Here is a 230,075-nt window from a genome sequence, read left to right as displayed (position 1 = left end):
ACGTTGACTTTTTGTTTCAACTATAGTAGAACCCTACCTCAAACACAACCCTGATTTTGCTTGTTTTGTTTTCATTTTCTTATTCACAGCATTGCCAGCTTTTGTTTTACACACATTCCTTCTATTGCTTTTTTGCTTTTATCTTGTTTCTCTACTGTACTTATTTTTCCCCATATAGGGATTCATTCAATTCTTAAAAACAAATAATTTAAGCTTTTTAAATTTTTCATATATCATCTTCTATGTTACTGAAACAGTAAAGTTAACATTTTATTTTTCTATTTGTTTATTAAATGATTTTATTAAAACCTTGCTGATAAACTCATAAAATTGTAATTTTGAGCTCTAAAATCGGCAAATTGCACTTTACCATCTTAAATCTGGTAGCACTGTGTCGTTGTAGCTATCTGACATTATGTTTTGCTACCCTGTTTGTACAGAGTTGTATTTGTTTTTGACAATTTCCACGACTGGAATGGCAGCGCAAAAAAAACCTGCTTGTCAAGCAGCCCTTTCAAGCAGTCATGTAAATTTCCATAAACGCTTGAAGTTCTCTGATTAGCAATGAAAAGTCATTTCATCAAGCAGATAAGGTTTACATGTGTTCGTGTGAAGTGACTGCTTGAAGAGGTTTTCTGTCGCAGAATTTGTTTTTTTTTGGTATCGCCATTTTTTGTGGAATGTTTTGTAAATTTTTCGACTAAAAATTTAGTTGTATCAAGTACGTCGAGGGAATAAGTACGAGTACTTTTAATGTGTTGTATAAAAAAGCAGTGTAAAGATTTCTCGCGTTGTGTTTAATTTTTTTTTATACATATATTTCGAAGCCCCCAAAGAAAAAGTGGAAAAATTAACAATTTCATTATTTTCCTCTCAACGACCAAGCAACATTTCTTTAGCTTCCAATAGAAATTATAACAAAGTTTGTGTGTAATTATAAAATTTATTGAAAACAATTAAAACAAAAATGTGGTCAAGTTCCCGTTTATTAAATATTTAAGCCATAATTATTTCTATTTAATAAGAAAAAAATTGGAAAAAGTGCAGGCGAATAAGAAACAAAAAATTTTTTTTTTTGCATCACTTGAAAAAAAAAATAGAGAAAAAAGAAAATAAAAGAAAAACGAAAGGTGTGTATGAGTGTGAAGAAGAATAGAGAAAAAAATAGAGGAGAAAGAAAAAGAAGAAGAGAAAAAAACTGTGTAAATTTTCACTTGATTTTATTTATTCAGTTTGTTGTTATTGTCTTCAACTAATAAGTATTTAATAAATTTTGTTTTTAAAAGTGGAATGTGTGTGTTGCGGTGCATTTGTTTTGTTGTTGAAATATTTATGAAAATAATTGTTTAAACTAAAAGCTATAAAAAGCAAATGCCCAAAAAATATGGGGTGGATAAATTAAAAAAGAAATTTAAACAAAAAATAAAACCTAGCAAAAAAAGTGTAATAATAAAATAACAAACAAAACTGTCAAAAAATTATTTGTTTTAAATTAACAAAAATAAGTGTGTGTTTTTTAACAAAAAAAGTTTGCTAAATTATCTAATAACTAATAGAAATTTTATTTCGTTTTGTTTTTTTTTTAACAGCAAATCTGTAATTATTTGGACTTTTAGTTATAAATTTTCTTGGCCGAAATTTTTAAGGTGAGTCCTTTAACAAATAAATGGCAAAACTGGTTTTACTGGTTCCCCATAGAATATCTATTTTACAAATTGAAATCATGTATCCGTAAGATTTTTTTTTCTAATTGGGTGTTGTTTTTTTTGGTTGAAGAGCATTTAAATGTTGGTGTTATTTAAAAGGAAAGATTTTGTGTTGAAGAAGTAAAATTTTATGGTTAAATTTAGGGAGTTATACATTGAAATTAATGTTTTTTATACCTATAATTATTTAAAAATAGTAATTTTTATGGTGTCATGTGTTTAAAAAATAGTTGAGTTCAGTATCTATAATGAAATTGTATTTTCACTGCTCGATCTTAAGTCTGGTCCATTTATTTGACAGTTGTCAAGTAAAATTTTGACTTATTTCACATCGACAGCAGGAAAATTCTGTACAGTTTAAAGATTTTTTAAAATATCTACAAGATCGAAATATCTTGAGTTCAAGTACATACAATTTTATTGTTAAAGCGAGTTAGTTTAGATGTAAAATATTAAGAGACAACTTGATTTTTTTTTATCAATTTATTTAATAATAATTTTTCTCTTGCCAAGTGTTTTTACAAATCGTGGAGATTTCAAAACAGAGCTGTAAATGAATCATTCCTTTTTGATTATAATTCGTTACGAATTAGATTAGTTCTTTTTTCACAACAAAAAAGAACTGAATAACATTTGAATGAATTCAAAAGAATTAGGCAGAAATGAATTTCAATTCATTTTCAATTCAAATGAATTAGTGAATGGTAGGATGAAAAGCTAATAATCGATTTTCGACTTTTTGACCAACCATTTTATTTCGATATTTACAGTCGATTAATCGAACCCAAAATTCGATCTGCATTTTTGGGAACTATAGCAAATGACCCATATACGCTATAATTACTGATTAAAATCATATTTTGGAAGAGTATTAAAACCCCTTTTTATTGAGGTGCTCATTTTATAAACCGTACCGGCAAACATTTGAGCACTTTTTACACAAAATTCTTAAGTTTGAACAAAATTTCGCTTTAAAAATGTAGGTCCTCCGTAATTTTTTTTTACAGTCAGCTGGAGATTAATAAATTGAAAATTTAATAAAAGGTTAATCGTAGAAAATACTTAAAATTACGGAATTTTATTTCTATTTCGATTAATCGTCATCAAAAATCGATTTAAAAAAAAATCGTTTTTGGAGCCTGAAAATCGATTTTCGACCATAAAGTAATCGATTTACTATTCACTAAAATGAATTGGTAAAAAGGAGTTGCAATTCATTTTCAATTGAAATGAATCTAAAAAATAATTTGCAATTCAAATAAATTTGTTAAAGTGAATTGCAATTCATATCCAATTCGTTTCCAATTCAAATGAATTTGGTATAGAGAATTGCAATTCATTTCCAATTCGTTTGAATTGATTTTCAATTTATTCAAATGAATTAGAACAATGAATTGCAGTTGCTAGAAACGAATAAAAATTGATTATCTAATATAATAGTATCATTCGATCTCTGGTTCTGGTTTAACTTTGACTTGTAAACTTTCCTATATAAAGGAAAGTCTTTACAAAACTTATTACTCTTTCTTATATTGAAAAGTATCAATGCAGCTCACTTTCCTATTGAAAAAACTTTTTTTCCTATAATGGAAAAATGTTGTTGTAACAGCATTGGTTGCTGATTTGACAGCACTTGGTCGAGTGTACTCAAGTCATTTAGGTGCATAGAAACGGCTGTCGTCCGAATGCCCTTAAAGGCTGTACACTTTTATATAAAGCAATGTTTTCTGCTGTGATTGATATGCTCATCTATATAGAAACATTTTACTTTCCAATATATAGGAAAACCTAGAACTGAGTTTTTCCACAATTCTTATCGCTCTTTCATACTCTAACCAAATCACTTAATTTAAGCCCGGAATTTTAAACAAACTAATCGGTTCATTTCGCTTACAGTTGATACTAGGGTTCCTAATTTCCCGGACGTTTTCCTTTCCTGGGAGGAAATTAAAAAATCGTTTCAATCCTGGGAATTCCTGGGAACTTTTTAATACTAAATTAAACCAAAAACCAGTACATTTTTTTCGAATAAATTGTCTTTTTTAATACTAAACTGAAATACAATTGGAAATTTCTGAAATACAATTGAAAATAGTGTAGAACTTAAAAAATACATGGAATCTTAATATAGTAATTTTCAGAAGAAAACGTATAAAGAAATTCCCGACAAACATTTCCCGAAAATTTACAAAAATATATTCCCGGGAAATTTTGAGACTCTTCAGGAATAAGTTTTCTTAATAAATAGCTAATATAAATGATTTAATTATTTATTATTTGAATTTATTCAATAGTTTACACATTTTATCTTAAAATTCAATGTTTTTGTTTTGTTTTCTTTTACTCTTCTTCTATTTACTATTGAGCTATTCATGGTTGTAAAAAAACGGAGTTTTTGCACTAAAACAGAGTTGCTCATTGTGATTTGTAGTGAAGTTTGCCAATAATTAATTTAATTGAATTTATTGAGACTTAAAAATTTTATAATATATGTAGTTTAAATAACAATCATTTTTTGAAAAACTTAAAATTTAATTATAATAAAATGAACATATGAACTTGCTTAAACCATGAACAGTAGATTAAATTAAATAAATAAGTAAATGTTACAAACGTAGTACAGTGTTTGCTCCCGAATTAATAAGTGAAATATATTTAAAATAAACTTAAAACTAAACCTTAAAACTAAAAATATTCTATATTACCATCTGTGAATGCCGGGAGTATGTCTATTATAAAATTTTGTCCAGAAATATTCTGCAGTTGCTCCCGCAAAATACCAATTGCGGAAATATAATTTGTATTTGACCAGCCAAATTCAGTTTCACTAGATAAATATATCATTCATTATATTACCTTCAAAATCTGTCAATTTATCAATAAATTGCATCACTAAATTAAGTGCATAATCGGAGAGATGTATTATTAAAGTCTTATCATAATAAAACGATTTGAAAATCTTTTTTTTCTATACATTTTCTTAATATAGGTATGTCTTTCAAATGTTTCCAGTTTTTTCATAAAAGTTGGAGATATACTAAACCAAATTGGAAAAGCTTATAAATGTAATGGTCGAATACTAACTTTATATAAAAGCAGTTTAGTTTTAATTGGTAAAGATTTACTATTAAATAATTTCGAAAAGGCTCCTTTGACTCTATTAGCTTTTTCCAAATTATATGAAAAATGTTTATTAAATTTTACAAGCTTGTTAAAATGTATGCCTGATACATTTTTCTCTTGACAAACATTTTGAAAATTATCAAGACATAAATCTGTCAAGTATAGATATATGGTTACGGCATAAAGAGTAAATAGCGGTTATTTTGTATTTTGACTCGGTGCTATTAATTAGTATGAATATTCAACTCTTACCTAAAAGTTTTTTATGATCTATATATTCAAAATTTTAATATAAACCAGCTTAATTTTATTATTATTTAAAAATTCAAAATAAAAACAGGTGGTTGTATTTTATTTTTTTTACCATGATCTTAAAATTTCGTTGCATGCAGTAAGAATTTAAAAAACAAGTGTTAAAATTTAAAAAAAAAAATATGAGAAAAGATAAAAAAGAACATAAATTTAGAAAACCGTGGGGGTTTCAGTTATTTTATTTTAAGTAGACAAACAAGAAATAATATTAACAAACAAACTAAACAAACAACAAGAGTAATGACAGGCTACAATAAGAGTAACAAGTCCATGCACAAATATTAAAAGAACAAAAATACAGATTATTTGAACATTTAATGATCATAATGATGATGATAATGAGGTTCTTAATGATGTTGATAACAATATTATTAGACAAAATGCACTAGACAACAATAGCAATAGCCACAAATAACGAGTACATAATTTGAGTTGTTGCTGCTGCTGCTGTTGACAGTTAATGCGTAGGTTGTTTGAACGATAATACTTGTAGATAGATAAATGTTTAGAATGAACCAACACAATTTGTATAGAAATAAAATAGAATAGAAATAGTATATGCTATATATTTTAAACCAATATAAACAAATTGTTTAATCCACATGCTTGATAGATAGATAGAAATAAATAAAGAATGATATTTATTACAAAGGACTGGGAAAAAGTTATTGAAATATTTATTTTATAACAGCAATAAAAACTTGACAGTTTGAGTGTTTAATTTTAGAATTTTGTAGGGTTTGAAATTTAAAATTTTGCTAAAACTGCCATGATTTACAAAATTATAGAGAATTTTTATTAAAATTCATAAATTCATCAATAAAATAGTGTAGTTTTGAGTGTATGACTTAAAAATGCTGAATTTGTTTGCTTTTATTTTCAAACATTTGTAAAATATAAATTTAGTCAAAGTACCTATTGGCCATTGTTAGCTGAGACCTTTTCTCATATTTCTGATCAAAAAGAACTGTTCATCTTTTGAGGTCAAGAACAAATCAAGCCAATTTCGGATACTCCGATCCAAATTGAAGCGTATTCCAGAGAGAGCGTTCTGCTTAGATCGAAATAAATAGTATTCGGACGGAGCAAGGTCTGTACTATAAGGCGGGTGAGAAGAATCTTCTTAAGCACTTTATTCTAAATACTTTTTTAACAGGTATTGCAACATGTGGCCGAGCATTGTCATGATGGGACATTATGGTTTCATGTCTGGGCGTTTTTCGCCAAATGACAGCTTCAAACGAATCAGTTACATTCGGTACAGGTTTCCTGTGATGTTCTGGCCTGATAATTGTGAAATCTTATTAAAAAAATTTGGAAAGAGACCTGCGCCGAACGGCTGTAAGAAAGCTGAGCCGAGCCGCCGATAAATTTTCAAAGCCTCCGCCGCCGAATTTTTTTACGGCTTAAGTCGGCTGGAACAAAGCCGCCGTTTATGATAAAAGTTACATAGTAATATCATAAAATTTTCAGAATTTCACTTTTTCAATTTTTAATTTTTTAGAATTTGAGTAGTTACTCTTCAGTCGGCTGACTAGCCGACTAGCCGCCGCCGCAGACCTTTTTTGGTGTCAATGTCGTCGCAGGTCTCTGTCGCAAACTTTTAAGAATTTTCAGTCAAGAAAGTGCACCTAATGTGTCAACTATTCGTAGAGTGGCAAAAAATTTAGAATAAACTGAGTCGGTTATGGACAATAAGACTCCTGTGCGTGAAAGTACCTTTCGGTAACTTGAAAAAATGGCTGCTGTAAACGAGATTGTCACCGAAAAGCCGAAAACATCAATTCGGCATCGTTCTCAACAACTTTCACGAAGCACTTATGCATCGAATTTCGAAAAAAGACCTCAACCTTCATGTGTACTAAATTCAGCTTACTCAGCAGCACAAACCAGCAGGCCAAGGAAAACGTCGGAAATTCGGAATGGCTTCGTGAATACAGAAAATTTTCCAATTTGGGTCTCAGAAAATCCTGATGCAATCCAAGAGAAACAAATGCACCCACAACGAGAAACTGACTGGTGCGAATTTTCGTCAGGCGGCTTGATTGATGCCGAAATTGCAGAGACTGTGAACTGCATTCGTTAAATAACATGATAAAGGAGTCTCAACTGGACGGCATAGATCTGGAAGTCATCAGTTTTCCGCAAGGCGACGACACCTGCCATTTAACAACAGATTTATCGCAGATACGATTTCCAGAACAAATTATCTTGAGACATTCTTATGTCAACTGGCTGCCATGATCATGCGATTTAACGCCGTGTGATTTTTTCAAAGAGGGTTTTGTGAAATTTCAGGTTTATGCGAATACCGCAGAAACAATTTTTGAACTCAAATCCGAGATCCAACGCGTCATCGGTGAGATACAGCCAAATCACTGGGAATAAGTCAAGAAAAATTTTATGAAAACACTAATGGCCTGTCATCAGATCCATGGGGCCATTTGACGGATATTTTATTCTATACTTAAAAGGAACATATCGCACTTGATCAACAAGAGGGTATTAACTCAAAATTTTTAAAATTTCACTTTTTTCAAGAAATCAACTAAAAACATCAATATATATCTACTATAAAAATTTCAACGTATTCCGATTACTCTTTCGTCTCGAAAACAACATTTGAGACCATTTTCGTGATAATGTAGTGACTACTTTTATACAACAAATAGGTATTATTTTGAGTTAATACAAAAGTTGAAATAGAAATGTATCGTATATTTTCATAAAAAGGGTATTATTTTGAGTTGAGCCTTTATTCCAGTTAAAAATAATCAAATTGTTTTATTTATATTTGGTTGTATTTTGAGTTGATACTGTTTTGTTGATAAAATTTGTTTTACTTTTTGATTTTAATTCGAAATGTGACTCTTTTTATAATAAAATTGTTCACATTTTTTCGGAAAAATGGTATTAACTCAAAAAACAGATTTTTTTTGCAATAATTGGAAAAATTTAAAAGAAAAAGAATGTAATTATATTTTTAAATGGAATTTACATACTATGATGTATTCAGATTTTCAAATTCTCTTAAAATGTAACCACTAACAGTTTTTATCCTCTACTGAAAATTTTAAAATTTTGAGTTAATACCCTCTTGTTGATCAAGTGCGATATCTTCTTTACAATTCACAAATATCTCATATGTGCTTTTATTTTAAAATGAAACACCCTTTAGAAAGGACCCTTTTGGTCCCACAAAATATCCAGAATTACCTTAACGCCATGGATATTTGGCGATCTCTTATGCTTCGGATTATCGTAATGGATCCATTTTTCATCACAAGTAATGATAAGGTGCAAAAATTATTTTCTTTTGTACCGTTAAAGCATCATTTCGGACATGCAAAATAATCATTTAAGGTTTCTCGTCCTCAATTCGTATGGTATTCAATTTGCCTGCTTTTGAATGAATCCTGCTGCTTGCAAACGTTTTGAAATTACTGCTTGAGTAGCTCTCAATGATTTTGAAAGCTCTTGTTGAGTTTAACAACAATCTTCATGAAGTAATGACTCCAATTCTTGGTCTTCAAACTTTTGTTGCTGGCCGGGTCTATCTTTGTCTTCCCTGTCAAAGTCACCACTTCTGAAACGCACGTTGAAACCGATGAAACACATTCACCATAAGCTTGGGTGAGCAATCGGTGTGTTCCAGCGGCACTTTTTTTATATTAAAGAAGCTTTGGTGGCATAAAATTCGACATTTTCGAAGCAAAAAAATAAAAACTTTGTTATTTACTCAATAATGTTCAATAACTAAGTGAGAATAAATACGCCAACTATTTTAAAACCCTAATTTTTAAGTCATACACCCAATAATTTTAAATATTTTCATTAAAAGTAAGAAATTTGTAGTCGTCTTCCTAAAGTTGCCATTTCATATTAACTCTGACATATAAATTTTCTTTTACTATACAACAGCATTACTTTATATGTAATAATTTCTATATAATTTAATTTCTTTTTGAAATTATAATAACGACAGAAGACCCAACAACCAACCAACCACCAGCCATTGTCAAACAACTTGTACCACACATGCCCCTATATTACAGTCAATGCAACAGTCAGTCATCAATCTTAGAAAATTTAAATATGAAATGTTCCTGCTGCGTTTTTAATGGTGAAACGCAGTGTCTGTCACTGCACAAAACCAAGTGGTTGTGTGTCTGTCTCTTGGCATACAGTCTGCTTCACTCACTGACGTTCCTTTTTGGCTTTATAAGATGATGCTGCTGCTGATACACATGATACATCACATCAAGTGAAAAAGTCAAGAAACTAAGTTGAACCACTTGTGGAAAAATGTTGTACAATCGTCATAAATTTAGCTACAGTTAGCTGTTGCTGTTGCTATTGTATTGTGGATATTTTATGTTTAATGGTCATTTAAAGACATCATTCATACATCCGTATAATAGTTGTGGTTGCTATTGTACTTGTACTTTTTCATTTATACAATTTTTTTTTTAATAATAATAAGTTTTGAGGCTACTGGTACAGCAAGAGAGACTAACTACAAGCAACTACTACTAACTGCCACTTAAGAAATTATAATATGAGTTTTATTATGATACGTTGAGTACTTGCGTAAAAAAGTAATAGAGATGGCAGGCACAATGGGACAAAAAAAGAAGATTTTGTAAGATTTTTAAAGAAATTTTGGTGCAGAGAGCTCTAGACTTTCCTCTAATTAGGAAAGTTTTAGATCTTGAGCTCTAGACTTTTCTCTAATTAGGAAAGTTTTAGAGCTTGAGCCCTAGACTTTTCTCTATAGAAAAGTTTTAGAGCTTGACCTCTAGACTTTTCTCTAAAGAAAAGTTTTAGAGCTTGAGCTCTAGACTTTTCTCTATAGAAAAGTTTTAGAGCTTGAGCTCTAGACTTTTCTCTATAGAAAAGTTTTAGAGCTTGAGCTCTAGACTTTTCTCTATAGAAAAGCTTTAGAGCTTGAGCTCTAGACTTTTCTCTATAGAAAAGCTTTAGAGCTTGAGCTCTAGACTTTTCTCTATAGAAAAGTTTTAGAGCTTGAGCTCTAGACTTTTCTCTATAGAAAAGTTTTAGAGCTTGAGCTCTAGACTTTTCTCTATAGAGAAGTTTTAGAGCTTGAGCTCTAGACTTTTCTCTATAGAAAAGTTTTAGAGCTTGAGCTCTAGACTTTTCTCTATAGAAAAGTTTTAGAGCTTGAGCTCTAGACTTTTCTCTATAGAGAAGTTTTAGAGCTTGAGCTCTAGACTTTTCTCTATAGAGAAGTTTTAGAGACTTGTCTCTATATATTAAACTTTTAGAGCTTGAGCTTTAGACTTTCCTCTTTAGCAAAAGTTTAAGAGCTAAAGCTCTAGAAAATTCAATTATTTTTTTATTTTCTACACCCAATGTGCTTATTGTTTCCCTAGATTTCACTTGACCATCACTTCTGTTAAGTAGAAAAAACAACATTTCTATAAATTCATTTAAATTCTTGTCTTAATTTATGCCGCATTATTGTTGATGAATGATTGTAACTCTAAGAATAGAATTTATTTAAATTGCATTTAATTCAATTTATAAATTTTTTTTTATTCATACAAACACAATGCACAAATAAATGGCTATGGAATTTATTTATGGTGGTATTAAATCGATATTACTGTTATTCTGGGGAGAGTTGGAAGGGAACAATCATGGGAAGAAGATGGAATTAAAAAGTTTAATCAAATGAAAATCATTGAATCTTTTGGAAAGTGAAGGAATATTCAAAGGTTTTACAGAATTAAAGTGAAATTTTTAAAGTAATTAAAAACAAGTAAGAGAGCTATATTGGGCTGTGCCGAATCTTATATACCCTTCACCAAATTATGCTTCAAAATACAAATTTTAAATATTTTTAGGTAAACAAAATTAATATTTTTTCCAGTTGTTTTTTAATTTTTTGTTAATTTGTTTATAACCTTCACCCTCGTTAGAAGGGTATATATAAGTTTGTCATTCCGTTTGTAATTTCTACATTTTTCATTTCCGACCCTATAAAGTATATATATTCTGGATTCTTATAGATATCGCAGTCGATTAAGCCATGTCCGTCTGTCTGTCTGTTGAAATCAATTTTCTGAAGACCCCAGATATCTTCGGGATCCATATCTTCAATAATTCTGTCAGACATGCTTTCGAGAAGTTTGCTATTTAAAATCAGCAAAATCGGTCCATAAATAACGGAGATATGAGCAAAAAACCGGGACAACCTCGATTTTTGATCTATATCTGGATTACTAAGTCAATATGGATATCTAATGATAGATATTTCAAAGTCCATTGCAATATGTAGATAAGGCTATAGTAAGTTGGACCTACAATGGGTCAAAATCGTGAAAAATATTATTTAACCCGAATTTTTTTTTCATAAAAAAATTTTTTTTGTCATACATTTTTTTCAAAAAAAAAAAATTTAAAAAAAAATTTGGAAAAAATTTTTTAAAAAAAATTAAAAAACAATTTCAAAAAAAAAATTTTGAAAAACAATTAAAAAAAAAAATTAAATTTTGTTTACCTAAAAATATTTAAAAAAATTTATTTTAAAGTATAATTTGGTGAAGGGTATATAAGATTCGGCACAGCCGAATATAGCTCTCTTACTTGTTTGTTTTAAAATAGCTTTAAAATCGTTAATTATTTTATTTTTTAAGTCTTCACAAATCTTAACTTTAGCCATTTTCGTTAACTTTGAAAAATAGCAATTATGCGAAAAACTTAGAAAAGGAAATTGTGAAAAATTACCAGAATTTATAAATAAAATAAAATAACTGTAAACAGGATGCTTTTTACATCGTCTTTTAAATATTATTTTCATTTAACACTTCTTTCTTGCAGAAGTTTAAAAGTTTCCATTGTTTTGTCAGTAGCGAAATAGTGAATATTTTTAATTTTCTTCTCTTTTTTCAGAATATAATTAATTATGTTGTTTGTTTTTCAGTTAATTTATATAAATAAAACTAAACAAGTAAAATACTAAAAAAAAAAATTTATTTTAAAAAAAATATTTTAAATTTTGGGTTACATGTGGAATATTTGGAAAAATTACCATTGTTTTGTCAACCACTGTAGTTCAAAAATAGGTCAAAATCGAGGTTGTCCTGGTTTTTCCTCATATCTCAGCCATTTGTGGACCGATTTTGCTGATTTTAAATAGGAAACTTCTCGAAAGCATGTCTGACAGAATTATTGAAGATTTGAATACCGAAGATATCTGGGGTCTTCAGAAAATTGATTTCAACAGACTTACAGACAGACAGACGGCTTAATCGATTCCGCTATCTATAAGGATCCAGAATATATATACTTTATAGGGTTGGAAAATTATATTATGGAAATTACAAACGGAATGGCAAACTTATATGTATATACCCTTCTCACGAAGTTGAAGGGTATAAAAATAAGAAAAAAACATTACCGTATATTATCTCCCTCATAGCTGGACATTGAAGGTGAGACACCTTCTCTTTCCCCCAATGTATTTGAAAAAACCTCCTTAAAACTTTATTAAGGCAATTGAAGGTTTCAGCTTAAACAAATTTTAATTCTTAAACCAAGAATAAAAAACTTGAGTTTAAACTTTGTTTAAATAGTAAAAAACTCCGAAAAAATCGTTTCCAAATAAAAATTATTAAGATTTCTTCTGTATAAAAATGTATTTATTGGGTATGACTTAAAAATGCAGGATTTACAATAAATGTTGTGTCTTTTGAACACTGTTTTTGTTTTTAATAACTTTTTTGTCAATTTGTATGACATTTTTGATTCGAAAATGTCTAATTTTCTGTCAATAAAGCGTCATATGGGGGAAGTTTTGCTTTACTTCTTTAATTGGAAAAAAAGTGCCTCTGAAGCACAGCGATTGCTCGCCAAAGCTTAAGACGAATGTTTTCCATAGGTTTTAACATGCGAGAGATGGTTTTTGTGATACAGAATTAGTGATTTTGACACGGAAGACAAAGATCGCCCAGGCAAGCCAAAAAAGTTTGAAGACCAAGAATTAGAGCCATTACTCCATGAAGATTGTTGTCAAACTCAGCAAGAGCTTGCATAATCATTGGGAGCTACTTAAGCAACAATTTCAAAACGTTTCCGAGCAGTAGGATTCATTAAAAATCAGGGAAATTGGGTACCACACGAATTGAAGCCCAGACAACTTGAAAGTCGATTTTATATGTCTGAAATGCTGGTTAAATGCTATAAAGGAAAATCATTTTTGAACCGTAGCGATAACCCAAAGGCAAGGAGGAGATCGTCTGTGAAGCCAACCGAATCGACATTAAAGCCAAATATCCATGGCACTAAGGTAATGCTCTGTATTTGGTGGTATCAAAATGGTCCTCTCTATTATGAGCTGCTGAAATGTGACCAGATTATTACAGCGAACCTGTAGCGAACGCAAATGATTCGTTTGAAGCGAACATTGGCCGAAAAACGCCCACAATATGAGGCCAGACATGAAATCGTAATATTCTATTAAGACAACGCTAGGCCACATGTTGCAATTCCTGTTAGAAACTATATAGAACGAAGTGGTTGTGTGGCCTCTCCCGCCTTATAGTCCAGACCTTGCCCCTTCCGACTACTATTGGTTTTGATCGAAGCCGAGAGACCTTGAAATACGATTTTGCATGTCCGAATTGATGTTTGAACGCTTTAAAAGGAATCCGTTTTTGCATCCATGGGTTATCGTAATGGATCCATTACGATAACCCGAAGCGTAAGAGATCGTATGTAAAGCCCGGACAACCAGCCGAATATCCATGCCGCTAAGGTAATTCTCTGTATCTGAAAGTGATTGTGAAGTTTTGCCTCACCCGCCTTATAGTCCAGACCTTGCCCGGTCCGACTACTATTTGTTTCCATCGAACAGAACGCTCTCTCTGGGATACGCTTCACTTTGGAACAGAGTATCCGATATTGGCTTGATTCGTTCTTGGCCTCAAAAGATGAGCAGTTCTTTTGGCTCGGAATCCATATGATACCAGGAAGAATTATTCCATTTGAAAATAAAATTTTAAAAACTCCCACATTTTTAAGTCATACACCCAATATTTAAAAAAATCACCTTAAAACTATTTTAAACAAAGTTTAATTCTTAAACCAAGAATAAAAATTAAAGTTTAAACTTTGTTTAAGTCTTAAAAACACTGAAAAAATTATTACGATTTCTTTTGTATAAAAAATTATTATAAATAAATTCAGAAATTAATGAAAATATTTAAGATACGAGTACGAAAACGATGACCAACTGTTTTCACACAAAAGTCATTAGACTTTTTAAAGTATAAAATACTTAAGACGGGCATTAGTGACGCAATCTAATCTATAATTATAATCTTTATTGCCATTGGCTGCTTCTGATCTACTAGAACAAAAAGTGCCAGGCGGTAACAGCATGTTTTTTGTTGTTGTTTTATAAATATTGTTGATGTGTCCCTTGGTTTTTTAAAGGAATTAAACTCTAATTTGTTAAAAAAAAAACTAAATGAAATAATGATGAGCTAAATAGCTGTTGCTTAATATTGATAAGAAATTAATAATTTTTATAAAGAATTTTAAATAAATATTATCACATTTTGCTACCACTGAGAAAAATGATTAATTTTTTTGTTGTTGTTTTGTGATTAGTAAAACAATAAAACACACCCGGAAATAATCATATTAATGAATGGATGAAACAAAATTTGAAAAGAAAACCAGAGACACTGGGAAAATTAGGAAAAATTTAATAATGAAGTAATTAGAATTGAAGAAATATAAATTTATTATAAAAGGAAGAAAAAAAATTTTTTTTTAGTAAAAAATTGTTTCTGAAAAATTTGGTTATAATTTTGAAAAAAATGTTTAAATTTTTTATGTAACTTAAAGCTAATAACAAGAACTTTTAATAATAAAAAAAATATTTTAAAAATTTTAATATAAATTTTTTTTATTTAAAATTTAATATTTAAAGAAAACTCATAAATTTCTTTTACTTAAAAAATGGAATAAACTTTTACATAATCAATATATTTTGTGTTTATCTTAAACCTAACAACATAAACTTTTTATAATAATAAAAATATTTAAAAAATTTTTTTAATTTCGGTTTAAACTTTAAACATTTTGGGTTTTTCTAACTTTGTCATTATTTTTCTCTGTGTGTTCTTTACAGCGCCTCCAGTCTGTCAATCACTGTTATGTTTTGTTATTTCTAGACATGCCAACATAGTTTGTTGTTACTAGCTATAATTTATTAACTTTTAACTTGTATTTATTTAAGGTTGTTTGAAATACGAGCCTGAGTGCTATAGAAATTTTAGCCTTTAACTTTTTTCTATAATGGTTATGTTTGAGGTTTTGCCTTTAAGCCTATATTTCATTGCGTGTCTAGGGTATTTATACCCTACACCACCATAGTGGGGAGGGTATTATGCGTTTGTGCAGATGTTTGTAACGCCCAAAAATATTAGTCTAACACCCACCTTAAAGTATACCGATCGACTTAGAATCACTTTCTGAGTCGATTAAACGATGTCCGTCCGTCCGTCCGTCCGTCCGTCTGGTTGGCTGGCTGGCTGGCTGGCTGGCTGGCTGGCTGGCTGTCCATGTAAACCTTGTGCGCAGAGTACAGGTCGCAATTTTGAAGATATTTCGATCAAATTTGGTACATATTACTTTTTCGGCCCAAGGACCAAGCCTATTGAAACTGGCTGAAATCGGTCCATTATTTCACCTATCCCCCATACAAATGTCCCCTCGAAATTGGACTTTATCGGTCATAAATGTTTAATTTATCTATGTATCTACACAAATTTCGCTCCAAATAAGTTTTATATATACAAAATTCATGTCACCAAATTTTGTTACGATCGGTCCATAATTAGTCATAGCTCCCATATAGACCCGCTTCCGAAAATCACTTTAACGTTCTTAAATCGCTTAAAAATGTTGGTATACACACAAAATTCAACATAGTTAACTTTAATATAGACATAAATCACACGACCTAATTTTATTGTGATCGGTCCATAATTGGTCATAGCTCCCATATAAGGCCCACTTCCGAAAATCACTCAAAAATATAAATTATTGAAATTTTAAAAGAAAAATATTTTTACTCATTTACTTGGTGTAGGGTATTATATGGTCGGGCTTGACCGACCATACTTTCTTACTTGTTTTTATTTCATTTTACAACTAAATATTTTAATCATATGTTAGGGAATGTTATAAATATACAATGATTGAAGAAAACCAAAAAAATTTGGTTAAAGTCTTGTAAAAAACAGTCAAATTAGAAAATAAGGAGATTTAAATATTGAAAATTTTGTCTAAAAAATGGATAAGAATGAAAAGTTAAGTGAATTTTTTTTAAATTCTTACAAATCTAGTTAATAGTTTAAAAAAAATTTTAAAAAAAATTTTAATTTTTTTTTTCAAATTTTTTGCTTTTATTTTGAAACATTTGTGTAATAAAAATTTATTCAAAGCATTGTCCTTTGTTAGCATTTACCATTTCCCATCTTACTGGCAACACATGGATTCCGAGCCAAAAGAATTGCTCATGTTTTTAGGCCAAGAACGAATCAAGCCAATTTCGGATACTTTATTACAAAGTGAAGCGTATTCCAGAGACAGCGTATTGTATCGATCGAAACAAATAGTAGTCGGTTGGGGCAAGGTCTGGACTATAATCCGGGCTTCACATACGATCTCTTACGCTTCGGGTTATTGTTATGAATCCATTTTTCATCGGAATTAATCACTCCTATCGGCGGTAACATGTGAAATTGTTATCGTAATATTTTTATGTACTTTTCATTCACAATAGTGGATTTTGTTCGTAACAGCTGTTTATTGTTTACAAAATTCCATCTTAAAATTTCACAACATAGACAATTTTTTCACGTGAACAAAGTTGATGAACGTAAAATGGAAAATGGTACAGATTTCATGTAAAATATTAATTCGCGATAGGGTCTCTCAGCTTCAATTCGTATGGTACCCAATTTCCCAGCATTTAGCTGAATCCTGCTGCTCGCAAACGTTTTGAAATTGCTGCTTGAGTAGCTCCCAATGAACAAAGTTTGAATAATCTGGTAATAACAGTTATAGGTGCCACGCCCACTAATATAATGCCGCCCATTTTCTGCCAAATTATTTACAATAAAATTTTATATTTTAACTACTTTCTTTATATGGGAGAGTTCCCCACACCCCCTGTTCCGATCCGTCACATTTTATGTTAAACTTAAAAGAAGTTGCTAAACTTTGCTTAAATTTATGTTTACTTAAACTTTATAAAATCTTTCTCATATTCATAACATAACCCCGCCATTTGCTTTAATTTGTTTACTGTTTGAAAATTACATCACACTGTAAATCATAAACAATAACAAACGCTAAATTTTTTCGCCACCAAAAACAACAGTGTCAAAAAAAAATTATTTAATCATGCTACAAATATAAATAATGCAACACCCTATAAAAATAAAAACAAAAAAAAAAAACATAAACAATGAAATTTAAACACTCATGCATAAAATAAATTTAAATAAATATAAAACTTTACAAACCAGAAATCTGTAACAAATTGTAAATCATCATCTAACAATGACAACAGCAACAATAAAAACAACGGATTGGTTGGTGGTTTTTGTTTTATGTCAGTTAACAACATGAATTTTACACAAACAACCTGAAAAACAAAACACCAACCAGCAACAATAATAAATAACTACAACAACAATATAAGCCGAGCAAATTAATACAACAGCAGCAGCAACAAGAAAAAAAAGCACGAGAGTACGAGTATCCGAGCCAACAACAATACAATAATTGTTGTTCTTGTTTTAATTTGTTTGTCTGTCTGTGAACTTTGTTTTTTTTTTAAATTTATTTGTTCCGGTTTTCCTTTATAAAATCAAGATACACACACACATTCATGCAAATAAACAAGTTTGCATATATAAATCAGGGATGGCAATAATAGTATTATACATATTGTTTTTTTACTACTCTTTTTTGCCTCCTTGAATAAGGAATACGGCTAACAACTGCAATTGTCGCAATTAATCAGAAATTATAATTTATTAGACAGTGTGACAATAATTCGGTTATTCCAATATTCTGCTTATTTAACTGACTTTCTGTTGTTTTTTTTTACGGATCGATGCATTCCACTTAGGTAATTTTACCCATTTTTGAGGCAAAAAGTAAATTTTTGAACTTTCATGAATGCATTTTTTGTTGTTGGTATTTAATAAAGAAAACTTTAAAGCAAACAAAAAAAATAACGGCGACTTCTTAGCAAGTGGTCAAAGTCATTGTTTGTGAGCAAAGTGTTGAAATCTGTATATGGGCTAATCCTGCGTGACTAACGTTTTATTCGTACACGTTTTCATATTTAAATATGAAAATTTTTTGGTTTTTCAAATAAGATACCTCCAACGTATACTATACGCTATAGTGAGATTTAAGTGCAATTCCAAATGGCATAAGAAATTTCCTTTTAATTGGCATTTCTTGCAAAATTTTGTGACGCACGTTACAAAATGTGGAAGTAACTTTAAAAGGTGAAGTGTTTATTTTTATTCGTAATTTTAGCGAATTTGGCATAATAAAGCACACAAAATCTTATTCCTAAAAGAAAGATGAATGAAAGAGAATTCTAATATAACTTATTTGCATGAATAATCATTTGCCGTGAACATTTTGTTACGTACGTTACGTGACGCTCGTTACAAATTATCCAGATGCTAGAAAATTATCTCCTTTTCCGTGAAATTACTCAAAATTCATTTGTATTTAAATTGAATGGTCCAAAATATTGCTGTCAATCGAACCATCTTGTTAACATTTCAGTAATTATAAAAACACATTAAAAAAATCAATTTTTTTTTGTATAAAATTAAGATATCTGACCTAGTGTTGGATTTGATAATCATTTTTGTATGAATGACCATCAAAATACATTTTGTTTATATATAAAATATAATATACATATCAAGTCTAATATTACAATTAAGAATTCCAAGTTTGATTCATTTAAAAAATTTGTTTCTGGGATTTGCCCATATACAGTGCAATTTGTTCGAATTTTTAAGTTTATTTAAATAGTTAAAAAACAAACATAAATTAAAATTAAATTTGGAAAACAAAAGTGATAGTAGTGCTTAATATTTTAAGAAAAATATTTTGTAAAAAAAAAAATATTTTTGGAGAAAAAACTCATACTTCTGACATGACCTTTAATTTTATATTTTCTGAAAAATTAACTTTGGATAAACTTTTAAAAAGTTGGCCGAATTTGGCAGGGTTTAAACAATCAGAAACGTGTTAAATGTAGAATTTTGAGTTTAATTTGTCAATTTCATGTTGCACTTTTTTGCACTTTTTGGGAAATATAATTTTACGTAAGCAGCCTCCGCTTGCAAAATAACGAACTTGCGGAAGATTGGTTGGATGAATAAAAGAAAGAGTAGAAGAATTCTGCTGTTTAAAATTTTTGTTGTTGCTAAAGTTGAATGCGGCAATATTTTGAATGAAGAATCGGCTTATGTGAAGAAAATTTTTTATTTTTTTTTTTTTGATATTTTGGAAATAAAAATGGATCCGCCATTTTGAATTTGGAAAATTTTGTCTCAGATTCGAAATCAGCTATCGTGAATATCCCCGTATACCGATTTTCATGTAAATCAGAAGATATTTTAAAATTTACGCCGCCATATTGAATCCGCCATTTTGAATTTGAAAAATTTTACCTCAGATTCGAAATCAGCAATCTTGAATACTCCTGTATACCAATTTTCATGTAAATCAGACATTTTAAAATTTACGCCGCCATTTTAAATTTGATAAATTTGACTTCAGATTCGAAATCAGAAACCTTGAAAACCCCCGTATACCTATTTTCATCTTGTTATAAGGGTATATACATATAAGTTTGTCATTCCGTTTGTAATTTCTACATTTTTTATTTCCGACCCTATAAAGTATATATATTCTGGATCCTTATAGATAGCGGAGTCGATTAAGCCATGTCCGTCTGTCTGTTGAAATCAATTTTCTGAAGACCCCAGATATCTTCGGGATCCAAATCTTCAATAATTCTGTCAGACATGCTTTCGAGAAGTTTGCTATTTAAAATCAGCAAAATCGGTCCATAAATAACGGAGATATGAGCAAAAAACCGGGACAACCTCAATTTTTGACCAATTTTTGATCTATATCTGGATTACTAAGTCATTAATATAGACAATATGGATATCTAATGATAGATATTTCAAAGTCCATTGCAACGATGTAGATAAGTCTATAGTAAGTTGGACCTACAATGGGTCAAAATCGGGAAAAATATTTTTTAACCCGAATTTTTTTTTTATCAAAAAATTTTTTTTGTCATAAATTTTTTTACAAAAAAAAAATTTTTTTAAAAATTTTAAAAAAAAAATTGGAAAAAACCTTCTTTAAAAAAAATTAAAAAACAATTTCAAAAAAAAAATTTGAAAAACAATTAAAAAAAAATTAAATTTTGTTTCCCTAAAAATATAATAATTTGACGAATGAAAACAAATTTGGTTTGTTTTATTTCTGAAGATATAATACCATAAGATTGAGAATAAATTTATATAGAGAAATTCTCGAAATTTCTCGGGAATTGCCCGTTAAATTTTCCCGATTAGAAAACCTAGTATATTACTTCTAGCAACGGCTTTACTTTTCTTAAGACTTCACTACCATTTCAACAGCACTATTTATCATCCCTGTCTTAAAAAATTGTATGCTAAACATATTTGTTTGTTTGTTTATGTTTTCATTTTACATTTATTCTCCTTATTGTTTTTGTATGAGTGTATTTTAGTGTGAGTAGATTTGTTTATTAAATTTTTTTTCTTCTTGTTTATATCGATTTAATTAAAAACCAAAATCTTTTGTTTTGTTTACTTTTGCTGATGCTTAACATTTTTTTTAGTTGGAAATAATGAAAGTAAATATTTTGAAATAGTTGGTGGGGATGAGAAAATGAAAATATTTCGAACATTCAAAGTGTTAACAGAGCAGGGTTGTAATTTCAAGTAGTAAAGTTGGTGAATGGAATGACAGAGAAATTTATGTTTTTCAGACAATTAATCAAAACTTCATGAATTTTGTTAAATAATTCTTTAGTATTGAAATCAATTGGTCCACCAAAAAGAGTATTGATGAAAATTTGCAATCACAATTTTAACGAACTCCACAAATACCATATAAATTCTATTGTTAAGATTCACAGAACTTTTATGATTAAGTTAAATAAAGATTTTTAAAGTGGCATCTGCTTATATATTTTATAAAATTCAGTTTTCTTATAGTTAATTTAATACTGCAAAAGTGTCGATGATCTTTTTACTAATTTTCTAACTAATTTCTAACTAATTTTGATTTAATTCACAATTTGTTTGCATACATTTTTCGGCTGTGAAGGTGTTAATTTGTTTAAGTAGATGTTAATAAAACGATGAGATTAAATCATTTTCGAAACACGAACGATGGAATTTGATTGTTAGATCAGTTGGCAAATATTCTATTAACAAAATAAGAAATTATGACATAAGCTTTAAACATTTGAGTAAGAGAGTATCAAAGTTCAATAAAATACTTATATGGACGTATTAAAAAAATACTAAAGAAATCGGGGTTGTCATAGAATCCAATCATTGTCGGAATCGGTTTTGAAAACGACAAAAAAAGGTACATTTTTGTCTTATGAAATCCAATATAATTTTTTGTTTACTTTTTCTGTCGTTGTCAAAACCGATTCCGACAATGATTGAATTGTATGACATCCCCGAATACTAGGAATTTTAGAACAAATTGGCTAAATCCAAAATTTCGACATAAATTGGGTTAATTTTGAAAGGATTTGTGAAGGTCCCCTATTAAAAATTTGGATATATTTTTTATATTGAAATAATCTCTGTTGTAATATCTTTAAGAAACTACTATTATTAGGGGAGGCAAAGTTCGGTAGACCCTTTTGAAAGACCCGTGAATAATATTGTACATTTCTTATTTTATTGGAAACCATGGGCCCATAAAGAGCATTTCATTAAGCGCTTCCTATTTTTAAAATTTAAATAAAACAAGTTGTATGTGAGATATCATCGAAATTGTTTATTCGTCTGAAAGGCCTATAGATGCTATTATTTAAGGAATATAACATGGTGCAAATGTCCGCCAGGGCTTCGATGGGCGGCACTCTTCCGTAATTTTAAATTCTCCATGACTCTTGCGCATAAATCAGACTGAATTTTACCAATGTTGGCTTTGAGGGTCGCTGTAGTTTAAAACTTATTCGCATAGACCTGTGACTTAAGAAAACTCGACAAAAATCGCATAATCTCGTTGGCCACTTTACATTACCTCCAAGTGAGATGATCCATTAAATTGTTCGTGGAGAATATCCAATGTGGCATGAGCTGTGTGGTACATAGCGCAATCATCATCCAATTCTGGCCAAAAGAAGTTGATAATTATCTACCTATAGTGCTCTCTATAGCGATCTCAAAGAATTATGGACCGATCACGCCATTAGCCCAAAATCCACACCAAACAGTGACTTTTTTGGGATGCATTGGGCGCTCTTGGACATAGGTAACTGAGAGCCAAAAACGTAAGTCTGTTGTCAAAAACCTAATTCATGAGAATGTATTGCATGTATTTTGTTATTGTATCACCCGTATGTGTAAAAAAAGAGCGTAATTTTTCCATATATATTACTCTCTCCTTCCGTTCTAAGTATCGTCCCAAATTCGACAATTCTGTTTGTTTACGTACTTCTTTATAAAGAAATGAGCCTCAATGGTGAAGATCATTTCGATAAAACATTATTATCATTTGAACTCATCATTTATTGAACTCTATATACAATTTGGCAAAACTAACTGAATACATGACAGCCATTTTGACAGATGTAGCTTCAACAATATGGCCGCTATCAACTGCCAACGTTCGAAAGTCCCTATTGGAAAAGCATTTATTACTATTAAGTGTGTGACTTAAAAATGCGAGATTTACTTTTTACTTTACTTTTTTAATTTGATAAAAAAAGAACACCGAATGCTTACCGAAGCTTATGGTGAAAGTGTTCCATCGCTTTCAACGTTCGAGAGATGGTTTGTGCGGTTCAGAAGTGATGAAGACTAAGTCCGCCCAGGCCAGCCTAAAAAGTTTGAAGACCAAGAATTTTTTTTTAAACAAACACAAACTGCAAAGCGTTTTGCTTTTCTGCAGATACACCCAGAGTCGCTGACGGGAATTGAACCCGCAACCCTCAGATTAATAGTCCAGCACACTATCGACTGGTCTATCGGGTCAACCTAAAGGATTTACTCCATAAAGATTGTTGTCAAAGTCAACAAGAGCTTGCAAAATCCTTAGGAGTTGCTCAAACAGCAATTTCAAAACGTTTGCGCACGGCAGGATTCCTCCAAAAGCAGGGAAATTTTGTATCATATGAATTGAAGTCGAGAGACCTTGAAAGACGATTTTTGCATGTCCGAAATGCTGCTTGAACGCTACAAAAGAAAATCATTTTGGCAAAGAATTTCAAAATAAAAGCTACAAATTTGCGATAAAAAATTTATCTATTACGATAAACCGAAGCATAAGAGATCATATGTGAAGCCCAACCAACCAGACTTATTGACACCCATGCCAAATATCCATGGCGCTAAGGTAATGCTCTGTATTAGGAGGGACTAAAAGGGTCCTATCTATTATGAACTGCCAAAATCTGACCAGCCCATCACAGGGAACCTGTACCGAAAGCAACTGATTCGTTTGAAGTGAGAATTTCCCGAGACACTCCCAGACATGAAACCATAATATTCCATCATGAAAACGCTCGATCACATGTTGCAATACCTGTTAACAAGTATTTAGAAAGAGGTGGTTGGAAAGATTTGCCTCACCCGCCTTATAGACTGGAATGTGCACCGTCCGATTTTTATTTGTTTCGATCGAAGCAGAACGGTCTCTCTGGAATACGTTTCACTCTAAAACGGAGTATTCGAAACTGGCTTGATTCGTTCTTGGGCTCAAAAGATGAGCAGTTCTTTTGGCTCGTAATCCATATGTTGCCAGAAAAATGGGAAAAGGTCATAGCCAATACCTCGAATAAATTTATATTGTACAAATATTTCAAAATAAAAGCAACAAATTTGAAAAAAAAAATCCCGCATTTTTAAGTTAGCCAACTTCCAATAATCCCTGGACTACACGTTTTTACTATTACTTTTATTTATTCCCCAATCTTTTTATAGCTAAAGTATATAATTAGGTTACTTAAATCGTAAATTTCATTTGATATTAGTCAACAACTTGATAAGATTATGAGACCTCAAGTAGGAGAGCTATATTCGGCTGTGCCGAATCTTATATACCCTTCAACAAATTATACTTCAAAATAAAAATTTTAAATATTTTTTTAAATTTATTTTTTTTCCAAAGTTGTTTTTTTCATTTTTTGAAAAAAAAAATTAAAAATTTAAATTTTTTTTTTAAATTTTAAACATTTTTTTTAAATTTAAAAAAAAAATTTGTTTGTTTTTGAAATTTTTTTTGTTGAAAAAAAATTCGGGTTAAAAAATATTTTTTCCGATTTTGACCCATCATTGTAGGTCCAACTTACTATGGTCTTATATACGTCGTTGCAAAGGTCTTTGAAATATCTATCATTAGATATACATATTGTCTTATTAATGACTTAGTAATCCAGATATAGGTCAAAAATCGAAGATGTCCTGGTTTTTTGCTCATATCTCAGCTATTTGTGGATCGATTTTGCTGATTTTAAATAGGAAACTTCTCGAAAGCATGTCTGACAGAATTATTGAAGATTTGGATCAAAAAGGACCTAACTCGCGTTTTTTTAAGTCGAGATTTTTTTGGCCAATTATGATATATGATCGGACCATTTATCGAAATAAACGGAAATCTAGACTTACAAAAAAAAACACGAATTAACGCCTTTTTATATTAAGCCATCGATATATATTCTGGATCCTTATAGATAGCGGAGTCGATTAAGCCATGTCCGTCTGTCTGTCTGTCTGTTGAAATCAATTTTCTGAAGACCCAGATATCTTCGGGATCCAAATCTTCAATAATTTTGTCAGACATGCTTTCGAGAAGTTTTCTATTTAAAATCAGCAAAATCGGTCCATAAATAACAGAGATATGAGCAAAAAACCGGGACAACCTCGATTTTTGACCTATATCTGGATTACTAAATTGTTTTGAATGCACATTATGACCACCTAAAAGTTTCTTCCGATTTTTTTCGTTCGGTTTTGACATTAACTTAAGCTAGCTTATGCATATTATTGTTTTGCCTTAAGTCATTAATATAGACAATATGGATATCTAATGATAGATATTTCAAAGACCTTTGCAACGACCTATATAAGACCATAGTAAATTGGAAGTGAACAATGGGCCAAAATCGGAAAAAATATTTTTTAACCCGAATTTGTTTTCCCAAAAAATTTTTTTTTTTAAATTTAAAAAAAAAAAAATTTATATTGAAAAAAAAAATTTTAAATTTAAAAAAAAAATTTAAAATAACAATTAAAAAAAAAAATTTTTCAAAAAATTAAAATAACTACTTTTGAAAAAAAATAAATTTTGTTTAACTAAAAATATTTAAAATTTTTATTTTCGGGTCGGAAATTTATATTGTGGAAATTATAAACGGAATGACACAGTTATATATACCCTTCTTATAAAGGTGAAGGGTATAAAAATGCATTTGTGCGCTTTATTTTGTGTGCCCCTGTAAATATCATTGAATGGCATATCATTGTTTTATTTTATATTTAATTTCGTATTATTATTGCTTTTGTTTTCTGTGTCACATTTATCAAATTTAATTTATTATCGTGTGATTCTTGTGAATACTACTCACTCGTATTATGATGTATTTTTGTTGTGTTCTGGGTATAAAAAAGTAAAAATTATTTGTTTTGTTTTTGTTTTAAAATCGCGCGCCCGCCCAATCACAAAGAAAATTAAACAAAAGTGTTATAATACCCAACAAACAAACAAACTAACAAAAACAACAACTCATCACTTGGTTAATTGTCATTAAATGAATCATCCATCAGCAGACAGACAGACAGACAGACAGACAGACGGACAGACATTATAACAAATATTTCAACATTTGAATGCCCCTGTGTCTCTCTTTATCTTTCCAAATAAGTCGTATTAATATGAACTAAGTTCGTCTAAATAGCAGTGATACAGTTAGCACGTGTTTTGTTGTTTTTTTACGTTTCAGTTTACACTTTTCAGTGTTTCTTTAATGATTGTTTGGAATTGAATTGAATATTTGTGTTGAAAAAAACACTGCCAGAAATGACGCCTGACAAGAAATGTAATTGTTTGTTAATTAACTAAATAATGTTTGTTATTTGATTTGTTTTTTACATTTCCTTTTAATCCTACTTATTGGTTTTTAATTGTAATTCTTGGTTTTTTTCTCTCAACTACTATCTATTTCTTATGAAATCTCCATGTAAATTTATTTGGCCAGGGCATTATTTGTTTGCTTATCTGCATATTTTTTTTCTGTTTGCTTTAATTTATTACCAAAATTATCTGCAATATGACACTGTGTTGGCTGCTGCATTTGGCACCCTACCTTTTAAATGGAATTGTTATTAGTACCTTTTTATTACAACTAATAGTTACTTACAAAAGGTACTAAAAACACAAAAATTTAATTTACAATTTTGATAAATTTTTTATGACATTTCAGTACAGTTTAAAGTACTATTTGATATTATTTAAAAAGGTACTTGAAAATTACCATTTTAAAGTATCTTATTAGCTATAATGACAAAAGGAAAATCGCTTAAAAATTTTGCGTTTTTTTAATTTTTTTTTAAATTAGTTTCTGCAAATTTTATTTTCATACATAAATTTAATAAATATGTACAATAATATTGAATTTATTAAATAAAAAACGCTAATATAATTTTTGCAGTTTTAAACGTTTTTTTTTTTTAAAACTGTTAAAATATTAAAAAACATGATTTTCTTTCATAGAATTGTTTAAATTAAAAAGATTTTGCAAAATTTAAAAAAAATCGCTAACAAAAATTTTAGCGATTTTTAACACTTTCTTAAAAATCACTTACAATTGCAAGGAATCATAATTTTCCACCAAAAAAAATTTGTTTATTAAAAAAAAAAATGTTGAACATTAAAAAATCAGTAAAATAATTTTAGCGTTTTTAACGCATTCTTAGAAATTACCAAAAAAATTCTTTTTAAAATATGAATAATGATAAAAAAATTGCCCAAAAATGTTGCGTTTTTTAAAACTAGTAATAAATTCACAAAAAACAACAAACATATGTATGCAATACAATATTTTTTAATTTATTAAAAAAAAACGCTAAAATATTTTTTGCAGTTTTTTTTTACGTTTTTATAAAAAACACGATTTTCTTCCATGGAATTGTTTAAATTAAAAAGGTTTTGCAAAATTAAAAAAAATCGCTAACAAAAATTTTAGCGATTTTTTAAACTCTTTCTTAAAAATCACATACAATTTTCAAGGAATCATATTTTTCCACCAAATTATGATTCATTGTTGAAAAATCACTAAAACAATTTTAGCGTTTTTAACGGTTTCGATTAAAATTACGATTAAAATTTATAAAAACCAAGATTTTTGAACTCAAATTTATTTATATTTAAGAAAATCGTCAAATAATTTTTAGCGAAGCTTTCGTAATTTACAAAACCTTTAAATCAAATTTTCAAAAAAAAAATACATTAAAAGAACAGAAATTTTTTTTAAATTTTTTTGTATGAAAAACACCAACATATTTAAAAACTGAGTGATTTTCATACAATAATTTAAAAATAGTTTTCCTTTCATGTTTCTGAATCAGGTCCATATATTTTTGCTTCAAAATTTTTTTAAAAAAGAAAATTATTAACAAAAAATTTGAAGAAAATCGCTAAAATTACAAAAAGTTTTTTTTGGCGATTTTAAATGGAGTTTTAATTTTTATTTTTTTTTTTTAAATTTATGAAAAACCTTTAAAACCATGATTTTTGAATTCAAATTTATTTAAATTAAAAAACGTTCTAAAAATTTAAAAAAAAAATCATCGAACTAATTTAAGCGATTTTAAACGCTTTGGAAAAAATTATTCAAAATTCTAGCCATAACTTCAAGTACACTTAATTTGTTTTCTTAATATTGTGTTAATGAAAACAATTTAAAGAATATTGCAAATAAAAAAAAAAATTGATTTCAAAATTGATGAAAAATCATAAAAACTATAATTTTTTTAAGGAAAATTTATTTAAATTAAAAAGTATTTTTGAAAATTTGACACACATTTTCAAGAAAACATAATATTTTAATAAAAAATCATAAAAATATACATATGGAAAATTTTAAGAAAATCGCTAAAATAGTTCTAAGCGATTTTAATTGCATTTTTTTAATTTGGATAAAAATTATAATTAACACGACATTAGGACTCCAAACATTACATTTTTCCATAAATTTTTAAAATTAGAAAAACCGCCAAATTTATTTTAGCGATTTTTAACGCTTCGGTAAAAACTAACAAATTCAAATCAAAATTGTTTAAAGAAACACAATTTATTTTCTAAAAACTATTTTAAATAAAAAAAATGGAAAAATTTTAAGAAAACCAAATTTTTTTTTGGCGGTTTTCAACGTTTATTTATTTTTTCTTCAAAATCGCTTAAAAATTATAATTGCCATGAATTTTGGACTAAAAACAGCCTTTATTGCATAAAAGTGTTAGGGAAAATTTAAAGCTTCATACAAATTAGAAAAACCGTTTATTTAGCGTTTTTAAATTTATAAAGAAATTAAATTTTTCTCATAAAAACAAACCAGTTTTAATAAAACAGCACAAAAAATTTACGATTTTCAATGTTTATTTCTTCAAAGTGGCTTAAAAATTATAATTGTCCTGATTTATGGACTCAAAACATGGATTTATTATAAATATAAAATTACCAAAAACAATCCATGATTAAAAAAAACGCCAAAAAAATTTTAATTATTTTTTGAAAGAAGAAACTTAAATTTTTAACTAACTGTTTACCAATAAGATTTAAAGAAATTCGCAAAAACTGATAATTAATAAAAGTGCTTTTAATTTTTTTTTCAAAATTGATTACAAATCATTAAAATCATTTTAAAATTTAAAAAAAAAAGATTTTAAATGCTTTTTTTAAATCGATTAAATTATAATGACCATGATTAATTAAAATTAATTCAAGGAAACCTATTTTTTTTCCAAAAATCTTTTTTTTTTTACAAATTTTGAAGAAAATCGCGAAAAATAATTTAAAAAAATTTTATTTAAGAAAACAATTCAAAAACTAAAAAAAACTCGACAAACAAATTGAATTAATTTAAAAATATTTGAACAGTTTAATAAAACGTTACCATTTTTTATCGTTTTTTAAATGGGCTTTTAGAATCTATCTATAAAAAAAATAAAAATTATAATTTATTCCTATAAAATTATTAAATTATAAAGTTTTTTGTAATAAAAACGCCAAATTTTTTAAGGAAACATTATTTTCTTAAAATAATTTTATTAATAAAAAAATCACTACATTTTTTTTTGCGTTTTTAAACTCTATTTTAGAATTGGTTCGAAATCGATTTAAAATTATTGTATAAAAATCATGATTTTCTTTTTTAAAATTATTTAAATTAAAAAAATTTTGAATTTTAAAAAGAAATTCTTAAATTATAAAGTTTTTTTTTTAATGGAAATGTGAACATTTTTAAGGAAATTTTATTTATTCGTAAAAATAGATTTTTTTTTAAAAAAATCAACATTTAAAAAATCACAAACAAATTTTTAGAGTTTTTAAACTCCATTTTAAGATTTGTTCGAAACTGATTTAAAATTATAAAAATCATGATTTTTTCTCATAATTTTTTTTTAAATGAAATGAAATTTTTTTTTTTTGGAAAACCACAATTTTTTAATGTTTTTTAAACTCGATTTTAGAATTTGTTCAAAATCGATTAAAAATTATGATTTTTGAATTTTAAAAAGAAAAATAACTTTTTTTTTTTTGGCGATTTTTAACATTTTAATGGAAATCAATGTTTTTAAACTCGTTTTGAAAATATGTTCCAAATCGATTTAAAATTAAAAAAAATCATGATTCTTTCATATTTTTTTTTTTTGAATTGTGAATTTTAATTCTACTGGTTATTTTTCCGATTTTTAACACTATTGGAAATCACAATTTTGTTTAGGCGTTTTAAAACTCGATTTTAGAATTTGTTCAAAATCGATTTAAAATTATAAAAATCATGATTTTCCTTAAAAAACTTTGAATTTTAAAAAGAAACATAACTGTTTTTTTTTTGGCGATTTTTAACACTTTATTGAAAATCAACGTTTTTAAACTCGATTTTAGAATATGTTCTAAATCGATTTAAAATTAAAAAAAATCATGATTCTTTCATATTTTTTTATTTGAATTGTGAATTTTAATTCTACTGGTTATTTTTCAGATTTTTAACACTTTATTGGAAATCACAATTTTAGGCGTTTTAAAACTCGATTTTAGAATTTATTCGAAATTGATTTAAAATTATAAAAATTTTGGTTTTCATTAAAAAATGTTTAATTTTAAAAGAAACTCAACTTTTTTTTTGGCGATTTTTAACGATTTATTGGAAATCACAATTTTGTTTAGGCGTTTTAAAACTCGATTTTAAAATTTATTCGAAATCGATTTATAATTATAAAAATATGGTTTTCATTAAAAAAATTTTAAAAAGAAACTCAACTTTTGTTTTGGCGATTTTTAACATTTTATTGGAAATCACAATTTTGTTTAGGCGTTTTTAAACTCAATTTTAGAATTTGTTTGAAATTGATTTAAAATTATAAAAAATATGATTTTCATTAAAAAATTTTGAATTTTAAAAAGAATCTAAACTTTTTTTTTTTGGAGATTTTTAAGACTTTAAAGGAAATCACAATTTTGTTTAGGCGTTTTAAAACTCAATTTTAGAATTTGTTCGAAATCGATTTAAAATTATAAAAATTATGATTTTCATTAAAAAATTTTAATTTTAAAAACAATCTAAACCGTTTTTTTTTTGGCGATTTTTAACACTTTAATGGTAATCACAATTTTGTTTAGGCGTTTTAAAACTCGATTTTAGAATTTATTCGAAATCGATTTAAATTGATAAATTTTTTTAAATTAAAAAAATTTTGAAGTTTAAAAAGAAACAAAAATTTTTTTTTAGCGATTTTTAACACTTTATTGGAAATTTCTGAATAATACACCAAAATTTAAGAAAACATCATTGTTTTCCAAAAAAAAAAAATAATTTTTAAGAAATATAAAATACTAATATGTACTTTGAAAGTACTTTTTTTAAAAGTACCTTTTTGAGGTACCAACTTTTTAATGTAATTAATATGAGAAACCGCAGAACAAAAGGTACTTTTTTGAAAATTTAAGAAGATTACAACCCAAATATTATAAAAAATACCAAAAAATCAATTTGTAAAAAAATTCCTAAAAGTACCTTTTGTTCTGCGGCTCCTCATATGGTACTATAGGAACTAATTTTAGCATCCTTGTTCATTCATCCTAAATATTTTGTATGCTTAGATTTTTTCCTGCTCTATTACCAATTATTTCTCTAAGTACATAAAAGAAAACTTTTCAGTATTTTTTTTTTCACCTTTAAAAGTCATGTTGTTATAGTTTTTAGCTTAAATTTTTGTTGTGTCTTAGTGTAGGGCTTCATTTGACCGCTGTTGACCGACCTTAATTTCCTTGCTCGTTTTAATTTGTTTCTTGCTTTAATTTCCATTCTATACTTTACTAATGTCATTTTCAAATATGTGAAGAGGATTTATCTATTGTGTGTTGTTGTTTTTGTTTGTGTTGTATTAACAACTATAGGGTTTTGGTTGGAAGATTTCAAATTTGATTATATGCCAAAAAAAAAAAAACAGAATATATATTTGTTGAATTCTATATTGTACAATATATTTTAAAGAGGATTAAAACAAAGAAAGAAAACATATGCAGAGATAAGTACTTAAATTTTTTTGTGTTATAATTTGCAAAAAAATAAGTTCTAATATTTAAATGAATTTATTTCAAATTCATCAAAAAATTTGACATAAAATGTCATTAAAAACAGTGGGTTTTTTTTTGAACATTTCATTTTTAAATGAAAGTGATAATGAATTAATGCAAGAATTTGTTATTTTTTTTTTTGAAGGGGAATTTTTTGTTGTAGATTATTTTACAGGAAATATTTGAAAATAACAAAATAAATTTCTATGGTTTTATAATAATTACGTTGCAAATAATTCTTTGTGTTTTTTTTTTGATTAAGAAAAATATTTTGTTAATATTTGGCAAACATGAAAATGAATCACCAAATTGAAAACAAATTGTTTAGAAAGCAAATAGTTAGGGCTAAAACAAAAATATATTAAAAACATTTAAAAAAAACTGGTACTAACTAAAAACTATTTAAACCTATTTAATCATGTCTTAACATGTTTAAACAAAAATTTCAAAATTTCTGCTGAAAAAGCCTATTAAAAAGGAAATTTTCAATTATAATTATGCTTTTCTCAAATACCAAACTTATTCTAATCTGTATATACATTCGATTATACATTTTTATGGCAGCCAACCGCCTAATGGGATCGATAATGACAATAAAAAAAAGACACAAGTGTAATAATTTCCATAGATTAAAACTATAACAGCAACAGCACTTCAACTATAAAAAGCAAAAATGCAAAGAAATAATAAAAACCGAGTATCAAAGTCTTTAAATTATAAGATATATAAAGCTAAATGTGTGTTGCTATTGTGCCATAATTGCTATCATTTCCATTATTATTATAATTATTTTTATTTCTTAACCACTACGATTAAAAAAAAACACACAACTTATTTCAAAATAGAAAGAAAGAAATTATAGAAAAATTGTATACAAAAGACATGTGCATTAAAAGTGCAAATCAAACAATGTATAAAAAGCTTGCCAGGATTCTTTGGACTAAATATTTCCTAAAAAAGACAGGTTAGATTTGAAAGATATTATTTTTGAAACAAATTACAAAATCATCCTCAGAGACTTTTTGTAAAATTTAAACTTATGTTAACATCAGATAACACTGTGTGTAATTTTTGAAACATGGAAATATATCCATATACGGACACCACTATCTGATAAAAGACCAATATAAAAAGACCTGTGTCTCCCTGTTTTTCCCAAAGTCATGCACTTTTTTTATGGGCCCCCAAAGATTTGGGGCCTCGGTATAATTTTTTTTAAAAAAACTGATAATTTTCTCAGGCTCATATTTTGCAAACAGCTCGGAATTTTGATTTACTCTCTGAGGCAAAGTTGTAGCCCTTGACATAAAGAACAAAAATTGTGAACTTATAAAATCAAAAAAAACTTCATCTTCAAGATCAAAATCGCAAAGGTCAAAGAGGTCAAAGTTAAATTTTTTTTAAAATTTCAGAAATTTCCTGAAAATTCATGTAATTTATAAAGGATTTTAAAAGCAAGAAATAGAATCACAAAATTTTATCAAATTTTACTAACATATGGCTAAATATTGACCATCTCACAGCTGAGGTCAAAGTTCAAATTTTTTAAAATTCAGAATTTTCGTGGAAATTCATGTAATTTACAAAAAGATTTTAAAAGCAAGAAATAGAATCACAAAATTTTACTAACATTTTGCCAATATCAATCATTTTACAGCTGAGGTCAAAGTTCAAATTTTTTAAAATTCAGAATTTTCCTGGAAATTCAAGTAATTTATAAAGGGTTTTAAAAGCAAAAAATAGAATCACAAAGTTTTACCAACTTTTACTAACATATTGCCAAATATAGACCATTTTACAGCAGAGGTCAAAGTTCAATTTTTTTTAAAAAAAAAAATTTAAAAAATTTCCTGAAAATTCATAAGGGATTTTAAAAGCAAGAAATAGAATCACAAAATTTTAGCAAATTTTACTAACATATTGCCAAATATCGACCATCTTACAGCTGAGGTCAAAGTTCAAATTTTTTAAAATTTCAGAAATTTCCTGAAAATTCATGTAATTTATAAAGGATTTTAAAAGCAAGAAATAGAATCACAAAATTTTATCAAATTTTACTAACATATGGCTAAATTTTGACCATCTTACAGCTGAGGTCAAAGTTCAAATTTTTTAAAATTCAGAATTTTCCTGGAAATTCATGCAATTTATAAAGGATTTTAAGAGCAAGAAATAGAATCACAAAATTTTAGCAAATTTTACTAACTTATTGCCAAATATCGACCATCTTACAGCTGAGGTCAAAGTTCAAATTTTTTAAAATTCAGAATTTTCCAGAAAATTCATGTAATATATAAAGGATTTTAAAAGCAAGAAATAGAATCACAAAATTTTACTAACTTATTGCCAAATATTAATAATTTTACAACTGAGGTCAAAGTTCAAATTTTTTAAATTTCAGAATATTCCTAAAAATTCATGTAATTTATAAAGGATTTTAAAAGCAAGAAATAGAATCACAAAATTTTACTAACTTTTGCCAAATATTAACAATTTTACAGCTGAGGTCAAAGTTAATTTTTTTTTAAATTTCAGAAATTTCCTGAAAATTCATGTAATTTATAAAGGATTTTAAAAGCAAGAAATAGAATCATAAAAATTTAACAAATTTTGAAATCAAAACAAAACTTAATCTTCAAGATCAAAATCGCAAAGAACTTTAAAAAATTTGAAATACATTTTTTTAAAGCTGCCTAAAAGTATGCTTTAGTTTATAATAATTTAATAGTTTATGGCAGAAAACACTTAATTCCTTTAGTTTTTTCTTACTAACTTATATTGACCTACCTAAACGGTGTTAAGAATCATTCCTAGGAAGTTCATATGTTCTAGAAAGTTGTTTATTGAGATCTTAGGTACATTTTTGTAGATGATTGTTTCCTTGAATTTTGAACGGTTTGCTATCTATGGACCTGAACAGGGGAAAAAATGTAAAAAAATCGAATTTTTTAAATTTTTTTTTTTCAATTTTGATGTTGAAGATGAAGTTTTTTGGATTTTATATGTTCACAATTTTTGTTCCTTATGACAAGGGCTACAACTTTGCCTCAGAGAGTAAATCAAAATTCCGAACTGTTTGCATAATATGAGCCTGAGAAAATTATCACTTTTTTGCAAAAATCACACCGAGGCCCCAAATCTTTTGGGGGCCCATAAACAAAAGTTCAAGACTTTGGGCAAAACTGGGAGACATGGGTATTTTTTTTTGTTATCTTTTATAACGTTGCGGTGTCCGTATATGGTTATATTTCCATGTTATTCAATTTTGAATACACTTAGCTTGATATACAATGTTTAACATTGCTATGTTAGCTTTTAAACAGAACTCTGTTAACTGTTTAATGTCTAGGGATTTAAATTTCGAAATTTAACATCACACACTTTAAATTACAGACAATTCAACAGATGTAGCTTCAACAATATGGACGCTATCAACTGTCAAAGTTCGGAAGTCCCTATTGGATGACCCTTTAGAATAATTTCTAGTATTATTACTTTCTAGTATTCTATGACTATTACGAATATAATACCAATTGTACATGTTCAAAATATCTGAATTTTGTGAAAAATTCTGGATATTAACAAAAATTTAACCTTTGACCTCTAGTGCAAAAGGGTTGTTATAAATCAAAATTGATAAAATTGTCAGTCTATATTTGTTAAATTTAAGCTTCTTGAAAAATACATTAATTTTTAGAAAAATTGTGAAATATTTAATCATTTGAACTTTGAACTCTATTGTTAAAATGTTGATAGCGGATTTTAGTAAATATTTTCATATATTTTCTAGCTATTAAAATCCTTAAAAAAAATTACCAGAATTTTCAAGGATTTTCTCAAATATTTAAAATTTTAATATTTGATAATTTCTTTTAAATTTAACCTTTGACCTCTGCTGTAGAAGTGTTAAATTTTTTTTTGTTAAAATTTTCTTCATATTTCATGAAAATTTTCATGTTTTATAAATTTCACCTTTGACCTCTGCAGTAAAAAGGTGGTTATAATCCAAAATTGGTTAAATTTTATGCATAAATTTATTAAAATTAAGGTTATTTAAAAATTACTTGAATTTTAAAGAAAATTCTTAAATATTTAAAAATTTGACCTTTGACCTCTGCAGTAAAATTGTTGTTATAATCCAAAATTTGTAAAATTTTAAGCATAAATTTATTTGTATTAAGATTTCTTGAAAATTACTTGAATTTTCAAGAAAATTCTTAAATATTTAAAAATTTGACCTTTGACCTCTGCAGTAAAAAAGTTGATATTAAAGTATTTGAATGAAATTTCCAGCATAAATATATTAAATTGCCTTTAAAATTCTTTAAAGAAAATACAATAATTTTCAATAAAATTCAAAAATATTCAAATGTTTAACCTATGACCTCTGCTATAAAAGAGTAGTGTATTGGCAAATAGTTGGTAACATTTTCATTATTTATTTATTTAGGGTATATTCTGATATTTGTTATAATAAAACAGGGCGGCGGAACAAAAATGTTGGGCTTTTGAACCATTTTATTGCCAAAAATTATTATGTATTTGGCAACTCTACTTACTATTTAACAATTGAACACAACAAAAAAAGTCTTGTATTTGAAAAATAAAAAAAAGTTTGTATAGAAACTGGGTTATTGTTAAATATATATGTAGACAGCAAACAATTTACACATGTACCACCATATACCCATAATCATACTTATAGCACATTCATATTTGGATGGGTTTTTTCCTATTCATTGTTATTTTTGTAATTTTTTAAATATAGAAAATCCAAGTGCAACAACCCTGAACGAAAACAAGAAACTAGAAAAAAAAATCGCAGTAATTCACTTTCTTTAAATTTAAATAATTGTTTTATGTTGTTGCTTAAAAAAAAGTCATTCAAATTATACATTTTTAAAACGAAACAATTTGGGAAAATTACTTTAATATGGTAGAAAATATGTCAATTTTCAAAATAAAAATATTTAAAAACAAAATTAAAAAATTTGAAATTTTTAATGTTTTTTTAAACAAATTATGTATGAACATTTTATGGAAAGTTTTACAAAAAATTTATTTTTTCTTTGTTAAATAATAAATTTTTTCTCACACAAATTACATCTTAAAAAAGTATTTTTTTTTACTTATCTTTCTAAAAATTGTGTAATAAATTAAAATTTTTGTTGTTTTTTTTAACAATTATAAAGTCAGTCACTCACTCAAAATATAAATGCCTTTAAAGTCAAATGTCAAATTAAAATCATACAGACGACATACAGGCCTGTATGTCTGTTAATTGTTAAAATATGTTGCAAAGTGAAACCCCAAACAAAAGAGTTTAAAGTGAAAAAATGTGTAAAAATTAATAAAGAATAACAAATTATAATGAAAATAAATAAAGAAAATACAGCAAAATATAAAAATATGTAACTTTTACTAACATATTGTTAAATATCAAGCATTTTACAGCAGAGGTCAAAGTTCATTTTTTAAAATTTCAGAATTTTCCTGAAAATATTTGTAATTTTTAAGGGATTTTAAAAGCATGAAATATAATCACTAAATTTTACCAAATTTTACTAACATATTGTTAAATATCTAACATTTTACAGCAGAGGTCAAAGTTCAAAATTTTTATAATTTCAATATTTTCCTGAAAAATCATGTAATTTATAAGGGATTTTAAAAGCATGAAATAGAATCACAAAATGTTACCAAATTTTACTAACATGTGGCTAAATATTTAGCATTTTACAGCAGAGGTCAAAGTTCAATTAATTTAAAATTTCAGAATTTTCCTGAAAATTCATGTAATTTATAAAGGATTTTAAAAGCAAGAAATATAATCGCAAAATTTTATCAAATTTTTCTAACGTATGGCTAAATATCGACCATCTTACAGCTGAGGTCAAAGTTAAAATTTTTAAAAATTTCAGAATTTTCCTGAAAATTTATGTAATTTATAAAGGATTTTAAAAGCAAGAAATAGAATCACAAAATTTTACCAAATTTTACTAATATGTATATGGCTAAATATCTAGCATTTTAGAGCAGAGGTCAAAGTTAAAAATTTTTAAAATTTCAGAAATTTCCTTAAAATTCATGTAATTTGTAATTTAAATAGAATCACAAATTTTTACCAAATTTTACAAACATATTGTTAAATATCAAACATTTTACAGGAAAGGTCAAAGTTCAATCTATTTAAAATTTCAAAAATTTCCTGAAAATTCATGGAATTAATAAGGGATTTGAAAATCAAGAAATTGAATCACAAAATTTTACCAAATTTTAATAACATATTGCCAAATATCGACCATTTACAGCAGAGCTCAAAGTTAATTTTTTAAAATTTCAGAATTTTCCTGAAAAATCAGGTAATTTATAAAGGATTTTAAAGCAAGAAATAGAATCACAAAATTTTACTAAGATATGGCTAAATATCTAGCATTTTACAGCAGAGGTCAAAGTTAATTTTTTTTAAAATTCAGAATTTTCCTGAAAATTGCTATAATTTATAAAGGATTTTAAAAGCATGAAATAGAATCACAAAATGTTACCAAATTTTACTAACATATTGTTAAATATCAAACATTTTACAGCAGAGGTCAAAGTTCAATTTATTTAAAATTTCCGAATTTTCCTGAAAATTTATTAAGGATTTTAAAACATGAAATAGAATCACAATATTTTTTCAAATTTTACTAAGATATGGCTAAATATCTAGCATTTTACAGCTGAGGTCAAAGTTCAATTTATGTAAAATTTCAGAATTTTCCTGAAAATTGCTGTAATTTATAAAGGATTTGAAAAGCAAGAAATTGAATCATAGAATTTTACCAAATTTTACTTAAATATTGCCAGATATTAATCATTATACAGCAGAGGTCAAAGTTCATTTTTTAAAATTTTGGAATTTTCCTGAAATTTCATGTAATTTATAAGGGATTTTAAAAACATGAAATAGAATCACAAAATTTTACCAAATTTTAATAACATATTGTTAAATATTAAAGATTTTACAGCAGAGGTCAAAGTTCAAAATTTTTAATATTTCAGAATTTTCATGAAAAATCAGGTAATTTATAATGGATTTTAAAAGCTAGAAATAGAATCACAAAATTTTACTAAGATATATCTAAATATCTAGCATTTTACAGCAGAGGTCAAAGTTCAATATATTTAAAATTTCATAATTTTCCTGAAAATTCAGTTAATGTATAAAGAATTTTTAAAGCATGAAATCGTATCACAAAATTTTAACAATATGGGATTATAACAACTACTAATTTTCAGCAGAGGTCAAAGGTCAAATATAAAAATGTCGATGCTATTTCCACACACACTTTGTTGTCTGTTGAAATCAATTTTCTGAAGACCCCAGATATCTTCGAGATCCAAATCTTCAATAATTCTGTCAGACATGCTTTCGAGAAGTTTGCTATTTAAAATCAGCAATATCGGTCCACAAATGGCTTAGATATGAGAAAAAAACCAGGACAATCTCGATTTTTGACTTATTTCTGACCTATATATGGATTACTAAGTCATTAATGTAGACAATATGGATACCAAATTATAGATATTTCAAAGACCTTTGAAGTATATAAAACCATAGTAAGTTTTTTATTTTCACCAAAAGTTTTTTTCGCTAAATATAAAAAAAAAAATTGAAATTTAAAAAAAAACTCGAAAAATTTTTTTTTCCAAAAAATTCAAAAATTGCAGGACCTACAATTTTTTATTTTCACCAAAAGTTTTTTTCGCTAAATATAAAAAAAAAATTTACAAAAAAAACTGGAAAAAATTTTTTTTCAAAAAAATTGCAGAAAAAAATAAATTATATAATTTAATGAAGGGTATATAAGATTCAGCACAGTCGAATATAGCTCTCTTGTTTAAATTTAAAGTTGGGAAACGCTTAATGAAAGACCCTTTTTTAAATTTTTATTAAACGATCACTTATTTTCGTGCAGCATCTTTAGTCAGCTATTTAAATGCATTTTGAGAATCATAAAATTTCGTTTTATGTTCCCTTAAAGATCATTACTAGATTTTCGTTTTCTTAAATACAAGTCAATGACCCTTGTCAAAGTATTTGACAATTTAAAAATACATAAACTCATATGTATTTGGTTTTTTTTTATAAAAAAACAATCAAACACGATTTTCTTTGTTTATTATTTAAGCTGACCTTAATCAAATTTAATGACTAACGAGAGAAACAAAATGTTACTCAAATTTGTGTAATGTGATTTTTGATATTTAATTATTACATTTCATTAAATAATGTTTTTTTAATTAACGTACTTTGAAAAGTAATAAACGTGTTCATGCCATAATCATGACTTCTTTTTTTTTGTTTGTTTTCCCTCGCCATATATAAAAACCATTTAAGTCGTTTGTTTGCTCATTGTACAATTGAACAAAAGTCCATTATTTTTTTTGTCTTTACATTATTTTTTTTTTATATTTTTTATTATTAGTTTTGTGTCATGTTCATAGATATGAAATGTTGAGCTTTTTGTCTTGACAAGTTTTTTTGTAATATGATGATGATAATTTCAAAATTAATTTCGCCTTAAAGTTTTGTTATCGCTTGCAAAATGCAGCAAAGTAAAGTATTAAAATGTAATTTGTTTACAATTATTGCATAAATAGATTGCATGACGTTTTGCGAATTTATAAAGACCTTAAAAAATATTAAATTTATTATGTTTATTTGTCCCTTGATTTCGTTTTCCCACCCATAACTTTATATTACCGAACGAAACAATTTAAGCATACAAAATAAAAAGCGGAAAATAAATATTCAAATATGATGTTTAATGAAAATAGAAATAAAATCTTATTAAATCTTCTGTTCAGTAGGAAATAATCTAAGCATACAAAGTATAATAATGTTAAAAATTAATATTATTATAGAATATATCCAAAATTGATATATATTGCAAATTTGACCAACATTTTGCAAATTATTAAACATTTTACTGTACAGGTCAAAGGTCAAATATATAAATATTTATGACAGTTCCAGAAAACTCTGGAAATTTATAAAGAACTAGTTGATCGCCCCGGCTTCGCCCGGTAGCATTTACTAATGTTAGTTCTTCAAGCACACCAGCCTGTTCACATTTATTTGCAAATAAAATATCTAAATTTGTACTGCATACTTTAGGGAGCTTTTTTTATTACAGTTGACTGGACTCACAAAAAAAAAGAATTTCGAGTTTTACCCGGAATTTTTTAATTTTTTTTTCTTTACAAACCATCTCCTGAAAATTTCGAATCCAAATCTTCACCTTCGTGAGAAGGGTACATATAAGTTTGTCATTCCGTTTGTAATTTCTACATTTTTCATTTCCGACCCTATAAAGTATATATAATCTGGATCCTTATAGATAGCGGAGTCGATTAAGCCATGTCCGTCCGTCTGTCTGTTGAAATAAATTTTCTGAAGACCCCAGATATCTTCGGGATCCAAATCTTCAATAATTCTGTCAGACATGCTTTCGAGAAGTTTGCTATTTAACACATTGACTGCCAAGGCACTTTCAGCAAATAAGATGCTGGGGGCCACAGGATTTTCTTTGGAATTTTTTATGGGATACTGAGTTAGAAAAAATACTCAGTACAAGTTCTGAAAGTGACGAAGAATGTGAAGATTACAGTTTTGATGAGAAACTTCCAGACAACATCGAAAAAATTCTTAAAATCTAGCACTATTGTCTGACATGGCTAGAGAGAATAAAAGTCGTGTCGGACATATGTGTCCGACGCACAGTGGGGTCAAATGCCCCCTTTTTTACGGATTTATTAATATCTCATCAACAATAATAGCGACGCTCACAAAATTTTACGTGAGTAGCCCTTAGACTAATCCGTATATTGTAACAAAATTTTAGGGATATAGGAGTGGGAAGTCAATTACCCACCAGATAAAATAATTATTAACTGTGCTATATATATAGAACTACAATAGTTATGCACACTAAATTTGATGAGGGTAACTCCAAAAACAAACTACACGTTCCGCCAAAATCGGAAGGGTATACGAGGGTGGAATCGGGTTCCCCCATACAAATGAATTATTAATTCTCCTATATCTATAGAACTACATCAGTGAAACACACTAAATTTATGCATGTTATTGATAAAAAACTACCATATTGTTTTAAGATTATATTAACTAGTAATGGGAGGTTGAATAATAGAGATCTTTCCCAAATCCTGCCACTAAAAGACTTGCAAAGTTTAAGTGCACTGCTTTGAAATTTATACAACACAATATTTGAAATGAGACAATATAAAAACTACAGATCTTAACGTGAGTGATAACTAGCTCCCGATATAAAACTTTAAAATTCTCGCGATCGCGCTCACTAACATGATTTTTTTATTAAGCTAAATTGCATGTTGTGAATCGGATGACTTCGTATTAACCACAAGAAAAAACTTCGAATTAATCACAAAAAAAAAACGTTTAAACAAGCATATACAACCGTGAGTGCATGAGAGTTAAATTGTTAAAATTCCGTGTGCTATTCATTCACGATTATAAAATCAATGGATGGAAAACTAAACTGAAATAAAGAAAAGTAATTGGTAAAAGTTTATTAATGATTATCTCATTATAATACAAGAATATAGCCACGTCCAGGCCTGACTCACACGTGACTCGTATTATTAATCACAACACCTCTTATAAAACAAAAAAAAAAAATGACAATAACAACAACGACAGCAATAAAACGTTTATCGCAAAGTGCATATTGACGGTGAAAGGGTGAAGCTTTTACTAATTTACATATAACTTATGCAGCGCAGCGATGCGCAACCTAATTTTTTCTGAAACAACGCCTAACTATCAAAGCTTTTAAATTATATTAAATTCTTTGACCAGCTGAGCCCAGCTAATAACTTTATATCCATTTGAACTGAGAAAATCCATTTTTTTTGCACTTCCAATATAAAAACTAATATCAAAGACACTTCCACAAATAATTCAAATTTAAATTTAACCAAAACATATCAATAAATACCTGAGCTTGATGGTTGCATAATTAGATTTGTTAATTTTTTAAATTACCTATCACAAATAGTATTTATTTGCGCAATTTTATATTTTTTTTTTATAAATTTTTTAGGTTTTTTTCTCACAATATGTAATTTCAACACGTGACTATAAAAATACCTTTTAATATTTCACATTAATTTTTTGCCTGCTGATGTAGAATTTTGTGCTCTTTAAGCTGGCACTTTCAGTTTTCACGATACTTGAAATTTGTTTTTTCAATTAATCCGCAAAATTAGTATGTTTGGCCCCTCTGTGCGACGTGGCGTAAACCGCATAGGGCAGTGTCACACATATGTGTCCGACGTGGCAGTCAATGTGTTAAAATCACCAAATTCGGTCCATAAATAACGGAGATATGAGCAAAAAACCGGGACAACCTCGATTTTTTACCTATTTTTGACCTATATCTGGATTACTAAGTCATTAATATAGACAATATGGATATCTAATGATAGATATTTCAAAATCCATTGCAACGATGTAGATAAGGCTATAGTAAGTTGGACCTACAATGGGTCAAAATCGGGAAAAATATTTTTTAATCCTAATTTTTTTTTATCAAAAAATTTTTTTGTCATACATTTTTTTCCAAAAAAAAAATTAAAAAAAAATTTTTTAAAATAATTTGGAAAAAACTTTTTTTAAAAAAAATTAAAAAACAATTTAAAAAAAAAAAATTTTGAAAAACAATTAAAAAAAAATTTGTTTGAAAAACAATAAAAAAAAAATTAAATTTTGTTTACCTAAAAAAATTTATTTTAAAGTATAATTTGGTGAAGGGTATATAAGATTCGTCACAGCCGAATATAGCTCTCTTACTTGTTCATATTCAAATTCTATGTTAAAAAAAAAAAAGAAAAGGGAAAAACTCCCGGGGAATATTTTTTCATAATTGAGCTGAATGAAAATTATTATAATTATAGAATATATTTAAATAAAGAAAAATTTACCAAAAAATTTTCAAATACTTTCCCTTTTACAGCAGAGGTCAAAGGTCAAATTTATAAATATTTCAGAATTTCGCAGAAAACTAGAAATAAAGAATTTCAAAGAGAAGAAATAAAATCCCAACATTTTAGCAATTTGGGATTATAACAACTAATTTACAGCAGGGGTAAAAGGTTACATTTAAAATCATTTGAGAAATTTTCTAAAAATTCAATTAAATTTTAAAATTTCAAACAAATTGTGATTATAACAATCCCGTTTCAGCAAAGGTTACATTTTATATATTTTAGAATTTTCAGGTATTTCTTAATGGATGTTAGAACTAAAAAAATAGAATTAAAAAATGCTGCCATTTCTACCAAAATACATACAGGATTATAACAAAATTTTTACAGCAGCGTTCAGATTTTAAATATGTATTTGAGAATTTTCATGGAAATTTAAGTATTTTTTAAAGAATATTAAAAGCAACTAGAAATTTTATTAATTTGGTATTAAAATAACATTTTTGCAGCAAAGGTCAAAGGTTGAATTTTTAAATATTTGAGATTTGACCTCAAAATTCAGGTGTTTTTATAACATTTTCAAGGCAACTTAATATATGCTGAAAAATATAACAATTGTAGATTATAACAACATTTTTAAAGCAGAGGTCAAAGATCAAATTTTAAAATATTTGAAAATTTTCCTAAAAATTCAGGTATTTTTAAAGGATTTTAAAATTAACATAATAAAAGTGGACAATTTTCAAAGTTAAAATTGTTAAATATTTTAAATTTTGTTTCGAAAATTCAAATATTTTTTTTAAAATGATTTTAAAAGCAACTAAATATATATTGAAAATTTTACTAAAATCCGATTATAACATATTATTTCTGCAGCAGAGGTCAAAGGTCAAATTTTTAATTATTTGAAATTTGTCCTGAAAATTCAGATAACTTCTGAAGGATTTTAAAAGAAACTGAATTGACGTTGAAAATCTTAACAATTTGGTATTTTATAGCAGAGGTCAATGTTCAAATTTTTAAATATTTGAGAATTTTCTTAAAAATTCAGGTATTACGAAAGGATATTACTTAACTTAATATAAATCGAAATCAATCAATTTGTGGTATAATAACACTTTTACAGTAGAGGTCAAAGGTTAAATTTTGAAAAATTTAAGATTTTTCCTGATAATTCAGAAATTATTAAAAAACTTTAGAAGCAACCTAATAAATTAAAAAAAGAGAAGAGTAAATGAAAAACGCGGCGCCCATGTTTTGCCTTTCCCTGATGTAATGGCATCACGTGAGAACGGCTGGAGCTATTTGGCTGATTATTTTTTTTATTCGATTCGAAATTTTGGTTTGTAAAGAAAAAAAATTAAAAAAATCCGGGTAAAACTCGGATTTTTTTTGAGTGCAGCCAACTGTAATAACAAAGCTCCCTAAAGTATGCAGTAAAAATTAATATATTTTATTTGCAAATAAATAAGAACAGGCAGGTGTATGTGGGTTGGAGAAACTTGATGAACAAACATTAGTAAATGCAACTAGTCCTTTAATAAATACAAGAATTTTTATGAAAAATTTCAAATATTTAAAAATATAACCTTTGACCTCTGCTGGAAATTTTAAATATTTGAGATTGTTTTCCTTAAAAATGCTTGTATTTTTTAAAGGATTTTATAAACTAATAAAAATTTTAACAAAATCAAAATTGTACAGCAGAGGGCAAAGTTCAAAATTTTTAAATATTTTAGAATTATCAAAAAAATGTTTGTAGTTTTTAGAGGATTTTATAAACTAATAAATATTTGGAGAAATTTTTACCAATTTGGTGTTATAAAATCCCTTTTATAGAAAAGGTTAAAGATCAAAATTTTAAATATTTAAGATTTTTGTCAAGTATTTTTTATAAAAATCAAAATTTTAGAGCAGAGGTCAAAGTTCAAAATGTTTAATATTTTAAAATTTTCTTAAAAAAATATTGTAATTTTTAGAGGAATTTAAGATAAAACTAATATTTGCTGAACATTTTATTAATTAGGTGTTACAACAAACCCTTTATAGCAAAGTCAAAGTTCAAAATTTTAAATATTTTTGAGAATTACTGAGAATTTTACAAAATTTTGATATGTTAAATGCTGATATTTTTAAGGGGTTTTAATTAAATTTAAGGAAATAATTTTGTGAGGGCTTATTTATAAAGTTTTCATATTATTGTATGAGTTTGGTGTCAAAATTATTCCAAATATTTCAAAATAATCTTAAAATGTGTGTTACGGAAAAAAAATCAAATTAATTCTTTTAAGAAATTGGACAGAAAATTATTCAAAAAATGTTATGTTTAATCAAATACAATGAATATAAAATTTAAACTTCAAAGTCGCTAATAAATGTCGTTATATTAGTATAAATATTCCAAATATTAAGCATTTTGAACTTTGACCTCGATGTTGAAGGAGCTAAAGTTAAGTTTTGAAAACCTTTGAAAAGCACAAGCTTCACAATATTTTGTTATTGATTTTTAAAGAATAACTTTAGAATTAAAATTTCGAATTTGGGTTCAAAAATTATTCACTTAAATAGTTTTCTTTAGCGCAAAATTATTGTCAGTTCTCAGAGAATAGTTGCTTTAATACCATATCACATTTATATTTAACTTATTGTTGGAAACTTTGAAACTATCTTGACCACAAGAGATCGCAGTTTTCCTAGAAATAATAGATTTATTATTTTATTTAAATTTAGATTATACAATTCTTAGTTAAAATTACATATATCTTTGTAGAGAACAATAATTAAGATACGATATATTCTTGGCTCATAATCTGATTCATTAAATTCTTTTTTTAAATTTATATTTATATTTCTTTTTAACTAACAATGCAAATATAAATAACAAAAGCGAATAAATAACATGTGTAATGCATTTAAAATTATACTATTTAATAAATATTTATTATATTATATTATGAATAATGTATTATTGTATGTTTTGTATCTACTTCAATACTGGCATATTTTAAATAATTGTCTATAATTGTTTAAAATGCTGTGATTTGAATAGAAATTATTGTTATTATTATTATTGTAAAACAGAAATGTATAAAACGTTTTTAGTTTTACACAAGTCTAATAAAATTTACATAGTACTTGTGCAGTTTCTTGCCTTATAAATAAATGAAAATGTATGTTTTCTTATAATTAAAATTTTCTTTGAGTTTCGTTTGCCATTGAAATGAAAATGAAAACCTTAATCCCTTTAGAGTTTCTTTTAAGCTTTTTTTTTTTTAAAAAAAAAGAAAGTATATTTAATCTTAACCTTAACCTCCAGCTGTCAGATTTAAGTTTTTGCAACATTAAAATTGTAAATATAAATAGTTTTTTGAGGTTATATAGAGTTTGGTGGAAGAGGATTACGAAACCACCCTGTAAAGAGAATCTGTTTAAAAATGGCTGCCAAATGGTGTTGCCAATACAAACAAAACTGAAAAAGCTGAAGGATGTTAACACTACTTTAGAATAATCTAGGCGTCACACGAATGAGTAAAATATCGTTTATTTTTAATAAAACCACTAAATGTTATTTATAATTTAGATGTATTAAATTCTTTTTTTTATTTTGTGGTCATTTACTTATAAAAAACCTCAATGAAAACCTAAATATTTTATAATAAAAAAAGCAAATAAAATGTAGTGTATGTTCGTGGCTGTTCTTAATAACTAAACCTTTATGATAAATATGATGTATTGTCAAAATATTTGTTGTTTGTTTATCGTTGTCAAGAGATTAAATAGCCACCGACAACACTAGCATTGACATTTATGACAGTTTCCGTACGTCTTCTACAGCTAACGCCAACGCCACCAACGCGTCCATAAAATGGTTTTGTATAAATTGACAGCGAAAAATAGAGCAACGATAGACAATAAATTCCATAGTTTTTAGAACTGAAAATGAACCTATCAAAGAAATAGGAACGCATTTAATGTGAAACACAAAAGCAGTGGATAAAATAATTTTAGGTATAGCAAAGGGAAATTGTTATATGCTTCGCTTTACTTAGACCTATACTTGGACTACCGTCCTATACTTGGACTACCGTCCTATATTAGGACTACCGTCCTATACTAGGACTACCGTCCTATACTTGGACTACCATCCTATACTTGGACTACCGTCCTATACTAGGACTACCGTCCTATACTAGGACTACCGTCCTATACAAGGACTACCGTCCTATACAAGGACTACCGTCCTATACTAGGACTACCGTCTTATACTAGGACTACCGTCCTATACTAGGACTACCGTCCTATACTAGGACTACCATCCTATACTAGGACTACCGTCCTATACTAGGACTACCATCCTATACTAGGACTACCGTCCAATACTAGGACTACCGTCCAATACTAGGACTACCGTCCAATACTAGGACTACCGTCCTATACTAGGACGGTAGTCCTATATTAGGACGGTAGTCCTATATTAGGACGGTAATCCCATATTAGGACTTCGGTCCTATACTAGGACTTCGGTCCTATACTAGGACTTCGGTCCTATACTAGGACTTCGGTCCTATACTAGGACTTCGGTCCTATACTAGGACTTCGGTCCTATACTAGGACTTCGGTCCTATACTAGGACTTCGGTCCTATACTAGGACTTCGGTCCTATACTAGGACTTCGGTCCTATACTAGGACTTTGGTCCTATACTAGGACTTCGGTCCTATACTACCGTCCTATACTGGGACTACCGACCTATACTAGGACTACCGTCCTATACTAGGACTACCGTCCTATACTAGGACTACCGTCCTATACTAGGACTACCGTCCTATACTAGGACTACCGTCCTATACTAGGACTTCGGTCCTATACTAGGACTTCGGTCCTATACTAGGACTTCGGTCCTATACTAGGACTTCGGTCCTATACTAGGACTTCGGTCCTATACTAGGACTTCGGTCCTATACTAGGACTTCGGTCCTATACTAGGACTTCGGTCCTATACTAGGACTTTGGTCCTATACTAGGACTTCGGTCCTATACTAGGACTTTGGTCCTATACTAGGACTTCGGTCCTATACTAGGACTACCGTCCTATACTAGGACTTCGGTCCTATACTAGGACTACCGTCCTATACTAGGACTACCGTCCTATAATAGGACTACCGTCCTATACTGGGACTATCGTCCTATACTAGGACTATCGTCCTATACTAGGACTATCGTCCTATACTAGGACTATCGTCCTATACTAGGACTATCGTCCTATACTAGGACTATCGTCCTATACTAGGACTATCGTCCTATGCTAGGACTATCGTCCTATACTATGACTATCGTCCTATACTAGGACTACCGTCCTATACTAGGACTACCGTCCCATACTAGGACTACCGTCCTATACTAGGACTACCGTCCTATACTAGGACTACCGTCCTATACTAGGACTACCGTCCTATACTAGGACTATCGTCCTATACTAGGACTATCGTCCTATACTAGGACTATCGTCCTATACTTGGACTGTCGTCCTATACTAGGACTATCGTCCTATACTAGGACTATCGTCCTATACTAGGACTATCGTCCTATACTAGGACTATCGTCCTATACTAGGACTATCGTCCTATACTAGGACTACCGTCCTATACTAGGACTATCATCCTATACTAGGACTATACTAGGACTATCGTCCTATACTAGGACTATCGTCCTATACTAGGACTATCGTCCTATACTAGGACTATCGTACTATACTAGGACTATCGTCCTATACTAGGACTATCGTCCTATACTAGGACTATCGTCCTATACTAGGACTATCGTCCTATACTAGGACTATCGTCCTATACTAGGACTATCGTCCTATACTAGGACTATCGTCCTATACTAGGACTATCGTCCTATACTAGGACTATCGTCCTATACTAGGACAATCGTCCTATACTAGGACTATCGTCCTATACTAGGACTACCGTTCTATACTAGGACTATCGTCGTATACTAGGATTATCGTCCTATACTAGGACTATCGTCCTATACTAGGACTATCGTCCTATACTAGGATTATCGTCCTATACAAGGACTATCGTCCTATACTAGGACTATCGTCCTATACTAGGACTATCGTCCTATACTAGGACTATCGTCCTATACTAGGACTATCGTCCTATACTAGGACTATCGTCCTATACTAGGACTATCGTCCTATACTAGGACTATCGTCCTATACTAGGACTATCGTCCTATACTAGGACTATCGTCCTATACTAGGACTATCGTCCTATACTAGGACTATCGTCCTATACTAGGACTATCGTCCTATACTAGGACTATCGTCCTATACTAGGACTATCGTCCTATACTAGGACTATCGTCCTATACTAGGACTATCGTCCTATACTAGGACTATCGTCCTATACTAGGACTATCGTCCTATACTAGGACTATCGTCCTATACTAGGACTATCGTCCTATACTAGGACTATCGTCCTATACTAGGACTATCGTCCTATACTAGGACAATCGTCCTATACTAGGACTATCGTCCTATACTAGGACTACCGTTCTATACTAGGACTATCGTCGTATACTAGGACTACCGTTCTATACTAGGACTATCGTCGTATACTAGGATTATCGTCCTATACTAGGACTATCGTCCTATACTAGGACTATCGTCCTATACTAGGATTATCGTCCTATACAAGGACTATCGTCCTATACTAGGACTATCGTCCTATACTAGGACTATCGTCCTATACTAGGACTATCGTCCTATACTAGGACTATCGTCCTATACTAGGACTACCGTCCTATACTAGGACTATCGTCCTATACTAGGACTATCGTCCTATACTAGGACTATCGTCCTATACTAGGACTATCGTCCTATACTAGGACTATCGTCCTATAGTAGGACTATCGTCCTATAGTAGGACTATCGTCCTATAGTAGGACTATCGTCCTATAGTAGGACTATCGTCCTATAGTAGGACTATCGTCCTATACTAGGACTATCGTCCTATACTAGGACTATCGTCCTATACTAGGACTATCGTCCTATACTAGGACTATCGTCCTATACTAGGACTATCGTCCTATACTAGGACTATCGTCCTATACTAGGACTACCGTCCTATACTAGGACTACCGTCCTATACTAGGACTACCGTCCTATACTAGGACTACCGTCCTATACTAGGACTACCGTTCAATACTTGGACTACCGTCCTATACTAGGACTACCGTCCTATACCAGGACTACCGTCATATACTAGGACTAACGTCCTATACTAGGACTATCGTCCTATACTAGGACTACCGTCCTATACCAGGACTACCGTCCTATACCAGGACTACCGTTCTATACTGTCTTACAGTTGGACTAACGTCGCGACTTTGACTACCGTCCTACACTAGGACTACCGTCTATAGTAGGATTTTTATGCTAATGGGTTTATAAGAGCGGTTCGGAAAGGGTTTCTTTCCCAAATTGGTCAAATCTTAAACATTGGAGCTTATCATTCTCTTAAATTTTGCTTTTCAACAAACAATATTGAGTCAATAATTTAAAAATTCTTTATTTATTAACTTTTTTTTATTTGTATTTTAAAATTATAATTCAATAAGTTTATTAATTTATTTTCTATTATTTTTCATTGCAGGTATGTCTCAAAAACTTAACCATTCAACCAAACCACAAAATATCTGAAGTATTTGCATAAGAGTAAGTTATATAAATTATATTTGTTGGTTAAAATTTTAAACAAATTGTGCCAAACCAAATAGTTTTGTTTCTTGAAAGGTTTCAATGAAGATAACAAAAATAATTTTGTTTCGGTAATAGTTTTATTACAAAGCTGCAGCCAATTGATATAATTAAAGTTTATAATTCATTAGATAATACGAATACAGAATACAGACATTTGTTGTCTACCCCTTAACTTTATAACTATATCCCCTACTGTATAAACTCATAAATTTTGAAATGAAGTATTAAATTGAAATTTGTCATTTCCCCTAAATACACTTGCACACCAAATAGGTTGACTCATTTATACTTTTTTATTAGTATTTACTAAGAACTAAAACCTATCATAAAAATCATACAAAAAAACACCTGAATTGTAGAAAGAGGGCGAAAGAAGACAAGCGAAAAAGAATTAAATAACTGCAAATTATTGTTTATTATTTTATTTTTATAAGAAACTTAAAAAATTCATTACATAGCAGAAAAAAATTGAAATTGAAATTTCAACTTTTTTTTTTGTTGGTTGAAAATTAATGAAAAAACAAATCTATGCCAAGTTCAATGAACAAACAGTCGTGCACGAAAGTGCAAAAATATTTTGTATTTCTAGCATTTGTTTTTGTTTTTGTTATTATATTTTTTTCTTAACTCTGACGTATTTGTTTTAACAACTTATTTCCTCATAAAAATATACAGTAAGCGTACGTACGTACGTATATAAATAAATTATATTTTGCTTTTCATCACCGTATTTTTTTTTCATTATTTTGTATTTTGGTTTTTATTTTATTTAATAAAAATAAATTTGTATGACGGTTATGTAAAAGAATGGATTCATGGTGATACTTCAGCTGTCAGTATTGTGTAAATTTTATACATTATATTCGTATTTAAAAAAAAAGAAGTGATTAATTTTGGATTACTGTAGAACTATTCTGTGTAGTAGTTCGCATATAAGATGGTATTCTGAGTATAAGACAGTAGTCTGAGGACAAGTCTGTAGTCAGAGGATAAGACGATAATCAGAGTATAAAATGGTAGTCAAAGCATCTGAGTATTAGACAGTAGCATGAGAATATGTCGACAGTCGTAGTTTAAGACAGTATTCTGAAGATAAAGTGGGTAGTCTGAGTATAAGATAGTAGCCTGAGGATAAATCGGTAGTCTGATGATAAGTCGTTAGTCAGAGTATTAGACAGTATTCGGAAGACTGAGGATAGGACGATAGTCAGAGTATACGACAGTATTCTGAGGAGAAGTCGAGGTCAGAGGTCTGAGGATAAGTTGGTAGCCTGAAGATAAATTGGTAGTCAGAGAATAGTCGGAGGATAAGTTGGTAATCTGAAGATAAATTAGTAGCATGATGATAAGTCGAATAATAAGAGAGTAGTCTCAGGATAGTCATCTGTAGCCTAAGGATAAGACTATAGTCAGAGTATAAGTTGGTAGCCTGAGGATAAGTCGGTAGACTGGGAATAAGTCGATAGTCAGATAGTCTGAGGATAAGTTGGTAGCCAGAGGATATGTTGGTAGTCTGAGGATAAGATGATAGTCAGAGCATTCGACAGTAAGTTGGTAGTCTGAGTATAAGACAGTAGCCTGAGGATAAGTTGGTAGTCAGAGAATAGTCTGCAGATAAGTCGGTAGCCTTAGGATAAGTTGGTGGTCTGAAGATAAATTGGTAGCCTGATGATAAGTCGATAGTATAATATTAAGAGAGTAGTCTGAAGATAAATCGGTAGCCTAAGGATATGACGATAGTCATAGGATAAGTTGGTAGCCTGAGAATAAGTCGCTAGTTAGAGAATAGTCTGAGGATAAGTTGGTAGCCTGAGGATAAGTCGGTACCCTGAGAATAAATCGATAGTCAGAGAACAGTCTGAGGTAAGTTGGTAGCCTGAGGATAAGTCGGTAGTCTGAGAATAAGTCGGTAGCCTGAGAATAAGTCGATAGTCAGATAATAGTCTGAAGATAAGTTGGTAGCCTGAGGATAAGAGAATAGTCTGAGGATAAGTCGATAGTCTAATATTAAGAGAGTAGTCTCAAGATAAATCGGTAGCCTATGGATAAGACGATAGTCAGAAGATAAGTTGGTACCCTGAGAATAAGTCGATAGTCGGAGGATAAGTTGGTAGCCTGAGGATAAGTCGGTAGCCTGAGTGTAAGACAGTATTCTGAGGAGAAGTCGGTAGTCAGAGTATTCGACAGTAAGTTGGTAGTCTGAGTATAAGACAGTAGCCTGAGGAAAAGTCGGTAGTCTGAGGATAAGTCGGTTGTCTGAGGAAAAGTCGGTAGTCTGAGGATAAGTCGGTAGCCTGAGTGTAGGACAGTATTCTGAGGAGAAGTCGGTATTATGAGGATAAGTTGGTAGTCTGTGGATAAGACTGTAGCCTGAGGATAAGTCGGTAGTCTGAGGATAAGTTGGTAGCCTGAGGATAAGTCGATAATCAGAGAATAGCCTGAGGATAAGTTGGTAGCCTGAGGATAAGTTGGTAGCCTGAGAATAAGTCGTTAGCCTGAGGATAAGAGAGTAGTCTCAGGATAAATCGGTAGCCTAAGGATAAGACGATAGTCAGAGTATTCGAAAGTAAGTTAGTAGTCTGCGGATAAGACAGCAGCCTGAGGAAAAGTCGGTAGTCTGAGGATATGTCGGTAGCCTGAGTGTAAGACAGTATTCTGAGGATAAGTCGGTAGTATGAAGATAAGTTGGTAGTCTGCGGATAAGACGGTATCCTGAGGATAAATCGATAGTCAGAGTAGAAGACAGTAGCCAAAGATTAAGTCGGTTGTCTAAGGATAAGTCGGTACTCTGAGGATAAGTTGGTAATCTGTGGATACGGCAGTATACTAAGGATAAGAGGATAGTCTGAGTATAAGACAGTAGCTTGAGGATAAGTCGGTTGTCTAAGGATAAGTTGGTAGTCTGCGGCTAAGACAGTTTGCTGAGGATAAGTTGATAATCTGAGTATTAGACAGTAGTTTAAGTTAAAATCGGCAGTCTGAGTACTTTAAGGTTTCCATTGTTTTGTATGACTTAATCCTTTTACTCCTCTGGCCTTTAGACACATTCAACATATAATTTATACTAAATATAAGCATCCATTTCAATTCATATACTAAGTACTTAACACGCAAGTATGAAAAGCTTAAATATCTTTATAGAAATATATAAAAAAAAAATTAACTAAACCAGAAAAAAGAGACCAAAATTAAAACGACCTTCACCACTATAATACCGACAACAAGAACAATACCGCTAACAGCTAAAATAAAAACAACAACTGTAATTACAATAACAACAAGAAATTCCCAATAGCCAGTGTGTAGCTGACAATTTCACTTTACACTTTTGATGTTATTTTTTCATTCATTCTTTCACTTTTTCCTTTCATTTTTCTTGTTTTTGTTGAGTTTGTTGACATAAAACAGCTGAGATTGTGGAAATTTTAATTAAAATGAAAAATAAAAAAAATAAACTTAAGAATCACAACAGAACAGTGAAGATTAATTTCGTTTAAATGACAATGTATTGAGTGAGTGAAATGCAAATATTGGCACAATGCTCTTAATAACAAATATAACATGTTTAATCATGCTTTTACATGATTTATTTGGTAATTGAAGAGATTTAATTGAATTACAGTAATCTTAAGCAGTTTACACAAATAAATTCAGTGATGACACTTTATTTTCTTTAGAGGGAAGGAAACTGATACAGCACAGGTGCCAGGATTAATTGCTTGTGAGAAGGATTAGTTCCTTGTGTATGAAAAGGACCTATCTAAAATTATTTTCACCAATTTGGAATTATTACTTTAGTTTCTTGTGAATGGATCATTATAATTATTTGGCCAACTGACTATCTAATCATTGAGACCTTGCTGTAGTTTCTTAATGATTTGTTTCATCCGATTTCAATTATCATTTCCACTAACCAATGTTTTATATTCAACAAGTGTTTCGCTCATCTTATCTTATACAAAATTTATTACTTATTTGTTAGCTGAAATAATAAAATGTGTATAAATATATGTATATTGCTTATTTTGTAAATAAACTTTACAATACTAATTGCTCACTCCTTAAGCTGATCTGATGCATACATATTCCTACGTGTATAATTGTTCGTGTAAATATTTACATTATCAGAAAATCACTTCCTCAGATTACAAAAGCATATTTGTCATAAATATTTATACAATTTCATGATAAATTAAATAAATCAATACCCCACAAATTATCTACATATTGAGGACCGATAACATCGTTTTTAGATTGTCAATTAAATGTGATAAATTTGTTTTTGTTAAGAATTCTTTTTTTTTTATTATTTAATTTTGTAGACTGTCAAATTAGTTACAAAAAAACTGAGTAACAGGGGAACAAATTGAATTAAATTGACAAGTGAATGATTAACAGTGTTATGGTTTTAATTTAATTATAGAGTTAAGTGTCACAAAGGAGAATAGTTAAATAATCGTGTGCCTACTATTGTTAACAACTGTAAGTTTAATTGAAAACAAAGTTTTTCATATTTTTATACTTCTTTTTGTATGTATAATTAGAACTGGTTTTTATTAGCTGCAAGGTATTTGATTATTATTAGAATAGAACAATGTTTAAAAGGTTGTGTAATAATTACACCCTTTATTGTGACTTTCCAAAATAAATATTATACAAAAATTACCGACATACATAAATAAAATCTGAATATTTATAAAAAAGAAGTCTCAGCAATAGACGTTAGACGTTATAGGACGGTAGTCCTAGTATAGGATGGTAGTCCTAGTATAGGACGGTAGTTCTAGTATAGGACTGTAGTCCTAGTATAGGACTGTAGTCCTAGTATAGGACTGTAGTCCTAGTATAGGACTGTAGTCCTAGTATAGGACGGTAGTCCTAGTATAGGACGGTAGTCCTAGTATAGGACTGTAGTCCTAGTATAGGACGGTAGTCCTAGTATAGGACGGTAGTCCTAGTATAGGACTGTAGTCCTAGTATAGGACGGTAGTCCTAGAATATGACGGTACTCCTAGTATAGGACGGTATTCCTACTATAGGCCAATAGTCGAAGTATAGGACGATAGTCCAAGTATAGGACGATAGTCGAAGTATTGGACGGTAGTATAGGACGTTAGTCCAAGCATGTGACGGTAGTCCAAGTATAGGACGATAGTCCAAGTATTGGACGGTAGTCCTAGTATGGGACAGTAGTTCTAGTATAGGACGGTAGTATAGGACGATAGTCGAAGTATAGGACGGTAGTCCTAGTATAGGACGTTAGTCCAAGTATGTGACGGTAGTCCAAGTATAGGACGATAGTCGAAGTATAGGACGGTAGTCCTAGTATAGGTCGTTAGTCCAAGTATTTGACGGTAGTCTTTGCATATTGCGATAGTCCAAGTATAGGACGGTACTCCAAGTATAGGACAGTAGTCCAAGTATTGGACGATAGTCGAAGTATAGGACGGTAGTCGAAGTATAGGACGATAGTCCAAGTATAGGACTATAGTCGAAGAATAGGACGATAGTCGAAGTATAGGACGGTAGCCCTAGTATAGAAGGTATTCCTAGTATAGGAGGTACTCCTAGTATAGGACGGTAGTCCTAGTATAGGACGGTAGTCCTAGTATAGGACGGTAGTCCATGCATATTACGATAGTCCTAGTATAGGACAGTAGTCCATGCATATTACGATAGTCCTAGTATAGGACGGTACACCTAGTATAGGACGGTACTCCAAGTATAGGACAGTAGTCCAAGTATAGGACAGTAGTCCAAGTATAGGACGATAGTCGAAGTATAGGACGGTAATCCAAGTATAGGACGGTAGTCCAAGTATAGGACAGTAGTCCAACTATAGGACGATAGTCGAAGTATACGACGGTAATCCAAGTATAGGACGGTAGTCCAAGTATAGGACGGTAGTCCAAGTATATAACGGTAGTCCAAGTAAAGGACGGTAGTCCAAGTAAAGGACGGTAGTCCAAGTAAAGGACGGTAGTCCAAGTATAGGACGGTAGTCCAATTATATCATGGTAGTCCAATACTTGGAAGGTACTTGCGTTCCACAAACATTTTCCACATCTTGTCAATATCTGTTAATGTTCCCCTTCTTTTAAATAAATATAATAAAGAATATAAAAATAAGCTGACATAATTTTTATCTCTTATAATTTAACCTATTTAATTTGTTTAAATTCTTTTAATTGCTGTTCTTTTCAAACACTACTGGTACCTTTTTTTTAAATTGCTCTCCATAAAAAAGTACCTGCTTATCTTAAGTTCCTAACAACTTGCAATTGTATAATTATTTTTTTTTTTATCAATATTCAAACATAGAAAGAAATTCAAATTATATTTGAAAAAAGAAATATGTGTCGCGAGGTGAATCAACTTTGGACTTTGTCCTTCCTAAAACAAATCTATAAGCAAAAGAGAATTATACCGACAGACAATCACTTGCAGTTGCTTTTAAATCTCTTTGATGATACTCTAGTTTCAGTTTTGTTGTTATTACAATATTATTTTTGTTGCTTTTGTTTGTACAGATAAACAATTTAAATACAAAAAAAAACCATGGCCTCATCACCCTCTGTCACTGGTTTAACTCATAATCTTGGGTTTTTGTAGCTATTTTTTTTTATTGAAGTATAGCAAAAAAAAGTTTATTCAATTTATGCTGATTAAATTAATTTATATTTCAATTAAACTGATTTTAATACAACAAGTACTTGTATATAAACAAAATATTTTGTATTATAAAATTGACACTAATAAACACAACAAAAATAATCATCTTTTTTTGTCTTCATTTGTTGTTTTATTCATTTCAGAGAACAAATTCTTATCATTAGTTGGACAATTAAAGAAAAAAATGGCATAAATTCCCCCAGCATTATGGAAATGTTTTGACTTTGAAAGCATTATATTGATTATAAAACAAATTAGAATAAAAATTAACATTTATTTTGTAAATAAAAATAAAATGTTGTATTTGAGAAATCATTAAAATTGATTTGAGATTTATATAATAACACTGCAGCTCTCTTTAAGACACTCTCTCATTGTGAGTGTGTGCATTTGCTGAAAGAGAAAGAGAGTGGGCTGGCGCGTTGAAAAAGAGTGCAGTAGAAATTCCTTAACAAATTATGGATGGTTTACATCTGGGTAGTCAATTAGCTAAAGATCAATTGTTGCCGATGCAACCACCCTCATCATCAGCAGTCTCATCATCATTGTCACTGCAACAGCAGCAGCAGCATCATCCACAACAACATTTATTATTACAAACTCGAACCGGAAGTCAGTCACTTTTGCGCACAAGTAGATCACCATCCGCTACTCGTAGCACCGAACAAAGTAAGTCATATTTATAGTTTTATTCAATTTAATTAATTTATTTTTCTTTTACAACAATTTTATTTGTTGTTTTATTATTATTATTGTTGATGTTATTGTTGTAAATAAATGTGTATATTGTAAATAATATGTAAAATCAGTACCTGTATCAGTAGATATGTGTCTATTTATTGTTTAATTTTTTACCATATTTATAGCAGTTTATTCAATTGTATTTTACAATACATGTTTTATATTTATTATCACTTTCATGTTGTTGTTTATTTTTCATTTAATTTCCATATGTTTTTTAAATGAAAATCCCTTGAAAATCAAGGTTGTTTTTAGATTGGAGGTTATTACAAGAATTTATGGTGTTTGTTTTGGTTGTAAAGCATTAAATATCATAAATTATGTATATGTTTTTATCAATTTAAATAAACAACCATCATGTTAAGATTAAAATAGAATAATGAATAAAGAATCCCAGCAGGTAGAATATTACATTTGTTTCTTTCGTAAAATATATAATACCAAACTAACCAGTAGTCTTCTCAACTATGCGTTAGATTAAACAAAGAAACTATAGATCAGAATTTAAGCACCTGTATCTTTTTGAATATAGGATTACAATATAAATTTATTCAAGGTATTGGCCATTGTTAGCTATAAACCTTTTCCCAGGACTGCTCTTCTTTTGAGGCCAAGAACGAATCAAGCCAATTTCGGATACTCTGTTCTGAAGTGTAGCGTATCCCAGAGAGAGAGTTCTTCATCGATCGCAACAAATAGTATTCGGATGAGGCAAGGTCTGGACTATAAAGCGGGTGAGGCAAAACTTCCCAACCACATCTTTCTAAATGGTTTTTAACAGGTAATGCAACATGAGCCCTAGCGGTGTTATGATGGAATATTGCGGTTTAATGTCTGGCCAGATATTCTGGGCGTTTCCGAACGAATCACTTGCGTTCGGAACAAGTTTCCCGTAATTATAGATATGAACCTTTTGGTCCCTCCAAATACGGAGCATTATCTTAGCACCATGGATATTTGGCTTTGGTGTCGATTCGGCTGGTTGACTGGGCGATCTATTACACTTCGGGTTATCGTAATGCATCCATTTTTCATCGCAAGTAATGATGGGTGCAAAAATGATTTTCTTTTAAAACGTTCAAGCAGCATTTCGGATATGCAAAATTGAAGTCTTTTGGCTTCAATTCATATGATAGCCAATTTCCCTGCTTTTGCATGAATTCTGTAGCTCGCAAACTTATTAAAATTGCTGCTTGAGTAGCTCCCAATGCTTTTGCTAGCTCTTGTAGAGTTTTTCAACAAGCTACGTGGAGTAATCTCTCCAATTCTTGCTCTTTTTTCAAACTTTTTTGGCTGACCTGGGCGATCTTTGTCTTCCATGTCAAAATCACCATTTCTGAACCGCACAAACCATCTCTCGCACGTAGAAATCGATGGAAGTGTGTTGAGAAATTTGAAAATATCTGGTCAAAGAAAGTAAATAGATTTGTATATAAAGAGCAATAAAGGAAAAATCGAAGAGTAGGAAATGGAGTCGAAAGGAGACACTATTCTTTCTCCTACTCTATTCTTTTTTTCTTCTAAATTTCCAACCCTATCTATTCTTTTGCAGAAGACAGCAACATTTGCCATTCATATTCATTCACCTATAGACCAAGTCGGAGATTGGGTCAATGAGGTAAAACATGAATGATTCCCTTAATCGGGACCTTGTTACAATCTCTGAATGGGGCTGTGCGAATAGGGTCGCTTTCAACGCTCGCAAAAGCCGAACTACAGACCTTCATCTGTATTAATGGGTGATGAAAATATTGTGGATTCAGACGCTCTTGATGTTCTGGGCATGAGAATACAATGTGATTTCCGCTGGTCTAAACACATTTTTCAAGTGTCGAAAGAAGCATTCAAGTATCTCAGTTTTCTGAAACGTTGTAGGAATTACTTCACTCCCTCTGATCTCCTCACTATTTACACCAGCTATATCCCACCGAAAATGGAATACAACTCTCATGTATGGGTCGGATCTTCAAAGCCTATTTTGGAGCTTCTCCATAGGATAGCTTCTAGTATAGGACGGTAGTCCTAGTATAGGAAGGTAGTCCTAGTATAGGACGGTAGTCCATGTATAGGACGGTAGTCATAGCTTAGGACGGTAGTCATAGCTTAGGACGGTACTCCTAGTAGAGGACGGTACTCCTAGTATAGGACGGTACTCCTAGTATAGGAGTAGTCCTAGTATAGGACGGTACTCCTAGTATAGGACGGTACTCCTAGTATAGGACGGTAGTCCTAGTATAGGACGGTAGTCCTAGTATAGGACGGTAGAGCTAGTATATGATGGTAGTCCTAGTATAGGACGGTACTCCTAGTATAGGACGGTACTCCTAGTATAGGACGGTAGTCCTAGTATAGGACGGTAGTCCTAGTATAGGACGGTAGTCCTAGTATAGGACGGTAGTCCTAGTATAGGACGGTAGTCCTAGTATAGGACGGTAGTCCTAGTATAGGACGGTAGTCCTAGTATAGGACGGTAGTCCTAGTATAGCACGGTAGTCCTAGTATAGTCCGGAGACAGCGAAGGTGGTCATTGGTGACAGTAATCAATCCAACTCTATTGATTCGCTGGAGCACCGATGCAATGTGGGCTGCGTTTGACTGTTCTATCGTTACTGCAATGGAATGTGTTCAGATGAAGTTAAGGAACTTGTTCCTGATACCCGCATATTTTTACATAATACACGTTTTTCATCAATAACACATCTCTTTGTGCACAATACACTACAGGGAAAATTCGTTCTTTAGCCGTACTGTCCGTATATGGGGAAAACTTTCTGCTGAATTCTTTCCTGTCATTTTACTTTCCTCCCTCCCATAACATCTTTTCCTAGTTCCAACACAATGCTTTGCATGAGTATGGACCATGCCCTAAGTGCTGTTCCAAGAAGAAAAAAGTCAATCGTTATAAAAAATCGTCTGATATTCTGGCTCCTCATTTTGATAACTTCTACAGAAATCAGTGCACAATCTTGTGATTGTATAACTTGACTCATTTAGCCATCTGGAACACTTTGTACAATGGATTGTGTATGCATTTTTTGAAGGTCAGATTGGAATACCTCATAGATACTCAGTATCCATATCCTCAGGAAATGTTCCACTATTCGCCAGTACCAATAACCTTTCATTGTGTCGGGTCCACCCATTTAATATTTCTTCATTTCATTTAAATAAGACAGGCATTCCAAAACCTTAATTGATGTCGTATACACACCTGTCAGACTCCTTATTGGAGCTTACATATTTAAGGCTAACATCCAGGCCACAAATTTTGCTGGAATTTTAATGTCATACATTCAATTTGAATTTGTTCCAGAGTTGTTTCTAAGCCAGTCCTGGTTTTGATTCCCAGTTTATGATAATTATTAGATTACTGATAACTAATATTTATCACAGAGAACTTCTTCGGCGGTATAACACTGAAACGCCGCCGAAGTAAAATAAATATTGACTATAAACTAACTTGAATAATGCGGCTACTCACCACCAGATGTGCTGTAACCTGTCCTAATAACAATGCAATTACAGAGTTGTCTAACACAGTTTTTATCCTCCTTTTCCAATCTATCCCTGAGTGTTAGCTCCACCTGTATTCGAACAAGGTGATTATAAATTTAATTTTCTGAAAGTTAAGAGCCTTTTCAATGATTCCTAAAAATTGTTCTACAATCAGTAATTTAGCAGAAAAATGTGGACTGAACACTTGTAAGAGCTGTGAAAAGTCTTACATATTTGAGATGATCAACTATTGTAACCTGTATACAGGTATTCAACTATAGTTGAATCTGTATTTTCTAATAGTTTTGGTACAGCTCAATCTTTCAAATACATTTCTTTACAATACGACCAAAAGTTATTGTCAGTGTTTTGCGATACTGCCAAAAGTGGTGAAATGTCAGAGAGCGGAAATATAATAGGTTTTTGTTCTATTGACAACCAGCTGTTTGTGTTCGGCTGACATTTTATGAAATTAGAGTGAAAGTGGAGATTTGTCATCATAAATTCTAAATGTCAATAGGACAACATCAGTAGGATATATATGTATATATATTTCTAACTAAATATGATTAATTGCATTTCTTTATTGGTTTTACTTAATTTTATTATTATTTATGTGTATTATTATAAAAATACTTTAATGTTATGCATGTTTTATCTATCTCTATCTGTACTTGTAGTTAATAAATTTGTTTCAGTTGTTTTTTTATATGTTTATCTTAATTTATCTCAATTTCATAAATTCTTTTTATCACACAGCTTCATAAAACCTATAAACAAATGATTTAAACAAAACAAAGTAAAAAAAATAAACACATAAATGCAAAAATAAAAGGACATACAACTCTGTATTTTGTTTAAAATCAAAATAAGAAAGAAAAAATTAAGCAAAATAAGCTAAATTGTTGCCAAAATTTTTGCTCACGCACACATTATCATATTTTATATACATAAATATATAAAGAAAATCAATTTAAACAGTTTAAACGACAAATATTTAAAAAAAATCAGCTTCTCTTTCTATCTATTTCACATATTAAACACGTTCTTCTACTAAATACCCCACAACTATATAAATTTCTCTTAAATTCAATTTTCACCTATAATGAACGCATACGTAAACACATGTATTTGTGAAGCCTAAAAGTCTGCTATATAAAACACCAGCAATTTTTTAATGTATGTGATAATTTTTGTTTGCTTCTTGTGTCATACATTTAAATGTGCTTCTTCTTCTACCACAAAAAATAGCTTAAATTAATTTTAAAATTAAAAAAAAAATAATTGGTTTAAATAATAAATAAAGACTAATTAACGGATTTCCCCCCAACAATAACAACTTCGACTTTGTGTAAAATTTGCCTAAATCTAAAAAAAAAAAAACAAAAACAAAAATAATACGCATGAATACAACAACAGTGTCCAGAGAGCGTGATCATCATACTCATCATCATCGCGGTGATAGCGCCGAATCATCGTCTTCGGCCGCTGGCGTGGCATTTGCAGCTGGCCCCACAGTATCTACGGCTGCGGCTGCAAGTATAGCAGGCCTAACACCGGCCACGGCAACGAGTGCTACCAGCAGTAGTGGCACAATGACTGGCAGTGTGGGCAGTGGTGGTGGCGTGGGTGTGGTGGGCGTGACCGCCTTTCGCGGGTTTCGCAGTCAATCGCCCTCGAATCGTCGCAGTCGCGATCGCAATCGTACACACGCTCGTACCCATGGCTCGGATCAGGGTGGCCTGTTGGCCTATCATGGCGCCATGGGTGTTAGCGGTATGCCTCTGGGAGGTGTTGGTGGTTTAGCTGGTGATTTAACTAATATGGATATAGGTTTAAGTAGTGCTGGTGGTTCTGGTGGTATCATAGAAGATTCACGTTTATCAGGTAATTTTTTTTTGTTTAGCATAAATATCTAAATATTTCCTTATCTATATATCTGTATAATTATATTTTTTAATAATATTAATTGGTTTCCTGTTGTTTTATTTTATTTTTCTAGGCAATGAAGATCTGTGCTATCAATCGTTTGTCTCCGATGATTTAGATGGCAATCCTCATGGTTCATTGGGCGATAGTAGTAAAAAACACCATCGTCGTCATGAACGCACTTTAAGTTTACAAGCTTTAGATCGTTTAAATACAAAAATTCAATGTACAAAAGAGTCCATACGCAAAGAACAAACTGCCAGAGATGGTTAGTATAAAATTGAAATTTCGAAATAATTAATATACAAATTTGTAATAATATTTTTTATTTTTTGTTTACAGATAATGTTAATGAATATTTAAAATTAGCCGCCAGTGCAGATAAACAGCAATTGCAACGAATAAAGGTAAACAAAGAAAAAACTTTATAAAAAAACAAGAACACAATTTGGAAAATGTGCTCAAATTGTATTACCCTTTAATTTCTATAAAAAGTTATTTTTTATTGTGCTACTGAATTCCTCCTTGATAAAATAAATACAAGTTTTAAAACGATGTCCTCAAAAACTATAACTATACACAGTGCAACACAAAAAAAAAAAACATATACGGACAAAACTACGTGATAAAAGACAAAAAAAGGCCCGTATCTCCAAGTTTTGCCCAAAGTCTTGCACATCTTTTATTATTGTCCCCCAAAGATTTGGAGCCTCGGTGTCATTTTTGCAAAAAAGTGATAATTTTCTCAGGCTCATAACTTGCAAAGTTTGGAATTTTGATTTACTCTCTGAGGCAGAGTTGTAGCTCTTGTCATAAAGAACAAAAATTGTGAACATATAAAATCAAAAAAACTTCATCTTCAAGATCAAAATCGCAAAAAACTTTAAAAAAATCGAATTTGTTTACCTTTTTTCCCCTGTTCAGGTCCATAGGTAGCAAACCGTTCAAAATTCAAGGAAACAATCAACTACAAAAATGTACCTAAGATCTCAATAAATAACTTTCTAGAACATATCAACTTCCTAGGAATGATTCTTAACACCGTTTAGGTGGGTCAATATAAGTTAGTAAGAAAAAACTGAAGCAATTAAGTGTTTTGGGCCATAAACTATTAAATTATTATAAACTAAAGCATACTTTTAGGCAGCTTTAAAAAATATTTCTAATGTGTCGTTTATGGATGGCAACCGAACTTCAGTTGCGTTGCCAGAGGACAACCACAAATTTCTGGTTGCCATTTGGCAACAGAAAATGATGCTTCCACTTGCCATCTGTAATACCATTTAGGCAACTGAAGTTTGGTTGCCATCCATAATCGACCCATAAATTTATTTCGATGATCTTCGATATCTGCAATAGTTCTAGGAAACTTTGCACTGAATATCATGTAAACATTCACTGCTAGTTATAGCTTCTCAAGGATCGGATCACTATCTCATAATCGTCACATTGAATCAACCTCAAACTGACACGGTTTTAGATAAGATACCGATCGCCGATCCACTGATTTTCTGAATATTTCAAGAGGGAATTAAGAGGCTGAAGAAACTGTAATAATTATGTTGTTGCTATAACTTTTTCGATCCTTTGAATACAGATCGTGTCGTTCTGAAGCGAATGTTCTTCAAATGAAAATAAGGCCAAAAACAAGTTGCGATAAACTATTGTTTGGCATATGGAAGTCATTAAAAGTTCTGACCTGGATAAAAATAATCCTCCGCTAGATACATCTTGAGCCGTTTTAGATCAAATTCTCTCTGCTTTTGAAATTTGACGATATTGAATCTGTTTGCTCCTCCAGTCAAAGCAGAGACACTCAGAAAACAAGTGGAAGAAATTATTTTTAGGAAATTTGGAAAACTACAACTTAAGTGGAGGAGTTGCACCAAATTTTGTGTGCCAACCAAAACGTTCCCATTAAAATTGGGTCTGTGGTACCGTAGCTTTACATTTGGTTCATTCCACAGCGCTCAAATTGGTTTAGCTATTTTCACTCGATTTTGGGGATCGATATAATAAACAAATTATTATACGACTACTATGTAATGCAGACGATATGAAGTAGTCATTGAAAAGTAAGTTATTGAGTAATTGAAAGTCATTAGGCCTAGCGCTTTCGGTCGACATTTTATTGAAAACTCCGAAAAGTGTATGAGGAAAGTAAGTGGGTTTCATAGCATTATGTTCACGGACTTACCATACCATTTCAAGTCAATAGAAGTTACAAAGGACATTAACAAAGTTATGCTTTTAAACACAATTGACCTTTAACATCCATTTTAAAATTCTCAGAGGGAAGCTTGGTATTACTTAAGGATTATAATGTTATGCCGTAGTTAATAACCAGTAAAATCAGGTCCTTTCTATTCGATAAGATTGAGAGTAACAACTATCATTGACTCTTACATGATTTAAATACGAATCCTAGTTGAGAACAGCAGATATTGCTTTTGGTTTCGCATACATCTTGTTTTTCACACATAATACCCTACTTTTAGTCAGGCAACTGATGCTATTTATCTACCTGGCTAATACGGCTTTATTATGTCCAATGAAAAATTATGCTCTGGAATGTAGCGCCATACAGTTTGTGTAACAAATCCTTACATTTCTTTAATTTTTTTAGTTTGAGGTTAAGTTGCAGTAAACTTTTTATAATATAAATTTAGTACGAATTAAAGCTGAAAATTAAATCTTTATAATAGAGTAATATATTGTGATTAACATTTTGCAATAAAACCCTTACAATTAAAAATAAACTTTGAGGTTAGGTTGACAATTTTTTTTTACTAATTACAAAAAAGTAAAAAATAAAACTGTCAATTGTTTCTGTGTTAATGATGAATATATGCTATAAACTTATTTTAATATATACGAACATTACAAAAAGTAAATTTTAGGTTAGGTTGAAATCGAATAGATAAAACATTTGGAATAAAAAATATACTCAAAAATAGATAAATCAAAAGATTTACAAATTTTACAAGAATAAAAATTGCACAAATCTTAAATTCTGGTTTATTTTGGAATATTTTACATTTATCTTTTGATCGATAGCGAACTATATTCCTAGTCGCACAGATTTCGTTATACATACATTAGTCTAGGCAAAGATTTGCCTACTGTCGTTTTCTATTATTCAGTATTTCTATAGTTTGTTAATTAAAGTTATTAAATTACATTTACTTTTAACAGTATTTATTTACATTTTTAACAAATTCTTTTAATTGTTCATTTATTATAGGCTGTTTTCGAAAAGAAAAATCAAAAAAGCGCACACACTATTTCCCAACTACAAAAGAAACTGGACAGTTACACGAAACGTGTCAAAGATTTGCAAAATCAACAATTTCATAATAAATCACAACACCGACAACCGCGCGAAGTTTTAAGAGACGTGGGCCAGGGTCTAAGGTAAATTAACTAAAGAAAATATTGATAAATTGAATACATTAAAATTAATGGTTTAATTATTTTTATTACAGAAATGTGGGTGGCAATATACGTGATGGCATTACTGGATTCTCAGGGTCTGTTATGTCCAAACCTAGGGAATTTGCACATTTGATTAAGAATAAATTTGGCAGTGCTGATAATATCAATCAAATGTCAGGTGGGTGTTATTTGTTTCTTTCCGTATATGTATTATGATTTTGTATTAATTATGTTTCTTTTGTTTCAGAATCTGAATTGAATAGTTTAAACATGCCTGTGAATCAACATGATATGTTGGGCAGTACCACGCCTAACAATGCTATACCCAACGCCTCAACGGGTTCGGGCGGTGGTGGTGGCGGCATTAATGCCGGTGGTGCTGGCAGTGGTAAATTTAATAGTGAAAATGGCAGCGAGTGTAGCAGCGTCACAAGTGAGAGTATACCAGCCGGGTTAGTTTATTTATAAATACAAAATTATTTGGATTTTTAAAAAACTAGTTTGAAATATCACGTCTCTATGATAACTGCCGACTTTCTCACATACTCTTTGTTAAATTGTTAAGCAACAGTCTGTAAATCAGTTCTGCTGTTGTCACAAGTTCTTCCCGGTTGATAAAGCGGTCGCTGACTTGATAATTTTCGGTAAAGAACTGACTGTTGTGGGAACATTAGTAACTATTGACAACCTATTGATTTTGTTTTAAATAAATAAATGAAATAGTCGGCTGTTATCATTAGATGTTTGAAAAGAGTTTGCAGAGACTAACAACATCACACTGGGTTTATAATTCATTGAAATATTTTAAATTTTTCGTATAATTCTATATTCATTTTTTTATTTTTTCAGCTCTGGAAAAAGTCAATCGGGTGCCAGCCAGTATCATATTGTTTTAAAATCCCTATTAACCGAATTGGCCGAACGAAAAGCAGAAAATGAAAAACTGACTGAGCGTGTGGAACGTTTAGAGGTAGAATAATTTATTGTTAACATTTATTTAGAATGTAGTAGTAACATTGTTTTGCCCTTTATTGCAGAATGCTCAAAAAGAGGTGAACAATCTGACAGCGACACTGGAAAGTGAACGTTATCGTGCGGAAAGTTTAGAGGAACAAATTAATGATTTAACGGAATTACATCAGGTGAGATAGAAAAGTATTTTTTTGTATAAAAGTAATTTTTAAAAAATATCACTTATTAAAAGGGAACTATTTTAAATGCTTACCTTTTTATAAAAGGGTACTTTTTATAAAAGTGTACTTTTTATAAAAGTGTACTTTTTATAAAAGTGTACTTTTTATAAAAGGGTACATTTTATAAAAAATTACCCTTTTATAAAAGGTTATTTTTTTTAAAAGGGTATTTTTTGTAAAATGGCATTTTTTGTAAAAGGGTACTTTTTGTAATAGGGTACTTTTTAGAAAAGGGTACTTTTTAGAAAAGGGTACATTTTAGAAAAGGGTACATTTTAGAAAAGGGTACTTTTTAGAAAAGGGTACTTTTTAGAAAAGGGTACTTTTTATAAAAGGGTACTTTTCTTATAGAAAAGGGTACTTTTCTTATAGAAAAGGGCACTTTTCTTATAGAAAAGGGCACTTTTCTTATAGAAAAGGGCACTTTTCTTATAGAAAAGGGAACTTTTCTTATAGAAAAGGGAACTTTTCTTATAGAAAAGAGTACTTTTCTTATAGAAAAGAGTACTTTTCTTATAGAATAGAGTACTTTTCTTATATAAAAGGGTACTTTTCTTAAATAAAAGGGTACTTTTCTTATATAAAAGGGTACTTTTCTTATAGAAGAGGGTACTTTTCTTATAGAAAAGTGTACTTTTCTTATAGAAAAGTGTACTTTTCTTACAGAAAAGTGTACTTTTCTTATAGAAAAGGGTACTTTTCTTATAGAAAAGGGTACTTTTCTTATAGAAAAGGGTACTTTTCTTATAGAAAAGGGTACTTTTCTTATAGAAAAGGGTACTTTTCTTATAGAAAAGGGTACTTTTCTTATAGAAAATGTAGTTTTCTTATAGAAAAGGGTACTTTTCTTATAGAAAATGTAGTTTTCTTATAGAAAATGTAGTTTTCTTATAGAAAAGGGTACTTTTCTTATAGACTTTTTAACGGATACTTTTTTACCTTCTGCATTTGTGACACTTTTTAATTTTTATTAACATTTTGAAAATTTCTTTTCGTTTTTAGAATGAAATCGAAAATCTAAAACAAGCTATAGCCGATATGGAAGAAAAGGTGCAATATCAAAGTGATGAACGTCTGCAAGATGTCAATGAAGTTCTAGAAAATTGTCAAACTAGAGTAAGTTGCAAAACTATAGAAATCTTAAAGCAAAATATATAAAAAAATGTTTCAATTCTCTCCCCTTAGATTTCCAAAATGGAACATTTATCTCAACAACAATATGTAACCGTCGAAGGCATAGATAACTCCAATGCCCGGGCTTTGGTGGTGAAACTTATAAATGTGGTATTAACTATATTGCAAGTAGTGCTGTTATTAGTGGCCACAGCGGCCGGTATTATAATGCCATTTTTGAAAACTAGGTAAGTTTTATAATTCTTCAATTCTAATATTAGAAACAAAACATATTTAATATTTGAATAAATTGCAGAGTCCGCGTTTTAACCACTTTCTTATCGATATTTCTTATAATTTGTGTGATACGCCAATGGCCTGATGTTCAGGATATTGGCGCTGGTTTATTGCGTCATTTGAAACAGTCGTTGGTTGTTAAATAGATTTATGTACGACGTGCTTTGTCTGTATATATTAAAAACAAATTGCACTCTTTATTTTTGTATGTATTACACGTGCTACGAAATGAAAAGAGCTTAAATTAATGGTGTATAAAATTATTAAGCACAGTCCGTTTATATATATAAATATTTAAATTATAAATAATAATAATAAGTTAGTAAAGAAAACAAAACATTAATCATTTAAACAAAAAAAATTCCTAAAACATTTATAATTAAATCATTTTTAAAAAATAATTATTATAAATAGCAAGAAACATCACACTTATATTTAAAAAAAAATACATAAACACCACCATTAGACCAACCAAAAACGACCACCTTTAATTCAACATCTTCATTATTATTATTTCTTTTTATTTTGGAAAAGAAATTTCTAAATTAAGATCCATTTATACATCCTTTAGTTTTAATGTAAATTATAAGAAAATAAAACAAAACAGAAAAACAATGAAAAATGTAGCTATAATTAGTGAAAACATAAAACCCACAACATTTGTGTATTTGTTTAGAATTCATTTTTATATATTACATACATAATAATAAAAAAACAACAAAAATTTAAATAATAGTTTTATTAAGATTAAAATTAAGATTGTTTAACAAAAGTAGAATTCATAAATTTTAAATATATTTGTTCTGTAACTGAAAACTCTTATGAATTATTAAAAATTTTCACTGAAACTTCTATTAAAACTTGAAAAGTTGTTAAACATTTCTAATAATTTGTAATAGTTGTTTTGTTATTGAACAAATGTAATGTTTTTTTGTATAATATGTAAGGTCCTTTAAGAAATTTTGTTTAATTTTCAATATTCGTATCGATGCTTCGATGTTGACAGCTAGTAACTGTCAGTTATGAGATAATTGTACCAAACTGTCATTATCTTAGATAATAGGTGTCAAGACCTTACCATCGATATACCTTTTAATTTTTATATAATTTTTTTTTAATTTATTAATATTGGATTGATTCCCATGCAATGAAATGAACATGCTGATCATTGATATGTAAATTGACTCTTACTTGCATTTCGCCTCTTACAGTCACTTTGAACCACTCTTTATTTCAACGCTTTAACTCCGAGATCGTCATAAATAATAACATATGTTATGCACTTTTTATCTCTGTTGTTCAGAATTTGTTTCATAATTACACCTCTGTGCCTTGTTTTTGTATTGTATGCGAGAAATTTAGCATCTGAAATATCTATGACCCTTTTGTTTAACACAAGATCAGTAAGATCAAAACGTCTTAATGTTGTTTGATAAAAACTAAATGATTATTCGAATTTTCAAATCTGTTCGATTAGAATTTCTATTTTCACAAATTATAGGAATGAGGGACACTTGTGCTGTTATTTTGTTTATCAGAAAAGCTCTACAAAAATGTCAAGTGACTACTAAATAACTGCACCGAAATCTTTTTGTGGTTTTTCAAGATAATTTAAAACGATTTTTGTTGGATCCAAAGAGATTCTATTAAATTTAACTGGTCTTAGCCTGACAGCTGTTATGTAAATAAGAACAAAATAAAGTACTAATCAGATATGATGGTTTTTTATTAATATTTGAGTTGGTCAACGATCTCCTGTAAGTTCTAAGCTGTCACTTGTATGGGAACAGGTAATTTATTAAATAAAAAGCTTTGTTCCCGTACATGTCAGATTGCAGCAGGGTTACTTCGTAATTCGATTCGAAAGAAAATGCAAATTTGAATTACAATATATTTAGCATTTTGATTCGAACATTTTCGCCATAATAACCTCATTACATGAAACCTACAAATCTGACTAGTTCGAAAATCGGAAAGTAGTTTTCATTCGAAAAGCAAAATATTCAAAATCCGATAGAAATTGAGAACTATAGATAGACTTAAATGCAGATGATGCAATCCATAAGTAACAGTTGGATATAATCCACGAAAAACCCAACTCCCCTGCTTTCCTCAATTACTTGGGAACAAAGGATCGTCAGAAGTTGTAGTAGTACCATTTGTAATTCAGATTGTATTCGTGAATGCTGTTGTCAGCAACTTTTTGCATCTGAAAACTAAATTATTCAAATATTTTTGACTTAAAAAGTGATGGCTATAATTATGAACATACTAAAATCTCAAGTCTGTAAATCACAAAAAATAAATGTTCTTAGAGTGTAGGCACTTACTTCTCTTTTTATATTTATATCTAATTGAGAAAACGGGCATCGCATTTTTGAAACGATTAAACACTTATACAGAAACACGAACGGAAAACTATTTTAAAATTTGTGTATGAAAAACACTCAACAATTATTTGAAAACTGAGAGGTTTTCATACAAATTTTAAAAAATAAATTTTCTGTCCATGTTTCTGAACCTAGATAAATACACATAGATCGAGAAACTCTACGGTCAAAGACCTAACTCAGTTGTTAAAAACCTAAGAAGTGATAATGTATTAGTCATAGATCGGAAACTCTTCTTTCAGGGAACTAACTCATTGGTCAAAAACCTAAGTGGTGAGAATGTATAAAAAAAAGGATCGGAAACTCTACTGTCGAAGACCTTACTCAGTTGCCAAAAACCTAAGGGGTGAGAAAGTATTAGTAAAACAAACTGAATAATTTCCTTACTCATTCTTGAAATGAGTTTCCAAACAAATAATTAACTATTGTAATTGAATAATCCAAAATATAAGTGGGGATAGTGAAATTGAGGAGAACAGGAATAAACCTGCAACAGTTACATCAACTTCGAATTAATTTATTAAATTTGAGCATAATTCACTAAAATCTTAATTTTGAATTAAAAAAAAAGTTCGCATTTCCATCTTCTAAACCATTTTCAGGGAACTAATTCATTGGCATTATTCAAGAACTTGCATAGAATGTATTCTTTATTCATTATTGATTTAATTCAAATCTAATACAAATTGAATGAAACTATTTAGAATTTTGTTTTTAATCTTTTGGAAAATGTATAAAGAAACATTGTCTAAAGCTAATTTGTAAAGGATTTGATTTAAAGAATAATTAAATGATTCAATAAACAGGAGTTAATTTTCAAAGAAATAAATTCAATAAGTTTGAAGCCTATGCATTTATTCGTAATAAATGATTTTAAGGAATGCTCAAATTTAATTCAACTTTAATTAAATTCAAAGTTAATGAATTCTTTCGAACTTTTGCCTGGTATTGGGTCCAACTATAATTTGAATCAAATTATCGGGATTTCCCAAACAAACATAAAATAACCACCCCTATCGCGAATCAACATTTCACATGAAATATGTTCCCTTCTCCCATTTTTCGTTCATCAACTTTGTTCACGTGAAAAAATTCCCCATGTTATGAAATTTTTAGATGGAATTTTGTAAACAATAAACAGCTGTTACGAACAAAATCAACTATTGTGAATGAAATGTTTAGGGGAATATCACGATAGAAATTTTCCCTTCGAGGGGAAATAGATATTTCATGGGAACATAAATTTCACATGTTTTTCACGATAGGGGTGAACATTTTCTCAAAAATGTTGCCTTTTTCTGCCTTACATTTCATTTATTGGACTTAGATCTATAACTAATAGAGAATGTTGCCTTGTTTTTTAATTTGATTATCAGCAAAATTATTAATAAAAATTCCCCGGGATATTATTCCCTTTTCTTATTTTTAACAATGAATTTGACTAGGAAAAATAGGAAAATGGGAAAAAACTCCCAAGGAATTTTTATTCATAATTGGGCTGATTATTTTACAATAGTTCCTTATTGAAAAACCTTCATTTAACCCCTCCTTAATGCATTTAAACCCACCTTATTATAATCATTTCTATACATCTACTTTTGTTAAACAATATTTAATTAAATTTTAATACTGCTAAATAATAAAAAGAAAACGAAAAGTATTTATTTTGCCCAAAAAAACAAAACAAAAAAAGTTGAGGAACTAAACTTTAAGTCCAACTAAATTGTAAATAAAATAACATTTTTTCTAAATTACTATAAAAACCAAATTTATATTGTTAAATTAAAAACATTTTTAGGTAAATTCAGAATATTTTTTTTCACAAATAACGAAAACGAAACCAAAATTGAATATAAATTAAAATAAATTAAATTAAATAAACTTTTCCTATATGCTAAACAAACTTATAAAAAAAATGAGAAAGAAAAAATTAAATAAAATACAATGACTCTAACCTACCAATATGTAAAAACACAAAAATTAAAGGGAATTTTTACTATATGGGCAAATAAAATAGTGCAATGGCTTTCTCATAAATTTAGATCCAAAGTCGTGTGGACAATAGCAGCTGAATGTAAACTGTTTTTATAAATTTTACCATGAGTGGCAAAGGTAAACTTGTCATTCCGCTTGTAATTTCAACATTTTTCATTTCATGGATCCCATAAAGAATATATATTCTTTCCGTCTGTATTTTGAAATCATCATTCCGTATGCCCCAAATAACTTAAATACATGATTCATACATCAATATATCCGCTAAAGTCCCGGTTAGGTTGCTATTTAAAATCTAGAAAATCGACTCACAAATGTCTGAGATATAAGCAAAAAACCATGACTACCTCGATTTTTGACCTTTTTTCTATATCTGGATTACTATAGCATTAATATAGGCAATATGGATATTTATAAATAGATATTTCAAAGACCTTTCCAAAGACGTATATTAAGCCATAGTAATTCGGACCTACAATGGGTCAAAATCCAGGACAAATATTTTTTAATCCGATTTTTTTATCACCCAAAAATTTTGTTTTATCATAAATTTTATTGAACACTGTTTTATTTATTCAAAATTTATTTTTCATTACAAATTTTTTTACAAAAAAATTTTTTTTTTAACAAAAAGAATTTTGAAGGGTATATAAGATTAGGTGCAGCCGGATATCTGCTGACTTATGCTGATATTTTACTCAATTTATGGGAAAGTCATTAGGCCTTTGATTAAAATGTCAATAGAGCTGTCAAATTTCCTTTTGTTTACAAAATAAACTAAACTATTATTATACCCCACAATAATAAATAATTTATTAGTTTAACCAACCTACAAAAATAATAATAATAAAAGAAAGTTAAAATAAAATAATTACAAAATACCTATAGCGTAAACTTATACGACGAATATAGTTTTTAATTAATTATACATCAATTACTTTAACAAAACAACTCTTTTTCTAAAACTATCTCTCTCTATCTAGCTCTTTCTCTCTTTTTGTGTAGACCACTAATTAAACGTTTAATCAATTATTTAATTGTTTGAATGTTGATGATAATTATTTATTTTTTTTTTAGTGAGAAAGTTAAAAAAGTGATTGAATTGTAATAATAGTTCTAATTATTAATTAATGATAAACTTAATTGTAAAAAATTGATGTAATATTTTTTTTAATAAGTAACTATATATATAATTATTTTTTGAATTTTATATTTTGAAGGCTCATTTATGATTTGATATTTATAAATTATTCTTTATATTTATAATGGAAAATAATAATTTTTTTATTCTTATTTATATTTACGAATAGCAAACAAAAACAACAACAAGAAAATATAAATAAATTAAATATAAAACAAAGAAAAGAAATTGAAAAGAATTAGCAAGTGAAAATTATTTTGGGGGCAGAATTAAATAAAAGTAAATTGAAAAGAAAAGGTAAGTCAAGTTAATAATAAGTAATTCTACTAAACTATGGGTTCCCGCCACTAAGTTTAGAATTTATTAGAATAAATCTGCCTTTTAATTGTTACCCGTCAGCTCAAAAATATGGATATGGCCTTGAATAGATTTAGTGCGAACAGCGATTAGATCAATTGGTGAAAAAAAAAATTCGGATTAAAAAATATTTTTTCCGATTTTGACCCATTGTAGGTCCAACTTACTATGGTCTTATATACGTCGTTGCAAAGGTCTTTGAAATGTCTAGCATTAGATATCCATATTTTCTATATTAATGTCTTAGTAATCCAGATATAGGTCAAAAATCGAGGTCATGGTTTTTTCCTCATATCTCAGCCATTTGAGGATAGATTTTGCTGATTTTAAATAGGAAACTTCTCGAAAGCATGTCTGACAGAATTATTGAACATTTGGATCCCGAAGATATCTGGGGTCTTCAGAAAATTGATTTCAACAAACAGACAGACAGACGGAGATGGCTTAATCGACTACGCTATCTATAAGGATCCAGGATAATTACAAAGAAATATCAATTCCACTTTGAAAACAGAAAGTGGTTTCATTCCGAAAGAAATTTTCGTTTTACTTTTTCTGAAGAAGCAAAATGCGGAATTAATTCCACTTTCGATCGGAATGGAATTCTGTGACAGGCCTGATATATACTTTATAGGGTAGAAAAAATTATATTGTGGAAATTACAAACGGAATGTTCACGTAAATTCGGTCTTTCAAATGTCACCAGAGAAAGCAGTCCAGTGGCGTTTAATCACATGAACGGCCAATTGACATTGCAAAATCGAGAAATTGAACGTCTGGGAAATTTTCTCTTGCAACTGCTGAATTGTTTTAATGAATGTGTGTCTTGTGGCGCTGATGTTTAGTCACAATTGGCTATTCATGGTCTTTAAAGGAGCCTAATTACGAGGGAAAACTGCTCGATGTAAAATGTTCACTATTTTGATAGTAAATTTTCACAATTAAACTTCATTATTCATGAGTATAGCCTTTGTGAAATTTTCACGAGATTTTACTAAATAAATGTCGAAGGATGACAGCTCAATTTTTGACATTTCATTAATTGACAGCTTTTAATTCATAACCTCAAATTTGCCCACTATTTATTTAGCACACAAATTTAATTAGCGAATCAATTCCAATAATTTTCTCATTTGATTCAGACTAAAAAAAGCAAATTTCTTTTCAGACTCGGTTAAAAGATGATATCTGTAGTATAAAGTTATAGTAGTTTAGGATGTATAGCTGTATGACTTATCTTATTATCTATGACTGACCTAATTTAACTCCAATTTTTCATTGGATTTCATCAGATTTAAGGGAGTTTGGGGCAATTGTGATGATAGCTCTTCTCTCAGCAGCTGATATAAAATTTTAATACTCTATAGTTTGAAATGGAAGAAAATTAGTCCGAAAAATTCCACAAAAGTTTAGGTCAAATTTGTTTGGTTTTCGAATAAGGGCAGGTTTATGTTGAGAGTCTCATACGGGCTCAAAGCAGCTGCTTATAATTCAGTCACTGAAGGTAAATCACCATGGCAAATTATGTTATTGAGCAGCACGTCCAAATGATAAAACTTTATTATTATAATGAGTGTTTATTAGTGTTTTCCATAATCTTCAGCAACGTGTTGAATGACTAGTTAAAAAGAAAAATTGCTGCATCTATCCAAAGTTAATGTTTGGTACGTATTTTGGTCCGGCTGTATCATTGGTCCGTGCGTCATCGCCAACGGCGTGAACCAAATCAATTTATTTTAGCTCAAATTCAACAATGTGGAAGCGGAGGATGGCTGTGCGTATTCGATCGCCATTATTGGAAAACCACAACAAAAGCTACAGGCTCTCAAAGGGGCAACCGAAAATTATTCACTTTAAATGGTTTAAAAATATAATTTTTAATTCAAACTCCGAAAACATTTATCAAAATCCTAATAAAAATACTAAAAATGTATTAATTTTCAATTGTTTAATATAGAATAACCTCTTATCTAATAATTTCTTTACCAAAATATAGAATAAACTCCTTAAAACTTACCCTCATATTCATAAACAATATTTATATTGATCAAAGGTTTATAAAACTAATTTTGAATGAAAAATTAGTTTTATAACCATTTATAAATAGTTTATGTATAAAATTTTAATAAAATAATAAAAATATCTTCCATAACAATATTTTTTCCAGGCTTATTGATAGTGAAGCAAGGCTATTCTATTCATTTTACCTTGAAACCATGTAAAATTAGTTTAACTCAAATTTCTTCACATACTTTAAGGCTTTAACTAAATTGTAATATTAGTAACACCCTGTTGCGCTAGAGACCAGCAGGGTGTATCAAATACTTTTGTCAGCCTAAAACTATGCTATGGTAATTTTTATTTGCAAAAAACACCTTGCTGCTTTTTCTCACATTCTGGGAGCCGGGTATTAAGAACAAAATTTGTTCAGTTGCGTGTTTTGGGAAAATATTTTTTTAACACTGTTGTTGTTGTAGAACAGTGCTGTTAATTAACATGGCTGGTTTAACAAAGTAAGTAAATGCTTAGAACTTAAATATTTTCCTTGTTTAAGCAAGGATTTAAACAAATGAGGAGTTTTTGGAAAGCTGAGAATTCAAATTTTATAATTTTGAAATAATAAAATATAAATGATTGTCTTTTGTGAGCTACAAATGTATATTAAAGATGAAACTGGGGTAAATTAAATACAACTTTTTGATTATTTTAGTTTTGTTATATACAATTGAACATAAGAAAAACTTTGGCTTACCGCGATTTAGAAATTTAATACTTACATATTTTCAAGAATTTTATTCAAGCTGCAGCTGATTAAATCTATTTTATTTATCAAAGGCTAATATTCAAATGTAAGGAAATTTAGTTTTATAAACTTTTAAAACATTATTATGAATATGGGGTTAGAATAGAATGTTTTGTTGAAATATTTCAATTAAAATAAAACTCATTTTAGTTTTGTATTTTGAGAAAATTTATTTATATTGATTTTCTTATATAATTTTTGTTTTGTTTGTTTTATTATTCATTTATGCGTTTTTTAAACATTGTACATCAAACTAAGCTTTGGTTTTTGTTTTTAGAATTTAATATATAATCTCATTTAAGCAGTTCTAAGTATATAATTTGTTTTTTTTTAGAGTTTCTATATAATTTCTTTTAAATTAATTTATTTTTTTTAAATAATTTTTTATATATTTTTTTTTAAATTTTCTTTCAAATTTTTACAGTTATAGTTTTAAATGCGTTAAATATTTTTATGTTATTTTGACTACTTGATTTTCTATACTTTTTTTTTATACATACACAGTTTTATTTAAATATTTATTTTTTGGTTTTTTTATAAATGCAATATCAAGTAAAAATAAAGGAACTGAAATGAAATAAACAAAGAAAAGGTGAAATAAAAATTAGAAATTTAAATTAATTAGAAGTTAAAAAATTATAACTTTATACTATAAATGTCCTGCTCCATTCACTGCTCCAGACATATTCACTTGAAGTTTCTTGTATAAGAAGAAATTTTTAGATGTTGATAGCTTAAACGAATTTGAGAAATGGAAAAGGCTCGTAACCAGTTGTTTATAAACTCTGGTGATGTGTTCTTGGACTTAATTAGTGCCCATGGTTTCGTAAAGAAACGGCAAATCTATTGTCAGAAATATAGTCAGTCACAAGTAAAGGAAAATGTTCTTAAACATAGCCAGCAGTAGTTTTGTAACAGGTTCTTCCTGGGGAAAATAAACTTCCATATATAGCAGACGCTGAGTTAATATTCTATGGCCAGATTACGTTACGGAGTACAGCTTTAATTGTTGGGGTAACGGAACCCAATTGTTCTTCATGTCTATTCAAATTTTTAGGCTTCTCGTTTAAAAATAAAACAAATTACAAATAATTTATTTGTCTTGGTGTCTAATTTGTATTTTCTTTAATAAAATAGTAAAACTTTTTACTTGGTTTTAACAAATATTCTTAAAATAAATATAGTAAAATTAAAAAAAAACAATAATTAAGAATTAAAATAAAGTTATAACAAAAAAGAAACTTAAAATAAAAATTAAAAAGAATTAAACAAAACATACACACAGAATTATAAACAATAATAAATTCATATGAAAATTTTTGTAAAAAAAGAACCCAACATTCTCATACATTTGATGGCAAATGTCAGCAATAACATCTCTGTGCTACTGACACTCTATTCCGGTTGTCCAGCTGACATTTAACGAAATGTTATGAAAATCTCAGCTTGAGGCAAATAATATTATTCAATAATCATTAAAATTTTCATTACAAATCTAAATTTAAAATGATATCGAGTGTTTTTATTTGCCTTCCGGTTTTAAATATGTTTTTAAATGAAAAATATCATCTGGTTTAAGAAATTTCCGTTTTGGGATCTTTAGCCACTAATTTAGTATGAAAATTCGGCAATTTTATAAATTTTCTTAACAATTTCTTTTTTTTTTTGTTACAAATATTAGCCACTAGGTCAAATATTTATAGAGATTTAGTTCATACTTATAAATTAATTTAAACTATAAGACATAATTGTTTAATAATTATTGGTTTTTCTTTCTTAACCGTTTTAAATTAATAATTCCTTAATAAACTTTTTAGACAAATCCTTAGAAATTAGAATTATTTAGTTATTTAAGTATAATTATAATATATTTAATATAATTTAATTAATATAATAATATTGTGACAACACTAGATTGAAGACTAAGTTTTTTTTTAATTCATTTGTTTTTGATTTAAAATAAATTTCTACACAGAACGTTCGTAAATGCAGTAATTTAGGATGGGCATATTTGAGGTTATGAAGTAAATTACCGGTCAAATAATGAAATGACAAGAACTGTCATTTACTATAAAAATATTGAAAATTAACGCTATATCACTTTAGAACATTTGAGCAGCTTTTCCTAGTAATCATGCTCCTTCAGAGTCCATGATAACCACAATTGGTTAATATTGGTTTCAGTAAGAAGACGGAGCCACGAGCCACACAGCCGTTGAAACAATTAATTTGACACATGGGCAATTTCCCGATCTTGTATTTCTAAATTTGGCAGCTGGACTATTCTCTCTGGGTTTTTCGTGAACATACCACGTAAACAACTGAACCTTTGAAATATGAAATTCGGCATTGTATTGACGAGATAAGTGAAGCATTTTTGCGTATTGTTTGTTCAAAATTTTGTGAAAAAGGAGTGAACTTTTGCCCGTTTTCATATTCCATTATTAATTCCCATATTTCTACTTTATATTAGTATCAATAAAACTGAATTTGTCAAAAGAATTTGAGTTTTTAAGTCAATTTACTTCATAACCTCAAATGTGAAATGTGATATAGTTGTCAGTAATGGGCTTTAATGAAACTGCTGTGATTTCACTTATTTTTAACAACTGAGCATCTTTTTATTTTCTAATAAAAAAAATGGAAATTACTTCTTCAGCAATGCAAAAAAATTACTGCCTTTACGAATGCACCCTACATGTTTAATGTTATCTAAGCAAGGGAAAATAATAGAAAGATACTTTTTAATTTTGAGATTGTCATATAAATCGGAGCTATTTTTATGATGTTAAAAATAGAACTAAACAATTCGAAAAATTATCAGTCGATCATTCTCAAAGGTTCGAGAACAATATCAATTACGAATCATTACCAGTATTAATCAAGAATTGTTTACAATTACAAAGATTCGCTATTTCAACGATTCTTTACAATTTCTCGGATTGTCGAGAATTATTATTCAAATTTTTAAACATTCTCGATAAATTTACGAATATTTTTGCTCGAGAATTATTCACTTTTGCGAAACTATACATTTTTAATTGTTTGGTGGGGCGAGGAGGCACCAAACACAAACCTCAAGAGATTTGTACCAATTAATGGACGACTGCCTGTCACCACTGGTTACATTGTAAAGTACTTTGATATGCCGAGGTTATGCTGAGAATTAACAAATGATTCAGAACGTAAAGTATACAAATATTGGGCTAATTCGAGAAATAGTGTTCATAATTTTTTAAACTCGATTGCAACAGGAAGGACTCTTATTAAGCTTGCCGAGCCAGACATTTGAATGAAGTTGTATTTCTTATTTTGTTTCTATTTCTATCTATTTTATTTTCATTACTAAATATTTCGAAAATATCGATACTTGTTTATTCGCCCTATCACAGAATTCCATTCTGATCAAAAGTGGCATTTTGCTTCTTCAGAATAAGTACAATAAAACTATTTTTTTCAGGAATGAAACCACTTTTATTTTTCTAAGTGGAATTAATATTTGTTTGGATAATGTCTTTGGTACATAACTCTGGTTGTACTTGACTGATTTTGCACATTTTAAATGCCAAACATTTCTGATCAACATAGAATATTTGTGGAGAATTTCATCTTTTCCAAAGTCCTTCCCTCAAACCCTAGCGTAACTTCAAAAGATGGTCAGGCATAGCTAGTTCGTCTTAGAATTGTTCAAGCACCCAGAATATATATACTTTTTGGGTATACGACCAATATATCGATGTGTGCTAGGTATTAAAACAGAATTTGGAATTAACAAAATCAATCGGAGCTGAATTGAAATTTATCAGAATAAGAACACGGAATTTAAACGATTCCGAACGAAATGTGCGAAAGGCCTTTATGGGATAAATTTTTAAAAAGGTAACCATTATAATTATCGAATTATCTTAAAGGACTTTCTTAATAAAATCTGTAACATGTCGGTATATTCAATATGTCTGTTCCTTTTTCACATAAACTCTAAAGTATTAATTAGAAAGTAAAGAATTGACATTTAAGATTTAACAAAGTTATCAAATCTTTTGGATTTTCTTTTTAAAAGCCCTCAGTTACTTAATCATTTTAGTTATAAAACATTTGCTAATTCATTACTTTACAATTATTTTCCCTTTCTCCTAGCCAACATTAATTACCCCTAACGTGAAAAACATGTGAAATTTATGTTCCCATGAAATATTCATTTCCCTCGAAGGGAAAATTGCTATCGTGATATTCCCCTAAACTTTTCATTCACAATAGTTGATTTTGTTCGTAGCAGCTGTTTATTGTTTACAACATTTCATGTAAAAATTTCACAAAATGGGGAATTTTTTCACGTGAACAAAGTTTATGAACGAAAAATGGGAAATGGGTACATATTTCATGTGAAATATTGATTTGCGATATGGGTGATTATGTATTCTGATATTTTTTGTTATTCCTTTTTGTTTTGTTTAAGTTAATAATAGTGATTTAAATTATGTTTCATTTTAACTAACCATTTAAATGATTATACATAGTAAGTAATCATAATATAATTGTAATAATAATCATAATAGTAATAATATTATTATTTAATAATTAAGTACATTCTTATATATCCTTATTTGTTTTCTCTTTTTTGTTGTTAAATATACAATTTAATTTTTTTGTTTTATAATAATATAAGCTGATTTTGTTTGTCATTTCTTCTTTGTTTTAAGAATTCTTTAGAATTGTTTTGGATTTTTTGTTTGTATGGCATTAAGATTTAAAGAGATTTTGTGCGATTTTTTTTTTGGTTTTGTTTTAAGTTTTAAGTGTTGTTGTCCCTTACAAAACCACAATTGGTAAAGGCAATCATATAACACAAAAATGTTTTGAAGCAAAAATTTCTTTTTTCTTTTTAACGATAAGCTCTGCGGGGTTTGTAATTTCAACATATATATTTATATGTAGTATGTAAGTGTATAGCTTTTTATAGGCTTAAATGTTTTCTCAAAATATTTTGTAAGTTTTTGTTTTCTTTAACGCTTTGTTTTTAGAACAAAGCCTTTTTATTTTCTGTAGATTGTTGGCTAATAAAAGCTTCTTAGAAATTTGGTTATAAATCAAAACCGTTAGCTGTTGCCAGCGGCAGCAGTTTGAGCCATTGAGCCATCATTAGTGTTTGGTTTACTAACATTATTAGCCTCATCCTTAGTATTTGTTTCATTAATGTCCGCCTCTAAATCCGTTTCTGTCAGAGTTTGCTGTAAAACTGTGGGGCCGGGTGTACTTAAGGATTTCAAATAATGTGTGGGCCTTATGGATTTCAATTGTGTGGTGCCATTAAATCTAACATTTACCTCGCCCACCATACTTAGCGGATGCATGGCTGTAGCCAATTCCTCTTTTTTGTTATTTATTTTCAAATCTGTATTCAAATCGGGCGAAAGTTTAATGTTTGACGGCGACAAGATGGTGGGTGTGGTGGTGAATGTCTGGCGATTAGTAAGGGGGGAAGTAAATACCGCTGGTGTATTTTTATAACCAATGCGACTAAATAGACTACCCGAACTTAAGGAACTACTTTGACTGCTATTACTGCTGGTACTGGGTGGACTCAAAGGAGTACCCACCCCACTATCCACCTCCAGGGGGCTCTTAATGTTGGCCATAAAACGATCCACATGTTCAGGCAACTTCAGCTCATCCAAACGTGTCTGCATATCCTGCATATTAACACCCTTGTCATCATACAAACGATTGGGCCGTTGTTGCTGCTGTATCGAAACTGTCTTTGGTTTAATCTGTCTTATGGGCGATGTGGAGTCTTCACCACTGCTATTGGCCTCCTGGCGATTGTGTTGTCGCTGTTGTCTCAACTGTTCGTAGGTGTTCTCAAAAAAGGGTGTCTTCTTGATTTTTTGGGGCGAACCATGTTCTTCTTTTTCGTTCAGCTCTTCGAGGACTTTCAGTGGAAACCCCAAGTGACTATTAACCGATACTGATTTACCTATTTTACGTTCTGCAAATAGGGGCTTACGCCGTTGCCTCTCCAAATCATCTAATTGCTGTAGTACACGGCGTATTTCTTGCGGTATTTCCAAGTCGATGTTGCGCTCGGCCAAGTGCGAGACATAACGTCCTAACGTTTGTATGGTCAGTTCCAGAGTTTGTACTTGACTTTGAAGATTGGTTATTTGCGATTGTTGCGAGGAGCGTGTCTTTTCCAATTGAGCTATAGATGATTGAGCGAACTGTAAGGAAGTGGAATGTTATTAATAGGGAGTTTGCTAGATTTAGGTAAATTAAAGTTATATTTAAAACTGTCGTTTGCAGAAATTTATTAAAATGTTTAAATGGATGGATAATATCCTTTCCTTCTGTGTATGAGAACTGTAGTTTCTGAAAGAGAAGGATTACAACCAAAAGCTTATACTATTTGATCAGTTAGTTACTGTTGTACCAAACTGTGATAATTTTATCTTTCCTCTTTAGTTTCTCCTTCGGTTTCTTGAAAAACTTGCATCCCACTTCTGCTCATTTCTAAGCTTTTGTCCAAATTGAGTTTTTAGATAAATTCAATTCTAACTTTTATTTATAATGTTGCTTCTTTCCAAACTAATCTGCTTGAACAACTTAAATTCGTTCGGCTATTGATTATTCACCTTCTTCTAAGATTAACCTAATTGAGAAACTAAAATTTAAACATCTATTGGTCCCTCAGTATCTACTGAAATCGAACTTCTTGCGTTCTTAAGATTCTTCCTATTACTATTTCTTCATTGTAATATACAATTTTGGAGAAAAACGGTTGCAACCTTTTGTAATTCTTCAGTTTCTCCTCCAACTCAACTCCTATTAAAACTAGTTTCTAATAAATTTTATCATTATAGAGAATTGTCTTTCTAATTTCATTGATTCATTAGTTTCTTCTCAAATTAAAAGTTTTTGGAGATCAATGGTTCCCAATTTAGCCTTAGCCTTAAGCTTCAGCTTAAATTTAACTTCCTTAGGAAGAGATTTTCATCTCCTATGTCTCCTTTAGATTATCTTAATTATTCACTTCCTTCTAAGATTAACCCAATTGAAAAACTACAATTAGCTATTGGTGCCTCAGTTTCTATTGCAATTGATCGTCTTGCATTCTTAAAATTCTCTTTAAATCATGGAATACAATTCCTATTTCTTCATGGTCATTATTGGAGAACAACGTTTTCAACTCTTATTAATTCTTCAATTTATCCTCCAACTCAGCTCCTATTAAAACTAGTTTCTCTTAAAATTCATGATCATAGAGAATTATTCCTACTACTTCCATTGATTCATTAGTTTCTTCTCAAATTGAGATCTATGGTTCCCAATTAAGCCTTCAGCTTCGGCTTAAATTGAACTTTCAAAGAAACTGAGATTTCAACTCCTATGTATCCTTTAAATTATCTTCCATTTGAGGAATCTGAATCTATTTATTATCCAATATTAACTTAAATGGTCCTTTGTGTAGAACTGAGTTTCCTAACTCTATTAATCCTTTAGTTTTTTCCTCATTTGACCACACATTATTCTTCCAGATTCTTTTCAAATTTATTATCATCAACTTCTTTTCCTATACTTTTAGTTTAAATAGTTGATCTTATAGATTTCTCTTGAAATTAAGGTTTTATAGTCTTCTCGAAAAGAGCCCCCTACTATTCCTTAAGATTTCCTTAAAATTGATCAACATAGAGAGCTACTATTTGTACTTATATTAATCCATCAGGAACTGCTATTTACTCTCCAATGTATCCTTCCGTATCTCTTAACCCTTTAATGCATATTGTTGCCAATTGTCTACATTCCAGTTCCACTTAATTTTAGACGAATATAAGCTTGATACTAATTCAGATTCTAATTCAGAAAAATCAAATGGAGTACGAAAAGATTCAGCTAACGAAATTCTAAATCAAACTAAAGCTAAATGAAATATAATAAATAAAAATCAACTAAATATTTGATACTTTATAGAAAAATAAAAGTAAAAATCATGCATTTAAGGGTTAAATTTGTGTGTCGTTTGGAATACGATTCCTACTTCTATTAATTCATAGCTTAATCCTCAATAGCACTTTTCTGGAGAGCTTTGGTTTCCACTCCTTTCATTCGTACTTATATTAATCCATCAGGAACTGATGTTTCCTCTCCAATGTATCCTTCCGTATCTCTTAAATTTGTGTGGCGTTAGGAATATAGATTCCTACTTCTATTAATTCATAGTTTAAAGCTCAATCGCACCTTTTAAATTTATCGTCATAGAAACCTACAATTCCTACTTCTATAGAACCATCAGTTTCCTAACCTTTAAAACATGTTGAGGGTTTTTTCCAGATCTATGGTTTTCTATTTGTATTGATTTTTCAGTAAAATCTCAAGTTGATCTTTATGGAGTAATTCAGTTTCTACAACTATTAATCAGTCAGTATCTCCTGAAATTATGTTCCAATTATCCTATAGTTTCTACTCAACGTAGTTGAGTCATATAAGACTTTAGATTCGCTTTAAATTTATCGTCATAGAGAACTGCCTCACCTATTTATATTGATTACAACTTCTATTGATTCCTCTCTTAAACCACAATCAGACCTTTCTCTGGAATTTCTGCTCCTACAACTTTTATTCCTTTAGTTTCTCCTTAAATTGTGCTCCTACTACTGTTAGATTGTCTTTAAGTTGATTGTCAAAGAGAACATGAATTCCTAATTCTATTGTTCCATCAGTCCAGTTATTCCCAAAATCGAGTTTCTTGGAAAATGATGTTTCCTATTTAAATGGTGCTTTCTGTATAACTGCTGTTCCTACTACAATTATTCAGACCAATTATGCATACAAATTCCCCGGGAGTTTTTTCCCTTTTCTCATTTTTCCTATTCAAATTCAATGGGAAAAAACTCCCGCGGAACTTTTTATTCATAATTGGACTGATTCTTTCAGCCTGTCTTCAACTTCAGCTTCTATAGATCCCGAGATTCTCTTAAAATCTATCGTCACAGAGAACTAGAAATCATATCTCTATTGATCTTATCTCTTCACAAATTTAAAATTTTTGGAAAACTGAGATTCTCCTTGAGTTTAACTGCTTGATAATCCTATGCCTTCTTCCATTTATCTTCTATGTGAGTATCGTGAGATATACGATTCCTTTTCTAATGCTTTTATATTTCAGAAGAACGCGGACTACTCCCTTCCTTTAAGTTCTCTCACTTATATTAATTTAATAGTTTCAAAAAATCAATTTTTATGATATAAAGAACTAAAATCAAGATCAATCTAAAATCGTTCCAACGACCTAATACAGAAACAGGAACGGAAAATATTTTTAAAAATCTCACATTCTCAAATATTCATGTTTTAGAATTAGATCCTTAATTTCCTTTTTATAGGAAATCAAACTAATTTGTAGTATTTTCAAATTAGTTATAATAAACTTACTTGTAATTGTGTTTCCAAGTGCGAGTTTTTCGATTTTTCTTGATTTAACATTTCCAAATGATGTTTGGTGGTGGTGATCTCCTCTTGCAAAACATTGTATTCCACATTATATTCCATCAATTGTTTGTTTATCTCCATGTTGAAGACCTAAACACAACAAAAATTTATTATTATTTCCAAAAATACACTTTAAAATCATTATTTTCCCAACTCACCATCTTCATAACCTTTTCCATGGTCTTGGCATCGATTTTGGGCACCACCGTTTTCAAATAATCCATAATTTCCTCGAAATTATCGCGAGCCAACAGCTCTTCCTGGTGTACAGTGAGCAAAGCTATGGCAAATTTGAATATAACCTCTGAAGATTCCAAAAACATTAAATCAAATACACGAGCCACAAAACCCAAGGGGAATTGAGAACTGAAAACGGTTAAAATCCAAGGAGCCGCATAGAGGGTGGGCGAGACATCATTTTGATCTAGCCACACATAAAGATCGGGTAAATGATCTTTAACCAGCCGTGAAAGTTGATACAATTGTAATTGGAATTTTTTCATGTCCGGCAAGTATTTAGTGCGCATTTGACGATGAAACATGAGATGTTTAAGCAATTGGAAGGCATCGGCTTCTTCACACTTTAAATTAAAACAAAAATCAATAAAATAGTGTGTATGTTTCAATGTACAATAAAACTTACATGCAACAGCAATATGCCACAGATAAAACCCAAACCCTGGCAATAACCCAATTCCGGATCCAAAATGGAGTAGGCCTTTAACAAATTAAACAGTGACAATTGACCCAGACCCAAGGGATCTTTGTAGAATTTATGATTGGGAAAGGTGCGACCCAAATCTATAAAGATGGCATGTTGATGTTCGGTGAGATTTTTCAATAGCATGTGATAGGGTGTATTGAAATTGGGAAATTTATTGCTGTCAACGGGAGCCGTATTCATGGAATGCTGTTCGGCCAAGAAAGTCCAGACATCACCGCGTTTAGAGCGCGGCACTCCCGTCTTTATGGCCTGGGCCAATACCTTGGGATCTTTCTTGTTGCCAATTTTCATGGAATCCCTTTCGATAAACATTTCCCAGCGATCGATGAGCTGCTTATCGCAGGGTACTATTTCCTCATAGTCCAATTTCATGCGTTTCAATTCGTTTTCATTTTGTCGGGCTTGCAGCATGGCATTTTCGGTTTCCATGCGATTGAGTAGAATTGTCTGACGTATGGCGGTCTTCCAGAGTTCACGTAATTCTTCGCGTGAACGTTTGCCGCGTTTGGGTTCTGCATAAATTAAGTAAAAAATGGTAAAGTTTAAGATGTATTGGGAAATTGTTTAAATAACTTACGGGTTATTCTCATGGGTGATAAGAATTCTGATTGGGCATCCTGTTCCATGCCTTTGGAGGGAGTAACCACACTGTTGAGTATAGCCTGGCGCCAAGAGCCCTGATGAGTTTCCGATTCCTTAGGACTATTGCCCACCTTAATAAAGCTACAATTATGTAAATCAAAATCATTAAACATATCCTTTTATAAAAATCTCTTTAACTTACATATCCATCATGGGACTCTTTAACTGTTCAGCCGTGGGCTTACTGGGACTTGCATTTATCGAACCTATGGTATTGGATCTAGATCTAAAAGCTTCGGGCGGTGAATCAGCATCATCTTTGCCAGCCTCCAATTTGGGTTCAGCCGAACTTTCTCTTATCTTATGCTCTCTTATGGCCAAAGTACTTGCTCCTATATCATCCTTAGAAGCCTTGCGTTTCAATAAATGATCAAACGAATTTGTCAGTGATCGTTTAGCTTTCATAAATATGGTACTGCCACCCAAATATTGATTCAAAAACTCCGATCTATTCTCGGCGGTGTCATGGACATGCCTCTGTTGTCTCGATTCACAATGAGCTCGCAAGAGCATCATTAAGAATTGATTCTGCTCCACCAGCGGAGCACTCATCTTCTCAGAACCATAAAATTTAGCCCATATAGTATCTTGTTCGTCATCGCTCAAGGTCTCTATACGTCTAAAGATCATATTCTGTGTTTTCTTCTCACTCAAACCCTCCACATCGGTACAGAGTTTGTGATACCACAACATCGGACAATGATCACACGAGAAGATTTGTGTAGCCTCTTTACGTTTCTGTTCGGCACATGTTACGAATGCCTGCGAAATCGCTGCCACTATATCGTCGCACACATGATCCGACTGACACTTGAACACGTAGCCAATGTAGCCATCATTGTGTGCTTCGCGACAGATGATGCCAAAGTGATCGGCATTCTTTTGACCCTGAGCACAGCTGGCTACATCTTTGAAATCCTTATAGAGTAAGACCTGTTTGCGATCAGGTGAGATCAAACGTAAATCGGAACGGCCCACTAAAAAGACCATAGTACGATTCTGTTCCACATAGGGCGGTATGCAGCCATAAGAGGCAGAGCGATCACGTTGTTTGGGTAGACTAGAGGAAAAGGGGAGGTAATATATGAATTAAAAAGGCATAAATATTGAAGTGCAACAGCCAAGTGGTGAAATGGTTTAATATCGTAGAACAGTGGCCGGTATTTATAGCCTCGAAGCGCCGATAATTGATTTTATGACACATTTTAGTTCTGTTTGTGCTGATCACCGTCATACAGTGAAGTCGATCGTAAAAAAGTGTAAATAAATCTGATTCTGATTGCAAAAATTATGTATGAAAAAATCAATTTGTGACCATCATGTTAGAATAGAAGGTGACATACAATGTGTCAAAGTCGACCAACTCTGGTTAGAAAAACATAGTTTTTTCTATTTTTATACACTTCACCTTCGTGAGAAGGATACATACTTATGTCATTCCGTTTGTAATTTCCAAAATATAATTTTCCGAGCCTATAAAGTATATATATTCTGGATCCTTATAGATAGCGGAGTCGATTAAGCCATGTCCGTATGTCTGTCTGTTGAAATCAATTTTCTGAAGACCCCAGATATCTTCGGGATCCAAATCTTTAATAATTCAGTCAGACATGAGAAGTTTGCTATTTAAAATCAGCAAAATCGGTCTACAAATGACTGAGATATGAGGAAAAAACCAGGACAACCTCGATTTTTGACCTATATCTGGATTACTAAGTCATTAATATAGACAATATGGATATCTAATGATAGATATTTCAAAGACCTTTGCAACGACGTATATAAGACCATAGTAAATTGGACATACAATGGCTCAAAATCGAATAAAATATTTTTTATCTTAAATTTTTTTTCTCCAAAAAAAGAAATTGAAAAAAAAATTTTTTTTAAATTTAAAAAAAAAAAATTTTAAAATTTAAAAAAAAAATTTGAAATAACAATTCGAAAAAACATTTTTTCCACAAAATAAAAAAAACAACTTTGGAAAAAAAAAATGAATTTTGTTTACCTAAAAATATTTAAAATTTTTATTTAGAAGTATAATTTGGTGAAGGGTATATAAGATTCGGCACAGCCGAATATAGCTCTCTTACTTGTTTAAACAATCTTTGTGATTAAACCATTCCACCACTTTCTCTAAATTACATTAATTAATTAAATGTTAATATAAATAAAATTATAAAAATCTTGCTTTTTTTAAAAAAAATTGCAAGGTGTAAAACATGCTTGGAATCGGGGTGTAAAGCAAGTGCTAGTCTTATTATTTTTAAGAAATTGTAATAAAAAATCTTTATAAATATTCAGTATATAGAAATTATAAAACTTAAGATATTTAATATGTTCTACAAATATAACAAAGATTCGAAAGAATTATTTCTTAATTCAATTTTCAAAATCAAATTAAATATGTTTCAAAAAACATTCCCTTAAAACACTAATTCATTTTTGAGTACTTCAAATGTATCGAATTCAGCCCTTTAGGATTTTATTCTTTAATGTATTGGGTATATGACTTAAAATTACGGGAGTTTTTCAAATTTTAAGCTTTCATTTTAAAACATTTGTACAATATAACTTCATTCAAAATATTAACCATTGTTAGCTATAACCTTTTCCCATCTTTATGGTAACATATGGATTCCGAGCCAAAAGAACTGATCATCTTTTGAGACCTAAAACAAATCAAGCCAATATCAGATACTCTGTTCCAAAGTGAAGCGTATCCCAGAGAGAGCGTTCTGCATCGATCGAAACAAATAGTAATCGAACTATCAGGCGGATTAGGCAAAACTTTCCAACCACTTCATTCTAAATAGTTTTTTTTACAGGTATGTGCCGTAGCGTTGTCTTGATGGAATATTACGGTTTCCTGTCTGACCACATATTCTGGGCGTTGTTCGGCCAATGCTCGCTTCAAACGAATAAGTTGCGTTCGGTACAGGTTCTCTGTGATGATCTGGTCAGATTTCAGAAGCTCATAATAAATAGGCCCCTTTTGCTCCCACCAAATAGAGAGAATTATCTAAGCGCTATGTATATTTGGCTTTGGTGTTGTTGTTGTAGTAGCTTAAACAATTTTACCAGAAGGCATTAAGCCTGTTGCTCCTTCCTGATCTTAGTTGTGCCAGAACGACTCCTGTTTTACGCGGCAGAATCTTCTCGGCGTCTGCTATCGGTAGTGGGCGACCTACAAATTGATGGCGTCCCTATGAATGTCGTGATCAAATGGATCCTGCACATAACTCTGTATGCACTCCTCGTATTTCTTCAGGGCCTGTCTGACATGCCTGGCGTTAGACTCCAACTGTGTGATGTTGAAGTTTGTACGACTCCACCGGTAACATCCCAGAAGGAACTGTTGCGTCAACATGTTTCCTCGTGAAGGTTGTGTTCGGAGGTAATTTGTGACGGTCCCTAAGGCTGCATTTTGACAGCTTTGAATATTTCTCCACTGAGTATCACTAAACGAAGGCGACCAAAATGGAGCAGCATAGTTAAACACTGACCGGCTAATCGTCTTGTAGGTTGCTAGCAAGGTTTCCTTGTCCATACCCCAAATGCTGCCGGCTAGTGCCTTTCGCAGTTTATGCATGATTGCAGTGGCGTGTTCTGAGGAGGTAAAAATGCTATCAAAAGTGGCACTGCCGTCGACCTTAAGTTGAGTTATACCTCCTTCGTCCATGTGGTGAAGAGTGTTGTTGGTGATAGCTGCAGGTTACGTGCAGTGAAGAAATTGTGGATTGTAATGGATTACTTTTTCATCGCAAGTAATGATTCGGTTCAAAAATGATTTTCATTTATACCGTCAATTCTTTCAAAGTCTCTTTCAATTCGTATGGGACCCAATTTTCCTGCCTTTGTATGAATCCTGCTGTTCGCAATCATTTTGAAATTGCTGTGATTGAGTAGCTCCCAATGATTTTCAAAGCTCTGGTTGAGTTTCACAATAATCTTCATGGAGTAATGCCTCCAATTCTTGGCCTTCAAACTTTTTTGGCTGGCATGGGCGATCTATGCCTTCAGTGTTGAAATCACGACATGTGAACCGCACAAAGCATCTCTCGCACGTTGAAACCAATGGAACACATTTACCATAAGCTTAGGTGAGCAATCAGGTGCTTCAGCGGAACTTTTTCAAATTAAAGAAGTAAGGCTAAACTTCCCGCATATGACGCTATATTGATACAAAATTTGACATTTTCGAAGCAAAAAAAAAACTATTGAGAATAAATGACAGATATGTACCCTTCAAAATGACATATAAGTTATTGTAAATCCCTCATTTTTAAGTCATACACCCAATATTAATTCCTTATTGATCTATTACAAAATAGCTTAATAAAATGTAATGAATTATTCAATTTGTCTTCAATTCCAAGCTATTACAAATAGGTTTTAGAAAATATTTTCCGGGGAATTTTTAATCATAATTTGAATTAGCAAATCTTGAATTATTCTTTAAGATTTAATGAATATTGCTAAGAATTAATTACAATATGAATTAATTCAACGATGAATGAATTCAATTCAAATCAAAGCCTTTGAATGAATCTAAAGAATAACCCCCATGTGCATAAACAATTTTTATACCCTTCAGCTTCGTGAGAAGGGTATATATAAGTTTGTCATTCCGTTTGTAATTTCTACATTTTTCATTTCCGACCCTATAAAGTATATATATTCTGGATCCTTATAGATAGCGGAGTCGATTAAGCCATGTCCGTCTGTCTGTCTGTCTGTCTGTCTGTCCGTCTGTCTGTCTGTTGAAATCAATTTTCTGAAGGCCCCAGATATCTCCGGGATCCAAATCTTCAACAATTCTGTCAGACATACTTTCGAGAATTTTGCTATTTAAAATCAGCAAAATCCGTCCATAAATAACGGAGATATGAGCAAAAATCCGAGACAACCTCTGAAAATTTCATCAGAAAACACAATGTTGCATGCTTTGACAAAAAAACAACAAAACGTATGTGCAAGCTTTGTGTATTTTGTTTTTTCTTGTGTTTTGTTTCTTTTGGCGTTGTTGTTGTTTTTTATACAACTAAACGTTTGTTTGGTTGTGTGTTGGTTTTTTTTTACAAAAAAAACAACAAAACGTATGTTTGGGTGTGCAAGCTTTGTGTATTTTTTTTTTTGTGTTTTGTTTCTTTTGGCGTTGTTGTTGTTTTTTATACAACTAAACTTTTGTTTGGTTGTGTGTTGGTTTTTCTTTTGTGTTTTGTTTCTTTTGGCGGTGTTGTTGTTTTTATACAATTAAACGTATGTTTGGATGTGTGTTGGTTTCATTGCCTTGCGTATTTTGTTTTTTCTTTTGGTGTTTTGTTTCGTTTGGCGTTGTTGTTGTTTTTTGTGTTCTTGATAAATTTAGGATGCTGTACGCTGAAAATGGGCAATGTACATACATACATATATACTAATTATAAAAAATAATAATGCATCCACAACAAAGGTGAAGGGTATATAAGATTCGGCATAGCCGAATATAGCACTCTTACTTGTTAAATTTATCAAAGGTTTATAAAACAAAATTTCCATACAAAATTTGATTTATAAACCTTCGATAAATTTAAAATTTTTTTATGCATATGGGGGTTAGTTTTTTTATACATAGTTTAACGAAATGAATTGCCGACATTTTTTTTAAATTCTGAATTAAGGATTAAATTTTTCTTCAATTACAAACTGTTAGCAATAGGCTTTAGAAAATGTTTTTCAATTCATAAAGAAACTATATGTTCATTCAATTTGTATTTGATTTGAATTAACAAAAATGTAATCATTCAAATGTTGAATCAAAATTATTAAGAATTAATTTCATTACAAACTAATTCAATAATGAATAAATTCAATTCAAATCAAATTGGATTAGATTTGAATTAGCAATATTTTAACATTCAAATAATGAATGAATATTATTAGGAATTAATTCTATTATGAATAAATTAATCGATGAATGAATTTGATTGAAAACAAAGCCTTAGAATGAAGCTAAAGAATTAGTTAATGAATTAATTTAAAATCAAATTGGATTAGATTTGAATTAACAACATATGTATTAATATTCAAATATTGAATGAATATTATTAAGAATTAAATCTAGAATGAATTCATTTGAAATCGAAACCTTAAATGGAGCTAAAGAATTAGTTAAATAATTTAATTCAAATAAAATTGGATTAGATTTTAATTAGCAACATTTTAATATTCAAATATAGAATGAATTTTATTAGGAATTAATTCTATTATGAATTAATTCATCGATGAGTGAATTTGATTGAAAACAAAGCCTTAGAATTAAGCTAAATAATTAGTAAATGAATTCATTTAAAATCAAATTGGATTAGATTTGAATTAACAACAGTTTAATATTCAAATATTGAATGAATATTTTTAAGAATTAATTCTAAAATGAATTCAATTGCAATCGGAACCTTAGAATGAAGCTAAAGAATAACTTAAATAATTCAATTCAATTCAAATCAAATTGGATTAGATTTGAATTAGCATCATTTTAACATTCAAATATTGAATGAATTTTATTAGGAATTAATTCTATTATGATTTAATTCATCGATGAATGAATTCAATTGAAATCAAAGCCTTTTAAGAAGCCAAAGAATTAGTTCTATGGAATGAATTGCCGATATTTTTTAATACTAAATAAGTGTTTTTGGTGAATTAGGCTCGTACTGGATTAATTAATTCGATGCTCTGCTTAAGGAGAACAAACTGAGGAGCTGTTTAAAGAATTATTAATAATCTCTACTACAAAACAAAATTATAAATCTACTAAACTAAGGCAGGGGATAAGACATGCTTGGAATCGATGGGTAAAAGCAAGCCTGATTTTTTTTTTGGAATTAAAGAACTTAAACTCTGTAATCAGGAAATAACAAACCAATATTTTATAAATAAAAAGCAAAAAAGTCAATAGTGCTTTGCTAAGACAACAAACTTAAGAGTGTGAAACAAAAATAAATCAGGAAAATCTATTCAATATAGTGAATCCAACTACTATTGTGAGGGGTCTACTACTACTCACTTATCCAAACCGTAATTAGCATTTAATTGTTGTTGCTGCTGTTGTTGAGTTTGTTGTGTTAATTGGATTGGAGAAGCTGACTGATTCTCCTCTTCTAGCCGGGGCGGTGTTGGATGTTTATTTAATATGAAATTGGGAGGCAAAATTTCAGATTCTTCAAGTTGTTGAGAATCATTTGCCACCAATTGATCACTATTGAAAGGAATTTTAAATAAATATAGAGGAAGTTAGCATCAACTACGTATTTCAAGAGAAACCTTGCAATTTGATAATTTGAATTCCAACTATTTTCTTTGCAAATATTGCTTCTAAAATAGTTAAATATTAAATTAAATGAACATGGTAATAAGGAATCATTTCGTGACCCCAATATTCCTGGGGGTTTTTTTGTAATTCGTTCGAAAGGAAAATCATTCGAAGTCTGGTTATGTGTTAACTAGGAGTTGTATTGACAGTTTTCATACAAAAATAATTTTAACTGACAGTATAACACATAATCAGGCTTCATGTTGATGGGGGTTATACATTTGTTTTGAAAATGTTTCTAATCGAATTACACAATAACTAAGTCCCCTTCAAATCCGCTATCTTATTTTTTCTTATTAACTAAATCAGTACTTACTCTTTTTTCACACTTATCTCCAACTGACTAATACCCCTCAAAAGTCTACCAGCGATGGGTAATTTATTTTCTTTGTTATTATCCTCCACCGATTTAGTTTCCTCCTCATTGCTACTAGTGCCCGTTGAGGTTTCCTCTTCTTTGACTTTCTCGTCAAAGGTCACTTTTACAGGAAATACTTCATCTTGTGGCTCTTTTTGTGCTACTTCTTCTTCATCTTCTTGTTCGACTTCTTCTTCATCCTCTTCCTTGACCTCGTTGTCTTTGAGCGAACAGGGTTTCACATCAATTGACCCAGAGCCTATAAAAGCCCCCTCACTATTGATGGACATTTTACGATTTGAAGACATTTGCATGAGACGCTGTCGCTGGGCATCGTACGCTTTGAATTTGGGCAAAGCATCGTCAATGAAGGAGAATGGCACGCGTTTGTGAGAGACGCGTATTTTACCCACATACATGACCTCGAAGAAGTGAGTGTGATTGGGCGAGATGTCGGCTAAGAGGGAGAGGTTACTTTGAGCTGAGGTAGAAGTTGGAATGTTAACCTGCGTTAAGGTGAAATAGAAAGAAATAAAGGATTAGAGTTAGAAATAAAAGAATTAGTTTTTACACAAAGATTTCTATAGAGATTTGTGTTATACTTAAAGATTTCTATAGAGAATTGTGTTATACTTAAATCTTTCTGTCGAAAATTGTGTTCTACATAAAGATTTCTATAGAAAATTGTGTTATACTCACAAATTTATATAGAAAACTTGGTTATACACAAATATTTCTACAGAAAATGGTGTTATATTGGGTGTATGACTTAAATATACGGTATTTACAATAGGTAGTATATCTTTTGAACGCGGTTTTTATACCCTTCACCTTCGTGATTTTTCATTTCCGACCCTATAAAGTGTATATATTCTGGAGCGATGTCTGTCTGTCTGTCTGTCTGTCTGTCTGTCTGTCTGTCTGTCTGTCTGTCTGTCTGTCTGTCTGTCTGTCTGTCTGTCTGTCTGTCTGTCTGTCTGTCTGTCTGTCTGTCTGTCTGTCTGTCTGTCTGTCTGTGTGTCTGTCTGTCTGTCTGTCTGTCTGTCTGTCTGTCTGTCTGTCTGTCTGTCTGTATGTCTGTCTGTCTGTCTGTCTGTCTGTCTGTCTGTCTGTCTGTCTGTCTGACTGTCTGACTGTCTGTCTGTCTGTCTGTCTGTCCGTCTGTCTGTCCGTCTGTTGAAATCAACTTACAAATTTTAAATATTTTTAGGTAAACAAAATTTATTTTTTTTTCCAGAGTTATTTTTTTCATTTTTTGTAATTTTTTTTTTTCGAATTGTTAATTTAAAATTTTTTTTTTTTAACTTTGATAGCGGAGTCGATTAAGCCATGTCCGTCTGTCTGTTGAAATCAATTTTCTGAAAACCCCAGATTCGGGATCAAAATCTGCAATAATTATGTCAGACATGCTTTCGAGAAGTTTAAAATCAGCAAAATCGGTCCACAAATGGCTGAGATATGAGGAAAAAGCCAGGACATCCTCGATTTTTTACCTATATCTGGATTACTAAGTCATTAATATAGACAATATGGATATCGAATGATAGATATTTCAAAGACCTTTGCAAAGACGTATATAAGACTGTAGTAAGTTGGACCTATAATGGGTCAAAATCGGAAAAATATTTTTTTAACCCGAATTTTTTTTTTATTTAAAAAAAATTTTTTAAATTTAAAAAAAAGTTTTAAAATTAAAAAAACAACTTTGGGAAAAAAAAATCAATTTTGTTTACCGAAAAATATTTTGAAGTATAATTTGAAAAAAAGTGTAGCTGAAACACACCAATTGCTCACCAAAGCTTATGGTGAATGTGTTCCATCGATTTCAAGGAGCAAGAAATGGTTTCTTCGGTTCAGAAGTGATGATTTTGACACAAAGAACACCCAGGTCAGCCACAAAAGTTTGAAGACCAAGAATTGGTGGCATTACTCCATGAAGATTCTTGTCAAACTTAACAAGAGCTTGCAAAATCATTGGGAGCTACTCAAGCAGTAATTTCAAAACATGTGTGAGGATTCACCCAAAAGCAAGGAAATTGGGTATCATACAAATTGAAACCAAGAGACCTAGAAAGACGATTTAATGCAGCTTTTGTTTGCAATAAGAACCTGTTTGAAGAACATGCTTAGTCTGTCCAAGTTCTTCACCTTTTTTGTTTAAACAAAAACAAACTGCAAAGTGTTTTGCCTAGTCTCTGGCGGGAATCGAACCCGCAACCCTCAGCTTAATAGTCCGGCACACTATCGGGGCATCCATTGAAATCTTCTTTACCACAGAGTTGTCTTGTATCTTTGGAATATGTTTGTTAATGGGCGAAGCTTCTAATAGAGGATTCGACAAAAAATAAACGCATCGGCTCTCGGTGGGCTAATGACTTATTATAAAGTAAATGCAACTGATGCAATCCAAGGAGATGAATTCGTTGGCTCTATAAGTTAGGACTGACTAATATCTGGCTATAATCCGACGAGAAAAATGCTTCGTCTCTCGGTCGGCAAACAACTGATTGTTGGTAATGGATGCAATCCGAGGAGAAAAATTCTACTGCTCTCATCGGCTAATTACAACTTATTGGCTAATGCTGCTAACGATCCGAGGAGATAAATTCTTCAAATCTTATTGGCTAACTTCAACTTATTGGGTATGACTACAACCCGACGAGATAAATGCTTCGGTTCTAGGTCAACTAACGACTAAATATAGCTGATGGATGCAATTCGAGGAGATAAATTCTTCTGCTCTCATCGGCTAATTACAACTTATTGGCTAATGCCTGCTAACGAGTACAATCTGTCGAAATAAATGCTTCAGCTCTCGGGCGGCTAACGACTAATTATTGGTAAATATAAGATAAATTATTCATTTCTTATCGTCTAACTACAAATTATTGACTATGACTAGCTAATGAGTACAGTCCGACAAGATACATACTTCGGTTCTCGGTCGGCTAACGACTAATTATTTGTAAATATAGCTTATGGATGTAATCCGAGTAGATAAATTCTTCAGCTCTCATCAGCTAATGAGTACAATCCGACGAGATAAATGCTTCGGCTCGGTCGGCTAACTACGGATTTTAACTACGATATTAGTACGAAGAAAGAACTATGGCCTTGTCTACTTATACTTTGTTACCCGGGATAAAAGTATAAGCAGATTGGGATTTTGATTATGTTAAGTTGATGGATTGAATTTTATTACTGCACTTTATACATGTCGGAAATGATGCTTGAACGCTAAAAAAGAAAATCATTTTTGCGCCAAATCATTACTTGCGATGAAAAGTGAATCCATTACAATGACCCGAAGCGTAAGACATCTTACGTGAAGCCCGGCCGACCACTCGAATCGACACCAAAGCCAAATATCAATGGCTCTAAAGTAATGCTCTGTATTTGGTGGTGCCCAAAGGGTCCTATCTATTATGAGCTGCTGAAATCTGGCCAGACCATCACAGGGAACCTGTACCGAACACAACTGATTCGTTTGAAGAGAGCATTGGCCAAAAAACGCCCAGAATATGCAGCCAGTTATGAAACCGTAATTTTCCATCATGACAACGCTCGGCCACACTATGCAATACCTTTTAAAAACTATTTAGAATGATGGGGTTGCAAAGTTTTGCCTCACCCGCTTTATAGTCTAGACCTTTCCCCATCCGGCTACTATTTGTTTTGATCGATGTAGAACGCTCTATCTGGGATACGCTTCACTTTGGAACAGACTATCCGAAATTGGCCTGATTCGTTCATGGTCTCAAAAGATGAGCAGTTCTTTTGGCCCGGAATCCATTTGTCAGAAAGATGGGAAAAGGTCATAGCTAACTAAAGGTAACAGAGAGCCTAACCTAAGTCTTTTGTCAAAATCCCAAGTCATGGGAATGTATTGCCATGTATTTTGTTATTGTGTGAAAAGAGAGAATTTTTTCCATTGATATCTTTCTCCTTCCGTTTTATATATCTATTTATGGCCAATACTTTGAATAAATTTATATTTTACAAATGTTTGAAAATAAAAAATCTCTCATTTTTAAGTCACACACCCAATACTTAATGATTTATATAGAAAATTGAGTTATACACAAAAATTTCTTTCGAAAATTCGTGTTTACTTTTTTAAAATTATTACGTATGTAATCTATAACTTACCGTTCCTGCGGAATTACTGAGACCATGTGTATAGGATTTGGATGATTTCATCTTTGAGGATGACACTAAATTAGGACTAGCATCATGTTGGGCCTGACGTAAAGCCTCGCTAAGCTTGAGATTTGTGGCCGGCGTGGTATGAACACCATTGCCGCTCAAAGCCTTCTGCAGAGACATATCGGCGCCCGTTGTACTATTATTGGCCACTAATGTCTGAGGTATGCTGCCAACTGAACCGCCCAAAGTATGGGCGGGATCGCGCATTTGATGCATTAATTCGGCCATCTATAAAGATAAAAACAAAACAATAATCAGTATTACAAGTTTTCAATTTAACAGATTTCTTTATTAATTTGTTAATAAAGCAAATTTAATTGTTTAGTAAGAAAGAAAGGAAAAAAAACAGCACAATATTTAAACAATTCCAAACAAAAAGCACACGATTTGTAATGTAAAGTGTTGTGCGGGTATTTATTATTAATATGTCCTTAGAGATGTTATAAAATACAATTAATTTTAATTGTTATATGCATGACAGTCTAAAGCATCCTCTGCCGCCCTCAAATAGTTCGAGGTTCCCCATAATCTTTTATTACCTTTTAATACTTGTGTACCTCCCATAAAAAAAGGGGCTTAAATTAGGTTTGGTTTTGGTTTGTTTGAGTGTGGAGTACAAAAATTGTTTTAAATTCGTTGTTGTTGGTGCTGTTTTATTGCAATTGACATCGTTACAGGGCTTGTGCTGCTTGTACTCAACAGCAGTGAGTGAGTGGCAGCAACATTGTTGTAGTCTGGTTTTAAATGTGTTGTTACGACGTAAGAATGTTGTTGAATAATTAATTTGTAAAATGTTCATTTTACGTTGAACTCTCTACACTAGTTATCACGATGTGTGTTCGTACGATTTTTAATGTTTCAATACAGAATGTTTAATCGCATGTTTGTGGTGCCTGAAAACAGGAACAACATTGGTTGGCATCAGCATCAGTAGTAAGTACCATTATTATCATTATCACCATCAACATCATTATTTCATTTGTATTTACCTGCAGCTAAAGTTCATATATTTGTATACGTTGGCTCCCAGTAATGAGAGCAACAAGTTCAAAAGGTTAAACCTCAACTATTAACCGTTAAAGGGCTCATTCATACACTCCTTTATATGCATAACATACAAACATGTCTTTGCATGTTTGAATTTAAACATACAAATTGATGTAACTATTAAGCTATACCACGCATGACATTAATTTTAACAGTTATAGGAAAATAATCAGCCCTATTCTGTAACTAATTTGCCAATATCACTGTGTGTAATTTTTTGAGTCATGGAAATATAACCATATACGGACACCACTGCGTGATAAAAAAAGACCCGTGTCTCCCAATTTTGTCATGCACTTATTTCTTTATGGGCCCCCAAAGATTTGGTGCCTCGGTGTCATTTTTGCAAAAAAGTGATAATTTTCTCAGACTCATAACAGTTCGGAATTTTGATTTACTCTCTGAGGAAAGTTGTAGACCTTGTCATAAAGAACAAAAAAACTTCATCTACAAGATCAAAATCCCAAAAAACTTTAAAAAATTAGATTTTTTCACTTTTTTTTCCTCTGTTCAGGTCCATAGGTAGCAAAGCGTTCAAAATTCAAGGAAACAATCAACTACAAAAATGTACCTAAGATCTCAATAAACAACTTTCTAGAACATATGAACTTTCTAGGAATGATTCTTAACACCGTTTAGGTAGGTCAATATAAGTTGGTAAGAAAAAACTAAAGGAATTTTGGGCCATAAAATATTAAAAACTAAAGCATACTTTTAGGCAACATTAAAAAAATGTATTTCTAAATTTCGAATTTTTTTAAAGTTTTTTGCGATTTTGATGTTGAAGATGAAGTTTTTTTGATTTTATATGTTCACAATTTGCCTCAGAGAGTAAATCAAAATTATGAACTGTTTGTAAGATATAAGCCTGAGAAAATGATCACTTTTTTGGAAAAATTACACCGAGGTCCCAAATCTTTGGGGGCTCATAAAAAAGTTCATGACTTTGGGCAAAACTGGGAGATACGGGTCTTTGTTTTTTTGGTCTTTTATCACGTAGTGGTGGTTATTTTTTTCGTGTTTCACTGTGTATTCATTAATTAAACTCATTAATAGCAAAATATAGTGGCAATATTACTTCAAATTCTAGAAAAACTAACTACTGATCGCATAATAGTGAAATAAATAAAACAAAACCAGATTTAATGCTAAATTATAATATTAAATTTCAGTATTCAGAGCTTGCATAAACTTGCCTTATTGCAAATGCAAAATCTACAAAATTCAGTATTTTCTATGTTGCCTGGCCATTCGCATTTAATACTGAAATCTGCAGAATATTGTTAATAACAGAATGACTATAATGAAATCATCATTAAACCTCCTTTAAATTTTTTGCTCATTTTGACAATTTTTCCCCCACCCAACGCTGAAATTTTTTTTTTAGCACAGGTCTTATTTTATACATAAATATTAAATCATGCATAATTCATTGCAAATAAAATGGAAAAAAGGGATTTTAAACATTTAACTGTAATTTAATGCGGTTATAATGTTTAATAGGAATTTTAAGAGCTCAACTCAATTAAATTAAAATACAAATTAATGAAAAAACAACTATGTATTTGCATAATAAATGTAATAAACACTAGACGCCAGGAAATTATTTAAATTTTTGTGATTTAATTTATGTGACAGCTGAAAATTGTGCGGCCCAGCACAACTGCTGTTGTATTGTTGTAACAATCAACACTAGACTGAAACAATATAGAAAGGAAAAAATTACTCAAATAACCCAAACTGTCTCGATGTATGGTCAATTTAAAGATATTGGACAATGGACATAAGCAAGATAAACAATACCGCAGCGGGTACAATTTTAATTTAAAAAAAATACTGGTACAAAAAATGGGATCTTTAACCCCTGTCTATACTTGACAAATATTTATTATAACAATTAATGACGTTTGTTGTCAAAACAAAGTTGTCTGAGCAAAAGCATTAACAATTTTGTCATAACGAAGCAATAATTGTAATAAATGGGGACTATACCTGATAATTTGTTATCTTGACAGCTATTTTGACGTTTATCATGATAAAAATATATCAGGTATAGACAGGGTGGTAAAAAAAAATTTTAAAAATTCATAATAAATGATTTATTTAGAATTAGGTGCAGAATCAAAATGTTATGGAAATAAATCCGCATTTATAAACGGCTGTTTAAGTTATTAAAATGGGGCCTCAAAAAATATGGCCTCAATATGGAAAATTTTTTCCAAAAATTCTAAGATTTTTGTACTACTTTTCTCTTATAATTTCCGAGTTATAGGCATTTCAAAATTTAAATTTTAAAAATTTTGCCATATTTGATTTTTTAAAAATATAGGGCGTACTTAGACAACTAAATTATCAATAATATACAAAAGATTTAAGAGTAATATAAATTATAGATTCAACAATAAAACATTTTCAATTAAAACAAGTAAGAAAGCTATATTCGGCTGTGCCGAATCTTATATACCCTTCACCAAATTATACTTTAAAATAATTTTTTTTAAATATTTTTAGGTAAACAAAATTTATTTTTTTTTTTTAATTGTTTTTCAAAATTATTTTAATTTTTTTTAAAAAAAGATTTTTTCAATTTTTTTTTTTTTGGAAAATGATGACAAAAAAAATTTTTTGATGAAAAAAAAATTCAGGTCAGAAAATATTTTTCCCGATTTTGACCCATTGTAGGTCCAACTTACTATAGCCTTATCTACATCGTTGCAATGGACTTTGAAATATATATTGTCTATATTAATGACTTATAGATAGATCAAAAATCGAGGTTGTCCCGGTTTTCTGCTCATATCTCCGTTATTTATGGATGGATTTTGCTGATTTTAAATAGCAAACTTCTCGAAAGCATGTCTGACAGAATTATTGAAGATTTGGATCCCGAAGATATCTGGGGTCTTCATAAAATTGATTTCAACTAACAGACGGACAGACAGACAGACGAACATGGCTTAATCGACTCCGCTATCTATAAGGATCCAGAATACTTTATACTTTATAGGGTCGGAAATAAAAATGTAGAAATTACAAACGAAATGACAAACTTATATATACCCTTATCACGAAGGTGAAGGGTATAAAAATAGTAGATTTTTGCTGTTTTTTGGGTGACTTAACTCTTTTTTTTATTAAAAAAAACTTTCTTTAAGAACATATAACAATTTTATGTTTTTCTGTTAGGTATCTTTATGGAGAAAATTTTGGTATAAAAAAACATGACCATGTTTCGAAAATGTCGTCCCCACGTCCTTCGGAATTTTACGTTTCTTTTTTTTTTGTCAAAATTTCAACTTTGGGCCACATGTTCTAAAATCCCAGAAAACAGAAAGCAGCTTTGGAAACCTAGCTGTGTTCCCTATTTTTTCTCAAATCATTTTCATTCAGCGCCGAATAAAATGTGAACCCTATGAACAAAATTGTAAAAAATTTCATTTTTGGGATTTTTGCTGCAATTTTTAGGAATTGCTGGATTTCCTTTGACCTTTTGACAAGTTTAGTTTTGAACTATGTTATTTAGAATGACAAATTTAAAAAACGTTGAAAATTTCTGTTAACCCTCCGTTAGTCGCAATCATTTTCAATCGAGATTAGTCGCAATGTATCAAATTGATATAAATAAAAGAAAGACGCATTTGAAAATAATTTCTTCACTTTTTATTTCGAAAACATAAAAACAATATTATTGTTTACGCCAAAAACAACACTTAGCGATTTTCATAATTTCCCTGCAATTCCTATTTTCCTCAATATATACTAATGCAGAATGCTATGTGTTGCAGTATAATTCCACTTGTCATTACGTACTAAATTAAACGTCAAGGGTCGTAAATATTTCTTTTGGCGAGAGATAAAAATCTAACTTTAACCTGTTCACATCGCTATCCTAATCCTATTGTTCCTTATGGTAAGAATCCACCTTCCAAATAATTTAATAAATAATTAGAAAATTCCTAATTCATTTGTTTTATTCCTTCCTTTTCGTTTCATATTGTTTTTTAAATTATTCTGAGTACAAAATCTAAACGATTTTGTTTCGGCTCAGAGAGTTTGAACAACTTCCAATTCATCCAGCCCTTTCCCCCTTCACCCAGCTTCTCAACTCAACAATTATATTCAAAGTATTTAAAAGAATAATACAAATAAAATTGCAATATAAATACATTTTTATCAAAGAATTGCTTAAAACTTAGGGTATTTAAAAAAATTTACAGTAAAAAAAATTTTGCTGTATCAACTAGATCAGTTGCGAGTAACGGAGGGTTAATAAATATAGATTTTATTATTGAGTTTCTACAACCAAAATTTGTATCAAAATTTTAATAGGATTGCAAATATTAGAAACAATTTGATCCACATTTATTCCGAACTATTTATTTTTTTTGTTTAGATGAGTTAATTTTTGTACCAATTTTATTCCAATCGTACCAGTCGTTTAGAGATGCCAGATTTTTTCCCTAAAAATTATGATTCTGCCCTACTGAGCGGCGTATATAACGTCATACGAATTCGGATCGACAAAAAAAATAATTTGTAATCCGAATTTTCACAACATTCATCCTGATTGTGTAAGGCGTTTTATGACATTGACAGTTTAGATTTCCAAATTTCTAATGGTTTTTTCTCAATATTAATTTGTAGTTCCTGATAATATCAATTTCCATTTAAACTTTGAAATTGAATGAAAAGACTATCCAATATTTGCTTTATTTTTTAAAACATTTTCTTCCGTGGGCCATAAATAGCCCACCACGGATTTATGTTCTTAAAAGACATTATGTCTTCTAAATATTATTTTCTTGTTTATTGTTCTTAGTACTCATTCATGAGTGATTCAGTGCTAGATATTTTTGACAGAAATATGTCAAATTTATAAAAAAAAAAATCAAAAGAAACAAATTAAAGCCTCAAGAGAATTTAGTGGAAAAGATTTTAAGATTTTTTTTGTACTAAGAGTTGTTGTTGTAGTTGTTTTCTTAGAGAAATTTATTGTTAATAAATTGTGAACTCAAAAAAAAAACATTCCAAATAAATTAGTAAACAAGGGAAATGTAAATAAATTCTTATGTGAGGAAGCTAAGCAGCAAAGATTTTTTTAAAATAAACAATTATGTTACAGCGAATTCAAAAATACTAGGCCGATGATTAAAAATTTACCATAATAAAAATTAATTACTAAAAATTCCAATCAAGGCGTATTTAATAAGGTGACAGCAGTGGCGAATTGAAATAAATACAGGCGAATTCAATTATTTTTTATATATAGAGTTTGACATACGGGCGTACGGGCGGATATTTTTTATATATGTAGTTTGACATTTGTGCGTGCTATTTCTATAATCATCTGTGCTGCCGATGGCATCTTATTAAATGCACCTTATTCCAATCAAGGCGTATTAACAAGGTGACTGCATAAAATCAGCTGTTTCTTAATTCGCCGTGGTTTAATGTAGGTCTTCTCAAGGTATATTAATTATAAGGTAGTGTCATCGGCGAATTCAGAATAACGAGCGAATTGGTTATATTTTTTTTTATATGTAGTTTGACATTGTGCCTGCATTTGAAGGCGAATTGGCTGTCAGGGAAAAATGTCAAAAACAGCTCACAAATAAATCAATTTTTGTTAAACAAAAAATGTTTATAAATTTGAATCTGTTTGTAATTTAATTTGATGTTTTTAAAAATAAAACTAATTTCGTGTAGTATTAATATTGGTTTTAAAACATAAACGAATTTAACAGCAAAACAAAGTTTGACATTTACAAAATGTAAACAAAGTTTGACATTGATTCTGCACCATGTCGAAAAATGAACATAGTAGCAAAAAACGATCAGCTGTTCTGATAACACTACCTTATAATTAATATACCTTGGGTCTTCTGTCAAACTATGTTTATGTTTACATTTGTTATTGTAAATAACATAGTAATATTTTAATTCGCCTTGATTTTGAAACTTCCTCTACATTTTACCAAAAAAAAATGCCTGTTGTTTTTGCATTGTTGTATTTTTGTTGGCGGTACGCACTCACCTTGTTAATACGCCTTTATTCCAATTTTATCGAGCACGAATTTCGGTATTTAAAGAAAATCCATCATAATTAAGTATCATTTACATTAGAAATTCATTTCGAACCTAAAATTTCCGACAGGATTATAAATATTTCTGTTACACTTAGGGTTTTTAATTTCCCGACCTTTTTTGATTCCCGGGAATCGGGAAATTTTTATTTACATTCCCGGGTACCCGGCTATTCCCGAAATATATAATGATACTGTTAAATAGGAATATTATAGCCAAATTTTATATAAAAACTTAGAGTTATAATTATTAAATATCAGAGCTTCGAATTAATTAATAAAATTTGAGCTTAATTCACTAAAATCTTAATCCTTAATTAAAAAATGTCAGCCTTTCATTCCATAAATCCATTCCTAATATTTAATTTTTAGATTCATTCCAAAGCCTTTGCTTAAACTGAATTAATTTAAAAGTTAATTAATAACAGAATTTATTCAAACTTTGAATGATTAAATTTTTGTTAAATCAAATCATTTACAAAATTAATTGAAAAAATTGTCTTAAACCTTTAATTGAAGAAAAATTTAATCATTTAATAAATTTTTGAAGCTATTTTGTTATGGATTTGAAGAAGAAATTTAAAGAAATTAGAATGATTCAATAAGAAATAAATTCTATAAATAATGAATTCTCTTTTTAAATTTTCATATGAAAACCCCAAATAAATAATAATAATATGCGGTCTATTATTGCCAAGATATAAGCAAAAAACTGTAAAAAATTATTCTTGTTTTCTATGTATTTTCGTCAGTTTTTAATTCCCGGGATTCCCGACTAAAAATCCCGGGAATCGGGTAGTGAAAAACTCGCAAAATTCCCGGGAAATTTGTACCGGGAATTCCCGGGATAAAAACCCTAGTTACACTTCATGATAGTACCCAGCAGTTAAGCAACTAGACAGTAATTGTTACTAATATCTGATCACTTAGCAGACTCCAATTTATATATTTTGGGTCATTTGACACGTATGTACTCTTTGTAGAGCAGAGAAAGGTCAATTGGTTACTTTATATATCCCTGGTAATCTAGCGTAAAGTCAATTGTCACTTAAGAGTCTCTTGGTAATGTAGAGTGTAGTCACTTTAAACGTTTTGTGAGTAATTCGTACAAACTGGTTTTATACAAATTGTTTTGATATAATTCTCAAACAGTTTATTTTTTAATTAAGTATACTGACATCTTAATTAACTTAGATTGAAGCCAATTGTCACTTTACTGTTTTTAAGTAACCTAGAGTGTAGTCACTTTAAAGGTTTATTTTGTACTGGACTCTAGAAAATAGTTATTTTAGCTGCCAGTAGTAATCTATTGGAAGGTAGTCGGAGGAGGATTTGTTTACAAGCAATTGGTTATTGGACAGTCTATGAGATGTGTTTTGTTATCAATTAGCGCCCTAATAAAGCTAATTATGTAGCTGAGCAAGTAGCCAGTTAGGTAAGACAGCGGACTCTATGTAACTGGTATGTGAATCGTTTATGCCAAAAATCATAAACGATGACTTCAAAAAATATAATTATTTAGCAAAATGGCAATAGATGCCAATAAACTATATTTTAAAGACTATAGAAAAGGTGGTTAGTAAAGTGACCACCACTAAACCGCAAGGAGTTAAAATAACTAGTTCCGTAGCTAGTGATATAACAAGTTGTAACCCTAAATTATAGGTAAAATCACTAGTTTGGTTTGGTCTCCTAGAATTGCTGGGTAACAGTGTAAACAACATGTACACATATATGTATGTATATTCATACATATTCAAATATTTGCATAGAGTCATGTAAATAATGTTGCCATGTATACATGTAAAGTAAACTGACTGACTGTTGCATATAATTTCATGTTTATTTAAATTATTTTACTATATTTTTTTTTTGTTATTCCTACATAAATATTCTGCCTCAAAGTTTATTTATTTAGTTGAGTAAATATCAACAAAAATATGAAATTTTAAACATTATATTTTTGTTAGTTTTTTTTCCTGTAACGCCTAAGTTAATGTATGATGCATGACAAAAAAAAAATATGTCAAATAAACATACTGTATGCAAATTCACTCACACAGAATAAATATTCATTTAGGGATTAAAAAGCTAAATTATTTTGTTTTTAGTAGAAACTAATAAAATTAAGCAGATTATTTAAAAATTTCAAAAATTAAAGTTGATTTTAAAAATATAAATACAGCGGAAGAAAGATCATTATAGGTTTTAAATTAACCTTTTTAAAAAATTAATTACAAAACATGAGAGTTTTTGGCTGATATTGTTATATTGCCCTACTCATTGAAATCTCTTAAATTTTATTTAAAATCTGTTGATTTTTAATTGAATATTAAAATAAACATATTTTTCTTATTCCAAATTAAGTTTCAATTTTCAAAATTTATAGTATTGAGTCAAATTTTGTTTGAAATCTATAGGTTTTTGAATCATTTTTAAAATAATCATATTTCAATATATTCGAAATTAAAGTTAGAATTTTAAAAATTTTCAATATTGAGTAAAATCATTAACATTTTAATTAAAATCTGTAGATTTTTGATAAAATTTCAAAAAATTCAATTTTAACATATTTGAAAGTTAAGTCGAATTTTCATAATCTTTCAAAATTTTTAGTATTGAGTCAAATTTTCTCAAATTTTGTTTGAAATCTGTTGAATCATTTTCAAAATAATAATTTTTCAATATATTCGAAATAAAAGTTTTCAATATTGAGTAAACTTTTCGTTAAAATCTGTAGATTTTTGATAAAATTGCCAAAAAATCATCTTTAAAAAATTAAAAATTTAAGTTCGAATTTTCAAAATTTTTAGTATTGAGTCAAATTTTGTTTAAAATCTATAGATTTTTGAATCATTTTCAAAATAATTATTTTTCAATATATTCGAAATTAAAGTTCGAATTTTAAAAATTTTCAATATTGAGTAAAGTTTTCCTTAAAACCTGTAGATTTTTAATAAAAAATTTCCAAAAAATCATCTTTAACATATTTGAAATTTCATCTTTCAATATATTCGAAATTAAAGTTCGAATTTTAAAAATTTTCAATATTGAGTAAAATTTTTCATAAAATCTGTAGATTTTGGATAAAATTTCCTAAAAATCATCTTTAACATATTTGAAATTTAAGTTCGAATTTTCAAAATTTTTAGTATTGTGTCAAATTTTTCAAATTTTGTTTGAAATTTATAGGCTTTTGAATAATTTTCAAAATAATCATTTTTCAATATATGTATTTGAAATTAAATTTCGAATTTTAAAAATTTTCAGTATTGAGTAAAATGTTCCTTAAAATCTGTAGATTTTGGATAAAATTGCCAAAAAATCATCTTTAAAATTTTGAAAATTCGAACTTAATTTTCAAAATTTTTAGTATTGAGTCAAATTTTGTTTAAAATCTATAGATTTTTGAATCATTTTCAAAATAATTATTTTTCAATATATTCGAAATTAAAGTTCGAATTTTAAAAATTTTTAATATTGAGTAAAGTTTTCCTTAAAACCTGTAGATTTTTAATAAAAAATTTCCAAAAAATCATCTTTAACATATTTCAATTTTAATTAAAGTTCGAGTTTTAAAAATTTTCAATATTGAGTAAAATCATTAACATTTTCCTTAAAATCTGTAGATTTTTGATAAAATTTCCAAAAAATCATCTTTAACATATTTGAAATTTAAGTTCGAATTTTCAAAATCTTTCAAAATTTTTAGTATTGAGTCAAATTTTGTTTGAAATCTATAGGTTTTTGAATTATTTTCAAAATAAAAAAAAGTTCGAATTTTAAAAATTTTCAATATTGAGTGAAATTTTCCTTAAAATCTGTAGATTTTGGATAAAATTTCCAAAAAATCATCTTTAACATATTTGAAATTTAAGTTCGAATTTTCAAAATATTTCAAAATTTTTAGTATTGAGTCAAATTTTCTCAAATTTTGTTTTAAATCTAGAGGTTTTTGAATTATTTTCAAAATAATCAAAAAGTTCGAATTTTAAAAATTTTCAATATTGTGTAAAATTTTCCTTATAATCTGTAGATTTTTGATAAAATTTCCAAAAAATCAATTTTAACATATTTGAAATTTAAGTTCGAATTTTCAAAATCTTTAAAAATTTTTAGTATTGAGTCAAATTTTCTCAAATTTTGTTTGAAATCTATAGGTTTTTGTGTCATTTTCCAAATAATCATTTTTCAATATATTCGAAATTAAAGTTTGAATTTTAAAAATTTTCAATATTGAGTAAAATTTTCCTTAAAATCTGTAGATTTTTTTATAAAATTTCCAAAAAAAACCATGAAATTTAAGTTCGAATTTTCAAAATTTTTAGTATTGAGTCAAATTTTCTCAAATTTTGTTTGAAATCTATAGGTTTTTGTATCATTTTCAAAATAATCATCTTTCTATATATTCGAAATTAAAGTTCGAATTTTAAAAATTTTCAATATTGAGTAAAATCATTAACATTTTCCTTAAAATCTGTAGTTTTTGATAAAATTTGCAAAAAAATCATATTTGAAATTTAAGTTCGAATTTTCAAAATCTTTTAAAATTTTTAGTATTGAGTCAAATTTTCTCAAATTTTGTTTGAAATCTATAGGTTTTTGTATCATTTTCAAAATAATCATCTTTCAATATATTCGAAATTAAAGTTCGAATTTTAAAAAATTTCAATATTGAGTAAAATCATTAACATTTTCCTTATAATCTGTAGATTTTTGATAAAATTTCCAAAAAATCATGTTTAACATATTTGAAATATAAGTTCGAATTTTCAAAATATTTCAAAATTTTTAGTATTGAGTCAAATTTTCTCAAATTTTGTTTGAAATCTATAGGTTTTTGTATCATTTTCAAAATAATCATCTTTCAATATATTCGAAATTAAAGTTCGAATTTTAAAAATTTTCAATATTGAGTAAAATTTTCTTTAAAATCTGTAGATTTTTTATAAAATTTCCAAAAAATCATCTTTAACATATTTGAAATTTAAGTTCGAATTTTCAAAATCTTTAAAAATTTTTAGTATTGAGTCAAATTTTCTCAAATTTTGTTTGAAATCTATAGGTTTTTGTATCATTTTCAAAATAATCATCTTTCAATATATTTGAAATTAAAGTTCGAATTTTTAAAATTTTCAATATTGAGTAAAATTTTCCTTAAAATCTGAAGATTTTTGATAAAATTTCCAAAAAATCATCTTTAACATATTTGAAATTTAAGTTCGAATCTTTAAAAATTTTTAGTATTGAGTCAAATTTTCTCAAATTTTGTTTGAAATCTATAGGTTTTTGTGTCATTTTCTAAATAATCATTTTTCAATATATTCGAAATTAAAGTTTGAATTTTAAAAATTTTCAATATTGGGTAAAATTTTCCTTAAAGTCTGTAGATTTTTGATAAAATTTCCAAAAAATCATGTTTAGCATATTTGAAATTTAAGTTCGAATTTTCAAAATTTTTAGTATTGAGTCAAATTTTGTTTTAAATCTATAGGTTTTTCAATTATTTTCAAAATAATCATTTTTCAAAAATTCGAAATTAAAGTTCGAATTTTAAAAATTTTCAATATTGAGTAAAATTTTACTTAAAATCTCTAGATTTTTGATAAAATTTCCAAAAAATCATCTTTAACATATTTGAAATTTAAGTTTGAATTTTCAAAATTTTTAGTATTGAGTCAAATTTTCTCAAATTTTATTTGAAATCTATAGGTTTTTAAATTATTTTCAAAATAATCAAAAGTTCGAATTTTTAAAATTTTCAATATTGAGTGAAATTTTCCTTAAAATCTGTAGATTTTGGATAAAATTTCCAAAAAATCATCTTTAACATATTTGAAATTTAAGTTCGAATTTTCAAAATTTTTAGTATTGAGTCAAATTTTTTCAAATTTTGTTTGAAATCTAGAAGTTTTTGAATCATTTTCAAAATAATCATTTTTCAATATATTCGAAATTAAAGTTCGAATTTTTAAAAGTTTCAATATTGAGTAAAATCATTAACCTTTTCCTTAAAATCTGTAGATTTTTGATAAAATTTCCAAAAAATCAAATTTTACATATTTGAAATTTAAGTTCGAATTTTCAAAATTTTTAGTATTGAGTCAAATTTTCTCAAATTTTGTGTGAAATCTATAGGTTTTTGAATTATTTTCAAATAATCAAATAGTTCGAATTTTCAATATTGAGTAAAATTTTCCTTAAAATCTGTAGATTTTTGATAAAATTTTCAAAAAATCATGTTTAACATATTTGAAATTTAAGTTCGAATTTTCAAAATCTATGGATTTTTGATAAAACATTTCGAAATTAAAACTTCGAATTTTCAAAACTTTCAATATTGAGTGAAATATCTAAAATTTTGTTGCATTTTCATTAAATAAATTTTCAAAACTTTCAGTATTTACCTAAATCTTCATAATTTTGTTTGAAATTATCAAAATAAACATCTTTAGCATATTCATTAAAATAAAATCTGTCTATATCTGAGCTAATCTCTATCTAGAGTTTAGATCCATTAAAAGAATTTAAAAATATTATTTATAATTTGTTATAAGTACCCCGCTCTCCTCTATATAAATACATATGTATGAGGATCATTTTATTACCATCATATTTATAAACAATTTTTCATAATTATTCATTATTTAATGTTTATAAAAATATTACACTTACTAAGCATTTTTATTTTTAATTTATTATTTCCTCGTGTTGTAAATATAAACATTTATTTCCCTATTTATAACTAAAAAAAGTGTCAAAAATATATACTACATACAGATTTCTATGTATGTTTAAATATGTTTAAAAGCCTCTAAAGTATTTGGCGCTATTAACAATATTTAAATAGTTTTTAAATAGAATTATGGCTATAAAAGAAATTAAACATTTCAATTTAAACAGCTATTATTTGTTAAGGTTTTTCTTTGGTTTTTCTTTAGAAGATGAAGGAAAAAACAAAGATCACTCTTAAAGCATACGCTAGCGACATGATCAGTAATAACCCAGCAGTTTTTTTATCCCTTTTAAACAGAGTACTTTTCTGTTATGTTACTAATTACTTAATGACTCAGTAATCCAGATATAGGTCAAAAATCGAGGTTGTCCTGATTTTTTCCTCATATCTCAGCCATTTGTGGACCGATTTTGCTGATTTTAAATAGGAAACTTCTCGAAAGCATGTCTGACAGAATTATTGAAGATTTGGATCCCGAAGATATCTGGGGTCTTCAGAAAATTGATTTCAACAGACAGACAGACGGACATGGCTTAATCGACTCCGCTATCTACAAGGATCCAGAATATATATACTTTTAAGGGTCGGAAATGAAAAATGTATGAATTACAAACGGAATGGCAAACTTATATATGTATACCCTTCTCACGAAGGTGTGAAAGGTATATATAAGGGTACTGTAACTAAAGTAAATTACGGTGCAGTCAGAATTTTTGTTTTGTATTATTTTTGAAAAAAAAAACACAATTTCCTTTACATATATTATATCATTTTATAGAATAGATCTAAGTTAACATTTCTGTCAAATTTCTGACATCTGTCACTTTAATGTCATTATTAAGATAACATCTCCCGTTAAAAGAATATGTTTAAATCAACAAAGAAAAGAACTGCAGTTTTAAAATGTTTGTAACATCTAAATATAAAACAAATGCTTGATCATCATAAATTGGATTTTAAGAAGAAATTTTACATATTGAAAATTCAACGTCATAAAACATGTGGAATATTTTACTTATATACTAGAAGAGCAAAAAATCATCAAATCAAAACGTGATATCATAAATGTTGCTGCTATGTTCTGTTTTATTTTTCTTATTTTGTTTTTATTTTGAAATTTTGCCACAACTAAAAATTTATTTCACTCAATAACCTAGAAACAAGGCCATCTGCTAAATACTTGTGCTACACAGAACCCATAACAAAAGCAAAATAAAGGAAGACGCTGTTTTGTCTGCAAGTGTAATAAAAATAGAGACAACAAAAATTTCTTAAAATCTTCAATCAAGCAATTAAAGATTTTCAGCTTTTTCTAATACAAAATTTTACTTTGAAATAGAAATAAAAGGTCGTGTTGCCATTTTGGCACAGAATATTAAAGAAAAAACACATACGGCATTCCCCTACATTATTTTTTAACGACTGTTAAAGAATAAAAGACCAAGAAAGAAAATGTGTCAGCCATAAATTAATTGCCATTTATCACCAAAAGAAACAAATCATTTTTATTTTAAAAATTTTGTTTTATAAAATTAAAATAAAAGAAAGCACAACAAAATAGATTAGAAAAACTAGTGTTTTACCACTATTCTACAGGGACAGCAGCAGCATCTTTGAAACCACAATTTTGAAATAATTGTTGCTGTAATGAATAAACATTTTAACATTTTCAGTTTTGTTCGCTGTATCATCCATTTAATGAGTGATCAATGATGAAATGGAATTTTTTTTATTTTTTTTTTTTAAATAAATTTCAATACATTATATGTATTAGGTTTTGGGTTTTTTCCTCTTGGTTTACAATACAATACAAAATAAGTATAAGTAGTTAATGTATTAAAACAAATTATTAACTTAATCATATTATGAGAGAGAGCGAAAAATATAAAAAAAAATAACATCAACAATTTCCAGTTTAATTTTATCTTGATAACTCATGTAAAGTTATTTAAGCGCTAGTTATTGTTTTTATTTCAATAACCTACAAGGTGAAAAGTTTAGCATTAATTCCGTATTAATTTAGAAATTATTAAATTGCTTAACTTTATTAATTATTACAAAATTTATTGTGATATTATTTTTATTTTATTGCTTATGAAATTTTAAAAATGAAGTAATTTATTCTAAAATGTAGACCTGGTAAATAAGATTTGTCAAGGTCATCAAAATTGGTATTTGTTTGTGAGATGATTTCATAGTTGAAGACAAATCTCTTTTCGCCGAGCCATTACTTCAAGTTTGAAAATAGAAAAGTCTGGAGAATAGGGTGAATGAGAAAACAATACTAGAACGTGATAAATGAAGTCAATGGATCTTAGAGCAAAATATTGGTCTTCTCGAGGTAAAAACATTGATATATCATACTTTGAGTTCCGATCGTAAATTCCAAAGATATAACGAACAATTTAAAAGGCGATCCCTATGTTCGGCAAACAAAATTTTTGTTTTTTCCAAATTCTCATTTAATTCGCATGTTACAACTTTTGACAGGTGACAACTGACAGATGCCTGTTGACAGTAGCATTGTTGCCCTTTCAAAAATTAAAAAAATCATGGACTTATTGACCTGTCCTCTTAATAGACTTTGTAAGTTACATTTTATAGATATTCACAAATGTAGCCTAAATTTAGCAAGATTAATTTAAACAACTATTTCGTGACTTGATTTTGGGGAAATCTCCTCAAATCTACTCAATACCAAGTGATGCAACCGTGAATTTCTTAATAATGCACTAAAAAATACAGCACTGTACAAGTAAAATTTGACAGATACAAATAAAACAAGTAAGAAAGTATGGTCGGTCAAGCCCGACCATATAATACCCTACACCAAGTAAATGACTAAAAATATTTTTCTTTTAAAATATCAATAATTTATATTCGTGAGTGATTTTCGGAAGTGGGCCTTATATGGCAGCTATGACCAATTATGGACCGATCACCATAAAATTAGGTCGTGTGATTTATGTCTATATGAAAGTTATTTATGTTGAATTTTGTGTATATACCAACATTTTTAAGTGATTTAAGCACGTTAAAGTGATTTTCGGAAGCGGGTCTATATGGGAGCTATGACTAATTATGGACCGATCGTAACAAAATTTGGTGACATGAATTTTGTATATATAAAACTTATTTGTAGCGAAATTTGTGTAGATACATATATAAATTAAACATTTATGACCGATAAAGTCCAATTTCGAGAGGATATTTGTATGGGGGCTAGGTGAAATAATGGACCGATTTCAGTCAGTTTCAATAGGCATGGTCCTTGGGCCAAAAAAATTATATATACCAAATTTTATTGAAATATCTTCAAAATTGCGACCTGTACTCTGCGCACAAGGTTTACATGGACAGCCAGCCAGACGGACGGACGGACATCGTTTAATCGACTCAGAAAGTGATTCTAAGTCGATCGGTATACTTTAAGGTGGGTGTTAGACCAATATTTTTGGGCGTTACACACATCTGCACAAACGCATAATACCCTCCCCACTATGGTGGTGTAGGGTATAACAAGTAAAAGAGCTATATTCGGTTATGCCGAATCTTAATACCCTTCACCAAATTATACTTCAAAATAAAAATTTTAAATATTTTTAGGTAAACAAAATTTATTTTTTTTTCCAAAGTAGTTTTTTTAATTTTTTGGAAAAAAAATTTTGAATTATTTTTTTAAAACGTTTTTTTTTTAAATTTAAAAAAAAAAATTTTAAAATTATTCTATGAATAATTCTCTTTTTTGAATACAAATACAAATCTTCAAGAATTCTGTCAGACATGCTTTCGAGAAGTTTCATATTTAAAATCAGCAAAATTGGTCCACAAATGGCTGAGATAAGAGCAAAAAACCAGGACAACCTCGATTTTTGACCTCTATCTGGATTACTAAGTCATTAATATAGACAATATGGATATCTAATAATAGATATTTCAAAGACCTTTGCAACGACGTATATAAGACCATAGTAAGTTGGACCTACAATGGGTCAAAATCGGAAAAAACATTTTTTAAACCGAATTTTTTTTTCACCAAAAAAAAATTTTTAAATTTTAATAAAAAAAAATTTTAAAATTTCAAAAACTAAAAAACTAAAAAAAAAATTTTAAAATAACAATTCGAAAAATTTTTTTTATTCATTAATCTATTTCATATTTCTAGATAAATTATTATAAAAAATTCAAAAAGTACCATTCGAAGAACGAAAAGGTACCATTAGTTCTCCACATGTTTGATTACAACTTTACTCTGATTTACTCCATTTTGTGGAAATTTTTTGTGATACAAATATGCCTCAAACGATTCAAATTTGTATTCATGCTATAAAAGAGTACCAAATCGGGTACCAAATAGCACACTGTTTGTTATTTTTTGAACGACTGCAGTAAGACCCCTTTCACACTAGGCAATTTAGTTGCGCAAGTCTCTTGTGTTTGTTGATGCCAGAGGTAAGGAGAAGAAAATTATTCATGCCGTTTTGTTGTTGGGCAAGAGACTTGCGGAACCAATGTTTAAAATTTTATTAAAAATTGGCTCGTTAAACGATTTTTGGTACTATTTTGTCCCCATTGAAATGATACAAACTTTGTTTAAATAAATTTCAGTATCGTATTGGCAGGATAAAACAAAATATTCATAAGTCTAGTCAATTTATAAGAAAACATTATTTTTGGAAAAAAACGTACCAAAAATAAATAAAATATTTAACGAATTTCGAATTTTCAAAAAGTACCAAATTAATTTTTTGTTATTTTTTAATAAGTAATGAATTCGATTCAAAATTTATTTCCATGTTTATTGATTTAAAGGATACATGGGGTAGAAAAAAAGTACTAAATTACAGTTTTTACCCGATTTCTGCCCTAAAAGGTTTAAATTTCAAAAAAGTACTTTTTTTAAGTAGATAAAGATGTATTTTAAATTTTGTTTGTATATCTTCTATATATGTATATAAAAATGAAATGGTCCATGTATGTAATGGCATCACGTGAGAACGGCTGGGGCGATTTGGCTGATTTTTTTTTTATACGATTCAAAACAGGAGATGGTTTGTAAAGAAAATAAATTCGGGGTAAAACTCGGAAATTTTTGTAACTGTAATAAAAAAGCTCCCTAAAGTATGCAATACAAATTTAGAAATTTTATTTGCAAATAAATAAGAACAGGCAGGTGTATGTGGGTTGGAGAAACTTGAAGACCTAACATTAGTCAACTAGTATTTAATATAAATTTACCCCTAAACATTCGCAATTCCAAAAATACCTTCTTAGTAGATATTAGAGATGAGCGATCCCGTGATTTTTGAAGAACGTCGTTCTCAGTGAACGTGATTTATAAATCACTGTTCTTTTAAACAGTGACCGTGATCACGTTTTGTCTATTTTAAACAAAATAACAATTATGTTAAGAAGAATATATTATGTATTATTTGCATTCTTAAATCTGCTCGTATGTTAACCAAAAACTAATATTTGCTGATTTAAAAACGTTTTTTTTTTAAATAGGGAAATAACAAAATTAAGCAAATGTAACAAAATTTTAAGAGAATTAACTGATATGGTACTTAACATTTTATTTTATACACTGTGTTGGAGATAAATAAAATTATGCGCCTAAAAATAGGCTGTTGTTACCAGTGAATGTTGAAAAATATTAAATGTCGTTAACAATTTGTTGAAATACTTAAAAGAACGACATTAAAAGTACCTGTTACTTTCTTGTTTTGTTACCAGTGATGTTTTAAAAACGTTACTAATGAATGTTGAAAGATAGAAAAGAACGACATTTAACAGTATGTTGAAAAATGTGAAAGAACGATATTAAAAGTACCTGTTACTACAGTTGTTCCAGTGATTTTTCTAAAACGTTGCCTGCGAATGTTGAAGAAAATAAAAGAACAACATTTAACAGTATGTTGAAAAATATAAAAGAACGACTTAATTGTACCTGTTACTTGCAATATTCAGTAACTGTTGTTACCAGTGATTTTTCAATCACAGTGATTAAATCACAGGTATGGAAATATCGCTCATCTCTAGTAGATATACAAAGGGGGAGGGGAAGCTCCTTTTTTCCCCATTTCATGTCTACCTTTTGGCGTTTGAGATGGGCGATGTTGAATCAGTCAGTAACTCAGTAACGTTACTCTTATATACATATAGATAGATTAGGAATACAGATTTAAATCGTTCAAGATTATTTTTGACTACACTCTACATTACTTAGAGTCTCTAAAGTGACAATTGTCTTCACGCTAGATTACCTGGGGTGTATAAAGTAACCAATTGACTTCTCTCTGCACTACAAAGAGCACATACGTGTCCAGTTATCAGTCAAGCTAGTGACAATTAATATATATAAGGGATTGACTACTTGCTAAAAAAAATTAAATTTCTTACACAGCCTTTATTCGTGTCTAAATTCAATTATTTAAGCAAATTCTCCCTTAATTTTGTCATTCGTCGTCGTTAAATTAAAATCTAACATGTAAAATTAAACAAAACTAAAAAAAAAATGCCAATTGTAAACAAAATTCCATTTAATAAATTCCATTTTCAATAAAACATCACGTTCACACATCAAACAAAAGTGTATAAAATGTAACTGCAGCTGAAAAAAAATATGTGAATTTTCTTTAAATCGAAATACTTGGACGTTGTTGTAACTTGAAACCATAGAAAATGGTAGGTGAGAAACCTGGCAGTTCAAGGAACCACCAGCAATTAAATTTTAAGAAATTTAACTGGCATATTTAAAACTATAAAGTCTTTGCGATACCCTATGCACTACCATTCTCTAGTAAAATCACTACTAATTCACATTTGCCTCAAAATATTAAAAAATATATATTTTTTTTTTAAAGCCTAGGTAATGCAGTTTGACACCAGCTACATTATTAGGGTTTAGAAAAGCAACTAGTGGGAACAATTAAAGTAAATCGATTCAATACCCCACTTTCCAGTATACCTTTCGACTCAAAAGTGTATAGAATGTAGTAATTTGTGTAAATGCAATTGCTTTTATTAAAACAGCCGGGTATTTTTCTTCACAATAAATACCTGCAACTTCTTTCTCCTTTTCTATGGTCATTTGATTTTATGCAAAATGCATAACAAATACTTAAATAAATTTCAATTAAATACTGAACAAATTCTCTGACAAAGTTTTTTTTTTTTAAAAAAAATGCAGCTAGACCGTAAATAATTTTGTTCAATTGTTGGCTGTAAATGAAGTTATTTTTATTTTCTTTGTTTGTTTGCTTACAATACAAAATACCGTAGAGAATTACATTTAGAAAAATAAAATAATAAAAAGAATTGTTAAGAAATGTTTTGCGGTTTGTGGTGAGTTTCTAATAAAGTCGATGTTTTATTATTCCTGTGCTTTCTGGCCTAGACACTTTGGTATTTAAAGGCGATTTGTGGTAATTGCTGGTAATCATGTCGGTAACATGTGAAGTGTGCGGGTGTCAATATTAATAGATTGTTAGATATGATCAACAATGATCTTCGGTATAACTTTTTCGCTATATTAATGTAATATTCTCTATTATATTTTCAAGTTTTAAAAACTTATTACAGATTCATAATTAGCGCCTTCCAGAACTTCTTAAACACATAAATTTTAATGACTTCTTTTTCAAACATTCTGGAGACTTCTAATTGTGTACAATTTTGTTTACCGGCCGATTAACAGCAGTTAACATAACTGTGGAACATACAACATTGAAGAAAAGCTTTGAGTTGTTCAATGTAGAAATAGAGCTTTCAAGAAGCATCGATAGATGGAGCTGGAAAGTTCTATATGGTAATGCTGTGCATATAAGTTGGCCATGAGAACATCAACCAGTAAGTATAATTTGAAACATCATTAATAAACATTTTCATTAAGAAAAAGTTGTTACAAATTATATGCCGTTACAGTTAAAGTTACCTTTAAGGCTACCTTTTTATATTGCTTAATGTTACCTTTAACTACAACGCCAAGTTGTAATAATGACCCTTAAACTACTAAACTTGCAATTAAAAGTATCTGACTTATTTAAAGGAAATAAATTACCGTTTTTAAAAGGTAAAAACTTAGCAATATGTTCGCCATAGGCTTCATCAGAATTCATTAGTTGTCCAAACTATTTTGTAAACATCATGGCCCATAATCATAGTCAAAAATAAAGTACATTTTAAGAGAATTAAACTCGACTTTACTTAAGAGTGGACTTTAGGTCTATCATAGACAAGTTAAAGTATACTTCTGACGCTGAAGTCGACTCTAAATATAAAACTAGCTGATGTTGTTTTTAACTCGTTTAACAACAGCATCAGCTGTTCTTCGCCGAGTAAAAAAGTTCGTCACAAAGTAAAAAATGTTTAAGTTAGAAGATATTGGTAGAGATTTTGCAATTATTGAACATTTATCAATAAAATTAGTACCAAAATATCGTAATTATTATTAATTAATGTTATCTTTTCCATTTTTCCACAACAAACAACTTTCTTTCTTTAAATGTCCCGGTTACTTTTATTGTTTACGTTTTTTTGATTTTTTTGTATGTCAGCTGTTCAGCGTTGCCACTTGTCTGTTTTTGTTGTACATTTTCTACATTTGCGGTGGCACCTAGTTAAAGTCGGTTCAATTTAAAGCATACTTTAATTTTGACTATGTTTGCAAATCAATAAAAAGCAGGTTTTTATTTTAAAGTTGTTTTTAAAAAGAACCGACTTTAGTGTTTGACTATGATTATGGGCCCATGTATTTAACTCACCCTTTTTATACCCTTCACCATAGGAAGAAGGGTATATGTATATAAGTTTGTCATTCCGTTTGTAATTTCCACAATATAATTTTCCGACCCTATAAAGTATATATATTCTGAATCCTTATAGATAGCGGAGTAGATTAAGCCATGTCCGTCAGTCTGTCTGTCCGTCTGTTTGTTGAAATCAATTTTCTGAAGACCCCAGATATCTTCGGGATCCAAATTTTCAATAATTCTGTCAGACATGCTTTCGAGATGTTTCCTAATTAAAATCAGCAAAATCCGTCCATAAATAACGGAGATATGAGCAAAAAACCGTTACAACCTCGATTTTTGACCTATTTTTGATCTATATCTTGATTACTAAGTTATTAATATAGACAATATGGATATCTAATGATAGATATTTCAAAGTCCATTGCAACGATGTAGATACGGCTATAGTAAGTTGGACCTACAATGGGTTAAAATCGGGAAAAATATTTTTTAACTCGAATTTTTTTTTCATCAAACAATATTTTTTGTCATAAATATTTTTTAAAAAAAAAATGTTTAAAAATTTTTAAAAAAAATTTGGTAAAAACTTAAAAAAATTTGGAAAAAACTTTTTTTTAAAAAAAATTAAAAAAATAAATAAATTTTGTTTACCTAAAAATATAAAAAAAAAATAATTTTAAAGTATAATTTGGCGAAGGGTATATAAAATATGGCACAGCCGAATATTGCTCTCTTACTTGTTTAGAAATATAATTCGGGATTATTTTCATAACCAGCTGATCATTAATCATTCAATGATCTGAGACTTAGAATTTTAACATTTTGCCTTCCATTATTAAATATCTGTCTTCATATTCTTGTTTATAAACAAGCCACCACAATTCTAACAGATTTATTTATTCAGAATAACAATGAAATGATAAATAGGAAAACCATGACCACCATTTTGTATTATTTTAAATATTGTTGCAGAATCATAATCAGCAACCACAAAAAACTTTAGAAATTGTTTACTTTTGCTCTTTGTTCTAATTATGGCGTATATAACATTTATTAAAAACAACGACTGGTTACCCAACAACCTACTTGCAAGGCTTTTTAAAGCATTTCCAAGCAAAAATATAAATTTTCTTTTGTTAAACAAATTTCAAAAAAAATTTAAGGTTTTGCAATGACTAAATAATATCTTACACAATTAAAACTAAAAATTATTAAATCTATTTTAATCTAAATTTAGTTCTGGCGGACATAAGCACTTTTTACTATCGAACTTGAACTTGCAGCGGCTGCAGCTAAACTATTTATAGCTTCATTTAAGTGTATTTTAATTTTTGGATATTTTACTGTCAACAAATACCCCCCGACTAGGCTAGCAATAAATATTTTGGCAATAAAGCAATAATGCCGGCAACAATATGCTTTACTTATGCTAAGGCTATGGGAAAATGTATTTTAACACACAATTTAAAAGATATAAAAGACGATTTACTTTAATTTAACTTTTTGTTAAATCTTTTATTGTTTTCTTTGAAATATCAAACATAAATTGACAACAAAATTTGACATTTTATGTTTGCAATAATTGTCAACGAAAAATTGTTGACAGTTATCACCAGGTACGTGTTCACTGGAGATAATATAATTTTGGCATTTGCTGCCATATATGTTAATGTAATTATTGCCCGTCTAGACGGGGGCTTAGTGTAAAATTTCAAAAAATACGAAGTCGTTTGAACTTGCACTTGCAGGTGTAACTTCTAGGTTAATTATAGTTTTATTTAAGTCTATTTAAAGTTATTTTACGTGCTCATATTTTAACACCTAAATAAACACATAAACTTTAAGTTAGTTTAACGAATAAATAAACTTTAATATTTATTACTAATAAATACAGTGTCATTTTAATATTTTCTAAGTAAAATAGCTCATATTCAACAAAAAAACGTAAGATAAAATATATGATTTATTTATTTATTTACGAGCATATTTGCCAGACGCCAGCCTCAGAGACTGGCTGGTGTCCTTGTCAAAAAACAAATGTGTATAAACAAAATAATAAACAATTTGTAACGAAATCCAAACTATATAAAAACAAATTAACAATAGTTTTGCAACGAATAACAGAAACAACTTTTTAACAACAGCCTCTCTCTCTACCATTTCTGTGTCTCATTTAAAAGGGACACAATTTTCAATTTCCGTTCGATTTTGTGTTGAGTATTTATGTTTCCCGTTTATTGGCAATTTTCTGTTTATTATTATTTTTTTTTTTTTTGGCAAAAGTTTTTCAAATATGTTTTTGCTACAGAACGGAAATAAATTTTTAATTGTTTTATAGGAAAGGCAAATAAAAAAAAGAACAAACTGCAAAAACATTTAAGGTCAAACTTTTATTTTAATCTGCTATAAATGCAACTAAGACGAGTGGTTAAAATACCCGGCAGGTTTGTATACCAAGTTGTTTGCTAGTGAAATCCACTACTGGTTACCCTTAATGACCTCAACTAATATATTTAACTAGTTGATCGCCCCGGTAGCATTTACTAATGTTAGTTCTTCAAGTTTCTCCAACACACGCCTGTTCTCATTTATTTGCAAATAAAATATCTAAATTTGTACTGCATACTTTAGGGAGTTTTTTATTACAGTTGACTGGACTCCCAAAAAAGGAATTTCCGAGTTTTACCCGGAATTTTTGAATTTTTTTTCTTTACAAACCATCTCCTGAAAATTTCGAATCGAATAAAAAAAAAAATCAGCCAAATCGCTCCAGCCGTTCTCACGTGATGACATTACATATATGGACCATTTCATTTTTATATATATAGATAAGCAAATGATATTAACAGACATTTGTTACACCATAAAAAAACCAATAACTAGTGAAATTACTAGCGAATGGTGGTCGTTTGGTGGAGTGTATAACAGAAAAGGAAATTATTTAGTTTTTCCATTTTATTGGGATAACACAACCAAGATTATCAGGAGTAAATTTACATTTTAAAAGTATTGATATTGATAACCAGGGAAACCAAAATATGCAAATGCATGTTTTTTCTGGTGAGTCTAATGGGCAGATGGATAAGATATTTATACGTTTCAGAACTATTTAAGAATTTTGGCATCGATTTGTTAGTGCATATTTTTGCATATTTTACCATTAAATGCATATTTTTGCATATATTTGGTTTAAGAGCATATTTATGTTATATTTTTGCGTTTTTAGAGCATATTTTACTGTTTAATAGCATATTTTGACTTTATCAAAAACAAATTTTGTCTTACTTATTTTTCGCTGTAGTGTTACAGGTTTTTACTTCCTTTGTTTAAAATTCAAAATTGAAAAATAGATGGTTTTTTTTTAATATAAAATAAGCACTATTTTAATAATAATTTATTGCAATAATAACCTTAATTGAAGAATTGCCTTTATATTTATATAAAACTAGCTGTCCCGGCAAACGTTGTTCTGCCATAGCTCACACAAAGTTTGAAGACTCCCACTATAATAGTACTCCAGATATGCATTAATAAATTTTTACTTTGTATGCCCATTGTTCCTATATAGGTCAATTGTGAATCTAAACCCACTCAAACACACACAATAAATTTCGTCGAAATCGGCTCAGCCGTTAAGGAGGAGTTAAGTTACTAACAGAATTACAGAAGAATTATATATATAAAGATAAAGATATCATCAAAAAATAGCTCTCGAGGCCTTTTCATAACTTAAGTTCCTATTGTTTTTATGTTGTATTTATTTTTTGTTATACTTGTTTTAGTTCTTGTTATTTTATGTTATTTTACCTTTTTAGAAATGAATTGTATTGATTTTTTAAATAAAAGTATATTTTTTGGTTCAAAATTATGTAAAAGTTTGTTTTTTTAGAGCATATTTTTTTAAATTTTAAGAGCATATTTTAAAGTTTTTACTGCATATTTAAAGCGCTTAAAATGCTTTTTTTAGAGCATATTTCCGGTTTCCCTGTTGATAACTTTACAATTGAAATGATTAATTTTTCCATTTTACAGGGTCAAAGAAACAAAAAGAAAAACAAGTAATATAAGCTATATTGGGCAGTGCCGAATCTTATATACCCCTCACCAAATTATACTTTAAAATTTCCAATTTTAAATATTTTTAGGTAAACAAAATTAAATTTTTGTTTCCAAATTGTTTTTGAAAATTTAAATTTTTTTTTCAAAATTATTTTTTTTTAGTTTTTTTAAAAAAAAATTTTTTGTTTAAAAAAAATTCGGTTTAAAAAATATTTTTTCCGATTTAGGTCCAAATTGAAAATTTTTGAAAATTTTAAATTTTTTTTCAAAATTATTTTTTATTTTTTTAAAAAAAAAATTATAAAAACAAAATTTTTTTGTTAAAAAAAAATTCGCTTTAAAAAATATTTTTCCCGATTTTGACCCATTATAGGTCCAAATTACTATAGGCTTATATACACGTTGCAGTGGACTTTGAAATATCTATCTATCAAAAATAGACAAAAAATCGGTTATATCTCAGCCATTTGTGGGCCGATTTTAAATAGCAACCGAGCTGGGAGAATTACCGATATATTAATGTATCAATCATGTTTGTAAGTTATTCGGGGGCTACGGAAAGTTGATTTCAACATACAGACGGACACGGCTATATCGGCATCGCTATCTATAACGACCCAGAATATATACTTTGTAGGGTCGCAAATGAAAAATGTAGAAATTACCAACGGAATTACAAACTTTTATATACCATTGCCACTCCTGTTGAAGGGTATAATAAATAATCTATCTATCTATCTATCTATCTATCTATCTATCTATCTATCTATCTATCTATCTATCTATCTATCTATATCTATATCTATATCTATATCTATATCTATATCTATATCTATATCTATATCTATATCTATATCTATATCTATATCTATATCTATATCTATATCTATATCTATATCTATATCTATATCTATATCTATATCTATATCTATATCTATATCTATATCTATATCTATATCTATATCTATATCTATATCTATATCTATATCTATATCTATATCTATATCTATATCTATATCTATATCTATATCTATATCTATATCTATATCTATATCTATATCTATATCTATATCTATATCTATATCTATATCTATATCTATATCTATATCTATATCTATATCTATATCTATATCTATATCTATATCTATATCTATATCTATATCTATATCTATATCTATATCTATATCTATATCTATATCTATATCTATATCTATATCTATATCTATATCTATATCTATATCTATATCTATATCTATATCTATATCTATATCTATATCTATATCTATATCTATATCTATATCTATATCTATATCTATATCTATATCTATATCTATATCTATATCTATATCTATATCTATATCTATATCTATATCTATATCTATATCTATATCTATATCTATATCTATATCTATATCTATATCTATATCTATATCTATATCTATATCTATATCTATATCTATATCTATATCTATATCTATATCTATATCTATATCTATATCTATATCTATATCTATATCTATATCTATATCTATATCTATATCTATATCTATATCTATATCTATATCTATATCTATATCTATATCTATACCTATATCTATATCTTTATCTATATCTATTAGGATATTCAATTAATCGGGTTTCTGGTTTAATCGGTTAATCGGGGTTAATAATCGGTTAATTTAAAATTATTCGATTAACCGAATAATTTCTATTTTAATTTTAAATTGAAAATACAGCAACGAATTTTGTGTACAAAAACATAAAAAACAAACAAAACATAAAAGTTCAACCAAAAAATAATAGCGAATATGGTATTTGAGATCCTTTTCGTGTGCACATGTGAGTTTTTTAGGGTTTTAGTGAGATCTTCTGAAATAATCTTTTAAAACAATAATATAATTTAAATGTTTTCCTTTTAAACGATTATTTTCTTTAAATTTAATAAAACTTGACTTGGAAAAAACTCTATCGCTGATTGTATCGAAAGCATAATAAAGAATATCCAAGATCTCATTTCTTTTTTAGTTTTTTCTAAGCATATGAAATCTCCATTATACTACTGGATTTTGTTTACATACTTTTAATAGTTTCAATAAGTTCTGATAAAAAACTCGTTTCAAAAAAAGTTTATACATGTAAATACAAAGTTTTAAATACATGTATATTAAATATTGTTACGAAATTGTACTTGAATTCAAATATAACGATTTTAAGGGCTGATTTAAAAGTAGCATAATACTTTCAAATAACAGTGCTGTAATTGCAAACTGTAACATATCTGTGGGCATTATTAAATAAAAGCTTTCAGTTGACCATTGATCGTAAGTTGGCAACGCTGTTTGAATTCGAATATTCAGTTAAAGAACACTGTAGAAAGTACACCACAGATGGCGTATGATCTAGAATATTCGAATTTTGACAGTTAACGAACAATCTAGAGTGCAGATGGCAGTGTTATAAATAGTGGCAGAGGTTGCAGTCGTGAGTGAGTTTATCAGAGACGCTTTTCGAATAAACATCAACTGGGTGCCTTAAAGTGTGTTGGGTTTTTCAAGTAAATTCGTGTACATTATAAATTGTGTCTGTATTTCTGAGAATTTATAAATCTGTATAAAAAAACATTGAGTGGCTATTTAATTCTGTTGTTGTACATTTTAAAGAAATAAAGAGTTGTTACAATTTTCAAACTACTAAACGGCTTTTATTTGCAATCAAAAGTATCCGGTTTGTTTAAAGGAAATAAACCAGCGTTTTGAAAAGGTTAAAACGTAACAATATGTTAGTTGTTATACTCACTAAACATGTTTCTTGGATGTTTGAAAAATATGTAAATTTAATTTAAAATTTGTATTTGAATTGAAACGGAAAAATAAATACAAAAAAATATGTTAAAGTGCAAAAAAAAAAAAGAATTTCGGTTAATCGGTTAATCGACACAAATTCATCGGTTTATTTGTTATTCGAAAATCGGCCATTTTAAATTATTCGAACAGTTAACCGTCCAAAATTAATCGGTTAACCGATTAACGGTTAATCGATTGAATATCCTAATATCTATATCTATATATTTATCTATCAAAGTAGCAATATTTTCAAGTATCAGTTGCCTCCCCTAAAACTGCCGGGTTTACAATTCCAAATATTTGTGCAAGTGCACGAGTAAAGCAATAAATGCAGTTTTGCTAAACCAATCATTCGTATGATTGTATAGAATTATTTTTAAAACATTTATCATTTATTAATTATTAGTTTTTCTCTCTTTTTTTTATTACATTTGTCTTATTTTTAAAACCTGTATGCAACACTCTTATACATGTTTAATTGTTATTAATTATCTGTAAAGAAATTCTCTATATTTTGTTTAAGATTTATGCAATTTATTGCAATTAAAACAAGCAAATTATATGACCCTTTAATAGTATTATTGCTTAATGCTGGAGGGCTGTTAACTATTATTAAATGACAAATGGGTTTGAAGTACAAATGTTAGGTTTTCTTTATAGTTAAACACTCTTCTTGAAACACTGGTAATTACAGTAACTTGGCAGCACTGCTTTATGTCAAACGTCTGCCCACCATTTTGAGGTAAATCAGTGATGCCTAGAAAATATAAAAATCTAAATATAACCTACAAATATAAAAAAAATATGCATCTATGGAGCAAGTTTTTTTAGTTAGAACTAATTCCAATTTCGAATCTAATTTTTTTAAAGAAGAACTAATACTATTCTCTAAATAGTATGAATTTCAATATTATTTTTCATTAAGAATATTCTCCTACTAGTTCCCCCAAACTGTATTACAACTAAAACAATTTAATACAATTTAGTTAACTCAAAATCAGATTTCAAATTGAATTTATTACTAATCATAGCCATAAAGTATGTATTTAATCAATCTGTATATATGCATTTTGTAACTTTAGGCAATCTTTGTATATCTGTAGTTATAAACAATTTAAATATCAGTCATTAGAAGACATTAATGAAAGAAAAAACAAATGCATTCATTAATTACAAGTCAGGGGTAATTTGCAAAACAATAAAATCACGTTTGTTTAATTTTATTTAAGAAAAAATTCAACAAAAAAAACAGCTTGTATAATTATTTATTGACTTATTTTTGAAGTATTTCAGAATTTTGTTTATATTTCCAAATATTACACGTTTAAATGAAAAGAAAATAAACAAAACATACGTAGGTACAAGTACTTGAAAAGAAATTTGTCAACATGTCAAAAATTTGGAATAAAATTATTAGAATTAATATTGTTTAAGAGGTAAATAAATTAAAGATAAACGGGGGGTATTTCTAACAAAAGAATTTTAGAATTAGGACCGTAACTTTCTCTAGAATTTTTCCTTTTTATACAAAATGTCGGATGTTCAAAAGAAAATATTCAGCCCAATTATGAATAAAAATTCTTCGGGAGTTTTTTCCCTTTTTCATTTTTCCTATTCATATTCACCAAAGACACTTTATAAATTTTTTGGTGAAACTAAATTTTTGATGAAAAAAATTTTAGTGGAAATAAAAATGAAAATGTCATTCTGTATGGAATATAATGCTTTTGGCTACGCTGGATGGCGTGCATCCAAATATAATATTTTCCATTACTCTGGCGCATAAATCTGGCTGAATTTCACCCATGGCATGGGTTATGTTTGCTCTGAGAGCCGATAAGATTTGTGGTTTATTCGCATGGACCTGTGGCCTAAGAAAACTCCACAAGAAAAATTCTAACGGGGTCAAATCGCACGATCATCTTGGCTTGAGAGATATTCAAATATTCAAATATTTAAATATTTAAATATTTAAATATTTAAATATTCAAATATTCAAGTATTCAAGTATTCAAATATTCAAATATTCAAATATTCAAATATTCAAATATTCAAATATTCAAATATTCAAATATTCAAATATTCAAATATTCAAATATTCAAATATTCAAATATTCAAATATTCAAATATTCAAATATTCAAATATTTGAATATTTTAATATTTGAAATATTGAAATATTGAAATATTGAAATATTGAAATATTGAAATATTGAAATATTGAAATATTGAAATATTGAAATATTGAAATATTGAAATATTGAAATATTGAAATATTGAAATATTGAAATATTGAAATATTGAAATATTGAAATATTGAAATATTGAAATATTGAAATATTGAAATATTCAAATATTCAAATATTCAAATATTCAAATATTCAAATATTCAAATATTCAAATATTCAAATATTCAAATATTCAAATATTCAAATATTCAAATATTCAAATATTCAAATATTCAAATATTCAAATATTCAAATATTTGAATATTCAAATATTCAAATATTCAAATATTCAAATATTCAAATATTCAAATATTCAAATATTCAAATATTCAAATATTCAAATATTCAAATATTCAAATATTCAAATATTCAAATATTCAAATATTTTAATATTTGAAATATTGAAATATTGAAATATTGAAATATTGAAATATTGAAATATTGAAATATTGAAATATTGAAATATTGAAATATTGAAATATTGAAATATTGAAATATTGAAATATTGAAATATTGAAATATTGAAATATTGAAATATTGAAATATTGAAATATTGAAATATTGAAATATTGAAATATTGAAATATTGAAATATTGAAATATTGAAATATTGAAATATTGAAATATTGAAATATTGAAATATTGAAATATTGAAATATTGAAATATTGAAATATTGAAATATTGAAATATTGAAATATTGAAATATTGAAATATTATTTTAACCCGAGTTTTTTTTACCTCAAAAAAAACTGTTTTAACATAAAATTTTAAATTAATTAAATGTTTTCAGCCAAAAAATAAAAAAAAAATATTTCTTTTTACCAAAAAATACTTTCAATATTGAAAGTATTTTTTAATCTCTTTTGACATACATAAGTATAACCTTTTCAGAAAGATCTTTTTCTGTAGAATATATAATATAAATCATAACTCAGACATTAATGGACATAATTCATTTGCAATAGCATTAAATTTACCCCTTAATGATTATTTTATAAATTTAACATAATTAAACCCCAAACTATTAAGAAAATATCTACTGAATTCTAATTCTAAACCTTCAAATTCAAATTAATTTAATGGCCAGCTACAAAGTAGTTGGCGCAATTTAAACAATTTAAATTAAAAGCTCAACATGCACAAACAAACTTTAACAAAATTAAACATGCCAACAAAACAATAACAAATAATCAACAAAAAAAAGAAAAAACACTTTAACTAAAAAAAAATCAAACAAATTTCGCTTCAATTATACATACGGCACGACTTTTCGTTAAAACGGAGGCATCGCTAAGCGATGTCGTCAATATAGTATCACGATGACAGGGAACAGTAAACATTTTGTATAGATTTACGAGAAAACTTAAGATTTAATAAAATAAATAAAATTTGTACAAAGGTTTTTTTTTCTTATTTTATGCTTAAGAAAAATCTTTTTTAACTCACTTTTGTTTTTGATTTTTTTTAAGAAAATACTTTTCAATTAAGGGTTTTTTAAAAAAAAAATAAAATATCACAAACACATAATCACTTAATCACTTAATTATATAATATACTGAGATTTTTCTTTTATTTTCAATAATTTTCTTTAATATAAAACATTATTTTTTTTGGTTTAAAAACCAACTTTCACTTTATATTTTTTTCTTTTCTTTTAAAGATAAGATTGTAAATTTATTTATTGAATATTTTTGTTTAGATTTTAATTAAATTTTTTTTTTATTTATAAATATTTGTTGCTGTTGTATTTTGTTTAACCAGACATTTATCACCTTGAGTTTAATACAAATATTTAAATTAACGTCTAAATGTTTGGCTTTTTTTTTTTGTTTATTTACTTTAAACGTACTTAGATTTCTTGGCTTTTTTTGGAAAGTGTTAACTTGGTTTATTTGGTAAATTTCTATATAATTTTTTTTTATCACATTTATTATTAATTTATATAAAATACTTTTTTTTTCTCTTTTTTTTCACCGTTGCATGTTAAACGTTAATTAGAACATTTTCAACTGAATGCTGGCGAACGTGTGTGATTTTTTTTTCTTTACAATTTGCGATTTTCTATTTTGTTCGTATTGAAATATAAAAAAATAAAGAAACAAAGATACAAATGAAAAATGTATATATAATGATCATCTAGGAACTAAATGCTCACGAATACTTTTACAAATTATAAAACAAAATATAGAAAAATACTCGTAATACGAGGTTTATCAAAAAATTTAATTGAAAGATATTCATAATAAATTACCAAAATTACAAATTATTCATTTTGAATTCCCACATTCCCCCTGCCTATAATATTCTGAAAGCTTAACTTAATAATTATATGCACTGCAAGTTTTGTAAAGATCGGACAAAAAGATCTGTATTTATTAGTGTATGACTCGTATGTGAAACCAACCAACCAGACGAATCGACACCAAAGCCAAATAACGCAAAGGTAATGCCCCGTATTTGGTGGAACCAAAATCTATTATGAGCTGCTGAAATCTGGCCAGACCTGTTAAAAACTATATAGTATAAAGGCCAGACTATTTGTTCCATCGATGCAGAACGCTCTCTCTGGGATTCGCTTCACTTCAGAACCTAGTATACGAAATTGGCTTGATTCGTTCTTAACCTCAAAAAATTATAAGTTCTTTTGTATAGATAACTTTACATTCATTTAGAATTCTTTAGAAAATTTAAAAAAAAACTTTAACAAAATTTATTGAAAATTTATCGATAACTTTCATTTTGTATAAACAATTTATCGATAACTTGAATTTACTAAAGAAAATTTATCAATAACTTAATTTTTTTATTTTAATATTTCGATAACATAAATTATTTATAGAAAAATTATCGATTACTTTTATTTTTTATACATACTTAATCGATAACTTAAATTTTCTATAGAAAATTTATCGATAACTTTAATTTTTTGTTAAAAATTTATCAATAATTAGAATTTTTTATAGATTATTTATCGATAACTTTTGTTTTTATTATAAACTTCATCGATAACAGAAAATATTATAAAAAATGTATCGATAACTGAAATTTTTATTGGAAATTCATCGATAAATTTTTTTTTAAAAGAAATTTATCGATAACTGGAATTTCTATAGAAAATTTACCGATAATCTGAATTTCCTAAAGGAAATTTATCGATAACTTTAATATTCTTTAGAATATTAATTTAATTTTTTACAGTAAAACTTTCGATAACTTAAATTATTTATAGAAACTATTTCGATAACTTAAATTTTTATTGAAAATTCATCGATAACTGAAATTTTTATTGGAAATTTATCGATAACATAATTTTTTTTATAGTAAATCTTTCGACAACTTAAATCAGTTTTATATAATTTTTCGATAACTTTTATTTTTTATAGAAACTTTATCGATAACTTCAATTTTCAGTGAAAAATCTATCGATAACTTAAATTTTGTTTGTAGAAAATTTATCGATAACTTTTATTTTTTACAGAAACTTTATCGATAACTGAAATTTTTATTTTAAATTCATCGATAACTGAAATTTTTATTAAAAATTTATCGATAACATAATTTTTTTTAGAAAAAATGTATCGATAACTGGAATTGCTATATAAAATTAATCGATAACTTTAATATTATTTAGAAAACTTATCTAGAACTTAAATGTTTTATAGTAAATCTTTCGACTACTTAAATTTTTTATAGAAACTTTTTCGATAACTTCAATTTTCAGTGGAAAATCGATCGATAACTTAAATTTTTTTTGTAGAAAATTTAGCGATAACTTTTTTTTTATAGAAACTTGTTCGATAACTGAAATTTTCTTTTTTTAAATTGATTGATAACAAAAATTATTTATAGAAAATTTATCGATAGCTTGAAATAGTTATCAATATCTTAAATTTTCACGGTCGAATTCGTAACATTGACCACCTTATATAACGAACGTTTCAAAAATTGTATGCTCGATATAACGAATGATGAGAAAAAACAAACAAAATCAAACAAACGACCAAATTTTTAGCATTGACAACCTTATATAGCGAATATTTCGAAAATTGTACGCTCAATATAACGAACAGAAAGTATAAAAACCAAAGTAGTAAAGAATGTAAAAATAAGAAAAAAGTCGTTACAGTACCGTTTTCAGTGGTTAATAATAGGTGCTGTAATTTTTTCTATAGTGGTTTTAATTGCTTGTTTTCACGATATCGAATGAAAGATTTCGTTCGCATTCTAAGCGAAAGAAAACTGATTCGTTCACATAAATTAGAAGTTAGAGAATCCAAAATCAGCTTTCTTTCGCTTAGAATGCTAACGAAATCATTCATTTGATATTGTGAATCAGGCTATAATTCACGTGAATTAAATATAGGAAACCGTAGAAGAATTTCATTGAAAGAAAAACTAAAAATTTTGATGAATGAATGAAATATGAAATAATAAAATTCTCAACATGTATTTTGAAGAAAATGAAAACATTGTCTTTACAAATTAAGTGGAATCTAGAATCTTCAAAATCTGTTTTTGTAAAATGTTTGTCAATGAGTTTAATTTTCATTTTCCGAATCGATATCCCTTACACTGAAGGCTTTATTAATCACGGATAATGCACCAAGCCATCCTTCAGAAGAACAATTAGTAAAAACTACTATAGATATACAATTTGGACGATATTCATGCGTCCTAATGTCACACCGCTCATCCAACCTAATTCCAATATAGAAAAAGTTGTCCAAAATTAAAATAAAAACATCTCGATATAACGAATTTTTCAATTTAACGAATGGGCCTGACAACATATCGTTCGTTATACCGGGATTTGCCTGTATTGATAATTTTATTTTTTTTTATAGAATATTTTTCGATTTATTTTCTTTATTTTCTATAACTTTGTATACTTTGAGTGGAAATACTTTTGTGAAAATGAGCGAATTCACTTAATTGTGAATAAATTCGAAAAGAATCCATCGATTATTATGATCGACATCTCATTTTGTTGCTATTACATGTGGCTTTGCCATAAAGCAATAAATCTGAACAATTTCAGCCGTTTTCGATTTTTAAAACAAAAAAAATTGCTATTTCACGTAAGAAATATATTTTTTGCTTGAATTTGTTATTATAACTCCGAAACTACTGAGTTAATTGAAACGCAATCTATATGTGAAAATTTGTATATAACATAAGGGAAAATGTTTTCAAAATTCAATAATTTAAAAGAAGAATATTAACTACTAAATTTTATGTATATGAAATAAAAAACAAAAATTTTGCGAAAATGAGCGAATTCACTTAACTATGAATAAATTCCAAAAGAATCCATCGATATTTATGATCGATATCACATTATGTTGCTATTACATGTGGCTTTGCGATAAAGCAATAAATCTGAACAATTTCAGCCGTTTTCGATTTTTCATGATTTTTTTAAAACAAAAAAATTTCTATTTTCACGTAAGAATTATATTTTTTGCTTCAATTTGTTATTATAACTCCGAAACTACTGAGTTAATTGAAACGCAATATATATATGAAAATTTGTATATAGCATGGGAAAAATGTTTACAAAATTCAATCGAAAGAAGAACCTTAACTATTCATTTTTTGTATATCAAACAAAAATTTTGTGAAAATGAGCGAATTCACTTAATTGTAAATAAATTCGAAAAGAATCAATAGATTTTTATGATCGATATCTCATTTTGTTGCTATTATATGTGGATTTGCGATAAAGCAACAAATATGAATAATGTCTGCCGTTTTCGATTTTTCATAATTTTTTAAATTAAACAAAATTTGCTAATTTCACTTAAAAAATATATTTTTTGTTTCAACTTGTTATTATAACTCCGAAACTATTGAGTCGATTGAAACGAAATATATATATGAAAATTTATAAATAGCATGGGGAAAATGTTTTCAAAATTCAATCATTCAAAAGAAGAATATTAACTACTAAATTTTATGTATATGAAATAAAAAACAAAAATTTTGTGAAAATGAGCGAATTCACTTAATTGTGAATAAATTCGAGAAGAATCAATCACTTTTTATGATCCATATCTCATTTTGTTCCTATTACAAGTGGCTTTGTGAAAAAGTAATAAATCTGTTTTCACGTAAAAAATATATTTTTTGCTTCAATTTGTTATTATAACTCCGAAACTACTGAGCCGACTAAAACTTAATATATAAACGGATTAAAGATTATGTAAATTCCAATATTTCTAAGTTTACTTTAACAATATCGGTGTATCCGTTTTTGAGTAATCATTAATTATATGGAGAAACGATTAAAAAAATTCACAATTTTACAAACAAAAATTTAAAAAAAAAACTTCAGCATAGAATTTAAAATTTGGACCATATTTGTACTACTGGAACCACAATACATCAAAATTGTGTAGTGATTTGTATATTGAAATAAAAGTTTCTAAAACTGTTCAAATTGGTTTTGATTAACTTTGTCATATTGGGGCTTGCCATGAGGTTAATGATAAATATGGGATATGATTATTACGAAAGCTTAGTCTGTCATTTATAAATTCTGAAAGTTTTGTAGAGATCGGACCAAAAGTTCTATGTTTAATATAAACTTGATAATTTTCTTTAACTTTTCACATACATTAGTTAATATTCAAGTGATAGTTATATAAAAATCATGGAATATTATTAGAGTAGTAGTTTAAATTAAGGTACTTTCCCTACCTACCTCGTAATCTATAAAATAAATATACAATTTACATATTACTCTTTGTATATTGCAATTTACGAATGTGGTTGGTGGGTATTAATTTATTGAGTAAACGTTAATGTTATGTTGCTTTTTATTTTATTTTTATTTAATTTTATTTTGTATTTTTATTTTATTTATTTTACAAATAAAATAAAATGAAAAAACAAACTGAACACACATTTGTATTGTACTTTTTCACACACTTTGAGAAAACAACCAAAAAAAAAAATATTTTGGCAAATTTCTTAATTTTTTTTCAGAACTGAAAGAAACAACAATTAAACACAATTAAAATCTTTGTTTTCAAAAGAAAACAATCATTTAAAGATGAATTAATTCTATTAGTAAGAGTCAATAAATGAACAACAAATAAAAACATTATGTAAACAACAATAAACAAAATGTTTATGAACGTATTCATTATCTGTCAATAACCAATCAAATCGTAACAACAATTAAACTTTATATTAACAGTTTTATTTAAAAATCTGATTTTCACACCTTCCAATTGTCCTTGAGAAAGAAACAAAAGTTGTTATTGAATCAACACGTACGTACATTTAACAACATTTTTGGGTCACTGTCAATGTTTTTTTTTTTTTTAAAAAAAAGGAATTACAAAAAAAACTCATGTAAGATTGAATACCTAAGTAAAAAAATGGTAAAATTTTTGAATTCTATGGATAGATTTTTTGAAAATTTTTTTTTTTGTAAAATTGTGAATTTTTTTTAGATGTTTCTCCACATAATTTATGATAACTCAAAAAGGGTTAGTCCGATATTATTGAAAAAAACTTAGAAAAGTTGAAATTTACTTAACCTTTAATCTGTTTATATATTGGGATATAATTGGCTCAGTAGTTTTGGAGTTATAATAACAAATTCAAGCAAAAAATATATTTTTTAGGTGAAAATAGCAAATTTTTTTGTTTTAAAAAAATCATGAAAAATCGAAAAGTGCAAAATTTTTTCAGATTTATTGATTTATCTGAAAGTCACATGTAATAGGAACAAAACGAGATATTGGTCATAAATATCGATGGATTCTTTTCGAATTTATTCACAATTAAGTGAATTCGCTCATTTTCACAAAATTTTAGTTTTTTGTTTGATATATATAAAATTGAGTAGTTAATGTTCTTCTTACGATTGATTTAATTTTGAAAACATTTTTCCCATGCTATATACAAATTTTCATGTATATATTGCATTTCAATCGGCTCAGTAGTTTCGGAGTTATAATAACAAATTGAAGCAAAAAATATATTTTTTAGGTGAAAATAGCAATTTTTTTTGTTTTAAAAAAATCATGAAAAATCGAAAACGGCAAAAAATTTTCAGATTTATTGCTTTATCGCAAAGCCACTTGTAATAGCAACAAAATGAGATATTGATTGTATTTGTTATAATTTTCGTTACAATAAAAAAACACATGTAAAATTTTCACTCAAAGTACACGCTTATAAGCACATACAATTTTCTGAAAATGAGCGAATTCACTTAATTGTGAATAAATTCGAAAATAATCCATCGATTTTTATGATCGATATCTCATTTTGTTCCTATTACATGTGGCTTTGCGATAAAGTAACAAATCTAAACAATTTCTGACGTTTTCGATTTTTCATAATTTTTTTAAAACAAACAAATTTTCTATTTTCACATAAAAAATATATTTTTTGCTTCAATATGTTATTATAACTCCGAAACTACTGAGCCGATTGAAACGCAATATATATGTGAAAATTTGTAAATAGCATGGGGAAAATGTTTTTAAAACTCAATCAATCGAAAGAAGAACATTAACTACTCAATTTTATGTATATCAAACAAAAAACAAAAATATTGTGAAAATGGGCGAATTCACTTAATTGTGAAATAATTCAAAAATAATCCATCGATATTTGTGATCAATATCTTATTTTATTCCTAATATAAGTGGCTTTGAGATAAAGCATTAAATCTAAACAAATTGTGACGTTTTCGATTTTTCATTATTTTTTTAAAACAAAAAAATTTGATATTTTCACCTAAAAAATAATTTTTTTTGCTCCAATTTGTTATTATAACTCCGAAACTACTGAGGCGATTGAAATGCAATATATGTATATGTGAAAATTTGTATATAGCATGCGGCAAATGTTTTCAAAATTCAATCAATCGAAAGAAGAACATTAACTACTCAATTTTATGTATATGAAACAACACTTAATTGTGAATAAATTCGAAAACAATCAATCGATTTTTATGATCAATATCTTATTTTGTTCCTAATACATGTGACTTTCAGATAAAGTAACAAATCTAAACAATTTCTACCATTTTCGATTTTTCATGATTTTTTTAAAGCAAACAAATTAACTATTTTCATGTAAAAAAATATATTTTTTGCTTCAATTTGTTATTATAACTCCGAAACTACTGAGCCGATTAAAACGCAATTTTAATAATATCGGACTAACCCTTTCTGATTTATCAGAAATTATGTGAAGAAACGTCTAAAAAAAATTCACAATTTTACAAAAAAAAAAAAAAATTAAAAAAAAACTTCTCCATAGAATTTAAAATTTGGACCATATTTGTACTACTGGAACCACAATACATCAAAATTGTGTAGTGGTTTAAAAAGCTTTTAAAATTTTTTTCGATTTTCTTGTCCTGTGTATTAAATAACTAAGTGAGAATTAATGACAGATATGTACCTTTCAAAATGACATATTAATTATTCAAAACAAAAATGTTTCCAATCTTAAAATTTCTCTGGACAATTCTTCTAGAAAGTTTATCCATAACCCAAAATTTCTCCTTAAAATTTATTGATATTTTTTTGATGAAATAAATTTTCTCAAGAAAATCGAACGATTTCGTAAAAACCATACATATTTAAATGTTGAAAGTAAATTGTAAGTATTTTAAATTGGCCACTGACATTTTCTCGATTACTATTCCCCTTGCAACAAAAAATTGAGTGATAACCTTCACATTGTTCAAAAAAAATAGTGCAAAAAATATATATGAACATCTGGTTAATAAAGTAAAATTTCTTTTAAAATGATTGCTCTTTTTCTAAACAAGTTTTTTTTTTAACCAATAAATGACTTGGCAACAAATTATGATGGTGTTTTTTAATGTCTAAGAGAAAATCAATTGAAATCTGATATAACAATTGTACAATTGATATTGAATTTGTCTTTAATTTATTGTTGTTATAACAAAAAATTAAAAAAAATAACGAAAAAAAAACTTGTAAGACAATAACCGACCATAAACAATAATTTTTTGTTGATCATTGTGTACATTGACATCTGATGATGATCATGATTGCGAAGAGAGAAAAAAAAAACATCACAACAAACAAATGGCGTTTTCATTTTCCATTACCCCGAACAACGAATTGCTACAAATAATTCGTGGAGATTATTTAAGTTTTGGAAAAACAAATGAGGGGTATGCTGGGCTTTAAAGTTTAAAAAACAAACAAGAAACTTTCAATTTTCCTGTTTTTTCTTTTTTAAATCTTCAATTGAAATAAAAAAGAGTTCAATATTCCACTTGATCATTATGAATTATAAAGAATGATCAGTTTTTACTGTTTGAATTTTTAACGATCTGGTTATGTATGTTTATTTGACAAGATCATTAATTCTCAAGCCTCAAATTGTAACTTTTAAAATGATCGTTGATGTGATCGTTGGGTTAGTCACGTGTTGCATTAACTATATGCATCGATCGAACGATTAATTGAAATTCATGATTTCATTTCATTTCATTCTTTTCTATTTCATTGCACAAAACAAGACCTGTAACAATTTTGTTTTCAATAATTTGAAAATATGTTTTTTTTTTCTGCTCTAAAATCAATTTAAATTCGTATAAACAAGTTGTTGACTATTTCATAAAAAAAATAACGCAAAAAATGAAAACAAATTACACAACTGAAAAATTTAACAAAAAAAAAAATATTTAAATTAAATAAAATACATGTACGAACAAAATATAAAAAAAAACAATAACAATTATTACCGTTAGTAGAAAAATGTATTAAAAAAAAATAAATTTATTGTTTATTTAAAAAAAAACAACAGCGAATCAATTAGAGCATAGTTTCACAGGTTCTTTCAAATACATTGTTGCAAAAAAAACGCTGGTTTTGTAATTAAGCGTTTTTTTGTTTGTTTGGGTTTGAAAGTTTAATTAAACAGAAATCTGTTTTTTTAATTAATTTTCGTACATTTGCACTGCTCTTTACGCTTAATAATTAATACGTAGTTATTAATTTATTTATTTATCTTTTTCCACAATAATTGCATTATACATGAACATAATATACGCATTTGCGTTATTTTTAAACATTTCTCTTCAACACACGTATTTTTTCCGCTATTTATCATTTATTTGTTTGTGTTTAATATATTTTTAATAAATAATTCTTTTTTGTGTTTCTTTTCTCTGTTTAACGACCGTTTGTTTATAACGTCTCGTAACAACTGATTGATCTTTAATTAAAATGTGGCTTTCGCTGTGGCTATTAGCCAAAAATAATATCTGTTTTAATATTATTGTTTTATTATTCATTGTTTACAGCGAATTCAAAACAACTACATTCTCAAATACACCCGCTGCTCTACCAACAGTCAGTCAGCTGTTTCTCTAGGTTTTTTTTTTTGTTTAATATTATTTGCGGCGAATTCATTTCTCCCATACTCAAGCAATTCCGAAAAAGATCACTGAGTTGTCTATGGTGTCTGTCTTTATCTGAACGAGAGTGAAATTAATAATTGTTGTTTAGTTTGTAGCTGTGTGTAGTTTTTGTTTAGCTGTTCAATACACGCAAAATGTTTGTAAATAAAAAAAAAATAGAAAAATTATGCGCATGCGATTACCGCTACAGCTGTTTATGGCCAAGCGGCTTTACTATACAGTGTGTTGGCAAAAAGAGCCAAACTATTTGAAATTATTATAGATATTTTAATAAATTGTCTGCATAAAAGTGAAATTGTTGTTTTAAAAAATTGTTTTGTAAATACATAGTTAATTTATGAAGTTTTGAAAAATTGTTTAATTGTAGTTGCATAGTGGTGAATAAAGTATCAAAATTACTACAATTTATTGAAGTACTTAGCAGATTATTTTTCTATTTTTCATAATTTTTGTTTTTCAAATGAATGGCAAACATTTTATATAAAAAGTTTAAGTTTTTTAAGGCAATAAAATTTTTTGCATAAAATCAAATCCAAGAATTTTCTTTATGAAATCGAAAACTTTTCTATAGAAAAGGAAAGTTATCGATAACTTTTCTATAGAAAAGGAAAGTTATCGATAACTTTTCTATAGAAAACGAAAGTTATCGATAACTTTTCTATAGAAAAGGAAAGTTATCGATAACTTTTCTACAGAAAAGGAAAGTTATCGATAACTTTTCTATAGAAAAGGAAAGTTATCGATAACTTTTCTATAGAAAAGGAAAGCTATCGATAACTTTTCTATAGAAAAGGAAAGCTATCGATAACTTTTCTATAGAAAAGGAAAGCTATCGATAACTTTTCTATAGAAAAGGAAAGCTATCGATAACTTTTCTATAGAAAAGGAAAGCTATCGATAACTTTTCTATAGAAAAGGAAAGCTATCGATAACTTTTCTATAGAAAAGGAAAGCTATCGATAACTTTTCTATAGAAAAGGAAAGCTATCGATAACTTTTCTATAGAAAAGGAAAGTTATCGATAACTTTTCTATAGAAAAGGAAAGTTATCGATAACTTTTCTATAGAAAAGGAAAGTTATCGATAACTTTTCTATAGAAAACAAAAGTTATCGATAACTTTTCTATAGAAAACAAAAGTTATCGATAACTTTTCTATAGAAAACAAAAGTTATCGATAACTTTTCTATAGAAAACAAAAGTTATCGATAACTTTTCTATAGAAAACAAAAGTTATCGATAACTTTTCTATAGAAAACAAAAGTTATCGATAACTTTTCTATAGAAAACAAAAGTTATCGATAACTTTTCTATAGAAAACAAAAGTTATCGATAACTTTTCTATAGAAAACAAAAGTTATCGATAACTTTTCTATAGAAAACAAAAGTTATCGATAACTTTTCTATAGAAAACAAAAGTTATCGATAACTTTTCTATAGAAAACAAAAGTTATCGATAACTTTTCTATAGAAAACAAAAGTTATCGATAACTTTTCTATAGAAAACAAAAGTTATCGATAACTTTTCTATAGAAAACAAAAGTTATCGATAACTTTTCTATAGAAAACAAAAGTTATCGATAACTTTTCTATAGAAAACAAAAGTTATCGATAACTTTTCTATAGAAAACAAAAGTTATCGATAACTTTTCTATAGAAAACAAAAGTTATCGATAACTTTTCTATAGAAAACAAAAGTTATCGATAACTTTTCTATAGAAAACAAAAGTTATCGATAACTTTTCTATAGAAAACAAAAGTTATCGATAACTTTTCTATAGAAAACAAAAGTTATCGATAACTTTTCTATAGAAAACAAAAGTTATCGATAACTTTTCTATAGAAAACAAAAGTTATCGATAACTTTTCTATAGAAAACAAAAGTTATCGATAACTTTTCTATAGAAAACAAAAGTTATCGATAACTTTTCTATAGAAAACAAAAGTTATCGATAACTTTTCTATAGAAAAGTAAAGTTATCGATAACTTTTCTATAGAAAAGTAAAGTTATCGATAACTTTTCTATAGAAAAGTAAAGTTATCGATAACTTTTCTATAGAAAAGTAAAGTTATCGATAACTTTTCTATAGAAAAGTAAAGTTATCGATAACTATTCTATAGAAAAGTAAAGTTATCGATAACTATTCTATAGAAAAGTAAAGTTATCGATAACTATTCTATAGAAAAGTAAAGTTATCGATAACTTTTCTATAGAAAAGTAAAGTTATCGATAACTTTTCTATAGAAAAGTAAAGTTATCGATAACTTTTCTATAGAAAGTAAAGTTATCGATAAGTTTTCAATAGAAAATAAAGTTATCGATAACTTGTCTATAGAAAAGTTAAGTTGTCGATATCTTTTCTAAATAAAAGTAAAGTTGTCGATAACTTTTCGATCAATTTTCAACGGAAAAATTTATCGGTAACTTAAAATATCAATAGAAAATATCGATATATTTTCGAAAAAAATTAAAGTTATCGAAAATCTTCAAAACAATGTAAGTTATCGATAAATTTTGTATAGAAATTTCAAGTTATCGATACATTTTTTATCCAAAATCAAAGTTATCGATAATTTCGGGCTTCACATATGATCTTTTATGCTTTGGTTTATTGTATTGAATCCATTTTTCATCGCAAGTATTGATTCGGTCCAAAAATTATTTTCTTTTGTAGCGTTCAAGCATCATTTCGGATATAAAAAACCGTCTTTCATGTTATCTATATATTTTTTTTTTTATAGAGAATTAACATTATCGATAACTTTTCTTTAGATCATCGATAAATTTTCGTTAGAAAATAAAAGTTTTCGATAAATTTCCTAATAAAATCTTAACTTATTGCTAAATTTCTTTAACAAATTAATGTTATTAATCATTTTTCTTTCGAAAATTAAAGTTAATTAGAATTTCAGTTCCTTTTAACCCCTTTACTATGTTGCAATAAAGAAATTGTTACCCCCACAACCTGCTCTAATAGAGACCCAAACAAACAAATTGCAACAGTAAATTAAATGCATTTGAAAGAACCCCAAACGAACAATAAATAGAGCCGCGCAAAAGAAAAAATAAAAAAAATCTAAACCAAAAACTCACTAAATCAACGAGTCATAAAAGCATAAAATTTTCAAAAGAAAAAAACATTGCACACACTAGCACAACGCAAAAACCAATATTTGTTTGGAAACCGAAAAAACCATGGCTGTTTGGAAAACTAAATGAACTTTTGTGGTTGAACACCACTATTCCGGGTTACAATGAGAAAATGTAGGAGATTATTCACAATTTTGCAGGGGGCTGCTGTAGGAGTTGAGTAGTGGTTGGGATCCTAAAAATAACAGTAAATAATCGAAAATTGAAGTGGCTTACAAAACATTTGTTATCGCATAATACAACGACAGCTGAAGCAGAGCAGCAGCAAAAATAGCAACAACTACAATAAGATTAGAGAGAACTAAACTATAAATGAGATTTTGGTTTTAGTCAAACACACGGACATATACATATATATCGTAGCGTTTTTGGTTTAAGCCAATTGTACGCAGGGATTGAATAAGTACTAGAACTTCTAAACTAGAGCTATGTGCTGTTTGTTGGGCAGCGATAAATCAATTGATTACATTATATATCCCAGGTAATCTAAAGTGTAGTCAATTGTCACTTAAGTGTCTCTAAGTAGTCTAAAGTGTAGTCACTTTAAACGGGACAGTCTCCTACAACCACTGGAATGTATGAGTGCATATGTGTTTTGGAAAAACAACAACATTTTGTTACAAAAAAAAATATGGTACAAGTATTTGTTTTTATGAGGTCAAAATGTACAACAAATATATATTTATATTTAGTTATATTTTTTTAAACAAGTTACCAGTAACTATTTGTTTAAGTTTTTCTACAAGTTTGTATTTTTATTTGTTTTAATATAACAATAAAATATAACTATATTAAATAAAACATGTTTTAATGGTATTTTATTTAAGGGATTAAAATGGCGATTAATTTTGATTTTTTTTTTTGAAAGCCACTTTTACGTTTAAAGTGCAATAGAAAGTAAACATATATTTATATTACTAGAAAGGTAATTATGTTTACTTGTAATTATTTTAATTTATTAGGCTTTAAAATTTTCAAAATCTCTTAAAAATGCTGGATTTATATTAAAAATTCTAAAATATGTCATAATTAATATTAATCATACGTACTGTTAGACAAATTTTAGATTTTCGCAAAATTATTTAAAGCAAACCTAACAATTTAAAGATTGTTGTTACAAATGTCGTAAATAAAGATTTATTTATAATTTTAGTATACAAATTTTAGTAAAATTCGGAATTATTTAAAATATTTTTGATTGTTAAAAATTAAAATTTTAATAATTTTATTTCAAACTTAAATTTTGCAATTTATTTTAAGACATAATTGGTAAAATATTAGTAATTTATAAAAACCTAAATGTTTTCATTTATTATTTAATGAAATTTTTTAAATCGCTTAAAAAATTTTAAAATTATAAGAAAAATTGTCAAACAAGTCCTAATAAATATTAATCATACGTCATGTTACACAAATTTAAAAAGTTCGTAAAATTCTTGCTGCCAACACAGGTAATTAAAGATTTTTTTATACAAATATCTTAAACAAAGATTTATTTATAATTTACCCTACATCACCATAGTGGGGAGGGTATAATGCGTTTGTGCAGATGTTTGTAACATCCAAAAATACTAGTCTAACACCCACCTTAAAGTAAACCGATCGACTTAGAATCACTTTCTGAGTCGATTAAACGATGTCCGTCCGTCTATCCGTCTGGCTGGCTGGCTGTCCATGTAAACCTTGTGCGCAGAGTACAGTTTGCAGTTTTGAAGATATTTCGATCGGCCCAAGGACGAAGCCTATTCAAACTGACTGAAATCGTTCCATTATTTCACCTAGCCCCCATACAAATATCCTTCCGAAATTGGACTTTATCGGTCATAAATGGTTAAATCATATAAGTATCTCCATAAATTTCGCTCCAAATAAGTTTTATATATACAAAATTCATGTCACCAAATTTTGTTACGATCGGTCCATAATTAGTCATAGCTCGCATATAAACCCGCTTCCGAAAATCACTTTAACGTACATAAATCGCTTAAAAATGTTGGTATACTCACAAAATTCAACATAGTAAACTTTCATATAGACATAAATCACACGACCTAATTTCATGGTGATCGGTCCATAATTGGTCATAGCCCACTAATAAGGCCCACTTCCGAAAATCACTCAAAAATATAAATTATTGATATTTTAAAAGAAAAATGTTTTGGCTCTTTTACTTAGTGTAGGGTATTATATGGTCGGGCTTGACCGACCATACTTGTTTTTTTAATTGAAAATGGTTTATTTTTGGATCTTTAACAGATATTGCTCTGAAATCTTTTGTAAGTTATTGATAATTTAGTTGTCTAACTAACAGTTCATTCGGTCCAAAAGTACGCGGACCAAGGTATTATAAAATTTAACAATTTCAATTTTGAAATGCCTATAACTCTAAAATTATAAGAGATAAATAGCAACTAGCCTAGCGCTTTTCAAAAATATAAAAATCTTTGAAATCGGAAAGGAAACAAAAAAATTGCACATGTTTAAACATTTTTCATGTCGAAGGTACCCTAATTTGAGTCCTCATAGCGCCGTCCCTAAATCATTTGTAGGGCCCATTTTAATAACTTAAATTGGAAAACTCCATGGCTACGCTCACGTCAAATTTTATCGCGATCAGACCAGCCGTTTAAAAATGCTAGCTTTATTTCCAAAAGATTTTGATTCTGCCCACTGTGCAGTGGTAGGCATAAAGATAACTTAGAATATGTTGTAATCTGACCAGCTAAATATTGACTGTTATTTTTATATGTTACTAGTTGACCCGCCCGGCTTCGCCCGGTAGCATTTACTAATGTTAGTTCTTCAAGTTTTTCCAACCCACATACACCTGCCTGTTCTTATTTATTTGCAAATAAAATATCTAAATTTGTACTGCATACTTTAGGGAGCTTCTTTATTAAATTTGTGTGGACTAAAAAAAAGAATTTCCGAGTTTTACCCGGAATTTTTAATTTTTTTTTCTTTACAAACCATCTCCTGAAAATTTCGAATCGAATAAAAAACAAGTAAGAGTGCTATATTCGGCTGTGCCGAATCTTATATACCCTTCACCAAATTATACTTCAAAATTTTAAATATTTTTAGGTAAACAAAATTTAATTTTTTTTTAGTTTTTTTTTCATTTTTTGGAAAAAAATTTATTTTAAATTTTTTTTTTTAAATTTAAATTTTTTTTTTTTTAAATTTAAAATTTTTTTTTATTTAAATTTTAAAAAATTTTTTTGGTTTTTAAAAATTTTTTTTTTGAAAAAAAAAAATTCGGGTTAAAAATTTTTTTCCCGATTTTGACCCATTGTAGGTCCAACTTAATATGGTCTTATATACGTCGTTGCAAATGTCTTTGAAATATCTATCGTTAGATATCCATATTGTCTATATTAATGTCTTAGTAATCCAGATATAGGTCAAAAATTGGTCAAAAATCGAGGTTGTCTTGGTTTTTTCCTCATATCTCAGCCATTTGTGGACCGATTGTGCTGATTTTAAATAGCAAAATTCTCGAAAGCATGTCTGACAGAATTATTGAAGATTTGGATCCCGAAGATATCTGGGGTCTTCAGAAAACTGATTTCAACAGACAGACAGACAGACGGACAGACAGACAGACAGACAGACAGACAGACAGACAGACAGACAGACAGACAGACAGACAGACAGACAGACAGACAGACAGACAGACAGACAGACAGACAGACAGACAGACAGACAGACAGACAGACAGACAGACAGACAGACAGACAGACAGACAGACAGACAGACAGACAGACAGACAGACAGACAGACAGACAGACAGACAGACAGACAGACAGACAGACAGACAGACAGACAGACAGACAGACAGACAGACAGACAGACGGACATGGCTTAATCGACTCCGCTATCTATAAGGATCCAGAATATATATACTTTATAGGGTCGGAAATGAAAAATGTTGAAATTACAAACGGAATGACAAACTTATATATACCCTTCTCACGAAGCTGAAGGGTATAAAAAATCAGCCAAATCGCTCCAGCCGTTCTCACGTGATGCCATTACATGTACCGTTTCATTTTTATACCCTTCACCTTCGTGAGAAGGGTATATATAAGTTTGTCATTCCGTTTGTAATTTCTACATTTTTCATTTCCGACCCTATAAAGTATATATATTCTGGATCCTTATAGATAGCGGAGTCGATTAAGCCATGTCCGTCTGTCTGTCTGTTGAAATCAATTTTATGAAGACCCCAGATCTCTTCGGGATGCAAATCTTATATAATTCTATCAGACATGCTTTCGAGAAATTTGCTATTTAAAATCAGCAAAATCGGTCCATAAAAAACGGAGATATGAGCAAAAAACCGGGACAACCTCGATTTTTGATCTATATCTGGATTACTAAGTCATTAATATAGACAATATGGATATCTAATGATAGATATTTCAAAGTCCATTGCAACGATGTAGATAAGGCTATAGTAAGTTGGACCTACAATGGGTCAAAATCGGGAAAAATATTTTTTAACCCGAATTTTTTTTTTCATCAAAAAATTTTTTTGTCATACATTTTTTTTTCCAAAAAATTAAAAACTAAAAAAAAAAATTTTATAAAAATTTGGAAAAAACTTTTTTTAAAAAAAATTAAAAAACAATTTCGAAAAAATAAATTTTGTTTACCTAAAAATTATTTTAAAGTATAATTTGGTGAAGGGTATATAAGATTCGCACAGCCGAATATGGCTCTCTTACTTGTTTTTATATATTATTTGACAATTTTTATGAACTTTGTTTACCACATTCGTGTTGTTTAGAGATAAAATAAACCGATCATGTTCAGGCCCTGGTGGCTATGAGTGCCGGGCACTGGTGTACAGTATACAGTTTTTTAATAACTAAAATAAATCAAAACAGATGATAAAATTTCTAGGAAATTCCCTTTTAAACAAATATAGGCAGATTTTCAAATAATAAAAAAACGCTAATTAGTTTTTTATTATTTCCTCATTAAAAACTTTAACAAGTTGTTAACTTCTTATTAAGTTATAACATTAAAAAAAGGTAATTAAAGGGGAATTTCTAAATTTTAATAATTTAAGAATATTATTATGAATAAAAGTTTTATTATATAAAATATAGGTTTTTTTAAATCTTCATAAAATTTTATTTTTAAAAATAAAAACTTTTGTAAAGTTTCCTTAACAAAATGGCAAACTCACACTATCTTTGGCTTTAAAACAAACTTGTAAATGTATATACTATTATTATTATCATTATTTAGCATCAAAATAAAGTTAAAATAATCATAATATCATTTAAAAAACAAAAAATAAAGTCTACACAAAAACTTACTGACTAAAAAAAAAGTAACAGGAAATGGCAGGAGGAGAAGCAAAAGGAAACAGGAAATAAAACAGACACTCACTCTCACTCATTCGCAGACAGACAGAGAGATAAAAATACATACTCGTATACGAGTACATGTCACAGAACAGCAGTCACTTACATGTATATTAAAAAACTGGGATGTGTAATAACCCGGCAAAGCTAGAAGCTACATTCGTCAACGAACGAACTGATTACCCAACAACCTACTTACAGGAATTTTAGTTGCAGAATATAACCTATGTACATGGCATTGCCCTTCAATTTAAGAAGATTTCGATGGAAAACTAATTATTTTTTGTAATAAATATTATGCAATAAATTCCGGCCTTTAAATTTATTAGATTACAAACTAAATTAAAGAGTTTTATTAATTTTTGCTAAAAAATATTCCAACCAAATTTCACCATTTCCCTACAAAATATTCTCTGCAAGCAATAAAGTTGTTTATTTAAACTGCCGGCATCTTGTTTAAAGTGTTACAACCCACTAAAGGACATTATTATTTGTACATATCCCAGAGGGTCTTGGGAAATGTAAAAAAGCAAAAAGCTTCCTTTAGGACAATAGCTGTACAGAAATATATACATGAATTCATGACATACTGATTTTTACATAGATACACACACATTTGTAAATACATTAACAAATACATACATGATCATCACGTCCTTTTTTTTCTGTCAGTTGGCCACACAAATGTAAGTTTGTAAAATATGTAAAATTTTAAACATTGACGTCAACATTTTATAGTTTTCATTTTCATGTTGTAGTTTGTAATTTCAGTTATTGTTGTTGTTAGTTGTTATTGCTACAAATAACAACAACATGTACAAAACATGATTGTTTGTTGTTGTTGAACTGGTCGCCATTTTTGCTACCCTGCAGTCCATGGTACTAGGAGCTTTTAAACACCATGACCAGAATTACCTACAAACCTACTTGCTAGACTTTCTACAAACGTATTTACAGAGCGAATGTCATTAAATAAGTAAGAGAGCTATATTTATATACCATTCACCAAATTATACTTCAAAATACAAGTCTTCTATCTTCTATCTATCTATCTATCTATATATATAAATATGAAATGGTCCATGTATGTAATGGCATCACGTGAGAACGGCTGGAGCGATTTGGCAGATTTTTTTTTTATTCGATTCCAAATTTTCAGGAGATGGTTTGTAAAGAAAAAAAATTCAAAAATTCCAAGTAAAACTCGGAAATTTTTTGTTCAGTCCAGTCAACTGTAATAAAAAAAGCTCCCTAAAGTATGCAGTACTAATTTAGATATTTTATTTGCAAATAAATAGGAACAGGCAGAAGTATGCGGGTTGCAGAAACTTGAAGAACTAACATTAGTAAATGCTACGGTCTTATCTACGGTTTTTCTTTCAGTGTTTTTTTTAATTTTTTGGAAATTTTTTTTTTTCGAATTGTTATTTTAAATTGTTTTTATTAAATTTTTTAAAATTTAAATTTTTTTTTTTAAAAATTTAAAAAAAAATTTTTGTTTTCTAAATTTTTTTTGGTGAAAAAAAATTCGGGTTAAAAATATTTTTACCGATTTTGACCCATTGTAGGTCCAACTTATTATGGTCTTATACACGTCGTTGCAAAGGTCTTTGAAATATCTATCATTAGATAGCCATATTGTCTAAATTATATGACTATATGACTTAGTAATCCAGATATAAGTCAAAAATAGCTCAAAAATCGAGGTTGTCCTGGTTTTTTCCTCATATCTCAGCCATTTGTGGACCGATTTTGCTGATTTTAAATAGGAAACTTCTCGAAAGCATGTCTAACAGAATTATTGAAGATTTGGATCCCGAAGATATCTGGAGTCTTCAGAAAATTGATTTCAACAGACAGACAGACGGACGGACATGGCTTAATCGACTCCGCTATCTATAAGGATCCAGAATATATATACTTTATAGGGTCGGAAAATTATATTGTGGAAATTACAAACGGAATGATAAACTTATATCGAGCCCTTAGCGCCAAATTATCGTAAGCGACAAAACACAAATTTTACAGGAGAAGGTTTTTTTGATTATTTTGAAATTTATACATTGAATTAAAAATGTTATGATGCGATATAATATAATTTCGTTCAAGCTATTTTCTTATTTTTCAAAAATATTTATAACTTTTGACAATTAAAAATTCATACTTTATTGAAAAATATGATAAAAAATGTTTTATATTGAATTTTTTCATAGATACAAATTTTTCGAATTGAAATTAAATTTTTATTTATGAATAGTTTTTAATGAAATTTCACAGTTATGTAGATTTTTCTATTTAAAATGGAAAAATAAAAACGAATTCCCAAAAAAGTGTTGAAAAATTCCAAAAATGGGAATTTTTAGTTTTTTGGCTATAATTTCCATACCCTTGCAAAATAATTAGAAACATATTGGGCCAACTAAAATCGGTTACTATATTTATACCCTACACCACCATAGTCTAACACCCACCTTAAAGTATACCGATCGACTTAGAATCATTTTCTGAGTCGATTAAGCGATGTCCGTCCGTCCGTCTGGTCGGCTGGCTGGCTGTCCATGTAAACCTTGTGCGCAGAGTACAGGTCGCAATTTTGAAGATATTTCGATCAAATTTGGTACATATTATTTTTTCGGCTCAAGGGTCAAGCCTATTGAAACTGGCTGAAATCGGTCCATTATTTCACCTAGCCCCCATACAAATGTCCTCCCGAAATTGGACTTTATCGGTCATAAATGTTTAATTTATACATGTATCTCCACAAATTCCGCTCCAAATAAGTTTTATATACACAGAATTCATGTCACCAAATTTTGTTACGATCGGTCCATAATTAGTCATAGCTCCCATATAGACCTGCTTCCGAAAATCACTTTAACGTGCATAAATCGCTTAAAAATGTTGGTATACTCACAAAATTCAACATAGTTAACTTTAATATAGACATAAATCACACGACCTAATTTCATGGTGATCGGTCCATAATTGGTCATAGCCCCCATATATCCCCACTTCCGAAAATCACTCAAAAATATAAATTATTGAAATTTTAAAAGAAAATTTTTTTTTGCTCTTTTATTTAGTGTAGGGTATTATATGGTCGGGCTTGACCGACCATACTTTCTTACTTGTTTTATATCGAATATGTGATTTGAGAATTTTTTCCCTAAAGTTTTATTTTACATAAAAAATAGGTGTTCTTTGAATGGACCTGGTCCCCTCGGTAACAAAAATTTTTAATTTTTTTTTCATTCAAAATATTTTATATGAACTTAGCTTTCAGAAAGTATCCTCTTAGAATTTTTTTGCGATAACTTAAAAAGAAAAAGTTATTTTTTCCCAAAAAATTAGCGAAAAATCTCTTAATTTTAGCAATAAAAAAAATTTAGAAAATGTCGCATACGATAATTTGGCCTTAGCGCCAAATTATCGTAATTATCGCTATATACCCTTTTCACGAAGGTGAAGGGTATAAAAAGAAGCATTAGTAGCGCAAAGACCCAACGATTTAGTTAAGATCATTAAATTCACATTTCTGTTGAACAGTTATAACAGTTAAACGGATAATTTAATGAATACCACAGGGCAACAAAATCTAAAAAAATTAAAGCGCTTTTTAAACCACTACACAATTTTAATGTATTGTGGTTCCAGTAGTACAAATATGGTCCAAATTTATCTATTCTATGGAGAAATTTTTTTAAAAAAAATTTTTAAGAAAAATTATAAATTTTTTTTAGACGTTTTTCCATATAATTAATGATAACTCAAGAACCCTTACTTCAATATTTTTAAAATAAACTTTGAAAAATTTCAAATTACATAATCTTTAATCCATTTATATATTGGGATTTAATTGGCTCAGTAGTTTTGGAGTTATAATAACAAATTGAAGCAAAAATTATATTTTTTAAAAGAAAATAACAATTTTTTTTTGTTTTAAAAAATCATGAAAAATTGAAAACGTCAGAAATTGTTCAGATTTATTGATTTATCTTAAAGCCACATATAATAGTAACAAAATCAGATATCGATCATAAAGATCTATTAATTTTTTTCGAACGTATTCACAATTAAGTGAATTCGCTCATTTTCACAAAATTTTAGTTTTTTTGTTTGATATACATAAAATTTAGTAGTTAATGTTCTTCTTTCGATTCATTGAATTTTGTTAACATTTTCCCCATAGTATGTACAAATTTTCATATATATCTTACATTTCAATCAGATCAGTAGTTTCGGAGTTATAATAACAAATTGAACCAAAAAATATATTTTTTAAAAGAAAATAACAATTTTTTTTTGTTTTAAAAAATCATGAAAAATTGAAAACGTCAGAAATTGTTCAGATTTATTGATTTATCTTAAAGGAACAAAATTAGATATCGATCATAAAAATCTATTAATTCTTTTCGAATTTATTCACAATTAAGTGAATTAGCTCATTTTCATAAAATTTGTTTGATGTACATAAAATTGAGTATATTATAATTGAATCGTTTATTTCAAAAACCAGTCAAGCAACAAAAAATCAAAAATTGAGTTATTGGACGATTGCTGTTTTTGTAAAAGTATTGTTTAATTGTTTAATGCAAAAAAATAAAAATAAATACTGCCCCCTATTACGGTGAAGCAAAGCTGTGAATTCCATGTTTAGTGCAGAAAGAAGTCAAGTGACAGCGCATGGTTTCAGCCTATGTAATACATACTAGGCTCCAATTTATTTATTTTTTCATAAATATTATAGGTATCAATAAATGTAAACAAAATAGAACAAATATTTATATATGAATATGATGTTAAAATCTTTAAAAGTTAATATTTAATAGTCTTCAAAAAATATGTATGTATAAAAAAAAATTTAAATCAAAAAATTAAAAATTCCTTTTTTTAAAAAGTCCTTTTTCCAAACTCTTATTTTTGCATTTATGGTACATTTTTCTATATTATACTGTAATTTGTGAACTTTTGTGAAAATATAAAAAAAGTACTTAAGGTTTATGTGGTACTTTTTCAAAAATTCACTTTTTCTCGAATATATATCACAAATCTTGAAAAATAACAAGTACTTTTTTCTAAATACATAGTTCTATTTCAAAACGTTTATCATTGTTTATTGGTGAATTATGTGTATCAGTGAAAAATTAAAAACAAAAAATTACTTTTTTTTTAATGTTTGTGGTACAGTTGTAAAAAGTACTTTTCTCGAAATTGTACATATTAATGCATTTTCTATAATATTTTAAAAACATGTATTAGAAAACTAAAAATAATAAAAAAGTACTTTTTGAAAATAGTGGTACTATTGTAAAAAGTAGTTTTTCTCGAAATTGTGAATTACATAAAAAACGAAAAATAATAAAAAAGTACTTTTTGAAAATAGTACTTTTTTCCAAAGTATTTTTCACTATTTTAATGAAATTCTTAACTTCTTTAAAAACAAAAAAGTACTTACTTTGGTATTTGCGGTACAATTGTAAAAAGTACTTTTTGTTGATATTGTTCGAAAAATATGAATTAAAAAACTAAAAATAATAAAAAAGTGCTTTTTTTAAATAGTACTTTTTTCCAAACTTTTATTAAATTAACTACATTTCAAGAATTATATTAAATTGTTCACTATTTTAATCAAATTCTTAACTTCTGTAAAAAAAAGTGATTTTTTAGCTCTAAAATATAAAAAAAGTACTTTTTGAAAATAAATAAACTACATTCATAAAATTATTATTAAAATTTTCACTATTCTGTAAGAAAAAACAACAAAAAAGTACTTTTTGAAAATAGTCCTTTTTTCTAAGCTCTTATTAAATTAACTACATTTCAAGAATTATATTAAATTGTTCACTATTTTAATGAAATTCTGAACTTCTTCTTTAAAAACAAAAAAGTACTTTTTCGGATGTTTCTGGTACTATTGTAAAAAGTAGTTTTGCTCGAAATTGTTCTTATCATTGCATTTTCTACATTCTTCGAAAAATATGAATTAAAAAACTAAAAATAATAAAAAAAAGTACCTTTTGAAAATAGTACTTTTTTCAAAAATAGTATTAAATTCATTACATTTCAAGAATTATATTAAATTGTTCACTATTTTAATGAAATTCTTAACTTCTGTAAAAAAACAACAAAAAAGTGCTTTATTAGCACTAAAAAATAAAAAAGTACTTTTTGAAAATAGTACTTTTTTCTAATTAAATTAGCTACATTTCAAAAATTATATTAAATTTTTCAATATTTTAATGAAATTCATAACTTCTGTAAAAAAAAACTCAGAAAAGTACTTTTTTAACACTAAAAAATAAAAAAGTACTTTTTGAAAATAGTACTTTTTTCAAAATTATTATTAAATTAACTACATTTCATTCTTAACTTCTTAAAAAAACCAAAAAATATATATTATTTTGTATTTCTAGTTCTAACACCCACCCTGCCACCTTTAAATCTGCTGGGTTTTCTTACTGTATTATATTTCTGCGTATGTGTGAGTTCTTTTCAACTTGTTAGTGTTCATTGGTATGTCATATATTTTGAAATCCTTCTGACACTCGATTAGTTTTTTTTCCACTCACTCTCTCTGTTTTGTTTCATTCTTCCTCATTGTTGCCTGTCAACAACAGACGTTACTTGCTATTCAGCTCTCACTACCTCAAACCCCAAACCCCCTTTTTTATGGTTTAAAATGGAAAGAAAAGAAGATTTAATTTTGCCTGGCATTTTGAGGGCTGTTTTATGTTGTTCTCCCCAATGAAATAAACTGTAGTATGTATGTACTCGTAGTTGCTGTTGTTATATATTTCACATGAATTGTAATAAATATTTACAGCAATCATATTTTTATCTTTTACAAAAAAAAAACTCAATCTAGTCCGTTTAAAGAATTTGCTTTTCTACTTTTAACAGCAATTTAAAGGCTGGCAACAAAAAGGACTGAAATTAGTTAGATTTGGGCTCGTGATTTGAAGAACTTGCTTTTACTGTTTTCTTTAGGTTTCCCTTAAAAGCAAAATGTTAAAATTTCTAACTAATTTAAAAGCTAGTCTACTCTTTAGAACAAAATAACAAGGCTTCCCAAGTGGTCTGTCAATAACCAACTGAGCAAGTTCCCTTAATAAAATAAGGCTCTAAAACCTTCTGTCTATAAAGAAATTTATTTTAAAATCTTTGCTCCAAATTACTGATATCTTTCCTTAAACACTGCTGAACAGGTTATTGTGCCAGAAAAATGTATTTTTACTTCGTTGGTTTCTTTAATAACTATGTATGTATGTCTTTCCTACCATCATCTACCTACAAAAATATTTATTTTAGTTTTCCTTACACAAAAGCTTAGCCTTTTAAATTCTAATTAAAATATTTTCCCTCAAATTAAAATGACAAGAAATTATTGTCGTATTTTTAAATATACCCAACTACCAAGCAACCAACTTACAGTTTCATTAAATAATAAAATTCAAGCCTTTTTTCTCATTTAATAATTATGATGTTGGTAAAATTTGTGCTTGCACCACATGGCGTATGATGAACATTTAAGTGGTTTTTAATTGGAGCACCACACAACGTATGATTTATATTATTTATTTTTGTTAACAATGTGAACATCTAGGAAAACCTCAAAAAATGCGGAAATTTATTAAAAATTTTTTGAAAAGTAATATGAAGTTGTGGTTGTGGAGAAGAGTCATTGTCATTTGTGTTGCTTTTAGGGAGAGCTCTATGAATTAATTATGGAGGCAAATTAAGTAGAGTCCGACTGAAATTGTTTTTTTTTAGAGGCCAAAAACGAATTTGAACCTAATTTTCAGCCAAAAAATCATCATTAATCAGTATTATACGAAATGAAGTGCGCTATTAATTTGAAAATGAATTTATTTTTATACCCTTCACCTTCGTGAGAAGGGTATATATAAGTTTGTCATTCCGTTTGTAATTTCTACATTTTTCATTTCCGACCCTATAAAGTATATATATTCTGGATCCTTATAGATAGCGGAGTCGATTAAGCCATGTCCGTCTGTCTGTCTGTCTGTCTGTTGAAATCAATTTTCTGAAGACCCCATATATCTTCGGGATCCAAACCTTCAATAATTCTGTCAAACATGCTTTCGAGAAGTTTGCTATTTAAAATCAGCAAAATCGGTCCATAAATCACGGAGATATGAGCAAAAAACCGGGACAACCTCCATTTTTGACCTATTTTTGATCTATATCTGGATTACTAAGTCATTAATATAGACAATATGGATATCTAATGATAGATATTTCAAAGTCCATTGCAACGATGTAAATAAGTCTATAGTAAGTTGGACCTACAATGGGTCAAAATCGGGAAAAATATTTTTTGACCCGAATTTTTTTTTCATCAAAAAATTTTTTTTGTCATAAATTTTTTTTCCAAAAAAAAAAAAATTGAAAAAAAATTTTAGAAAAATTTTAAAAAAAATTTTAAAAAAATTTAAAAAAAATTAGAAAACAATTTCGAAAACAAAATTTTTGAAAAACAATCAATGTTTTTCTTTAAAAAAAGTTTCGGTTTCGGTATTCTGCCAATTTTTGTCGGACTCTAAAATTAAGTAATTTGCAATAGAATTGCAATAAATGGGTTTCAAGTAACGATTTTTGAGATAAAAACTGAATTTCGGGTGCGCATTAACAATTATACCAAGGCTAAGCTTGATAAATAATATGTAAACTCTGCACCATCAATTTCAAATGGTACAATCACGGAAGATACCGAACGTTCTGGATGTCCAGTTAAGGTCCCTATACCCAACAAAATTCACGATATGATGTTGTTCGAAATTGAAAGTCTGAGAAATTGTGAAACCCATATGCATCTCTCATAGCTCAGTTGTTTCAATTTTGAATGATCATTTGGGTACGAAGAAGCTTTCTGCAAAATGGCTGCCGCGTTAGCTCATAATCGAGTGCAGATATGTGTAGTTTCCATGGCAAAAATCCATGAACTAGGCTACGAATTGCTTCCTCTTCCATCCAATTCTTCTGATTTAGACTCGAGTGACTATTTATTGTTTCCTAACGATGAAGTCATTTCACAAACAAATACCTATTTTGATGACCTCAAAAAATCTTATTTTTTGGAAGGGATAAACAAATTAGAGAAACGTTGGAAAAAGTTTATTGAGCTCAAAGGAGATTATGTTGAAAAATAAAATGAATTTTTATCCAAAAAACTGTGTTTCATTCAAAAAGTTACGGACTTATTGACCCGTTCTGGTATACAAGTAACTAATATCTTGAAGTACAGGGTATTATGTTCCGATCAGAGGGACATCTAGTTGAAGCTCTACAATGTCTTTATTACACTAGTCCAACAGGATATCTTCCCCATGGCTGGGATCTTAGATAGTTGTTGTTGTACTAGTTTCAGGATTGTCCAAATAATTTTCCTGGTGTGAAACTTTAGGTTGTCAGAGATGACGCTGAGTTTTCTCTATTGCGACGAGTAGGCCATGCCCCTTGGAAACTTAAACGGGTACCAAAAGAAAACATACTTACATGAATTCGGAGAATGTATTAACCAACTAACTCCAATGATCATCCTAAACCTTCTAGTGTGCTCCAAAACACAGCATTATTTGCAGTTCCCAGGTCAAACAACGAGACTCTCAGATAACAATCTGAAGAATTTTAGGATCTCCTAGCCAAATAGCTTTTGAAACCACAACTTTGAGATCCACCACTTAAATTCAAGAGTTGACAAGTTGTGATTTACAGTTTAGCTACTCTACGACCAGACGTAGAATAATGATAGGATCGTAATTTAGTGAGTTATTTGTTGAGAAACCTAAATACAAGAGTTAACAAATTGTGGTCCAGAGTTTGACTTGTCTTCCAAATGAAGAAGAAAGATCATCATACGTTTGCAGACACCAACACATCAGATGCTCAAAGATGCGGTCACGCTTTTAGCTGGATTTTTATTGAGCACTCCGTAAATTCGACATAAAGTAGGTGGCGATTACTTATATATGATCTTCCGGACTCAATTAGATCTCATCTTTATACTAATACAGCAAGTGGAATATTAATGGAGATTTTTAAATACCTACAACAGCTTTGAATATGTCTGTGAGAAGCATTATACTACTTAGTGCATAGAAAACTTATCGAGTTGAATCTTGGGATAATCATACAGGCCGATATTTCTCTTGTTCCCTGACGTGAAGACTATTCCAGCTAACTCCCCAAAAGATATTGGAGTATGACTTACTACTTCTTTAATTTTATTCTAAGTGCCGCTGAGTGATTGCTCACCAAAGATCGCCCAGACCAGCAAAAAAAGTTTGAATTTGAGGCATTACTTCATGAATATTATTGTAAAACTCAACAAGAGCTTCCAAAAGCATTGGGATCTACTTAATAAGCAATTTCAAAATGTTTGGGAGCAGCAGGATTCATCCAAAACAGGGAAATTGGGAAATCAAGACGAGAAAGTCCTTGAAAGATGATGTTGCATGTCCGAAATGCTGCTTGAACGATGCTTTTTGGGGCCAAGAATGAATCAAGCCAATGATGTGTTCCATCAGTTTCAATGTAAGTACGTGCTGTGTTGCCCAAACCGTGAGTTTTTATTGAAAATAAGTTCTGGCCGAAATGAAGCATCCACTGCAAGTGCTGTGCGCCAATTTGTATTCGAGATACCGACTTGCTAGTGGACAACTGCTGAAAATACCATTTCGGTCAATGGCGAACGCTACAGAGTCATGATTATGGAATTTTTATGGGCTGAAATGGAAGATATAATCTTCGATAATCGTTGGTTTCTGCGGGAACACAGCTCATCAAACAAACGATCTAATGCCCATTAAGTTCGATAATTGGCCGTCTCGGAGCTGCGATATGACTTCTTTAGACCGATGCGATTAATCCAGAAACCATTCACAACCTTAAGGCCAATATCGTCCAAGACAATCGTGAGATAAAACCAAAAATCTTCACTAAAGTCTTGAGAAATTGGACAGACAGGATAAGCTACTGCGAAGCCTGACGTGACATCGACTTGAATGAAATCGTTTTCCATAAATAATGGGAATATTTAATATTTCGATCAAAAGAAAGTTTATTCTGTATTTTTTATTGAATCATAGGAAATACCTCATATTGCAGTAATTGAATTATTTCACGGGGCGTAGGGTACAAGGTTGGTCAAGGTTTTTGGCTACAAAATTATTTCTCCTTTGAGCTCTATAAACTTTGTCCCACGTTTCTCCAATTTATTCAACCCTTCCAAAAAATAAAATTTGTCGAGGTCATCCAAATACACACAGTTACTAAATTATACGTACGATCGACTTTTTGGGCCTTTTTGAAAAAATCTATATATTTAAAAATACAAGGCCTAACTCATTCCTTCACTCACTTATTCACTGACTTATCAGTCATGAGTGAGTGAGTGAATGAATAAGTCAGGCCTTGTATTTTTATATATATATGTGCTGTTTTTCTATAGCGAACGAGTGCTTTGAGTGGACGTTTTACATGTATTTTGTTTTTGTTACAATAACAAAATACATGTAAAATTTCCACTAAAAGTACTCGTTCGCTATAGAAAAACAGCACAATAGATTTTTAAAAAAGGTCCAAAAAGTCGATCGTACGTATACTTTAGTAACTGTGTGTAGTTATTTGTTAGTGAGATGATTTCATCATTGGAGTCAAATCTTTTTCCGCCTAGACATTTCTTCAGGTTTGGAATCAAGAAATTGTCACTGGGGGCCAAATCCGGAGAAAAGGAGCATTTCGTAGCCGAATTCATGGATTTTTTCCATGGAAACTGCACATTTGTTCAACCGATTGTGAGCAAAGACGGCAGCCATCTTTCGGAAAGCTTACTGTTACCCAAATAATCATTAAGAATTGAAACCACTGAGCCATGAGAGATGCCTATGGCTTCCACAATCCCTCGCATTTTCAATCTCCGATCGGCGAACAACATATCGAGCCCTTAGCGCCAAATTATCGTAAGCGACAAAACAAAAATTTTACAGGAGAAAGTTTTTTCGATTATTTTGAAATTTATACATAGAATTAAAAATGTTATGATGCGATATAATATAATTTCGTTCAAGCTATTTGTCTATTTTTCAAAAATATTTATAACTTTTGACAATTAAAAATTCATGGAATGCTTTATTGAAAAATATGACAAAAATTTTTTTTTATTGAATTTTTGCATAGATACACATTTTTCGAATTGAAATTAAATTTTTATTTATGAATAGTTTTTAATGAAATTTCACAGTTATGTAGATTTTTCTATTTAAAATGGAAAAATAAAAACGAATTTTAAAATTTATTATCAGCAATCCCGCAATTCCCAAAAAAGTATTGAAAAATTCCAAAAATGGGATTTTTAATTTTTTTGGCTATAATATCCATACCAGAGTCGGGGTTATGGGAACCCTTTAACAAATAATTAGAAACATATTGGGCCAGCTAAAATCGGTTACTATATTTTGATATCGAATATGCGATTTGAGAATTTTTGCCCTAAAGTTTAATTTTACATAAAAAATAGTTGTTTTTTGAATGGACCTGGTCCCCTCGGTAACAAAAATTTTTATTTTTTTTTTCATTTAAAATATTTTATGAAAACTTAGCCTTTAGAAAGTATAAATTCCTTATACATCCTCTTAGAAATTTTTTGTGATAACTTAAAAAGAAAAAAATTTATTTTTTGCCAAAAAATTAGCGAAAAATCGCCATTTTTAATTTTTTTTTATTCAAATGCATATAACTTTGGACTTAGTCATTACTTTTAAACAATTCTTTTTCTGTTTGAGAAATACATGTGTTGTTAGTCCAACAGAGGAGAACTTGAGAAAATCGGGAAATATTTGGATACGCTGTTATCAAAAAACTGGAGTAGGGTGGGTAAAAATGTTGAAAATATAAATTCAAATGCGAATATCTCCTAAGCTTAAGATATAATTGATATTAAGATATAATAGATACGACTTGGTTTTTTGAAGTGCTCGATGAGAAGATTCTATATGTGTAATTTTTTTTGAAATCGGAACTCAAACGAAGAAAAAGGATCATTTTAAAAATATAACAAACATGTCCTACTGTAAGGACCCTTAGTTGCGCCCCTGGTGGACCTATGAGGTCCACGTTCAAAACTTAAACTCGACAACACTTCTTCTTTGCGCATGTGAAATTTCATTCAAACCAATCTAACCGTTTAGAAGTTACAGATTTATTTCCCTGTTTTTTTTTCTATACCACTGTGTGTCGCTTACGATAAAATTCGTTTACTGTAAAATGTAAACATTGGCTTACGATATAATCTTACCCCCTATAATTTTGAAGCGAATTTTGAAGAACGCTAAAACATCGGTAGGTCCATAAAATTTTAATTTTTGCAATAAAAAAAAATTTGAAAATATCGCTTACGATAATTTGGCGCTAAGGGCTTGATATCGTGATTTTTTTCAATTGTTTCAGGTGTAGAGAGAACGTTCGGCATCTTCTGTGCTTGTACTGCCACAACGAAATTCAGTAAACCATTTTTCTACCATTGAAATTGATGGTGCAGAATTCACATAGCGTTTATCAAGCTTAGCCTTTATTACAGATTTTTTTTCGAAAAAAATATTTTTTTCCAATTTTTCCTCAAGTCCCATGATTACCTCATGGTAGTCTGAGGATCTGTTTGCCCTTTCAGAGGATCAGTATTGCCCCTTCAGTAAATATCCGGGAAATTCAAAAAGTCGAGAACGTATTGACATACCCTCTGAACCCCAAATGCGGCAATCTTGACTATTTTGGGTTTTGCACTGAAATTTTAGTTAATTTTCTTATCTTTCAAGTTTAATTTTCTCACTTAAATGTACTATTTACAAAGACGTTAAAATGCTGTTGAATAACTCATACTTAAATCTAAATAAATATTTATTTGTTCATGCAAATGTAAAGGAAACATTTTATATATTGATATGTCTATTTGTATCCCATATATTCTGAAGGTTAACGATTGTGGGTGTACGATTTTGAGTCAGCCTGCTGAGAAAACATTTTAGGTGTTTTCCTATGTTTATTTAAAAGAACATTTTCAAATAATCCTTTCTTGAACAACTTTATTGAGTTTTAGATACACAAACATAGTGGCAAAATACAAATAGACAATGTTGACCAACCTACACTACAGTATTTCCAAAAGAAAATTTTAAAGACTTACAAAGAAATTTCTGATCCAAACATAAGAACTTCAACCTCATTTCCACTTCTTGGTTAGACTTTTTTCTTTTTAAATTTTGCTTAATTTTTCAGAAAACTGTTAACGGAAATGGTGTAGTTTATTTCATGTTTTTTTCTGTCTCAACAAACATTGGCCTCAATATGTCTAAAATATTTCTAATACCTTAAACAACTTTATATTGCATGTTTCTAAACAAAAGTCTTTAGACTTTTGTTAAAAAAAAATCAGAAAAAATTCAAAAGATTTCAGGGACATGTAAATTTTTTTTTGAGAAACATGACTATGCATGCATAAACATGTTTAAATATATTTTGTTTAAATACAGCAAATAAAAATTCTTACCTCTTCCACCGCCTCACACTCAAACAGATAAATATGCAATAAAGGATCTTTGGGCTCTTTCATCAAATACACCAGACCCGTTAGGGGACCGGTAAATTCCATAAAATTATTGGGCACCGCATTTTGATCATCTGGCTGGCCATTTTGATATTGCTGCTGCTGTTGTTGCTGCTGATACGAAGCAGCCGCACTTGAAGACAATGAACCATATGAGGTGGAAGTTTTCAAAGCAGTCTTTATGCCACCACCACCACCTCCCAAACTCAAGCCACCACCAGCACTATGGCTGCCATTACTCGAATAGCCATTACTGCTATTATTGCTGTTGCTAGCATTTGCCTGCTGCTGTTGGTTGGATTTTAATTGCATAAAACCATTGCCAACTTGTTTGCCTCCCTGCTTGTGTACAATGCGACACATGCCAACAATATTCTTTAGAGGATGACTAAATTGTAGTTCAAAGTCAGAATTATAAGATTCCAAGTTGCCGTTTTCAATGCCAACGGAAAGCTGCAATAGAAAGAAATAGAAAACATTTTAATATGAAACAAAGAGTTTATGATTTCGATAACAGATAAAATAATAGAAGAAGTTAAGAAGTTAAGAGGAGAACACACAAAAAAGAATATTGTCATAAATTAAATTCTATTTTTTTTATATTTCCCTTTTGCAGTCTCAAAGGAAATGAAAAGTTTTCTAAGGTTTTTCATAAAGTTACGTGCACAAGTTTAAAAACAATTGAGATTATTTTACACAACAATGGCTGGTTATAAGTAGATGTTGGAAAAAGTTTATCCGTAGCAGACACAAAGTGCAGGATAATGATGATTATTATAATGATTAGGACTTACAAATAGGAATATAAGAAGGAAGCATTTATTTGTTTTAAAGTATTAATTAGTATAGAATGTTTAACTTAAGTTTAAGAATGAAATTTAATTATTTATTCTCTAAAACTTATATATTTTTTTTAAAAAATTAAGGTTTTTATTCAAAGAAAAGAAAATAACTACAAACTACTGTATGATTAATGCTCACTAACATTTTAATCAGTTGATTTATCTGATTTAGAAATAATTTTCATTTATTTATCGCTCGTGTTACTAAATATGCAAAAATTATGTTATCTATCCCAAAAATTGTAATTCCAAAAAAATATATTTTTTTAATATTTTTGTCATTGTCCTCCATCTTTGTTATTTTGCAGGTTTTAATTTCATTTTAAATTCTTAATTACTTAAAAGACCTAAGGCTTTCTAAATCCCTTTTCAGAATTTTAAAATCTTTAACAGTTTTAAAGAAAATTAAAAATTTCGTAAATTTTCCATAGTGGCGTATGATTAATATTAATTTGGACTAATTTTATAAATGAGCAATTTTCACCAAAAAGCAAGCTAAATAAAGCTATTAAGTGTTCCACAAATATGTTAAGAACAAATAAAGGAACGTCATCAGTAAATTTGTTTAATATTGTTAGAACAATTTTAAGAAATTAAGATACATTTTTCAAAAAAATTTCAATAAAATTAAAAAAAAAAATTTAATAAGTTTCTTAATAACTTAATTATTTTAATTTTTCTACTCAGAGAAAGAAATATTTAGTGTACAATACACTAAATTTCCAGTTTTCATCCGATTATGGGACATTAGAGCAAAACATGATCATTCGTTAAAGATAGACTGGCAGGGAAACATAACGATTAGAAAACAAAATATTATAATGTCGCCTTTGGTTTCCTGTGATAAGATCATTTTGCCTCAATTACACATCAAATTGAGACTTATTAAGTCAGTGAAGGTATTAGATAAACAAGATCAGATCGGATTCTTTCATGAAAGTTACCAGGTTTGAGTATAGAAAACCTAAAATGGCTCACAAATAAGAATTTTAATGAAAGACAACGATTTCATATAATCAATGAATGATTTAGAAGCAGCGGCTAAATCTTTTGTTGCCATTGTGAGAAATTTCTCAGGAAATCAGAAGAAAGAAGAATTAGTTTTAGTCATTTTAATTAGCTGTAAAAATCTTGAAAAAAGTACACTATTTGTACAGTCATTTAGTCAAGTTTCCTGAAAATCTTGGTTCACATTGCGAAGAACTATGAGAACGTTTCAGCACGAATTAAAAGTGATGGGAAATAGATCCCTAGCTCGCTGGTATGAACATATGATGACAGATTACTCTTGGAATATCACAAGGGAGTGTCCTAAGGACCTTCTCAATCAGCACAAAAATCATTGTAGACCTATGTAAGTTTGGCGGCCACAGCTCGAAAATTTCGTATAAAATATGATAGAAATATGAGGGTCAAGTTGTAGGGGAAACTTTATCGCAGAAACCATTGCTCAAAAATGAATTTCGAGCCTCCGGATTTCATTATTTCACAATTTCCCCCAAAACAAAGCGATAAAATACAAAACAAATTAAGGAAGCGCCATCTGGCGGCACTCAAAAATAAAATCAGCACACAAACATTTGGCTAGAATAAATCAAATTTTCTTTTGCCTCGATTCTTCAATATTTTTGGAAAAATACCTACTTAGAAAAATCCGGGGGCTCGAAATTCATTTCCTCGGCAAAGTTTCTTGGAATAACCCATAGAACAAGAAACGCGATGCGCTATTGTCGCAAAAAATTTGACTTACCCTAGTGATTTAATTTAATTGCCAAAATTGCCATATTTTGGGGTGTCTCAATTTGATGCGGATTTTGAGATGGGGAATCGAAAATGAGCCTAGTAAAGCAGAGACTGTTACTGGTGCTCGAATTATGCCTAAATTGGATGACAAGTATTTAAAACAATTCAATTTCTGCACAAGACATTTCCTGATCGTGAACTATCTCTCTCGATTCAGTGATCAGAATTGGAGTTATTTTATGTCAAAGGTCTATGACAACAAAACTATAATCTCCTGAATATTGAAGTAGGAAATTCAATGAAATTTGGTCAGATTTATGCAAAATGCTAATGGAAAATTCTGACAAATGATAGGAGTCTTTTCAGAATTACTATAGAAAATTATGTAGTAAAAGTATTGGGTTTATACTCAAAAAAGGAGCGTTCTGCATCGATCGAAACCAATAGTATTCGGACGGGGCCCGGTCTGAACTATAAAGCGGGCGAGTCAAAACTTCCTAAATACTTTTTCATTGAAATTTTTTTGTAAGGCCAAAAATTAACTTATCTAAACCAAAAAAAAAACTTGTTAAAAGAACAAAGAGAATCCAGCAAATCCTAAAAATTAAGGCGAAAATGGTATTCTTTACTTAGGGGCTGGGAAAATACTTTGGGGATAAATAGGGAACACATCAAGGTTTTCAAAGCCGCTTTCCGTTTTATAATCCGAGCTTTGGGATTTTAGAATATGTGGCCCCAAAGTTGAAATTTTGATAAAAAAAAAATAGGTCAAATTCCGAAGGGCGTAGGGGAGACATATTCGAAAAAGGACATATTTTTTATACCAAAAATATAAAAGTCTTTGAAATCGGATGGGAAAATATTTTTAAAAAAGCGAACCAAGGTATGGCAAAATTTCAATTTTGAAATGCCTATAACTCGGAAATTATAAGAGATTAATAGCAAGACCTATCCGAGCGCTTTCCAAAAATATAAAAGTATTTGAAATCGAATGAGAAACGTTGAATGAGAAAAATTTTACATGACGAAGGTACCCTACTATGGAGCCGCGATCGGACCATCCGTTTAGAAATTTCCAAAAAATGTTGATTCTGTCGCACTGCGTAGTTCTGTCAAGCATCATTTCGGACATGCAAAATCGTCTTTCAAGATCTCTCGGTTCCAATTCGTACGACACCCAATATCTCTGCTTTTGAATGAATCCTGCTACTTGCAAACATTTTGAAATTACTGCGTGAGTAGCTCCCACTGATTTTGCAAGCTCTTGTTGAGTTTTACAACAATCTTCATAGAGTAATGCCTCCTATTCTTGGTCTTCAAACTTTTGTTGCTGACCTAGGCGCTCCTTGTCTTTCGTGTCAAAATCACCACTTCTAAACCTAGCCAACCATCTCTCGCTAGCAATCGGTGTGCTTCGGCGGCACTATTTTTCAAATTAAAGAAAAACTTCCCGTATATGACGCTTTGTTGTCACAAAATTCTGCATTTTCGCAGCTAAGAAAAAAAAATTATTGTTTACACTATAATTCTCAATAACTAAGTGGGAATAAATGACAGATATGTACCCTTCAAAATGACATTTAAGTTATTAAAGACAAAACCCGCGTTCAAATGATACGAAATCTATTGTAAATCCCTTATTTTAAGCTCAACTTTGACTACACATGAAAACTTCGATTGAAACTCCAGTTTGTCTATTTAAAGACCTTTGATTGCAGTTTAACTTTGATTGAACATCGATTGAAGCTCGACTGTGTCTACTTAAAGATATTTGATTGAAGCTCAATATTATCTACTTAAAGATATTTGATTGAAGCTCGCTTCAGACTACATAATGAAATGCGATTGAAGCCTAACTTAGGCTGAGATTGAAACTTCACTTAACCCACATAAAGACCTACATAAAAACCTACGATTGAATCTCGATACCCAATATTATTACCATACTCTAAATTTAATATAGGAATCCATTACTAAAGAACAATTGTCCAGTTTAAACTACCTTTAAACTGCAAATTGCTCTTGGTTTAAGTGATCTATGTAAGTTTAATCTCTCGTTTTAAGATAGTTTAAACAGGAATTCATTTCAGCAGTTTTGAATCAAAGTTCAAAAATATATTGTTCTAACTAACAATTAAGTTTAAATACTCTGCTAAACCCTCTAAACGTTAATAAAAATTATAGTTTAAGGATTAAATTACTTAAAATCAAAACCAAAGACTAATCAACATGTATGAACTGTCAGTTTTAAGTAAAACTTTAACCCTTTAACACGCAAACTTTAAAAAAGCTAAAAACAAGTGTTTGAATAATTTTTTTTAGGGTATTATGACCCAATTAACTCAGAACAGCCATCAGAAACTAATTTGCTAATTAAGTTAAGGAACCAGGTGCAAAAAGATGAAGAGTGCCTCAGGGCATTGTTGCCGGTTTAGGTGTAAAAAACAATAATTATGATACGATTTTATGGAAAAACCAATGAAAAAGAACTAATAAAAAATATTTCGAATAGATCGGACGACTAAAATATACTATAACTTTAATTTAAAAAAAAAAACAAGTAAGAAAGTATGGTCGGTCAAGCCCGACCATATAATACCCTACACTAAGTAAAAGAGCAAAAACATTTTTCTTTTAAAATTTCAATAATTTATATTTTTGAGTGAAGTGGGCCTTAATGGGGGCTATGACCAATTATGGACCGATCTTCATGGTGATCGGTCGATTAGGTCGTGTGATTTATGTCTATATGAAAGTTTACTATGTTGAATTTTGTGAGTATACCAAAATTTTTAAGCGATTTATGCACGTTAAAGTGATTTTCGGAAGCGTGTCTATATGGGAGCTATGACTAATTATGGACCGATCGTAACAAAATTTGGTGACATGAATTTTGTATATATAAAACTTATTTGGAGAGGAATTTGTGGAGATACATATATAAATTTAACATTTATGACCGATAAAGTCCAATTTCAAGAGGACATTTGTATGGGGGCTAGGTGAAATAATGGACCAATTTTAGCCAGTTTCAATAGGCTTGGTCCTTGGGCCGAAAAAATAATATGTACCAAATTTTATCGAAATACCTGTACTCTGCGCACAAGGTTTACATGGACAGCCAGCCAGCCAGCCGACCAGACGGACGGACGGACGGACATTGTTTAATCGACTCAGAAAGTGATTCTAAGTCGATCGGTATACTTTAAGGTGGGTGTTATACTAATATTTTTGGGCGTTACAAACATCTGCACAAACGCATAATACCCTCCCCACTATGGTGGTGTAGGGTATAATCACCCCATTCCAAGGTTTTTTGTGGAGTGAAGTAGTTAGTTTATAACTATAATAAAAATTGTCGTTTCGTATAAATGTTTTTGAAATCGAATATTTTTGACTAGACAAACGAAATAACAAAGTAACACTGAATTCGATGAACAATAAACACTGTGTTCTTTTTTTCTTAAAAAACTGATTTTTACAATTCAAATTAATATATTGTTACGAAATTGTACTTGAATTCAAATATAACGATTTTATATTTGACTCGTACATTCGAATTCGAAGTTTTGACAGTTAAAGAACATTGTAGAAAGTTCACAAGAGATGGCGTGTATATTCGAAAGCTCTAGGCTTCGAATATACGAGCTTTGACAGTTAAAGAACAATCTAGAGTGCAGATGGCAGTGTTATAAATAGTGGCAGAGGTTGCAGTCGTTAGTGAGTTTATCAGAGACGCTATTGGAATAAACATCAACTGTGTGCCTTAAAGTGTGCTGTATTTTCAAGTGAATTCATGTACATTATTAAGTGTGTCTGTATTTCTGGGAATTTATAAACGTGTATAAAATACACTGAGTGGCTATTTAATTCTGTGGTTGTTGTACATTTTAAATAAACAAAGAGTTGTTACAATTTTTAAACTACTAAACGGCTTTTATTTGCAATCAAAAGTATCCGGTTTATTTAAAGGAAATAAACCAACGTTTTTAAAAAGTTGAAACAAAACGTAACAATATTTATCTAACCTGAGGCACCCTGACGGCAAAGTTTTGCAAAAAAAACATAAGCGATGACTTCAAAAATTGTAATTGTTTAGCAAAATGCCAATAGATGCCAATAAACTATGCTTTAAAGACTATAAGAAAAGGTGGTTAGTAAAGTGACCACCAAATCGCAAAGAGTTAAAATTTGAATCAAAGTTTAAAAATATTTTGTTCTAACTAACAACTACAATTTAAATACTCTGCTAAACCCTCTAAACATTAATAGAATTGATAGTTTAAGGATTAAATTACTTAAAATCAAAACCAAAGACTAAGCAACATCTAGAAACTGCCAGTTTCAAGTAAAACTTTAATCTAAAGATCTCAAAAAATAGCTTAAAATTTAAGAAAAGAAAGAGTCTATCAAATTTTTGTCTACACCTTAACATCCATCAAAAATTTGTGTTGACTAGACAAAGCCTAGAAAATTCAGCAGGCCATAAACTCATAACTCAAACTAAGTTCTGTTTTTTTTCTCTATAAAGAAGACAATTTCATTATAGGTTTTTTTGTGGGCAAATGGTCAGTACAATTTTCGTTTGGTTTCTTTTTTTTTGGGACTAAAATTATAAATTGCCTACAGTTTGCCTTAATCTAACCACATTTTTCATTTCGTGTCAAAACAAAATTTCAATGGCTTCATCGAGAAGAGAAAAATAAAAAAAACAAACAAAAAATACGTGTCATAATTCTCTTAAAAAAAAGCCACTTAAATAAGTTTTCTAGCATTTCACTCATATGCTGGAAATAAAGCAAATATGCAGGGAGGAGAAAAGAATCAACAAACAAAAGCTTTAAGAGCAGCAGATGCTTAAGAAGACTTGCCTCATTCTCAAGTAACTTTATACAGTTTTTGTTTGTTTGCAGCAGTAGCTGTTGCTGTTGATGATGAGTGAGTACTTTACATACTTTTGACACAACGCCCCCCCTGCTTTTCACCCTCTTGAAACAACAATATATTTGGCCCATTTTTTAATGTAACTTAACTTAGTTTTTCTGCTAAGCCAAGCACACATTAACCATGTTAAAATATTAATAATCATTGCTACAACTTACTACTCGGTAGTCGCTATAATAATAGCATAAACATTATACAGCAACAGCTATAGCTACAGCACTAGCAAAAAGGACTCATAAACACTTGCAAACTTGCGGAGAGAAAAAAAATAATTTCTTATTCTACATTTGAAGTTGTTTTTTTCTTCTCTTTTTCCAACATAATAACAGTTTGTATGGAAATTTGTCCCTGGAGTCTTACAAAAAAAAAAAAAAAATGAAACTCAACTCAACTAAAACTATGAAGTACGAATGAGTACATGCCCCAAACATTGCAACAACACATTTTACTGCAGTGTGGTCTTGTATTGTTTAGTGTTGTCGTTAAGTTTTATACAAAAAGTAGTGAAATGAAAACAACTGCAACCACCATTTTTATACAATATATTTAACGATTGCAATGAAAAAGAAAAAAACCATAAAACAATTATGTTTATTAAAACTACAAAACATCAGAAAAAAAAGAAACTTAATAATAACACAATAGCAAACAACCAAAGTTTCGAATATAAAGGACAACAATCAACAAACAACACTATAAATAAAAATTTAAAAAAAAAGAAAACAGTGTTGATGACTTGAATAAACAACAGAAATTGAAAAGTGTTTCGTGTTGCAACAAGCTACACAATTGACTCCCTTTTGTATTATTTTAGTTGTATTTTCCCTTTAGTTAATGGTCAATTAGGTTTATTTAACGAATTGTCATAAAAGAGAGAAGAACAAAAAAACTATGGAAACTTTTCTTGACACAATGGTGTTAAGGGAAAAAGGCTTGGAATTATGCAGAAATTGTTTTAATAGGCTTTACAAATCCTTAAGATAAAGGAAAACAATATTTTATTAAAAAATACAGAAATTTCTTTAATATTTTTACGTTTTAACCTTTTTAAAACGCTGGTTTATTTCCTTTAAATAAACCGGATACTTTTGATTGCAAATAAAAGCCGTTTAGCAGTTTGAAAATTGTAACAACTCTTTATTTATTTAAAACTAGTTGACCGCCCGGCTTCGCCCGGTAGCATTTACTAATGTTAGTTCTTCAAGTTTCTCCCACCCACATACACCTGCCTATTCTTATTTATTTGCAAATAAAATATCTAAATTTGTGCTGCATACTTTAGGGAGCTTTTTTATTACAGTTGATGGACTAAAAAAAAATCCTAGTTTTACCCGGAATTTTTTAATTTTTTTTCTTTCGAATCGAAAGTTGACCGCGCCGGGCAAAGCCGGCCATTTCGTTTCTATAGCATTTTTGTATAGTTTTTTTTTTTGTTAAAATCATAGTCTTTAGAATCATCAAATCTGAAATATTTTATTTTTATTACCAGAAAATCGTTTAATTATTGTTTTGCCACATCAATAACATACAATTTATTTATAGTTTTATTTAATTTATTTATATGTATGCAGCCATGAATGTTATTAACCTTTACATTTATAACCAAAGAAAATGTGTTATCGCATGTCACAAATACTTAGTCAAATAATCTTTATGCTGAAATACAAAATTTTCCTATTAATATAGAAAAGCAATTGTAAAAGATAAACATTGGTTACACTTAATAGTGAGGGTCATAAGTTATATTTGCACATGTTTAAATAAAACACTACGGACTTTGTGCAGTAAATGAATATGATAAATTTAAGAAGAGTATAATACATTATAGTTAGCTAACTTTGTACTGATTTAAGTGCATAGATTGTACCAATTCATATTCTATGAGTATAATTTTTTATTCTGAACATGTCAAAAATAGAAAAAGAATTTTATAAAATAGTAGCAGAAAAACTTCTATAGAAAATATTGTGTATAACAGTATTTTCTATAGAAAATATTGTGTATAACAGTATTTTCTATAGAAAATATTGTGTATAACAGTATTTTCTATAGAAAATATTGTGTATAACAGTATTTTCTATAGAAAATATTGTGTATAACAGTATTTTCTATAGAAAATATTGTGTATAAAAAAGTACTTTTTTGATAAATATACTAATATCAAACCGTATAACTTTTTTCTTTGAATTTTGAAGTAAATAAAAAAAAATTATTTATTCTGTAAAACTACATAAAATTACTAGCTTTCTAATACTTAGAAAATAGTAGTAAAAACAGTACAATTTTTATTAAATTAAAGTGTTTGGCATATTGTCATCAATAAACAAAGTAGTAGTAGAAAAAGTACTTTTTTGAAAACAGTACTAATTTTAAACTTTTTAAAGAAAATATATCTTTGATAGCAGGCAATTTTATTTATTCTGTAAAAAAAATAAAACTGTTCCAATATATTTCCTACCACGTTTTTGAAATAGTAGTAGAAAAAGTACTTTTTCTACAAGGACCTGTATTCTTATTTTTTTTTTTCAATTTTAATTCTGAATATGATAAAATTAAAAAAATAGTCAAATAAAATAGTAGTAGAAAAAAAGTACTTTTTTGGAAAAGGTGCTAATTTTAAAACTTTAACGGAAATCTTAGTTTTTTCTGTTAAATTTTAAAGAAATATAAAAGAATTATAAAAATTAAAATTTTTAGATTTCTGCTACTTATTGAAAATAGTAGTAGAAAAACTACCTATTTTTAAAAAAAAGTTCTTTTGAAATTATTAAATTTGAATTCTAGGCATGACAAATCAATAAAAACAAGTCAAATCAAATAGTATTAGAAAAAGTACTTTTTTAAAGAGGTACTAATATCCAACCGTTAAACTTTTTCCTGTTAATTTTGTGATAAATAAAAAAAATTATTTATTCTGTAAAACAAAATAAATTTTCTAGCTTTCTGCTACTTATAGAAAATAGTAGTAAAAAAAGTACCTTTTTACCAAATTAATTTAGCAAATTTTTATTAAATTTTAATTCGTGGCATGTTGTTATGTCAATAAAAAATTCAAAACAAAACAGTATTAGAAAAAGTACTTTTTTGAGAACAGTAAACTTTTTAAAGAAAATATATCTTAAATAGCAAGCAATATTATTTATTTTGTAAAAATATAAAAATGTTCCAGCATATTTTCAACAAATAAATAGTTGCAGAAAAAGTACTTTTTGGAAAAGGTACTAATTTCAAAATTTCTAACTGAAATCGTTTAGAAAATAACAAAAAATTTGTTTCATGGTACTTTTAGAAAATAGTAGTAGAAAAAGTACCTTTTTTAAAAAAGTACTTTTGGCAAAATTTTAATTAAATTTTAATTCCAGGCATGACAAATCAATAAAAACAAGTCTAATAAAATAATATTAGAAAAAGTACTTTTTTAAAAAAATGTACTAATATCAAATCGTTTAACTTTTTTCTTTGAATTTTGAGGTAAATAAAAAAAAATATTCATTCTGTAAAAAATTATAAATTTTCTAGCATTCTGATACTTATAGAAAATAGTAGTAAAAAAAGTACTTTTTTGAAAACAGTATTAAATGTAAACTTTTTAAAGAAAATATATCTTAACAATCAAGCAATTTTATTTATTCTGTAAACAAAAATACAAATATTCCAGTATATAGCTACTTTTTTTTAAATAGTTGTAGCAAAAGTACTTTTTTCATAAAGAACTGTTTTCTTATATTTTGAAGATTTTCATTCTGAATATAACAAAATTAAAAAAATTGTCAAATAAAATAGTAGTAGAAAAATAGTACTTTTTTGGGAAAGGTACTAATTTAAAAACTACTAACGGAAATCTTAGTTTTTTGCTGTTAAATTTAAAAAAAAACAAAAAAATGTATTTATTATGCAAAAAAAAAAATACAAATTTTCTGGTTTCCTGCTACTTATAAAAAATAGTAGTAGAAAAACTAACTTTAAAAAAAAATAATTTTGGCAATTTTTGCAAAATTTTAATTTTAGGCATCACAAATCAATATAAAAGTCAAATAAAATAGTAGTGAAAACAGTATCAATTTAAACTAAAAAAATTTCCTGTTTTCTTCTACTTTTGGAAAATAGTAGTAAAAAAAGTACGGTTTTTGAATAAGGTTAAAATACCAAACCATTTAACGGAAATCTTACTTTTTTCTACTAGTTTTTAAAGAATTTTTTTATTTATTCTGCAAAAAATTCAAAATTTCTAGTTTTCAACTACTTTTAGAAAATAGTAGTAGAAAAAGTACCTTTTTTAAAAAACTACTTTTGGCAAGTTTTCATTAAATTTGAATCTAGACATGACAAATTAATAAAAAAAGAATTAAAAAGTAGTAGTAGAAAAAACAGAAAAATTGTTGATATTAGTAACTTTTTCAAAAAACTACTTTTTCTAATACTATTTTATTTTACTTGTTTTTATTGATTTGTCATGCCTAGAATGAAATTTAATAAAAATTTGTCAAAAGATTTCCGTTAGTACCTTTTCCAAAAAAAGTACTTTTTCCAATACTATTTTAATTTTGTTTTATTTTCTAATTTTTTCTAAAAATAGCTATAGCAAAAGTACTTTTTTAGAAAGAACTGTTTTCGTATTATTTAAAGATTTTAATTCTGAATATATCAAAATTTGAAAAATAGGCAAATAAAATAGTAGTATAAAAAGTACTTTTTTTAGAAAAGGTACTAATTCAAAAACTACTAACGGAAATCTTAGTTTTTTTTTGTTAAATTTTAAAAAAACAAAAAAAATTATTTATTATTCAAAAAAATAAAAATTTTCGATTTCCTGCTACTTATAAAAAATAGTAGTAGAAAATGTAACATTAAAAAAAAACAATTTTAGGTATCACAAATCAATATAAAATTCAAATAAAATAGTAGCGAAAATAGTACCAATTTTAACTAAAAAAAATTTCCAGTTTTCTTCTACTTTTGGAAAATAGTAGTAAAAAAAGTACGGTTTTTGAAAAAGGTACCAAACCATTAAACGGAAATCTTACTTTTTTCTACTAGTTTTTAAAGAATTTTTTTATTTATTCTGCAAAAAATACAAAATTTCTAGTAATCTGCTACTTTTAGAAAATAGTAATAGAAAAAGTACCTTTTTTAAAAAACTACTTTTGGCAAGCTTTCATTAAATTTGAATCTAGACATGGCAAATCATTAAAAAAAGTCTTAAAAAATAGTTGTAGAAAAAACAGAAAAATTTTTAATATTAGTACCTTTTTTACAAAACTACTTTTTCTAATACTATTTTATTTTACTTGTTTTTATTGATTTGACATGCCTAGATAAAAATTTAATAAAAATTTGTCAAAAGATTTCCGTTAGTACCTTTTCCAAAAAAAGTACTTTTTTCCAATACTATTTTATTTGTGTTTTTTTTTCTAATTTTTTCATATTCAGAATCAGAATCTTAAAAAATAAGAAAACTGTTCTTTGTAAAAAGTACTGTTTCTACAACTATTTCAAAAAATTAGTAGAAAAAGTACTTTTTCTACTACTATTTCAAAAAATTAGTAGAAAAAGTACTTTTTCTACTACTATTAACATTTTAAAGATAATTCCTAATTTTTTTACCAGTTTTTGCATAAATACCAAGACATTATTGTATTTAATCTGTTAAAAATTAAAAATTTTAAAAACACACTCGACTAATTTTATCTATTAACTAAATTTCTGTTTTTCTAAAATAACTCTAGATCTTTCTTTCTTTATTTCATTCTTAGTATATATTTACAAACGTATTGTAATATTCTGTATTTTGCAAAATTATTTGCTTTACATTTCGTTTGTAATTTAATACTCAGCAACACTCGCATTGCAATTTTACAACCGGTATGGGAAATGAGCTGTTATTTGAACAATTTATTACAAAACATTTGTCTAGTAATTACAGTTGGTTACTGGAATTGACCCAAGATTATAAGGTCTATACAATGGCACTAGTTACAATATAAATACTCGTACTTATGTACATAGAAATAGAAATAAACTCACAAACAACAAACAAATAGATAAATTGTTTGATTTTGTATCTAATTTGAACTACTAACTAACTACACAGAGAGAAAAATTTAGTTTGATATGATTTGGCTTTAATGACCAATTTGTTTTCAAAATTTTAGTTGTGTTAGATAAAATTTGGATTTTTTTTAAATTCATCGTTATCAATTTAAATGTTTTTTTTTTTAAATATCCGATTCTTAACAAATATAGTTGCTATAATGAATCTGTTTTCTCTGTGTACATACAAAGTCTCAATAATTAGCTGAGAATTTTAACAAGACATTCGTAATGGCTGTTTAAACAATTTTATTGTTAAATAAACAAATTTATGACGCAAAGTGCTTGGATAAATTAACAAAATAATTCATGAAAGGGAAGAAGATAAATAATACCCTGCAAAACCTTTAATTACCAATTAATGATATAAAATGCTAATATTCTAAGACTTCATTTGCGTAAGTACTGTAACATTTCTAATTATTATTTAAACAAGTTGATATCATTATAAAAAAAAACATTGATATCTCTAAAACTAGTTACAAGTAATAAATTTAATAACTGATTGATTTTTAACGAAGTAAAAAAAAAAAATTATTCTGAAAAAATAAAAATTTTGTTCCTATAGAAAATAGTAGTAGAAAAAGTACGTTTTTTAAAAAAGTATTTTAAAATTTTTACTAAATATTAATTCTGGGTATGACAAATCAATAAAAAAAAGACAAATAAAATAGTAGTAGAAAAAGTACGTTTTTGAAAAAAGTAGAAATTTTAATACTTTTAAAGAAACTCAATAACTTTTTCGCGAAAATTTTTCATAAAAAGCTAGAAACTTTATTTATTCTGTAAAAAAATACAACTTTTGGAAAATAGTAGTAGAAAAAGTACTTTTTTAAAAAAGTACTGTTTTTTATTTTTTTAAAAAATTTTAAGTCTGAATACTGCAAAATTAGATAAAAAAGTCAATTTATTTAATTTCTTTCTAAATAAAAGTAGTAGAAAAATTACATTTTATGGAAAAGTACTTTTTGCAAATTTTTATTTTAGGCAAAACCATATTGATAGTAAGAACTATTCAATTTTTAACAAAATAAAAATAAAATTATTCTGTAGAACTAAAAATTTTCTAGTTTTCTGCTACTTATAAAAAAAATAGTACTAGAAAAAGTACTTTTTAAAAAAAAAAACTATTTTTGAAAATTATTTACTAAATTTTAATTCATGGTATCAATAAAATCCAAAAAAAAAGTCAATTAAAATAGTAGTAGAAAAAGTACTTTTTGAAAAAAGTATCAATGACACTTTTAAAGACAATCCCTAATTGTTTCTAACAATTTTTCATAAAAAGCTAGAAATTTTATTTATTCTGTAAAAAAGTAGTATATTGGTACTCTTGGAAAATAGCAGTAGAAAAAGTACCTTTTTAAAATAAGTATTGTTTTCTTTTTTTTAAATTTTAAGTCCGAATATGGCAAAATTAGATAAAAAGTCAATTTATTTAATTTTTTTCTAAACAAAAGTACATAGTAGAAAAGTTACATTTTTGGAAAAGTACTTTTTGCAAATTTTAATTTTAGGAAAAACCATATTGATAGTAAGAACTCACTATGTAAATTTTTAACAAAATAAAAATAAAATTATTCTGTAAAATTAAAAATTTTCTAGTTTTCTGCTACTTATAAAAAAATAGTACTAGAAAAAGTACTTTTTTTAAAAAAAAAATATTTTTGAAAATTATTTACTAAATTTTAATATGGTATCAATAAAATCAATAAAAAATGTCACATAAAATAGTAGTAGAAAAAGTACTTTTTGAAAAAAGTATCAATAACACTTTTAAAGAAAATCCCTAATTGTTTCTGATAATTTTTCATAAAAAGCTACAAATTTTATTTGTTCTGTAAAAAAGTAGTATATTGGTACTTTTGGAAAATAGTAGTAGAAAAAGTACTTTTTTAAAAAAGTAAAGTTTTAGGCAAAGAAAACCCCTAATTGTTTCAAAAATTTTTCATCAAAAGCAAGAAATTTTATTTATTCTGTATAAAAAAAAATGTTCCAATATATTGGTACTTTTTGAAAATAGTAGTAGAAAAAGTACCTTTTTAAAAAAAGTATTTTTGACAAATGTTTACTAAATTTTAATTGTAGGTATGACAAATCAATAAAAAAAGATAAATAAAATGGTAGTAGAAAAAGTACGTTTTTGAAAAAAGTAGAAATTTTAATACTTTTTAAGAAACTCAATAACTTTTTCGGGAAATTTTTCATAAAAAGGTAGAAACTTTATTTATTCTGTAAAAAAATACAACTTTTGGAAAATAGTAGTAGAAAAAGTACTTTTTTAAAAAAGAACTGTTTTTGGAAAAGTACTTTTTGCAAATTTTTATTTTTGGCAAAACCTTATTGATAGTAAGAACTCACTATGTCAATTTTTAACAAAATAAAAATAAAATTATTCTGTAGAATTAAAAATTGTATAGTTTTCTGCTACTTATAAGAAAATAGTAGTAGGAAAAGTACTTTTTTTTAAAAAAAACTTTTATTGAAAATTATTTACTAAATTTTAATTCATGGTATCAATAAAATCAATAAAAAATGTCAAATAAAATAGTAGTAGAAAAAGTACTTTTTGAAAAAAGTATCAATAACACCCTTAAAGAAAATCCCTAATTGTTTCTGACAATTTTTCATAAAAAGCTAGAAATTTTATTTATTCTGTAAAAAAGTAGTATATTGGTACTCTCGGAAAATAGTAATAGAAAATGTACTTTTTTAAAAAAGTAAAGTTTTAGGCAAAGAAAACCCCTAATTGTTTCAAACATTTTTCATCAAAAGCAAGAAATTTTATTGATTCTGTATAAAAAAAAAATTTCCAATATATTGGTACTTTTTGAAAATAGTAGTAGAAAAAGTACCTTTTTAAAAAAAGTATTTTTGACAAATTTTTACTAAATTTTAATTGTAGCTATGACAAATCAATAAAAAAAGACAAATAAAATGGTAGTAGAAAAAGTACGTTTTTGAAAAAAGTAGAAATTTTAATACTTTTTAAGAAACTCAATAACTTTTTCGGGGAATTTTTCATAAAAATGTAGAAACTTTATTTATTCTGTAAAAAAATACAACTTTTGGAAAATAGTAGTAGAAAAAGTACTTTTTTAAAAAAGTACTGTTTTTTTATTTTTTTAAATTTTAAGTCTGAATATGGCAAAATTAGATAAAAAGTCAATTTATTTAATTTTTTCTAAATAAAAGTAGTAGAAAAATTAAATTTTTTGGAAAAGTACTTTTTGCAAATTTTAATTTTAGGCAAAACCATATTGATAGTAAGAACTCACGATGTCAATTTTTAACAAAATAAAAATAAAATTATTCTGTAGAATTAAAAATTTTCTAGTTTTCTGCTACTTATAAAAAAATAGTACTAGAAAAAGTACTTTTTAAAAAAAAAAAAATATTTTTGAAAATTATTTACTAAATTTTAATTCATGGTATCAATAAAATAAATAAAAATTGTCAAATAAAATAGTAGTAGAAAAAGTGCTTTTTGAAAAAAGTATCAATAACACTTTTAAAGAAAATCCCTAATTGTTTCTGACAATTTTGCATAAAAAGCTAGAAATTTTATTTATTCTGTAAAAAAGTAGTATATTTATACTCTTGGAAAATAGTAGTAGAAAAAGTACTTTTTTAAAAAAGTATTGTTTTCTTTTTTTTTAAATTTTAAGTCTGAATGTAGCAAAATTGTCAATTTATTTAAGTTTTTTCACCTTTTTGGAAAAGTACTTTTGTCCAATTTTTATTTTAGGCAAAGAAAACCCCTAATTGTTTCAAAAAATTTTCATCAAAAGCAAGAAATTTTATTTATTCTGTATAAAAAAAAAAAAATTTCCAATATATTGCTACTTTTTGAAAATAGTAGTAGAAAAAGTACCTTTTTAAAAAAAGTATTTTTGACAAATTGTTACTAAATTTTAATTCTAGGTATGACAAATCAATAAAAAAGTCAAATAAAATAGTAGTAGAAATAGTACGTTTTCGGAAAAACGTAAATAAAATTCCCTTTTGTGACAATTTTTCATCAAAAGCAATAAATTTTGTTTATTCTGTAAAAAAAATAAAAATTTCGTAGTATATTGGTAATTTTGATAAATAGTAGTAGAAAAAGTACCTTTTTTTAAAAATTATTTTTGACAAATTTTTACTAAATTTCAATTCTAGATATGACAAATCAATAATATAAAAAGTCAAATGGAATAGTAGTAGAAAAAGTACTTTTTGAATAGTATAAATTTTAACACATTAAAAGAAACTACCTAATTTTTTCGTGAAATTTTTCATAAAAAGCAAGAAATTTTATTTATTCTGTAAAAAAAAATACAAATTTTGTAGTATGTTGGTACTTTGGAAAATAGTAGTAGAAAAAGTACTTTTTTTAAAAAGTACTCTTTTCTTATTTTTTTAAATTTTAAATCTGAATATGACAAAATTAGAATAAAAGTCAATTTATTTCACTTTTTTCTAAGTAAAAGTAGTAGAAAAAGTACTTTTTTAGGAAAAATACTTTTGTCCAAATTTTTATTTTAGGCAAAACAATATTTACTTTTTAACAAAATAAAAAAAAAAAAAATTCTGTAAAATTAAAACTATGCTATTATAGAAATAGTAGTAGAAAAAATATTTTTGAAAATGTGTTACTAAATTTTAATTCAAGGTATGACAAATCAACAAAAAGTCAAATAAAATAGTGCTAGAAAAAGTACTTTTTTGGAAAAGTATAAATTTTAAAACTTTTAAAAAAATACCTGCTTCGGGCAATTTTTCATAATAAGCTGAAAGTTTTATTTATTCTGTAAAAAATTAAAATTTTCCATTATATTGCTACATCTGGAAAATAGTAGTAGAAAAAGTACTTTTTTTTAAGTAGTTTTGTCTTATTTTTTTTAAATTTAAATGACAAAATTATAGAAAAATGTCGAATAAAATGACAAAAAAAATAGTACTTTTTTGGAAAAGGTACTAATTAACTTTTTTGCTATTAATTTTTAAGAAAATGAAAACAGTTGAGTTGTTTTGTAAAAAATTAACTTTTTTAGTTTTGTGCTACTTTTGGAAAATAGTAGTAGAACAAGTACTTTTTTATAAAAAGTAATAAAGTGAAATTACCAGAAAAATATGACAACCTTTACATTCCAAAACGAGCGCCAAAAACCTTTTTTATATAAAATGTAATACTTTTAGTCACTTGTTTAAAAGGAGCACAATATGAACGAATCTACACATATGCTGCTTTTAAGGTTTCCATTAGTGCTGCATTTAGTTTTAGTTACACAAAAACACCTTAAATAAACATTTTAGGCATGGAAACTGTTGTAAAACGTTTTTAATTGGTACGGGAGGAAAAAAAATCTGCACAAAAATAAAACAAAAAAAGGCAGCATACAAAATTCTACTAATGTAGCAGCTGTGACTGATTGTCAAAGCTAATTAATTGCTGCTACAAAACACATATAGAAATACATACATAAAGCATTTTTTTGTTAAAATTCAAAAAAGCGTTAACGGTATCTAAAATCTACACCAGTGGTCGGCACTCATAGCCACAAAGATCGGTGAGTCAATGAAGAAACAAAAATCATAATCAAAAGCTGGTCAAATTACAACAGTGAAATAAAGTACATAAGAATTATGTTATTATTTCTAAGTTCTCCTGATGCCGAGCACTGACATACACTAACCATACAAAAAGTAGCATCCTTGACAATTAGTCTTCTCTCGCTCTCTACAATATCAAGGTTGCTGCTAAATAAAATTGTATTTATTTGAGGTCCCCTCTAAACAAAACTCTACCTTTCTAAACCCCCACCCCCCTGTTTTAAACAAAATAGTGTAGCAGCATTCCTGTATCGCTGGCTCTCAAGTACGTACGAGTATGTGAGTAGTACTAGTGCCTGTACTTTAGTCTTGTCTTAATTATATTTTCACGGTAACTTTATTCGAAATAAAGTATGGCAAATAATATAAAAAAAAACATTAGCAACTTTGAAACGTATTGTAGCAAAAGAAACTTTTTACTAATTGCTACAATAAAATGACATATTTTACGTTTAGACGACAATTAGTTTTCAAATACTTTTTGGTAATTTTAACTCCTCTTTTTGGAATTAACCCTAAAAAAGCTTTTTAACAATTAAGAAACAGGGAAGTAACACACATTTTTCTTGATAATTTGTTTCTGATAGCACTTTTAGACAAATAATAAAAAAGAACTTTTTAAAAAAGTACTATTTTCATATATTTGTTTAATTTTTATTTTGAACATGACAAATTTTTATTTTGAACATGAAAAAATCTGTATTTTTTCCAAGAATTTGTACATAAATAGCAAGAAATTTTATTTATTTTGTAAAAAAAATACAAATTTGCCAGTTCATTGCAGCTTTTGCAAAATAGTAGTAGAAAAAGTATTTTTTTTTTAAATTTTAACCCTGTTCAAGGAAATCTCTACTTTTTTTTTAGCAATTTTTACATAGAAAATTTATTTATTTTGGAAAACTAAATAATTTACAGTTCTTTGGTACTTTTGGAAAATAGTAGTAGAAATAGTCGTTTTTAAATTGCTTTTGCAAAATAGTAGTAGAAAAAGTATTTTTTTAAAAAAAGTAATAATTTCTAATTTTTGTTTAATGACAAAAATAGTCATTTAAAGTAGTCAAAAATTCATTTAAAATAGTAGTAGAAAAAGTATTTTTTTTAAATTTAACCCTGTTCGAGAAAATCCCTACTTTTTTTTAGCAATTTTTACATAGAAAATTTATTTATTTTGGAAAACTACAAAATTTACAGTTCTTTGGTACTTTTGGAAAATAGTAGTAGAAAAAGTACTTTTTTTAAAAACGCATTTTAAAGAAAATTCTTAATTTTTTAAGCAATTTTTACATAAAGAGCAAGAATTTGTATTTATTCTATTACAAAAAAACAATTTTCTGGTTTTCTGCCACTTATAAAAAATAGTAGAGAAAAAGTACATTTTAAATTAAAAGTATTTTAAAGAAAATTTCTTAATTTTTTAAGCAATTTTTATAAAAGTAGCTAGAATTTGTATTTATTCTATTAAAAAAAACAATGTTCTGGTTTTCTGGTACTTATAAAAAATAGTAGTAGAAAAAGTACTTTTTTACAATTTATTTTTAACAAAAGAATTTTGTTAAAAATAAATTGTAGGCATTACAAATCAATACAAAAAAAGTTTAATTAAATGACATTTTTCAGTTTATTGCTACTTTTGGGAAATAGTAGTAGAAAAAGTAAAAGTAAAAAAAACGTCAAATAAAATAGTAGTAGAAAAAGTACTTTTTAAAAAAATTTATCAATTTAAACCCTTTTAAACAAAGTCCCGCTTTTTGTAGCAATTTTTACATATTTAGCATGAAATTAAATTTATTCTTTTAAAAAAATACCTATTTTCTAGGTGGTTGCTACTTTTGGAAAATAGTAGTAGAAAAAGTGACTTTTTAAAAAAATTAACTTTTTCTTATTTTTGCTAAAATTCAATTCTGAACATGATAAAAATAGAAAAAAACGTAAAATAAAATAGTAGTAAAAAAAGTACTTTTTGAAAAATGTAGTAAACCCTTTTAAAGAAATTCCCGCTTTTTCTACAAATTTGTACATATTTAGCAAGAAATTTAATTTATTGTATAAAAAAATACCAATTTCCTGGTTGGTTGCTACTTTTGGAAAATAGTAGTAGAAAAAGTAACTTTTTTAAAAAAAGTACTATTTTATTATTTTTGCTAAAACATGATAAAAATAGAAAAAAAAACGTAAAAAAAATAGTAGTAGAAAAAGTATTTTTTTTAAAAAAAAGTATAAATTTTAAATCTCTTGAAGAAGCAAAATAGCGAGACATTTTATTTATTCTGTAAAAATACAAATTTGCCAGTTATTGCTACTTTTAGAAAATAGTAGTAGAAAAATGCGTGTTAAAGCAGGTATTGTTATCTTACTTTTTTGAAAAAGGTATTTATTTTTAAGTAAATAAAAAAGAATTCTACAAAAAATAAAGATTTTGTAGTTTTCTGCTAAAAAGTAGTAGCAAAAGTAACTTTTTTTAAAAAAGAACTGTTGGCAAATTTTTATTCTAAGCATGACAATTAATAAAAAAAGAAGTCAAATAAAATAGTAGTAGAAAAAGTACTTTTTTGAAATAAGTATGAATTTTAAAGAAAATACCTGTCTTTTCTAGAAATTATTACATAAATAGCTACAAATTTTATATTTTCTGTAAAAAAAAAAAAATATTCTAGTTTATTGCTACTTTTGGAAAATTGTAGTAGAAAAAGTAACTTTTTTAAAAAAGTACAGATTTCTTATTTTTGTTAAAATATAATTCTGAACATGTTAAAAATAGAAAAAAACGTAAAATAAAATAGTAGTAGAAAAAGTACTTTTTTAAAAAAAAGTCTCAATTTAAAAGAAATTCCCTCTTTGTCCTAGCAATTTTTACATATTTATCAAGCAATTTAATTTATTCTGTAAATATATAGTTATTTAGAAAATAGTAGTAGAAAAATTAACATTTCATTTAAAAAAAGTGTTATCAAATTTTGATTAAATTTTAATTCTAAGTATGACAAATACATAAATAAAGTCAAATAAAATAGTAGTAAAAAAGTACGTTTTCGGAAAAACGTAAATAAAATTCCCATTTCTGACAATTTTTCATCAAAAGCAATAAATTTTGTTTATTCTGTAAAAATAATAAAAATTTCGTAGTATATTGGTAATTTTGGAAAATAGTAGTAGAAAAAGTACTTTTTTAAAAAAAAAAGTATTTTTGACAAATTTTTACTAAATTTTAGTTCTAGATATGACAAATCAATAATAAAAAATGGAATAGTAGTAGAAAAAGTACTTTTTGAATAGTATAAATTTAACACTTTAAAAGAAACTACCTAATTTTTTCGGGCAATTTTTCATAAAAAGCAAGAAATTTTATTAATTCGGTAAAAAAAAATACAAATTTTGTAGTATGTTGGTACTTTGGAAAATAGTAGTAGAAAAAGTACTCTTTTCTTATTTTTTTAAATTTTAAATCTGAATATGATAAAATTAGAAAAAAAGTCAATTTATTTCACTTGTTACATTAAAAAAAACAAGTAAGAGTGCTGTGCCGAATCTTATATACCCTTCACCAAATTATACTTCAAAATTTTAAATATTTTTAGGTAAACAAAATTTAATTTTTTTTCCAGTTGTTTTTTGAATTTTTTGAAAAAAAAAATTTTTCGATTGTTATTTTAAATTTAATTATTTTTTTTTTAAATTTAAAATTTTTTTTTTTAAATTTTAAAAAATTTTTTTTTTTTAAATTTAAAAATTTTTTTTTTTTAAATTTTAAAATTTTTTTTTTTGTTTTTTCAATTTTTTTTTTTTAAAAAAAAATTTGGGTTCAAAATTTTTTTTCCCGATTTTGACCCATTGTAGGTCCAACTTACTATGGTCTTATATACGTCGTTGCAAATGTCTTTGAAATATCTATCATTAGATATCCATATTGTCTATATTAATGTCTTAGTAATCCAGATATATGTAGGTAAAAAATAGGTCAAAAATAGAGGTTGTCTTGGTTTTTTCCTCATATCTCAGCCATTTGTGGACCGATTTTGCTGATTTTAAATAGCAAAATTCTCGAAAGCATGTCTGACCGAATTATTGAAGATTTGGATCCCGAAGATATCTGGGGTCTTCAGAAAACTGATTTCAACAGACAGACAGACAGACAGACGGACAGACAGACAGACAGACAGACAGACAGACAGACAGACAGACAGACAGACAGACAGACAGACAGACAGACAGACAGACAGACAGACAGACAGACAGACAGACAGACAGACAGACAGACAGACAGACAGACAGACAGACAGACAGACAGACAGACAGACAGACAGACAGACAGACAGACAGACAGACAGACAGACAGACAGACAGACAGACAGACAGACAGACAGACAGACAGACAGACAGACAGACAGACAGACAGACAGACAGACAGACAGACAGACAGACAGACAGACAGACAGACAGACAGACAGACAGACAGACAGACAGACAGACAGACAGACAGACAGACAGACAGACAGACAGACAGACAGACAGACAGACAGACAGACAGACAGACAGACAGACAGACAGACAGACAGACAGACAGACAGACAGACAGACAGACAGACAGACAGACAGACAGATAGACAGACAGACAGACAGACAGACAGACAGACAGACAGACAGACAGACAGACAGACAGACAGACAGACAGACAGACAGACAGACAGACAGACAGACAGACAGACAGACAGACAGACAGACAGACAGACAGACAGACAGACAGACAGACAGACAGACAGACAGACAGACAGACGGACATGGCTTAATCGACTCCGCTATCTATAAGGATCCAGAATATATATACTTTATAGGGTCGGAAATGAAAAATGTAGAAATTACAAACGGAATGACAAACTTATATATACCCTTCTCACGAAGCTGAAGGGTATAAAAATATTACATATTTTAAAAAAAATATTTTTGAAATTTTAATTCAAGGAATTATGACAAATCAACAAAAGTATAAATTTTAACACTTTTAAAAAAATTCCTGCTTCGGGCAATTTTTCATAAAAAGCAATTAATTTTATTTATTCGGTAAAAAATTAAAATTTTCCAATATATTGGTACTTTTTGAAAATAGTAGTAGAAAAAGTACCTTTTTAAAAAAAGTATTTTTGACAAATCTTTACTAAATTTTAATTGTAAGTATGACAAATCAATAAAAAATCAAATAAAATAGTAGTAGAAAAAGTACGTTTTCGGAAAACGTAAATAAAATTGCCATTTCTGACAATTTTTCATCAAAAGCAATAAATTTTCTAGCAATTTTTACATAAATTGTAAGAAATTATGTTTATTAGGTAAACAATACCAATTTTCTAGTTTGTTGCTACTTTTGGAAAATAGTAGTAGAAAAAGTACTTTTTTAAAAAAGTACGCTATTCTTATTTTGGTTCAAATTTAGTTCAGAAAATGGAAAAAATATAAAAAAAGTAAAACAAAAAATAATATTAGAAAAAGTAAATTTCTGAAAAAAAGTACTAATTCGAAACCGCTTTCTGTGAAATCATATTTTTATACCCTTCACCTTCGTGAGAAGGGTATATATAAGTTTGTCATTCCGTTTGTAATTTCTACATTTTTCATTTCCGACCCTATAAAGTATATATATTCTGGATCCTTATAGATAGCGGAGTCGATTAAGCCATGTCCGTCTGTCTGTCTGTTGAAATCAATTTTCTGAAGACCCCAGATATCTTCGGGATCCAAATCTTCAATAATTCAGTCAGACATGCTTTCGAGAAGTTTGCTATTTAAAATCAGCAAAATTGGTCCATTAATAACGGAGATATGAGCAAAAAACCGGGACAACCCCGATTTTTGACCTATTTTTGATCTATATCTGGATTACTAAGTCATTAATATAGACAATATGGATATCTAATGATAGATATTTCAAAGTCCATTGCAACGATGTAGATAAGGTAAGTAAGTTGGACCTACAATGGGTCAAAATCGGGAAAAATATTTTTTAACCCGAATTTTTTTTCATCAAAAAATTTTTTTTTCACAAATTTTTTTTTAAAAAAAAAACTTTTTTTTAAAAAATTTTGAAAAAACTTTTTTTAAAAAAAATTAAAAAACAATTTCGAAAAAAAATTTTGAAAAACATTTAAAAAACAAAAATTTATTTTTCTTTACTTAAAACAATTTATTTTAAAGTATAATTTGGTGAAGGGTATATAAGATTCGGCACAGCCGAATATAACTCTCTTACTTGTTTCTGTTAATTTTTATGGAAAACAAAAAATAATATTTATTCTGTAAAAAATAAAAATTTTCTAGTTTTCTGCTACTTATAGAAAATAGTAGTAGAAAAAGTACCAATTTTTAAAAAGTAGGATTTGTCAAATTTATATTAATTTTAAATTCTAAGAAAAGTCAAATAAAATAGTAGTAGAAAAAGTACTTTTTTGAAATTTTTTTTTTTAGCAATTTTCAAATAAATTTATTCTGTAAAAAACTATAAAAATTTTCCATTTTATTGCTACTTTTGGAAATAGTAGTAGAAAAAGTACCTTTTTTAAAAACTACTATTTTCGTAGTTTGGTTCAAAATAAAATAAAAGTGAAATAAAATAGTGGTTATAAAAACTTAAGTAACTATTTTTCTCAATAATGTTTATTTATCTCTTTACTTCCTGCCTTTAACAGCCAATTAAAGTTTTAGAGTTTTATTTTTGTAGTTGGCTAACAAGCAGTAACACTTTTAAACAAAAGAAAACTTGTTAAACTTTTCATTATTTTCTTTTTTTAAACAAAATAAAAATAACTTTTTCTTTACACACTCATCTACATTACACTAAGTAATTAAATTTTAGAAGATTTTTGTTCTTCAGTTTTTCAAAAGAAAAGTTTATAAACAATAAAACGTTATCAGCAAAAACAAAAATTTTTACTTTTTTTTATTAAGAAAAATGTTTGCAATATTTCGTCTATTGTGTTTTTTGTTCAAGGTTTTGTTTGCCATTCATACATTTTTATTCATTCATTCATTCATTCACATTCATGTATGGAAATTGTTATCGAAGTAATGAAATTTCATGCGAGGAAGATTTCTTAACAATGACACACTTACACTTAAACACTCACTTAATACTGCAGTATTATACATTTTTACAATGAAATGAGAACAAATGAATTGTAATTTGACATGTTTTTTAGCCAAGTAGAGAAATAGTTTTGGTAATGGGGGGATAAAGGGGAATTGTAATTTAAATGCTTTGTTTTATTTACAAAAAAAAGAAACATAATCAAATTTAAATCTTTTAATAATTTTTAATTTTATTTAAACCAAATTTTGCAGTATTCATAATGAATTGTTTAAAAATAACAGATTTATTAATAAATATTAAGCTAAAGAAGTTAAAGATCATAAATCCCTTCAAATTAATATAAAATTTATGACTTGATGTATTAAGAAAGGGGCCAAAGGTCCAATAAAACCTCTTGTACGCAAAGCAATATGTTAAAGGTCAAAGGTCACATGAACTTCATGATAAACAATTGATTTTAGACAGCTTTTGACCTCTTATCTCCATCATTAAAACCAAATTTTATTTAAATTTTTCTTCCTTTCCCAGATTTATAAATTTGTTCATTCAATATTTAGTTCTCTTTTTACATTTCTTTCATTCAATTCACCTAAATTTATTGTGCTAAATAAATAATCACGTATACGCCTGTCTTTAACATTAATTTGATCCTCTTTAATATTTTACGTTTCATTTGAAAATTAATCAGCTGCTCCAAATTAAATAAATTACAAAACATTATGGCAAACAGCAAGCAGCAACCAACCAACCAAAACAACACAAAAATAAAATAAAAAAATAAATAATAAATGTCTAAATCTCAATATGTTGGCTAAAAAGCATTTCATTAAATTTCAAGAGAGCCTTAATGAGGTGAGAGACTTAACCAACCCCCAACAACAATAACAAAAGTAAAACATATAAATATAAATAACGGAAAAGCTCATAAACCAAATGTTTTTCATTTGGTTTTTGTTGAGCTACATATGTACACAGTGTTGTTATTTAAGGCAGTTATTTATTTGCCGTTTTTTTGCAACCACGCTCCCATATGAACATCTCACCACCCCGCACTCTCTTACACATCAACAAAAAAAAACCAAAAGTTTCTCCTAATATGTGTAAGAAGAAGAAGCATGTAAATGCCAATAGCATGTCAAAGAGAAGAGGATTTCTTTCGTTTAGGTAAACATTTTATGGGATATCATGAAAATATATGGCGTTTAAGTATGTTGACTTTTTTATTTAAAGGTGGAAATGTCCTAAAAATAACACACAAGAGTGTGATACCAAGAAGCAAACAAAAACACACATGCATGCTTAAATAAACCCTAGAATATGAGGGCAATTTGGAAAGTCTTTTAGAATTCTCAAATTTGGCAAGTTTCAGTAAACGACCAAACATTTTTGTTCCTTTTTTACATAAGACAGTCTCAAAGTAGGTCACTTCAGACATGCAAAATTTATAAACGCTTTGAGTATTTTTTGTGCCTCGCCATATTAAAGATTTTTACCCTCTTACCGGCAAACTTTAAAAAGCTAAGAAAAAAGTTGTCGAATAAATTTTTTTAAAGTAATTATGACCCAATAAACTCAGAACAGCCATCAGAAACTAATTTGCAAATTAAGTTTAGGAACCAGGAGCAAAAATGGGAAGATTGCCTTAGGGCATTGTTGCCGGTTTAGGTGTAAAAAAACAATAATTATAATACGATTTTATTGAAAAACCAATGAAAAAGAACTAATAAAGAATATTTCGAATAGATCGGGCGACTAAAAGTTAGTAAAACTTTGATTTGAACAAAAAAAATGATATACAAAATTTCATGTGCTAAAATTCTGACATTACTCACAAAACAACAGCTGACAGAACAAAAACTAAAAGTCAGAATACATTTCGACCTACGAGGGAAATAATAACAAATCTGTAACTAAAGTCACAGTTAAATTTAAAAAAAAAAATATATAATTATTTTTTGAGATAATTGAGGCACTCTTGCTGGTTAGAGGCTTAATAGTAAAGCTTTCGATGAAGCCTATTCATTGAAACAATAATTTTTATTGGGTGTATGACTTAAACATGCGCGATTTACAATAGATGGCATATCTTTTGAACTTGGTTTTTGATTTTAATATCTTATATGTCATTTTGAATTTATTCTCACTTAGTTATTGAATATTAAAGTGTAAACAACAAAGTTTTTTTTTGCTTAGAAAATTTCGAATTGTGTGCCAACAAAGCATCATATGCGGGAAGTTTTGCTTTACTTCTTTAATTTGAAAAAAAAGTTCGGCTGAAAGACAACGATTGCTCACCAAAACTTATGGTGAATGTATTCCATTAGTTCAACGTGCGAGAAATGGTTTGAATGGCCAATACTTTTTTCGGTAAATAGAGTATTTCTTAAATATTGTTACGAAATTATACTTGAATTCAAATATAACGATTTTAAGGGCTGATTTAAAAGTAGCATAATGCTTTCAAATAACAGTGCTGTAATAGTAAACTGTATCATATCTGTGGGCATTATTAAATAAAAGCTTTCAGTTGATTTGATCGTAAGTTGGCAACGCTGTATTCGAATTCGAATTTTCAATTAAAGAACATTGTAGAAAGTACACCACAGATGGCGTATGTATTAGTAAGATCTAGAATATTCGAATTTTGACAGTTAAAGAACAATCTAGAGTGCAGATGGCAGTGTTATAAATAGTGGCAGAGGTAGCAGTCGTGAGTCAGTTTATCAGAGATGCTTTTCGAATAAACATCAACTGAGTGCCTTAAAGTGTGTTGTGTTTTTCAAGTAAATTCGTGTACATTATAAATTGTGTCTGTATTTCTGAGAATTTATAAACGTATATAAAAAAACATTGAGTGACTATTTAATTCTGTTGTTGTACATTTTAAATAAATAAAGAGTTGTTAGAATTTTCAAACTACTAAACGGTTTTTATTTGCAATCAAAAGTATCCGGTTTATTTAAAGGAAATAAACTAGCGTTTTGAAAAGTTTAAACCGAACAATATATTTCTAAAATAATTTGTTTTCCTTTTCTCAAAGAAAGTCCTTTTGAGTGTGATGTAGCATTTTAAATTTTATGAGAAATGAAGAATTCAAGTCTCAAGTCATGTGTACTCAATATCGGTTGTAGTTTGTTATATTTGCCTAAGTAGGTAGTATTTACTTCTGGGATGGACAATCAAAATTTTAAAAAGGGACACTAAATAAACAGCAATTAAAAAAATGATTTAAATCATTTAAATAAATTTAAAGATTACAAAGAGTATGTGACTGGTCCAAAGTTATGAATACATGCGAATTATCATACGGCTTACATCTAACAAGGATCAAGAAAATGGTAATACAACCTTCATTAATTTTATTTATCCCATGAAAATATTTTTCATGGGATTTATTGAAAATTTTTACAAAATTGTCGTTAAGTTTTTAAAATTGTTATGTCAACATTAAACAAAGCTATGGATTATAATGCCTTATTTGTTCTTAACATATTTGTAGAACATACCATTGCTCTATTTAGCTTTGTTCTCGGTGAAATTTGTGTTTTTATAAAATTAGTCCAAATTAATAACAATCATACGCACCCATGAACAATTTCACAAATTTCCAGTTTTCTTTGATTCAAATGGAGATTTTTAAATGTTTCACAAACTTTAAACCTGCTTTAAAGTGCTTTACAATTTAAAATAAAACTGAAATTTAAATAATAATAGAGCTAGAAGGGCAAGAAAAAGTACAAAATAATTAGTTTATTTTATATTTTAATATAATATAATTTAACTTTCTTAATGACTGAAACTTGGTCTAAAAAAGGACAATAAAATGATAATATACCCATCATTATAAATCAATTTTAAGTTTCGAAAAAACTTCTAAAAATTCATTAATATTGAAAATATTTTTTATGGGATTAATTGAAAATTTTGAAAAAATTGTCAATAAGTTTTTAAAATTGTTTTTTTTTAACATTAAACAAAGCTATGGATTATAATGCCTTATTTGTTCTTAACATATTTGTAGAACATTCCACTGCTCTGTTTAACTTTTTTCTGGGTGAAAATTGATTTTTTAGAAAAATCCGAACAAATTAATATCAATCATACGCACCCATGAACAATTTTACAAATTTACAGTTTTCTTTAATAAAAAAGGGGATTTGTAAATGTTTCACAAACATTAAAGCTTCTGTAAGTTTTCTAAGTAATTTACAATCATAATATTAATAGGCAAGTCGATTTCTTTAGACCCCTTTTACGCTCACATTATACATTCAATTTGGGCAAGAAATATACCATTTTAAAGGGATTTATTCACAGAAGTGCAGAATATATATTTTATTGAAATCGGTTCAGTTTTTTTAGGAGTTAAAAGCGTTTAAAGATGTTACTAACACATATGCAAAAACGTGTACATGTGAACCTTTACTAAAATGTAAACAAAGCAATGCGTGTTTGTCCAATTTGTTGTTGTAAATAAATGAGAGGAACAAATAAACAGTATTGATTTCGCTCTGTTTTAAGTGAGAGTTGTTATAGAAAACAAAGAAGAAGATTTTAGTAATTCGAAGTCAATTAAAAAACTATATTTTGAAGGTGTTTTTTGTTTGTTTTCTAACTCCCATATGCATAAACAATTTTTAAATTTATCAAAGGTTTGTAAAACAAAATTTCCATTCAAAATTTGACAAATTTAAAAACTGTTTATGCATATGGGGGTAAATTCTTCATACGAATCAATTTCTTATCACAGCATGAAGTTTAATAAAAAATGGGAGGGGTTGGAACAAATGGTGAGTCACCTCCCATAAAAATTAAATAGTTATTTATAAATATTTTGTGAACTATAATTGCAAGATTATCCAAACTTAGTCTAAATGGCTCATTTATAATTTTGCATAGTTTCACTGAAATTCTTCGGGATTGGAATAGTGGGCGTGGCCCTATACAAAGTAAATAATTAATTTCGATCTGAATAAAGACGGAATTGATTTCGAATATCTGGGGAACCAAAATGGGAGGGGTCGTAAAAGGAGGTGAGTCATCTTCCATAGAAAGTAATATTTGCAAGGTTATTCAAACATTGTGTCGTGGCACAATGTAAATAATTAATTTTGAATATCTCGAGAACTATAATTCTAAAAATATTTAAACTCTGTATCAATCAATTTATTATCATTCTACGGAGGTTAGCTAAAAACTAATTTATTCCTGATCCCTGTACGAAGTTTAGCTAAGCGTGATCGTCGTAGTAGGAATGACCCCTTCCTTATAAAGGAAAGTTAAAGTAAAGCTTCATATTAGTTATTTTTTTACACAAAAGATTTAAAAATGGTTGGGATCGGAACAGTGGAGTGGTATCTCCCATACCAAATTAGTTAGTTATATTTTGCATGTGTTATTTTCGTACCATTGTACGTAGTTAGGTTGTATCAGAAATCATTCACATTTTTTAATTTTACTAGGGTAGGGGTAGCGAAGTGCACCGGGTTATGCTAGTTTAAAATAAAACTGTAATTTAAATACTAATAGAGCTGGATGGTCAAGAAAAAAGTATAAAATAATTAGTTTATTATATATATTAATAAATTAATATAATTATACTTTTTTAATGACTGAAACTTGGTGTAAAAATGGACAATACAATGATAATTTACCCAGCATTAGAAATGTAGTTTTCAGTTCCTAAGAAACTTCTAAAAATTCATTAATTATGAAAATTTTTTTTTTGGAATTTTTAGAAAATTTTGACAAAATTGTCAATAAGTTTTAAAAATTGTTTTGTTAACTTTAAACAAAGCTATTGAGTATAATGACTTATTTGTTCTTAACATATTTGTAGACCATTCCAAGGCTCTATTTAGCCTTTTTCTTGGTGAAAATTGCTTTTTTATAAAAATCCGAACAAATTAATATCAATCATACGCACCCATGAGCAATTTTACAAATTTAAAATTTTCTTTAATACAAATGGGGATTTGTAAATGTTTCACAAACTTTAAACCTGCTGTAAGTCTTTTAAGTGTTTTACAATTTAAAATAAATCGGAAATTTAAATACTAATAGAGCTGGATGGTCAAGAAAAAAGTACACAATAATTAGTTTATTATATATATTAATAAAATAATATAATTATACTTTTTTAATGACTGAAACTTGTTGTAAAAAGGGACAATACAATGATAATTTACCCAGCATTATAAATGTACTTTTCAGTTCCTAAGAAACTTCTAAAAATTCATTAATTTTTAAAAAAAAAAATTTATGGAATTTATTGAAAATTTTGAAAAAAATTGTCTATAAGTTTTTAAAATTGTTTTGTTGACGTCAAACAAAGTATTTGTTCTTAACATATTTCTAGAACATTCCACGGCTCTATTTAATTTCGTTCCCTGTGAAATTAGTGTTTTTATAAAATTAGTCCAAATTAATATCAATCATACGTACCCATGCACAATTTTACAAATTTCAAAATATCTTGTAAACAAATGGAGATTTGTAAATGTTTAACATAGATTAAGTTTGATTAAACTTATTAAAGTGATTTACAATTTAAAATAAAATGGGAATTTAACTGGCAGTGCTCTGGTTATTATATATTTTTTTAAACAAAAAAAATATTTTTTTTTAGTAAAACCCTTATTAAATTAATATTATTAGAGTGCAGTATTAAATGAACCAAAAATTTATAAATTGTAGTCAGAATATTAGAAATTACTGCCTAAAAGCAGATAAAAAATAAATTTAACATTTTACTTAATTTACCAACCCTGACTTACTTGAATGTGTGAGTATTTACTTTGCTTTTTTAAGGAGAGCGAGAGAAATTACTTGTATTTTTTTATTATTTGATTCTTGTTCATTTTTTTCTTTCCTTTCTTTTATTTTTTTTGCATAATAAATAGGAAAAATATTGATTTTATTTATGTGGACGGTTTCCTCATTGTTGTCCCCAGCTCCTGCTGCAAAAAACACACACACATACAGCAACTCATACGTTTAAGTGTGTGCGTATGTTTTCATGTGTGTTTGAGTCTTGCAAGTGACGTCAATGAAGGATACTTATTTTTATTGTTTTATTTTCGCTGAGGTTTTTTATTATTATGTATTTGCCTTCATTTTAGCTTCTATTTTCTGTTTTCCTTTGTTTTATTGTTGTTGATTTAATGGCACGTGAATTACAGGTCCTTAAATAATTAAATAATGCGTGTGTGTGTGTATGTGTATGTATATAGACTAATTTAAATAATTGAAAGGGTCATTTATTTAATCGTGTATGCGAATTCTTAATTAAAAATCTAGCAAAGTGAAGTTTATCAACACAATAAAAACTTAGGTAATTTATTTTAAAGGAAGAGGTATTCAGCTTTTTTATCCTTTTTTCTTGCACTCCCAGCTCTGTTAGTAGTTACATTCCAATTTTATTTTAAATTGTAAATCATTTAAAAGACTTTAATCATGCTTAAACTTTGTTAAATATTTTAAAATCTCCTACCGTTTTAAAGAAAATTGGAAATTTGTAAAATAGTTCTTGGGTGCGTATGATTGATATTAATTTTGATTAATTTTATAAAAGCGCAATTTTCACTGGGATCCACGTTAAATAGAATAATATAAAGTTCTACAAATATGTTAAGAACAATTTAAGCAATATCATAAAAAGATTTAATTAATTATGCAAAACAATTTTAAAAATCTATGAAAAATTTTTACAAAATTTTTTTTTACAACAAAACAGAAAAATATTTTTTCTGAACTGAAAACTGCATTTATATTGTTGAATGTATTATCGTTTTACCTGTCCTTGTGAGACCTAGCATTTAGTCTTTTTGAAAGTTTATTATATTATGTTAAAAAAAATCAATAAAATTGTGTTTGTCTTTTTTTCTTGCACTCCCAGCTCTGTTAGCAGTTAAATTCCAATTTTATTTTAAATTGTAAATCATTTAAAATACATTAACCATGCTTAAACTTTGTTAAACATTTTTAAATCTCCCACCGTTTTAATGAAAATTGGTAATTTGTAAAATTGTTCATGGGTGCGTATGATTGATATTAATTTTGACTAATTTTATAAAACCACAAATTTCACCGGGAATAAAGTTCAATAAAGCAACAGAATGTTCTACAAATATGTTAAAAACAATTTGATGAATAACATCAAAAGATTTAATTAACACTTTCAAAATGATTTTGTCAAAATTTTTAATAAAACCAAAAAAGTATTTTTTCCTTGTAGTCATTTCGAAAGTTTAATTATAAAAAAAAAATCAATAAAAATTTTTTTGTCTTTTTTTCTTGCGCTCCCAGCTCTGTTAGTAGTTACATTCCAATTTTATTTTAAATTGTAAATCACAGGAAAGACTTTAGCCATGCTTAAACTATGTTAAAAATTAAAAAATCTCCATTGGTTTTAAAGAAAATTTAAACATTTTTAAATATGTTCAATGGCGCGTATGATTGATATTAATTTGGACTAATTTCATAAAAACACAAATTTCACGGGGAACCAAGTTAAATAAAGCAACAGAATGTTCTACAAATATGTTAAGAACAAATTAAGCAATATCATCAAGAGGTTTTATTAACATTTACAAAGCTATTTTAAAAAATTGTGGACGATTTTTGATACAAATTTCAATAAATCATAAAAATATTTTCCAAATTAATGAATTTTTTCAAGAATCTACTGATATTTAATTGCTAGGTATATCATTTTGCTGACTAAAGTAATTTCGAATTATATTTCTATTTAAGGACTAGCTACTTTAAATATTATTAAAATATTATCTAGCCAAGTCTATTTAATTTTATTATTGCTGAAAAGTGACATTGAAAATAACTTAGAAACTATTTATTTTACTTACGCCAAGTAATCTAGAGTCGGTCAATTTGATTAACCCTTAGTAGACAAAATGAATTCAGACAATATCCAAATACTGTCTACTCATTCTTTTGTATTACAATAGAAATAACTAACTTATATCTTACCCCATCTAGTAAATGTGATAAAGAATATAACAACTAAATTTCTTTTAACAACGATGACTCAAAATAAACTTAATATTCATTCATGCTATTTCTTAATTAAGATTTTTATCATACATGCTTACAACCCTCGTACTTACACTCTTGTATGTGGCCAACAATAAGACATTTAAAGATATCTAGCTAATAAAATAAAACTTCAGAATTTTTGGTTATAATCCCCAGGAAATATTATATTTTAGTGGTGTTTGAAATTGTAAGGGTATGTTAAGGATTTGTGTGTTAAAAAACATGTGAACATTTATTTTAACTGCTTGTACTTTAACCAAAAATCTTCTAAAAGTTTTATAGCATAAGAGAGTCAATACAGACGGATTACTTTAAATAATTCAAGTCAAACATTTTAAGTAAATATTACTTACATAAATGTTTGAACAATTTAGGATGAAATGTAAAAATTTTAAAAAATTTGAAATATAACAAAAATATTTGTAGCTGGACAGAAATAATGCTGTCATCATGAGTTCCCAGTTGAGGGTTACAATCCCGAACAAGTGATTTAATCTATCATTTAGGGTAAAAAGTTGTTATACAACATATACCTAAGCGAAAATCAAAATGATCCAACATGGATTTCAAACAGACTAATTTTCAAAATAATTTTTTTAGGTTTTATTAAAAAATTTGAAAAAAATCGTTCATAAGTTTTTAAGATTGTTTTGTAAATATTAAATAAATTACTTGATATTATTCCTTAATTTGTTTTAAACATATTTGTAGAACATTCCATTGCTCTATTCAACTTAGTTCCTTCTAAAAATAGCGTTTTTATAAATTTAGTCAAAATTAATATCAATCATACGCACCCATGAACAATTTTACAAATTTTCCAATTTTCTTTAAAACGATGGGAGATTTTTAAATAATTCATAAAGTTTTCACTTGGTTTTAGTGATTCAAATGATTTACAATTTGAAAAGAATTTAAAATTTAACTAGTAACTGAGTTAACTAGTAACAGAATAAAAGACAAACAATTTTTTTTATTGAATTCTTTTTAATGTAATATAATTAAACTTTCGAAATGACTACAAGCTAGGTCTAACAAAGGATAGTAAAACGATAGTACACCCAACAATATAAATGCTGTTTTCAGCCTAGGAAAAATATTTTTTAGGTTTTATTAAAAATATTGAAAAAATCTTTCATAAGTTTTTAAAATTGTTTTGTAAATGTTAAATAAATTACTTGATATTATTCCTTAATTTGTTTTAAACATATTTGTAGAACATTTCATTACTCTATTTAACTTGGTTCCTGGTGAAAATAGAGTTTTTATAAAATTAGTTCAAATTAATATCAATCATACGCACCCATGAACAATTTTACAAATTTTACAATTTTCTTTAAAACCGACGGAGATTTTGAAATCTTTTATACACTTTACACATGGTTTAAGTCTTCCAAGTGATTTACAATTTAAAATAAGACTGAAATTTAATTAGTAACTGAGCTGGGAGTGACAGAAAAAAAACAAAATAATTTTTTTAATGATATTTTAGTTTTTTAACAACATAATTATTTTTTTAGTGAAACATTTATTAAATTAATAATAGTTAACTTTTACAAATAGATGTATTTGTTTTATTTAAAAAAAAATAAAAAAATTTAATTTGTTAAACAAATTTATATTAAAGGTACAAATCCAAAGTCGTTACAACAATGCTGGCTGAAATAACTACTTTTTGAAATTTAGTTTAACAAGAAGTTTAAAGTGACTACACTCTAGTTTACTTGGAGACACTAAAGTGACAATTGCCTTTACGTTACATTACCTAAGATGTATTGAACATATGACTTAAAAATGCAGGATTTTTTAAATTTTTAGCTTTTAGTTTGAAACATTTGTTCAACATAAATTTATTCAAAGTATTGGCCATTGTTAGCTATGATCTTTCCCATCTTTCTGGCATCTTTCTGTTACGTTTTAACCTTTTTAAAACGTTTGGTTTATTTCCTTTAAATAAACCGGATACTTTTGATTGCAAATAAAAGCCGTTTAGTAGTTTAAAAATTGTAACAACTCTTTATTTATTTAAAATGTACAACAACAGAATTAAATAGTCACTCAATGTTTTGTATACACGTTTATAAATTCTCAGAAATACAGATACAGTTTATAATGTACACGAATTCACTTGAAAAATACAGCACACTTTAAGGCACTCAGTTGATGTTTATTCAAATAGCGTCTCTGATAAACTCACTCACGACTGCAACCTCTGCCACTATTTATAACACTGCCATCTGAACTCTAGATTGTTCTTTAACTGTCAAAATTCGAATATTCTAGATCTTACTAATACATACGCCATCTGTGGTGTACTTTCTATAATGTTCTTTAACTGAATATTCGAATTCGAATACAGCGTTGCCAACTTACGATCAATGGTCAACTGAAAGCTTTTATTTAATAATGCCCACAGATATGTTACAGTTTGCTATTACAGCACTGTTATTTGAAAGCATTATGCTACTTTTAAATCAGCCCTTAAAATCGTCATATTTGAATTCAAGTACAATTTCGTAACAATATGGATTCCAAGGCAAAAAGTCGTACACCCAATAATTACTTTCTAAAGTTTATTATAACAAGAAGCTTAAACTGACTACACTCTAGACTACTTAGATCCTCTCTAGTGACAATTGACTTCACGCTAGATTACCTGGGATGTATAAAGTAAGCAATTGACTTAGTTTTGCATTACAAAGAGCAAATACGTGTCAAATCACCCAAAAATATATAAATTAGAGTAATTTGAATTGGAGTAATTATAAATTAGTGAAAATTACTGTGTAAATGGGATACATTGAGTGCCTGCTGGCAAGAGTTTACATTATAAACTCTACTGTGTACTTGAATCTCTAAACCATCCTGTTTCCCTAATTATTACTTCAGATTAATCCCAGATAAGACACTTAGGAAAAGCTGAGTCGAATGACCAAGTAATCAGGCTCCCTTTACCTTCAGAATCCCGCTAACATTTTGGTGAGCCATATTATGAAAATTAATCTGTGATAATGCTACCAAAATTTGATAAATCGTGTGAAGTGATATTGATAAATATGTTTTGAAACAATTTCTTTGAAAGACCCCCCATAATTAAATAAAATCTTTTTATTTCCAAAACAAACATTGGGAAACCCAGAACTAAACAGAACACACATGTAAAGGTCATAAAAGAAAAGGTCTAACATGTTATAAATATTCAACTCCATTTAAATATTAAATTTCCATTACTTTACCATTCATCCATCCACAAATGTCAATTAAAACATCAAAAGACAACTGAATGAAACTTAATAAACAAAAGAAATTAAAATATTTCTCAAATAAATGACAAGAAAATATGTAAAAATTTCAAGAAATTTTGAGTCATTTAACTGCTTGCTGCCATGACCTTTGCTTCACAACTGTTTTACATACGCAAATACATTAAGTTTAATTTGAAATACCAAAAATAAAAGAAACTAAAACTAAACCAATTTACATACAAATTTGTGTAAATTCACAAAAACCGACAGACAGACACAAAAGCAACAAAATGTTTCAAATTAATTTGCTCCTTTTACAAAACCAAACTTGCACGTCTAGTTTAGTTTCCTTCCTTTTGTCCAACCAGTCCAACTGTTTGTTTTGTGTGTGACTTTCTAGGAAACCCTTTACAAACAGTGGCTAACTTGTGGGATTTGTTGCTGTAACTGTGCCCAATAGCTTTGTTTAGCTACTTGCATCTTTGGGGTTTTAAATGTGACACAGCAGGCTGCAATTAGGGAGTTTCAATCACAGTCAATCTAACACACCAAAGCGTCCAATAATTAAAATTGCTAAAGCTTAAGGAAAATAACACACAAAATCAATGTTCAATCTATATTGAGGGGTTTGTAAGGATTTATTTAATGTTATATTGTCTTGCATAAAGAAAATTTTAATTAAGTTTTAGCAGGAAATTTCCAAAAAATTTAATTTATTAATTAATCATTGTAGAGTTTGTTTAGTAACAAACAATTTGCGTTTTATTTATTTTGGACACTTTGAGTTTTAAGCTGTAACAATTTATCGAAGAACTTTGAGGTCATTAACAAAGTTTGTTAGATTTTATTAATATTTTTGTAAAAAAGAAGGGAAATGTGCTGCTAGTTTTTTCGGTATAAAAATTATTATTTAGCAGAAATATGACATCATTGGTTATTTAAATTTTCCTTATATTTTATTGGTTTTTCTATAGTTTACATATTAATGTGAGTGGCATATTAACACTACTTCAATGGAATATTAAGTTTTATATTTGAAATCTATTCAATTGGGTTGGTTAATAAAATTTATGTTGTTGTTTTGATTAAGTTAAGAATCTAAAAGATCGTGGTTGGAAATTGTGTCCTGATTTTAATACATTTTAATTGAATATTACAATTTCCCTCAGAACTCCACGCTACGACATCGATTTGTTTAGAGAGCGAGATTATGCTCTCTAAACCCATGGTAGGCGTTCATATTGTTCAGGTTACGATGATTTTCGCCAAACAACCCGAATGTGAACAAAAGAGCGTAAAAATACACACATTTCATTCATTTGCTTGATGTTGTTGCGAATATTTTATTTTGTACCCAAATTAAATGCCTCTATTTGCCTACCAATGCTCTAAATAAATCGATCGTCCGAATCGAATCCACCGTCCATGGATAGCAATGACTATTTTTGTAAAATTTGCTCACTTGGGTCATTTGTCTAGTGCAATTGCTCGTCTTCCTCTCCATCGTCATGAAAACTCCTGCAATAGTCTTTGAAAACCAGGCCCATCCTATGACACAGAGCTGCAAACACGAAAAAATCGAGACATCAACGTTGTTACTCATCCATCATCTTCAAACCATCCTGTTTCCCTGATAAACATCACAGAATCGAATGAACAAATAATCTGGCTCTCTACCCCCAGCAATGCAACTGCGATAGAGTAAGGCTCTTGCCCTCGTCATCAAAATTCCTACAATAGTCTTTGAAAACAAATACAACTTTCTCCGACAGTCATAGCTATGTGGATTCTTTGTCCAAACTCAACTAAGCAAGTTCATACAGTTTCCGCTGAACCACCAGCTTGAATTGTGTGATTGGAATACCAATAAAATTGTCGATCATCGCCTCATCTAGAATCGACCCGGGTTTAGGAAAAACATCCGCAACCAAGATACAAGTCTATCTTTGTCATGATAAATTCATTGCTGGTCCTTCAAGTCATTAACGTCATCCTAAATCGGTTATTGTGTCAGAAAACATCAATGCTTCGCGGAAGCTGTTTTTACAAGATCGTTATGAGAATTATTAATAAAAAATGCTGACATGTTTGGGCATTAATTTCACCTGAACCAGTTCATATAGTTTCATGCGAGTGAAATACCAACCAAATGATTGATCATTGGCTCATCCAGCATCTACCCCGTTTGGGATAAAATCCTACTTTAGGCTACCTAACTTCTGTACTGCTTTTCAGGTTGGAAATTACTCCCATTAAACGTGCATCCAACTGGCTGAGGTATTATCGAATATCTGGTGATATATGTATATTTACTGACAACGGAATAGCGGGTGTCTTCACAAAATTTAAGTTAACCGAGGAATGCCGGGTATCCCTAAATGAGATAGCGAGACATTCTAGGATAACGCTTATATGGGTCCCTGGACACGATGGAAATCAGGGTAATTGTATAGCAGATGATTTGGCCAAAGGGGGTGCGATGATGAGTGAGGAGGCGATCGACGCCTTTTCTGGTATTTCCCTTGTTAAATGCAAGATGGCTGTTCAGCAGAAACTATATATGAGACTGCACAAAACAGGTGGACTATAACCTTCTTGTGCTACAGAGAGGTCGACTTGACCCGTGTATTATGCCAGCAGGACGAATCTACTTATAGAACACCGTCGTGAGTAAATTAGGCTAATTGCCTCCTTTATAACAGGGCACTGTTTAATCGGGACACATGCTAGAAGATTGGGCCTACGGTAGAATGATTACTGTAGAATCTGTCATAATAAAGAAGAGGAACAGACTGTGTATCACCTTTTCTGCCAATGCCCGGCTCTTACAAACCTGAGGAATTTCCATTCCTATCATGCTTGGACAAGTTATAAAGGATGAATCTTAGACGAATCTACTGCTTCATCCGGGAATCTGGATGGTTTAATTTGGAAATACCCTGCTGTCTACCTCTTGGGTATCACAATGGGATCAGGTTTTAATGGACCCAAGTGAGCTGCTTGAGGAGCAGCAGTCCATGGAACCTAAACTATATGCCCCTATTTAGCAATATCATTCCCAACTAACTTGCGAATCTATCATTGTTTAACTGAATTTAATTGTAGTCCTCGATCGTGGCCGATATTGGTCATCTTAAACCGGTTATTGTGAAGCAAACATGCATCAAAAGTTGCTTATCCAAGATAAGATTGTATAAGACGAAGAATCATTAACAATGCAGTCGATTGTATGGGAAATTCCAAGAAGTAAAATATGTTGGCACAGGTAGGTTATCTTCGCTTATTTCTTTGTCAATGTCAAAGAAGTCTTCACCATTCATGAGTCCATTAATGATGAACTAGCATATTACCCGATACTTCGTTAGCATATATTTTGATATTAAAATAAAAGTATACCGATATACAGTTAAAAAATGTGTTATTTATGTAGCATGAAACATCTTAACATACCAAATTATTTGATTAGCAAACAACGTTTGTACATAATTTTCAAAATATTTAATAGTCCAATTCCATCTGATTTCTATTTAATTTGTCCAGGTCCAGAAAAAGTACCATAAACCCCCACTTTATTTAATGTTCATTGGTGAAGAGTATGCAAAAAGTACCATAAGAATAAAGGAAATGTAGCAAAAGTTTCAGCCTTTAATTCTCACTCACTTATAACCATAAAGCTTCATGTTTCTAGGTCAATATAGAAAATTCAGAAATTATCATTAGAATAAATAAAAAATACCATGAATTATCCGCTTGAATTTTCACTCACTTAGGACCATATACGCTTAATTTAATATTTATATATCCATTATTACAGAAAATTCAAAAAGTACCATTAGAAGAAGTACCATTAGAAAGTACCAAAATGCAGCCACTTGTGGATTCCCACTCACTCCGGTCCATATAATATAAATTTCATGTTTTTAGGTTCATTGGTGAAGAAATTAACAAAAGTACCATTCGAATAAAGTAAAAGTACCAAAAAGTCTACCCCTAGAATTCTCACTCACTTAGGACCATATATGCTTAATTTTATGTTTCTAAGTCCATTGTTATAGAAAATTCAAAAAGTACCATTAGAAGAATAAAAAAGTACCTATACTTCAGTTCTCACATTTTGGTACCTAAATATTGTAACCTATTCCTAACACTAACTTCACTCAGATACATATCAGCTAACTTTAATGTCGATAATAATTTAAAATATTAAAAAAGTACCATTATGAGAAAAGTACCAATTTCCCTTTTCCTCCTTGATCACCCCTCAAGTTTGAAATTAAAAAATATTCCATTTTTCAAAAATTGTTTATGCTACAGACATGTCTCAAATCTAAAATATGTGTTAATGTGCCCAAGAAAAATATGTTTTAAAAAAAGTATCAAACTGTTTACCGGATTTGTCCCAATATACATCCTGGCACTCGAGTTCCAAATAACACCATGTTAGTTAATTTTTGTATGAATCCAGGAGCCAATGTTAAAAAAATTATCAAAATAATTTCAGATAAAATGTATTTTCCGGATTTTATCCGCTTGTTGGTACCTTTTTTATCCCCATTGCGGTGGTAAAATGTTATTCAAATAAAAATCTGCATCGTGGTGGAAGTTCATAATAAAATATTCGTATGTCTATGTCAAATTATAGAAAAACATATTTTATGAAAAAGTACCAAAAATAAACACAATTTTTATCCCTTAAGGGTTCGAATTTCCAAAAAGTACCAAACTTATATTTTTTTATTTTTTGATAAGTAAAGAATACGATTTAAAATTGATTTCTATGTTTATTGGTTTAAAAGATATATAGGGTGCCAAAAAAGTACCAAAATACAGTTTTTACCCGTTTTCCCCCCTAAAAGGTTCGAATTTCCAAAAAGTACGAAACACCTGTCAGCTTATTTTTTAAATGGAGTAACATGCAATTTTAAGTTTTTTTTGTATCTTTATTAATTTTGAAGATATAAGGTTACCGAACTGATACACTGGTCGAACGTGACACAGTTATTCAACTAAGATAGTGTAATGAGAAGTAATAGATTCCAACTTGAACTGTAACTATTAATTATCGGTTCTAAATACAGCAGGTGATTTAACTGATCCGCTTCCATTGTACTTAATATGTCATTAATAGTAGCTTGTCCATTAGCTATTTAAAAATGACACTAATTAATCTGTACTTTTCAAGATCTTAGAAATGGTTTCAAAATGCATGATGGAACTTCAGAGCATAATCTTAATGGATGACATATTTAAGGACCTTGTATTACGAAATTCCTCTCAGGGGGACCTTAAGCAATGTTTTCATTCATGATAATTGCCTTTAATTGTTGCTAGGATGAGTAGAAAAGTTATTTTCAAACTGACTCATCATTACTTTCTTCCAAAATAAATAGTTCTTGCCAATATTGTTGTTTCTCAAAGTATGATTTGTGTTTGTGTTTTTAAACGCATTTATTGATTTGTCCTTGCAGACTTTTAAATGTTTATTTATTTATATTTTCACTTTAACCCCCATTAACACGAAGTCTGGTTATGTTTTAACTAATAGTTATACTGACAGTTTTCATACAAAAATAATTTTAACCGACAGTATAACTATTAGTTAAGGCTTAACCAGACTTCGTGTTAATGGGGGTAAGTGTGACATAAATAGTTAACACGCATTCTCAGACTTAATTAGTACATCCTCAAGGCATGTCCAAACATGACCAGTTGGAATTTTCACAACTATTTAGATTTTTAGAAGAAACAAGTAAAAACAAATATTTATTAAAGACATTTGTTTTTAGTTATTGTATAGGCATGTATGTTATAATACTGTTCTTCAAGTTCAAACTATATATTTCGCTATTCTTCCAAATAACTTTTTCCACTCTGTGTTCTTTCAATTCAATATTTCAATGGGTGCCCTGATAGACTATACGATAGTAAGCTGGACTATCAATCGGATGGTTGTGGGTTCGATTCCCGCCAAAGACTCTGGGTGTATCTGCGGACAATCCAAAAGGCTTTGCAGTTTGTGTTTATTTTTTAAAAGAAGATCTCAAGTTGTTGTTTTAACAGTTCCGCTATAGTTGTAGGTTCTTTTTCCTAAAGAAAGTTCAAATATTTTAATTATTTGTGGCAACGGGAGCTACAGAACTTGTGTCAGCTCTATTGACCTTAACCATAAGTATGTGGGATGCATTGAATTAGCTACATTGTACATTGGGAGCTTTAGATGCAGGGAATAACTTTCACATAGTAGCAGTACATAATACGGATTTATACGGATCTAATTTATTATCATAATAGATCCTGTACGCATGGGTATATCCTATATCCTGTATTTTGTTGTATCTATGCCATCAATTCTTTCACCGCCTTGTGATGCAAGGTTTTCCAAGCATTAACTAAAAACAATCGGACCAGATTGAATTGAATACTTAGGCAGGGTATTAGTATACCAATGCAATAGCTTCGGAAATTCCTCAGGATGTGTCTAGGAAGGAGATCCTGAGCAATTTCAAAGGAGAATTGGTGGATATCGATTAGATGACGTTCTGGATATCAATGCGTTAGATTCGGAACTACATTCTGAAAGTGGAGGTATGTAATCAGCTGACAGGCCATGAGAAATTGTCTACTCAGCAACACATTATCTTGTCCGACTGACTGTATTCTTCTCACCTCACATTCTTTATATCGTTACGAAATTATACTATTAGTTTAAATTTAACGGTTTTAAGCTTTTAATTTAAATCATTGTATATCAGATTTTAGATTTCTTTTGGATTTCTCGTCCATATATGAGAATAAATGCCTGATTTACAAATATAAATTTTTAATGCCCTGATTTATAGTTTGTATGACGACCAAATTCCCTTGCGACAATTTATTAAGAGGAGTTCCAACGATTGGATAAATCATCCTGATATAAGAGCTGCTAGGGAAAATATAGATTTGGCATTTCTGGCAATGTATGAGAATAAGTCGGAACATAAATTAAAGACTTACTGTGTCTTTAGAAATAGGCATAAATCCATCATCCGAAAAATTAGAAGGACATTTTAAACAACTTTTTTTCAAATTATAATCATACTATAACGCTTTTAAAATGGGTTTCCCCATCCTCCAACATTGTCATAAGTGGATATTTGGCAGCACAGTGCTACCAACTTTAACTGTTAAAGCTGTTAACATTAAGGCTGCTGAAAGCTCTAGAGATAGAATATTCTAGTTTCGTCCGTTAGATAATTCATGGAACTTCTAGAAGATGGCACTGTGTATATAAATAGCTACAGCTCAGTTAATATCAGTAAGTTTATTGTGAATCTTTGTTGAGACAACATCAAGCGGATAAATAACACAGGGCAATAAAATTGAAAAAATTTTAGAGGCTTTTTAAACCACTATACAATTTTGATGTATTCTGGTGCCAGTAGTACAAATATGGTCCAAATTTCTTTTTTATAAAATTGCGAATTTTTGTAGATGTTTCTGCACATAATTTATGATAACTCAAAAAGGGTTAGTGCGATATTACTGAAATAAACTTGAAAAAGTTTAAATTTATATAACCTTTAATCTGTTTATATATTGTGTTTTAATCGGCTCAGTAGTTTCGGAGTTATAATAACAAATCCCAATAAAAATTTTTGCTGGAATTCAAGTGTAAAACAAGTTGAATTCCAGTCATACATTCAAGCTTCAAGGGTTGAAATACAGTTGTATTATACTTGATTTCAATAGCATTCTCCAGTGAAAAGGAAACATGAATTCAAGTCGAATATTACAATGTTAATATAGTTGAATTCCAGCCTTGAATTACAGTGAAATACAAATCGAAAATATACTTGAATTAAAGCTTTGAAATATAGTTTAATTCAACCCTTGAATTATAGTTCAATACAAGTCGAAAAATAGTAGAATTCAAGCTTTGATTTTTAACTAGTTCTAAATTCAACAACAAATTTGGTTTTTATTATTTTTATTTTGCAAAACGTATACGTACGTATACATTAAAGTTATTTAAACTGAAATCGGAATAAATTTACATTTAAAAGTATGATTCATTTAAGCTTCACTATTTCTTTTTTAGCATTATCGAAATCTTCTTTAGAAGCCAAATATATGTATGTAGGTTTCATTTCATCTGTAGACATTTTTGGAAATTGTTGGGATTTAGAAGGAGATGTAACATTCTGCGGGAAGTCGGAAAAAATAAAGAATATAATGTTTATCTTTTTCTTTTAATAACATATTTTGATTTTACTTACATATGTATGTTTTGCTAATGGACTTGCTTATGTACTTTAATTTTGCTTATTAACAGTGAACATTTTTATATTAGTTCTTCTGTTTTTAAAATATTTCATTCGTTTTTATTATTTGTTTGACAAGAAAAGAAAAATTTTCAAATAAGTTTGAACGTTTTATAACGTTAAAAATGCTTGAAAGACGGGCTGAAATTCAAGTTGAATTCCAATAAAATTTCCAATACTTGAATTTAATTTTTTAGGGTGCTTATTGGGATTTAAGCAAAATATATATTTTCTAGGTGAAAATAGGAAATTTTTTTTATTTAAAAAAAATAATGAAAAATCGAAAACGTCAGAAATTGTTCAGGTTTATTGCTTTATCACAAACCCACATATAATAGCAACAAAATGTGATATCGATCATAAAAATCAATTGATTATTTTCGAATATATTCACAATTAAGTGAATTCACTCATTCGAAAGTTTTTCGAAATACCATTAAAATAACTATTGCTTCGGAAACTCAAAAAAAACGTAAACAAAAAAATACTCAAAATAGTCACACATAATAATGTTTTTGTTTTCTAATAGTTTTTTTTACTAATAAATTTTCACCACTTAAGCTTTTGACAACTGAGTTAGGTCTATGACAACATATGTATGTAGATCGGAAGATCTATGTATTGAACATTAAAATTTAATTAAAAGTGTCTTACCTTTGAATAACTCTCCGTTGATCTAATATCATTAATAGTCCAGGGCAACATGGCGGCCGAGTAGCGCGGATCAACCGAGGCACTGCCGCGATAAGTTAACGAAACCAAACGGGTTTTCATTTTGACGAAATTATTCTCTTAACAGCGGAAACTTAAACAACCCAAATATGAGAGCACCGAAACAATGTATAATAATTTAACAATAATTTAATGATTTAATAACAAATATTTAACACTAAAACATGGTGACAAAGAAGTTTAATAAACATTGGCTTAAAGTTTTCTCTTTAGTAAAATTTTTATTTTAAATCAATATTTCAAAAAGGCGTCTAAGAGACGCGTTTTAATAGTTAGCGTTTTGATTATGATTATTTTTGCTATTTCTTGCTATTTATTATGTTTTTTTTTTTGTCTATTATTATGTTTTTTTTGCTAAAATAAAGCATGCAACTAACTCTTTTTATTTGTTGTTTTTTGTAGCTCTTTTTGAACGTAAATACGGAGAATTAATGAAGTTTTATGAGTCAGAAGGGACAATAATAACAGAGTATGGAAACGTGGTACGTAAAGGAGCCAATGGAGGTCATTTAAGTTGTTGTTTTAGAGCATTATTTGTTTTTATAGGGGGTGTTTGCAGCGTCGGTCGGCTCTTTAAACAATAAAAAAAAGCACTCTGTTAAGGAATTTAGCACAAAAACACGACCGCAACGGCGACAACGACTATAACACGACAACGACGTTAACAGTTATGAGAACGGCGACAATGATGATGACGGCGATAACGTTAAATAAGGTATGAATGGATGGATGGTTGGCTGGTTGGATTATAGTATTTTGTTATTAAATAATAACACGCAACTTAACAGGGATAACACTATTTTTTATGATTTATTTTTATAACTATTTTTGGTATGTTTTTTTTATTTTAAAATAATTGTGGTAAAATATTTTATTTTTTTAGATTTCTAATGTAAATTTATTGATTTTTCTATTTTTTTTTGTTGGTTAAAAATGGCAGAGGGGGAAAGAATCTTCTTTTTTTTTTTTGTTCTGATTAGTTTCCGTTTTTAGTTTTTTTTTTTTGCTGCTTTTGTTGTCCTCTTTTGTTGTATTTGTTTCTAGTTGGATAGTCAGTCAGTTGTACAGGACGAGACACATTTTTTCACTGTCTGTGCCACATAAACCACCCCTTAGAGAAAGAAAAAAGATTCACCTTAAAATTGTTAAAATACCGTGTATGTTAGTTTGCTTTTCGTAAACGAATTTCTAGTATTTAAAGGAATGTTTAAGTTTTCTTCCTTACTATCACTACAAATTCTCTTTGTTATTCGATTTATTTTATATATTATTGATTAATTTCCTTTAATGTATTTATTTAAATTCTTATAAGTATTTAGAATTTTTTATAATAATTAATTAACTGCCGTTTAACGTTTTTTTTAGCAACCGTCTTCACTGAATAACCAAAAATTACTAAAGGATTTTTAATTTCGCACTTCACTAAACAAAAATATCTACTCTCTTTTTCTTAAGCACTCACTCACTCACTCTCTTTTTTGTCCACACTCTTTTTCTTATTTTTTGTAGCAATTATTCTTATAAGTTTATTTTTTATTTTAATAAATTTCATAAAGCTTTTTAATTTCACACTTTACTTTTCCCGTAATAATAACTTAAATTAGCATTTCATTATATGTATTTTATAACAGAAAAATAAATCTTTATTTATTTTCCAATTTTTCACATAGTACTTGTAATTTATTGCACTTGTTTTCATATGACGCGCAAACTCAACAACAATAATAATACTACTAAACTTCTAAAGTGTGTTTGTTTGTTCAATTGTCAGCTTGTTTATTATTTCTAGTGTCAATTTTAACACTGTGTTTTAGTTTAATGTGGCCACTTGCTGTAAATGCATTTTAGTACCAAACCAAGTGGTAGCTTTGTGTATAAACTGACACTTATTAATGGTTATTGTGATTGACATACATATCATTGTGATTGTGTTGTATATTTCAGTTAAGGTTTGTGTATTGGCTAAGTACTATGAGAAAGGTGCTTGAATATACACAACAGGGTGGCTCAGTAATGTTTTTAATGGAAGTTTTTAGGAATAAAACCACCCAGTAAACAAATATACAAGTAATTTACTGGTAAGATAATACAAACATGAAGAAATAATAAAAATACAAAATATTATTATAAGAAATTTGTGAAATATTTATAATTTATAATAAAACAGGTGAAAATGATTTTATTGTAAATGACAATATAGAACTTTTTTAACATATCGATTTTATTGAAATCATTTGCTAAAAATAAAAACAACAAAAGAAATTTATTCGACTGTGCCGAATCTTATATACCCTTCACCATACTATACTTTAAGAAAAAGATTGTAAACGATTTTTGTAGAACAAAACTTTTTTTGGTGAAAATTTTGTTTAATAAGAAAAATAAATAAATTTGTTGGTTAAAAAAAATTTCGGGTTAAAAATATTGGGATTTATAATATATGGCGTATATTTGGAAAGGGGTTTTTGTATTTAATAAACTTATATCTCATTTTGAAGAGTACATATCTGCCATTTATTATCGCTTAGTTATTATAGTGTAAACAACAAAGTTTTTTTGATTCGAAAATGACGAATTTTGTGCCAAAAAAGCGTCATATGCGGTAAGTTTTGCTTTACTTCTTTAATTTTAAATAAACAAGTAAGAGAGCTATATTCGGCTGTGCCGAATCTTATATACCCTTCACCAAATTATATTTCAAAATAAAATTTTAAATATTTTTAGGTAAACAAAATTTATTTTTTTTGCACTTTTTTCATTTTTTGGAAATTGTTTCGAATTGTTTTTTTAAATTTAAAATTTTTTTTTTTTTTAAATTAAAAACATTTTTTTTTTAATTTTTTTAATATTTAGCGAGAAAAAACTTTTGGTGAAAAAAAAATCGGGTTAAAAAATATTTTTTTACGATTTTGACCCATTGTAGGTCAAACTTACTATGGCTTTATATACGTCATTGCAAAGGTCTTTGAAATATCATTAGATATCCATATTGTCTATATTAATGACTTCGTAATCCAGATATAGGTCAAAATATAGGTAAAAAATCGAGGTTGTCCTGGTTTTTTCCTTATATCTCAGCCATTTGTAGACCGATTTTGCTGATTTTAAATAGCAAACTTCTCGAAAGCATATCTGACAGAATTATTGAAGATTTGGATCCCGAAGATATCTGGGGTCTTCAGAAAACTGTTTTCAACAGACAGACGGATATGGCTTAATCGACTCCGCTATCTATAAGGAATATATGTACTTTATAGGGCCGGTTTGCACAAAACATCTTTAGTCGAGATAAGAAAATATCTTAGTTTTTTTATAACTTACTTTTCAAAACGCTCCGTTTACACTAATCTGCTTCTTCTTACAAATATTAGTTTCTGAGATATCATGAAAAACAAATCAACTTATTTGAAGTTATTGTTGATTTGTTTTTAACAAAACAATTTAATTCGCTAAAACTGTTGAATTTATCGATAATTATTTATCCTTTGTATAATTCTTTGAGACAAATAATAAAGTTCTTCAAGGACAAATAATAAAATTTTGATTGATAAATTCAACAGTTTTTGCGCTCTCCTGAAAAATTTTAAAATTCCACTTAAGTTGTTTTGTCGAAAGTTCACAGATATATACCCTGCTATAAAAATGCCGCTGATCCATACCGACTGCTCACCACAGCTTATGGTGAATGTGTTTCATCGGTTTCAAGGTGCGAGAGATGTTTAGTGCGGTTCAGAAGTTGGTGATTTTGACACGGAAGACAAAGATCGCCGCCTTGTTCAGCCAAAAAAGTTAAAAGAACAATAATTGGAGGCTTTTCTCCATGAAGATTGTTGTCAAACTCAACAAGAGCATGCAAAATCATTAGGAGCTATTCAATCATTACTTGCGATGAAAAATGGATCTATTACGATAACCCGAAGCGTAAGAGAGCGTAAGTGAAGCTCGGGCCACCCAGCCGAATCGACACCAAAGCTAAATATACAGCAAAAGGGCTGCTGAAATCTCAGGGTACCTGTAACGAACGCGACTGATTCGTCTGAAGCGAGTATTGGCCGAAAAACGGCCTGAATAAGCGGTTAGACATGAAACCGTAATATTCCAGAATGATAACGCTAGACCACATGTTGCAATACCTGTTGAAAACTATTTAGAAAGAAGTGGTTGGGAAGTTTTGCCTTACCCACCTTATAGTCCAGACCTTGCCCCGTCCGACTACTATTTGTTTAGATCGATGTAGAACGCTCTCCCTGGGATATGCTTCATTTCAGAAAAGAGAATCCGAAATTGGCTTGATTCGTTCTTGTTCTCAAAAGATGAGCAGTTGGGCTTGGGCGCGGAATTCATTTGTTGCCAGAAAGATGGGCTAACAATTGCCAATACTTTGAATAAGTTTATGTTGTACAAATATTTCAAAATAAAAGACAAAAATTAAAAAAAAAACCTAATTTTTAAGGATTAATTTTCCCAATTTTGACCCATTGTCGGTCCAAATACTTCGTTGCAAAGGTCTTTTAAATGTATGTCATAAGTAATCCAGATATAGATTATATTTAATCCATTTGCTGCGCGATCTTCCCGAATTTAAATAGCAACGGAACTATAGCGGATATAATGATGTATTAAACATGTATGTAGATTATTTGGGGACTACGGAATGTTGATTTCAACAGACAGACGGACATGCTAGTAACAGTTGTGCCAAAATGCTAGATTTGCCTAAGCAGCAGAACAGAATTGGACCCATAGATTGTTTGATTAGATCATTGAATTTTTTAAGATGCTATTTTAAGTCAAATGTCTATGCCGAGAAGCCTACCCATGCATTAAAGGAGGAAATTCGTCACATTTATGGAATATGGTCATGGAAAATTTCAGTTAAACATTTGTTATTCTTCGATGGAGGATCTATCAAATGCTAAGCTGGTAAGAACAGATACTATACTTTGGTCTTAGCCATAGGGCCGAGATGCTATTGGATTTAATAATATTTCAAGTTGAGCTTCAATCATAGGTCATTATGTAGTCTAGATTGAGCTTCAATTTGTTTGATCTTCAATCGCTGCTCCTGATGTGAATTGAAGTCCAGTGTGAGCTTCAGTCGTAGGTCTCTAAGTAGTCTACGTTGAGCTTTAACCTCTGTTCCTTAAGTTAAGCTTCAAGCAATGTCAAGATTGAGCCTTAATCCTAGGTGCTTTTGTAGTCTAGATTGATCTTCAATCGGTGAGCTTCAATTGTGTTCTTGGTTGATCTTGAATCGCTAGTCCTGGTACAATGTAGGTTCAACGTCAATTGAAGTCCAGGGAGAGCTCCAAGTAGTCAACGTTGAACTTCAATCGTTGTCCTATATATATATAGTCTAACTTAACTTAAGGTTGAGCTTTATTCATAGTTGCTTATGTAGTCTAGGTTGAGCTTCAATCATGGCCTTGGTTGATCTTCAATCGCTAGTCCCGGAGTAATCTAGCTTGAACGTCAATTGAAGTCTAGGGTGAGGTCTCCAAGTAGTCTACGTTGAGCTTTAAACGTTGTCCTTTATATAGTCTAACTTATGCTTCAATCAAAGTCAAGGTTGAGCTTTAATCCTAGGTGCTTATGTAGTCAAGGCTGAGCTTCACTCATGGTCTTGGTTGATCTTCAATCGCTAGTCCTGAAGTAATTTAAGTTGAACGTCAATAGAAATCCAGGATAAGATTCAATCACTTTCAAGGTTGAACTTCACTCGTAGGTCATTATGATGTCTATGTTGAGCTTTGATAATTTTCTAGGTTGAGCTTTAATCCTAGGTCATTATGTAGTCGAGGTTGTGATTCAATCATGATCTTGTTTGATCTTCAATCGCTGGTCCTGGTGTAACCTAGGTTCAACGTCAATTGAAGTCCAGGGTGGGCATTAATCTTAGGTCTCCAAGTAGTCTACTTTGACCTTCTATCATTGTCCTTTATATAGTCTAACTTAAGCTTTAATCATAGTCTTGATCTTCAATCATAGGCACATATTTATGTAGTCTAGGTTGTGCTTCAAACATTTTCTATGCTGAGCTTCAATCTTAGGTGAAGACTAGTTTGAGCTTCATTCGAGCTAAAATCGTGAGTCTTTACAAAGTCTTGGTTGAGCTTGAATCATAAGTCTGTATGTATTCAATGTTTTGCTTTAATCATAGTCTAGATTAAGCTTAAATTTTAGGTATTTGTGATGTCTAGGTTTGGCATCAATTATTTTCTAGATTGAGCTTCAATCGTAGGTCTTAATGAAGACTAGTTTGAGCTTCAATCAATCACTAGGTCGAACTCAAATCATGGGTGTTTATGAAGTTTGTTTTTGTAGCAAAATAATTTCTCATATTGCATGAAAACTGCCAAAAGATCTTAATGTAGATATTTCCCAAAATAATCGTGAGAAATTTTCAAATTTCTTTTAATAACTTTAGAGTTACATTTTCAGTGTCCAAAGCACCTGCAGTAGGGATTTTCTCATACTCATAGAAACTAAATATAAATCTTAGAAACAATCTGCCTAAAAATGTAACAATTATGACAATGTAATAATAATAATAATAATAAAATCATGTACGTAGAAACCACCCTTGAAATATTCCATCGACAAGTGCAAGAAACTATTGTTCTTCTTTAAACAATGTTCTTAAGAGGAAGGTGCTTATAATTTCAGACTGACAGACATAAATCCCGGTCTTAACACAACAACAATCATTTCTTAAACTCAACTATACAATAAGAAACTAAATATTTATTGAAATTCCCCCTGTTTAAGAAAAACTACCGTTTTCATTTGGATTTGCTGTATGAAGAAGTGTGGAAATGAAAGTGAAAAACTATTTTTATCTTCCTACTTCCTTTGTAACCTGCTGCTAGTGATTGCTGCCTTTAACAGCGAATAACACAACACAGCCCTAGGATATACAGTAAAGTAACCAAAACTATAGATCTGTCTGGTGTGCGGGGGAATGCCAGCAGCCAAGGCATCATAATAAATGTCGCATTGCTTCATTTGCTGGCTGAAACATTGTGTATGCGTAGACATCATCACTGTTTCCTTTTTCTCCCACAGCCATCATCAAAGTCATATAAGATTATTTTTTTTCATTTCATTTAAAATAATGACAAATAGTACAAAACAAAACAAAAAAAATCTATAAAATTCACATTTGCTTGCTGTATTTGGCATGTGCAGCCACATTTGGTTAAAAGCGTTTAATTTGCAATGCATTGCACATTTCAATATCACCAGCACAACACAACACTCCACTCCACAGCACCGCAGAGCTCCATAACTTGCGAACGTTACACCACCACCAACCCAGCCAATGATGTCTAAATGACTGGCTAAAAAGCAGCAAACTGGGTTCGTTCGTTGACTTTGCCGCCCTAGTCGTAATACTAGATTTTTTTTGTTTTTTTCTTTTTGTTTTATAAAAAATATTTTTTCCATATTTTTAGTTTTCTGCATCTTTTGTATACAAATCTGGTTTTATAACCGACCACGCATTTGGCATTTTAAACTCTTCTCCCAAAATAAGTCTGCTTTAACGAAACTGGTTAAAATAGTTTAATAGCAAATTTATAGCTTGAAAACTAAAAGACGGCTGGCTGCTGCAATTGTCAAAATGAAACGATTGAATATTTATTTAATGAATGAATTTGAAATTTATGAGGCCAATTGCATTTTGAAATAAATTTACTTAAAGCATTAGACTTATCAGAGAGAGAGAGAGCTGTTTTATAAAGCAGTTGATTTATTAAAGGAGGAATCAGAGTTGCAAGAAGCAATTCAGGATTGTTTATCGGTTTTTGTTAAAAAAAAATCGTTTTTCAGGATTTAATGAAGTCTAAGTTGAGCTTCTATCATTATCTATGTATCAATTAAGGGGGTTTATGTAGTCCAGGTTGAGTTTCAATCGGTAACAAAAGTCTGGCTTTAGCTTGATCTTCAGTCATAGTTCTTTGAGTTCGATGAGCTCCTATTGTAGGTATTTATAAAGCCATAGTTGATATTTATGTAGTCATAGTTGATCTTCAATCTTTGTATAGATTGATCTTTAATCGTAGGTCGTTGTTAAGATTAGCTTGAGCTTGAATCGAAGGTCTTTATGTAATCAGGTTGAGCTTTAATAGACAGTCTTTAATCCTAGTTCTTAATGTTGACTAGGTTGAATTTGGATCATGGTATGGTATACAGGCAGCCGTCCAAAACCTTCGTCTCGTACAGCTCACTTGGGTCCAATGAACGATCCCTTTGTGATACCTGAAGAAGAAAAATTTTAACAGAAAGAAGGAAAAGGGAAATAGAAGTTAGGAAAAGGGAAATCTATAGAAAAGTTATAGTGAAATTTCAAGAGTAGAATGTATATGAAAAGAGAAAAGAAGGAGGAGAGGGGTCAAGAATTCAAAGAATTCAAATAACGCAGACCATCATGGGATGGCTGCTGGGTCCATAAGAGGCATAATTTATATGTCTGGTCTTATAAACCATACGCTTTCCCTAATAAAGGCGTCTATACACCTTAAATTCTTCACGGATAACCCGGAAAGGGTGCTAAAGCATCGTTCACCTAAATGCCTGGCACGTAGATCACCCAGTGCCGGACAGTTACAGAAGATGGTATGTAGGATGGTATCTTCCTCTTCCTCATTGTGACAACTTCTACAGTAGTCGTTGTAAGGTAACCCAAGTCTTGCAGCATGGGTACCGAAGGTGCAATGCCCGGTGATCACTGCCACCATGTTGCTCAGTCGTATTCGTTGCAATCGAAGTAGGTACGACGTGCGTTTACAGTCCAACGCAGGCCATATCATCCTCGTGGTGGCACAGGTGGATTCATTTCTCCACCTTGCTTGGGCAAGTTCGTAATATGCGTCATGTATTATTCCCTTGCAGAGGAAGTCTATTTCGTCGTCCGACATCAAGGCTCCTCTTCCCGCCAAGTAATCAGCAATACAATTGCCCTCATTATCCCTGTGTCCACGTACCCAAGTGAGTACAACTGTCGAATCTCTGCCAGATACACTGTAATATCTGAGCCAGTTTGCCGCTCTTCTTATGGCCGATATCTCGGCCTGAAGGATGCTGCATCCATTTGGGAGTCTAAAAGATATTCTTATTCCGAATTCAGGAATGTATATACCCCCGCCGACCCTTTCCCCCTTTTTGGACCCATCCGTATAGATTGATAGATTCGTTCCATCGACGGAGAGAACATCAACGGGCTCCATACTGGATGGGATTGAAGAACCAAAATTTCTCAGAAAGGGTTTGGGTTTGGATCATAATCCAGGTTGACTTTTAGTCGTAGTTCTATATTAAGTCTGGGTTAAGCATCAATTGTAGGCCTTTTTAAAGTCTAAAATTACGTTCAATCGGTGTCTAGGTGGAGTGATCGTTGGTATTTATGAGCTTGAATAGTTGGTCTTTATGTATTTATGTATAGTCTAGGTTGATCCTTAAACGTAGTTCTTAATGTAGACTAAGTTGAGCTTCGATCATAGTTCGGGTTGAGCTTAAATCGTATGTCTTTATTAAGTCTGGGTTAAGCTTCAATTGTAGGTAGCTTTAAAGTCTAAGTTGACATTCAATTATTGTCTAAGTGGAGCAGTCATTGGTCTTTATCGTAGGTCTCTATGAAGTCTAGGTTAAGCTTTAATCATAGTCCTGGTTTTGCTTCAATCGTGGGTCTTTATTAAGTCTAGGTTAAGCTTCCATTATTGTATTGATTGATCTTCAATCGTAAGTCTTTATGAAGTCTAGGACGAGTTTCAATCGTAGTCCAGATGAAGCTTGAGTCGTAGGTTTTTATGTAGTCATAGTTGAACTTCCATCATTATAAAGATTGATATTTAATCATAGGGTCCAGTTGGAGCTTCAATCGTAGTCTAGGTTGAGCTTCAATCGCAGGTTTTTATATAGTCTAGCTTGATCTTTAATCATGGTTCTTAATGTTTTCTGGGTTGTGTGTCAATCGTTTATCTTTATATAGTCTAGGTTGACCTTCAGTCGTATTTCTGTATGAAGTCTAGGTTGAGCTTTAATCCTAGTTATTTCAATTGGTCTAAGTTGAGCTTTAATCGGTGTTGAAGTTGTACTATAATCATAGTTCCTGACATGGTCTAAGTTGAGCTTCAATCGCTGCCTAGAATGATCTTGAACTGTGGTTCTTAATGTATTCTAGGTTGAGTGTCAATCGTAGTCTTTATATAGTCTTGGTTGACCTTCATACAGAGAAGTCTACGTTGTGCTCCAATCGTAGGTATTTCAATTGGTCTAAGTTGAGCTTCAATCGCTGTCTAGGTTGATCTTGAACTGTAGTTCTTAATGTATTCCAGGTTAAACATCAATCGTAGTCTTTATGTAGTCTTGGTTGACTCGTTTTTATGTATGAAGTGTAGGTTGTGTTTCAATCGTTGTTCCGTAATCGTGGTTCCTGATAAGTTAAGCTACAATCGCTGCCTTTATTATATTTCAATCTTAGGTTTTAATGTAGTATAATTTTAAATATTGGAGTTCTATGGAGTTCTAGGTTGATCTTGGATCTTTATATAGTACTCAATTATAGTCTGGATTCTTTATGTGGTCTATGTTGAGCTTTAATCATAGTTTTTCATGTTGCCTAAGATAAGCTCCAATCGTAGTTCGAAAATTTCGTAAAATTTTTTGTTAAATTTTTCTTTAAAATGAACTGAGACAGAAACTGGGTAGAGGAAGTTGGACTAACGTTATGATAGTACAAATATGTTTTTATGAAAAATCATTTGTTCTACACATATGGTTTAAGGTTATACAATCATTCTGGGTAAGAATTAGGAAATTTGATGGCTGCTGAGGAATGATCATTATATGAACATATACATCGACAGTTAAGCTGCCTTTGTGGCCAAAAATCTTCTTTCCTAGGAACGATAATGCACGTGGACTAAAGACAGAGGTGTCGTTCAATTGATAGCCAGGCGATAATAAGGATTCACTTCCACAACTATCCAATAATAATGGATTTCACTTGAAAAGATAGCAAGACATTCAACGGTATCCTCTCTTTATGCCAGCACATGTCTGTCTGAGAAGACACCGATATTCCTCCAACCAAAAGGAAAGGATATATTCCATTAATTTTATATTTGAAGTGTCCAAAAATTACTTGTTTGAACAGAAGTTGCTTTAAGGTGGTGAAAGTTCCGTACTTTTTCATTCGACTTCTGAGCAAATGAAGGCCAGAAATGTTGCGATAGACATCACTTGTGCTTTCTCTTTTATAGGGTCAATTCATTGATCACAACCAAATGTCGCTTCATGTCCTAGTTTTGTCTAAAGATGGCTCGTTTATCGAACATTCGTCAGGCGACTGTATTGATTTCCACAATTAAGCTATATTGACTAACTGGAACATCGTCGCAATGTGTGTTGTTTTTCACTGTTCTACCGATACTACAATGGTATGTGTTCTGCTGAAATTACGGAAACCCGTAGTTTTTTACGCAACACACGTTCTTCGGCAAGAGTCGACTGGACAGTGAATCGCACAACACATTACAAGGAAAATTTATTCTTTAGCCGTTCTGTCCATATGTGGAATAAGTTTCCTCTTTAAATCTTTCCTGTCACACTACTTCCTCTATCCTCTCTCCCATAACCTATTTTTTAGTTTTCCTAGTTTGCTTGAGTAGGAGTCATCCTCTGAGAGCTGGTCCAAGAAAAACGAAAAAAACCAATGTAGATATTGAATAGTGTGTCTGCTGACAAAGGTCAAGTTTATTCTGGAATCAGTAACCCCCTTTGAGTAATCAGGGAAGACTGAGAACGCATTATCTTGGAGGACAGAGTTTGCCTTCATGACCAGTCTAGTTAGTATTATAATTCCAGAGACTGTTCCAGAATTTATTGTAGTGAATATGATTAGAAAATGCCAGATAGACTAGATGTTATGTTAATCTTCCAATGTCATTAACTGCAGAACATCGATGTTTCCTAGTACAATAAACAACCTTCAGAAAATTAATCCTGGAGCAAAGGACTACCAAGAAGATACAAGTGAATCTAGATTGTACTACATCACAACAATTCTCTAGCTTATTAACCTACTATAATTGAGTTAGTTCACATCGAAGATCGTTAAAGATCACCATACGAAAATGTGCTAAATTTGTTTATTGTCGAACTAATTTTCTCAATTTTATGTAAAAACAAAATTCCTATCTAGATCAGAATTTGCAGATTTACAATCGGGAAAGTCAAAGTTAAGGACGATGATATTAGATTTGATGTTTACTATATTCATATATCTCAAAATATAACAATTGAAAGACACTCCGAAATGACTTTGAGACATGGTTTCAAATATTGGAAGACTATTTGAAAATATTCTTCAAATTTAAATGGTTTTACTTTCTAAAATTCTTTTAAAACAATTTCAGTTTCCAAAAGAACTTGCACAATTAAACCATGCTGCTGCACAAGTGCACTCTACAACTACACCACACTTCCAAACCCCATTATCCCACAGCACTTTACCGATACTAATCTAAATGACTTCCCCTCTTCAGCTTCAATATCAACCAATAATTATAATAGAAATAATAAAAAAAAACATTTTCCACGAATCGAAATACAAACATAATTTTCTACTTAAATAAATTAGCGTTATCAATCACAATACGAAATCAAATTTATGGGTAAGATGATCTCAAATCAACAGATGCACTCTCAGTATTCTTCTCAATATGATTTTCAAAACCGGAAGTTCATACATTTATAAGGTAATGTGTGTATTACTGAGTCTAGATACAGTTGCCTGCCCCACCTCTATCTGTACAAGGGGAAACAGATGATGTTGCCTGTGTGTTTAATTAAAAATAGCTGCCATAATTAATTATTTATTTGGGAAGGTGTAAGAATAAACCGAAGAGTAGATAAATTTCAAATAAAACAAATAAATAAAACTATAATTAAGTTACAATAAGCGAACAAGATTCAACTAATATTTTATTATAAATATCATGTATTTAGTAATAAACTTAGATGTTTATACTAACTCAACATGTGCTGGAGGGAGGCCAACATGACCTTGATTCTATTAACACTCATCCAACTGCCTCCAAACAAAACAACACATGACTACAGCAAGATAAACAATAAACCAAAAAGAATCTTTAAAATATTTCAGTTTGAGTAAATTTCTATTTACTTGCACAAAGTACAACAATCTTATTATTAACAATAGGTGGTTTATTAGAACTTTTAACTAAAAAAGAAACAAAAAATATTATGACGTCATCATTTAACACCATTAAGCATTTAAAATAACCCAACAAACTTAAAAATTTAATCATAAATTTTAATTATATTAAATTAATATTAAAGTTTTAACTTAATATGAATCCGGTAACAACGATTTGTTAACCCCTAACTATACCTGAGAAATTTTTATCATGATAAACGTCAAAGTGGCTGTCAAGACATAAAAATTATCAGGTATAGTCTCCATTTATTATACCCTTCACCTTCGTGAGCAGGGTATATATATAAGTATGTCATTGCGTTTGTAATTTCCACAATATAATTTTCTGACCCTATAAATTATATATATTCTGGATCCTTATAGACAGCGGAGTCGATTACGTCATGTCCGTCTGTCTGTCCGTCTGTTGAAATCAATTTGCTGAAGACCCCAGATTTATTCGGTATCCAAATCTTCAATAATTCT

At 28.8% G+C, this 230,075-nt stretch overlaps 2 protein-coding genes and 1 pseudogene across 6 annotated transcripts; 1 reads left to right on the top strand and 2 right to left on the bottom strand.

The window, feature by feature from the left end:
• The first annotated feature begins 724 nt into the window (after window positions 1-724).
• Dmtn (transmembrane and coiled-coil domain 2 protein Dmtn) lies at window positions 725-76,736 on the top strand. Of its 3 annotated transcripts, XM_065502068.1 has the most exons (14): window positions 725-1,130; window positions 1,590-1,646; window positions 58,913-59,438; window positions 64,425-64,892; window positions 65,008-65,202; window positions 65,277-65,341; window positions 68,179-68,348; window positions 68,420-68,547; window positions 68,617-68,821; window positions 69,219-69,339; window positions 69,407-69,511; window positions 70,565-70,678; window positions 70,748-70,923; window positions 70,992-76,736. In XM_065502068.1, exons 3-14 carry the CDS (start codon window positions 59,228-59,230, stop codon window positions 71,116-71,118), a joined length of 2,085 nt encoding a protein of 694 aa, XP_065358140.1. In that variant the 5' UTR covers window positions 725-1,130; window positions 1,590-1,646; window positions 58,913-59,227; the 3' UTR covers window positions 71,119-76,736. The 3 variants fall into 3 exon arrangements, with proteins under 3 accessions (XP_065358140.1, XP_065358060.1, XP_065358219.1); XM_065501988.1 differs by lacking the exon at window positions 725-1,130 and having other exon boundaries at window positions 1,148-1,646; XM_065502147.1 differs by lacking the exons at window positions 725-1,130; window positions 1,590-1,646 and having other exon boundaries at window positions 59,300-59,438; window positions 63,765-64,892.
• Window positions 76,737-80,747: 4,011 nt separating this feature from the next.
• On the bottom strand, window positions 80,748-216,726 carry plx (PTB_TBC1D1_like and TBC domain-containing protein plx). Of its 3 annotated transcripts, XM_065501492.1 has the most exons (11): window positions 216,293-216,726; window positions 168,694-169,203; window positions 102,366-102,650; window positions 98,175-98,722; window positions 97,553-97,744; window positions 90,650-91,567; window positions 90,443-90,588; window positions 89,785-90,377; window positions 89,300-89,722; window positions 89,085-89,231; window positions 80,748-85,876 (listed from the first exon to the last, which is right to left on the bottom strand). In XM_065501492.1, exons 1-11 carry the CDS (start codon window positions 216,410-216,412, stop codon window positions 84,755-84,757), a joined length of 5,004 nt encoding a protein of 1,667 aa, XP_065357564.1. In that variant the 5' UTR covers window positions 216,413-216,726; the 3' UTR covers window positions 80,748-84,754. The 3 variants fall into 3 exon arrangements, with proteins under 3 accessions (XP_065357564.1, XP_065357640.1, XP_065357715.1); XM_065501568.1 differs by lacking the exon at window positions 97,553-97,744 and having other exon boundaries at window positions 216,293-216,725; XM_065501643.1 differs by lacking the exons at window positions 168,694-169,203; window positions 216,293-216,726 and adding an exon at window positions 135,433-136,336.
• A 4,497-nt stretch (window positions 216,727-221,223) lies between these two features.
• Window positions 221,224-221,343, bottom strand: LOC135949650 (U2 spliceosomal RNA; annotated as a pseudogene).
• Between the last annotated feature and the right edge of the window lie 8,732 nt (window positions 221,344-230,075).

The sequence above is a fragment of the Calliphora vicina genome, chromosome 1 (assembly GCF_958450345.1).
Source record: "Calliphora vicina chromosome 1, idCalVici1.1, whole genome shotgun sequence".
Taxonomy (NCBI): Eukaryota; Metazoa; Arthropoda; class Insecta; order Diptera; family Calliphoridae; genus Calliphora; species Calliphora vicina.
The sequence above is the reverse complement of the archived record's forward strand: the minus strand, read 5'-3'. Positions and strand labels throughout refer to the sequence as shown.

Excerpts from the sequence above, each read along its gene's own strand:
- Dmtn (XM_065502068.1), top strand. The coding sequence starts at position 59,228 with ATGGATGGTTTACATCTGGGTAGTCAATTAGCTAAAGATCAATTGTTG. Across the intron at positions 68,349-68,419 it reads GACGTGGGCCAGGGTCTAAG|AAATGTGGGTGGCAATATAC; the intron begins GTAAATTAACTA and ends TTTTTATTACAG. Across the intron at positions 69,340-69,406 it reads AGCGTGTGGAACGTTTAGAG|AATGCTCAAAAAGAGGTGAA; the intron begins GTAGAATAATTT and ends CCTTTATTGCAG.
- plx (XM_065501492.1), bottom strand. The coding sequence starts at position 216,412 with ATGAAAACCCGTTTGGTTTCGTTAACTTATCGCGGCAGTGCCTCGGTT. Across the intron at positions 89,232-89,299 it reads TGGAAAAGGTTATGAAGATG|GTCTTCAACATGGAGATAAA; the intron begins GTGAGTTGGGAA and ends TGTTGTGTTTAG. Across the intron at positions 85,877-89,084 it reads ACTTGGAAACACAATTACAA|TTCGCTCAATCATCTATAGC; the intron begins GTAAGTTTATTA and ends ACTTCCTTACAG.